At 46.9% G+C, this 244,974-nt stretch overlaps 19 protein-coding genes and 3 long non-coding RNA genes across 45 annotated transcripts; 15 read left to right on the plus strand and 7 right to left on the minus strand.

The window, feature by feature from the left end:
- Positions 1–21,240: 21,240 nt before the first annotated feature.
- On the plus strand, positions 21,241–27,980 carry parn (poly(A)-specific ribonuclease (deadenylation nuclease)). Its single transcript, XM_040187105.2, has 26 exons — positions 21,241–21,498; positions 21,746–21,823; positions 21,905–21,984; positions 22,101–22,168; positions 22,701–22,782; positions 22,919–22,979; positions 23,161–23,326; positions 23,621–23,683; positions 23,802–23,840; positions 23,920–23,962; positions 24,040–24,120; positions 24,247–24,303; positions 24,434–24,511; positions 24,606–24,649; positions 24,733–24,775; positions 25,009–25,084; positions 25,181–25,291; positions 25,377–25,446; positions 25,534–25,589; positions 25,807–25,893; positions 25,979–26,053; positions 26,138–26,315; positions 26,435–26,559; positions 26,696–26,756; positions 26,832–26,980; positions 27,179–27,980. The coding sequence occupies exons 1-26, from the start codon at positions 21,480–21,482 to the stop codon at positions 27,223–27,225; spliced, it is 2,037 nt and encodes a 678-aa protein (XP_040043039.2). The 5' UTR covers positions 21,241–21,479; the 3' UTR covers positions 27,226–27,980.
- Positions 27,981–28,877: 897 nt separating this feature from the next.
- rexo5 (RNA exonuclease 5) lies at positions 28,878–34,464 on the minus strand. Of its 2 annotated transcripts, none has more exons than XM_040187102.2 (19): positions 34,364–34,464; positions 33,509–33,752; positions 33,275–33,401; positions 33,091–33,199; positions 32,882–32,989; positions 32,673–32,761; positions 32,365–32,480; positions 32,120–32,258; positions 31,814–31,908; positions 31,641–31,743; positions 31,446–31,534; positions 31,147–31,255; positions 30,845–30,940; positions 30,614–30,745; positions 30,424–30,516; positions 30,014–30,326; positions 29,743–29,915; positions 29,335–29,444; positions 28,878–29,247 (listed from the first exon to the last, which is right to left on the minus strand). In XM_040187102.2, exons 1-19 carry the CDS (start codon positions 34,395–34,397, stop codon positions 29,196–29,198), a joined length of 2,331 nt encoding a protein of 776 aa, XP_040043036.2. In that variant the 5' UTR covers positions 34,398–34,464; the 3' UTR covers positions 28,878–29,195. The 2 variants fall into 2 exon arrangements, with proteins under 2 accessions (XP_040043036.2, XP_040043038.2); XM_040187104.2 differs by having other exon boundaries at positions 33,509–33,749; positions 34,364–34,461.
- Positions 34,465–34,724: 260 nt separating this feature from the next.
- eri2 (ERI1 exoribonuclease family member 2) lies at positions 34,725–38,909 on the plus strand. Of its 2 annotated transcripts, none has more exons than XM_040187663.2 (9): positions 34,725–34,908; positions 35,145–35,206; positions 35,290–35,370; positions 35,459–35,586; positions 35,703–35,865; positions 36,035–36,135; positions 36,258–36,339; positions 36,433–36,521; positions 36,858–38,909. In XM_040187663.2, exons 1-9 carry the CDS (start codon positions 34,886–34,888, stop codon positions 38,181–38,183), a joined length of 2,055 nt encoding a protein of 684 aa, XP_040043597.2. In that variant the 5' UTR covers positions 34,725–34,885; the 3' UTR covers positions 38,184–38,909. The 2 variants fall into 2 exon arrangements, with proteins under 2 accessions (XP_040043597.2, XP_077935693.1); XM_078079567.1 differs by having other exon boundaries at positions 34,770–34,908; positions 35,145–35,210.
- Positions 38,910–41,161: 2,252 nt separating this feature from the next.
- On the plus strand, positions 41,162–42,550 carry LOC144383058 (uncharacterized). The gene is made up of 2 exons (XR_013450504.1): positions 41,162–41,327; positions 41,849–42,550. It is a non-coding gene; the product is annotated as an uncharacterized LOC144383058 (long non-coding RNA).
- LOC144383057 (uncharacterized) lies at positions 41,559–43,744 on the minus strand. The gene is made up of 4 exons (XR_013450503.1): positions 43,589–43,744; positions 43,064–43,241; positions 42,857–42,960; positions 41,559–41,902 (listed from the first exon to the last, which is right to left on the minus strand). It is a non-coding gene; the product is annotated as an uncharacterized LOC144383057 (long non-coding RNA).
- A 3,138-nt stretch (positions 43,745–46,882) lies between these two features.
- On the plus strand, positions 46,883–49,622 carry thumpd1 (THUMP domain containing 1). Its single transcript, XM_040187511.2, has 5 exons — positions 46,883–47,678; positions 47,996–48,170; positions 48,270–48,355; positions 48,550–48,712; positions 48,793–49,622. The coding sequence occupies exons 1-5, from the start codon at positions 47,466–47,468 to the stop codon at positions 49,104–49,106; spliced, it is 951 nt and encodes a 316-aa protein (XP_040043445.2). The 5' UTR covers positions 46,883–47,465; the 3' UTR covers positions 49,107–49,622.
- A 6,125-nt stretch (positions 49,623–55,747) lies between these two features.
- Positions 55,748–72,638, plus strand: LOC120825280 (axin-1). 6 transcript variants are annotated; one of them, XM_040186822.2, is made up of 15 exons: positions 55,748–55,986; positions 59,589–59,723; positions 60,144–60,286; positions 62,583–63,273; positions 64,639–64,832; positions 65,003–65,152; positions 65,755–65,889; positions 66,003–66,099; positions 66,500–66,637; positions 67,355–67,736; positions 67,858–68,035; positions 68,134–68,310; positions 68,936–69,235; positions 69,310–69,459; positions 69,581–72,638. In XM_040186822.2, the coding sequence occupies exons 4-15, from the start codon at positions 62,653–62,655 to the stop codon at positions 69,705–69,707; spliced, it is 2,649 nt and encodes an 882-aa protein (XP_040042756.2). In that variant the 5' UTR covers positions 55,748–55,986; positions 59,589–59,723; positions 60,144–60,286; positions 62,583–62,652; the 3' UTR covers positions 69,708–72,638. The 6 variants fall into 6 exon arrangements, with proteins under 6 accessions (XP_040042756.2, XP_077935695.1, XP_040042755.2 ...); XM_078079569.1 differs by having other exon boundaries at positions 68,137–68,310; XM_040186821.2 differs by lacking the exons at positions 55,748–55,986; positions 59,589–59,723; positions 60,144–60,286 and adding an exon at positions 61,397–61,611.
- A 1,433-nt stretch (positions 72,639–74,071) lies between these two features.
- gtf3c1 (general transcription factor IIIC subunit 1) lies at positions 74,072–87,927 on the plus strand. 2 transcript variants are annotated; one of them, XM_040185978.2, is made up of 39 exons: positions 74,072–74,586; positions 74,783–74,992; positions 75,070–75,246; positions 75,338–75,481; positions 75,651–75,750; positions 75,833–75,956; positions 76,370–76,534; positions 77,065–77,180; positions 77,482–77,534; positions 77,625–78,022; positions 78,150–78,218; positions 78,382–78,503; positions 78,583–78,701; positions 78,966–79,119; positions 79,417–79,520; positions 79,637–79,758; positions 79,871–80,188; positions 80,354–80,499; positions 80,818–80,915; positions 81,020–81,116; positions 81,258–81,441; positions 81,545–81,638; positions 81,881–82,013; positions 82,118–82,205; positions 82,310–82,371; positions 82,686–82,791; positions 82,904–83,046; positions 83,255–83,397; positions 83,476–83,560; positions 83,646–83,758; positions 83,841–83,900; positions 83,978–84,071; positions 84,372–84,544; positions 85,165–85,770; positions 85,894–86,033; positions 86,171–86,275; positions 86,367–87,198; positions 87,308–87,494; positions 87,567–87,927. In XM_040185978.2, the coding sequence occupies exons 1-39, from the start codon at positions 74,366–74,368 to the stop codon at positions 87,786–87,788; spliced, it is 6,627 nt and encodes a 2,208-aa protein (XP_040041912.2). In that variant the 5' UTR covers positions 74,072–74,365; the 3' UTR covers positions 87,789–87,927. The 2 variants fall into 2 exon arrangements, with proteins under 2 accessions (XP_040041912.2, XP_040041913.2); XM_040185979.2 differs by having other exon boundaries at positions 87,311–87,494.
- A 919-nt stretch (positions 87,928–88,846) lies between these two features.
- On the plus strand, positions 88,847–99,393 carry LOC120824871 (vascular cell adhesion protein 1). Its single transcript, XM_078079572.1, has 8 exons — positions 88,847–89,218; positions 89,897–90,166; positions 90,248–90,580; positions 90,682–90,939; positions 96,890–97,159; positions 97,242–97,574; positions 98,350–98,607; positions 98,722–99,393. The coding sequence occupies exons 1-8, from the start codon at positions 89,143–89,145 to the stop codon at positions 98,883–98,885; spliced, it is 1,962 nt and encodes a 653-aa protein (XP_077935698.1). The 5' UTR covers positions 88,847–89,142; the 3' UTR covers positions 98,886–99,393.
- Positions 98,721–102,774, minus strand: LOC144383059 (uncharacterized). The gene is made up of 2 exons (XR_013450505.1): positions 102,646–102,774; positions 98,721–98,786 (listed from the first exon to the last, which is right to left on the minus strand). It is a non-coding gene; the product is annotated as an uncharacterized LOC144383059 (long non-coding RNA).
- Positions 100,238–103,093, plus strand: LOC120824869 (vascular cell adhesion protein 1). The gene is made up of 6 exons (XM_078079571.1): positions 100,238–100,453; positions 100,555–100,667; positions 101,430–101,699; positions 101,782–102,114; positions 102,216–102,473; positions 102,584–103,093. Exons 2-6 carry the CDS (start codon positions 100,595–100,597, stop codon positions 102,724–102,726), a joined length of 1,077 nt encoding a protein of 358 aa, XP_077935697.1. The 5' UTR covers positions 100,238–100,453; positions 100,555–100,594; the 3' UTR covers positions 102,727–103,093.
- Positions 103,094–105,049: 1,956 nt separating this feature from the next.
- Positions 105,050–107,731, plus strand: LOC120824870 (vascular cell adhesion protein 1). The gene is made up of 5 exons (XM_040185983.2): positions 105,050–105,589; positions 106,090–106,359; positions 106,442–106,774; positions 106,877–107,134; positions 107,249–107,731. The coding sequence occupies exons 1-5, from the start codon at positions 105,514–105,516 to the stop codon at positions 107,419–107,421; spliced, it is 1,110 nt and encodes a 369-aa protein (XP_040041917.2). The 5' UTR covers positions 105,050–105,513; the 3' UTR covers positions 107,422–107,731.
- A 3,547-nt stretch (positions 107,732–111,278) lies between these two features.
- On the plus strand, positions 111,279–122,034 carry LOC120825420 (3',5'-cyclic-AMP phosphodiesterase 4C). Its single transcript, XM_078079573.1, has 17 exons — positions 111,279–111,535; positions 112,456–113,154; positions 114,074–114,208; positions 115,297–115,424; positions 115,516–115,698; positions 115,825–115,864; positions 115,957–116,027; positions 116,520–116,682; positions 116,796–116,889; positions 117,026–117,183; positions 117,655–117,753; positions 117,842–118,006; positions 118,077–118,176; positions 118,258–118,412; positions 118,603–118,725; positions 118,814–118,996; positions 119,891–122,034. Exons 2-17 carry the CDS (start codon positions 113,113–113,115, stop codon positions 121,169–121,171), a joined length of 3,120 nt encoding a protein of 1,039 aa, XP_077935699.1. The 5' UTR covers positions 111,279–111,535; positions 112,456–113,112; the 3' UTR covers positions 121,172–122,034.
- An 873-nt stretch (positions 122,035–122,907) lies between these two features.
- On the minus strand, positions 122,908–128,763 carry LOC120825424 (ADP-ribosylation factor-binding protein GGA2). Of its 2 annotated transcripts, none has more exons than XM_040187031.2 (16): positions 128,631–128,763; positions 127,821–127,905; positions 127,311–127,386; positions 126,794–126,892; positions 126,215–126,338; positions 125,997–126,097; positions 125,817–125,897; positions 125,584–125,721; positions 125,173–125,374; positions 124,955–125,059; positions 124,801–124,868; positions 124,620–124,711; positions 124,353–124,483; positions 124,083–124,252; positions 123,800–123,910; positions 122,908–123,465 (listed from the first exon to the last, which is right to left on the minus strand). In XM_040187031.2, the coding sequence occupies exons 1-16, from the start codon at positions 128,665–128,667 to the stop codon at positions 123,337–123,339; spliced, it is 1,749 nt and encodes a 582-aa protein (XP_040042965.2). In that variant the 5' UTR covers positions 128,668–128,763; the 3' UTR covers positions 122,908–123,336. The 2 variants fall into 2 exon arrangements, with proteins under 2 accessions (XP_040042965.2, XP_077935700.1); XM_078079574.1 differs by having other exon boundaries at positions 125,185–125,374; positions 128,631–128,759.
- Positions 128,764–129,516: 753 nt separating this feature from the next.
- On the minus strand, positions 129,517–134,649 carry ears2 (glutamyl-tRNA synthetase 2, mitochondrial). Of its 3 annotated transcripts, none has more exons than XR_013450506.1 (11): positions 134,501–134,649; positions 133,567–133,985; positions 132,819–132,974; positions 132,517–132,706; positions 132,222–132,372; positions 131,642–131,963; positions 131,454–131,562; positions 131,077–131,225; positions 130,623–130,753; positions 130,403–130,538; positions 129,517–129,776 (listed from the first exon to the last, which is right to left on the minus strand). XR_013450506.1 is itself a non-coding variant. In XM_078079577.1 (11 exons), the coding sequence occupies exons 2-11, from the start codon at positions 133,697–133,699 to the stop codon at positions 129,681–129,683; spliced, it is 1,578 nt and encodes a 525-aa protein (XP_077935703.1). In that variant the 5' UTR covers positions 133,700–133,985; positions 134,501–134,649; the 3' UTR covers positions 129,517–129,680. The 3 variants fall into 3 exon arrangements, 2 of the variants coding, with proteins under 2 accessions (XP_077935703.1, XP_077935702.1); XM_078079577.1 differs by having other exon boundaries at positions 131,072–131,225; XM_078079576.1 differs by having other exon boundaries at positions 130,403–130,753; positions 131,072–131,225.
- A 1,301-nt stretch (positions 134,650–135,950) lies between these two features.
- On the plus strand, positions 135,951–161,306 carry LOC120825630 (uncharacterized). 3 transcript variants are annotated; one of them, XM_040187345.2, is made up of 65 exons: positions 135,951–136,090; positions 138,943–139,040; positions 139,608–139,626; positions 139,784–139,820; positions 140,504–140,626; positions 140,859–141,058; positions 141,148–141,251; positions 141,339–141,451; positions 141,568–141,834; positions 142,109–142,183; positions 142,323–142,564; positions 143,408–143,498; positions 143,620–143,763; positions 143,913–144,115; positions 144,201–144,292; positions 144,650–144,768; positions 144,862–145,038; positions 145,131–145,162; positions 145,852–145,949; positions 146,091–146,113; positions 146,218–146,239; positions 146,342–146,369; positions 146,471–146,549; positions 146,875–147,021; positions 147,156–147,370; positions 147,629–147,729; positions 147,827–147,945; positions 148,047–148,214; positions 148,300–148,331; positions 148,418–148,515; positions 149,007–149,029; positions 149,134–149,155; positions 149,263–149,290; positions 149,394–149,457; positions 150,136–150,276; positions 150,378–150,589; positions 150,695–150,798; positions 150,968–151,086; positions 151,197–151,352; positions 151,679–151,893; positions 152,056–152,141; positions 152,821–152,957; positions 153,044–153,169; positions 153,619–153,809; positions 153,886–153,974; positions 154,114–154,241; positions 154,351–154,478; positions 154,687–154,804; positions 155,035–155,253; positions 155,355–155,525; positions 155,675–155,824; positions 155,913–155,977; positions 156,074–156,203; positions 156,311–156,396; positions 156,492–156,621; positions 157,328–157,518; positions 157,664–157,754; positions 157,856–157,985; positions 158,069–158,259; positions 158,566–158,718; positions 158,807–158,943; positions 159,296–159,435; positions 159,538–159,632; positions 159,905–160,424; positions 160,830–161,306. In XM_040187345.2, the coding sequence occupies exons 2-65, from the start codon at positions 138,989–138,991 to the stop codon at positions 160,910–160,912; spliced, it is 7,989 nt and encodes a 2,662-aa protein (XP_040043279.2). In that variant the 5' UTR covers positions 135,951–136,090; positions 138,943–138,988; the 3' UTR covers positions 160,913–161,306. The 3 variants fall into 3 exon arrangements, with proteins under 3 accessions (XP_040043279.2, XP_077935704.1, XP_040043281.2); XM_078079578.1 differs by having other exon boundaries at positions 159,905–160,412; positions 160,827–161,306; XM_040187347.2 differs by having other exon boundaries at positions 135,994–136,090; positions 138,884–139,040.
- Positions 161,307–162,259: 953 nt separating this feature from the next.
- txndc11 (thioredoxin domain containing 11) lies at positions 162,260–170,487 on the minus strand. The gene is made up of 13 exons (XM_040187349.2): positions 170,148–170,487; positions 169,082–169,178; positions 168,861–168,980; positions 168,654–168,751; positions 168,272–168,401; positions 168,083–168,176; positions 167,825–167,937; positions 167,530–167,733; positions 166,286–166,871; positions 165,074–165,234; positions 164,867–164,979; positions 164,683–164,763; positions 162,260–164,489 (listed from the first exon to the last, which is right to left on the minus strand). The coding sequence occupies exons 1-13, from the start codon at positions 170,270–170,272 to the stop codon at positions 163,979–163,981; spliced, it is 2,433 nt and encodes an 810-aa protein (XP_040043283.2). The 5' UTR covers positions 170,273–170,487; the 3' UTR covers positions 162,260–163,978.
- Positions 170,488–171,237: 750 nt separating this feature from the next.
- On the minus strand, positions 171,238–177,432 carry LOC120825633 (bifunctional apoptosis regulator). 4 transcript variants are annotated; one of them, XM_040187352.2, is made up of 9 exons: positions 177,145–177,432; positions 175,484–175,784; positions 175,035–175,133; positions 174,624–174,717; positions 173,482–173,654; positions 173,255–173,399; positions 172,760–172,939; positions 172,444–172,640; positions 171,238–172,300 (listed from the first exon to the last, which is right to left on the minus strand). In XM_040187352.2, exons 2-9 carry the CDS (start codon positions 175,774–175,776, stop codon positions 172,108–172,110), a joined length of 1,374 nt encoding a protein of 457 aa, XP_040043286.2. In that variant the 5' UTR covers positions 175,777–175,784; positions 177,145–177,432; the 3' UTR covers positions 171,238–172,107. The 4 variants fall into 4 exon arrangements, with proteins under 4 accessions (XP_040043286.2, XP_040043285.2, XP_040043287.2 ...); XM_040187351.2 differs by having other exon boundaries at positions 176,890–177,270; XM_040187353.2 differs by having other exon boundaries at positions 176,681–177,246.
- Positions 177,433–177,763: 331 nt separating this feature from the next.
- Positions 177,764–185,331, plus strand: LOC120825421 (uncharacterized). The gene is made up of 12 exons (XM_078079580.1): positions 177,764–178,021; positions 179,609–179,765; positions 179,870–180,255; positions 180,687–180,879; positions 181,096–181,148; positions 182,221–182,377; positions 182,469–182,534; positions 182,713–182,787; positions 182,867–182,953; positions 183,094–183,162; positions 183,631–183,873; positions 184,207–185,331. Exons 1-12 carry the CDS (start codon positions 178,013–178,015, stop codon positions 184,998–185,000), a joined length of 2,289 nt encoding a protein of 762 aa, XP_077935706.1. The 5' UTR covers positions 177,764–178,012; the 3' UTR covers positions 185,001–185,331.
- On the plus strand, positions 184,865–192,228 carry LOC144383060 (uncharacterized). 5 transcript variants are annotated; one of them, XM_078079582.1, is made up of 6 exons: positions 184,865–184,996; positions 187,401–187,534; positions 188,523–189,475; positions 189,564–189,747; positions 189,844–189,975; positions 190,704–192,228. In XM_078079582.1, the coding sequence occupies exons 2-6, from the start codon at positions 187,417–187,419 to the stop codon at positions 191,423–191,425; spliced, it is 2,109 nt and encodes a 702-aa protein (XP_077935708.1). In that variant the 5' UTR covers positions 184,865–184,996; positions 187,401–187,416; the 3' UTR covers positions 191,426–192,228. The 5 variants fall into 5 exon arrangements, with proteins under 5 accessions (XP_077935708.1, XP_077935711.1, XP_077935707.1 ...); XM_078079585.1 differs by lacking the exon at positions 184,865–184,996 and adding an exon at positions 186,122–186,143; XM_078079581.1 differs by lacking the exon at positions 184,865–184,996 and adding an exon at positions 186,187–186,327.
- Positions 192,229–192,617: 389 nt separating this feature from the next.
- Positions 192,618–202,130, plus strand: gaa2 (alpha glucosidase 2). Its single transcript, XM_040187348.2, has 21 exons — positions 192,618–192,843; positions 193,770–193,885; positions 194,208–194,789; positions 195,340–195,485; positions 195,577–195,742; positions 196,132–196,228; positions 196,539–196,658; positions 197,184–197,302; positions 197,375–197,506; positions 197,598–197,708; positions 197,790–197,903; positions 197,991–198,075; positions 198,164–198,281; positions 198,386–198,519; positions 198,870–199,021; positions 199,144–199,292; positions 199,370–199,511; positions 200,374–200,472; positions 200,617–200,784; positions 200,877–201,023; positions 201,136–202,130. Exons 2-21 carry the CDS (start codon positions 193,793–193,795, stop codon positions 201,196–201,198), a joined length of 2,937 nt encoding a protein of 978 aa, XP_040043282.2. The 5' UTR covers positions 192,618–192,843; positions 193,770–193,792; the 3' UTR covers positions 201,199–202,130.
- A 2,425-nt stretch (positions 202,131–204,555) lies between these two features.
- On the plus strand, positions 204,556–214,809 carry micall2b (mical-like 2b). 4 transcript variants are annotated; one of them, XM_078079588.1, is made up of 18 exons: positions 204,556–204,917; positions 204,956–205,175; positions 206,052–206,100; positions 207,003–207,141; positions 207,221–207,423; positions 207,502–207,629; positions 208,406–209,068; positions 209,152–209,306; positions 209,383–209,440; positions 209,810–209,952; positions 210,109–210,152; positions 210,727–210,850; positions 210,989–211,091; positions 211,592–211,665; positions 211,775–211,889; positions 212,060–212,106; positions 213,155–213,219; positions 213,532–214,809. In XM_078079588.1, the coding sequence occupies exons 2-18, from the start codon at positions 205,033–205,035 to the stop codon at positions 213,547–213,549; spliced, it is 2,271 nt and encodes a 756-aa protein (XP_077935714.1). In that variant the 5' UTR covers positions 204,556–204,917; positions 204,956–205,032; the 3' UTR covers positions 213,550–214,809. The 4 variants fall into 4 exon arrangements, with proteins under 4 accessions (XP_077935714.1, XP_077935716.1, XP_077935715.1 ...); XM_078079590.1 differs by having other exon boundaries at positions 204,584–205,175; positions 207,221–207,408; XM_078079589.1 differs by having other exon boundaries at positions 204,589–205,175; positions 213,155–214,809.
- The last annotated feature ends 30,165 nt before the right edge of the window (positions 214,810–244,974 follow it).

Raw genomic sequence — 244,974 nt, forward strand, 5'->3', positions numbered from 1 at the left:
AGCGAAAGGCCGGCGGTGCAGGCGAAGACATGAAAGCCGCCGTAATTATGCTTAACCCTCGGCCCTTAAGGAGAGGTGTGGTGATGCAACGTCTCCCTGCCTTCCCGAGGCCGACATAACACCAGCAACTCCTTCTGCCTCCCCAACGGCTGGGAAAAAACAACACACACACACACACACACGTGTGCACGTATACACACAGATTAAGGGGTTGCAAGATGCAGGGAGAAGAAACAACAACAAAAAAACACTTGAACTCTGTAAATCAATCTTACTCTGTAATTATACCAAACATCTTTTGGATGCGTTTTGGACATGCGGCTTCGCCCCCACCTCCATCGTGCTGCTCACACACACACACACACACACACACACGGTAATGGCACTAATGATATCCCATGGGTACCTCAAAGTATGAAGAGGGGGGGCTTAAGAAGGAGTGGGAGAGTCAGATTCTTTGTGAACAGCGCGCTCTCATCTGTGTTGGCAGGAACGCCATTTGTGAGTCTGTATGATGTTTAAATAGAGACAGCGACTGGCGCGTGTGTGCGCGCGCACACACACACACACACACACACACACATGTGCGCTCACTCTAGCGACTGGAAGACGGAGAACTGTGGGAATGGAGAAGAAAAGAGGATTTAAGCGACGCTGGCAGGCTCTCACACTGTTTTTAGGTCAATGACGAGAAGCCTTTTCAACAGACAGACACGTATGGACGCACCGGGGGGGGGGGGGGGGGGGCGCAAACACTGGCAGCGCACGCGGACGCAAGAGCCGCGCACGTGTGCAAAATATACTTAGCCGTATTTACTGTCAACCTTCCACAAAGAATCCGTGTGACAGAACTAGAAAGGCTGACAGATATCACACTCTCCTCCTGTTCCACGTGGTGTTCCTCCTTCTCCATGGCTCCCGGCCTCTGCCTGTTCACTCTCTCCTCCTCTCCCTCTCCATCTCTTTCATCCTTTCTCCCTCTCCTCCCTCCCTCCTCTCACCCCTCTCACCCCTCTCCCCCCTCTCGCCCCTCTCACCCCTCTCCCGCTCCCTCCAACATGTCATCAGGAGGATTTCTACAACGAGCGGCTTCATTTCCCGTCCTGTTTTGGACACTGTGTGCTCCGGTCCCACCACGTTGGCTGGAGTTCAAAGGGCCGGAGTGTTTGTTTGTGTGTATGTGTGTGCGTGTGTGTGTGTGTGTGTGTGTGCGCACATGTGCGTGTGCACACATGTGCAGGGGCTCACAGATCAAAGGGGGTTGAAAACAGTCTGTCGTCCCACTAGGAAGCGTCGACTCTCATGCATATTCACCAGTGTGCGTTCATGTGTGTGTGTGTGTGTGTGTGTGCGTTTGTATGAAGCTCATTTTCCACTTCAATGGTCACTTGTTTAACCTCCTCTTCCGTGACACGGATCCGACCGCGTTAACCAATGAAGTCTGATTAACGTGTGTGATTGTGCGCGCGACAAAGAGGTGGAGAGGCGACACCTGGACGCGTGGAGCCTCCAGACAGACAGACTCGTGAACGCAGGTATTCACTGTTAAACAAATGATGAAAGCACAGGTTGGTACGAGGTTGATACGCATGCGGCAACGGTGACAACCGTCAGGTTTGTGCGCAACTGTTCTGAAGCCTCGACGTCAACGTTTAGCATCGTGGCCGACTCCATCTTTTGTTCATGGGAGGGTGGAGCTCAGTAGAAACAGACTCTCAGTTAAATAAAATGTTAAAATGAACCTTCATTTACCGCAAACACTCCGCCACCCTAGAGCATAGTTTGCTTTATGGACTATTAAAGTCTAACAGGGACCATCATTTACTAAATGAACATCCCGCTGCATTAAAGAAGACTCGAGATCACAAACTCCAATGTTTGCAATGAGGCTACAAACAAAGTGAGAAGAGGTGGTTTATTTCAGAGAGAATGTTTGAAGTTTGATGTTAGTTTCACCTACACAGAGCGCCGGTAAAGTGTTGGAGTTCATTAGATTATCCAGATTACAAGCGACTGTGAGACTAAAAACTACTGGAGTGAAAAGCTGAGCTGAACCGAATGATTTAAATGTTCTTGTGTGATTCCTGAATATGCACACGTGTGGAATGAGCCTGGAATAATGGTGAAAAGCCATTAAGATCTAAATATTTCTTTGGTTATTGGACATGTTGAGGGAGAAAATTAAAGCCTTTAAGAATATTTTGTAAACTACGCTATATTTCCTTAAAAAGGACAAAAATACATAAGCCTCGACACTAGAAGTTGATGTACATTCCCTCATTCAATCTCAATAGACAAGTGGATGTATAAATGATGGATGCACGGATGCAAACACACTTGTTTTGAGAATAAAGTCACATTTGGACTGATAATCTGAAAGAATATTCCCAAAAATAATGTTAGAAGACGAATAAAAACCGGAGAGTCAGGTTTGTGAATGTAAGCTGTGTCAGGAAGCCAATAAAGCTGGAGACTCACTCCAAAGGTTCCTTCGGGCAAATCAAGATATCCGGTCAAACGAGAACAGAAGTCGGAGATCAAATTTGGGCAGAAAAGGAAAAGGTGGAGATTAAAAAGAGACTCAATCATAGCAGCTGAGGGGAACGAGCAGTCCGGCGGAGTAGGAAACCCAGCGGGTTCTGAAACGCTGAGAGAAAAGCTGCGGTGTTCAAAATCTCCCCCCATTCAAGCCCTTTTTTCGGACGTCTAGTGTTGTTCGACGTGTGTTAGCCCCGCCCACGCTCACAGGTGTCACTCATCTGCAATCTGCTTCTTTTTTTGTTCCTTTCTCTTCCGTTACCCTCTTCCCGTCTTGAGTGATTGGTCGCGCGTCACGCTGAGGATTCCGTGATCACAGACGTCCGGGATCCTCCGGCGTGATTTGGCCTCAGATAGCAGCCGCGGGGCACCTCGCTTTACTCCGGCGATCTGCTGATCTGAGGGCAGATTGGCCGCCGGCAGCTCCCCTTTGAGTCAGATCAGTCGGCGGATGTTTAGCGGCGGGGGGGCTCGAGGGGGGTCACATATCAAAAGGACTTCTACCTTTCTCAGAAAGAGCCACTTTCTGGGTTTAAACGAGGCCCCCGTCAGGTAAAACATCCGACAGCTTCCAACTGGAATTGGCTGAGGAGCCATTAAGTCTGAAATCCTTCCAACAAGCAACACCGGATGAAGCCGTGTCTTAAAACTCCACAAGCTGGTGCACCACGTAAGAAAGAGAGAGAACCTCGGCGAGAGGAACAAAGGCCTCTGATTACAGTAGATGTCATGCGTGCAGAACGAGCCAGATTACGGAATTACAACAAATTGAATGCATTTAATAGAATGACTCATGTAAAGCAGAATAGCGATGGAAAAGTTACTGCTGCCAATAATAACAGTGGATATGAGGTATGATAATGATGATTATGGTGGCAGTAATGGCAATACAAACGCTGCTATTAATGATAATATTAGCAGCAGCGGGTGCCAGGCTGAGCCGCGGCAGGGGACACGACCACGGTCCAAGAATAACCGCCAGCCGTAGAGAGGAAAGACGAGAGCGCTCCCGAACTCCGGAAGAGGAAAAGGTAATAATGTGCATTAACGATAAGACTTGCTTTTAAGAATTATGGTGCAACAACGTGAAGACCTTAACGTGATCGTGTTTGTTGTTGCTTATTTCATGTTCCCTGTATAATACCCATGACCACGGAGTCATTATTCAATGTTAGTGGTCCTTACTGGGCTTTTTTATTCAAAGGGAAAGGTTTGAAAAGACGAATGAACAACTTGAACAAGTGAACCAATATGCAGAAAACATGTGAAATCCTAATGGCTGCCATAACTCACCGGCCCCTTAAGACCTCGAATCTGTTTGTGTTGGTGTGTCTGTGTGTGTCTGTGAGAGAGAGAGACATTGATTTATCCACCCTCGCATCATTTATGCAGCGACTGTTTTTAAAACGAGTCCATTTTAATGGTCGGCTACGTTAACAAGTCCTGCAGGATTCTTTAGCTTGAAAAAGAGAAATGAAGCAAATAGAAACATCGCAAATGATTAGCGAAGAAAAAAAAATGTAACACTATTCAGCTGATCGTGTTTGAAATGAAAAACACACAGGTACGGTTTGTTTCCTTTTGAGGTTGGGATGTTGAGTGTCGGCCTCGTGGGCTCCTCCAGCGCCCGAACTGTGGAGAAGCTTCTCTCTCTCTCTGCGAAAAAGAAATATGCCCTCCGGCAACAATAGGCAGGAGTAGTCAGAGTGTGTGCGTGAGGGTATTTGTGTGCGGTGTACGTGTCCGGAACAGCTGTTCCTTCTGTTCCCCCTCGCAGGGCCTCGAGCGCTCCCCTCTTCGGGGGACGGAGACGGACCGCCGTCGTCTTCCTCCCCTGAAGAATCCTTCCTGGAAGCATCCGAGTCGACGCTAAACCTCCCTTCATTTCTGCTCCTTTCGTTTGGGTCCTTGTTCTGCTGGTGCGTTTGTGTTAAATATGTTATTGTGCCCCTCGTGCATCATTCAGACGTCCCGCGCTGTGAATACTGTACAGTACATGAAAGACATCGAGTAGGTCAAGAGTTTCTCTGCTTTCTTTGTTAAATACAAACCTGGAACGAATAAAAGAGAAGAGCCACAGGAGCAGACGCAGCCCGAAAAACTGTGTTCAGGGCGGATTCAATTCATTAACATGTGTTCATTAAAGCCCAACTGTCAAGCAGTCTGTTTCCATCTTAAGCAACATGGATTCCTCCATATGTTGAATCAGCATGAAGTCATGACGTTGTGCTCCTTCAACCTGAGATGAGATCATAACGAATGAGGTAATGAAGTCAGCAGGACTGAGGCGTATTTACAGGCTCTGAGGCGCTCCGTGATGTACGGGGCAGGTTCCCGTCGGGGGGGGGGGCGAGGGTTACCACGGTAACCGCGGGGTCGAAGGTGAGGTGATGTCCCAAATGAAAACATTAAACACTTTAAAGTGACCAGCAACAATGTGGCCTTCACACTGGATGTGTAAAGTTTAGTCAGCTGCTCTGGAATTATTATTATATTATTATTTATTATTTATTTATATATGTTTATTACAGTTCCTTCACGTGTCTAGTTTTCTGTTACTGCATACTTTCTCCCCCCTAAACTCCCAGCCAAGCATTTTACCAGCGTTTAGGGATATTTTTCTTTCAGCTTACAGTGTGTTTTCCCCCCACAGGTTTACCTGCGGACGACCTCACACACACACACACACACACACACACACACACACACACACACACACACACACAGAAATACACCGATTCTCATTAAGCAATATTAGGAACGACTTGGCTCTCGTGGAGGCTTGGCCCGGTCTCTCCAGAGGCGATTATACCTAAAAGTTAGTTTTTGAAGATCTTTTGATGATTATTAATGCATCTGGCTCCACTGTCCTTCAACTCTCCTGAGAATTCTTTTCTCCACACTTTTTAATTTTGTTTATTGTTCAGTTGAATCCACGTCAGGTGTTTAATCCCCCAAAATCCTGCGTCGTCCTCTGAGGCGGACGAATGAGCCGAAGTTGATTACAGAGCTGGATGCAAAACATCTACATGAAATGTGGACGCATGTGAACTGGTCAATAAAAATGAAATACTGGTTAAAAGCTTCAAAGTCGCAGCCTGTGTGCTCAAGCTGCATCATTTCGTTTTAAAAAAAAGAAAAATGACATTAGCAGAAAATTCACAAAGCAATTCCGGATTCACAGCTCAGAACAGCTGTCGCTTTGAAAAGTCAAATTCCTCTTCTTCAGTGGCAGATACTTTGTATTTGTACGACGGAAACGCACACAAAAGGAAAATGTTACTCATTCTTGGTTCAAACCTCACAGAATCCAGAAGGACCTCAGAGGGCCAATTATTTTCACTGAGATTTGAACTACCTCAATGTTTGCATTTGGCCTCATATAAAAACACCACCCAATACATTTTGAAATTCATTCCCCTCTATTAATGGCGATTAATGAATGTTGTTGTTGTTACAATGTTGTTTTTAATGATGTTTGTGTTAGTTTTTCATCTAAAGACTGAATCATAAAAAGTCACGAGTAATCACTTTAGAAAACGTGTATTTTAGACACTGTTGTTTAATTAATTAATGTTATTCCAACGCAAATAGTTCTCTCCATCTTGAGCTTCCGTCCTCCTTTCTCCGAAGTTAACTACCTTAAAATATGTTGTTGCATTAATCTCGGCCACATTATTCGCATAGATTAACGCATTTACGTTGACGGCCCTGCAAAATACTTTTTGCTACATGAGATTGCATTAAAGGGGAAATGTGGAAAAAACGAATCGCCTACGCGGCGAGAAACGACGGGAACCTGCTGCTCCGGTGGGACGGAGCTCCGTCCTCGTGATGCTCCGGATGAGGAAAAACACATCGAGTGCAGCGCAACAAAAAAGAGGAGAAAACAGAAGAAAGGAAAAGTCCTCACGCCTCTGACGGGCGCAGAGAGCCGCACCGACCTCCCCCCCTCTCCCCCCTTTGCACGTCTTCTGCGAGTCGCTCCGTGTTAGCGTGTAAACAGACAGGATCCATGTTGCGGCCCGAAGCTTCGTTGTGTTCTGTTGTGTCCGCTTTGTGTTCACCGGCGTTCCCGTGTTTGTTCACTTCATTAGGTGCATTTATCAAACGGCACACGGCTCTCTCGCGGTGTGGGGGGGGGGGGGCATCGGAGAAATGTGCCTCGTCATCATATTCTATTCCAGACTGCTGTTTGTTTGTTAATTATACTAATGCACTCACAGGGCTGCAGAGCCACCTATATGTGTGTGTGTGTGTGTGTGTGTGTGTGTGTGTGTGTGTGTGTGTGTGTGGGGGGGGGTAAATATTGTCTGTATCTCTCAAGTACAAAGCAAATCTACAGACAATAACCAATTATTCTGTACATTAGTATCTTTGGAGCATTGTTTTGCAATGTAAGCAAATTCATTTTCACAAGACGCTTGGATTAGTTGTTGTTTGTTGTGTACTTTACACCGGCGTGCTGCACCGCATCTGCAAAAGGACCCGCACGCACAAAAAAAAAATGGAAGGAATGGATTTTTTTATTTTTTTCTGTAACAGGAGACGTGAGAAAATAAAACCTTTAGCCGCACGGAATTCGGCTCGGAGCCCACAGAATAACCACATTTCCTCCGTCTGATTGTAATAAACCTTTGTGCACAAACACTGGATATGAAGACAGATTGAGTTTAGGGTGCAATGACCCGGCAGCCGTTATGAAAAGACTCGGCTACAGGTGGGTGTATTAACATTTGAGCCGAGAAGAAACATCCGAATATACAGGATTGTGTCCCTCTGAGATGTTTTTAGATGGAGGGGCTGTAGGTTAAACGTTATCCGCCCGGGCAGCCGCAAAATAACATTAACCGCACGATGTGCTTGGATGAAGGTCAGACTTTATGAATGTGTGAAATTGGATTTGTTTTCTCTTTTATCAACATTGTTTCGGGCTTCAGAATATTAGCACATAGATATAAACTCGTTGCTTAATATTCGGTCCCCGTACGTCCTCGGGGGGGAGAGAGAGAGCAGCAGATGTCCTGTGATTGTAATATCCAAGAATCTTTCAGAGGCATCAGTGATCTTTGCTTCCACACCGACGGAATCCCGGCAGCTCGCAATTTTACAAAATGACCCGTCCGACGCTTTCAGCACCTTCCAGAGCAGAAGGAAGATGGAAGGCACTTTGCAAAAGATGTCTCCACTGTTTCACCGCCAGCCTTTAGCGTCTAAATCTCCGAGATGTCTGCCTTCATCCCCAGACAACGGCGATGAATGCGTTTGCTCTCAAAACACAATATCTTAAACCTGACTGTTTTTCTTGCACCCAGAGGAAGTGCCATTTTTTTTGAAGAGTGCAAGCAAACATCCACTCGGCGCCCTCGCGTTGGCGGCAGCAGAAGATATCGAATAAAGTAGAAACCGTGCGTGCAACAACGCACAGCTGTTCCACCAAACAGGACCCGGGTTACATTCCAGCATCAAAACATCTGCTCAACTGCAGGAGGGTCGTGGCTGAGGAAACGGCACGGCTCGTGTTTGCAGTGGTGCATGTCGACGTTGTTCTAATGACTTTGTTTGATGCCAAAGGTGCCCACTTGTAGCGATTACGATCCCTCCCTGCAGTTGCCCTCCGCTCTGCATGCGGCGCTTTAGCATAAGTTAATCGTTTCGGTCCCTCGGCTCTCAGTCAGTGTGCAGCTGGCAGCCGGCTGACAAGTCGGGCTGTTTCTCTCAGTTGGAGGAGACCAAAACCAGAGGCCAAAACGATGACTCCAGATGTCTGTTCGTTCCGAGTGTACATTTGGCGCTTTTCAAAATCAGCATTGCGCGGTAGTGTGCATGGCTTCCATTTGAACTGCGCCGCGACGGTTTTGACATCAGCAGCCGCTTCACAAGACGCGGGGCCACGTGTCGTTACTCGACGTCCTCATTAGACAAGCGGTATTCCTGCTCCAGCGTTTCCCTGGCTCCGCTCCACATGGGCAGTTACCAGCCGCAGCGCTTTAAACACTCATTCCTATTCTATTTTTCTTTACTGACTGGGACTTGGACACTCAAAAGCGCCACATTTGCATATCCGCTCACATCTTCGCTCTGTGCGCGACAATTTACATAAATTCCAGGGTTGTTGTTTTTTTTGCGATTCGTACCCCCGCAATGTTTGACAAAAACTGAGCCGACTCCAGAAAGTTCAATGTACACTATTCCCTGTATTTTGAAAGATGTTGTACTCTGTTTTCAAAGAGGACGGTCATATCTGGGGCTGAAGACGGATGGCTGCCAGAGCTGCAACGGCAGACACTTGATGATAATAATAATAATAATAATAACGTCATCTGGAGAAGTGATGAATGGATCTGCAAGGGATAATGGACAATAAGAAAAGCGGCACAGAGAAGATCCCATCTTAAGGCTTTGACCTGAGGTCACTCACGGCGCTCTTTCCTTCATCTGAAGTGATCCTGTGCAGCGTGCGGAGGGACCAGCCGGAGGAGCATCTACGCATGACGGCTCGCGCTGTACATGTCCACGGGAGGACGCATGGACTGGTTCTCTGAGGGCGATGGGAGGAGGGGCTGCCGGCGGTGTAATAGCGGAGTGGTGTAATAACTGACGGAGGCCCGGGCCTTCCAGCCGCGCGCAGCGGACCGGAACAAGCGCTGCGTTATTTGGCTGCGAGACATTTAATCATTTCACCTTTTAATGATGAATTCATTCATAAAGATGTTTGCAAAATTAGGATTTAAGAAACACCAGTGTGTAGCTTTCCCCCCGTCCTCGTGCTCTTTGATGTGAGCCTTCAGCGTCCACTTGAACCGTCTCTTTCCAGCCGTCGTGATCTTTTGCTTCTGCTGTTGTGTCTCTTCCTCGTCATTCCCCTGAGCGTTGGTGTTCTTTCACTTATTACATACGCAGCAGACCGATCCCATCTTCCATTGACATAATTCTACTGCAGTTATTGACATCTCGACTTTTCAATAAACCGCCTCCAGCTCGTTCGCAACTCCGCTGCAGACTTCCAACAAACCGTTTGCTGCAGTGACTCCGGTTTCAGGAATCTGTTTCTGCAGCTTTCATCTGAATCTCGCGTCCTCAGCGGGTCGACGTACTTTGATGGAAGTGTGAGATGCAGCTGTTATTTTCAACGTTGGGAAGAGGCTCATCGGATGTTCCCATGTGTACCTTTATTATTTTACCCCGTTGAGTTATTTTATGAGTGAAACACAGTATTAACATTAATCATGGCGATGACAGCTTATTGAGATGTACAATATTTGCGCTATGGAAACCGGTTTGATGAATAGCCTGGCAGGTTTTCATTCATCAATCTGTAACAGAACATTTATAAACATACATTATTTAGTCCCAAAGAACCATTATGTTTAAAAGTATCAACTAGTTTGAGGCACATTGTGCTGTTCATGGTTTATATTTAAACTGCACTGAAGCCCAATATTGAAAATTGACCGTCAAACTGAGGAGAAGCCATAATCTTAAAATGTTTTTTGCAAAAGCTCCAATAAGAAGGTCTTGATTGGTCCCTAATTAGCTATCTTTATGTTTTATTTTCCTCCTGAAATTGTTGCTGTGAAAATGTTCCTTTTCTAAAGCTTGGTTGAAAATGTTGTTCTGCGCAGCAGGGGGACAAAATGTATTAAACTCGCTGGGAAATAGCTTTTAAGCAAATAGCGAGGCGCAATTTTAACGCAGAAAAATGTCCTGCAATTACTAAAATTGAAATACATTGTGGAAGGATGCAGACGAATAAGACACGCTCCTTTTATGGAAGCAACACACACACGCACACATTTATCAGCGCGAGATCATTTCCCCCGTTTGCATTGTGTGCAAGATGAGGAGATTTTGCACCATTTATATTGCATTACATTTCTGATTGTGGTTTTAATGAGAAATCAATTTCAGCTCTCTTAAAAACGATGCTTTTTCCGTCCCTATATGTGCTTGCTTGACAGTTAGTGCTTAGTGTGCGTGTGTCTATGTGTGTCTATGTGTGTGTGTGCGTGCGTGCGTGCAGCAGCCGTGTGACATACCAGTAAAACACTTTCTAATTTCCTGCTCGTCTCCAAGCTGCATGTCACGACCACGATGTATTGAGGTCAGTTCACACAATCAATCCCTCCTTATTTGGCCGGCGTGTAAACTATTCACGGGAATGAGCACACATTTGCACACCGATCATGTACGTGACTAAACAGAAATATATTCAAATCAGAACGTGAGGACAGACGCAAACGAGTCTCATCGGTTCTTCTGCCTTCTTTTCCTCCGCTTCTTTCCTTTCATCTCTCCCTCGGAGGCTGATCTTCACTTCCTCTGTTTGACCTGCTGGAGCTGCATGCAGCAGAATGGAGACGTCCATGGGGAGGATTTCAACAGTGTTGCTTTATTAACTCCTATCTTTCTGATATGTGAGCTATGATTTGAACTCTTTAAATAAACGCCCATCTTTGTTTTATTAACGTCACGTTTCTTGGTATAATAGCAGCATATGATAGTTTGTGAAAGCCGCTGATTATATTACTCAATCTTTGCTGATGAGTTCATTTAGTTACTCTCTTCCTTGGGAAATGAATACTCCAACGATCATTCTGCAGGTGGAGTGTTTGTTTAACCCCTGATAGATAAAGATTAATGGCCCCACTCACAGGTTGATTATGGAGGAAATGTCTGTATTTTTGTGAAACCGTTAATAAAGCTAGGCGGCCTCCAGAGGCCGTCTGTTCATTAAAGGCGCCGATAACTCCAGAAGAGCTCAGAAAATCGCTTACATCAGCGAAAACACAGATCTGGATGGATTACCAGCAGAATTCAACTCTTCATCCGGACCCGGTTCCGTCTGTTGAGCTCAATCTTTCCATAAGCACTAATATCCATATCATCTATCTTTAGCTAAAGAAGTTAAAGCCTCCAATCAACTTGCACCTCAGCAGGACTTTAACTGTCTTAACTGCCAGGAGGAGCTTGACGTGCCGCTTTGTACGTCTTTTAAAATAGAGTCCCGTCCGTCTGATTTGACCTGTGAAGGATTTGGGGTAAAAGTGTGGTAACCCCTCGCTCACGGTGTCTGTCATTGCATGGTGACACATCCTCTCGCGAGATGACAATAAATGGCGTCTGCCAGCGGCTGAAAGAGCTCGTCCCCCCGACAACCAGCGGCGAGGGAGCGGCTCCCTTCTTACGGGCGACCACGCACAGCGGGAGCTTTCGACAGCGCCATTACATAATGCCAAAACACAAAGTAGTACCCGCTGGTCGACGCTATTTAAATATGTCCGCTTCACTTCCAGTTAGGTCTTTGTGCATTTATTGCTTGCCTGTGTACACATAGAGAATATTAAATGTACTTTACGTAACATATTGCATGTAAATCCTTTGTTTTTTTCCATCCATTTGATGTATACTCTTTGCTATTTGTGTGGGCGTCATTATGGACGATGGAGGACAGTAGCTTAATTAATTATGAGATTCCTTTGAGTCTTAATGATGTTGATTTATGTGTGTAACGTTAATGGGATTCCTCGGCAGCGGGGGGACGGCGTCGGGAGGAATCGGTTGGCCTTTCGCTCTAGTTTGGTGTTTTATTCTTTTTCCCTGCCGTCAGTAGTCAGAGGTGGAGAAGTTGCGTCTTTTATCCTAATTCTCTGTGCACGTGCCTTTTGTCTCAACCAAATACACGTGCAATTGGAAAAAGGAAACGAGGGTGTTCCTTTCCAATGAGACCGTTTCTACAGGAAGCCGTCTGCCTCTCCTCCATGTTAATGCTTCCGCTGTTACTGACTGCGTGTCCATTAGGAGGACCACCGTGCCTCGTGACGAAGACACTTATTAGTCAGGCTTTAACTGAGGAAGCCGGTTGGCGATAGCCGGCGTCTTAAGTGACGCTTGAGGACACCGACTGAGAAAGACGGATACGCAGTTTAAAAGAGGAGAGCGAAAGGGAGGGTCGTGATGTATGAGGGCTGAAAGGGAAAGCGACGACGCAGAGTGAGGACAGAGGAAGTAAGGAGGGAGGGGAAGAGGAGGTCGGTACTGCAAGCGATGTATTGGGACGTCAGCGGGTCCCACGCGGTGCCTGAAGTCCACGAGGACTTTGATTCATGCACGTAGGGATTTTACTCTTGTTTCAGAGCCTCATTTTTTATGCAAGTGACTTTGCATGATGTTGGCCTCCCAACATTTATGCAATGGAAGCCGTTATTTTACTGAACACAACAAATGTGCTGCATCAGGCCAACAGGGCACAGCGCTAACGTTTGCCTAAATTAGCACTAAACTAATTGAAGATGATGAATGTATGAAGTATTGGACGCTTTATTTGCATAAGGACATTTAGTATGATTGTTGACGCATTTCACACCAAAACATCAACGCGAACCTCATGGTGGCGCCACTAGGTAACGTGCTTTACTCGTACAAACAATTCCCGAGAACGCTCGTTGTCACCAAAACAATAAAAGAGAAATAATACCAGAAATATTTAGGAAACAAGCAGAACATAAATCTGCAGAAATGCATTTTTTGCGCGCATGAAAGCTCATCTCAGCAAAGATTTGGGAATTATTCTTGTATTCGCTTGAGAAATTCTACTTGTGTTCATGCAAGAATCATATATCAATGTGATGAGAAACAGCCAATAAGCGACAGATACCCGTCCCCACTGAAGACTTTTGTACCGATCCACCTAATAGACTTTGAGAAGGACAGAAGGTTTATCCTCTGGGGGATTTGCTGAAAATACCATTGATATCCATCTAATAGCTGTTGATGTCTTTCACTGCGCCGGCACCAAAAACCGAGCCATCAGCCAACCGACAAACTGACGGTGAGGTGATTGACACCCGAGTGACTCTCCAGCCCGCCGAGCAACGGGCCGACTGACATCGCACGTGCTGCCGCGTCTTCCTGCTTCTTTATGAATAAGCTACACTGTTGTCACCAGCTGCGGATAATTGAGCCGCGCCGCAAACACGAGCCGACGCACAACTTGTGTCTGCGTGCAGGCGATCTGTCTCCGTCTTCGACACAAACGTACACAAACCCACCCACCTCGATGAGTTAATTACCGTCCTCCTCCTCCTCCTCCCGGTATGAGTGATGATACCGGAAACCATATTCTGAGATTAATCCAAAGAGAAGAAGATACTCTCGTGTAAACAGTGGATTTAAAGTCCAATAGGGTCAAGATTTAATTCATTCTCATTATTGAAGGGCACTTTTGACATGTGCACCGTTATTAAACCGCGACTGTGGGTGCTCACGGCGTTTTGCGTTGATGACGCGCGAGGTGCTACTGAACAGACTCAAAGGGAAATCTGCAGCAACGGGCCAGAAAGGACTGCTGCAGCAAGAACAGCAGATGGGAGTTTCATCCTGCTGGAGATCAGCCCGAGGTTACATGTTGTGTAATGGGACGAGGGGAAGTATCGGGCCCACTAATGCAGGAAGAGCCAGTTACCTTTTAATTAAAAAAAAGGACCAACACACACACACACACACACACACACATAGCGCACTGCTGCAGTGGGGGTTAGGGTTAGGGTTAGGGTTAGGGTTAGGGTTTAGGGTTAGGGTTAGGGTTAGGGTTAGGGTTAGGGTTAGGGTTAGGGTTAGGGGTTAGGGTTAGGGTTAGGGTTAGGGTTAGGGGTTAGGGTTAGGGTTAGGGTTAGGGGGGGTTAGGGGTTAGGGTTAGATGCTGAGGTTGTGAAGCTTCCACGTCTCTCGCATCAGATGGACCTTGATGGGGGGTGACCTTTGGAGGAGGAGAGTAAAAAGAGAGCAAAAAAGGTATAATGAATTCATTAAAGTGAGTTGTTTTATTATAATTATTATAGCCATTAATTATCTTAATATTACAACTGGACTGCGTTCTCATTAAGTTGGGACTTTACCTTTTTCTCAAGAAGAACAATGAATGTGTCTTTGAGTTGGAGCGTTAACTTTACGCTTTAAAGAGTCCATTCGGCCTGCAGTGTGTTGACTCAGCTCACAAGTGTTTGACACTCGCAGAGGGAAACCTGCTGAATATGAATCACCCACTAACGTGGAAATTAAACCAACATCTTCAGGATCAAACGTGTCAAACTGTCAGCAGCCATCTGAAGTCAGCCAGGGAGCTCGAGTCATCATGAGAATGTTGGTCTGTGGTGAACGATCGCTCACCAACGCTACAGCGATTTGTCAACGCGCACCGAAAGTGTGTGTGTAGTGTGTGTGTGGGGTGTGTGTGTGTAAATCAGTGCTTATCAAATCTGTCAGAAAGTTGGAGTAAATTCTATTACAATGACAGATATTTTTTTACTGGTGGATTGAAATATATTCATTTAAATTCAACTAGTATTCATTTTGAAAGAAAGAAAGTGGGACTTTTAGGTCTAAAGAGCATGTAGAGTAAAATAAATGGTGGTGTTTTTAAAATAATAAGTGGTTCATAAAAACAACGGGACTGTAAGAGTCGCTGAGCTTTGTCCATTTGCTTCTTTTTCCAATGATTGGGTGCAAAACGTATTAAAAATCAGGTCCATCCAGGCAGAACCGGCCGAGCCATTTCTCACTTAAGACACTTTGTTTTTTCTTCATCTCTGGAGAAATAAAAATAAAAACACTTAATTGAAACGCTGAATCATTGCAGCACAGTCAGAACCCCGGCGTGTCATTTATTTCATAAACAAACAATTATAGACCACACATTAGTCAAAAACTGTTGAACCAATTGATTGAAAACGGCACCGTGTCTCCCGACTGCTGCAATATTTCATGTGAGGTGCTCTCCATGTGGGGGTCACACCTGCTGTGATTGACAGTCGACACATTTAAAGCGGCGCCGGTTGGTGTATCATCAAAGAACCGGACAGTTGTGTGGGTTTTGTGTGAGAATGAGTGAGCGGTTACTGACGCGCTGGTTATGATGAGATAATGTGTCCCTGCTTTGTTTACAACGTGATCCAAGGAGCCCATAAACATCAACTGCTGCGATCAGTGTTTACGTTGCCTCGCTGGTCGGCGGCGTTTAGTCTTGTTCGTTACCAACATAATGAAATATGGTCGGTGGACCAGATGCTTCACCGTGTTGTCGGGCGTCGCGACGCTGCAAACCAAACGCATGCAAAGATCAAGCGTCAGTGAGTAGACCGGTGTGTGAAAAAATAAAACAGCAGTGAATTCTTCACTCAGCTGAGTGATGCAAGACAATGTAACAACGATACAGACATGTTGGAAAGGTGTACAAGCTCACTATCTATCTATCTATCTATCTATCTATCTATCTATCTATCTATCTATCTATCTATCTATCTGTCTGTCTGTCTGTCTGTCTGTCTGTCTGTCTGTCTGTCTGTCTGTCTGTCTGTCTGTCTGTCTGTCTGTCTGTCTGTCTGTCTGTCTGTCTGTCTGTCTGTCTGTCTATCCTATCTATCTATCTATCTATCTATCTATCTATCTATCTATCTATCTATCTATCTATCTATCTATCTATCTATCTATCTATCTGTCTGTCTGTCTGTCTGTCTGTCTGTCTGTCTGTCTGTCTGTCTGTCTGTCTGTCTGTCTGTCTGTCTGTCTGTCTATCTACATATCCATATATATCTGTGTATCTCCATCCATCCATCATTCATCATCTATCATCCACCCACCCACACCCACCCATCCATCCATCCATCTACCTATCATCCATCTATCCTCCATCCATCTATCTATCATCCATCTATCATTCATCCATCCACCCATCTACCTATCATCCATCTATCCTCCATCCATCCATCTACCTATCATCCATCTATCCTCCATCCATCATCCATCTATCTATCCTCCATCCATCCTCCATCCATCTATCTATCCTCCATCCACCATCCATCTATCTATCATCCATCTGTCCTCCATCCATCCATCTACCTATCATCCATCTATCCTCCATCCATCTATCTATCATCCATCTGTCCTCCATCCATCCATCTATCTATCATCCATCTATCCTCCATCCATCTATCATCCATCTATCCTTCATCCATCCACCCATCTACCTATCATCCATCTATCCTCCATCCATCCATCTACCTATCATCCATCTATCCTCCATCCATCATCCATCTATCTATCCTCCATCCATCCTCCATCCATCTACCTATTATCCATCTATCCTCCATCCATCATCCATCTATCTATCATCCATCTGTCCTCCATCCATCCATCTACCTATCATCCATCTATCCTCCATCCATCCATCCATCTATCTATCATCCATCTATCCTCCATCCATCCATCTATCAATCATCCATCTATCCTCCATCCATCCATCCATCTACCTATCATCCATCTTTCCTTCATCCATCCATATACCTATCATCCATCTATCCTCCATCCATCCATCTATCTATCATCCATCTATCCTCCATCCATCCATCCATCTACCTATCATCCATCTATCCTTCATCCATCCATATACCTATCATCCATCTATCCTCCATCCATCTATCTATCTATCATCCATCTATCCTCCATCCATCCATCTACCTATGATCCATCTATCCTCCATCCATCCATCCATCTACCTATCATCCATCTATCCTCCATCCATCATCCATCTATCTATCATCCATCCATCCATTCATCTATCTATCATCCATCTATCCTCCATCCATCCATCCATCTACCTATCATCCATCTATCCTTCATCCATCCATATACCTATCATCCATCTATCCTCCACCCATCTATCTATCTATCATCCATCTATCCTCCATCCATCCATCTACCTATGATCCATCTATCCTCCATCCATCCATCCATCTACCTATCATCCATCTATCCTCCATCCATCATCCATCCATCTATCCTCCATCCATCCATCCATCCATCTATCTATTAACAGTATTGTACAGCTGGAGAGGGTATTGGACATTAGAATGAGGCCTGGTAAATTCAAAATGTCTGCGGCAACGAGTGCCATCACAGGCAGAGATCATCATCATCATCATCATCATCATCATCATCATCATCATGCTCAGCTCTGTGGGAGTGTTGAGGTCGGCTGCCCGCTGAATGTTGAGTCTGTGTTAATCCTCGTGTGCCTGCGAGATGTTTGCATTTGTCTGCGCCAAACTCAACAAGTCAAATTTGTTTGTTTTGAGACCTCAGTCCCACGGACGGCAAACAAGGCGGAACCCAAAAATAGCGGAAGACGAAGTCTCATCACCACAGAATCAACAGCACATCATCACATGTGATACATTCAGCACTAGTGAGGGAAAATGGTCGTCACAAATTCCACAGGCCTCACCTCCAAGACGGAGGCTTCCTCCTCCTCGCCTCCACAGCTGGGATTCACTCCTCCCTTTCATCGCAGCAAAACTGCTCATCCTCCCACACGTTCCTTTCAGACGAAGAACCCGACCAGAGAGAAGCAGCCGGCAAAGCTCCTTTCCCGTAATTGCCGTCATTTTGCTCTTTGTTCTTACTCGTCTGTTACACTTCTACAACTCGGAGAAACTTTTCTTTTTTTCCCTCCCACCCTCCACCCGCACGGCTACGCAGCGACGCAGCGCACTCATTCCTTCCTCTCTTCGGCCTGAAAGCCAGGCGGCTTCCTGTTCACTCGGGGGCCCGGTCAAAACAGAGTGTGTGTCCTGTGTGTGTGCGTGTGTGTGTGTGTGTGTGTGAGTGATGAAATGGAAAAGGACGTATCAACAGCGGCTTTTTGCTTGTGTGCTGCCACCTAATCTCACGCATGATTAGGAGAGCAATAACACGACTGTCTGAGCAGGTTACCAAAAGTGTGAGCTCCCCTCTGCGCCGCGCGTGTGTGTGTGTGTGTGTGTGTGTGCGCGTGTGTGTGTGTGTGTGTGTGTGTGTGTGTGTGTGTGTGTGCACGCGCGCTTTTATGTGTTCAGCGGGAAATAAAATGTTTATTGAACCACCTCGTGACACATGAGACGTCTTAAATCGTCCTTTTCCTTTTGCATCCGCCGCACCGGGAGCCTGCGGCCTCTCGACCTCTTTGACCTTCGTCAAACCTCCCTTATGTATTGTATTTTGACGCACCCGTCCCCCAGGGGGACTCTCTGGAACTTATTTGACCGCTGGGACAAAAAAAGCTTGATTGACCACTGGTTGAATCAGTAAACAAACAACACACACACGCACGCTCACGCACACGCTCACTCGATGGATGCTAATGGATCCCCTCAGCCTGCTTTTACCTCAAATTGCGAGTGGCCCTCCGACCTTCCTCCCCCGCCGCCCGCTCCATCCCCCCCCGCTCATCCCTCTCTCCGACTCGACGCCGTCCCTTCATGCTCGGCCTGCCGCGGCCCGGCGTTGGACTTCCCCGTCGCGCTCCTTTTGACTGGAAAAGCTGTGCTGTGCTTTGATGAATCGGGGGAGCAGAGAGCTTTTATGGCCAGCGAGTGTTCTCATGCAGGTGTGTGCGTGCGTGTGTGTGTGTGTGTGTGTGTGTGTGTGTGTGTGTGTGCGTGTGTGTGTGTGTGTGAGCGTGTGAAAGAAGGGGGTAGGCACGGTTTAAAAGCGAGACAAATCTGACATTAGGGGCGCAGCGCCCTCTTGTGGAGGAAGGGGAATATTTGGGAAATGATCTAAGATATGAAGGTGTGAAATAGTTGCATGTCCAAGTTCAACAATTGCAGAGAACCATTACTTCATTTAAAAAGGAGTAAATTGTATCATTGCACTTGTGACGGGTAATGAGCGCACATTGTTAAAACACACATGTTATTATTACGATAACATATGTACACATATACGGTTGCTTATACAACAATTTCCTGTCATCTCAGTGCTGTCGCTGTCCATTTGAAGACAATTCCACAACACCGACAGGCCACATTTGCATTAACATCATGTTTGGTTGTGATATGGCGGCTATAAAGAGATTATTTCCCAAAGCGGATTCAATTTAAGTGATGTGGGACCAAACCTGCAGCAGTAAATATCACAAATGGTGAATTGTTCTAAAAAAATGATGTGGTTCTGGGGGATAGTTGCCACATTTCATCACAGCTGAAACATCACAGCCGCTGAATTTCCAATGACGTCGCTGCACGAAACAAGGCCTCTGGTTTCCGATGTCCCTCTTCTTTTACGTTGAATCTGATTTGCGGTCAGCGAGTGACGGAAGAAGTCAAAAGTATCACCAACACAGGGCAGAAAAACAGTGCAACAAGCAAAAGTCAAAATCTTGCTCAAGAAAAATGATTAACTTCCCTCTGGTGATGACGCGAGAACGACCAGCAGCAACAAACTCCTGCAGCTGTGAACTCGGCCGATCCGACGGGACGTTTCCGTCCTCGTGAACAAACAGCCGTTGAAAGCAGGAGCTGGAGAAAGTTGACAGGATACGTTTGCAGTTTTCCTCAACAGCACATTACGGATTCGGACTGCGTGTGCGGGTCGAGGAAAAACCACCAAAGTAGTAAATCAGAAATGACACCACAAAGGTCGTCGAAAAATAAAAGGCATCCAATGGATCAATGTGATTCAAGAGCCCTCCGTTAAAGTTCAACACACACTCACACACACACACACACACACTCTCCCTCCCACACTCACTTCCTCTCATCAACCATATTTAATTACATCGGTTTAATTATGGCTGTCATATACCGCTTATGTAACCACCGTGTTTTGCTCTGCTGTAATCTATTTTACGCCACTCATGTCTTTGTCATGAGGGCGTTTGTTGGTCTTTCTTTTCTCTTTTGTTTGTTTCAAAGTGAGATGCTTTTATTGGATTATTTTGATGTCCGTTAGCAGATATGTATATATAGATAAGTATATTCTCCTCGGCTTGTTGTCATATCAAAAACAATAGGATGATGAGAATAATCTGTGCGCAGTGGACATCCGAGACAACTAAAAATACTCATTTATAAGATATAATAATAGTGATACAGTTTGTTGCAGGCATAAACAACTATAATCGGATAATATAGATTTGTGTTTTATGTTTGAACGCCTTAAATCAGAGGTTTTGCTCATTTCCAAAGGCATGAAATACATCATTCTCCTAAATTATACCAGTGGTGAAAACGTTATTCATAAAAGGTGATGTATTTTCCTTTAAAAAAAGGAGAAAATTCTCTCTCTACTCCCGAAATGTCATCTTTTGATTCCAGCGGAGGGAATATTTCACCGGGAAGACGTGTTTTTATGAGAAAGACTTATTTTATGATCATCTTGGCACATGAACTGCTGATGATAATCACAGAAACCGCTCTGCGTCTTTTCTCGCTGGCAGCTGTAACACCTGCCCGACTTCAGAGACAGGAAAGTAAACTGATGAGAGACACAGACACGATCCACAGCTTATGTTGAATCTGAATGCATGAGGTCCCTGCATTTAATTAATTAGTTGATGTTAGAAAGCATGTAATTATGCAGGAAGGTGTTAGATTAGATTGGTAGTTGTACATACTCGAGAACCGTACTGAACTACAACATGTAAAAAGTTGTACTTCTTCTTACTTCTGCTCCACTTCTTAGAGGGAAATATACTACGTTTTACTCCAGTACATTCATTTGACACATACAGTTAAATGTTACTTTTTAATTTTTAAAACGTGTAAATAAAATACAATATTATGTCAAAAACATTTTGAAAAAAAAAGTGAAAATATGTTAGAATGAAAAATGTCAGGCAAAGAAAAGTAAAGAAATATGAGGTCAAAGTCTAAATATTATATATTTGTGTCATGGGGGGAAAAAAAGTCGAAACATGTTTTGAAAAAAAGTCTAAATATAACGCGAGATATAAACACATTTAACACGAGCGATGGCATCTCAAATATAAAATCTAACGTAAATAAAACACCGACCGCGAGTCGTCCTGGGGCCGCGGCCCCGGAAGTGTTACCCTAACGGTTAAAAGCCAGGTGACGTCGGCTAGCTAGCGTTAGCTGTCAGCCCGGTTCAGTCATTGTGCAGGGATGGAGGTGACGCGCCAAAGTGAGTAACCGACCGCGTTTCACCCGCTCACGTTTCCCCCAAGTCGCTTTACGCTTCGTTTTAACGCGCAGCAGAGCAGTGACCTGATAAATATTAAAACACGGACGAGACCGCTGCACAGCGTTTTGTTCTGCTAGCTAGCTAGCTTAGCTTAGCTAGCTAGCTCGCAGAGCCGCGGTGTTTCCATGCGCGTTGCTCCGCTAGCGTCGCTGCTGGTTGTTGATGCGCGTTCTCTCGTTTGCTGTAGATTTTAAGGACACTTTGAAAACGGTGTGCAGCGCCATAGAGGAGGCGGACTTCCTCGCCATCGATGGAGAATTTTCAGGTAACGATAGCCGAGTGCACCCAAATAATCAACGCTGCGTGGCTTGATTCTGACATGTGTTTGTTTATTATTTTGCGTCAGGAATAAGCGACGGTCCTAATGTCAGCGCGCTCACCAACGGGCTGGACACTCCGGAGCAGCGATACGCGAAGCTGAAGAAGGTCCGCGGAGTTTCCGTCCCTTCGTAACTTTTAGCTTTGAATGCATTCTGATTTCCCTCCATATTCCATTTAACCGCATATCTCATCTGTAGTATCTCTCTGTCTCTGTCCATCAGCACTCTATGGACTTCCTGCTCTTCCAATTTGGATTGTGTACATTCAAGTACGACCAGGAAAAGTCAAAGTGAGTCATCAGCTTTTCAAATAAACAACTTTTAGAGCTATAGGTTTATGATCTTGGATCTGCAGCATGATCTCTGTATCCCAAAGGACTCCAGTAAGAGATGATGCAAGATGTTTTGCATGTCCTTTCTGGTTCCTCCGTATTGATTGTCCCCGTGTGAGCGAGGCTGTGAGGCCGGAGGTTCCCACGAGCTTGCCAACTAGTTTTGGCTCATTTAGTTAAAATGATCTTTGATAGTCTGCACCACTGAACCAGAAGCTCCACTAAGACTATAAAAACCTTTCGCTGGTTCCTGTTTTATTTTGCGATCTTCTTTGAGGAGGGCCTCAGTGTCGCAATCCAGCCGTTCGCTATTGTTAATTTATGTAAATTGAGTTACTGCGTACGTATTTTTTCCCCGGTGGCCGATGCTGGGGGGTATTCCAAAACATCAGACGAATCGATGATCATGGTATGAACGTAATCCGTCTTGTGACATAAGCAATGCAGCAGTTTCACTAACCTCCATCGTCCTGTATTCCCGTCTCTGCAGGTACATCATAAAGCCTTTTAATTTTTACGTGTTCCCGAAACCGTTCAACAGGACGTCCCCTGACTTGAAGTTCATCTGTCAAGTAAGTCTGTGTTGCTTCAGTATGAAAAGGCTTCGTGTGTAAACAGTGATTGTTTCTGTTGTGAAACTGACACTTCTGTCTTCTTCTTAAACTATGATGGAAATGGAATCCCCTTTTTTTTTTCTTGTTGCTTCAGAGTTCCAGTATTGATTTCCTGGCCAGTCAGGGATTTGACTTCAACAAAGTGTTCTGTAATGGTGAGTACAGTGATGTGTGAATTATCCCCTATTTTTTGTCCCATGACACCCGGGTGACTTCGCCAGTCGGTGTTTACGTCCGGCGCCATCGCGTCCGAGCAGCGCGGCGACTTTAGAGCCACTGCAGCGCCTTCATTCACTGGACCGGATGTCAAACTGTGACTCGTCGTCTCCCCCGAAGGAATCCCGTACTTGAACCAAGATGAGGAAGTCCAGCTGAGGGAGCAGAGCGAGGAGAGGAGGAACCAACAAGCGAACGGCGTCGGGACGCCGTCCTTCATCTCCCCGTCCTCCAAAGGCCCCGCACACGTACCCGAGGAACACAAAGACTTCATCAACCGGGTGATGTAAGGGCCTTTTATTTTTTTCTCTCCAATGTTTTTAAACCATGAACTCAAAAGTTCGTGATGTTTCTCTCGTTTTACACTGTGATGGTACAAAGCGAGGTAGGAGGTACCGGCCGACGTTGTGAATGTTCTTTCACACTTGGAATGAGCCACTTGCGGTCACCAGATCTTTGAGGAGTTGGCCGTGGCTGACTGGGAGGAGACCTCCATCACTGACCTCTGACTCGCATGGGATTCACCGCCTCCTTGTTGGCTTTGGGATAATTTCTTTCTGCTGTCCCCCCCCCCCCACAGAGGGAAGGTTGAGGCCCTGCTGACTAACTCAGAGAAGACTTTGGACTTGGAGCCGTGCACTGGGTAACGTTCCATCGTTTTGTATTAATCATGCATATTGAACATTGACCTACAGGCGAGACATTTACAATACTGGTATCTAACATGTTTAATTTGAACTCTGCTCATATTTCCCTCCCAGGTTTCAGAGAAAGCTGATTTACCAGACTCTGAACTGGAAGTGAGTGTCCCTAAACACATTTCTGCTATTTCTTTTCTGTTGGATTGAAGATTTAAAGTCTTTCTTTTTTTTTCCACAGGTTTTCCAAGGGGCTTCATGTGGAAACTGTGGAAACAGAAAAGGTAAGTTATTTTTCAACCAATGTTAACGCTCCTGGTTTTGATTGACGTGTGAACTGTTGTGCGTTCTGTGTGCGCAGAAGGAGCGTTACATTCAGGTCATCAAAGTGGATGACGAGGAGAGGAAGAGGAGGGAGCAGCAGAAACGGGAGCGAGAGCAGGTCGGTCCGCGAGGTTTTTCCAAGATGAACCGGTCACGTCTGTTTTCTGTATGCAAAATTTTTTTGTTTATTTTGACCTCGGGGGTAATTTTCTGTCTGTGTCCGACACGACTTCACCCCCAACAGGAGGAGCTAAACGATGCTGTCGGCTTCTCCAGGGTCATCCACGCCATCTCTAAATCTGTGAGGCCAACCGAAAACCAGAGACCAGTTTAAAATATTGAATTACACTTAATTTTAAAAGAATTGATGGAATATGAAGCGCATTTTGAATCTGCAGCATTCAAATATATTTTTATATATGTCCATGCAGGGGAAACTTGTGGTTGGCCACAACATGTTGTTGGACGTGATGCACACCATCCACCAGTTCTACTGCCCTCTGCCAGAGGTGAACCCTCCCACATGGAGACGCCAAGATGGTGTGTTTGTTTTCCTGCAAAGTAATTGATAAAAATAACTGCCACTGCTCTTTTTTTCTGCAGGATCTTCAAGACTTTAAAGAGGTCACAATGTGTGTCTTCCCAAGGTAACATTCACTCCACTTTCCTAAATGTTTTTACGCACCGATGATTCGTTGTGCTTTCTGTCATTATTGCCTTTCACCTGCAGACTTCTGGACACAAAGCTGATGGCTTCCACTCAGCCTTTTAAGGTAAATTTACCTTCCATGCTGTAAACTATCAGGGTCACTCTTTGTTCTTGTTAGGTTTTTGAAAGTGATTTCTTTAACTTTCTACGTTTTACTAATTGGAAATGTTGAAATGCAAAATTGCCCTTTCAAAGTTGAAACTAGTGGGAGCTTTTGGAAAAGCCGATGCCTAAAGCGCGTGTAGGCGTGTTGCATCGCTGGTCAATTATATTAAAGAATTAGCGGCTTTTACTCAGGAGATGATCACCAACACGTCTCTGGCGGAGTTGGAGAAACAGGTGAAGGAGGCCCCCTTCAAGTCTCCTCAAGTCGGTACGTAAACTCGTAACGTTGGTCTGAGCTGCTCTTAAACATACAACATTTTACAAGGTTTGTTTTTAAACCTGCTCTGTCCTGATCACCTGCCAGAAACGGCAGAGGGGTTCCACAGTTACGACACGGCGCAGGAGCAGCTCCACGAGGCCGGCTACGATGCCTACATCACGGGCCTCTGTTTCATCTCCATGGCCAACTATCTGGGTAACGGGCGCAATCGCTCCGCTCTTTGAATCCAACCAAGGGGTCTGAACAAGTGTCTTTAACTGGTCGTCTCCATCATCTACAGGCTCCTTTCTGACTCCGCCCAAAGCGTACATCTCCGCTCACTCCAAGGTGGTTGAGCCTTTCTTCAACAAGTAAGAGACGCCCCTCAATTTCCAGCAGCCTTTCATAAACTACAAAATGCAACCAACACCTATGTTCTTTCATTTATTTTTCTTAAGGCTTTTCCTGATGAGGATAATAGATATTCCCTACCTCAACCTCACAGGACCCGATTGTGAGTATAATGCAGGACGGTTCCCCCGAGGAGAACAACGTTTTTATGATTGGCTCCCAGTTTGTTTCTGATTTGCACGTTGCTGCTGGCAAAGAGTCGCGTTATGAGGAAAAACTGTTATAACAAGAAACCACTGGGGCTCCAACTTTTGATTTCTTTTTTTTAAATTTCAATAAACTACAATCACCTGTTGCTGTGTTCCCCTCTGTCCCCACAGTGCAACCTAAGAGAGACCATGTCCTGTTTGTCACCTTCCCCAAAGAGTGGAAGACGAGTGACCTCTACCAGCTCTTCAGTGCCTTTGGTAAAATGCCATTTCTCATTTCCGGGTCAATGAGAAGGTTAATTGTTTGTCGCTCACTCACTTTAGGCTTGTGTTACTCGCTCAGGGAACATCCAGGTCTCCTGGCTAGACGACACGTCAGCATTTGTGTCCCTGAGTCAGACGGACCAGGTGCAGATCGGTGAGTTTCGAAAGCCGTATAGATACATGAGGTTTAAACGGACCCCAAGTGGCACTGAAACGCTTTTACTCTGTCGCCACGCAGCCGTGAACACCAGCCGCTATGCAGAGAGCTACAGGATCCAGACGTACGCCGAGTACATCAAGGGCAAGCAGCAGGACAAGGAGAAGCTCGGCCAGACCCCCAAATCCTGGGGGGAGGACGGCTGGCTGAAACCTCACTACACCTCCGCTAGCACGGCGGCTACCTTCGGATATCACAAGTACACCTGCGCTGCATTTTAAACTCGCCAAATCTGTGTGTTCAGCTCCGTCCTCGGGAGGTTCTGCATGTACGTGGAGGTTTTCATCTGTCTGCCTTATTTCCCTTGCTGCCCTGAAGAGGTTTGAGGAAACGCAGCATCAGTCCCGCCGAGGGCGAGCAGGGCGGAGACGCACCGATCACAGACGGGTGGAGTCAATACTCGTTCCCAGACGCCACGGGCAGCAAGAAGATGAAGCTTGATGGTGTGTGTGTGTGTGTGAATAGAGGCAGAAAGCACTTATGCATTTCGTTTCAATTCAGGAAAAACTCACTATGTGAACACACACGTGGTTTATAGGAGTCTAATTCAAGCGGCGATGCACTGGTTGTGTTTCTTAGACAAGAGCGGACACGCCGAGGCCATCGAGAGCAAGACCTCGGAGGGCTGGCTGAAGACCGGGTAAGTGCCGCGTGGCCGCCGTCGGTGGTCCCTTTGCCGTGACTCCAGGCTCATGGCGGCTGCTGTGCCCTGCAGAGACGCACCAGATCCGGCGGGGTCCAGTCCGCCTCCCGAGGACGAGGGGAGTCCCGAAGGCAACGACGCCGAGGGAACGGTCCCCTGGCAACAGGCCCCGGCGGTCCACGGGAGGAAAGGTCAAAAGAAGAAGCAGCAGAAGCCCAAAGGTGTGTTTTGACCTGTTGGCCGCTCCCTGTGACTAAAGGTTCAGCAGTGGGTGGATGTCTATGGTACCTGCTAGGAGCTTCTGCAACTCAAGGGAATTGTAGTCAAACTCCAAAATGACCTCAACAAAATTGGTTTTGCCACAATGTGAATACTGCAGGTGTGTTTTGGGGGCTGACTCGTTCTCTCCTCTCGAGCAGGACCCGAACCAACGACGTCGCTGTTTGAGGTGCCGGAAGTGTGGTAGCGAGAGAGGCCGCTCCCTCACGTGACCCCCGCCGCCGCCGTGGGGGGAGGGTCGCTTCTGAAGCACTCAGGGAGGAGGGAGCGCTCTCCTGCGAGGTCGCACGTCACCGGGAGTCGGGGCGCACACCACAAACTAACGTGTTCACTCTGCAGCCGTGGACTCTGTGTCCGACACGCCTACCGGAAGCCATAACAGCTGCCATATTCTGAGCGCGCGTGGGAGGAGCCGGCCCCTCTTCTGGCCACACCCACACTCTGCTAGAATCTTAGTCTGATCTCCAGAAATGTTCTTTTTTATTTCTGACGCGTTCAGACTGGAATCCGCAACCACACTATGAAACATTTTAAATGGCACTGTCTTAGTTTGTGCGAGTGAGACGTTTTCTCGTCTTTGAAGTCGCGGGAGATGAAATTCTGCCCGACAGGTCCTGTAGTTCAATGTCTGGGTTATTTAGTATTTTAACGCAGCCAAACATGTTTCTTTTCTTTTTAAAATAAGTTTCTGTCAACTTTAACCAGTTTTATTCAACATGTATAAGCTTATCGATGATGTGATGTTTATTGGTGGCGTTCCGATCCTTCGAGAGGTTTGTTTTCTTTGTACAGATTTGTTCTTTACCTTTTTGTGTGTTAACCGTTTTGTAAACTGTCAGCCTGCAACATTGTCAAAGTATGTCTTAATGCAAAAGGTGTAAAGTTTAAAAATACTTAATGTTTCCTCAAAGGGGAAAACAAATTAAAGAATGTTTCTTAGTATCTGGTTTCTGTTTCTAATCACATCAAACCATGTGACCAAACGTCAACGTTTGCATTCTCCTGCACTTATTAAGTGTTGCTCATGTTTCTAGTTAATTTATTGCATCTCCAGATAGTACAACACAGTAAAAATATCTATATATATTAAAGAAAAATGCAAGCAAGGTCACAAGGAGAGTACATAGACCTATAAAGCTCTTAGGAACAACTGTACCACTGTCTCCACAGCTGCAACTGGTAGCGTGAAGTGCTGAACTTTATATTTGACAAACCCAAGATGATTACATTTCCAGAGATGTTAACCCGGCAGATAAGTCAGTCGGTCTCTTTAGTAATCTTCGCATGGCATCATCATAAGCTAATTGGAGTCTCTGGAGACTTGCTTTTTTATAATTGGATCACAAGTGTGCAGCAGAGTGCAGTACAATAAGCTGTAAACCGACATCTTCACTCCATCTGTACACATAGCGAATGTGTGTGAGAATGTTCGCTTGTGCATTCGTCTGACGACATTGACTATAGATCTCATCATTCATCTGTTCTGTGATGAACATTCTTATCACAGGCAATGAGGTAGTTGTCAATTTAAAATGAGTGAATTTTATTTTAGAATTCATGTTCCACACCATAGACCGTACATGTAGTGAGGCGCTGCTGGAGACCAGCACTACTTGGGCTAAAGATCACAAGATGATCTGCATACATATGATTTATGAATTGTATTAAATATGAATTAGTTAATTCAGAACAGGTTATCTTCAACTGCTTATACAGCACATTTCAAATAAAGGTGAGCAGGGCTCCTGGATGAGGTCAATATCTGCTGAGAAAAGGTACATTTGTTTGAAACACTGGATTTCTTTTTTTGTTTCTGAAAGCCAAAAAGTCAAACACCTGTTGATGGTTAATCAAATTTAATTTAATAAAAAGGGATGAATTATGTTTAAGTAAACACTGTCCATTCTCTGCACATGTGATACTGTCTTTGGCTTCAGTCACTTCCAGAATCTTCCACCAGAACAAATGTCACCTAAAACGCCTTCAGACCAATTAACTAAAAGTCCGACCACGATTGCACTCAAACTGATTCTGTAAAGTTCCCATTAAAAGCATTTTATTATTTCCAGGGCGCCAATATTATTTACAGGTACTGAATTTGCTTCTACACGTCTGTTCTTCTTCCACTGGAACGTAAGGCAGCTGCTGAGTGCAGGTTCATCCCCGTTTCACCTCCATCAGGCACAAACCAGGGCGGAGGCCCCGAGCGCTGGAGGGGGGAGGGGGGAAGAGACAAGCGGCTTTAGAAACATCATTTGGTAGCCGGTTTTTCCTCGGACATCCTGTCGGTCCTCACCTGGCGTCTCCGGGCAGCACGACCACGGACAAGGTGCCTTCTGGGAGAGATCTGAGGAGCTTCCTCAGGCGGCGGTCCAACTTCCCCAACTTGAGATCCATTTCCTGGTCCTACGTGGATTAGATAATTATTTAGCCGTCTAACAAGATGATCAACACGTTATTGCCCCTTTAAATAATTTATTCTGGAGTGCTTGTTTTCATCTGAACCCTGCGCATCAACCTACGATGACCACTTGAGATTAGCAGACATCTGTGATCTCCAGATAACGGCCTTCACAGAAAAGATAAAATCCGCAGCGGCAGTAAAATCCTCGGATGAAGCATTTCCCCAAACAGCCGAATGGGAATAATTAACAGACCGAAGCTGAGAGGGCACCACATCATCATCATCATCAGTTCTCTTCACCTGCGATCCGCGGGGCCCCTCCTCCCCGCCGGTATCCGCTGCGCTGCTCGTTGTCGTAGCGACCCAGGAGGGTAAGTGCGGCGGCGTCAGGGACGGACAGACCAGGTAGTTTTCCTTCCGGAGGTCCTCGGAGGAGCCGAGTGCCGCCTCCTTCTCCGCCGGACCCTCGAACTCTGCCGCCCGGAGAGACACTCGGGAGTTACAGGCGCTTCGCTTGAAAGCGCTGCTATCGGCGCGCTGCTATCGGCGCGCTGCTATCGGCGCTACTCACTTATGTACGCGTGCCTCGCGCGTTTTCCACATCCGGCGCCCAGGACGACTCTGTCCACCGAGCCGAAGCGACCGAAGGTCTCGCTGATCGCCTCCTCGGACAGTCGCTTCAGCTGCGACGTGCCGTTCACCTTCGCCGCTGTGACCGAAGGGACCCCGGGAAGTTCTGCGTGGGACGCAAGGCCATTGCCCCCCGCGGAAGAGTGGCGGCGGGACCGAACGGCGTAGAGGCGGCTGGTGTTGGTGGCGTCGTGCACCAAAGCGTCCAGGGTCAGGTCCAGGTCCAGCATCGACTCGTTGACGGGCCTCTGCACCTAGAAGAAGGACCCAGAAACAAAAAAGGGACTTGAACTGAAAAGTCAAAAGGGGATCGGCGAAAGAAAGCAAAAGACAGGAGGGGAAGAGAGTGACCTTGATGGGCTGTCCATGTACGTGAAGTCCATTCAACACGTTTAGAGCCAGCGCGGCTCCTTCCAGCAGCTCAAACTCCACCTCCGCATGCACCTGGAGACGGAGCACGCCGTCAATGCAGACGACCAAACAACCGCTTTTAGGAGGAACGTCACGGGTCCTTCGGGGTGACCAAAACGTGGAGACGTACCCTGGCGGCCGCGCTCAACAGTCTGACGCTCCGGACCGCTCCGCAGCAGCCAAACAGCCGCCTCACGTCCCTCTCCGAGGCGCCCGCGGGCAGCGGCCCGGCGAACAGGACGCACATGTCCCGAAGGCCGTCCTGCGAGACGGACGCGCGCGTTAAGCAGCGCAACGAGACTTTGAAGAAAGAAAAAAAACGAAACAAACTTGGGCGCCGTGACGCGGGGAGGCGACTCACCCTGTGGGGCGCCGGACGAGGGCGGTCCGAGAGGGAGGAAAACTTGAGCACCGAGAGAGACGGGCAGCGGCTCCGCCTCCTGAAGGAGGCCAACAGCTGCGGGAGGCGGGATTTAGCCACGCAGGTGAAGAGTAAGAGGAGTTGGTTAGAAGGACACAGGACGCACGGGGGGAGGAGAGGGGGACGGATGAAGACGACTTCAGCCATCTTTCCTCTTTGTCACCGTGTGGTTGGTTTTTAAATTTGGTAAATTAGGAACAAAGGTGGAAGGGCTCCCCGGGTCGGAGCGTCTCGCGTCTCACCACTTTGTCCGAGTTGTGCCACTGCTGATTGGACAGATCCAGGGGGACGTCCGAGCGCTTCCCTAAGTAGAACACGGACCGGCCCAGAGTCTGCAACACGTCCACGAACCTTACAAAACAACGGAGACGGGTGACTTACATTTACAGAGTGACAAACTATTGTTGATGAGATTCCGTGGGCTCTCTGAAGACCTTTTCCTTGTGGGACATTTAAATCCCAGGCGGAAAAAGACTAGAGGGAAGACGCGAGTTCAGTGCGGACGCGGCGTCCCGTCTACAGAAGGGACACGGGTCTGTACCTGAGACTCGGTTTGGCTTCAGGCTCACAGTCGGCGACCTCGTCCACTATCGCGTATCCCCACAGCTCCTCTCGATGGCGCTCCACGACCTGAGAGCGAGCACGCGGAACAACATGTCAACACGTGTGTGTGTGTGTGTGTGTGTGTGAGAGAGGGCGGGGGGGTGTGTGGGGGGGGGGGGGGGGGGGGGTGTACCTGACTCGGCCCCATTTTGATAAAATACTGCGCCAGCTCCAGAGCTGCCACCGCATCCTCAATGGGATTATGCCCCGTCTGGTCTCCTGTTTGGATCTGTCTCCTGGGGACACAAGAGGAACATTTAATCACACAGACAGACAGAGGGACAGGCAGAGGGACGGACAACTTACTGCAGTACGACCTCTGCCAGGACCTTCAGCTTAAACTTTTGTCCAAAGTCTCTCCTGTACAGCAGCGAGGTGTCCATCACATGCCGGTGGATGAGCTGCAGGAAGGACACACACACACACACACACACAGGTTTGGAGACCACTTGTTCAACGACGAGGCGAATGAACCTCAGGTTACACTTCAGTCCTGGCCGACAGCGATACAGACGTTTGCAAAGGCTGCCCTCACACTCGCGACAACATTTACACACAAAAAAACGCAGGTGATTCTATTGCCGCGGGTAGAAAATGTCAGTATTAACTTACTTTCAACGCCGTGAGGTCGTTTTCCAGTGCGTGTCCCACCAGCACCGCGTTGCTCGGCAACAACTTCCTGAGCTTCACCTGAACTTCACGCAGGCTCGTTGTGACTGGTCGCAACATCGCACTGGTTATACCAGAGAACCTATCAGAACGCACACAGCAACAAAGGTGAGCTACGGCCTTTTGTCCGAAGTAAAAGAGTGTGTGTGTGTGTGTGTGTGTGTGTGTGTGTGTGTGTGTGTGTGTACCTGGTGAGGTAGTTGAGTATCCGGTAATGAGGTTTCACCAGTTCGTCCAGCAGACAGTTCCCATCGCTGTCCACCAGAGAGACGCGAGCCAACTCGTACCCCCTTACTGTGTGAACCTGAAGCACAACGCGAGGGAGGGAAACGCCTCAATGACGAACAACGCCTGAGCCTCGGCGGCGCTGCGCTGCGCCCGAGGGGCGAGGACGGAAACGTGACACAATAAATACGAAAGCAAGGTTTTCGAAAAAAGTGGCTCCAGGTTGATTTAGCCAATTCTATAAAAAGAAAAAAAGAAAGCCCCCTCTCACCATCTCACAGTCGACCCCGTACAGAGGGCTGCCGTCCGTCACGCCGTCAGCGCAGTCTGTGCACACAAACTCCTCGAACCCCGGCAATCCTGGCGGAGGCGCCGACGGGAAACACAAGGTGAAGAAGGCAGCGATGTGGGCGGAGCTTAAAACAAAGGTCTGCCGAGATAAATGTCAAACCAGAGAGAGAGAGAGAGAGAGAGACTCACCTTTGACAGGGTAGCGTCTCCTGATCATCTCCTCCTCGGTGAGAACGTACGCCGTCAGTCCTCTCCTCTGTGTCCCGAACTTGGTGATCACTGGGTGGGTCATCAGTGCTGCAGTAACACACACACACACACACACAATAAAGAACAACAGGACTCTTATGTCACAGCGGTGACCAGAGGACACAGAACGAACCCACAGACACTCTCACCTTTGTGCAAAGTGCAGCTCCCGCTGACAGACGGAGCGGCCGTTTCCGGAACCTCCCCGCTGAAGATGCCTGACGCCAGGTCGCCGGGCGGCGGCGTGAAGGTCACCCTCTAAAGGCGGCCGGATAGCGACGTTAAACCCGGAGCACGCCCACACTCGGAACTGGTGATGGGGGGGGCACTTACGGTGGAGTAGCTGGTCCGGAGGTGCCGCAGGGCGAGGTAGTGTTTGTAAAAGTCGGCCTGCGTCAGCCCCTCCACGATCACCACGTTCACCGCTTTGACCCTCCTCTGGCGGTGGAGACGACACCAGCTGGAAGACACAGACGGAGAGAGAGAGAGAGAGAGAGAGAGACAAGCCTTTAGGTCGCCGCGGGCGACGCTTCACACGGCTGTTCATCTCACTGCCGCGGACGTCACCTGGGCTGCTTAACGCCGCCGGCTCTCCCCAGAGCGGCGTAGTGCAGCAGCTCCGTCAGCTCGCCGGCCGTGACGGCTCGTTGGAGGCGGTCGGGCAGCACGGAGACGCCCGGCGAGCGTCCGCGCGCCGGTGGGTCATCGCCCTCCGGCGCGGCCTTTAGTCTCTTGGACCCACCGGGCGCCTCGGCGGGGGCGACGCGCTTCCTTTTCCTTCCGTTGCATGGCAGCTCGCCAGATGTTTCTACTGGGAGGGGGAAGAGAAGAAGGGATATTTTAAATGGCAGCGTCTCCCCGCTGTATAACGTGGGTGGGAGTCTAAGAGTCACACAAGCGCCTCTTTAAATATTATTTAATAATATAATAATATTCTTTACGATAACTAATATATTATTGAGATGGATATTGGAAAGAAAAAGCCATTACGTTGACTTTCAACGCCATTCAGTTCACAGGCATCACTAAATATTTGCAGAATTCTGATTCATTAGAACAACATGGCGGTAGTTTTGGTTCATTTAAAACGACTTTAGCTGTAAAGCCTGAGGGCACTTTATTATGCAGGATGCATGTAACGTTAAATCATAACCGACGACTTTGACGTGTGTTTAAATTTGCCCTTTTCTGTCGATGCAGATGAATTGATTCCTGTGGAATCGGACTTTTTACTGCTGTTGACGGCCTGAGAATTAAAGAGTAAAAACTAATGTTATCTCCAGAAAACACTACAGACCAAGCTAGCTAACACTTAACGTTCCGTTACTCACTTACTTGAAAAGTAGCTTGTACATTATGTATTTTATGGAGCATGTATACGTTGGGTACACGTGTGCGTACATAGTAATAGTGTTTACAAACCAGATGTTATGGATCCTACGTGTTCCAAATTCATGTTTTTCCACAACTGGTAGAGGCTAAAAACACATGGGTATGACGCATACACGCAGCACGTTACAATTTGCGATAAGTTTAAACACACACCAGCACTACTTCCGGTTTGAAATTTTACAAATAAACTAATGAAGGCAAGATAATGAACTATATTCATGTTAAGTCATTTTAGCTAAATTTCAAATCTTAAAAATGTTTTTGTAAAAATAGGATTCAACCTATATTGCTTTGTGTACTTCAGTCGTGGTGTTAAACACGTGCTGCAGTAGTTCATGCCTTTGTTTTGGTGAGTAAATGGTATAACCGGAAATACAGTTCGTTCCGTTTAGTTCTACGAACGCTAGGAGTTTTCTGCGATCGACTATTTTTTCCTGGCCAGGCCTGGTTAATCAAGCTCAGGAAGTGATGGATGAATATTTAAAAAAGCCCCGCGATTTTTGCAGCCTTATCAAATTCATTGATTTGTAAAGTTGGTAGTCCGCCATCGTCATGTCTACAAAGCAACTGGCCAGGTAAGCGATCGATTAACCATCCTAAATCAACGTAGGGCAGGTAAACATGACGCTGTGTCTCAATGTGGAAACGGGACGTGTTTCAACCACGCTTGCGGGTGGTACTTGAAAATTGTTTTTAAACGCAATCTAGCGTTATTTCTGTTTCAAATAGTCAGTGCATAAGCCCTTTACTCGTCAAAGCTAAGTAGATAGTTAATGAATCTAGTAGTCATGCATCCTTCCTTTCTCTGCAGAGAACTCGGATTATTGAGGCAGCGGAGTAAATCCTCTAACGGATCCAAATCCCTGTTGTCAAGTAAGTAAGTAACAGGATCACCTGTTTTGATAAGGTGCAAACGGGTACTTGATCCACTTGTCATTGCGCCCGTTTCCTTTCAGATCAAATATTTCCATTTCTTATTGTCATCGATTTTGAGTCAACTTGCTGGAGAGAGAAAAAAAACTCCACTCAGGAAATCAGTAAGAATCCCGTTCACACGTCACACGTGGACCAATCCGGTTTACCCCTCGCTGCTGATAACATCTGCTCCTCCTTCCTTTCCTCCAGTTGAGTTTCCTGCGGTTCTGCTGAACACGTCCACAGGGGAGATCCAGTCCGAGTTTCACACTTATGTCCAACCGCAAGAGCATCCCGTTCTGTCCGAGTTCTGCAGCGAGCTGACCGGGATCACGCAGGTGGCTGCTGCGCTCATGCCCGCAGACGCGCCGATGGACCTGCTGTTAAAAAGTTTGCCGTTTCATCTGACCTCTTGGTTGGGTTTTGTTTGTTGTTGTTTTTTCCGGCCCCACAGAGCCAAGTGGAGGCCGGCATCCCGCTTCACATCTGTCTGTCTCGGTTCAGCCGCTGGCTGCAGAAGCTGCAGCTCGAGATGGGTGTGGTTTTTCCCAACGGGCCGCGGAGATCTTCTGCACCTTCGCCTTCCCAGAAACCGTGTGCTTTCGTCACGTGGTCAGGTACGAGTCAGCTGCTTCAGGCGCCGTTCGCCCATCGCCATCGATCGCAGTTGACGAGGAGCTCTCCTGCTTTGGAAGCAGCCGCTGAATGAACATTGACGTTGTCTTCTAACGTCACGTATTCGAAATTGCCCCCCTTCAATGTGTCTCCGTCTGCGTTGCGTTGCAGACTGGGATCTGGGAGTCTGTTTGCAGTACGAGTGTAAACGGAAGCAGCTCCATAAACCTGATGTGCTCAACAGCTGGATCGACCTGAGAAGCACCTACAGGGTGAGAGGAGAAGCTCACTCGCTCCGCCTTTACGCCTCTGTTGCCACCTCTATGTTGTATCACTCATGCTATTGTGTTTATTATTATTATTATTATTAAGCAATTCATCTTGTGCTTTTCAGCTGTTTTACGACAGAAAACCCAAAGGCCTGAACGGGGCACTGCAGGATCTGGGAATACAGTTCTCGGGGAGAGAACATTCCGGTGTGGAATAAAAAAAAGGAAAAAGAAAAAATAATTCCACGCAGCAGAAACCCGACTCGATCTGAGCGCCTGTCGTCCGTCCTCCTTCCTCAGGTCTGGATGACTCCCGAAACACGGCCCAGTTGGCAGCGAGGATGATGAGGGACGGGTGCGTGATGAAGATCACGCGGAGCCTGGAGAAGGTGAGTGGCCGTCGTCCAGCCGGCCCCCCCCTCGGTCTCCCCCAGCGGAACCTGATATGACCTCACGGAAGCCTTTGTGGATGACAAATTCTACGTGTAAAATGTTTTATTTTGTTTTGAAGCCTCAATAAACAAATGTATCTGATATTCATGACATTTTGTAGCTTTTAGACATTTGTTTCTTCACTTTGAAGTGTAAATTTACACCGAAGAAACAAATAAGGACGAGATAAGTGAACGTACAGTTAAAGGGAGAATTTCTTTGACTGATTTTTCGATGTGGACAAGGAATAGAATATATCTTATGAGTCAATGATGTTTTTAATGTCCTCATAGATGCCATTAAAGGTCAAACCACCAAACACCACTGCAGACAACAGAAAGCCTGACCGAGTGAAAGGAGAAAACGCACCCAGTGCAAACAAACCGCCACCGCCTCCGATAAAGTCCTGCTCGGAGGACGCTTGCAGGGATTTGGACCCACGGAGGAACTCTTCTCCCGCACCCATGTGCCGGAGCCTGATCTCACCGAAGACGCTGCTGAACGGCACGACCACGCCGCTGTGGGGCCGCAGCGGGACGTCCGTCAGAGCCGCGGCTGTGGCCAATGTTTCCGCCCCGGTTATGGTAAGCTGTCCGTCACCGCGCGGTGACGTCAACCGCAGCCTCCTTCTGTGCTCGACTACTTTGGGCTGCGTTTCAAATCCGCCTCGGCCGAACCAGCAACGCGACACGGAAGCAACGAGGGAAGAGGAACTTTGCGTGGAGCCCGAGGAGAGGTGGGGTTCATACGATGACGTGGTGTTGCAGGCGGATGATGAGGACGTCGTTGGGGAAACAGGGAGGGAATTTGTTGAAGTTGATTATGGGGCAGATTTTGACAGCGGATGCCGTGTGGGGGAAAAGGCCAATGAAGCGCCTTCATTTGGCGATGAGGTCACAAGAGACAATGTGAGCGGTGAAGACGACTTTAAGACCGGTTGTCCCTCAGCGTCTATTGCCCTCAATAAAATCAGGCAGCATTCAACGATCCCAGAGCCCAGTACATATTTTGTTGAGCCTAAAGCGGTTTCTTGGGACTCCGACCAGCGCAAAACAGGACTTGTGATCTCTCGACAAATACAAGAAAATCGAGACGGGCCTCACAGAGTCGCTCTGCTCCGCCACTTCATCCCAGCAAAGACCTCCACCCCTCACACCTCGTTTGCCCGGCCCAAAGCATTCGCCACCAATCACAGAGAGACTCCAAAATCCTCCTTCGCCATCTTCGCCGACCCAGCGAAGCCGTCCTCGGCCGGCTCTCTGTGCTCCTCCAAGAAGGTCCTCTCCTCCCTGTCGACCAACGCGCTCCCCTCTGTGTGCGCCACGGCGACGGGAGGTCAGAGGATCACGTCGCCGCTGTGCGCTTGTGGCCGCCGCGCCAAGCGCCAGCTCGTGTCCAACGGGGGCCCGAACCAGGGCCGAGGGTTCTACTGCTGCCCGGTCCGGAGGTCGGGCGGCGGCGGCGGTCAGATCCAGAAGGGCTGCGAGTTCTTCAAGTGGGAGTCGGCTCTGATGAAGAGCGGTTCGGCGCCCGCCTGGGGGTCTTCTGTCTCACTGTGCGTGATGACACCGGCCTCCGGCCGTCCACCTCAGAGGTCAGCGGTGAGGAAGAGCTGCTGACGTAGCGGAGAGGCCGAGGTGGTCTATGCCTCAGTCACATGGACTCTGTAATATTATGTTGTGATACGAGATGTAATGTGATATTATGTGATATGATATAAATGTAATTTGTCTTAAATATTGTTTAACTTGTTCATATATTTAGTAGTAGTAATAGATATACTAAAGCTGTCATTTTATTGACACATTTAATAAATAGGTAAATGTATTGATTCTCCATCTATTGGACCAATATTTGGCCTCCATTCAGAATCTATTTCATTTTATTTCATATCATGTGGTACGCTTGATATTGCATCACAATCAACTAATGCAGTTACTTAATGTGTGTTTGGTCGTAGTAACAAACCGTGACACCTGCTGATTATACCAGAGAACGATTGACAGCACGAGAAACTAAGACACTCAGTCGACTTCAGGTTTTACTCGCTGCAAGGGGAGCCAATCAAGTATCTGAGAGTACTACACTCTTCACTCGATCACAGCCAACTGCGACCACACTTCCCCTTGCAGCCTCCTTTTATTGAGGGAGTGAGCTGTGCAAGCGTGATAAGTCAGCACTCGTTCGTTAAAAAGGACAGCAGTGATAGCAAACGGCGTTGCACACCGGTGTGCCGATTCGAGATGAAAGCAGTTTTCACACAATGATAACAGCGTAAGAAGATAATAAACTCCAAGTGATGCAGTGTTTATTGAAATATATCACCTGGTGATAATCAATTAAATGTATGGATTCAAATGTTTTTACTGTTCAATTTCAGATGCATATATTGTATTACTTGGTCAGATTTTGTGATGTATGAATGTGTAGGAAATCAATTCATTATGTGATGTCTGAGTAGTGTTTGTGACTAGCAGGTGCACTGAATGAACTGATTAGGTGAGTGACAGGTGGAGGAGACAGGGTAGAAAGTGACGGAGCTGTGGGGAGGCTTATTTCTTTTATTTTCATCCTAAAACTATCTGTACTGGTAGTAATTTACCACTAAACGACGTCGGGGGATTTCACAAACACCGTCATCACCTGTGTGTCAGCACTGCACGAGCACTAGGCGGAGGAGGAGGAGGAGGAGGAAGGAGCAGCTTGTGGGCGCCGCGGAGCAGTTCGGTGAAATTCTCACAATAACTCAAATAAATGCCCCGTTGAATGTCAAAACACATTTGCGGGGATTTGATGACAGTGCGAGTAATAGTTATTCTAAAATTTTGATGAATGAAGAAACAATTGTGCTCCAGCAGAAGGGGCACTTTTCTCATCTAGGGCTTAAACAGCCTCCAATAAACGCAGTGCCAAAGACTACACCACGCCCAGCTGTTTTGGTAACGAATGAGAGTTAAATAGATATTGTTTGTTGAATTTGAGCTATTCCAAACCTTTACTTAGCAATAGTTGATTTGACCACTCTCATGTAGGATTATGTACCGAGCACCGGTGCCATATTGGTGAAATTAAATGACAAAAATGACACAAATGACTATATGAACATCTATTTATTGAACTTTAACAAAACTGAAAAGTGCAAATGTAAAACAAATCTTTTTTGTGGGATTTAGTCCAGCGCTTCTTTAATGTGTCTTGTCCATATATTGAAGCAATAATGATAACAAATAATAAATAGTAAATGCTTTCTTTAGCCACATATTAAAATAAGAAAAGCTTCCGAAGCATTAGGGCCGAGGCGAAAACATGGTTTTTTTTTTCTTTTAGTTCGTCCGTAAACTTACCTTTAGTTTCGCCATGGCTGCAGATGTCATGTGCTGTAAACAACGCGACTAGTGGAGGCGGCAAAGTGCTCAGTGTTGCCAGATTGTAAATGGTGAAGTATCGTACCAAAGGCTCAAAATGGTCGTATTTGGAGGATAATTATCGTGTATCTGGCAACATTGAGATCGGTCGACCAATGACTGTTCTCTCTACAGTCAGAGCTCGCGAAAGAAGGTGGAACGTAAGGGAGACACCATTTACAAAACTTGTTAGGGCGTAATAACTAGTTTGTGAAAGACCCAGAGAAACACAAATGTACGACGAAGCAAAATCCCGGACGTTTTTGGAATCTCTGCCGGACGCATTTTTTAGGTCTCAAAAAGAGGACATGTCCGGGGAAAAGAGGACGTTTGGTCCCCCTAATGAAACAGCCTGATTACTCTGTCCTCGCAGCAGCTAACGATAGCTCACCGCTTGTGTAGCTACAGCAGCTAGCTAGCCATCTACCTTCTATTCGTATTTATTTTTCTACACAATAGAAAAGCGATGTGCTCTCGTGCCTCATGCAGCTCTTCTGTGTGGCACGTCAATACTTTGAGACAAACAAGGGGCGTCAATCTAACGTAAATGCTTTTCAATAAATGTCTTTAGTTCCTGCACAATGAACATGAATCTCAAATTAAATGATTAATATTCCCCAAATTCCAATTAACTACACTTCCGCTGTTACAGAGGGGAAACACTGTAATCATACTGTAAACTTTCAAAAGTTCATATATTGTGCATAGTTTGAAGTGACTTTTTTTTTTTCTTTAATTGTGTTTGGGTTCAGGCTCTGTTTAGGATCGGTATCGGAAAAACCCAAACGATACTCATCCCTACTCTCATGTCTGCGCGCTCAACGTGAAGCTAAAGCCAGCCGCTGGTTAGCTTAGCATGAAGACTGGAGACAAGAGGGCTCGAAAGGGATGTTTAAAAATCCAGATTCAACAGTTTACAAATTTCCGACTTGATGAAACAATGGACAAAAATCGTTCTTTATTTGTTCTTAAAGTGTTTGCTTTCAAGATCAAGATGGGGTCATAGAAAAAAACAAGTAGAGCAAAGTGTTTTATGCACCATGTCAAGTGGATGAGCTCCATCAATACAAATACACACACACGTTTACCCTAAAGGCTAATTTGCATATTGTAGATACCTTCACTGTAACCATAGAGACGTTACATCATGATGGAACATTTCTCCATGTTCCATGTTCTATGCTCCGTTCACCACAGCATAAGAACACAGTCTGTTGCACATCCAGTCAGTCAGTTTCAAACCTCGCATCTACACACTGAAGTTTTCCGGACCTACACTTGCAGAAAGCAACCATGTAATGCCTCAGGAGTCTGTAGAGGGGACGAAGACGCGTTCTGCTGCACTTAACAGAGCTCAAGGTAAGTGAGTAATCCAGACAGACTGCAGCCTTACTGTTGTAAATGATGTATTGGTCTGTCGGGTGGAGAAGGCTGTGATTTAGAGCTAATACCTTGAGATAAACCTCTGATTCCTGCTGTTGTCATGTAGATGTAGACAGAGACGCATTAACATATAAAAGTACTTACACAGAGACGCACTAACATATAAAAGTTATTTGAGGAAATTGCACTTCTGAGTTTGTACCCTATGGTTGAATGCACTTTATTGTAAGTCGCTTTGGATAAAAGCGTCAGCTAAATGAAATGTAATGTAATGTAAAAAGTACTTACACAGAGACTCACTAACATATTGGTATGCACAGAGACTAGCTAAACATAAAAAGCAAATACAGTTTAACAACCACAAATATATAATGTAGATTTACACATCCATACAAACATGAAATAATTAAAATGTGCATCAAATTAAAATAATTGGATCTATGAATCTTGTCTCACATCCTGATGATCCTCCTCACGTCTCTTCTCCTTGTCTGCAGACCAACGGGACGCCATCGGGACGCCTGGTCAACCCCTCAGGAGAAAATCCAGATCTACGCATGACACACACCCCCCCCCCCCCCACACACACACACACACACACACACACACAGACACACTAACATTTGGTTCTAAACAAAGACACACACTAACATTTAGACACATTAATATTTAGATGTACACACAGACACACTAACAATTAGATGTACACACAGACACACTAACATTTGGTTCTAAACAAAGACACACACTAACATTTAGATGTACACAAAGACACATTAATATTTAGATGTACACACAGACACACTAACAATTAGATGTACACACAGACACACTAACATTTGGTTCTAAACAAAGACACACACTAATATTTAGATGTACACACAGACACAATAACAATTAGATGTACACACAGACACACTAACAATTAGATCTACACACAGACACACTAACAATTAGATGTACACACGGACACACTAACAATTAGATCTACACACAGACACACTAACAATTAGATGTACACACGGACACACTAACAATTAGATCTACACACAGACACACTAACAATTAGATGTACACACGGACACACTAACAATTAGATGTACACACAGACACACTAACATTTGGTTCTAAACAAAGACACACACTAACATTTAGATGTACACAAAGACACATTAATATTTAGATGTACACACAGACACACTAACAATTAGATGTACACACAGACACACTAACATTTGGTTCTAAACAAAGACACACACTAACATTTAGATGTACACAAAGACACATTCATATTTAGATGTACACACAGACACACTAACAATTAGATGTACACACAGACACACTAACATTTGGTTCTAAACAAAGACACACACTAACATTTAAATGTACAGAGACACACTAACAATTAGATGTACACACAGACACACTAACATTTGGTTCTAAACAAAGACACACACTAATATTTAGATGTACACAAAGACACAATAACAATTAGATGTACACACAGACACATCCTGATGATCCTCCTCACGTCTCTTCTCCTTGTCTGCAGACCAACAGGACGCCATCAGGACGCCACGTCATCGGGACGCTACGTCATCGGGACACACTAACAATTAGATGTACACACAGACACACTAACAATTAGATCTACACACAGACACACTAACAATTAGATGTACACACAGACACATCCTGATGATCCTCCTCACATCTCTTCTCCTTGTCTGCAGACCAACAGGACCCCATCAGGACGCCACGTCATCGGGACGCCATCAGGACGCCACGTCATCGGGACGCCATCAGGACGCCACGTCATCGGGACGCCATCAGGATTCCATCAGGACGCCATCAGAACGCCGCGTCAACCCCTCAGGAGCAAATCCAGATCTAATCATGACACACACACACACACACACAGATGTACTCAGAGACACACTAACATTTAGACACGCTGGCAAATTTAGATGTACAATTAGATGTACACACAGACACACTAACATTTGGTTCTAAACAAAGACACACACTAACATTTAGATGTACACAAAGACACGTTAATATTTAGATGTACACACAGACACACTAACAATTAGATCTACACACAGACGCACTAACAATTAGATGTACACACGGACACACTAACAATTAGATGTACACACAGACACTAATAATTAGATGTACACACAGACACTAACAATTAGATGTACACACAGACACATCCTGATGATCCTCCTCACGTCTCTTCTCCTTGTCTGCAGACCAACAGGACGCCATCAGGACGCCACGTCATCGGGACGCCACGTCATCGGGACGCCACGTCATCGGGACGCCATCAGGATTCCATCAGGACGCCATCAGGACTCCGCGTCAACCCCTCAGGAGCAAATCCAGATCTAATCATGACACACACACACACACACACACACACACACACAGATGTACTCAGAGACACACTAACATTTAGACACGCTGGCAAATTTAGATGTACAATTAGATGTACACACAGACACACTATTATTTGGTTCTAAACAATGACACACACTAATATTTAGATGTACACAAAGACACAATAACAATTAGATATACACACAGACACACTAACATTTAGATGTACACACAGACACACTAACATTTGGTTCTAAACAATGACACACACTAATATTTAGATGTACACAAAGACACAATAACAATTAGATATACACACAAACACACTATCATTTGGTTCTAAACAAAGACACACACTAATATTTAGATGTACACAAAGACACACACTAATATTTAGATGTACACAAAGACATATTAATATTTGGATGTACACACAGACACACTAACATTTGATGCTAAACAAAGACACATTAATATTTAGATGTACACACACACTAACAATTAGATGTACACACAGACACACTATCATTTAGTTCCAAACAATGACACACACTAATATTTAGATGTACACAAAGACACAATAACAATTAGATATACAAACAGAAACACTAACAATTAGATCTACACACAGACGCACTAACAATTAGATGTACACACGGACACACTAACAATTAGATCTACACACAGACGCACTAACAATTAGATGTACACACGGACACACTAACAATTAGATGTACACACAGACACTAACAATTAGATGTACACACAGACACATCCTGATGATCCTCCTCACGTCTCTTCTCCTTGTCTGCAGACCAACAGGACGCCATCAGGACGCCACGTCATCGGGACGCCAGGTCATTGGGACGCCATCAGGACGCCATCAGGACTCCGCGTCAACCCCTCAGGAGCAAATCCAGATCTAATCATGACACACACACACACACACACAGATGTACTCAGAGACACACTAACATTTAGACACGCTGGCAAATTTAGATGTACAATTAGATGTACACACAGACACACTATTATTTGGTTCTAAACAATGACACACTAATATTTAGATGTACACAAAGACACAATAACAATTAGATATACACACAGACACACTAACATTTAGATGTACACACAGACACACTAACATTTGGTTCTAAACAAAGACACACTAATATTTAGATGTGCACAAAGACATATTAATATTTAGATGTACACACAGACACACTAACATTTAGATGTACACACAGACACACTAACAATTAGATGTAAACACAGACACACTAACAATTAGATATACACACAGACACATCCTGATGATCCTCCTCACGTCTCTTCTCCTTGTCTGCAGACAAACAGGACGCCATCAGGATGCCATCAGGACGCCACGTCATCGGGACGCTACGTCATCGGGACACACTAACAATTAGATGTACACACAGACACACTAACAATTAGATGTACACACAGACACACTAACATTTGGTTCTAAACAAAGACACACACTAACATTTGGATGTACACAGACACACACTAATATTTAGATGTACACAAAGACATTAATATTTAGATGTAAACACAGACACACTAACATTTGGTACTAAACAAAGACACACAGTAATATTTAGATGTACACATACATATTAATATTTAGATGTACACACAGACACACTAACATTTAGATGTACACACAGACACACTAACAATTAGATGTACACACAGACACACTAACAACATTAACATGTTAATAACTTTTCTTCTTTTCTCTCTTCTCAGGAACTGCTTCAGATGTTTTCCCAATGATTGTGTTATTATTATTGTTAAATATGTCGTCTGTTTATTATTTTAACAATGAAAATACATTTTAATAAAAATAAAACCAAATGAATCCATCTTGTTTTCTTCAGACCAAAGAGAATCACATGTTCTTTATTATTCGTTGACTTGAATGAAGTGAAACAACAATGATCTTGAGTTAATGAACGTTTGTGTATTTAATGACACACAAAGGTTTCAGTCGACATTTTAAGCCTGATTTCAATTGTTGACTCACTTCCTCCTGTAATCAGACATCCCCTTCAACATTCCTACAGTTTAGATAGATGAATAAATAAATATGATAAAAAACGGATCAGACAAATGTGTGTTAACTGCTCCCAAAATGACAAATTCTAAATATTCTAATAGGATAATTTACTCACTCCAATGTTAATGGTAACTTGATCTCAACCATCTTTAGTGACTAAAATCAGCCAACGAATCAGAAGGTTTGTACTTGGGGTTGATGTTCAAGACATTTATTAACACATCTAGTTGTCCTTTTTTATTTGTTATGTTCTATTACTAAATACTAAATTCATGTATTAATTAATATGTTTTACCGTTGAGGGGGCATGAAGTTAAATGGTTAATCGCCATACAAGTAAAAATGATTATATAGTGATAAACTATATAATGTAACCAGGGCTGTAGTGGAGGGTAAACGCACGTAAACGCTGTTTACGCACCTCTATAATTTTTGAAATAGCGTTTACGCACCTATAAATAGCGTTTACGCACCTCAAAGTTCCCTGTGCCTTGTATTCTTCCTTTGGAATAATCCGAAATAAACTTGGTGTAATTTTAAAACAGCTAAGACTACGTTTCCTATTGTTGAACATATAAACGCTGTAGTCTGAATCATTTTCATCTGCGCTGTATTACGGTCTGTGAGCATCCAATCAGTGCCTTGCGGCTGCAGCAGCGACTCCAATCAGGATCCAGGAGGTGTGTAAACACATGTTGTGAATCAACCCAGTGGTCCCCAACCTTTCTTACCTCACGGACCGGTTTCATGTCAGTGCTGTATGGGCTATTTATGATGACATAGGTAGTACATGAGTGTTCCTTTAACTTATGTTGTTCATACACATGTATTCATTGTCATTGATTGTATATGACTTTTACTGATAACATAATGCAATATAGCCAGGACAGCCTTACAAGAGTCGCGACGCTTTGTGTTGCCTTGCTTCGCATCACGTCGAGGTCTGTATGATCACAAAATTCAGAGTTTACCCACCTCTAATTTTACCACTACAGCACTGATTATGACAGCTGGCAACTATTGGCATCATTTATTCGTGTATTTTTTTTACACGAAAAAAGAGTTTGAAATAAAAATGGCAATTTAGGAGTGGCGTTAAAATAAATATTTACGTAGCTCGAAGTATCGTTGCTAAGCACACTATTCGAGTAATTAGAATTATTTATATATAGTATAAAGCATGAAGTCAACGATCCAAAGGCGAAAGATGATTCGCGTTTGAACTATTGTCCCTCCTCGAGCGCCGTACCGGAGAGCTCAAAACGTGCTATGTTGTGACTGAATGGGACGTCGGTTGGGACTTAAATGGGACATCGGTGGGACTTAAATGGGACATCGGTTCCGTGAAACAGCGGCATTACTTTGAGCACACAATTGGGCGGGAAGGCTGTGACGTTTTCTAAAAATCACACAACGTTCACACGTCTCAGCGACTTTTTAAAAATCTCGGAAATCGTAGCCTCGACCGTCAAGCTAACGGCTAACAGTAGCCGAAGGCTAGAGAGCGAGAGAGAGAGAGGGAGAGAGGGGGGGGGGGGTGAGGAGAGGTGGGAGCCAAACAACGTTACCCAAAACAACTGCGTAGCCCGCTGCCATTACGCTCAGAGACGCGCGATTTCTGTTGTTTTTAACGATCTCCCGCCAACATGTCGGCCGCGTCCAGCGACCCGAGGAAACGCAGCAAGAAGCGGTACGCGGCCGGGAGCCGCCACAGCGGCAAGCGGTGGAGGGGCTGCCGCGAGCTGGAGGTGGGCATGCAGGGCATCCTCATCACGTGCAACATGAACGAGAGGAAGTGCACGGCGGAGGCCTTCAACCTGCTCAACGAGTACGCGGACGAGCTGCTCGGCCCCGAGAAGGTGGGTTTCCGCGAGGCGCTCCGGGTCCGTCGTCACGTGTTTGGTGCCGTTGCTAGGTTACCGGCGCAGGTCCGGGCTGAGCGGAGCCGTCCGGGTATTCAAAGCCATCGAAATCTGACCTCCACATAAACACACTGATGACTGACACCATTCACTTGCAACCATTGTTTGATTCACATCATTTGTCCAGTTTTTACTTTTTGAACGGTTGATGATTTGGATAAAAAAAATTAAGAAGAAGTTTTTCAGAACTTTATTGACTAATTGAAGTTGCACGTGTGTTGTGGTGTTATTAACGGCCTTTATCTTGAACACAGCTGCAAGACAACAATGCAAGCGGCAGTGAAGAGGAGGAGGAGGAGGAAGATGTTGATGTGGCGCTGAAGAAGGAAGTCGCCCAGCTGAAAACATCTGGAGCCAAACAGGAGCGGCGCTTCCAGTCTTTGGACAGCGGGGCCAACAATGTCATCTTCATCAAAACTCAAAATCTGGGTACGTCCTTTTTAATAATTTGATCATTGGTGTGTATTTTGGATTATTTTCACTATTTCCGTGGCCACAATTTGTTTTGGTGTTTTCTTCCTCGCGTAGAATCCGACAAGCTGGTTCATCACATCCTGTCTGATCTCCAGGCAACCAAGAAGAAAAAATCCCGCGTGATCCTTCGGATGCTACCGGTGAGAAGCTGAAATGCACCAACGTGTTTTATGATAAATGCGATTTAACAACTGCGATATACAAAGACGTATTGCCGTTATTGAAATGTGGTGCAGCCAGATGTTTCAATCCCCTTCATGACACTCAAAATGACTGATACCGTGTGTGTGTGTGTGTGTGGGGGTAATTTATCCTTGTTTTTCTTCTCACCCAGGTAACTGGAACATGCAAGGCCTTCGAGGAAGACATTTTGAAGTACCTGACTACTTTCCTGGAGCCGTGGTTCAAAACGCCAAACTGCGCTACCTACCAGATCGCCTTCAAGGCTCGCAACAGCAGCCACAACAAGAGAGAAGAAATCATCAAATCCGTCGCAGGTAGCGCCGGCCTCCCCGACGAGTTTGAATTGACCTTTTCTAAAGATCCGTGGGCCAAACTGCTTGTCTTCTTCCTGCAGCTCTCGTGGGGAAGCTGAACCCAAAGAACAAGGTTGACTTGACCAACCCGGAGCTGACGATCATCGTGGAGGTCATCAAGGCGGTGTGTTGCGTCAGCGTGGTGAAAGACTACGCTCTGTTTAGAAAGTACAATGTCCAGGAAGTGGTCAAAGAAGACACGGCGAAGCCCGATGGGGCCGCGGGGCCCACGGATACGATCACAGCCGAGCAGGAGGAGGAGGAGGAGGATGCGCTCGGCGCCGACGGGACGACCAGAGAAGAGACAAAGGGAGGAGAAGGAGACGGTGACGGCAATGTGCCGGAGGACAAGTAGGAAGCCACGGAGGACAAGGGGGACGGGGACGGGGAGTAAAGGCTCGTTGTCGGTTTCTCTGTCAGATTTTTTTTATTTCTAGCACGAGGAGAGAAGACGTCTTCTTCAGGTTCATTGTGACGTTGTGCTTATGTTTTAAAAAATGTTAAAAGCAACAAAAATACGTTTTCTTTTTTTCTTCAGAACTGCATCCACGACTCGACGAAGGTTTGCGCGAGTCGATGAGAATCTGAATTTAATTTGAATATTTTCTTTAGATTCATAAAAATGTTTATGATACGTTTGTAAACCTCGGTGAGATGTTCATTTTTAAATAAAAGGGGATTAATGAATTTTCTGTGCACATCACCATTTTGCAGCATAACTGCCATCAGCTTTTAATGCCAAATTTCCATTGCTTCATCATGTTTGTCTTTAAAAAAAAAAAAAAAAAGTTCCGGTTAACAAGTGTTGCTTTTAGTTGTTTTTAAATCTCTGAAGTGTTCCCTAAATTAAAGTTACCCGCTTGTTTGAACATTTTTCAACATGACGTTATTTTAACGTTCCAATTTCAATGATTAACAGGTGGGCGGGTTGTTACTGCGTGCCTGTCAATCAAGGCTGTGGCGTAATGCCCGTTAGCCGCCTGTGTCACTGAACTGGCAGTTCTTCTCTGCACCACACGATGGAGGTGATCCCTCGTCTCGTAGCGGCACTCCTCAGTGTGACCGGTGCTCTGTGCTTACGGCTCTTGAATCGTTCATCAAAATGTATCAACAACCTTGTTTATATGCCTTTAAATCATCTTCTGAATGTCTTTTAGCGGTTTGCGATAACAGCCAATAAGGGCTTTTATAGTAATGTAAAATAATGCATTATGTGCCGGGGCAGACGTGGCAATTTGGCTGAAAGAATTCAGCTTCACGATCGTGTCTGAGGTTTATGCAGGAAGAGTTCATTGTTCATGCAAAATGCAAACTTATTTATTTAGCTAAACAAAAAAAGACCGCTCATATTGTCCACCCCAGTGCATGCTGGTCCTATACCTGCCTACTCATTACCAATGAATTAACCAAACAAAGAATACCAAACTAACTGAAGGGCAAAGTTAGGATGCAACTTTCTTATAGTCTTTTTTTGTTCTGTTGTTCTGTCTTTTCAGTTTAGAGGTTAAAGCAAGTGTGTGTGTGTGTGTGTGTGTGTGTGTGTGGTCGTATTTTGAAATAATTACCCCGGGTTTCTCGTCTCTGTCCATCAAGACTTTCAGCAAAGGTCAAAAGCCGCTGATGGTTTATCTTTTCAAGCCGTTCGGCACCGTTTCTCGATCTCCAGAAAAACAAACCCAGGATAAAAATGGCCGCGTTGCACCGCGGCGGCCGCGCTGCGAGGTTCCCCCGCCACGCACACCCGACTCACGCGCGTGCATTAACACAACCGGGATTTTTGCTTTTCTGAACCGCTGCTGTGACCCGGCAGTCGTTATCTCCCGCCGCGTTCTGCTCGAACGCACAAATTGCATTCCGGCCCAGCTCGCCGGCGCCCTAATCAGCGTGACCTGCCGAGGAGCTCGCCGCCGCGAGCGGGAAGCACCGGATGCTTCCATGCGGCCCGCGTGTCATCAGCCCGACGCCAATTAGACGGCGTGGCTAACGTGCAGTGATGCCTCGTAATGATGTATCCACCGTCAGCTGAAATGGGAGAGAAAATAATTATAAGAGTTGCAAAATGCATCTTATTGTTATTGTTATTGTTGTGTAAATGTTGACTGAATTTATAAGATTAGCCTCACGTAGCATCTGACCTGTTCAAAATGTCCACCGGCCCCCAATCAGAATAAAACGCATATTTACAGCACTCGCCGCTCGGCGTCGTCTCTGATGTTTTAATTGCCCCCGAGGCCGCTTCTAATTAAACCTGCGTTGCCGCTGAAGCCCGCTGCTCTCCAGCCAGCGAGGCGCGCCGACCCGCCACCCACCCGGGACTCCGCGGCTCGCTCGCTGTCTAAATGTCAGAGGCCCGTGAAACAACGGCATCCAGAGGCGCGTGTGCACGCGGCCCCCCCCCCGGGGTCAGGATTAGCATCCGATGGTGTGGCCCCATATCTGACCTTTACGAGGGGCTAAGTAGTGCCCTCCTGGGTCTCATTTGTCTCACTCTGCACCAGAACAACAGCCTCGGCCCGCTCATGGCTGCAGCACCAACGAGACGAGGCTCATATTGTTCAGCTTTGAGGGATTGTCAGAGACTCCGGGTCTTCTGGTGGTTAAAATAACCGCACTGGAGTTTAACCTGTCATATGGAATAATTAATAATATCAATTAATGAGGAAGTGATATTAAAAGCATTTGTTCTTTGATTTTTTTTACTGCTTAAATTATTTATTATTTAAAATCTGACTGACAAGTAAACAACCTCCCCAACAATCGTCCCGTTTCGATTCAAATGTTTCTCCACTGTGATGGGTGAACGCAGGCAGGTGAGCTCGTCTTTTCTAACTACAGAAGTCCACGTGAATGAACTCAAACTCTTCCAACTTTGGCAGAATGGAGTTCATGAAAGACGTCACTGCTCCTTAGAGCCACTTATTAAAAATGGTCGTATTACTGGCGATGGAAGACATTCAGACTCGGTCTCAACTCGATGCCTTTCAGCCGCCTGGCAGCACCAGCAGCTCGTGGAGGCTGATGTCGGCAAGCGGCCGATGACTCGCACAGTCACTCCGCTGAATGTATCGCGTGGACGCGCGGGCTTTGTTCGTTATTCTGCACCAGAAATGAATTTACATAATTCATTCACGTGGACTTCTAGAGGAGATTGTGTTATTCGGCAACCTGATGGGAGAAAAGGCCGTGTTTTTACTTTGGAAAAAGCACTCAGAGTCGAGTTGTTTGCTCCGTCTGTTTGCCAATAGTCAGATTGTTTAATATCAGTGACTGTTGAAATATTCATAAGGAATATTGTTCAGTGTTTGCATACTGTTATATATCACTGGCTGTAGGGGATTATCCTCTGTATTTATTTTTCATACTTTGGTTTTGAAATATTCAAAAAGATCTTAAACTGCTTTAGCGCACTGAACAGAATGATCCAAGTAAAGAGAAGCCAGTAAATAAAAAATCTAATTAGAAGAAGCATTACATGTTTCTTGCATTAATAATGCATGTGGCAGACTTACTGTACCATGTGACACGTACTCATATGGTGGGTTCATACTTTTAATTAGTTACAGGCACATTGCTTTACAGGAGTGCAGGTCACATCAGCAGCAACCTTCTCAAGGTGCTTTTCCATTTCATAGCGGTGAATGAATCACGGCAGATTTCAGGGCATTGCACATATTTGGGTTGTTGCTTTTGTTAATGTTATCAGTAAAACTAAAACTCTTTTTTTTCCGAGGGTGTAAGTATTAGTTTAGAGGTCTGGGACCAGGGTGTAAATAGAATCAAAACCTCTATTACTAAGTATGTTTGTGTGTGCCAATACCGTGAGTCATGTCAGAAACACTTTCCATCTGCAGCAGACCTCTTATATCTGTGTCTGCATCGTCACAAGCACAGTAAATCTATGCCATAGGGTCTGAAAAAGCAGGACGCAGCACTACAAACAGAGCTGCATTTGCTTAATGCAATCTGCAAAGTTGTCATAAGCAGAGCAACTGAGACTGAATTTGTTGTCTTAATAACAAATTATTCCCACAGACTCCGGGCTTTGTCGTACTCTCGTATGACTTCTGTCAGAGCCGTTGTGCAGGGAGACTTTTCTGCTCATTTGTCGACTCCTCGGTGTCAGTTTGCAGCTCTCCAGATGCTTTCTCTTCTGTCACACACACACACACACACACACACACACACACACACATGCATGCATAGTCAATAGATGCGCACAACAATGATGTATTTATTTATTTATATCTATTGTTGCTATTTGGAATATGGTTCGGAGGTAATCTATTTCTCTGGGATTTGTTGTGCGTGTGTGTGTGTGTGTGTGTGTGTGGCAGCCAGCTGTGTGAATGGGGTTCAATAATGAGAAATGCTTATCAAGCCTCTACAGCCTGTCGGCTCGCTGCTATTAGCCGTTACCCCCAACAATCCTACAGGTAGGCCCAGAGTGCTCGTATTGACTCCAAACATTCCCATTTGTCCCCGTGGAGAGGCAGCAACCCGCAGACGGGTTCTGTTGCTGAGGATTATGGGAAGTCATTTGTGGAGGAAATAAGGGGCCGTTTTTAAGGGGCTCTATTAATGTTGTGAAATTAGTTTGCTTAATGCCTGAGCTGAAGATGCTGTTTGAATGCAAATCCTTGTTTATGCAATTGGAACGTGGACGAGAGGAGGAGGAGGGTTGGTTTTTAGGAGAGAACAACGTGTCTGGCTGAAGAGGAGGAGGCGCACAGGGGAGAAAAGACAAATTCAAGAGCAGTTATTCCTACACAGGCACACACACACACACACACACATCTACTCACTCGTTCTCATCAGCGGTATAATCCTCGCTGAGGGTGCTTTCCATATCACTGGCTGGCTTTCGCTGCAAAGGACGCGTTTTAGCATAATGCTAACAAGAACCTTGACAATTAGGTGGACAGCAGAGGGGACGTGGGGGCAGAGGGGCGGCAGAGGGGCGCAGAGTGAAGACGCGGATGAAAAGATGGGGAAAGTAGAAGAACTGCGACTGTGAGAGGAGGTGGAACCGGGACATCAGCTGTGTGACTGTGTGAAAAAGCTCTAATTACTTTTCTTTCATTTCACTTTCCGCTGATCACGGCGAAGAGGAACTGGATCAAAGCCCCATTTCACACATAAGACTAAATGTGCCTTTGTTTTTATTAAAGACGTCTCAGCATATGAATCGCACCAAGACTCTTAATTGAAGCTGTGTTAAATTTGGCTTTTCTACAGGCAACAAACACACTAAGGTCATGCACATGCATTAGCCACGCGGGCTGCCTTGAATTCCACCTTTGCTAAATGTAGAATTCAAAGATTCGAAGATTTTTATTGTCATTTACACACGCCCTGTGTATTGAAATTCTTGTGCTTGCCTTTCCGGAAAGCCGACCAATTTTAAAATTAAAATACAATATTTACATGAATGTACAGGAAATAAAAAATAAAAATGAGGTAAAGATAAGGCAGAAATGAGGCAAGGAGGAAAAGTGCAAAAACTGAGCAGGTTGTAAAGGAAAAAAACTTAAAATAAAGGAAATGAGTGCAATATAAATTAACAGTAGTAACAGTAAGTGAAATCCTAACAAGCTAAAGTACGATGTGAATGTGCAATATTTGGGGAAGTTGACAGATTGACGGACACCTCAGCATGTGGACACTTCAACGTTCCTTTTGAGCAAAACCCAGAACCCGAATATAAACAGCTGACATACCATATTACCATATTACCAGATTCCCTTTGTTTGAGCTGCAGTATTATTGTCCGGTTAGCTTCACATTGCTCAAGTGAGCTTATTAGCTATTAGCAAAAGCTATTAGTGCGATAACATAAGTTGACCGAGCAATAACAATGATTTTAAGACAGAAAAACAACAGAGGGAGTTTGCTAATTACAGATCTAAAACAATGCAGTACTATCGAGTAAAAAGCTGATTTATTTTACTAAATAAGGCTAATCAATAGCTGAACGATAAGACTGAGGTCATATTCATGTGCTTTATTGGGGTAAAATATTCATTCTCGCAATTTGTTGCCTAAAATGCATGAAAATAAAACCTTATTGTAACTTTGTGTCGGCCAACCTGAAAACTCTAATCTCATTTTCTCAACAAAAACGCTGCTTTTAGAATATATAACTCTCTTGGTGGAAGACTTTTTGCTATTTAAATTAAACGTATGTCAGAGATATGCTGATACTCATAAAACGTTTGTTGTGGCTTTATTGAATGTTTGGTCAAACGCCGCCTTTCCTTTTGCTAATTGTCTGCATTTTTCGGGGGGGGGGAAGATCTCATTGGATCGGACGACAGCTGCCGCGGACGATGGAGAGTGCGACAGTGAAACATGTATCCGACAGACAGACAGAGGGGCTCCTCAAGAGGACATACAGCTCTAACAGGATTGGAAATGGTACCGACCAGCTGTAGGAGGTAAGAGAGAAAGAGAGAGGGGATGAGAGTCACAGAGGGAGGAAGGAGGGGCGGCCGCTCAAGGAGGAGCGCGGCCAGATCCGCCTGAGAGGGAATTAACTCATTTAGCCGCAAAGTTTACTAAAGGACACATTTGGGTTGTTTGCAACAGCTTGAAGAGATGGACGAGGAGGAGGTGGGTGGGTGGGGGGGAGGGAGGGAGGGAGGGGGAATGAATGAAGCCGTTGAGGACATCATCAAACGCCACAGGCACAGCGGGGGGCCTCGGGATACAAGCGCCTGAGAGATGGTCGGTGTGGGTGTGTGTTTGGTTTTGTGTTGGCCAAATAAACCGTGCATCTGCAAGGGAGAGGAGAGCGGTGGGCAACGGGGAGCGTGTGTGAGAGGGGGGCGGGCGGCGGCGGGGGCGGTTATAGGACTCTTTACTCTCCATATTTACCCCCCCTCTCAAACGCACAGACCGACACATGCACAGTCCAGAGGTTCTTTGATGCTCGTCGATACCGCTGCGTGATGATGTCATACGCCAGAGAGCAAGGGAGGGAAGCATGATCAAAGGATAGAGAGGGAGGGATGAAGACGCAGGAGAGGATATCCAAGACAACAGCGGGACAAAGATGGCGACTGCTCCTGCAACGGGACGTCCGCTGGCGTCCAGACCTCGGGATCGCCGGGAGGGACCCCCGGCGACCCAGCAGGTGCGTGGGGGGGGGGTCCCTTGTTGCAACAGGACGACCACCGGCGCGACGGGCCGGAAACCACCAAGCCGACCTCAGCCTCCACCACCGCCGGGCTAGCACGGTAAGCTCCCCGTCTACCTTAGCCTTTCCTCCGCGGCCGTTAAACCATCGCAACCCGCGAACGCCCCCGATGTCTGGTTGCCGTCACTCCATCGGCCAAGTGTTTATCACGAGTCGCCGTTCTTCCCGATGACGAGTTTTTTACCCATTTTCTTTCTTTTTCTCAGCTCCTTTCATCATGGTCTTTTTGGCCATTTAATATAGGCCTCTCTTTGCCATCAAAGGCAGCACATCAATTGCCTTGACTCCCGAGTGTATGTGTGAGGGTGAAAGAGAGAAAGGGGAAAAAAAAAAAAAAAAAAAAAGAAGAACACCATGTATCAAAGATCAAGGCGCGCTTTCATGCCTGATTCTGGCCCTGGTTGTGGTTTGCTTTCCATCATCTTCGCATCCTCCTTTTCCGGACTCAATGCGCCCTCCGAATCCTTCGAGGGTCGCTCCCAACACCGTCTGCGCTCCGAATTCCGCTTTCGCTGAGAAAAATGAAATCGGGCGCTTTTGTGGGGCGTTAGAAGCAAAAGACATTTTTTTTTTTCTTCCCCCGTTTCTTTCTTTGAGAATATTGGGTAGCTTGAAGGCTACTGGGCTGCAGCTCTGTCCCAATGATGACAATACGTGAAACAATATTTGAATAAGCAGCAGGAGGGCAGGCGGCTAATCCACTGTGGCTAATCCAGTATTGGTGCAGGCCATATTGGTTGCTGGAGTATTCAGCCCCATCACAATACACATCAGCAGGACGCCATTGCAGATATAGTGACACTCTTACTACAGGCATGGCTGGGAAAGGCCAGCAGATGGATGGATGGGTAGGTAGATGGGGTGATGGATGGATGATATAGAGACATATGAATTGAAATGTTTAAAAATCCCTGATATTAATACATTGATTTCTTTTTTTCAAATATTGCTTGTGCTGGTGTATCTCAATTAGTGTCTTAAGAAAAAGAACTGAGGCAGGATTGCGATTTTAGAAAGAGGTTACCAGCTTCAGCTCTCCTTGTCCCTCAAAGCTGTGACAGTGCCTACTCTTTAAACACAAAGAGACTCGTAACATTGATATCTCCAAACTCCCTCTGTGTCTAACATTTAAAAAAAGGACCCTACGTAGTAGATACGCCGTATCCTTTCCATTGGAGCCACGCAAAAAATGCTTGTCTCCAATTAATTATCTTAAAGAGAGGGAGGTCTGTTCCTCTTTCAAGAGGTTTATAATGAAGATTTCACTCTCCGTGAGCATCTAAATGGGTCTTTGTGCCGGGAGGCCCCCAAGAGATAAGCCTGTTTCTGACAGGCCTCCGTACAGACGCCCAAAGCTGCTGTGGCAGCTTGAACAAAAGGACCCCTGAGCCGGACCAGCACACTGACAAATACCTCCGTCTCAGTACTCTAAAGGGGCTGCCTCAATTTAAGAATTAATAATCCAGTTTTATCTTCACTGGAAATGTTTGTTTTAATGACATCCTTGAGCAGCTGCAATAGATAGATAGATAATGTAATGTTATGTGGTGATATCAATATTTCTGCTGTGATATTACCCAATTCTGCTGAAATATCCTCAATAAATGAAGGTAATTTATTGCATGCGTTGATGTAAAGATGATTTAAAAGTCTGACGTTGCCATGAAGCCGTCCTAGTTGTGGCTGCGCAGCATTTTCACAAAGACGTTTCCCGGGAAGGAAAAGCACAGGTTGATATAATAAGAGCTCGCTGGCTCAGCGTCACACATTCATGGTTTACGGGGACATCGCAGCGATGAGCCATCGCCAGTGTGACTTTGGACACCTGTGCTTTGTCATATTACGACAGGTTGAAGAGTCACATTGCTTTGAGAAAGTAAAATTACCCCGGTATCCCGGAAAGAATCTCTGCACGTAGGGTTTTTTGGTTTAATGGTGAATACTTCAAATTTCTCAAAGGAAAAATAAACAAACATCACAACAACTGTCAGTAAAACTGCATTTTGAATTCAAATTCGTAAAAGCTTGAACTCAATTGGAGGCTAGTCTTTAAGCGTATATTAATTACAATAGGTTTAGTGTGTCTTAAATTATGTTGTGGTGTTATTTTTAGAGTTTGTACTCATTAAATTGATTATAACATTTCAATTTAATGATTAAATGCGCTGATAGTTGGATTGTGTTACTGGGCAGTCTTTGCTGTTTGCCCGTTTCCACCCTTTGTGCTAAGCTAAGCCAAGCTATCGACGGTATGAGCGGCATCGACTTTCTCTTTAAAAGCGATGGTTCAGGTTATTCAAAGCGAGGTTTTATGAGGTATCTGTCAGTGACCTACAGAATATGGGGGTTGGAAGATTAGAGAAGCAGACATGTGGACCGCGGCAGCTGCAAAACCTATTTCAGACGCCTAAAAGAAAGCCCTGCATAGCAATAAATCAATAACGTCGGATTAAGTGAACGCTACATTTAGAATATTATCCTACGGACGACTGAGCTGAAAGAGAATTCTCTCTGCTCTGTCCGGCCTTTCTTAAGCGAGCGTAGGTAAACGTTTTACGTTCAGTTCCCCGTCAGAAGGGGAACACACTTTGAACACAGCGTAAGCTCAAAGGGATAATTAAGTGCTTTTTTTTGGGGGGGGGGGGGGGTGAGCCTTTGTTTAAGACGCTGCTGAGACACTGAACGTGGAAAATAAACCTCACACAAGAAATCCGTTCTATTCCATCAAGTGCTGGCAAGAAAGCAGGTGAAGCAGTTTCCATCAGGGTCGTTGGTACAGAAAGAGAAAGAACGTATGCGCGCCCCCACAACCCCCCTGTGTGATGACCTTTCTTCAGCTACGGGCTCAGACCTCTACTAGTTCTCCCACACACACACACACACACACACACACACATAGTCGAGGTTCATTATAGATTCATAAGTACCAACGTGCCCCCCAACCCCTTCCTCACCAAGACATCATAAAGGTCAAGTTCATCTTCCTCAGTATCCTCTCTTCCCTCTCTCCTCATTGTCTCTGGGGGCACCGCAGCAACCGTCACACACCAGCCTGTTGCAGCAGGAGGCTGTGCATGTGCGTGTGTACATGTGCGTGTGTGTGTGCGTGTGTGTGTGTGTGTTTGTTGACTGTTATACAAGCCAAAGTGATATGAATACGGATCCACAACGAGGCGCGTTTAGCTCAGCATGTACAATCAAACGCACCGTGAAAACAATTCATGGTTATTTTCTCAAAGCGCTGACGGCTCCTCTGAGTGACCTCGCTCTGGTCGACTGTTCAATCGGTTGAGGCTCCTAAAATTATTTTAAAAACCCAAACAAAGTGCCCAATATCCCCATGCTGAATCATCACAATACTCGGGGAGGACTCATTCAGAGGATGTTCATACGTAATGTTACTAGCAGAAGAATAGAGGCCACACAACACATATTTTAAGCTAAATCAGGTTATTAAAAAGACCAAAACGCCAGAAAATATATATTCTTATTTGATCTTATAAATTATGTATTTACCTTATTATATTATTATAGCATTGTTCCTGAAGTCTTCTCTGATTTCTACTGTGATGGAAATATGAAAAAAAAGATGCCGGGTGCTCAGTTTGATTTTTTCTCTGTGTTGCTCTGTGTGCTCCCCAGGTTCAGATCACCATGGATGAACTGTCCACCCGGGAGTGGAGAGAGAGGAGGACAGGTGACCGGACCTCACCTGAGCCACCTGAGCCTTCCTTCTCCTCGTGGGACGGCTGGCCTCAGCAGTTTATAGGAGGCACGGTACTTTACTTCTCTAACGTCTGCACGTCACGGTTTGATTTACAGGTCTTTGTAATTGATATTTGAAAGAAAATACTACCTCTAAAACAAATTATTTCACATATAAATGTACACACACATATATATATATCATTATTATACAGCTCAGTTTGAATTTGTAAAATTAAAGATTGAATTGTTGTCTATGTAGATTAGTCGTATGAGTCATAAAGGTATGCTGGTAAAATGTACAACAAACTGTAGTCTAACCTCTCTCTCTCTCTCTCTCTCTCTCTCTCTCTCTCTCTGTATGTCTCTCTCTCCTTCCCTCACTCCCTCTCTCTCTGTATGTCTCTGTATGTCGCTCTCTCCTTCCCTCTCTCTCTCTACACCACCTCCCCCCCCTCCCCCCCCCACACACACACACACACTCACCCACAGCCCGGTGCTCCTGACAGACTGACAGCCCGGCGCAGGCGACTCACGAGCGGGATGCTGCGGTGGCGGCCGCGGCGCGCGCTCTCCGTCCGGTCAGTCACTCGTCCAGTGGAGGTGGGCTCCGTGGTCTGAACACCTGTCTACAGGTAAGGGGGTGGGGGTGGGGGGGGGGGGGGGGCCTTTTGTTAGTGTTTTCTCGCAGATTTGTGGTTTTTGGGGAGATTTTGTCTCGCATTTAAAGTCGGCTGGTCGCCTTGAGCAAAGTGAGCTGTGTCACCTGCTCGGGGTTTTTTTCGGGCAATTTATCTCAGTGTCAATGCATTCTGACGATTGATTTGTCTTCATAGCAACGTGTGGCACAGAAAAAACTTTGCATACACCCACTAATATACTAATTAGAGTCTATTAGTAATTTTGTGTTTGTATTGTAATCCCCTTTGAGTTGTGGGATTATGTAATGACGTATTCGTGTCGGCAGGGGCGCTGTTGTGCGTGATTTGACTGCACCGCCATAGAACTGTGACAGATAGAACCGTTATTATCCACAGACTGACGGTTAAATGAATACAATCTCAGTGATGGAAAGGTACTTGTGACGTGATTATGAGGTATAATTATGAGGTACTTCTACTTCTTGTAGCTGTCTTACTCTTACGCAATGCTATAATTCTACTCCCCGGCCCTTTTTTTTTTATTATAAATTATACTAACTACATATAGGCTGCATATACGTACTGTATATACACATATATGTATATACACATGTCAATACAATGTTACTTAAACCTACTGCAGTGATGCAAAATAATTGCACACATTTACTTAACTACTGTATCTACAGTTTTGAAGTTCTGCACTTGAGGATTTTCTTTAAAAATTATACATTTACTGCATTCCAGAGGAATTATACTGTACTTTTTACTACACTACAGTTATGTACAAACCATAGTTACTTTTGCAGATTACGATTACTAATAATCTGTAATGAGCGTCTAAAATAAAATACTTTCATTAGCTACACGTTAACAGCTTTAACATGCCACCTGTATGTGAATCCCTTAGTAATAAAACAACACATAATAACATTAGAGCAACAAAGGAACTTTAGCACGAGCACTTTTCCCTAAGTTAAAAACAGCATTGCTGGTGATTATGGAGTCATTGTGCACTGAGGCTTCATGAGTAATTTTACTGAGGTAAATAATGGAAATACTTGGACCACTAAACTTAACATTGTCTCTTCTACACAAACGAACTACACGCCGCGCGGCGTCGGCGCGCACGCACGTATTTGCTCGCGCTGTATTATTGCTCAGAAACCAGCCACCATGGGGAGTTAAGGGGGCAGTCGACGGGTCATTTTCGTTAATATTTAATACCAGAAAGCTTCCCATATGCGGCGTTTCGGGCCCCACAGTTCGCGCCACTATCCCCAATGCAGCGGAATACGGGGACCGGGCTCACAGACACGGTAGGGCGAACACTTTGGCGGAAAACACGGGACGTTAACGCGACTCGGCTAAGCTAGCGAGCTAACCAAAACCAGCTAGCTGGACGAGCTAGCTAGCCCAGCTAGCTTGGCGCTGCGGGCGGCGGAGTCTGAAAAACGTGCCCTCGCCTTCTTGTTTTGTTTGATCTCAGATCGGCCGAGCCGATGGCGTTAATCTGTTTGAAAGTTGACGTGGCTTCTCCGCAAGTTCCCCCCGGCGCGGATCCACGCACAAAGTACGCTCTCGTCGTGGGTGTTTTATTATTTTATTTTTTTTGCACGCAGGCCCGTCTTGTGTGTGGTTGTAGAGTTTGTTTCTCTAACGTTACCCATCCCCCACCGTCTTTGCAGGCCAAGATGAATGAGATTCCCCACTTCAAAGCAACGGCAATCGGCGGTGGCTTTTGCTGCGCGGCTAGCTCAGTGCTAGCTCGTTAACATCAGTTAGTTATTGGGGAACTCGGCGTCCGCTACGCCGACCGCGGGCTTTGTTTTGACAACTGTTCACGCTAGCGTGGGAGCTAACGGTTCTACCGACGACAGGAACTTAATGGTGAACTTCGGCTGGGAGATTTACGCACGGGACATGAAGTTTTCTCCTCCGGGCTGGAAGTTGTAAGTTGCTAGCCTCACCTAGCCGACGCTATCAACAACAACGTAGCATCGGCTAACGTGCGCTCGTTCGCAAGTTTTTACGGTTACGTTTCGTAATTCGCTTTCTACCAATAATTTCGGTCTTCCTGCTCGTTCCAAACCGCACTCGTGTGTGACCTGCTCCCTTCTGTTTTTACGTATCCGTTCCGCTTATCTGTCTCATTTAGCCGCTTGATAACTGCGGTCGTGTACGTGTGGGTCGTCTGACACAACGGAGGGGCTGAGCGATGAATCAGTCGCCTCTTCATCAACGTGTCGTAATGTGTATTTGTAACTGCTCCTCTTGCTTCCATTTGCAGGGTGAATTGTTTGCCAGCAAAATAATCGCCGGAGGGGAACGTCTGACTTCTCCCTTGTGCAGTCAGAGACATGAGCGTTGTCAGAGAATTACATGGGATCGGGTACAGGGGCGGTGGTGGGGGGGTTGTGGCCCCTCTCAGCGTCACTACCCACTTTACCGAGGATGCTCCGCGACCCCCGGTTCCCGGCAAGGAGGGATCTGATTTGGATCCCCCGGTCCAGTCGGCCAACACCCGTCCGAACGCCCTTTCCCAAAGCCTCGGCTATCCGTCATCCTCGTCTTCTAAAATGGGGGATCTATCGAGCTACACGCCCTCGTCGTCGTCGGCGACCCCTCGGCGCCCGGACCTGGACTTGGGGTACGAACCCGAGGGCTCGGCGTCGCCGACTCCGCCGTACCTGAAGTGGGCCGAGTCGCTTCACTCGCTCCTGGACGACCAGGAAGGCATCCAGCTGTTCCGAAACTTCCTCTGCCAGGAAGGCTGCGCGGACCTTCTCGACTTCTGGTTCGCTTGCTCGGGGTTCAGGAAGACGAGCCAGGAGAAGAGGGCAAAGCTGGCCAAGGCCATCTACAGGAAGTACATCGTGGACGGAAGTGGGATTGTCTCAAGGCAGATCAAAGCAGCCACCAAGAGCTTCATCCGAGACTGTGTGGGACGGCCAAATCCAGACCCCGCCATGTTCGAACAGGTAATGGAAACCCCGGTTTGGTGTTTCTAAATGTTCCTATTAACAGCAACGCATGTTGGATTACACGAGCAAGTGGAAATTGTTTTAGATTTTTACGCGCCGTCTCGTTTCCTTGAATTTGTGAGGTGAAGGCGAGCGGTTTCAAGTGGTTGTGTATGACTAACTCGGTGGCATGATACAGCGAGATTATAGGTGACCCAAAAAGAACCACAATGAACTCTGGTGGCAGCGCCGTCTGCATATCGGTGTGGAGAACAGTACCCTTTTTCCCCTCAACACGTTCTCATATCTCCCCCGTACACCGCTCGGGGGCCGTGGGCTTCCGGCCCTGGTCCATGAAGCCATTGGTTCCTTCATGCATTCAAAATGCAGTAATTGTACCAGGGAGCTTTGACGTTTTCCTTGGCTCCCGGAGATGTTTTGTGGTTGTAGAAAAAATGTAAATAGTATTTTAAAATATGTGACAAAGAAGGGTTTACTGTGCAAAGTTCCACAGTTGTCTCTGCCAAATCAGACTTTCGTTTTGGTGAGTATACCACAAACGAAGATCAAGGTAGGCTGAGGTTTAGTTTCGGGTTAGTTCTTTCGCCCACCTGTGCCCTCCTTTGTCCTTAGATCTCTTCAATGCTTTCTGCCCCCAGACCCGAGTCCCCCACTGTGGTTCCTTACACATCATTGCTAATTAACTAAGTTACACAGAATGAGATTAGGTAATTACCATAAGGAACTTAATGGGTAGGCTGTTTTCACTGCAGCAAACCCTTTCTTCTCTCTTGCTTTTTTTTTAAAATGTAGCTTTTTTTCTTTTAGTTTTTTTTTAAGAAGATTTTTTGTCTGTTAAACCTCAACAAATACAATTCCCATGCCTAATCAACACTTATATATACACCGTGCAACATGCATTCAAGCCTGATAAGGAGCACTGTCGAAGAGATTGACCGTCGTGAGGGCCACACACACCTCGTAGAGAGAGTGTGTGTGTGGCCTAAATGCAACTAACTAGATGTCTCGAGTGCTCATCAGTTTGCTATGTTCACATTTGTTTTCTAAAGCGATGCCGTGTTGGCTCCGTGTTCAGCCTAAATCAAGGGCATCATCTTTTGGTGGCCCTAAAGTAGTGAAACAAAAGTAAGTTAGGTTGGGGACCACAGTGTGGCCTTTACGTTTCCTCGACAACACCGTCCACGGAGGGTGGCGTTTCCAGCAGTGACCGCTGTGTGACCTTTTGTGCAGCAGCGGCCAGATATGACGGGCATCACGTGAAGTGCTCTGTTCGTATCGGTGTCTCTTCAAGGGTACCAGCGCCCTCCTTGTTTTGAGTGCTACCCCGCCCTACTGACCGCCTCGTTTGTTGGTTGGTGCCAGGCCAAGACGGAGATCCAAGGCATGATGGAGGAGAACACCTACCCGTTGTTCCTCAAGTCGGATCTGTACCTGGAGTACACGCGTACGGGAGGAGAGAGCCCCAAGCCCAACCCCAGCGATCAGAGCCCGTCGTCGGGGACTGCCAAGCCGGTGCCTGGGTACTTACCCACACTGGCTGAGGATGAGGAGTGGAGGTGAGACCATGCAGAATTGCACATCCATTGCACAGGATTCATGCCTGTCATCCGGAATGATTCGACAATAAATGTCCCCGACTCTTCCGCGGTGCTCAGTGCAGCACTAACGAAACGTCAGAACATTCTCATCGCTCGTGAAGTAAAGACCGTTCCTGGTCTGATTTTAGGTGTGCAGAAGGTGTGAGGGAGGCGGAGGAAGAGAAGGATGAGGAGTGTGGAGACACACCAGCTGACAGGCTGACGCAAAGCCTGCTGATGCACACGGCGCCACACAGATCAGCGACCACCAGGAGGAGGCCCGACGCCAGAGAGTACAGGTGTGTGTGTGTGTGTGTGTGTGTGTGTGTGTGTGTGTGTGTGTGTGTGTGTGTGTCAAGCTTCAGAAGGAAGACAGTGATGTCTTGCTATTATTTCCACTCCTGAAGTGTGATATTTACATATCTATAAACAGTTTTGTGTTAATACCACCATACCTTTTTTTTGTCTTTAATTTATTTATTATTGAGTGGAACAAATACATGAAAGTACATTTCATCACAGAAAGTCACATTATTCCGTTACATAATTCCTGTGGAATTTCTAGCTTCAATTGACGTCACGTACTGAATATTTGCATACAAAGGGGAAAAGGTCTTTGTAACCTTTTTGGCAATTACAGAAAAGTGTTTTTCTGTAGAATTGAGTTGTTTTTATTGTGCTAAATTGAGTCATTATCGAATCATTACAAAATAATAATGAACCAAACGTGGCTGAGTTGGAACCAATCAAATCAAGAACGCGTGTTTAATGAAATGGAAGAAAAGTCTCCCAGCATTCTTGGTCTACTCCTGTGTGTGTGTGTGTGTGTGTGTGTGTGTGTGTGTGAGTGTGTGTGAATATTTGAACTCGATCTCACCACCTTCCCCGCGCTCATCCTCAGGCCGTGGAAGGAGCCGGTGAACCCGTACTACGCTAACATGGGCTACGCTCGCGCTCCAGCCACCAGTGCCAACGACAGTGAGCAGCAGAGCATGTCGAGCGACGCCGACACGATGTCGCTGACCGACAGCAGCGTGTGAGTACACACCGGTGGACCCACACTAGCGCCCACTTATCTGACCGTTCAACTCGACGAATTGGATTTTCATATCTGAGGTCTAATCGCTGCTCATCTGTGTGCGTGTGCAGAGATGGAATTCCTCCGTACAGATATCGGAAGCAGCATCGGAAAGAGATGCATGAAAGTGCCAAAGCCAACGGACGTGTGCCCCTACCTCATATACCTGTGAGTTACACATGCACGCACACACAGTCGGCCTCGCGCCAGCAGTCATATCAGTGTTTATGCAGCATACCGGTAACACGAACCCCGGTGACCTGATTCAAGTATCAGCGAATGGGTTTACTGGCCGATGCATTGTTATTCATTACGATAGCAGATAGCAGACAGCGCATAGCTGAAGGTTAGTTACAGGGCCACACAATGGCAGACAAATTAATAATTATGAACTACGTTTTTGTATCAATTGTAATTAGTACATTGCAAGTTTGTTGTTATTACGGATTTTCCTCCATAACTCGTTTTTATAATTCATGAGTCAATTAGCGAAAATGGCTTCTGAACCTCGTCTACGAAGGTCTTATGCGTTCAGCTGTGTATGAATAGTGTTTGTTTCTGTACACAGCGCACGTACCGCATGCCAAAGGACATCCACGTGGAGCCCGAGCGGTTCGCAGCGGAGCTCATCTGCAGGCTGGAGACGGTTCTCCGGGAGCGAGAGGCTCAGGAACGACTCGAGGAGAGGCTGAAGAGAGTTCGACTGGTGAGTGTTTGGGCGGAGCTGCAACTCATCATGGTTATTTACACGATGGTCCCACTTTGGGCCCACCTTTGTGCGTTGTACACAAACCAGCTAGCTATCATTTTCTAAGCCTTTAGTAAACAGTGACAATGAAGGTAAACCGCAAACAACACGACGGGGACAGGAGGGGAAATTCACGGCATTGGGACGCTGTACCTTAATTTGAGGAAGCACAGCTGCATATAAAGTGAAACATTAGTTCTCGTTGTCATGTAAAAAGTCGTTGTTGTGCTTCTATTTCTTTGTCTAAACAAACTCGGATTACTGTTTCTTTGTCACGAGCTCACCGTTGCCGCTTTACAATAAGCTCTATACACTGAGGACGAAAGCTTAACGGGTTCTTTGATCCAAAGTCATCAGCTTTAAGTATTACAGTTGCTGTACACAATGTAAGCCGTATATTTAATTCTGGCCAAGTTATATATTTTGTTGCGTGTATTTTTTCTGCCAAAGATTAAATAATAATAATAATTTCCGTTGAAATTACAAAAGTAATTGGACTGTTCATGCAGATTTCATCATAGGCTGTTTCTGAAAGAAAAGTTTCAAATAATTTAAGAATTATTTGTCTAAAACCTACCTGCATACGATAGTTTGATGAAAGCTGTTATTGATACATCTTCGTCCTGGTTTGTGCTTCCATCTTGGGTTAAAATCTTTTCCTCTTTCTGTCAACAGGAAGAAGAAGGTGACGATGCTGACATCTCCGTGGCGCCCTCCGTGTCCTCTCACAGCATACCACTCCCCCTCCCCTCCACGTTCACACCTCTCTACGGCGCCCGCTACTCGGAGACCACCGCTAACACGGCGGTCGCCACCTACGGCGGCCTGGTTGCCATGGAGGATTCCCAAGACGACGACCCGGAATCCATCTTGGACGAGCACGTGCAGCGCGTGATGAAAACGCCCGGCTGCCAGTCGCCGGGGGCGACCAACAGCGCCTTAGGAGGAGGCGGTCGACACAGTCCTCCCAAATCATCCCGCTCACCCGAAGGGGGGACCGGCCCGCCTCACTGCCCCACAGGGAGGGGTCACGGCGTGCCTCCTGCCGGGGTCAAAGGTGAGTTGTTCTGTGTGAACTCACCCGCTTACGCCAACCCCGACGCCGGATTAAGCCGCGGCGTGTTTTGTTGTGCGCTCTGCTGACGAGAGGCTTGCGTTGCGTTGTTAACCGCCCTCAGGTATCCACCACCACAAGCAGTTGTATCACCACAGAGGAAGAGACGGGCAGGAGGAGGCGGGCTCTAGGTCTCAGACCAACCTCATGTGGAACGGAGACCCGGCCGGCCAGTACGCAGGGAGAAGTCGCAACTACGCCGACGGGGCCGGAGCCAGCACGCTGGAGGGCGTGGGCTACAGGTAGGCGGGCCGCGGTGGAATGTGGCGCTGCCAGGTGTCACGTGCCGTGTTTACTTACCGATGACCTGAACCGTACGTGTCCCTTGTTGGTTCTGCAGCAGTAAAGGCAGCACGCTGTCACGGCGAGGTTGTAAGAAGGCGTCGGAGACGTTGGGCAAAGGCGAGGAGAGCGGCCGTGGCCTGGAGGGCCAGGTGCCGATGGAGGATCTGGAGAGAAACCACAAGATCCTGCAGTGGATGATGGAAGGAGACCGACAGAGGAAGACCTCCCATGGGTGAGTAATATTAGGTTCGCTCATGATTCATATGAAAAACGTTAACCTCCTTTTCCTTTTTTAATTATGTTTTCATTTCAAGTTCTTAAATCATGGTTGTTTAATTTCTGTTCAATATTTAATTGAGATTATGATAATTTACGAGTGCCAGAGCAAGTAGTAGCTAGAGCTCAATTAGTAGCACACGGTTTAGTATTAACCAGCAGACAGAGTCTTGTTTGTGTCCTTTTTAGCATTTAGTTTTTGGCCTCCATATCTGGTTCTTGAGCTGATGAAATGTCACTATATTCACCGACAGGACACTAAATTGGTCTCCCTGCCGTCTTGTGCTGGACAAGTAGTCGACTGTGTTTTTAATTTTTTTTGCGCTCTGTAAAACCGTCGTTCTGAAGGGATCAGCTGATCACGTTCGCTCCAGTCGCCCCCCGGTAGATGTACACAGCGACATTTGATCCACGTAAAACGGCACTTAAAACAAACCCATTTCTCATGTGCCTGCCCAAAAAGATAGTTATTCATAATGAACACAAACTGCCGCCGCCGCCGATCGAAGGGAGGTCGCGTGAAATGGTTTGGTGGTTTTAGTTGTTGATCCCCCTCGCCTCCTCTCGTTCTTCTCTCTCAGCGGCAGCACCAGTAGCTCGAGGAGGACGGGGCCCAGCAGCGAGTCGCCGCGCCCGACGTCGGTGGAGCGCCCCGGCGCCGTGCACCCGTGGGTGTCTGCTCAGCTGCGCAACAACCCCTCCTCTGTGTCCCCCGCCGTCCCCGGCTCGGCGTCCACCCAGGTCCAGCCCTCGCACCCGTTCATCCAGGACCCGGCCATGCCCCCCAACCCGGCCCCCAACCCGCTCACCCAGCTGGAGGAGGCCAGGAGGAGGCTGGAGGAGGAGAGGAGGAGGAGCGCAGTACAGCAGGCCAAGCAGAGGTAGGCGGCCGTCTCTCACCTTTTCGCCTGGATTCTCACGCCAGTGTTCTGACGCGGCTCCTCCTCCCTTTCAGGCACAAGTCTGGTAAGCGGCAAGTGTGCGAGAACATGACGGTGGCCTACTACTTTTGTGGAGAGCCGATCCCGTACCGAACATCGGTCAAAGGCCGTGTGGTGACTTTGGGCCAGTTCAAGGAGCTGCTTACCAAAAAGGGCCATTACAGGTGAGAGAGTCCACATAGTTTGTGCCAGTGAGGGTGGGACGACCACCTTTTTGAAGCGGTTTGGAAAAACATTCTTGGCTTCTTAATAATCCACCGTGTCTGTTCTTGGGTGCGTGTGCAGGTTCTACTTTAAGAAAGTGAGCGACGAGTTTGACTGCGGCGTGGTGTTCGAGGAGGTTCGTGACGATGACGCTATCCTGCCCATCTTTGAGGAGAAGATCATCGGGAAGGTGGAGAAGGTTGACTGAAATTTGCGACACAGAATTGGGGGGCGAAGGACGGTGTCATTTAAGATGAGGGGGGGAAAAAAAGGAGATGGAAAGAGAACATTGGGGTTTGGATGGAGGTTCAGCTGTGAGGGGAAAAAAAGAACAAAAGAAAGTGGAAAGATGGAAGGAGCCATGTGTGACGGAGGGAGGGCGGTGGGGGCGCGCTTTATTAAGGAGGTGGAGATTTCTACGGACTCTCTGGATGTCGACGCCCCGGATGGAACCCACGGGAAGCTCGGCCATAACAGACGAGGAAAAGGACATGATGATTTCTCCCTGTCTCGGCCCCGCCGTGGATACTCGAGGAGCGCTGTTGGAAATCAGATGTCCGACCAGTCTTCCACTGCGATGGATGGGAAAGGGTGGGGGGGGGGAGGGGACTGCTGGTGGGGGGGGAGGATAAACTAGTCTTCCACCTCGGCCCTCCGCAGACCATCACGATGCTGCTACATTACCACGGAAACGTTTCAAATCGGTGCTCGGGACAGTGAAGGAAGCGGCTCGGTTCCACTCGGGGAGTCTCGCTGCCTTTCTGCTGTCTCATCAGCTGGTGACGGGGGGGGGAGGAGACGGGGGCGATTTTGGGAAGCGGAACCATTAGTCCGCTTCTCCTCTCGTCGGACTTCGTAGCCTCAAAACAGAAACCTTCTCACCCTCGATTCCTAGATGTCATGTAGTGATCTCGCATCAACATGTTCAGACAACAGTTCTCCACATACCTTGTTTACCAAAGCTACATATTTTTGATAAGTCAAGTATCCTAGCTACTTGTTTCATTTTATTTGTGTATGTACAAGGCAGGTACTATTACTTATTAATGCAGCCGTATTTTGTTATATCTCCACTTAATGTTGTATTACTGTGTATGTTTTGAAGCTAGTTCATTAGTGATTTCAGGGCAGCCTTTTTGTTTCTCCATCTCTAAAATACATCCTTGCACCTCACTTCTGTACTGTTGACCTGCGAGTGTGTAGTTCTGTTTGCGATGCATTTCTTTTTTTTTTTTTAAATGTTATTTTTCCCACCCACAAGAATCCTCATGAAAGAGAGCAGCGCACACACTTATGGTGCGCCTCCTTCGACCACAGTCACACTGTCACCTCATCTGTCATGTTTTGATGCCACACTGCGTATGTGGCTGTACTCAGTCTAGGTGCCTGCCTGCCTGGCCAGTGCCATCACTATCTAGAATGCTTATGTGAAGCGTGTTGGTGAGCGGCGTGTCCGCCTGAACTCAGCCAAAGAGCACACCGTGCGTGCCGTATGCCTTCATGCGTGTTTCTGTCTGTGCACGTCCACGGCCATTAAGTCTTTTCTTTAATCGTGAGCAGATGGGGGGGGGGGGGGGGGAAATCTTCTCCCTCCTGCGGATTCCCAGAGGTCAACATCTGCTGCTCGTCTTAAACGAACAGTTTCGACGGTCGAGAAGTGGTTTTCTTTTCTTGCCGTGAGAAAATTGACTGTGTCAGTTTGGCAAATTCAAAGCTACAGGCTGCAGTTGTTTAGCTTAGCTTAGCCTAGCTTAGCGTAAAGACTGGAAACGGGCAAAAGGCTGGCCTGGCTTTTGTACACATAATCAAACACTTACCGGTTAAACTGCAACTTATTTTGCCTTTTTAATCTATTGTTTTAGAAAATGTCTTCCCTTCACTTCTTTCTTTTTAATTGCTAGTTCTTTCCCACCAAAAGTTCCATCACATCGGATGAAATAGAGCGAATCTGCATTACCTAAATAGCTGCTATTTATTTTTAATCCATTTATTTAAACAGTTCGCAGCTGTAAAGCCGACTAAACCTGTTTAAATATTTGAGCCTTAAAGGTGCTCGTAGGGGGCGGAGCCAGGCTAGCCCCTTGCCAGTCGTTATGCTAAGCTAAGCTAACCGGCTGCTGACTGTCCATGTTTAACACGCAGACATGAGCACGGTATCATTTTCAGCAAAAAATGAATTTAAAAAAAGCATATTTTCCCCAAATGTCAAACCTCTCGCATCAGTACTACGTCATGAAGCAGAGAGTGCACTTATCACACACCAGCTATGTGAGATTAATGTAATTTTGACTTTTTATTCTTAAAAGCGTTTCCCAGCTATCTCCTCAAAGGAAACGCCTCCTTCGGTCCCGTAATCATGTCGTGTCGTCAGCATTGATCTCAAACTGTCGGCCTGAGTGTTTTGTGTTATCTATGCTGGTAGTTAATTGAATGTGTTCATCAAACAAAGAGCTCCTACTGTACGTCTTGCAGGAATGTCAAATACATTTTTTTGTCCTGGGTTTCGGCCCAGAAAGGGAAACATCGGGGAAACATTAGTCCTCACTTCAACCCATTATGCCTTCGATACGACATTTTAAATTTAGATATGTATTTGTTTATAAAAAAAAAAAAGTGTAATTTTAATTATCACCAAGCATGTTCTTTACAAGGAATGTTTTCCTGATGAGTTGAATTATCTATTTTTGTTTTAATGCTCATGTGCGACCTGCTACGGCTCTCTGATATATTTTATCTGATTTGTTAGAACGCCCAGGGACAGTTGAATGACGACATTTGTTGTTTCTTGTGATTATGATTCGATGGACAGAACAAACAACTGCGTCTGTTGTCAGTTTGTGTGAAACACAGTGCCTTTCGAAAAATATCTTTATTGAACCAATCCATGCTTTTATTGTTAAAAGTTTTTATTTCCAGTCGGACCCGTTGTATTGTTAGCTGCAGTCATGCTTGCTCACTTCTGTTCTAATAGATCCTCTGCTGTAAATATGTACATTATCATTTCATATGTCTTCAGACCCGCACCACATGTCCACGGTGTTTCTGTTTTTCGAAGGTAAACGCCAAGATGTCACTGTGCTGGTTCCACTTGTACATTTCTTTTAAAAAAAGGTACTTCATAATAAAGATGTTAAATAAATCAGTCCTCTCCTTTTCTTTGATCTCTGGTACCTTTATTTTCCTTACTGAAGTAGTACCTCGCATGCCTTTTTAACTGTTCTTTTTGGTCCTAAGTGAAGACATTTTAAACACCACGGGTCGTTTGCATGGAGGATATTTTGACTTTTCATTGTAGGAGAAGCACAGGTGGTACTAATAACTTTTAATGATGACTTTGGTCTATTTCAGTTTGCCGGTGAGCCAATAAGCACAGTACCAGGAAACTGAAGCAGCTAAATCGAATTTATTTTATTGTTTGCATCTGTTTTTTTGCCTGTTGCAGGTCATAAATGTCGTCAATTGAAAGGGGCCCATTTCTTTCCTGCGCAGTTGAAGAATTATTTCCAACCAATCTATAAATACTCAACTATCCCTAAAGGCAGTTCTTGAGGTTATATACAGAAATATTAACTATTCAAAGATTAAAGTTGATTGTTTTTTTTCTTTTCTATTACATTGCGTCCAAAATACCATATAATTCTATGAAGATAATTAAAACCTATATTAAAATCAATTGTAGGACAATTCTTTGGGATATAAGGTTAAGAATTTACATTTATTTTGAAGTTTTAGTGGTGGAGGGAATTTTTAAATGACAAGCCCATTATTTCCATTACAAGTAAAGTCTTTCATTCAAAAGTCTAAATCAGTACAATTAGATTTCAGGAATCAGGAACATTTATTACCAAAATATGTCAGACATACAAAGAATTTGACTTTGCGGTTGGTGCTTAACATCCGACAGTAAGACGATGGACAACAAGACAGAAGGCATGGCATGTTCAATTTACACATTTACAATTTAACTACAGTATAAAATATAAGGCTATGGGCTAGTGGGATATAGAATAAACAAGGGGACCTCAGCCTCCTGCCAGATAGAAGGGTCACAAACAGTCTTTGTCCGGGGTGAGACGGGTCGGCTACAATCTTTTTAGCTCGCTTCAGGGTTCTGGAGAGACGGCAGATTGCAGCCGGTCACCCTCTCTGCAGAGCGTCTGGTGCGCTGCAGCCTGCCCTTGTCCTTGGCTGTGGCTGCAGCGCACCAGACGGTGATGGAGGAGCAGAGGACGGACTCCATCATGGCTGCGTAGACGTGCACCATCATCATTAACCTTAGCGTCTGATCTTCTTAAACTGCTTCACATAATGTTGGGTTATTTAAACTATAAAACATCATTGTATATTTTTTATGTGAAGTTTTCTACCATTTCTACCACTTTGCTCAGGATATCAATAAGACAGAAGCTATCAAAGTTGTTGCCAGTTATTTGGTAATATACAAGTCATGATAGCATTTTAAATAAAATGTGTGAGAACATATTCATCTTCTGTACCCGTTCAAAACACTAAAATAACCCGTACAATGATTTTAACTGTACTTGGACTCCACCTCGTGGCTTTCAGACGTAACTTCGACGTGAGTTCAACGTTGAAACCTGACGTCATCACGTACGCTGAAACGCACGACGTAACGTTATTCGGAGGAAGCGTTGTTTTGTAAACACATTTGGTTAAATCTTTTAAAGTAAATTCACCCAACGAGATTCAGCACGGAGATAATCCCTTTTACTCGATATTCCACCCGGCGAATCGTATGAACGCGCAACAAGCTGCTAACGTCAGTTAGCTAACGCTACTATCGAGCTAGCATGTTCGCTTGCGGGCGGCTTTAGCCCAGTGCGGCGGTGTGCGTGGTGGCGCGCTATGGAGCCGCTAAGTATAGTTGTGGATGAGGTGGCTTTGGAGGGACTGGACGGGATAACTATTCCCTCTCTTTGGATACGACTGGAGGGCAGAAAGCCAGCTTTCCCCCTCAAGCTCGACGACTGCACCAAAGACTTCCTCTGGAGGTCTCTCCTCAACAACGGCGACCTGAAGTTCTACCAACTGCCGCAGGAGAGAGGGGACGTGCAGCTGTTTGACAGGTGAGTTTATCCTTTTCTGTTTGACTCACTACTCATGTCGTTCTAGTTAAACCGACCCCAAAACATGAACTATAGTTCCGGATTTACCAACACAACGGACACCACTATTAGAAAGCACCACTATCTGTGTCCCTGTATTCTATATAAGCTGTTGCAGGGTTTGTGATTCCATGCACGTGGACGGTGTGCGTTTCAGGTTCAAAAACATCGACCCAGACACGGGCATTGAAAGGAGAATGTCGTTTTCTGACGCGCCAAAAGACGTCTACCCCATCAGTATTACTCCAGAAAACCAGCATGGGATACAGGGCTCGTGCGCGGTCCTCAAAGAGAGGACAGACGTCACCCAGCACGTCCGATCCAAGTCCCTCGCCCCGCTGCTCGACCTCCCGGAGGCTTTGGAAAGGTTTGTAGAGACGTGTTCCAAAGACACTCTCCACCTGACCCCATCTGACCCCCCTCCTCCCCCCCTTTATTCCACAGATACGGCCGTAAGCTTGTCGTCGTGGCGTCCCAGATGCTGCGATTCAGAGCCCTGATCGGAATTGACAGCGACCCCGATCTGAAACTGACCGACTTCTCCTTCTGCGTCTTGGAGCGCGTGGGTCGGGCCCGCTGGCAGGGCGAGCTCCAGAGCGACCTGCACGGGAGCACCTTCAAGTACCGGACGCACCCGCACGCCAACGCCGTCTCCGCTGCACCTCCGTTCTACCGCCCGATCTCACAACAGCCCGCCGTTGTGTCTCTACAGGATCGACGCCGGGAAGCTGCACTACATGCGGAAGGCGCTGGTCAAACACGGGCTCATCACCATGCAGTCCCACATCACGCGGGCGCATTCAGGGCAGCAGCAACACTCCATTCTTCTGCTGCTCAAACGCTTCCATGTGAACAGGTCTGTTTGTGTCCCGACGCCGCTGTGCACCAATAGAGAGGTGGTTGGGGGAGGAGCCTGTACCTCCCTCTTTCTATTCCTCTAATTTGAGTCGAGTGACGTCTCGGGTTCTGTATCAAACTTCTGTTTTTCATCAGTCCTCCTTAACCCCGTCTCCGCTCTCTCTCAGGAGGACGAAGTACGACATGCTGATGGAGTACGTGTCCAACTTCCTCCTGCAGTCGCCTGGTCACTTTGTCAGCGTGCTGGTTCTCAAAGAACAACTCTCCGTGAGTGTCCGTCGGCCGGTCCGTGCGTGCGTGCGGTCGCCTCTCTGTTAGCGAATACTTACCGTGTGTGTTTTCTTTACAGAGCATCAACGAACGTAGCTTTAGGCTTTTAATTCGATACATGCGATCTGCCAAGTTGATTGAGCACTGCCAGTACCCTCTGGAGGACCTGGACCCCGAAGCCGGGCCCTGCACCAACAAATCAGGTAAACGTGCCGCTGAGTCACCGGAACGTACGAGCACCTCATGAAACCAAGGCTGAACAATGATCGGATGATGAACCAATTACCAAAATACTGCAGATCACTTTACTGCTCTTTGAATTGTTGATTGAAAGGTTACTATTTTACACTCCGGTGACCCAAACATACCAAAATGATATATTTATATATTCCAGTAAAAAGTAAAGAAGTTTCTTTTTTTCGTAACTTGACATACAAATATAGTTATTTCCATATATATTTCATAGGTCACTTTCCCCACAAGCTCATTAACCAGCTGGTCAGTGGTTCCCGTGTTAAGCGTAACTGCTTGTGTGCATGAACATCCGTTGAACTCGCAGCATTTCTCCCCCCCTGCGCCTCACCGATGCACTGCGTCCTCTCACTTTGCCCTGCAGGGAAGAAGGTGCTCGTGCGTTGTTTGAAGCAGGTGAAGCCGTACGCAGGGAAGGGCGTCGCTGACGACGAGGACGAGGACGACGACGAAGATTACGCCAATAGAGCTCTCCCTCTGGAGGGGCGCATCATGGAGACCGACGTCCTTACGCAGGCTTATCACATCGGTAGGTTCCATTGCTCTGCTTTCAGCTTCACTTGGCGGCCTCACGTCAGTCGTTTTTTTTTTTTATTTCTTTTCGTTGGGTCACAGAGTGATTCACACATGCGAGCAAAGAGGAAATAACAACCAACTTCGTCATTTTATGCGTTATTTTTCTTAATAAAACCGACCGACAAATGATCAAATACACAAGGAAACAAAACGGATTCACCTGTTTTATAAAAACAAAAAATCCAGTTTCAGTGAAACCTTTGGGACAACATTGTTCTTTCTTTATATCATTACTTCCTTCAGCACTTTGCTCAAATGCTGTGGCGACGGCAGTGAAGCCTTTTCTGTCCCTGAGAAGTCTGAGTGAGACCAGGAACCTGTGAATGACACAAAAAGACCAAGGTTTAGTAGCTTATTGCCTAGAAGGGCCACGCGTCGTAGAGTTGGACAACGATGAGGCTTCTGTCAGCACTTCACCCTCGAGTCCATTTAAAAACAAATGGCCTGCTCTGCTAACGCCTCCGCTCTTCGGTTGTAATGCAGTGTTATCCGCCGGCTCAAAGGGAATAAAACAGACTGATCTCGGGCTGAGAATGAATGTCGGCCGGCTGGAATCTCGTATGATTTGTCGAAGGCTGGAGAGGGAGGCACTGATTAAGGTGAGACCTGCACCCTTAGCCGTGTTTATCATGCAGACATGTTTCAATACATTTCCTCAAATAGTTTTTGACTATCAAACTGCTTTCCTGACACTCGGTGTTAATGTTATATGCACTGCAAGCATTCTGTCCAAATGGCCGTGGTGTGTAACGCAGCGATTTTCATAATGTTTCTCAAAATTGAGAGTAAAAAGGAGTCAAGTGGTTTATACAAAAACTGAACGTTTTATGTGTTAATTCACATTGTGAATGCGTTTTTTCTGGAAAATAACTTTGATGTGTGACTTTGATCCTCCTGCAGGGATTCATGGTGGATGAGGGTCGACAACGGACCACAAGATACATCAGCCACAGGTGTGTGTCTATGAACAAGCAAAGTTCTAATATTAAACCCCCCCTTAGTGTAAAATAATCGCACGTGGTTCCGCTCGCTTCCCTCGACAGGTGCGTGGGAGTGAGTAACCAACTCCAAATGGTCGCTAAGGAGCAGGAGCGGAAGAAGCTTCTTTACTCGTCGCCGCAGACATCGGAGCGTGAACCTCCCGGCCCGGAAACGCCGCCAGCCTCCACGTCGAGAGGGGCCGTAAACGCCAAACCCCGAGCGGCAAAGAAGCTTCAGACAGCCGGCGGAGGAGGAGGAGACGAGGACAAGGACGCAAAGGAGGCCGGGCGGACGTGCGGCGGCGGAGAAGAAGCAGCGGATGTAAGCGGTGAAGGCTTGGACGGAGAGGGAGGTGCAGCGGGAAGAAAGGCGGGAGTTGGAAGAAAGAAGGCGGGAAGGAAAAGCGCCGTGAAAACTAGTCAACCTGAGACGGCGGCCGCGCGGACCTCACCGGCCGAATGTGAGCACTCGTCCAACCTTCCACCGCGAGGGCGTTCATTACAAACTAACAAGGACACAGATGGATCCATCAAGAGCACCTGGTTTCCATACTTCATCACACTTCTTCATTTTCTGCCTTCGCTCAGGTGAAACTCCAGCCAGCGGCGAGAGCACCAGCAGCGCGACGCCCGACTCGGAGTCCACTCCGCGAGCAGGTGAGCAAACGTTTGGTTTTCTGGGAGAATGTTTGTCTTTTTAAAATTATAACAGATGTTAAAGTGGAAATGTGCCTCCATGTCGCTGGACTGGACACCTTTTTTTATTATTTTTTTTATACAGCAGTGTTTTTACATTCGATTCTTCTCTTTTTCCAACCAGCTCTCTTTAAGGAGGATGAATCCAACTCGTGTCCATCCAGTTCGTTACTCGAGGGGCTGAACGCCGCCGATAATCCAGACGACACCAACATTGAGCTTGTTACAGATGTCTGCAAGCCGCAGGTCGGTGTGATTTCTTCCACTGTTTTTTTTTGTTTTGTTTTTTCGATCCGTGGATGAGTGTTCCATCGTCTTCCCGCAGACTCGCGAAAAATCCAGTCGGTATCTGGCGAGATCTCACGAGACGTACCGCCTGCTGCGGAGGAGGAACCTCATCATCGAGGCGGTCCGCACCTTCAAAATCGTCGAGGGATTTTTCCTGTGGGTTTACCTTGAATGCATCATCATTTGAACCCACAGGGGGATCTCCTGCATGAGGAACTTATTTATATGGTGCCTTGGTTTTAATATTCAATGCCCCCGGGAGGCTTTGAGGAGAAAGTGGACGAAAAAAGCTTCTTCAGTTCTCAGAAAACCAATACTTTATTCAACCCCCAAGACATCTGAACTCTCCCAATTTAATTCCAAATGATTTTATTGCCCACTAACCAAAAATGTAAAGGCAACCTGATGTCTTCCTTTTAGGCTTCAAAAGATAATCAATGAAGAGGAGAAGAAGAATGGGCTCAACACAAAGTGCTGCAGGAAGACTGTTGTGCGTCTCGTGGACGGTCTGTCCAGGGAAGGTTTACTGAAGGTGTACAAGACCACCGTCGTTCAGGACGGGATCAACAAGAAGGTACGTCGCCTTCATTGAACAGAATGCTGTTAATGCAGAATATTACTGTTGAGAACAAAGCGAAGAATAATAAATGAATGACATCTTTAACAGTAAGACGAATAGTAAAACTGAAATGATGTTAGTTGTGCATAATGATGTCTTGTAAAGACAGAGTATGAGGCAGTGAACAACTCACTGTTAAAGTCCACTCACTGTACAGTACTGAATAAAAGTAAATGCAAAAACTAGGAGAAGGCCACCCAACTCTTGTTCCTACGTCCACCTTCTCGCCGTGTGATGATCTTCCTCTTGCAGCTGGAGATGATCGTTCATCCGTCCATCCAGCCCAGCGATGACGTAGTGAGGGGCGTCATCGAACAGGTCCGCTTCAAAATCTCCAGCTCTTACTCGGCTGTACGGTGAGCACAAACCCTGAAACACGGCGGGGAGGGGGGGGGCGTCTCACGGTCGCTGCTCTCCCGGCGTTTGTCTCCTTTTTTGACTTTTGTCTTTTTGACTGGCGCTCGTCCCGCAGACGGAAAAACGAGGAAGAGGACGCCAGTAAACAAAGCCCGGGGCCCGAGGACGCCAAGGGCGCCGCGTGTGAAAACCTACCCAGAGACAAGAGAAAAGAAGACGATTTCAGGCCCAAAACAGGTCGGGGGGGTCACGGGCGCAGTAGAAGAATCTGCTGCAAGGCTCGTAATCTGGAAGAAGCAAAGCAACAATGAATTCTAAATCACCGTCGTTCTTCTCTCTGCCTTTGCAGTTCGGGGGTTGGGCAAGACGCTGGGTTTCCAGCCTAAGATGCATCGCCTGCAAGTTGTTCACAGTTTCCTCTGCCACGTGATCTACGGGCACCCGGCAATAAACGACCCCACCGACGTCCGGCCCGCCGCTCGGACGCCGGCGGACGCCAGCGGCTCCGATGCCAAGGCGCCGGCGGACGCAAACGGACGGGCGCGGCCGCCGGAGGGGCAGCCCGCCGATTCCACCGCGGCCGACTTGGACGTGGCGTTATCGTCGGACGATGAAGAGGAGGTGAAGGACAAAGCGACGTCTGCGCGGCCTCAGTCCGACTTGAAAGGTGAGCGGGCGCCGCGCGTAGTAAAAGGGTCTGAGCTGAGGTTCTTTGAGCCCCGCATTCTGTTTAGAAATCACGGCAGGTACACACGCGTAAGAATTTCTCTCTGTGTTCTTTCCCCGTCCAAACCCTTCCATTGTTCCACCATGTTCTCCCCGGCTGTGATAGTGTACGCCGATGAAGATACCTGGAAGAAATTCGTTCCTCCTGTGCGAGTTCACAAGGGGTTCATCAGCGGCTGGGCGATGGTGGGCGACCTGCTCCTCTGCATGCCGCTCTCCATCTTCATTCAAGTCATACAGGTCAACTACAAGGTGAGGGAAACCTTTTCAAGGATCTTCTCTCGGGTCTACAGGTTATGGATTTTTGAATTAAAGCATTATTAAAATACTATTCTGGGATTTAATTGATTCGTGAATAGTTTTATTTATTTACTTTGACAGCCTTTGTTGTGCGCACCATTAAATAACTCAACGCTGCTCAAACAAACCAATAATGTTGACGCACGTTCCTAAAGTCTAAGCTTTCCTATATTAAAAATGTTTCAATAACAAACGGAATGTGCATCTTGCAGCACGTAGAGGATGAAACATGCAGGAGATAGAGACACATTCGCTGACTTGTGCCCACAGGTGGATGGACTGGAGGAATATCTCAGCGACCCCGTGAAGCAGCACCATCTGATCAGAGCGCTGCCCGCCCGAATGAAGAGACAGCTGCTTTACAAACGGTGACGCCCCCTCGCCCCCCCCCAACCCACCTCCGCCCCCCCGCCCTCCTGCCTGTTGATTGTTGTTGATTCTAAATGGAGCATTTGTGTGTTTTCTACTTCAGGAGATACATCTTTTCGTTCCATGTGAACCTGCAGAAGTTGGTCTACATGGGCCTGCTGCTGTTTGGTCCTGTGGAGAAGTTCACGGACAAAGACCAGGTACGCTGCATCAACACCGCACGGAGAATACGGACAGAACACATTTATTTATTCCAAGCGTCAAGAAAGAAAAGCTTCTTTTCTTGAGCCAGATTAAGTGAATTCTCTTTCCACGCGTCTCAAACATCTGCCCTAATCCAGGTGTTTGTGTACCTGAGGCGGCACGCCACCATCGTCGACACCACCAGCGCCGACCCTCACTACTGGCTCGTCACCGAGTCGCCTGAGAAACCCTTCGAGAGGCGCCGGTACACGTTTAACACCTCGGAAGACGTAGAGAACTACTGGTTTGACCTGATGTGTGTCTGCCTCAACACGCCGCTGGGTACGAGCGCACACACACACACACACACACACGTGAAAGCAAAATCACTCCCAGCACCGGTGACCACAAAACAAATGACGTCTCACTCTGTTTGCTCTTTCAGGGATAGTCCGCAGTAAGAGAAGCGCAGATAATGAAACGGCACCTTCCTTTTTGCATGAACGCCACGTGTTTGCGGGACTGGCGTACCTGCTAAAGTAAGTCTGATGTCTCTTTACTCTGTAAAAGCAGTTTTTAAATGTTTATAACAACAAAGAAATTCAAAGTGCTTTATAGAAGAAGGGGAAAAATATGAGAAACCGAAAATCCAATAATTGGAGTAATGTGAATCCAGCCCTGTGTGTAGCATTGATGATATGTGTATTGATGTGTATCTCACACACACACACACACACACACACACACACACACACACACACACACACACACACACACACAGGGGCTCCCGTGAGGTGTCTGACGACTGGTCGACACCGGGAGACGGGAAAGGAGCCGCGGGTCTGGACTCTGAATTCTTCGCTCATCTGAAACGCAACTGGCTGTGGACCAATCACCTTCTGATGTCCAAATCGGTTCGTGAGCGTCTGTATGTGGAAGACTCGGCGATATCGATCGTGGCTCAATTGTTGTGACCATCTATCTTTTGCTATTTGTGTGGGGTTGTTTTGTTTTGCAGACCCCGTCCGGTAGCGTGTCGAAGGAGAACAAAATCCGCCTGAAGAGTCTCTTGACCAGAAACGCTTTCAGGATTGTGCTTAAAGCCGGTGAGTTGCCGCTTAAGAGATTAGAGATTTGTTTTAAAAAATCTGATTTCCTCCAAAAGAAAACGTCACTCACGAAGCAGTGATTGTGCGTCTGTGTGTGACAGGGGGAACGACTGCACCTCGCTACGTGACCAACAAGAGGCCGCTGATTACAGAGATTGTGACGGTATGCCTTCAAATGGCTCTTTTATTTGTTTTATTTTCAATATATATGAGCTACACCCAGATAAAACCGACGTAGTCTAACACAAACGTCCCTTCTCGGACCCTTCATGACGGTTCTAGTCCGTTTTGTTGATTGAGCTGTGTGTGTTTTCTGAACAAACCTCATTGGTAGTAATGTGATGCACAGAATAATAGGACATTATTACTCTGATCTCATCCGAACAGTTCAGCCTCTATTAACATCCAGCTGAGGGCAAAGAGCTCACAGGAACCTGTGTGTGTGTGTGTGTGTGTGTGTGTGTGTGTTTTAACCAGTTGGGTGTCGAGCCGGCGACCAGAAACAAGCGGGTGGTCGGAGGGAAGAAACAGAAGAGGAAGAGAATCAAACAGCAGGCGGTCAAAGCTCCACGCAAGAATAAGGGTAAAAGACGAGAGACCGGAGAGGGACGATTGAAGATCGCGCGCCCGTCCGACTGCGTGTGTGTGTGTGTGTGTGTGTGTTCATTTTTCTGTTTGTTTTTTTGGGCTAAAAGAACCAAAGAAGCGCACCCCTGCTCACGACGAGGCGGACCACCGAGCCATAAAGATGATGACCCGGCAGCGGGTCTACTGGTCCGTGCAGGAGGACTCGCTGATGATGCTCTGCCGGGTGGCCGCACACCTGCTCAACAGCAAAGTACGCACACGCCGCCGCACAAAGCGCTGGTAGAGGCCTCTTCAATCCGCTTTATGGGCAGTGACAAATCCCCCCTGGTTTTATATTGGAGTTCAGAGATGGCAGAAGCAGACTGAAATGCTTTTAAGGGGCTGATGTCAATTCAGATGTGGCGAACATTCTACCAAAGCACCTAAAAGTCCTGACCAGTTGTGTGTCCTCGTTCCAGTTAAAAAGGCCGTACGTGCCGTACTGTGTGGTGAGAGACCTCCTCCAGGCCGAGTACGAGACATCGATGGATAAAACGTCCGTCGCCGTCGGCCGCCGCACCCGATACATCCTGAAAAACCCGCAGACTCTTCTGAACTACAGGTAGTTCCTAATGATACAAAACAACCCCCCCCCCCCTCACATAAGCAGTGCAGTTTGATTGACAGCTGTGTCCTTTAGGATCTGTCTGGCTGAGGCGTACCAGGACAAACCTCTGATGAAACTGTTGGAGTCCAAGAAACCTGCTGATCCGGAGAACTCAGATGTGCGTTGTGTCTTTGAAGCTCTCCGATGTGTGTGTGTGTGTGTGTGTGTGTGTGTGTGTCATATTTCTGCCTCTGTTGTTTCAGGATTGTGCTAAGTCGTTCTCTGAGTATGCCAGACTGCTCAGGGAGAAGTTCAGATCTGTTCTGAGCACCACAGATTTGGTCATACCGGACACAAAACCACAGCTCTTCTCACGGTAAGTAGAAGAGGAAGAGGAGGAGGAGGAGGAGGAAGAGGAGGCTGAGTGCAGGATGTAACGTTTGTGTGTGTGTGTGCAGGTTCAAGGTGTCGGCGATAGAGAGCGTGAGGAAGGTGGCGAGGAAAGACACCCTCAACTGGTGAGGATCCGATTTTCTTCAAATCGACACATTTGAGTCGTTGTTGTTGATTGTTTGTCTGTTTGTGTCCACTGCAGCACGGATGACATTCATACCCTCGTGTTAGAAAACCTGATCCAGAGCACTCTGGCCATGACCAACGCTCAGATGAAGTCGTCTCGGTCCTTTCAGGTGCGGCCATCTTGCTTTAGCTCCTCACGTTCATTCGAGGTGCAGTTGGCGATAAGCTCTTTAAACGGGGAACAATAATATTTTAATGGTCTGATCTTTGAATTTTGCACCAAAATAAACGTTTCATGCTCACGGCGCAACAAAGTGCTTCACGTATAAATATAGACTTGAGTGTTAAACCACCATTGAATAGAAATAAACAGGAAATGACACAGGAGCTGCTTCCTGTGACCCGTCGTCCTTTCATCCGACGCGGTGCGGTACGAAACACCTCCGACTAACCTGCCGCGCTCTCCTCAGACCTTCCACATGTACAGTCAGTACAAGCAGGAGCTGCTGTGCCAGATCTTCATCCGTTTCAGGAAGAGGGGTCTGGTCAACCGCCGCCGCATCCATCATTTGTTCGGGCCGAAGAAGAACCGCGCGCTGCCCTTCCTGCCAATGTCCTACCAGCTGTCCCACTCGTACCACCGGTAAGACTCACTCACAATGTATCGTCACAGCATGCGGGAGACGGCTGTACCCTCATTTATTCTTTAGGTTTGGACTTATTTAGAACTACAGGATTAAAAAAAGTCCTGTTCCAAGCGGTGAGATAAGTAAATATTACTTGTAGAAGAGCAGTTACATGTTGGATTTTCTTGTCACCTGCAGTATCACAGCTGTGAACAAATAAATCTTTGCTCAACAACGACAACACTTCCTGGTTCTCCACAATAAGAGCTTCCACTTCTCCTTCCAAATGTAGTGCAAACTAAGAGTCTTCTAAGCATACGCTACCTTAATGCTGCTGGAACCCGGGACCTTTTCTTTGTGTTATTCCTCAACATTTCGGCTGCTGGGCCCTAAATACAGTTTCTAAGCTTCACAGTAGTTGCTCCCTTTTTTAAAAGTCCCTGCTTCCTACTAAAGACTGCAACATGTTTAATATAATATTCATTTAAACTGAATGTGTTGATTGAGGATGGTGGTCTGTGTACTTACCTCATCAACATCAACTAGTTCCACAAAAACAGATTATTTTCCCTTTTTTTTCTCTTTTAATTTACCTCCTTATGTTTGTAGTAATTCCTCCTTCTCTCCTTCCCGACAGGTGTTTCTCGTGGCGCTTTCCTCACTCGCTGGTCAGCAACTCCCTCCGCTTCCTGAGGGGTCTCCTCCGCAACGGGACGGGAGACGACCGACCCGCTGTCGAGTTCTTCCACGAGACCGTGAACCGGTCACCGAGCGGCGAGGAAGCGACGGAGAAGCGAGCGGCCTCGGGGAAGAAACAAAGGAAGAAAGACGAGGGAGGACCGGTGGGGGAAGCGCAGGCGGCAATCGTCGACGCCGCGACGGAAGGAGACGACGACGGCGACCGAACCGGCGCGCCGGGAGCGGAGGAGGCGATGGAGGAGGCGACTAGCGAGAAAACCCAGGCGCCGGGCGAAGCGGACGACCAGCAAACCCCGGCGGAGGGTCTCCCAGCTGGTCCTGCCGAAGAGCGACCCGGCGGGGAGCAGGCGGACGATGCCCCGCCCACAGGGGAGGAGTCTCCGGATGTGTCGGACATGATGTTCTTCTCCATGGACTCTGCGGACGGAGGCTGCGCCGTGTCTCTCAGCCTGATGTCTCTGGGACTGCTGAGCGTCCTCGTCTCCGTACCCAGACAGATGGTGGTGGTGGACAGTAACCTGTTGGACACCAGCCTCGTCAAGAGGTGAGTTTTTATTATGTCTTTTTTTGTACGGCGTGCGTATTAAATGTCTCCCGGAGGAGTTTGGTGGACTACCTCTTAACACCGTTGGCAAGATCATGTTGAGGGAAACGTTTTGTTTTCCAGCGTCGGCGCTTTGGAAGAAGAGGAGGACGACGACGAAGATGATGCTGAAGAGTGTGACGGGAAGAAGAAGCTAGAAGTGAAGTCACAGGCGTCTCACACCAAGTACCTGATGATGCGCGGGCACCGCTCCCCTGGCATAGGTGGAGGCATTTTCTTTATAACAGTGGAGCGAATGTTTTCCTCGCCTGGTGCAACAGTTTATTGATTCAGCAAATTCAATAAATGTTTATTTAGTTGGTCGGTAAGGAAAGTGATGGAGGTTCTGCTTCGTTTCCAGTCAAACTACGTAACCTCAACACCACCGACAGCATCGTGGTGGAGTCGTGTTTTGTGCGGTTGAAGCTGCGCGACACACCTGCTCACCACCTGTTCCCTCAAGAGAGTGAGTCAACGCACGAAACACACACACACACACACACAGACGGCGATTTAATCTGCAGGGAGCAATTGTTGTTGTTTTCCTTCCTCGTTAGGAATCTCACCGCTGGACTTGAGAAAAAGCGGCGTGCGCCAGCTGCCCTCCGTCCTCACCGCCTTCACCCGCTGCTCCTCCTCGCCGTCTCCCGGCGAGCTGCAGGAGTGTCACGCGCGTTTGACCCAGCAGAGGGGCTACACTGCTCAGGACATCGAAGCGTGTGTGCAGCTCCGGAGCAGCTTGGCTGCAGCTGGTGAGAATGGCCTGGACGTGGGCGACCTCCACCGGGGGCACCAACACCTGGAGGAGCCGCGGGCCGGACGCACCCGCAGCCTGCAGAAGTACATGCAGGACTTGGAAGAAGAAGGCCAGGTGTCAAAAGTCGGGGGTCTGGGCGCCCGTTGGGTGCTCCTGCAGCACGCCGACCCGTGGCTGCTGACCGTGAACTCAAAGCATTGGTCCAACTCCAGCACCGCCTGCGACAGACTCCCCTTTTTGCAGAAAGGGCACAAGATCCCCTTCCTGCGCAAGAGATCCAGGCGAGAAGCGCCAAAGGAGGCCGGGGAGCCGCCTGCGAAAAAATCTCCTCCGGTCGAACCGGCAGGCGAGGACGGACCCGGGGGAACGTCGGGTGACGCGACGAAAGAGGCTCTGAGGGAGGAAGAGCAGCCGGGGGGGCAGAGGGAGCGGGCGGACCAGGGGGGTGCAGACGAATCCCCCAACCCGGAAGCGGAGGGAGGGAACCCGTCGCCGCCCGGAGAGGACGCAGAGCGCAAGGCGGCGGAGACGGAAGGAAGGCGGCCTGAAAGGAAACTTCGTAGAGTCCGATTGAAGAGTATCGACGGCGCGGGGGAGGAAGCGGCGGGCTCTGCGGCCGGAGCCGATGACCCGTAAGTGGCCGGTTATCTAATCACAGGTAACGACGTCCTTGTCCCCCGTCCCCTTGTGTGTTCATCTACCTTCGCCGTCTCGTCCCACCCCCCCGCCCCCCACACACAGCAGCAACCGGAGCTTCATCAGCCGGCCGTGGCGCATGGTCGACGGCAACCTGAACCGGCAGGTGTGCAAGTTCATGCTGGAGGCCGTCATGTACCACGTCATGTCCCGGCCCGGACTCACGCAGCAGACGCTGGTGGAGCACTACAAGGACAAGCTGCAGCCGATGGCGGTGCTGGACCTGCTGCAGGTAGGAGTCGACACCCGGGAAATGAGCAGGTGGAAGGTTGAAATGCCGACGCTTTAACCGTCTCCTCTGCAGGCGCTCATCGAGCTGGGCTGTGTGACGAGGAACACTCTGTCCAGACCTCCCAAGGCCTCGCTGTTCTCCCGCGCCGTGCACACCACCAGCGCGGAGACCCCGGTGGAGGACCCGGGTCTGGTGTTTTACGAGCCCACCATCAGCTGCCTGCTGCGGCTCGGCAAGGCGATACCCGAGGAACGCCACACCCATTACACGCAGTGGACGTCCTCCCCGACCTGAATAATGCTTCATGTTCCGTGTCAACGGGTCCTTCGAGAAAGATTTTACTTTTACGAGGATTCTTCTTTTTTTTTACATTCTTTGTATGTTTATCTGTTGTTCCCATCGGAATCCAAATAAAGTCATTCTAAGACAAAAAGCTCTACCTTCCTTTTTTGTATACAACATATTTTTTTCAAAATGATTAAAAGTGCATTGTGTTACATTGTTACGTTCTACACGTCTCACGATCTTTCATCGTTCACGCGTTGCTGCACTGCTCAGTGGATACATTCTCTGGGTCTTTGTTACAAGTTATGTTCAAAGTACGGAGCAATTTTTCTTTTTTTTAAAAACTAATTTTGTATTTACATTCACTATTTGGCACCAGAAATGTGTGTATCCCTTAAGTTTAAGAACACACTTCAGTGTCCCAGGATCCTCGCATCGCGACAGGAAACAACCCCCCCCCCCCCAAAAAAATCCTTTAATGTTCCTACAAATTCCTTTTTCAAATACACAGTAAAAGAAGAAGGTTCAAATCGGCCACAACCATCATGATCGTATTATGAATCCACTGTTAAAATGAACTCTCTCTATTCAGATTGTGTCGTCCTGCTGCTGTTTTCTGAGAGAAAAAACAAACAAGTTATAACTAATAAGGCAGTTTGTATGGAGCCAAATCCAGGTCAGAAGTTTTGTTCATTTAATGCATTGTTGTATTTTTCAATGTTCAACAACAAAACAACTTTCAGGTTCACATTTGTTTCTTCAAATGATCAAAACTTTTGACCTGGATTTGGCTCCATGGGTTTGAGGTACGAGCTCTGATGCAGAAGAAGTGTTTTACGCTTCAAAGCGCTCGCAGGAACCTGAGCGATAAAAATCACCGGGAAGCTGAGGAATGTTTGCTCACAGCTCATAAGGAGTAGAAACAAAACTTCCTCTACATTGTCTCCCTGAAATACCCAACGTGTGTGTGTGTGTGTGTGTGTGTGTGGGTGTGGGTGTGGTACAAGTCTGGAGATCTTTGAGTACACAAACTGAAATAGTAAAAAAAAGCAGAATTCAGAACAAACTACGCAGTAGTTAAAATATCGGCCTCCACTTTGGGTGCATCCGAATAGTCCTCTTTGCTTAGGACGGTTCATAACTGAGTGAAATGAGCCGAAAGTCCTGTAAGTGGCTGCCTTAATAAGAGCCGTTAGGAACCATTGGGAGTATTGGGACGCAGCCAGAAATGAAGACCGGCTGCCTGCCAACATTGTTTGACTGCGATATAAAACCAGGAAAAGCAGAGCGCACTCAGTGTTTCTCCAGGAGCCTCTGGGTTTTATGTTGGTTCTTATTTTTTATCTAAATAAAAGGACTTGGGATGATGTTTGCCCGTTTAGTTATTCTGGTCGTTTCCTCGATGAGTTTCCTGCACAGATTCCATGTGTCCGCTTGTGGTAAGTGGGGAGTTTTCTATTCGAACAGCCTTAAAAAACAAGATTTTTATATTTTATATATATATATATATATATATATATATATATATATATATTGTACATTTTGGTTGTGCAACCTTAAAAGCAGCTTCACTTTCAAGACGTACTTAAATAATATGAAAGGTTTTATAATTTTCTGTCCGGTGCCTTTATCCTTGAATTCTATTTAACTTAAATGATATCTTTGGACAGTCGTCATTTTGAATTTCATTTAAGTTCTTAGTATTTTGTTATTTCTAGACTAAAGAAATGATTTTACATGTTTTTTAATGAATCATAATTCTAGTGGCTCTATTCTGTGGAAGCGTTTTCTAGCGGGTGAACATTGTAAAGAGACGTGTTTAGTCTGAAGTTTCCCGTTGGTTCTTGAGGGCGGACGCGCGCTCGCTGCTCGCTGGTGTCTGTGTGCGCGCACGTGTAATGAGTTGTAAATGAAAAAGAAAATCCAGACTTTGTTGGGAGGGCGCGGTGCCCCCACAGAGGAAACACCAATTGGACCAAAGGTGCATTTAAGTCTTAATCAGTCTTGTGTTTATTTTATTTATAGATCAATATATTCTTGGGACGGATTATACATTATAAGTATCTGACTAATTACTCATCAAGCGGTTTAAAACCACCTCCTTGTCTCCGTTACAGATACAAACTGTGCAGATAAACCAGTTTTCACTCCATCCAGTCTGGTGGTGAAGTTCGGTGACCCCACCTCTGCCAACTGCTCTGTGTGTGAGCTCGCTTGTGTCAACAACCAATATGGTGTGGAAAGCCCCGCGGGAAACAAGACGAAGGACGGAACCACGATATCATGGACAGTCGATTCACTGACTGAGTGGTCGGTGTCGTCATTGTGTTTCTATAGTGATGATGCTGGTCACCAGTGTTGTACCTTCCTGCCTGTTACTGTCTACCGTGAGTTAGAAACATCTAAATGAGCAATAAACCGTCTCTGGGATTTGATATTTGTTTCTAAGTGTGTGTCTGTCTCCACAGAACCTCCACAAAAAGTGTCCATCAGCTTTGTTAACCCCACTGGGCCGATGTTGGAGGGGCGTCAGTACACTCTGCAGTGTACAGTAGAGCACGTGGCTCCTGTTAAGGACCTCCGTGTGACCTTCTACAGAGGACAGACAGCACTGGGTCAACCACAGTCCATCAACAGCACGGTGACGAAACCAGTGACTCAGAACTTCAGTATGGACATCAGCCCGGGTAGAGGAGAAGATGGAGCTCAGTACTGGTGTGAAGCCAAGCTGGAACTGGGACCTGAAGGACCAAAGCTCCCTCCAGTGGAGACGTCACAAAACATCACTGCTACTGTGCACTGTGAGTCTGAGCAGAGAACATCAACCTGCAGAGGAACATTACCAAAATGTTCCCACGTTACAGTTATTACATGTTGTAACAACTCAATCAAAAATCAACAGATCAGCCTCATCTGGAGGGATCATCACATCCAGATACAACCAGAGTCCGGGAAGGAGAACTTCTACGACTGAACTGCTCGGCTGTAGCAAACCCCCCCCCCACGTACACCTGGACGTACCCGTCAGGGAGAAGGGAAGCCTCCCATGCCGACGTTCTGACTATCAACTCCACCACTGTGTCGGATGAGGGGAAGTTCACCTGTTCAGTGGTCAACCTGCTGGGAAATGTCACCAAGGAGTTTGACGTGGAGCTTCAGGGTGAGTTCTGGTTCCATCTCTCTTCTTCTCCACATGGTAGTTGTCAGCCAGAAGGTCTGCAAATGTGGATGTGTACTTTGATGATAATCACACACAAAAGGCCAAATGTCATAGTCTGTATAGTGTTTATTTTGGTTTGCACATATGCTGCTGCATATAGACAATAGACAATGACGCGACAAGTGACAAGGGACACACACAGCTTGAATACACTAGGGAGGTGCAGGTGATTGGACACAGGTGGAAACAATCAGACAATCACAGGGGATGACAGGACAAGGCAGGAAGTGAAGTTACCCAGGGAGACCAGAAGCAGAAACTACAAAATAAGACAGGAAAATAAACCCACACCGTGACACACGATATTCATCTAGTGAAAAAAAAGATTTGAGGTAAAGGAATTAAATAAAATAATAAAGTATACATTTTATTAATTGTTTTTTGAGTCCTCTTTAATTACTAGATTTCCACACACAATTCTTCCTTCAAAGATGTTCATCATGTGTCCGTAGGTGTGAAGGTCATCACCACCCCATATACCACCACCACCATCGCCACCACCACCATCGCCATCACCACCACGCCCACCACGCCCACCACGCCCACCACGCCCCCGTCCACCACCACCACCACCGTGAGGCCAACAAGCGCACCGAGCTGCAGCAGCGGCGGCCCGGTGCTTCGCAGGTTCTTCATGTGTTTCATGCTTTTATTCACCGCTCTGGTTTGAAGACGTGTGCGTCGAATATAAATTGCCCAGGAACATTTTTGCCACTTAAGAGTATAAAACAAAACTGAAAACAAATGTTTTATTCTACGGACGTTAGTTGTAAGTGAGACTTGTCTGAATGCTTCTTTAAAATCCTTTTCTGCAAAAGCATTCATGGAGCATACTTTTATATTTTTCGGCGAGTTTAACTAACAGTTCTGCTCGTGCGTGTAAGATGTGAACATTTTAGCGTCTCTCAAAGCGAAGGGATTTGCTATGGAAAAAGGTGGAAAAACTCATCAGACTGTGATCAGCTTTCTCCACCTGTTTCCAGTCTCTATGCCAGTGGTTCTCAAACTCTTGGAGGAAGAAAAATGTACCAAAATGGTCCATGCTGAATTTTTATTAAAATAACGACATTTAGTAATGTAAAACATTAACCCTCCTGTTGTCCTCGGGTCAAAATGACCCGCCACTGTGTTAAAAAACCCCAAAAATACCCCTAAACAATATTTTTTTTACTTGAAATTTTATGACTTTTCCTAGATTGGCCCCAACAGTAGAAAAAGTGAAAGGTTGCTTTTATTCACATTTCCATGTAAGCTGTACAAAAAAAGGTACAAAGATGGTCTTCGGGTCAAAATGACCCATGAGGCAAATAGAGTTGAAATCAAGGTCACACAGTTATTTACACACCACAGAATGTTACAATGTTTCAGTTGTGTCTCAGATCAATCAGTAGCAGAAGTAACCAAGACAAATCAGGTGGTCCTCTCACAGACTGCTGTCCAAAGGTCGTTGTCCTCTCCGGCAGTATATGCCCAGCAAGCCAGCAAAATATGGGATCAAGTCATGGGTGGCTTGCGATGCCAAATCAAGCTATGCTTGGAAAATGCAAGTCTATACCGGGAAGCCGACCAGTGGACGCCCAGAGAAGAACCAGTGGATGCGAGTTGTGCTTGATGTGACAGAGGGACTGAGGGGTCACAATGTGACATGTGACAGAGGGACTGAGGGGGCACAATGTGACATGTGACAGTTTCTTCATCTCGTGTAAACTTGGACAGCAGCTCCTGAAGAGGAAGATCACCATGGTTGGTGCAGTTCGAAAGAACAAGCCTGAGCTCCCACCTGCACTGCTTGCGTCAAAGAGAAGAGAGGTCTTATCATCAAAGTTCGCCTTCACTCCCACCACCGCTCTAGTTTCTTACCTCCCAAAGAAAAACAAGAATGTAGTTCTTCTGAGCACACTGCACACAGACGGTGACATTAGCGATCGTGACGACAGGAAGCCAGTCATCATCTTGAACTACAACCGCAACAAAGGGTGTCCAGGACAACCTGGATAAGGTGATTGGAACATACAGCTGCAGAAAGATGACTGCCTGGTGGCCCCTGGCCATCGTCCACAACATCATTGATGTTTCCTCCCACAATGCCTTTGTGATTTGGAGAGAGATCAACCCGACCTGGATGTCTCGTAAGCAGAGCAAGAGAAGGGTGTTCCTGGAGCAGGTAGGAAAGGCTCTTGTAACTCCACTCATTGAAAGAAGGAAGCATGTCCCCTGCACAGAAGTCTCAGCAGAAGTTGTGAAAGCTATTCAGAGTGCAGGAGCTCCTGATCAACCTGAGGATCCAGCTACTACAGCCACTTCCCCAGCTAGGGCAAGTAAGAGGAAGAGATGTCAGTTCTGCCCTCAAAAGAAGGACTGTAAAACACATACTGTGTGCTGCAGGTGCAAAAAATATATATCTGCAAAGGCGGTACACTTGCATACTGCCCTACATGTGCTAATAGGTTGAATTGGTTATGTTATTTTTCATATTTTTGTAGTGTACATTGTCCTAAATTGTTCAAGAGAAAAACAAGAAAGAAACTGAGTCATTGGGATGAAAAGATTTTTCTTTTCTTAAGCTATACAAATAAAGTGAAGAGGGAAAACTGAGGTAGTCACACATTTTGTGGTGAATGACAAGTTGTTTCTTCAAGCAAGATGAAATTTGGTGTTTAAAATTTAATTAAGCTGCTTATATGGGGGGTTTAGTGAAGACGGGTCATTTTGACCCGGAGGACACGGGGTGTATACAGGAAATGAGGACAACAGGAGGGTTAACAGCGCTTTTCTAGACTTCCGACCACTCAAAGCGCTTTAACACTACGACATCATTCACCCATTCACACACCGATGACAGGAGAACCACACACAGTGACACCTGCCCATCAGCAACTAACATTCACACACTGTCGTGGCGGCTACAGGAGCATCGTTGGGTGAAGTGTCTTGCCCAAGGACACATCGACCTGGCTGGCCACTGCTCTATGCTAAGCTACGCTAGCTGTCCCTGGGCTGCAGCACTTTATTCCAACTACTGTCAAGAAAGTGGTCACCAGTGACCTGGCTGGCTGGTTTAATGTGAATGTCCGAGCTGAGCTGCAGCTTCGGTCATCAATGAGGAAAAAGCAAATCTCTCAAACAGAAACTCAATATTTGCCTCTTTTTGAATCTGTTCCCTTTACTGCCGGGAATGTTCATTCACACATCGACATGCTCCGTATCACCATCAGCATCAGCACCGTCCTCTTTGTCATCTTCAAATTCACATGGAAAAATTCACTTTGAAATTACTGCTTTTTTTTAAGGAAATACATTTGATTACTCTGATGTTCAAGGGGATGTTTCTACCGCTCTGATTGTTTTGTAAAAAGTTCCATAAATAACCGACTGGCCTCGACTGTGAGGAAGCAGCCTTCACATGCAGTTCTGATGTTTCACCACCAGGTGGTGGAAGACTACGCTAACCTATGACGTCATCGTGTCTGTTTTTGAATGATCCTCCTGAATTCATTCATTATTATTTGGAAAATAAAAGCCATGTGAAGATGTACATTGCCTTGTGAAATACTGTCCGGGGTGGAACTTTTCAGTTGGAATGCCGAAAAAACAAACAAGAGGCTGATAATGAAACTGTGAGACCATAAAATAAATTACATTTATACATATGTAGATTCCCTTTTAATTACATTTTTTAATACTTATTATACTGTTTTTAACAGTATAAAATTTAACCCGTGACTAAAGTGCATGACTGGACCATTCTATTCGCCGTCAGTACTATTCTATGAATACCAGTTTTGGTGGTGGTTGTTTTCAGTTGTTTTCAGTTTAAAGCGGGACTTTAAATTGAACCAGTCAACTTCCTCTAATAGTACGTCAGCTCGTCCGCATTAGTTTGCAGCAATGTGTCACTTCTGCTTACTTTGCAGAACTGGAAACTCTAAACTTGAAAGGTGATTTCACAATTTAGGGGAAAAGCAAGTGGCTGAGAGGAAATCATAATTTGTGGACTAAGACAAACAAACACTATTTTCCCTTTAGGCCCAAGTTAAAAGTCAATTAAATCAAACAGTGTTGCTTTTCTGCTAATTTAGTATGTAAAGATACAACATATTCACACTACGTAAACCTAGCAGTGATTTCAAACAGTCAAACGAGGAGCAGGTCCTGGTTCAGCCCGTCTCCGCTTATCTTAAGTGTCAAACTGCTCAAAGCGAATCATCGCTGTTAACAGCTGTCAGAGATGGACGGTATTTCTGTTGGATTCGAACCAAAGGTCATTTGTTTTTCATTGTAATGGTTATAATTAATAGAACCAGAGCACATCTGGGTAGAATGGGACCAGAGCGAAATGATCATATATCCCATCCTATCAGGATGCACAACAACAGGCTCGTACAATCACTAAAACATGGTTGGATCATCATCATTTGGGCCGTGTTTTAAAAAAGGTCCCTTGATGTAATTCGGCGGGACGTTTTTTTTTCTGCTCATTAGGAAAATATTTGGAGCGCAAAATCTGCCAAGTTTGCTTTTGTTGCGATTTGATTGGTGTCGGTGAAGCGCCTCGTCCCTTTGCAGTGGTCCCGGTGTGGCGTCGCTTCACTGCGGGTCATCAGAGCCCCCCCGATAGATTCCCCCTCCCTTTCCCTGCCTCTGCTGCTCTTTTGCTGGCACCAAGTGCCTTTGAAATGTCTCGCTGACGTGGAACGTGGCTGTGTGTGGGTGTGTGGGTGTGTGAGTATGTGGGGTGTGGGGCGGGGGGGGCACAAGAGAGGTGATAGATAAAGTTTTGAAATATGTGGAGGTCAAAATAAGTAGACCGTGAGTGTGCGTACGTGTGCATACGTGTGCAATACGTGTACCCAGAAGAGAGGCTGCAGGTCACCGGTTCTATCTGTGGATGTGAAAGCAGATTCTTGAGCATGAATTTCACAAAGTAGAGCGAGGAACTGGTTTCCCAAAGAGATAAGAGGAGATTGCTTCCTCTTCTACCAAAGACCAAAAGCAAAAGCCTGAATGATCAGCTCGGTTGTTCTGTTGCAGTGGGGGCAGCTGCTGTCAGAGTGACTCGTGTCTTGGTGACCCAAGATCATGAAAACAAGTCATTCTGCATCCACAATACCGGAATTTCCCACAACTCTCGGACCTCTGAAGAACCTCCTGAACTTTGACTGGTTTCAATTCCACAAAGACGTGTCTCCCGCTCTGTGTCTCGTTCCTCTGCATTCCTTTTGTGACGGCTTCCACGCTTTACACTTCAGTCTCTCTGGATCAGCAGCTGGTTATTTTTTTAGGACCAGACCTTTTGTTTCGGAATGATGCTTCTCTGGTGCTTATTTTTGATGGTTCCTATGATGAGCTTTCTGCGGGACGTCCGTGTGTCCAGTTGTGGTAAGTGTGGCATCCGCTGCCTCGTGAGTAGTGAGAGCGTTTTGTTTGAAGCTCGTTCAGGAATCAGGAAACATTTACCACCATAAAACGTCGGACACACAGCACATCTGTTGCGTCGTCAGTAGTACAAGTATTTTGTTTGAAGCAGCACTTGTTGCTTTTTTAAAACCACATTGTGAAGTTGTTGTTCAACTATTATTATTCTAAACTTCACACACAATGTGTAGACATTATAAATACGGCTTGTTTGGAAATGGAGTAGTTTCATCACACATTGCTAGAGGACTAATGTCAGATCTCTAAGTCAAAATGTGACACTCAGTGAATTCGTTTGAATGACCTCAAACGATGGTATGAAACTTTGACCTATGACCTTAATGATTCATTCAGCCTTTGACTAGAAATGTAGAAATGCAACTATATCTTGATTAAAAACGACATCATGTAGAATTGTGTTTTATAAAATGTTTACATCGAGCGGTTTAAAACCACCTCCTTGTCTCCGTTACAGATACAAACTGTGCAGATAAACCAGTTTTCACTCCATCCAGTCTGGTGGTGAAGTTCGGTGACCCCACCTCTGCCAACTGCTCTGTGTGTGAGCACGCTTGTGTCAACAACATATATGGTGTGGAAAGCCCCGCGGGAGTCACGAGGAAGGACGGAACCACGATATCATGGACAGTCGATTCACTGACTGAGTGGTCGGTGTCTTCATTGTGTTTCTATAGTGATGCTACTGGTCACCAGTGTTGTACCTTCCTGCCTGTTACTGTCTACCGTGAGTTAGAAACATCTAAATGAGCAATAAACCGTCTCTGGGATTTTGATATTTGTTTCTAAGCGTGTGTCTGTCTCCACAGAACCTCCACAAAAAGTGTCCATCAGCTTTGTTAACCTCACTGGGCCGATGTTGGAGGGGCGTCAGTACACTCTGCAGTGTACAGTAGAGCATGTGGCTCCTGTTAAGGACCTCCGTGTGACCTTCTACAGAGGACAGACAGCACTGGGTCAACCACAGTCCATCAACAGCACAGGGACGAAACCAGTGACTCAGATCTTCAGTGTGGACATCAGTCCGGGTAGAGGAGAAGATGGAGCTCAGTACTGGTGTGAAGCCAAGCTGGAACTGGGACCTGAAGGACCAAAGCTCCCTCCAGTGGAGACGTCACAAAACATCACTGCTACTGTGCACTGTGAGTCTGAGCAGACAACATCAACACTCCTCAACGTGGTTATTATGCTGGTCTGCATTACGCAACATCTTTATACCATCAATAGATCACATGACTATTTGTGTGTGTGGAAAAACCACAGGTGATTATCATCAGACTCCACCGTCCTCCTCATCTCTGCAGACCTTCATGGTGTCTGTTTTGGTTCAGCCTGAAAGCTCTAATCAAGTCATTATTCAGCCACAATGGTTCTTAAAAGAAAGGAACGTTTTGTCACGGATGTTGCGTGGGGAAAAAAGGCAGGACTCAAACGCAGAGTTTGCAGGAAACAAAAAGGGACTTTAGTCAAAAACCTCCAAAACTCAAAACTCCAAAAAGGGCCGAACGGGGTGAGGGAACAGGAGACAGGAACGAGGACACGGAGCATGGACATGGGCTTCTGACATCCATCAACATGGAACAATGACGCGACCAGTGACAACAGACACACGTGGCTTAAATACACTAGGGAGGTGCAGGTGAGTGGAAACAATCATGACATGCCAGACAATCACAGGGGAAGACAGGACAAGGCAGGAAGTGACGTGACCCTGGGAGAACAGAGGCAAGAAACTACAAAATAAAACCAGACATTAACCCAAACCGTGACACGTTCATTGTCATTAATACCGTTGCTTTGTTGAGGAATGATGTTGCTGTTGAGAGAATGATGGTTGGTATTATCCAACCGCTTTTACCCAATAATCTGCATAATCTGTTATTACATTTTGTAACAACTCAATTTAAAAATCAACAGATCAGCCTCATCTGGAGGGATCATCACATCCAGATACAATCAGAGTCCGGGAAGGAGAACTTCTACAACTGAACTGCTCGGCTGTAGCAAACCCCCCCCCCACGTACACCTGGACGTACCCGTCAGGGAGAAGGGAAGCCTCCCATGCCGACGTTCTGACTATCAACTCCACCACTGTGTCGGATGGGGGGAAGTTCACCTGTTCAGTGGTCAACCTGCTGGGAAATGTCACCAAGGAGTTTGACGTGGAGCTTCAGGGTGAGTTTTATCGTCCAGGCTCCAGGTTGATTGTGACTGTTTTGGTATTCGCTGTTGTTCCGACGTTGAACGTTCCCCCGTTTTCTTTTTTCTTCTTCACCCAACTTTCTGCAGCAAACCCCACGGGAATCATCATTGGCGTCGTAGTTGCGGTTGTCCTTGTGATCGTGGCCTCGGGCCTGGTTGCATACTATTGCTACAGACGGAATCGGATGGATCAGTACAACGTGAAGGAGGTTTTTTCCCGCTCTCACTCTGCTGTTCCCACAGCGGATTGAGCCCGTGGGCACGACAACGTGAATGGACCTTTGCTTTGACCTTTCCTGTCATTACTCCACTGATGGCGTCAATGTCAGAGAGAAGCAAGCAAAGAAATACATAGAAAACCATTTTTAACAATCAAAGTACATTGTAACTTTTCCGTACATTACTTGGTGCTTGTTTGGCCACTTGTGGCTGAAACAAGTTGTGCAGCCGGTGAACATGCGGCTTTGCTGCTTCTCTTTGTTGTATTTCAGTTGTGTTGCTCCCTACTTAGAGATGTGTTTTAAATAGAACAGCGACTGAGCGCTTGTGAGTAACCACCCACTGACCAACAGTTTCCGTGTGAATGTATTTGGTGTGAATGCGTTTGTGTGCTTTACTGATGCGCTACGTTGGTGACACTGAAAAAGAGGCTTTCACGCAGGCGAAAGCTTTATGACGATGAACTGCACACTTGACCTTCTATTATGACGCATACGCTTTTATCTATATTTATTTATGCAAATAAACAATAACTTTGTACAACGGTGTGTGAATGCTTGTGTGTCTCTGTGTTAGCCCTGCGATTGGCTGGCGGGCCGATCCAAGGTGGACCCCGTCTCTCGTCTGAACTTGCCTGGGATGGACTCCAGCCCCCCGCGGCCCCTGTGCAGGATAAGTGCTGTGAAGATGGATGGATGCATGAGATGCACCGCATTCTCTTCTATTGTTACTTTATTGCATGTTAAAGTTGTTGCTAATGGAGGCCGCATACTAAAACACCACAAAATAGATGAACCTTACAATAATGATATTTAAGTTATTGCAGTGATCCAGTGGAAGCATCTGAACTTCCCTCAGTGTGAGAGGTACTGATGGAAGTGTGAGATGCGAGTGTAGATTTCCTGTTCATGGGATTCTTCACCGCTAGCCGAGCTTCCCCAGAACTTTGGGTGCTCTCTGATCTCGGGGGGTTTTCAAGGGAAACTCTGTGCAGAGATGATGTTTAGAGGGAAGCGAGTAGATGGACGCCGGAAATGTTTCACTCCGGATCTTAATAACTACTGCTGCCCTCCTACGAGGAAGAAAAAAAACACTCCTTGACTGGATATAGAAAGGAAAACTAGGGAAATATATTACTATGCATTTATAGTTCAAGTGTAATTTTGTTCTAGCGTAAGCGTGCATGTTTATATTTAAATACTCAACACCTCCTACGAGGAAGAAAAAAGCACTCGACTGGATATAGAAACTGGAAATATATTGTCTTCTTCGCCATCAGAAAACCTCTTGTGTTTTTGGAGTATACGTCTCCTTAATTTGAATCTCTAATTGTCCAATTGTTGCTGTCAGAGTGACTCGTGTCGTGATCCCGCCCCAAGATCATGACTATAAATCATTCTGCAGCCACGACACCGGAATTCACGACAGCTCACTTGCCTTCCTGAACTTTGCCCGGTGTCCAATTCAGACGAAGTTGTCGGTCTGTCTCGTGTTTTGGTTCTAAAGGAAAAACGAGAAAACGACTGTCCACTTCCGTCTTACCGGTTATGATGAAAAACGAAAAAAGAGAAAAGAGTGTTTTCGTTTTCTAGTTCTTACGGTAAAACCCGCTCGGCGTCTCCTTCCTTTACACTTTACACTTTACACTTTAGACTTTACACTTCAGTCTCTCTGGATCACCGGCTGGTTATTTTTTTTTAGGACCAGACATTTTGTTCGTCTAAAAGACCTACTGGGAATAATGCTTCTCTGGTGCTTATTTTTGATGGCTGCTATGATGAGCTCTCTGCGGGACGTCCGTGTGTCCAGTTGTGGTGAGTGTTCCACCCGCTGCCTCGTGAGCAGTGAGCGCGTTTAGGTTGAAGCTCGTTCAGGAATCAGGAAACATTTACCACCATAACACGTCGGACACACAGCAGACAGTACGACAGTGGACCACTAAACAAATACGATATAATGAAATATAAGGCTAAAGGTTAGTTTAAAAATAAAGGAATACAAGTTAAAAAAAAAACATTTAAAAAGAAGAAGTTAAAATTAAGAGCTAAAAATAAAGTGCACCAGCGAACAGAAAGTGAAAGTGACCGGTTTAATGTCTTTTCTTAAACCACATTGTGAGGTTGTTGTTCACCCATTGAAAAAAGAATATAAATGTATATGAAGGACCAACGTGGTATTTTAGTTGCAACGAGGTCACGTGACTATCAACTTTCCCTCCGCTCAAAAAAAGAAAAGAAGCCTGTCGGTCAATTATCTGTGAAAAACACAATATTTTAAGAAAGCATCAGCATTTCTATGCATTTCGATCGCATTTCTAGCGAGAAGTATGCTCGTTATATTTTCATAATCTTCTATCAGAGAATGTAGAAGACCTTCCGTTTATTAGTCTCTAGTGACGTAGTTGCAATTATGTGAATAAATAGGCCAAAATAAAACGTTTGACTAGAAATGTAGAAATGCAGCTATATCTTGTTTAAAAACATCATGTAGAATTGTGTTTTATAAATGTTTTCTTGTTGAGTTACGTTTATTTTTACATCGAGCGGTTTAAAACCACCTCCTTGTCTCCGTTACAGATACAAACTGTGCAGATAAACCAGTTTTCACTCCATCCAGTCTGGTGGTGAAGTTCGGTGACCCCACCTCTGCCAACTGCTCTGTGTGTGAGCTCGCTTGTGTCAACAACCAATATGGTTGGGAAAGCCCCGCGGGAGTCACGAGGAAGGACGGAACCACGATATCATGGACAGTCGATTCACTGACTGAGTGGTCGGTGTCGTCATTGTGTTTCTATAGTGATGATGCTGGTCACCAGTGTTGTACCTTCCTGCCTGTTACTGTCTACCGTGAGTTAGAAACATCTAAATGAGCAATAAACCGTCTCTGGGATTTTGATATTTGTTTCTAAGTGTGTGTCTGTCTCCACAGAACCTCCACAAAAAGTGTCCATCAGGGTTGTTAACCTCACTGGGCCGATGTTGGAGGGGCGTCAGTACACTCTGCAGTGTACAGTAGAGCACGTGGCTCCTGTTAAGGACCTCCGTGTGACCTTCTACAGAGGACAGACAGCACTGGGTCAACCACAGTCCATCAACAGCACGGTGACGAAACCAGTGACTCAGAACTTCAGTGTGGACATCAGCCCGGGTAGAGAAGAAGATGGAGCTCAGTACTGGTGTGAAGCCAAGCTGGAACTGGGACCTGAAGGACCAAAGCTCCCTCCAGTGGAGACGTCACAAAACATCACTGTTACTGTGCACTGTGAGTCTGAGCAGACAACATCAACCTGCAGAGGAACATTACCAAAATGTTCCCACGTTACAGTTCTTACATTTTGTAACAACTCAATCAAACATCAACAGATCAGCCTCATCTGGAGGGATCATCACATCCAGAAACAATCAGAGTCCGGGAAGGAGAACTTCTACGACTGAACTGCTCGGCTGTAGCAAACCCCCCCCCCACGTACACCTGGACGTACCCGTCAGGGAGAAGGGAAGCCTCCCATGCCAACGTTCTGACTATCAACTCCACCACTGTGTCGGATGGGGGGAAGTTCACCTGTTCAGTGGTCAACCTGCTGGGAAATGTCACCAAGGAGTTTGACGTGGAGCTTCAGGGTGAGTTTTATCGTCCAGGCTCCAGATTGATTGTGACTGTTTTGGTATTCGCTGTTGTTCCGACGTTGAACGTTCCCCGTTTTCTTTTTTCTTCACCCAACTTTCTGCAGCAAACCCCACGGGAATCATCATTGGCGTCGTAGTTGCGGTTGTTGTGATCGTGGCCTTGGGCCTGGTTGCATACTATTGCTACAGACAGAAGTGGATGGGAGGATGCAACACGAGTCACTCTGCTGTTCCCACTGAGGATTGAGCCTGTTGGCACGACAACGTGAATGGACCTTTGCTTTGACCTTTCCGGACATTACTCCACTGATGGTGTCTAATGAACTAAAATGTCAATTTCACAGAGAAGCAGGCAAAGAAATACATAGAAAACTATTTTTAACAATCAAACGACATTGTGACTTTTCCGTACAGCAGCAGAACGACTCGACGCTTGTGAGTATCCGCCCACTGACTAACGGTTTCCGTACGAATGTATTGGGCGTGAATGTGTTTGTGACACTGAAAAAGAGGATTTCATGCAGCAGAGCTGCACACTTGAACTTCTATTATGATGAATTAGCTTTGATCTGTATTTATTTATGCAAATAAAAAACATACTTGCAACTGTGCAATGAGATGCGCCGCAGTCTCTTCTATTGTTACTTTATTGGGGAAGCGAGTAGATGGACGCCGGAAATGTTTCACTCCGGACCTTAATAACTACTGCTGCCCTCTGTCGTGCGAGCAGAACAAGGACTAGACTGGAGACTTAAATCAAAGCAATATGACAAAGTTTATTTGCAACAAGAGTATTCTGTCCTGCAGTTTAACGTGCACGGACCTATTTCAGGCAGTTTAACAACAACATGAAAAAAGGCGCTTAATACAAAGTGCGCTCGTATTATATCGTCTCTAAGAGCCTTTTTGATTGGTTATTAAGATGGAGGCGGCTGCTGCTTAGAACCCTGGGAGAACCCCATTGGAGCACAGGGACGTCCATCCCTCCAGGCTCTCGGATCATCACGCATCCCGTTGTTCATGAGTTCTTCACATCGGGATGTTTGCAAGATGTGTGCAAGATGATTTGCATATGTGCAGCCGGCGTAGTTCTAGGTGTGGACGTGTTATTCCTAGAAAGGGGAACCGGTGGTTCCTGTTGAACTGCATTTTACAGATAGTGTGTGCGTCTTTTTGCATGTTCGTGTGCTGGTTTTGTGACTTTAAATAGACGTTGTTTGTGCAATCCGGCCTTTAGGCGGCCTTCACCCATTATTACTATGCATTTATAGTTCAAGTGTAATTTCGTTCTAGCGTAAGCGTGCATGTTTATATTTTAATACCCAACACCTCCTACGAGGAAGAAAAAAGCACTCGACTGGATGTAGAAACTGGAAATATATTGTCTTCTTCACCATCAGAAAACCTTGTGTTTTTTGGAGTATACTTCTCCTTAATTTGAATCTCTAATTGTCTAAATTGTTTTAGATTTGGCAGATTTTGACCAAACCCTGATTTTTGATTCATGATACATTTTGTCCTAATCCAGTAAATGTGGATTTAGTACTTCCTCCACTACTATCATATCATATCTTCCGCTTCTGTGTTTATTAGCGGTTAGCAAACCATCTTTCTGCCACCATCTGGACTGGAGTGTGGAACAGAAGTTTATGCAGAACCAAAATAGATAAATTAAATAAATTAATAAATAAGTAAAACTCTAAATGTGTTTAACTAAATCCGTTTCTCTCAACAACGTAATAATTGTATATTTTATCTGCTCGATTCCCCAATAGACCTGACAGTGACCAGTACAGATGCCTTTTATATCCACCAACATCCACCTGTCCATTCCCCTCCACACCAACATGAGCTGGAACCCAGATGAATTGTGTAGCTCAGCCTCCAATTTCCATCCTGTACATTATGAGGAATATTCCATTAGTTCTGAGAGATGATCTACCAGATCCTGCTTGTCAGTGCTGAGAAACTGTCAGATGCAATAACAGTATTGTTTAGTTAAAGGTTCTGTTCAAAGTAAATGGTGGAATTTTCTTTGAAAACTAAACTTAAATTTACATTCACTATTTTGCACCAGAAGGCACGTATGCCTTAATATTAAAAACACACTTTCGCTGCATTTCCCCGGATCCTCGCATCGGAACAGGAGAGAAATCCCACCAAAAATGTGTTTTTTTTTCATAAAAGATTTTAATGAAAAATCCCCTTTCAAACTTACGGTGAAAGGAGAAAGGTCAAATTTGCCAATATGTGATTGTATTATAAATCCGCTTTCATACCGCAACCCCCTCACGTGTAAAACGTCCACAGGATGTTTGTTTCTAATGTCTGCAGAGTTTGTGTTTGTAGTCGGGAAGCCTGATTAAACGGTTCGGATGGTTTTAAGCGACTGAAGGAATGAAGTCTCTCTCTCTCTTCTCGGATTGTGTCGTCCTGCTGCTGGTTTCCATGAAAAGAAACGCAAACAAGCAGGCAGCTTGTGAGGTACCAGCACTGATACAGAAGAGGTCACACTTGTGTTACAGTAGGGAGCGTTCAGCGCTCGCGGGAGGACTCTCAGGAAACTGGGCGATAAAGATCACCGGGAAGCTGAGGAATGTTTGCTCACTGCTCTGCGCTTCAAAATGTTTCCATGTGAATTATAAGCACAAAACTTCTACATTGTCCCCCCGAAATACGCAACCTCCAGTTGTGTGTGCGTGTAGGATTTGAATTGTCCAGAAAAAAAACGGAGAACGTCAGTAGAATTCACGAGGAATTCAGAACAAACTACTGCATCCGAATAGTCCTCTTTGCTTAGGAAGGTTCATAACTGAGTGAAATGAGCCGAAAGTCCTGTAAGTGGCTGCCTTAATAAGAGCCGTTAGGAACCATTGGGAGTATTGGGACGCAGCCAGAGATGAAGACCGGCTGCCTGCCAACATTGTTTGACTGCGATATAAAACCAGGAAAAGCAGAGCGCACTCAGTGTTTCTCCAGGAGCCTCTGGGTTTTATGTTGGTTCTTATTTTTTATCTAAATAAAAGGACTTGGGATGATGTTTGCCCGTTTAGTTATTCTGGTCGTTTCCTCGATGAGTTTCCTGCACAGATTCCATGTGTCCGGTTGTGGTAAGTGGGGAGTTTTCTATTCGAACAGCCTTAAAAAATAGTACATTTTGGTTGTGCAACCTTAAAGGCAGCTTCACTTTCAAGACGTACTTAAATAATATGAAAGGTTTTATAGCGTTTTATAATTTTCTGTCCGGTGCCTTTATCCTTAAATTCTATTTAACTTAAATGATATCTTTGGACAGTCGTCATTTTGTATTTCATTTAAGTTCTTAGTATTTTTGTTATTTCTAGACTAAAGTGTTTAGTCTGAAGTCAGTTTCCAGGTTTCCGCACGTGTAATGGGTTGTAAATGAAAAAGAAAATCCAGACTTTGTTGGGAGGGCGCGGTGCCCCCACAGAGGAAACACCAATTGGACCAAAGGTGCATTTAAGTCTTAATCAGTCTTGTGTTTATTTTATCTATAGATCAATATATTCTTGGGACGGATTATACATTATAAGTATCTGACTAATTACTCATCAAGCGGTTTAAAACCACCTCCTTGTCTCCGTTACAGATACAAACTGTGCAGATAAACCAGTTTTCACTCCATCCAGTCTGGTGGTGAAGTTCGGTGACCCCACCTCTGCCAACTGCTCTGTGTGTGAGCTCGCTTGTGTCAACAACAAATATGGTGTGGAAAGCCCCACGGGAGTCACGAGGAAGGACGGAACCACAATTTCATGGACAGTCGATTCACTGACTGAGTGGTCGGTGTCGTCATTGTGTTTCTATAGTGATGATGCTGGTCACCAGTGTTGTACCTTCCTGCCTGTTACTGTCTACCGTGAGTTAGAAACATCTAAATGAGCAATAAACCGTCTCTGGGATTTTGATATTTGTTTCTAAGCGTGTGTCTGTCTCCACAGAACCTCCACAAAAAGTGTCCATCAGCTTTGTTAACCTCACTGGGCCGATGTTGGAGGGGCGTCAGTACACTCTGCAGTGTACAGTAGAGCACGTGGCTCCTGTTAAGGACCTCCGTGTGACCTTCTACAGAGGACAGACAGCACTGGGTCAACCACAGTCCATCAACAGCACAGGGACGAAACCAGTGACTCAGATCTTCAGTGTGGACATCAGCCCGGGTAGAGGAGAAGATGGAGCTCAGTACTGGTGTGAAGCCAAGCTGGAACTGGGACCTGAAGGACCAAAGCTCCCTCCAGTGGAGACGTCACAAAACATCACTGCTACTGTGCACTGTGAGTCTGAGCAGACAACATCAACCTGCAGAGGAACATTACCAAAATGTTCCCACGTCACAGTTCTTACATTTTGTAACAACTCAATTTAAAAATCAACAGATCAGCCTCATCTGGAGGGATCATCACATCCAGATACAATCAGAGTCCGGGAAGGAGAACTTCTACGACTGAACTGCTCGGCTGTAGCAAACCCCCCCCCCACGTACACCTGGACGTACCCGTCAGGGAGAAGGGAAGCCTCCCATGCCGACGTTCTGACTATCAACTCCACCACTGTGTCGGATGAGGGGAAGTTCACCTGTTCAGTGGTCAACCTGCTGGGAAATGTCACCAAGGAGTTTGACGTGGAGCTTCAGGGTGAGTTTTATCGTCCAGGCTCCAGGTTGATTGTGACTGTTTTGGTATTCGCTGTTGTTCCGACGTTGAACGTTCCCCCGTTTTCTTTTTTCTTCTTCACCCAACTTTCTGCAGCAAACCCCACGGGAATCATCATTGCCGTCGTAGTTGCGGTTGTCCTTGTGATCGTGGCCTCGGGCCTGGTTGCATACTATTGCTACAGACAGAATCGGTGGGGACAGTACAACCTGAAGGAGGTTTTTTCCCGCTCTCACATGCGTCACTCTGCTGTTCCCACTGCGAATTGAGGCTGTTGGCACTTCCTGTCATTACTCCACTGATGGTGTCTAATGAACTAAAATGTCAATGTCAGAGAATTTGTTTGTTCTAAAGTACTTAAAGAAAGAAGCAAGCCAAGAAATACATATAAAACAATTTTCAACACGGTTTCCGTTTGCATGTATTTGCTGTGAATGTGTTTGTGTGCTGTATTGAAAAGAGGAATTCATATACAGAGAAAAAGCTTTATGATGATGAACTCACACTTGAACTTCTATTATGATGAATAAGCTCTGATCTATATTCATTCATGCAAATAAACAATAACAATGAGATGCACCACAGTCTCTTCTATTGTTATTTTATTGCATTTTAAAGTTGTTGCTAATGGAGACACCATACTAAAACACCACAAATAGATAAACCTTATGTTAAATATCAAAGATAATGATTTTTTTGTTAAGAGCCTTATATTGCAGTAATCCAGGGGAAGAATCTGAACTTCAGAGTAAAAGGTACTGATGGAAGTTGAGGATGTGATTACAGATTTCCTGTTTATGGGATTCTTCACCGCTAGCTGAGCTCAGAACTTTGGATGCTTTTTGATCTCTGGGGTTTCACAGGAAACTGCAGAGATCAGGCAGTAGATCACAGAAATGTTTCACTCCTAACATTTTCCTTTCCTCAATAACTACAGCTCCTCTCATGAGGAAGAAAAGAGAGAACTGGATATAGAAAGTAAATTTAGCAGTGAAATCATAAGCTCACAAGGTTATTAAATAACGGAATATACTTATTCTTATTCACCATCAAGTAACCGCTTGTGTCTTTTGGAGTATACTTTTACTTAATTTGGATCTCTTAAAGACATCGCTCTAATTGTTTTAGATTCGGCAGATTTTGACCAAACCCTGATTTTTTTCTGATACATTTTGTCTTAAAGTAAACCTTTGCTGCATATCTGAAATAATATTAAAAGTTAACGGCTGACTAACACTACCCTATAATCCCCGTATTAGGCCCATGGACTGTATAAAAGAAGTAGTCTTGTACTCCCTCCACTACTATCAGGTTAGTAATCCGTCACAATAAAAACAAACAAACCGCGCTTCCTGATGACGTCATTGATTGATTTACAGGCGCGCGGAGCTGCGCGTCATCGGCGAGTCGGCTCGTGGCTAAAAAACCCACCCGCACTCCCGGCTGGTCGGTGCGGCGTCGCAGCCGAACGTCTCGGCCCTTTTTCTCCCCCTTCTTCTCCCCCTTCTTCTCCCCCTTCTTCTCCCCCCCCCCCCACCCCATTAAAAGCTGGTTTACATGAGTAAATATATGCGGTTTAATTAAAGCAGCAGAGGGACGACATGCGCGCCGATGTACCTACTTTCTACTTTTTCTTCATTTGTCTTTACATCCTGTTCATCATGAGAACATGTTAATGGATTCTGACATGAGCGGCGTCTGTCTGCCTGAGTCCTTTAGTTGTTTGTAGCCTTTCAAGTCATTGTTTGCTCGTTCCGTTGATCTAAATTGATCCTGTGTGTGTGTGTGTGTGTGTGTGTGTGTGTGTGTGTGTGTGTGTGTGTGTGTGTGTGTGTGCGTGTGCGCAGTAAATCATCATTGTACATCATTTTCTTCCCCCGAGATTAAACCTTTCTCTTTAAGATAAAGAATTTAAGTCCTAAAACCTCAAGATTTTTCTAATAAACATTTCAGTGCTGCATCGACCGCGTTCGTTTCTGTTCTGTATTGCAGGAAATGCAGAAGAGCTTTGATGAGAAGAACATTGCGATGCTGCAGGAAGCCATCGGGAAGATGCACATGGAGGTGAGCGTGTCCGCTGAATAAGAGGAGGATGCATGCTGATCGGATCCGATTACGTTCACTTGATTCTTTGTGTTGAACTCGTGTCGCTCTGTTTGTCCTTTACAGGAGGGAAAATACTACCTGCAGAGGTGCATCGACTCCGGACTGTGGGTCCCTGAGTCAGTGGGGGGGGGTGACGAAGTAGAAGCAGATGAAGGAGACGATTAATAAAAGAGTGAACATGTTAGTCGACAAAGTAACGCTTTAAACGTATTTAATAAGCATATGATCTAAACCAGCGTGTGGTATAAAACGCGTTAAATGGGAGAAAAGCTTATGAAGTTTTCAAACAAAAGCACCTCAACTTTTTTTTATTTTTCAATTGAAGCTACTTTGGTGCCACCAAGGAAACAAAATGATGAAAACCCACTTAGTCACTCTGAATATCACGTCGTTAGAAACCTGATTTGATATGAATCATTAATTAATTCAAACAAGCTCTCACTTTAGAGCCGTCGCAAAAGCAGCCACTTCTTCAGATTTTTATTTTAGTTCTTTGGCATTTGACAATCTTGACATCCCAGTTGGCCGCTTGGTCTTCATTCAATTTATTTATTTATATAAATCCGTCTTCCTTCTCTTCACACCTTTTTCACAATGAAGTCTGCAGCTTACGGGATTAAAACACCTTGGACACAAAAAACAAAAGATGCACCCAAAAACAAATCATCCAAACGATCTGCTTTCTGTGGCAGTTCCTTCTGTGGTCAACGGCGCCACCTTGAGGCCGTAGACCGCATCAGAGGCCTGGACCATGAACCTTTGACCACCGTCTATTATGCTGTGCAAACTACAAAAACTTATTACTTATCAACTTTTGTAAAAAAAAAATAAAAAAAAAATAGAAGTCCAATGTTTTTGATCTTTTGTGTAGAAAAATAAAGTTGTGTTGTAACGATCACGTCTTTGTAACTTAAACACATGAATGCTGACGTCCTCCTCAGGAAATAATTATAGATTTAATTATAAGCTCCACACGGCTACACTATGAATGTATTTCTTGTTTTAGTAAGCGTGAGCTGAATAACGTTGACATGAGTCAGTCCAAGTAAAATACTTTGTCTAATTGTTTCTTTGTCCTTTTATTGGTTTTATTTTGTATTTAAAGAACACATTTGTGTTTGTGCAATAAACCTTTTGTGTTGTCTACAAACTGCTCTCATTTCTTGACTCATATTCTTCCCTCTCATAATTAATTGCTCCGTCGTGTTTAATCGGTGGTTTTGACTTTAATGTCCTGAAGTGACTTTTGTGAATAGAAAACAGTCAGCGTGATAAATCGAATGTGGATGATGCCTTTAAAGGCGGAGGAGGAGGAGGAGAACAAAAGCGCCTCCGTTCATCTGTGTGAGGAGCAACGTGAGGTCGACCTTCATGTGTGACTCCGGATCAACGGAACCTCTTTTCTGCCTGAAGGGGAACCGAGATCATCTGATGTCTTACCGGCATTTTGCTTATGACATCATCATTCAAAGTAATCTGCCTCTTATTCATTTAGCAAATGTAAAATATTCTGCAGCCGCTCCAAGGAGAGGACTTCCTTCTACTCCATATTCATTTAAACTACATTGAAGCAACGTTTACAATTGTCCAATGTTCTAGAGCTCTTTATCTTCTCAATGAAGTGATTCCATGTTTGGTCTAAAATAATTATTATTGCATCATAAAAACATTTATGGGGTGTTTTTGCTTGTTGCTCTGCAGCTCCAGCTCACACATGTTCCACAATGTATTAAAAAACAAGCATGAATCCATGAAATCCAATGAAAGCACAATTGAGACGGGGGGGGGGGGGGGGGGGGGGGGGGGGGGGTTGGGGCATGAGCCCTTTATTGTCATTGTTTGTCCTGTTATTTTGGCAGGCTTTAATGGGGGGAAATGACGCCCCATCGAAGCAGATAAAAGCAGTGAATAAAAGGGTCGGGCTGCCGATGGGGAGGAGCTGTTGTGCGGGATTAATGGACACACTGTGCAGGAGGAGGGAGGAGACATGGGCTTCTCCACGGGGGGGCTGAGGGGGGGGATGCTGAAGACGCGGATATTCATGAGGACCTGAGCGGCTTCTCTCTCTCTCTCTCTCTCTCTCTCTCTCTCTCTCTCTCTCTCTCTCTCTCTCTCTCCTTTCCGTTGGTGACACAGTCTGCAGAGAGGCTGAGAGAGGGGGGGGAGGGATGGGGGGGATGGAGGGATGGAGGGAGGGGGGGGCGGGGTGGGGGGAGGACGGACGAGTATGAGAAGCAAGACGGGGCCCATCTCGCCATTGATCTTGAGGCGATCAAGGTGAGCGTGTTTTTTATTCTTAAATGCAGCGGCTCGACTGTGCGTGTGCGCGCGCGCGCGTTGACTGTGCGTGTGCGTGCGCGTGCAGAGGCGTGACAGTGGCGCTGTCCTGGTGTGCGCATGGTCTCATTGTGTCATTACATATATATATATATTGTTGTATCTGGGTTTTGTGTTAGAACAGCCGCTGCTGGTTGAGCTGCATATTGATGCTTCGCTGCTTGGTTTTATAAGCAGCTTTTATCTGTAGCGGAGCTGATGGCAGCCGTGGTGTGTGTGCGTGTGTGTGTGTGTGCGTGTGCGTGTGTGTGTGTGTCATTGTCCATGCAGATATATGTCACTGTGTCACCGAAGTCGTTTTTGGGGCATTTCTTCACCTGTGAATGTGTGCAGACTGTTGATGTTGATGTGGGAGGGCTTCCGCTGGGTGGGTGTGTTCTTCTTCATGACCCCTGGCAAATAAATAAAATAGAGTCCCGTCCACCGCTCTCGGTCCGTGGACCAGCTCGATCGGAGGCACACCAATATGCCGAAAAACGGTCCCAACCGATGGAATCAGGTCATCCCGGACCGCTGTGACAGTGTTGCAGTATCTGCTCAGAATTAGTCACAGCGTCGGTTCCTCAGGGCAGCCCTCCATTGGTCCACCCGTCTTGTTTGGGTATTAGTCAGCAACTTTTTTTTTTTCTGCTCGCCCATTGGCCTCATATTGGTGAAAAAAAAAACAATGGGCATTCAAACCCAAAATATACCTCCGAGCTCAGTGAATGAGCGTGTCGTGTTTGGGGAAAGGCTTCTTTCACATCTGATGATGCATCAAGTGAAAGCAGGACATCAAGTTCTGACGGAGGGAAGATGCCTCAAAAAAACGTGAGAGCATGAGCGCGCTTGTTAAACTCTTCACATCTGCTTCCTTACAGGGGAATCAACGGGAGGAGATGCTGATGGACGCCCCCATGTCACCCGGAGTTTACACATCTGGAATCCTCCGATGAGCCAACCCCACCTGCCACCTCTGCCTGTGCGGAATGCGGATCGGAGCGATCTGATCTGAGACAGGAGGGAATCCTGGGATCCTCCCGCCAGCTGGATCCACTCTGCTGATTCTTGCATTCATGTGGGATCAGGTTTACAACTGGGAAATGTCATGGGAACAGTTATCCAAGTCGGATAAACATTTAAGGAAACTCGGGAGAAGGCTTTCCTCGGCGGCGACGTCCCGTTGGCTCGACCGGCCGAAGCAAGACGGCATGAGGGGGGCGGACGTGCTTTTTCCCAGAAACTCGTAGTTTACACTAAAATGGAGTGAGGACATTCGTCCGGATTTTTCTTCCCGTCCACGTTTTTTTTTTGTTGGCGTTTTTGGAAAAATACGAGAACGAGCTCAGAACAGAGGTCGTCCACCTGCGACTGGACCCGCGGCGTGAGTCGGCTCCGATGGGGGCCGGTGGCGACCCGGTCTGACCCCGGTTTGACCTTGCTGTGACCTCTGACCTCCTCCGGTCCTGGCTCTCCATCTGCTCTGCTGCCTGGGTTCAGGAACGCTCCGCCCTGGGGCCCAGAACGAGCCAATCAGGATGAAGAAGAGCCGCAGCGTGCTGTCTGTGACTGCAGAAGAGGTGAGAACACAAACAAACAACCCGAGGATCCGCTCACTTCGTCTCTCGTTCCACTGAGAGCGCCGAGAAAAAGGGCCGAGCGGTCCGGTCACACTTTACTGTGTGTGTTTGTGTGTTTGTGTTTGCTTTTCTTGAACGCTTACCATGACACACACACACACACACACACACACACCTCGTGACTTTCACACATCCATCCGAGGCTCCCTTTGTTCTTGTTTTCAAGGTCTGTGTACGCACTCAGAAGACAGAGTGGACAGTTTGTCCTCTGCCGCCGTCATTTACATAGTGTGAAGCACTCAGTCAGTCCTCGTCCGGTATGCAAATGAGCGCCAGCTTCACGAGGGCTCCGTGTTTAATCAGCCATCTTTATTCCACCCAAGGATATAAAACTGTCTGCAAAATATTCAAGTTCTCTTCAGCGAGTGGCTTTACGTTTGTTTATGTCGGCGTGTGTGGTTCGGGGGTTTCGAGCGTCTTACCACATCTGGACGACATCAAACGCAGCATGCAAGCAACACGGCACTGTTGCCTAGCAACTGCTACCGTTCCCCCCCAGTGTTTAGTTGCTACGGTACTGCAGTGCAGATCAGCCTCCAAGAGCTCAGTCTGTAGAGGCCTCATCCCAGACACACACACACACACGCACACACGCACACACGCACACGCATGTGGCCAAACACAGAGGCACGCATGTAAACACAAACACACACGTAGCTGATTAATAGTCTGTGTTTTTGGTGCAGTTTCCTCTCCTCATCGGTATTTGAATATTTAACCGCGGGTTGGCGAACGCGGTTAAACGACCACTGCACGGACCAACGTGATCCTCTGACGACGCTTCGCCTCTCACTTCCTGTCCCCCTGCTCCCGTCACCTGCCCCCCCCCCCTCCCCCACACCCTCCCCCCGTCTCACAGGGTAAAGACACAGACATGACAGGTGCTGGCGAGAAAGCGGAGTCATCTCGCATCAGCCGATCTTACACGTCCGGAGCAACACTCGGGGCTGAGCTGCGCAGAGGGAGGAGCAGGAGACTCTCGTCTAGTCTCCAGGTACCCGACAGGGGGGGTCATTGACCTGCATGGGGCCAGTATCAAGCCATCTCCCTCATGTCAACATTGTATTTAGTGACCATCGTGTTGATTTGGCATGTTTATGTACGTACAAACAACAGCAACACGCTAGAAAGGACAGTAGCTCTTCGTCCTCGTCGATCTGCAGTGGCGATTCTTGGCTTCCTTTGATTTGGGCACAACAGGAAGAAGAGAAAACCCGTCTGCGCTCAAAATGCATCACTATGCAACAACATGATGACAGCACGTGATGCAGGCGGATTAACAACAGATCAAATGTCTGTGTGTGATGGGAACGCTGTGCGCCTGGCTTACTACTCACAATTACTTGAATCATTTCTGTCATAGGAATTGCATGTATTATACATTGTTCATTCTGTACACATGGCATCCATTGTAGTCTGTCCATCCCGGGAGTGGGATCCCTCCTCTGACGTTCTCCCTAAGGTTTCTTCCCTTTTTTTCCCTCTTGTAAGGGTTTTTTCATTTTTTGGGGAGTTTTTCCTGTGCCGATGGTGGGTTTCGGGGCAGAGGATGTCGTATGTGTACAGACTGTAAAGCCCTCTGAGGCAAATTTGTAATTTGCGATTCTGGGCTATACAAAATAAAATGACTTGACTTGACTTGACTCTCTCAGCGGCTCACTGCTCTGCAACTCGACCGTTCTGTTGTGGCAGCAACGGCGTTCTTAGAGGAACACGGATCCATTTAAAGTGTGAACGGACAGCAACAGTTGTCGTAGTTAGTTGTTGAATATAGGCGAGCGTTTAGCAAATAAATGTCCCTTCCTGTCTGCTGGATGTGGACACGTTCACAGATCAAATTAAAAAAGGGACCTTGTGCCTTTGAGGTGTGAACAGCTCTAAAATCTGAATTATTACACTCATTTTATTTCTGTTGCACTTATGTTTGAAATATCATGGCTGCACCGCAGGACAATAACGCACACACACACACAAATGATTTGGTCAACAAGTACTGGACGAAAAAATATCTTTTTAGCTTTTAACATGAGAGCGTCGAGCCGAACGGAGCCGCACAACTTCCCTTCCCTTCCAACTTCACAGGTGCCCTGCTGGCTCCGCCCACGAGACCGCACGCGCTCACCCGAGGTCCTGAGCAACGTGACGCGGCCGACGACCCTCCCCCTCCGCATCCCGCCGCGCATCTCCATCACACAGGCAGACGCCGACGGGTACACACACACGCACACACACACACACACTTTGCTCCCTGCACAAAGCTCCTGCTGGATGCTCCCTGGTCCGGGTCCCGTCTCCATGCAGGTACGAGGCGGAGAATGGCGTGTCGCCGGGTCACACCCCTCTGGGTTCGCACAGTCCGGGCCTCGCCCTGCACACCCCCTTCGCCCCGGGTCAGAGGAGGGAGTCCTTCCTCTACCGCTCCGACTCGGACTACGACATGTCGCCCAAGACGGTCTCACGGAACTCGTCCCTCGCCAGCGAAGGGTGAGAGAGACTCGAGACAAAGATAATGAGCTGGGGGGCCGGGGGGGGCGGGGGGGGGGGGGTCGTGTCTACCTGCAGTGTGTCCAATGGTTGGAGTTGAAAAAGCATCTTCTTTTCACCTCTCAGGCACGTGGGAGAGGACTTCATCGTCACACCTTTTGCTCAAGTGAGAAACTCATCGTGTCAAATATTTCATAATAAAACTAACCATCAGGATGTTTATTTCTCTGATTGTTCGTTGTTATTATTATTATTTAGGTGTTGGCCAGTCTGCGATCAGTGAGGAGCAATTTCACCATTCTTGCCAACGTCTCCACACCACCGATCAAGTCAGTACCAAGTCCTCGTGTCAACGCTGTGGTCATGTGACCACCTCAGCTAATCTTTACTCCAGAATATGATATGAATTAAAATAAAGCGATTTGTCTTTACAAGCATGCATCTCATGTCCCATCATCTCTTTTTGCGACTACGGCAACATCTTTTAACAATTTGAGCTTCGGTTTTCATCTCGTGACCCCCAAACTCAAACCCTGCATTAGGCCGCGCACACGTATCACGTATTTATTTTTAATACGAAGAGAGAAAGAGGGAAGAACGTTCATGCTGTGTCATCTCCGTCCCAAAGGTCCAATTCAATACAGCTTTATTTCGCTGTTGTATTAAAGCAGTCGTTCAAAGGAGTGCAAGAAAAATGAGAGTGAAAGCAATTTATAAGTCTAACAAACGGTAATCGTGCATGAATTCAGTCGCCTCTCTTGACCTGTGACCCGCTGAGTGTCTGTGAGCTCCACCTAAAGCGCGCCGCCGCGTGTCCCCAGGAGGTCTCCCCTGGCCGGGGTGTGTGTCAGTCCCCGGGCGGCGCTGTCGGACCAGCAGTACCAGCAGCTCGCCCTGGACACGCTGGAGGAGCTGGACTGGTGCTTGGACCAGCTGGAGACCATCCAGACGCACCGCTCCGTCAGCGAGATGGCCTCCACCAAGGTTTTTTGCGGAAAAAAAACAAACCTCACAGCCCGAGAAACACCGTCAACGTTTATATATTTGTTGAAAATAGAGTTTTGTGTCGGCACTGACTGGTGTCTGCTGTGCCACAGTTCAAGAGGATGCTGAACAGAGAGCTGTCCCACCTGTCCGAGATGAGTCGCTCCGGTAACCAGGTGTCCGAGTACATCTCCAGCACCTTCATGGGTGAGTGGGGCCGCCGCGTCGCTTCTCCCCCGGGTGCCTCGTCCGATCCGCGACCTCCGCGCACAGATAAACAAACAAACAATAAACCCCTTGACCCGCGCGTGTGTGTGTGTGTGTTCGTCCATCCAACCTGCAGACAAGCAGAACGACGTGGAGATCCCGTCTCCCACCCTGAAGGAGAAGTCCATGAGTCACATCAGCGGGGTGAGGAAGCTGTCTCACAGCTCCAGCCTGTCCAGCTCCTCCATGCCTCGCTTCGGCGTCAACACGGAGCACGAGGACGAGCTCGCCAAGGTCTCGTTGTCCTTTCGTCTTCTCTCTGCCTGGATCACTTTGTGTCTCGTCAATACCAGATAGAATCTGTGGATTTTGCTGCTTCGCCTTTGGGTCGTTTTATCCCGAGCTGGGCTCAGGTGACCCTTCCAGGAGTTGGAGGAAGTTTCGTCTCCTGCACTTTTCTACTTTTAATGATTTACGGCTGAGGCGCTAGTTGCATTGAGGCCGAAGTGGGAGATTTCCTGTGGGACGTGCATGTTTTTTAGTGCTTTTTTCCTCTAAAGAGCCGATGTGCTCATAGTACCCAAACCTCTCTGCATCTCATGAAGTTGGAATTTTCTTATTCCTTTGGTCAGGCCAGAATCCCGCTCACCAAATGGGTTATTCATCCGTCTAGTAACACAAGGATGTGCTGAAAATTGTGGGTTGTATATTCAAGAGCGAAAGGAACCTTATAACATCATGTCTCTCTGTGTGGTGTTTGAGCAGGAGTTGGAGGATCTGGACAAATGGAGCTTCAACATATTCAGAGTAGCGGAATTCTCCAACAACAGGCCTCTGAGCTGCATCATGTACACCATCTTCCAGGTAGACAGAGTGTGTGTGTGTGTGTGTGAGTGTGTGTGTGTTTGTACGCGTGTGCGTGACGCCGTGGCTCCGTGTCCTCCCTCATCAGGAGCGAGAGCTGCTGAAGACGTTTCGTATCCCGGTCGAGACCTTCGTCACCTACGTGATGACCCTGGAGGACCATTATCATGAAAACATTCCGTACCACAACAGCCTCCACGCCGCTGATGTCGCCCAGTCCACACACGTCCTCCTGTCCACACCGGCTCTTGATGTAGGTTGACTGACAGACACACACACACATCTGGTTTTATTACTCAAACTGCTTTTCTTGTCCTTCTCAGGCGGTCTTCACCGACCTGGAGATCCTCGCCGCTCTGTTCGCCGCGGCGATCCACGACGTGGATCACCCCGGCGTGTCCAATCAGTTCCTCATCAACACTAGTGAGTAGGCGCGCGCACACACACACACACACACACACACACACACACGGTGTAACCCCTGTCTCTCCGCACTGTGCCCAGACTCCGAGTTGGCCCTCATGTATAACGACGAGTCCGTCCTGGAGAACCACCACCTCGCGGTGGGCTTCAAGCTCGTGCACCAGGAAAACTGCGACATCTTCCAGAACCTCACCAAGCGGCAACGCCAGAGCCTCCGCAAGCTCGTCATCGATATGGTCGGGACCTTTTCTACCGGTCACGTTGTTGTAGCGGATCTTCTGTGCCGTTTAACCTGCGGTTTCTGTCTAACTCGACCAGATTACAGTCGATCACACACACACTGACGTTCATCACGACCAACGATCTTTCGTCCCAGATCCTCGGCGGTGGTTTCATTTGATCACTTTGGATCGTTTCTACTCGCAGGTGTTGGCCACAGACATGTCCAAACACATGACCCTCCTGGCTGATCTGAAGACCATGGTGGAGACCAAGAAGGTGACCAGCTCCGGCGTGCTGCTCCTGGACCACTACACGGAACGGATACAGGTAACTCGTCCTCCGCCCGACCGCCTGAACGCGGCGCTCACGCGCGCTCACTGCCCCGACGCGCGTGTGTGTATGTGTGCGTCTTCAGGTGCTGAGGAACATGGTGCACTGCGCGGACCTGAGCAACCCCACCAAGACGCTGGCGATATACAGACAGTGGACGGAGAGGATCATGGAGGAGTTCTTCCGACAGGGCGACAAGGAGCGAGAGCGAGGGATGGAGATCAGCGCCATGTGCGACAAACACACGGCGTCCGTGGAGAAGAGTCAGGTGACGCCCGATCTGTGCAGACTAAATGGAAACTGTGTCAGGGGGTTTTCTTTAAAAGTTTATTATATCATGAAAACTATATTATTACAAGTCAAAGTAATTAAATGCACGTGCAGCTGCGGCAGAACATAAATCAGAGGATCAACAAAATAATTACGATCGACTCTCAGGTTCTGGATGTTGCTTCAAGAGAAAGAGGCGAACGTGGGTTCTTATACAGGAAACGTATTCTTTTCATAAATCTGGCACAGGAACAATGTCTGGAATCATTTAAGATACATCATTTTTTGGGGGGATGCGTGTATTAAAATCTCATTAACGTGTCAACGTCCATCTGCCTCGTTTGGTGTCCATGACGTTTAACAGCAACATTTTGCTCCGTTGAGCTTCTTCTTACAGGTTCTGTACTTTGTTAAAATAATCTTTTGAGATATTCTGCCAGTTGGATGTCTGTATACTTCAAAAGAAAAGCTTAATTTTATTTCTTGCCAAGAGTTAGATGAGAAGATTCGTACCATTCCAGTATTTGTACGATAAATCTTTGGGAATAAACGTTAACAGCAGTTCTGGCTGTGCCCGGTTAATTTGAACTTTTTCAATTTAATTAAATTTTTTCATTTTTAGCCTGTCATCATAAATCAAAGTTTAAACCCGCAGAGAGAACAAGAGAGCAACGTCCCTCATGTGTACAGAACAAACCACCTAATAAAATGAAAACAACAACATCTGAGATACAAAAATGCAATTCTTCACCGGGATGGACTGAACAAAGATATCATTTATCATTCAGTACTTATGCTAAGCTAACTGGCTACACATGAGGGTGACAGATTCCCCTACACGTGCGAGCGTTTCTCTTCACACCGCTCACATCTCAGGTGTGATTCTTTCCAGGTGGGTTTCATCGACTACATCGTCCACCCGCTGTGGGAGACGTGGGCCGACCTGGTGCACCCGGACGCCCAGGAGCTGCTGGACACGCTGGAGGAGAACAGGGAGTGGTACCTGAGCACCATGCCCCAGTCGCCCTCCCCTCCCCCCGACAGACACCTGCAGCACGACCGCTTCCAGTTCGAACTCACCCTGGAGGACCTGGAGCACAACAACCACAACCACCTGCACCTGAGGAGCAACGGCGGGAGGAGCAGCAGCAGCCGCCATGACGGGGGGGAGGAACGCACGCAGGGCGGGGTGGAAACCGAGGAGGAGGACGAGGAGAATCATAACGGCCGACATAACGGAGTCCGAGAGGATGAGGATGAGGAGGAGACCGGTGACAGAGAGGAAAAGCAAGAAGAACATAAGGAGAACGCAGAGGAGGCGGAAAATGCAGAAGAGGAGGAGGAGACTGGTGGAGGAGAGGAGGAGGAAGAGACTGGTGGAGGAGAAGAAAAAGAGGAGGAGGAAAATGCAGAAGAGGAGGAGACTGGTGGAGGAGAGGAGGAGGAAGAGACTGGTGGAGGAGAGGAAAAAGAGGAGGAAGAGGAGGAGAACGCAGAGGAGGAGGAGAATGGTGAAAGAGAAGAAGAGGAAGAGACTGGTGGAGGAGAAGAAAAAGAAGCAGAGGAAAATGCAGAGGAGGAGAAGACTGGTGGAGAAGAGGAGGAGGAAGAGACTGGTGGAGGAGAAGAGGAAGAGGAGGAAGAGGAGGAGAACGCAGAGGAGGAAGAGACTGTTGAAAAAGAGGAAGAAGGGGAAGAGAAACATGGAGAGGATCAAGTAGAAGAAGAAGAAGAAAAGACCGATGAAGTGATCGATGCAGCGGAGGAAGAGGAGACTAACGAAGAGGAGGAAGAGAGTGAGGAAGGAGATCAACAGCCAGAAGGAGAAGTGGAAGACAAGGATGCTGCAGAGAATGAGGAGGCAAAGACTGTGGAAGATGAAGGTGAGGAAGCTTTGGAAAAGGTAGATGGGGAATTAGAAGGCGAAGAGGGAATCGAAAATGGGGAGGCAGACGTGGAAGAAAAAGAAGAGGAAGAGGAAAAAGAAGAGGAAGAAGAAGAAGAGGCGGCAGCAAATCCTGAGGAGAACCTACAACCAGAAGAGGGTGAGACGGACGAGATGGAGGAGGAAGCTGAGGAAGAGGTCGGAGAACCAGAACCAGAACAAGAAGAGGAGGCTCCTGTTGAGGAAGAAGCTGGAGACGAGGAGGAAGAAGATGAAGAGGCATGTTAGTTTGGCGTAAATGACCTACCTGACTCCCGTGAACAAAAAGCGAGAGGTTTTTGAAACGGGGCCCGAGAGCGCGACGCGCGCATCGTGGCGCTCGTCCTCGCCTCTCGGCCCGAAGGCTCGACTGCAGACGCCTGAGACAAAGTCGACGGAGGGACAGCTAGGAGACGTCTTCCTGACCGGCCGGCGGCGATAGAAAGACTTTTTGCGTCTTCGTCACCGAGTGTCTGTGCATCCATCACTGCCGCGGCGGAGGAAACGGAGGATAATAATAAAAGCGCCATCTCGCTTTCACTGTCTTGTTTGTTAAGAACACAACGACCAACAGCTGTTATAAAAAATAATGAAAATGTCAACTTCCTGTTTGTCAGAAAAGAGAAAAAAAAAAGTCTGGAAAATGTCTGTCGTCTTATATTTACTACAAAAACGTTGAGAAGGACTTTTGGGCGCTGGTCTGGGAACAGTTTAACCTCCTCGTAATAACGTTAACCGCCGGACCGCTGCGACGCGGCGGAAACATTTGCAGCCGAACTCTAGAGGCCGAACCTGTCGTGTGTCTCGATGTGTGTTCCCGGGATTCATCCCAAACCCCCGAACAGTTTCACCGCTACCAGACTGAGACTCCAAACTGACCCTGAACCAGCACTGAGCGACTCAGCCTTCCTCTAAACGGTGACCTTTGGGGTCACGGGTACATGATGCGTGTGACGGTCTTCCACAAATCCTCCCCCCCCCCCTTTTTTTCTTTTCTTTTGTTTTTGTAAAAATGTAATTTGGCACTTTATCTAAAACCCCTGTTTCATATGTGTACATAATAAACATGTATTTTAATCTCCCGATGTCATATAATAAATATGATCGATGAAGCTGATGGATGTGTTTTTTTGGGGCTAAATTCTGAAAAGTATGTTAAAAAACATGATTTTAAAAAGAAAATGTTGAAAAATGTAATTTACGATTCTTTTTTTTTTTTAATATTTCAAATATTTTTTTTTAATTGTACGTTGAAAGAAAAGTCGTAGGAGTTAAAAGTAAAACTCAGGGATGAATTTTTTTTGAAAAGAGCATAGTTTGTTGAAATAAAATTTAAAATAAGTCATAGTATAACAGTATAGTACAGTATGTCCTAAAAGTGATTAAGTAGTTTGTCATAAATATGTGACGCAGTAAAGTACTCCTAGAACAAAGTTGTATAAAGTCTTGATATACCACATATTAGTGTGCAGGAAAATATTTCATAACCTGCAGTTGCTTAGTTATTTGAATTTGGAGGATTTGTCGTGACTGAAAATGAGCCTTGATGTGCACTGTGTTAAATAGTGAGTCTCCATCGATGACCTGTGGCAGAGCAACACACCGTTGGACAAACAGACACTAAACTACAAGTTTAGAGAAACATTCACGTTGGCTTCCCAACAAGTTTGACCATGTGACAGTTAAGAGATGACGAACAAAATAACAAAGATTCACGTGTAAACTCTCACAGCCTATTTAACCAACTAAGTCGTTCTAAAACTTAATTACATCACTCAATGTAATTCGTCCTGCAATAATTAGCTGCTGTTTTCGGCACATTTATTCACGCCACACGTCTTGAGGTTTAGAGACGTAATTTGTTTGCGCTCGATGTTTTTGATAATATTTGGTTTTCCAATCGCTCACAGAGTTTTAATGGTAGAGATCAGCTGAATCAACACAAATATTGACATATTTTTATATTAATAGCAAACTTTTAAAAATTGAAAATTAAAAACATTTCATTTATTTATTGAAAATGACCTCTCGCGGCCCACACTTTGGGAATCGCTGCATCACGGAGGCAAATGTAGCAAATACAACGTTCATTCCTTAAGAAAACCTCATTCTTAACATAAATACAAACTAAAAACATCACATCTTAAGCCACTGGAATTGTTCACGTCACAAGAGCAAATAAATACATTTTTTCATGTAAATACTGGCGTCAGACATGAGAAGAGGTTCAGCGCTCAGCGGTTGATGTTAAACACCAGATATAGAGTTTACTCACCTTCTAGAGTAATAAAAGCCTCCTGAGGTCAGAAAAACACATCATCTTACATCTAAGAGAACACGGCTTTGGTATTGGTTTGTTGTGAACCCCTGATCCTCTGCTCTCGGCGTTTAGCGTTTCAGGTAAAAGGTCCTTTTCAGTCCGAGGAGTTTTCCGGGGGCCCGATCAAAGAGGTCCAGTCGGGAAAGTTGTCGACGTCTCCGTTCTCCGTCAGCTGACGGCCTCCATGCGTCAGTGTCAGCTTGTAGCGGAGACGCAGCCTCCGCTGACAGGAAGGAACACGAGAGATAAGCTGATACATTTATTGTATTATGACGTACCACACGAAGACTTTTTATAACCCACTACATTGGGACTTTTTATGACATAGTACGCTGTGACTTTCTGAATTTAAATTTATTGGTAGCACATTTTTACACTCAGCGGGGCACTTCTGCAGAACAAGTACTTACCTTTGGTTGTATTTTAGTGTATATTTTCACCTGCGTTCGTACAAATGTAGTACTGCTAATTCTAAATAAACGACCCGAACCACCACTGAACGAACTTACCACACAGGCACAACTAGGTCGCTATGCGCCGTGCAGCTACAAACTCACATTGTGAGGATTGGACAACAGGAGGACCTGGGAGACGGCCGGCGGGGGCAGCAGAGGGTTGTACGCAGGGAGGCTCGTCGCTGAGGCGGGCTGAAGTTTCAGCAACACGGTCTGCAGGACATTTAAGGGAAACCACGTTGGCACAGGACATCTTCGAACGGTGAGTGTGAATAATAAGAGAGCAGGGGAATCGGTCTGGCGGGTCTGCGCGTCCACTGGGAGGCGCCGGCGTCTCGGTGAGACTGAAAGCGTGAACGCCGCAGAGCGAGCGACGTGAACGTGCCTTTGGAACAGCGGCTTGGAACAGGAAGCCTTTGACGTGGAGGGCGGACGTGTTGACGGCGGAGAGGACGACCACGGCGACGCCCGGGCGCCCCGGCGGGGAGTCCCGGGCGAAATGGAGCGAGACGTGGACGCCGGCGTGATCGTACACGGTGATCGGCTCGAGGTTTCCTGCCGCCAAACGAGGGGGAAAAATAAGAAAAGAAACACGTGGCGAGGATATATCCAGCGGCGGGGGAAGCGTGAAGTCCAGCCGGCTAAATGAACCTACCAGATTTGATGGTTTCTATGGGAACGACGATGTTCTTCAGGAGTTCTGGCGCCTGCGAGCTCTCCTCTGATGGCCCAGGATATCCAGACGTTTCACTGAATCGCTTCTGCGACTTGGACGGTGATTGTTGACTGTGAGGGAGCGACCCGATGGAAGAAAAGGTCATTTTAGAAGGACAGTAAATAACGGCAAATAAACATGACAAAGATATATCTGAAGTCTCTAAGATTACAGCTTTAGTTATTTTAAACTTTGCTCCATATTTACCAAACGCTCCCCTCACATCCACGGGCCCTCAGCACAACGCCGCCGCCGCCGCCGTTCTGCTCCGCGCTCTTCATCTGAATCGCTCCATTGAACTGACAAAAGAAGATAAAACCGCGTTAAAACACTTCAGGATAAAGTCTCTAAGAGCAAATAGCTGGCGTGTAAACTTCCGAGCTCAAACCTGTAGAAGTTCTTCATAATACGAACTCGCCGTCTCTGGAGTCCGTTTGCAGAGCGGATTGTCTGACTCTGGAATCACAGGACAGAACTTCATCGCATTACGAGTCGTCCCTGTCAGAGGGAACCTAGAGATGTCGGTTCGAGCGCCGGCCCACCTGATTCATTTAAGCCTGAAACGGCTTTTCTGCGCGTCTGCGGAGAGTCCAGAGCCGACAGGTCGATGAGGCGGTAGCTTTTGATCTCTGAGGGACTCTTCGGAGCTGGAGGAGCGATTAGAAAAAGAAACGGAAACCAAGTATGAGGCGCGCGGTGCGGAGACAAACGCGCAAAGCGCAGGGGGGGGGGGGGGGGCGGACGAAACCCCCGGGCCTACCGTGACTTTTACCCTCCGTGCCCTCTGCACTTCCCCTCCGGTCGCACTCCCGCTTTCCCACTCGCTCCTTATAGCTGTTCACGACCAGCGTTAGCTCGTCGCTAGCCGACAGGATCTGCGCCAGAGCTTCGTCGTCGTCCGTGGTGTCGCTGGCCAGGCGGAACAAGCTGGGCCTCAGTCCATCGCAGCGCTCGTACACGGCCTGCAGGAGGGGGGGGTTAGACGTCATCACGAAACTGTTGACTTAAAACACATTTTCAGCTGTGGTTTTCGTATTTAATGAAACCAGACTTTCCATTTAGCAATGAGGAGCTCTCAAAGGGAGAGACCGGCGTCTTAATTCAACGTTATTCTCCACTGACGTGGTTTTACATGTGACTGTTTAATCGGCATCGACTACGTCAGACGCACCTTCACCTCGTCGCTCGGCTGCAACGAGGTCCCAGCGGCCGCGTGCCGGCCCAGAAGCTCTCTGAGCTGTTTGGTGCTGCTCTCCACCTCCTGCAGAGTCGACTCACGCTTTGACGCTTTCTCTGCCTTCTCCTGCTCCTGAAACACACACACACACACACACACATCAATGCTAAGCTCATCCGTATGTTACAGCTACATGCAAACACGGGCCCCCGTCAGCAAGCGCTCACCTCTCTGATGGTGCTTTTAATGAGCCGGTTGGCCGTTTCCAGGTCCTCGGGACGGCCGCTTTTCAGCAATCTGGCCAACAGCTGATGAGAGAAAACAACTCATTTCATCAGGAGGAAACTTTACGCGACGTCAGCGGACGTCGAGCACACACACACACACACACACACACACACACTCACAGTGGCCTTGTCCTCCTGGTCGAAAACAGAGTCCGCGGTTCTTTGCGTTGGGGGCGGCATTATGACGACGTCTGGCAGTTTGGGATCTTTCTTGACGATACCTGAAAGAACAAACAGAAGCGGAATGTGGCGTTGTTAACGGGGGAATGTGGCCGGGGAGGTTGGGTTCAGGTGTGTGTGTGTGTGTGTGTGTGTGTGTGTGTGTGTTGCATCCAGACCTTGTTTCTTCAGCATGTTGTAGGCCTCCTGGATCTTGGGTTCGTCCTTTAGCCACAGAGTCCAGCCGTACAGGACCTCGGTCACTCTGTCCTTCACTCTCTGCGGAGTCCACGCGCCAAAGTACTGCTCACAAAAGATCGACCAGGTGTTATATATATTAATGTATGTGTTTATTTTATAACGTAGTACATGATAAAACGCTCATTGACTAATTTGTTTACTTGTATGAATCGACATGATTAATAAATGGAATAGAATCAATTGATATCGTGTCTTTTTAAATTTATATCTGTCTTTTTATATTGTTAAAAGTAAATTAATCCATTTAGCTATTTCTTGATGTTACTTTTCCGTCTTATGTGAAGAATTGCAAAATACTCTAAATTTTTTATTATTTTATTAGTATATTTTTCATAAGAATAAATACATAGAAAAACCAAAACTAAACACAAAACCCTGTCAGTAAAGTCTGAATTGTTACATTAAGTTTGCCATCGTTGCCTTTAGCCCGAAGAACCAAACCGACTAAAGAGGATCGGTACGGAAGGAAATGAGCAGTCCGGCCCGCCGTCGCTAACCTTCGGCGTTAAGAGTTTAATAAGCTCGTTGAGAAAGCGAAACTTGGCGGCCTCGCCGTGGAACCTCTTCCCGCAGTTGTTCATACACGCCTCGAGAACCTGGAAAGCACCAAGTCACAACAACAAAACCACAATCAACGGAAGGCCACATCGGCGTGCACAGATGAGAGAAACGAGCTCTCCTTGTCTTCACACAATGCAGAAGGCAGGACAGATGTGTAACTGCAGGTTTCGCGGTGAACCGCCTTCAGATGTCACGTGACATGAAGCGTTATGTGGTTAAACGCAGTCGCTCCCTTTCGAATGCGGCGACAAACGGCACGCAGGATTCCAAAACTGGTGTGCGTTTGGGCCATGTGAGGAAATTTAGTCACAGATGTTCCTCACAAAGACGCTGCTCTGCCGATCTCGCTAAATGATTTGTGTACATTTAAAAACAAATGGGCAAAGGAAGTCGCTTGTTTCTTCTAACAATACCCAACGTGTGCTGTCCGTGTTCGAGAGTCGGGTAACTTACAGTCAGAGCCTGCAGAGCCTCTCGCTCCTGAGGGGACTGGATTTTATGGGCAAGAAGACGAATGGCTGCCTGTGGCCTGAAAGTAGAAATAACGAATCTACATTCAAATAAAGAACACTAAGGAACCTTGTAATACAGACATTTAAATAAGTACTTTATGTAAAGCTTCAACTAGTAAGCAATGCTTGATCAAAGCTGAAAGAAACGGAGTGAAAACGAAAAACCCTTTGACCTTTGACATTGAATTAAGACGTTATAACACGTTAATACTGAAGAGAGTCAAAGAGGAAAAAGGTGCAGCGGAGATCCTGCTCCTCCTTCTTTGCACAATGGTGTAACTTAGAAACCGTTTCTGCAACGAGGATGTGAAGTAACGCTTTCCTCAAATGATAAGTGACTCCTGAACGCAACGCAGCCCCCGCCCCCCCCCCCACTGAAAACTTCTGCTGGGCTTCAGAAGCCAGGCGACGATGTGAGAAAATAACCGCGTGGCGATTGTGATCCGTTTACCCGCCGGCCTCCTGGTCCACGAGCTGGTAGAAGCCCTGGATGCAGTCCCATCGGTCCTCCTGGTTGTTGGGGTCGGTGGCCTGGTCTGCAACACAAATTTCCACTAATAGCCTTAAAATGAGTCAAATACTTATGACAAAAGAGCTAATGAGGAAATGAAAATGAAAGAAGAGATGTACACAGAAAAAAAAGGAATCAATACTTGATCACATGAAAGGTGCACGTAGTTGTATAAATCTAAATATGGGATTTCTCATGCCTTCATTTATCTATCGACTGGAGTTTGTTTACTTTGATGACGTTGCACTGTTTGGGATAAATAGTGTTGTTTTGGGTAAAAACGTCTTTTATCTCTAATCGTGAGCCACATTGTCAACAAGAATTTAGAAAATCCCCAAAAAGGTAAATCAAACTTTAGGTAACCTGGAGGGGATTGAAGACCACATTATCAGTGGTTTTCATTTGCAGCAACATTTTATTTAACATCTGAAGCGCGTTCACGAACGCTCCGCTACTATGCGCGTGCACGCAGCGCAGACACAACAGGCGGACTTCCTGTTTCAACCGCCTACCTGCGCAAATAACACACTTATTTGGATAAAAGTTTGAACACAATTTTTTGTTTTAAAAACACTTTCATAAGTTAATCACTAATGCGGCCCGTTACCGTCGCAATGACGTCAAACCGACGGCGCGAGCTGTAGACGTTGGCTCAGAATGTCACGCGATGAGAGCGTGTTTACTGGAATAAAACTACAACAAACAAACAAACAAACAAACAAATGGCGACCACCCCCCCGGTCCACTTACTGAGCCATGACTGTAACGTTGCCTCAGCGGTCGCCATGCCGTCTGCTGCGGGTTCAGAGGAGTTTGGCGGCCGAGCAGAGAGCGTCTCTTTACGGGGGGGGTGGGGGGCGGGGCCGGGAGAGGGGGGGCGGGGCCGGGGGGTGACATGTGCGCTGTGACATGTGACACACACGCCCGGTCACACGCAGACCATATTATCTCTACATTTGTACGATCAAACTACTTCTACTTGAGAATATTGTACGTTTTACTCCACTTGAGCTTTTGGATTTGAGTGAAACTTGTATGTGAATATTTTACGTGATGGGGGGGCGAGTAGAAGTACAACTTACTTACTGACAAGTATACATGTTGTACATCGGTGGTTAAGCTTCCTTTACCTTAGTACTAGTATTACACATTACAAAGTACCCGTAAAATGAAATGTACCATACGCAGCGTTTCAGCAGTGAATTCGTAAATATTTTTGTATTTATCAGAACTTCACATTTCACAGCTACGAGTTGATGTGGAGGTAGTTTGAAGTACTTTGTAGGCTTTTGAGTAGTTTTGGATGTAAAATCCTAAAATAAATCTTCTCCCTTCTCACAACTGAAATTATTTTGACCAAAAAAACCCCACAATAAAGCCTTGATTGTTAATAAAATATATTATAACTAGTTTGATTTTAATTGAATGTTGATTAAAAAGAGCTATGACTTAATATTTTAGTGTGACTTCTTGGACTTATTTGAAATATAAATCTGTCCGTTAAAAGATTTTTCTAACAATTTGCAGGAGAAATTCACAAGAACAGTTGCCTAAAAACACAGGTACTTCCCGTCCTCAGCCGCCTGTGTCTCCTGGTCCAGAACCGCACAGAAACAAGCAGACGACGCGTCAACAATCACTTTCATTCCTTTTATAAAACATTTATAACAATTCAAGCATTGTTCAAATTAACGTGTGTCTCTGGAGTGCAGTCCTTAATAGACGTTTCCCGCTTTTCTTCGGCTGGATCAGGTAACTCAACCCTTCCCTCCACGCGTCTTTAACAGCGGCGCTTCTTCATCAACCGGCCTCCGAAAGCTGCGAGAGCTTCTGGAGTCGATGGCGGATCTCGGCGGGCCCCAGTGACACCATCATCTCGGCTACGCTGGGCCCCTGCTGCAGGTCCAGAGGAGAGAGAGTGAGATCAGAGGTCATCCGAGTAACGCAATCTGACCCGACATCAGGGATAAAAGATGGAAACCCTCCAGAAGAAAGAATCGGAATGAGCTTCCTCTTTCCACGCTCTGAGGCTTTAGTCATCACTGTCATTTTCAAACATGCTATTTTAGAGTCGAGCTTAGTCACGGCGTGCACAGAAATAAAAAAAGGCGATTCTAACAGTCCGTCTAAAGTGAGTCATTTTTGAAAAGCTAAAACTGGGTGGATGGTGGAATTTGAAAAAAAAAAAAAAAAAAAAAAAAAAAATCTGTTCCTCTCAGTCGAAAAAAACAACTGAAGAACCATGATGTTCAGACACCCTTCTCAACCGCCAGAGCATACATTACCCACAATGCAACATAACCACTGAAAACCCTTTTACTTTAATGGGATTTCTGCCATTGTAATTTGGATTATTGCCCAAATAAAGCTGTGCGAAAAACAAACATTTATGATATTTATATGTTGTGTTCAATGCGATAATCTTCGCAAATGAAAACCCCTTTTAAGGCCGTTTTCTGATGCGTAAATGGAGGAAAACTAATGCCAGGGTCGTCACCACCACCACCACCACCAAGCCGTACCTGCAGGCCACTGAGAGCCAGACGTAACAGCTTCATCACGTCTCCGTATTTGGTGTCTCTGGCCTGCTTAGCCAGCGTCTTCAGATCTTTACCGAGGCCGTCCACTGCCAGCTCCCCGTCTCGCTCAGCCATCAGTCTGCAACGCGCAAACACACGGGAATCTCCACAACCCTGCAAGCTGAAAGCATGCCGCAGGACACGTGTAATGAATACGACATACTTGAGGACCAACGAAGCGATGTGCTGGGCCTCTGTGGTGAGCGCCGCCACCTGCTGGCTGGAGACGGAAGGACGGACCCACAGGTAAGAGTACGCGGGACTCAGCAGCTCCTTCAGAGAGGATATGTGACCCTGTGGAGGGGAAGAGAGCGGTTTCACTATTACTGTGAGAGACACACGAGCAGTGTTGAGACATAAGAGTACAAGCCACGTCGTGTCACATGTAGTAAGAGACACGAAGTAGGAAGTCTGAGGAAAACTAAAAGCTATTAGTTACACAATTAGATTATCTTGGCAAACAATCTAAACCCCTTCAACTCCTCCCATGTTTGCTTTTTTTGTCACATAAACACATCGACAAACGTGACGCATTTATCATGTCAAAAAAAAACCGTGAACACGCGGTAACATGGTTTGAATGCATCTTAGCGAGCACGCGGTTGCGGTCACCTTACGGAGATGCAGCACCCGCCTGATGTAATCCGCATGTAGCACTCGCTCATCCCGGATCTCTGCCGTGCAGGACCGCTGGATCCGTCCCTGCAGGTCCGCTACCAACAGCTGACACTGCTCCTCGTCTTCAATGCGGTGCCGCAGGTGAATTCTGCCACAATCACAGAGTTCACTAATAAATCAACAATTACCATTTAAGAGAGAAAACGCTGATGATGGTGCAAACATCCCAGTGAGAGACACGATCCACAGCTGTCTGGTAATATAAAAACTGTGATACACGCGCATCTCGTTTTCCACAGAGCGGCACTGCTGCCTCGTTGTCGTCATGCTAAACGGGACTATGCAGTACGAGAGCAAACAAAGAGTTCCAACTAACCTGTTGAACTCTGGCAGTTTCTCCAGGTCTAACAGAGCAGAATGAGTTGTGATCTTTGACGGATTGAACTCAGCGATCAGGTTGTCCATCTGCCGTCCGATTCGATTGGCTGTGAAGCAACACAAGCCATTTAGATGCATGGAATCGCTAAACCATGTGTGAAAATGAAAAACTCATCCATCACTCACTGTTGAATCCAGAGCCACAGTGGGTTGTGATGTCCAGCAGGGCCTCGGGCAGGACTCCGTCTCTCTGGAAGCTTTGAATGAAAATGTCCCCCTGCCTCTTGGACAGTTTGGTGCCATCTTTGTTCATCAGCAGCGGCAGATGTGCGAAGGTGGGCGGCTGCCACCCGAGAGCACGGTACATGAGGAGGTGTTTGGAGGTGGAGATGAGCCACTCAGACCCCCGAAGCACGTGGCTGATTCTCATGTAGTGATCGTCGACGATGTTAGCGAGGTGATAGGTGGGGAAACCGTCTGCTTTTATCACTACAGGGTCACCCTCCACCTATAACATAGGATAACTAAAAGGTAATAATTACAGTAACTTTACGAGCAAAACGTCATCACTCCATTTGATTAGAAAACATGTATGTGTAGCCCTCTACACATACATGTTTTCTAGTATGTGTAGTAGAGGAAGTGAGTGAATTAAAACGTGCATAAAATCAGCAAAGGGAGAATCGTTGGTCCTCAGACCCTAAAATGATGAGTGACCGTCCGCCATATTTTAGGAGGAACCACAGTGAAATTCCACAAATCTGACCTGGGCCACCTCATGATGACTGCGCCCAAAGATCAGATCCTGAAAAGGCTCGACCCCGGCATCCAGACGAAACCGGATCACATGTGGCACGGCTCGAGACAGTTTCTCTCGGATCTGCCCGGCCTGAAGGTGACGACACCGGTTATCGTACCTGGGAGGGAGAGGGAGGGGCAGAGAGAAAGAGACGCTGCTTTGAAGCCGACAAAGACGTCCTGTAGTACGGCTGCGTGTTACCGTCTCGAAAAGTCATGAGGCGAAACCCATTAATTTGCACGTGCAATCGTGCTGCAGCCACCTCGGTGTCTGTCCAGTCCTTAAGGCCTCTTTTTTCAGCAGGTCGAGTCTCTGAGAGCTGCAGAAACAGTAGTAGGCGTGATGGCTCTCGACGAGCTGCCGGGCCGTCTGACCGTAGAGGTCCAGTCTCTGAGACTGCATGTATGGACCGACCGGCCCACCTCGGCGAGGACTCTCGTCTGGAGGTACACCTGGAGGTGAAAGTGAGCGTCTGTAAAGTCCCAGCGGGCTGATCAGACAGATCTGATGAACCAATCACCCCGATGGACAACGTGACTTCATGTCGTGTTGTCCCTTTCCTACCGGCCCACTCCAGCATGTCCTCGATGGACTCTGCGGCGCCAGGAACCAGGCGGCTCTGGTCAGTGTCCTCCAGGCGCAGGATGAACGAGCCGCCATACTTCTTGGCGAAGATGTAATTGTAGAGAGCAGTTCTGAGGCCCCCGAGGTGTAAGAAACCTGCGGGACAGAAGAATGTACCAGATCAATCAAAAATATCCAAAGAGACGCAGAACTAAATCAATGAAGCAAAAGACTTAACCAGGGATGCAGTAGGTCCAAATCTCATTTGAAAAGTTGCAATCATAATTCTAAAATGAATGTTTGAATGCCAGGCAGCTTTTGTTTGCATACATTACCTTTAAAACCTGATATTTCAGCACAGTTCAAGACAAAGATCCGGCTACGATAATATCATTAGAATTAGATTCCACTGATGGCTGTGGAGGATTGTTCCCAACAAATCTTAAAAATGTCAGGGAATTTCAATTAAATCCGGCAGAAAATCGACATTGACATTTAAATGGCGGTTATATAATCTGATCGATGGTGTTGATGCATCCATATGAGGTATTATATGAAAGCTATAATAATAACTCTAATCCAGCAATTTAGCCTTAATCATTCTGAAATGAGCGATTCCGCACAACGCTTTGCGTTTATTGTGAACAATGATGGAGAAATCAGTTGATCTTTGGCGGGAGGATTGTGGATGCTAACGTTAGCTAACTGGATCACCTGGGCAGTGACGCATTCGGGTGCGGGCGCTTACCTGTCGGACTGGGCGCGAACCTGACCCTCACCTCCCCCTGAACCGACGAGCAGCGCCTCGTGACGTTCAGCCGGAGTTCAACCGGCCGCTTCCTGCCCGCCGACCGCCTCCACAAACATCTCCAGAGCGGCATGCTAACGTTAGCTCGGCGGTTAGCATTCCAGCTCGCTAGACACGTTGACGGGAGTCACGGTGAAAGCGCACTTTAATGATGACGGCATGACAAAAACACACGAGACCTCGTTATTCCCCAAAAGTGTCCCTCGCGTGCGCGCGGTGTTTGGTTCGTAGGTCAGGAGGCGTCAGTTTGGGTCAAACAGGATTGCGGTGCGTTTTCTTCTTCGTGGGAAAAGGGACCGGAAGACGGACAGCGCCTCCCTGCGGAGGAATCCGCCACTTCTTCTTCTGTCACATTCAACCTGTCAAGTTGATTCATTTTTAAAACAAGTACAGGGAAGCAGTCGTTAGCAATGACAATATCGGGTTTCAGGCACGTCCCCAATAAAACGCATACATTCCTGTATATGTATGCACTCAGTGTGGTATTTATAGGTATTGTTTTTCTCTTCTATTGTGTCATTGTAATGTTGTGGAATTTTTTTAGTATGTGTTTGTGTGCTTGTTTTTTAAAAGGAAACCGTTTCTGTTTCCAAACTTCTAAAAGTTGTTTAGTTCTTGATTAACCTTCTTGTAGTAGAAAATAATCTCTTAAATAATGAAGAAGGAATAAGTTGTACTGTAATTTGAGCTTCATATCAATATTTGCAGGGTTCTGATTCAGGAAATGAAAAAAACGTCTGCTTTGTGATAAAACTTCTATTACTTAATGTCAGTAGCAGTTAAATACGCGGTGATGCTGACTGTGGAATTAACCACTTGTGTGATCAAATAACAGGCATCCAGTACAGTGAGAATACTTGTGAATAATACTTACTAACCAAATCCTCTCCTGTGTAATTTGGGGAGTTGGGATAACGTTCAGTTTTCTGAACCATCCGTTATTACCCAGATATTCTTGGTTGGGAGAAAGGATTCGTTCTTCTGGCCTTAAACAAACTGGGTGGCGCAGAGAGCCACTGAGGAAAAAAACTTACTAAGTCATGACGTCACATGTTCAGAGCGGTTTTATATAAAAACAAGTTCTGGTTCAAGATTGAGTGTTAAAACAAGGAAAGTTACATTCCCCCTTGAATCTACGATCACGTTTTAAACGTGAATAAAAGTTGAATAATCTCACAGAATTTTAAAATGTTATTTTCTTATTCAACTATAACCCCAAATTACTGCTTAAAGTTAATGCGTGCTGTGGTTTTAACTTCATTTTATGAGTAATCAGCTTACTTTTACTTCAGCATTTTTTAAATTAGGTCCTGTTTCCTGTTAAAGCAGCTGTTCATTCTACTGTGGGACGAAATGACAAATTAGTTCCCATCATGCTAATCGGGGCTTTGTTAGATGCCTCGTAATAAAAACTAGTTTGACTCGATCTTCTTACCTGGAAGTGTGTGCGTGCACACACACACACACACACACACACACGCGCGCGCGCACAATGAGTCACCCCGGCAGAATGTGTCCCTCTATTCAGCACAGCTAACTTTGCTGGGTGATTACATGTTTGATTGTTTATTTTGTCAACACAATAGTGAAGTTTGAAAGACGCGGACAGGAAACTTTGCGCAATATTCGAGCTGGCGATGAGGGCCGCGGTGACACCCTGTCGGTCCGTGTACGTTTTGATGGTCCCTGTTACCGTAAAAACCAGAAAACGAAAACACTCCTTTCTCGTTTTTTGTTTTAAATCGAAAAAACGAGACAAACTCACAACTTTTTACTCCGTGGACCCACGTCTTATGCTGGTGTGATCCCATGATCATTGTCAGGCTTTGACATTTATATATATATATATATATTCAGACTCGTTCAGATAATGTATATATATATATATATATATATATATATATATATATATATATATATATATATATATATATATATATATATATATATAATAATATAAATAACATTTTGAGTGCATTATCTGAACGAGTCTGAATATATATATATATATATATATATATATATATATATATATATATATATATATATATATATATACGAGTCTGAATATATATATATATATATATATATATATATATATATATATATATATATATATATATATATATATATATATATATATATATATTCAGACTCGTTCAGATAATGCACTCAAAATGTTATTTATATTATTATATATATATATATGTACTTCCTACTTTGTGACTTTGTTTCTCTTTTCAAGTTATTTTTCTCTCTGGCACTTCCGCACAGAAGAGCGCACGTGCACGCGCAGTTACACAAACGGACCAATAGCAGCGAGGCGCGTCCAGCCCACATGTGCAGCGACACCGGCGATGTCATCGTCACCAGCAAAACACACCTTGCAGCAGCAGCGCAGTCGTGTCTCAGGTGTCAAGAAGTGAGAGAACGAGTTCTGCCTGCAGCTGCAACCGAGAATTAGGTAAGAAGTCTGGCTCTGATTTTGTTTTGTAACTTAAAAGGATCCTAAGTCTTTAAATCGTATCGTCATGGGGGTTAAGGATGTTAATTCTATGTAGCGCTGGATGAATCCAGGTTTGCGGTTAAGCGGGTGAACACTTCAGGTGCCATCACCTGGTCCTTTTTGTGCGTCTGGCAACAACAGGCTGTTTGGGGATGTGAGCTGTGGGAATAATAAATACTTCCTCAGCAAAAAGGAGTGTGGGAGAGCTCGAACCTATAAGTCTAAAAGGTGACTTTAACATGTAGAGTAATACATGCTGACGGAATTATTTAAGATTGTATTATTTCATTCATGAGAAAAATTAAGAAAGTTAAGAAAAAATAATTTTATTAAGTAAAAGTAGTCAATCACAACTGTAAAAAATGTTCCTTTACCAGCAAAAGTCCTGAAAGTACAATAGTAAATGTAACTAAAATATGTAAGTAAAAGTATCTTTTATATGAAATGCTTTCAGGGTAATATATTATTACACTTGTGATTAAATACATTAGTATCACTGCTGCTTTTTATTTTGTCAACTCTACAGGATCATAATCAGTAAAATCCGTTGCAAAGTAACTATAATTATCAAATGAATCGTTATGTAGTTGGTTAAAAAGGTGAAGTAGTATGAAACGGAAATATTCAAAGTACCTCAATCTCTGCTTCCCGATTGATGTGACCTGACATTCCAAGTGATGTCACCTCTACCTTTACATCGGGGGGGAGGGAATGGAAATAAGTCTGATGCAGTTTTGTACTTTGAGTGAAAGTGAGCAACATCCTGTAAAGTTGACGGTTATTGACGAAAATAATTATCTATTTTGTTTTACATCGTTCAAATACAAAAAAACTAAAAGGAAAATGGGAGAAAGTGTGTTTGTGTGTGCGTGTGTGTGTGTGTATATACTTGTTCGTTAGTGCACTTTATGCTTAATATTTTTCTTTTTAACTTTTTTAATATTTAAAGTTTTTAACTTTATTCCCTTGTTTTATACTAACCCATAGCCTTATTCTACTAACCCATTGCATTAGCGTTTCATTTTACTTTATTTTATTACTTGTGCACTGCTGTCTTGTCTGTCTACTGTCGCGCACTAACCGCCAAGACAAATTCCTTGTATGTTTGACATATTTTGGTTTCCTGATTCCTGATTCCTGATTAACCAGCCTTATTGCACTTTCACACCACTTTTTCTAAGCTGTGGGTTTGGAAACTGTGGCTATACAACAATATTTGTCTTTCACCTGCCAAAGAAACAGATGTGTGATCAAGGGGAATGATCTTGAACAAACACCTCAACGATTCATGGGTGTGTGTTGCAATGAATGACTTTGAGGAAGGAATCAGTGGGTGAAGGTTTTATGAGGAAGGGACTCACGGGTGCGTCACGCTTCTCATTGAGTTCCTTTTTCCACACACACGACTTGGTCGAAGGTTTGGATTCGGCTGGTTGACGTCAAGGTGAAGCCTCCAGGACATTAATCCAAAATCGTCCTGAAAATGTGACTGTGTGTGTGTGTGTGTGTGTGTGTGTGTGTGCGCGCACTTATATTAATATGTTGCTGTTACAGTCACAAGACTCCTCTCATTTAGGATCAAGAAACCAGATTACATTTTTTATATTAACATTAAACCAAACAACTGTGAGTAATTCCCCCCCTCACACACACACACACACACACACACACACACACCTCTATGGAGCCTTTTATTTGAATAACTTTTTGGGTTTATAGGCCTTAAAAATGCTCTCCTCAAACCTACTCTCGAGCAGCAGTCGGCGGCTCTTATCATAGCTGTGATTAGTCTGCTGTACGTTACCTGCATGAGACCAAACAGTAAAAGACAAAGGCGAGGACCCGCCGGGGAGGACAACAGAGAGACAAAGCGAGCCGACAAGGAGGGCAAACATTGATTCGTATTACACAAGCAGCACGTAAGCACTCGCCACGGTGCATTACTCTCTGTCCGTGCAGGCTCCTAAAAAAAACACTTCCATCCGCCCGTTGGACCGCTTAGTGGCGTTTAAACACGCTAACGTGTTGGAGTGGGGTCTAAATAGACGAATGCTGGCAAAGCAGTTCACCATAACACGCTCATGTTGTGTGTCCGGCCCGGTCCGCTGCCCGCTGAGTGTGTAGCAGCGGGTTTGTTACTGTTGAGACTCGGTTTTGACTACCTGGCAGGGATTGAAAGTCAATGCAAAGTCAATGCAAAGTCATCCTGACTGGCAAATAAAACACGTTTTTATGTTTGTTGCCGTGTTACCGTGAGGCTGCTGGGGGTTTTGGAGGGTTTATGGAATTAAGGGTTGGAGGCATTAGTAACGAATACGTCGTGCTTTGTACAGGTGACGTTTTACAGATGTTCTTTTGATGTCGTTCATTGATTGGACGTGAAAGGTGTAGAGTTTCTGCGTTCTTTCCACTGTTTCTTTTGTGTCTCCCTCTAACACGGAGATAAAGCAATGGTCTCGCTGCCGCTCCCTGATTCCTGTCTGCCACCAAACACGCAGGCTTCACTTCCACACGATGAATCCAACATGCAAAGCATCTGGACAACAATTGTCAATGGATGAAAACGTCTCAGTGGATCTGTGTGTTTTTTGAACATACAATAATCCTTGGGATTCAAAAAAAGAAAAAAAAAAAGTGGCCAGACTCTTTAACAAAAAACGACGTGACGTGAATCTCGTAATGCCGCACTCGCCGTCGTCAAACCGCGGCGGTGGACCGCTGCTCATTTTGTTTTTCTGGTCCGCCCTGCAGCGTCAGAGTGCTCGTTGGTGGCTCACTGTGTCGACCGCTTTCTCTCATTACCTCCCCAGTGGATCCCAACACGGAGGCCTCTCCTCCCATGAGACTCGCCACATTATGACATCCAGCTATCTGTATCTACTGCTTTACTTACTGGGAAGCTGCTTAGGTAAGAGAAGATTTTGTGCCTTCTTTTAACGTATGAGTGTCGAGATCTATTGTCAAGAAAGGTCCTTCAGGGTGTAAAGTATTCCCTTATTGAGCTGTAGGTTCCGTTCTTTTTTACTGGACTTGTGGATATTACCAAACCTACACGTCAAAGGGAGCCTCGTTGTTTAAAGGATAAAGTTGATCTCATTCGGTATTTATTCATACAAAGGCCATCGAGCAATGTAAATCCACGTGGTGTTGGTCGGCCTCTCAGAACCTCCTGAGCCCGTTCTTTATATGAGCTTAAACTATCAGAATCAGCAGCCATTCATTGCCGCATATGTTACACAGAGGGATTTAACTGGATGATCTGGTGCAATATAAGAATAAAATAAGGTCAAATAGGATAAACATATATAAGCGTAACAATGTAATCAGATAAGTAGATTAGGTTCGAAAATGAACGACAGATGTAAAGCATTAGGAACTATATCAGAATAAAACGAAACGCCTCATGATAGAATAACCTGTTTAAGCACCTTTAAAGTGTGTGGGCTCTAACAATGAACTTTTTGTTCTTCTGCAGGGCCATCAGTCGCACAAAGGTGAGGTCAGAAAAGGAAAAATGCGAACACAAACACTGTTATTATTACAAAACCAGTGGCAGATTAAATATTTCCCCTTGTAAGGACCTCACCCTGTTGTAATTGTTCATTTATCTTTTGTCACTTAACCGCGCCTCCGCCTTTTGGAAATCTACAGGAATGAAACCTGTTCTGCAAAAGAAACATGTGGTCAGGTGAGTGATGATAACAATTTATACAGCGCAAACAAATAATAAGACAACAAGGAGAGTCACACCGGAAACAAGATCTGCATTCCTCTTATTATATTGGTTGATCTTCAAAAATCCTCGAAGTTTAAGATGTAAACGTCATGTTCTGATTTTAATCTGTCCAACTTTGGACGCGTTCTAATGTTTGCGGATGAGATTCAGTGAGGGTGTGGCGGGAAAATTCTCAGAAATAGAAGGAAGCAGCTGTAAAGGACCTCAGTCGAGGGCGGTTCCATGTGAGAATACAAAAAAAAAGGACTATTTTAAAATCGTGACCTCGTGCTCTCCTCGTAGGGCCCACTGAGGGAATACGAGGCCGCGGCATTCTACATTAACCTGCCGTAGCGCCTATACAGACAATGTGTAATTAATACCACTGAGAAAGAGTGTGAGGTTTTGAGGGCTTTAGAAAGTGTGTGCGGGGGCGTTGAATGGATCACAGGTGTATCATTAATTCCATCTCGGGGTGTGGAATCCAGGCAGGAATCTGTGGTGGTGAAACATTTAGGAAATTCTTTTGTCAAATCACAGCCAATGGTCAGCCATGAAACCACGATGTCACGACGTCGAGGCTCCTGGTTTCCTCCTCGGCAGCTTTTCAAGTCTGTTTTTTTTTCTTTTTTTTTTTTCCCCTACCTCGTTCAAAGGGCCAGGAGCCGACCTCTCGCTTCCTGCAGTGCGTGGGACTGCCGTCGAGCGACGCGGGCGCGGACCACGCGAGGCGGCTGAAAGGAATGCTGGCGGGGGCGATGGACGTGTACAGCTTCATGGTATGGCTTAAGACTAGCAGCGTGAAAACGGATTGTTCCTCACTGACACACAACGGAAGGAATGCAGTTAAAAAGTCACCGCAGTTCCGGGTTTCCGTGGTCGTGCTGTTTATGTTTTCACTCCAGGTCCGGTGTCTGGGGGTCGCCTGCAGCGTCTGTCAAGTGTTTCTTACTTTTCTGAACTCACCTCCCACTAAAACGAGATTCTCCTCTCCTCCATCGCCACAACCAGAGGTCCAGCACGAGGGGAGTGCCCCTCCTCAGCCTGCAGGGAGAGCTGGCTTTAAACCCCGCAGCAGACCCCCTCCAGAACGAAGCCCTGGTCCAGATGTGGCTCCAGGTCAAGATCAAACCGCTGCTGAAATCCGTCTCCAGGCACTTCCTGTCCTGCCTCAGCACCAAGAACTTCAGCTGCGCCACCTACCAGACCGTGTAGGTTTTTAGTCTGTCGGCACGCGCGCTTCCCGTGACCTTCGTGACGGCGACTCACCCCAGCTCCCCCCCCCCCCCTCTCCCTGCAGGGTGAAGGAGCTCAGCCTCCATTACTCCGAGATGGATCCGGTCAGACAAAAGTGGATCTACTCATTCTTCATGTACCCCTTCCTGTCCGGGGACGGAGTAGCTGGTAGAGTTTAACTTAACACGTTCAGATCTTCCGATTTGTCAACATGCAGAATTGCTTTACATCTCGCGTGTGCCGTGTGCCGTGAAGGTTGTGTGAGCCCACAGCAGAGCGGCGAGGAGTGGCTGATGAAGAATTTCGGCGCCTTCAGAGCCGAGGCCCGGATGAAGGACTTCACAACGCTCAACCTGGTCTTCAGCGGGGTGAGTTCAGTTGATGTTGTTGTCCTTGCAGGATGAGGACACCAGTCGACCTCACGCTGCCGCTTCTGCTTCCTCATCTTAAACCCCTGCTCTCCTCACCTAACTCCTGCCTGTAGCTGGAGGTTCTCAGCCTGCTGTCGCCGGCGCAGAAGGCGGAGCTGCTGCTCAGGCCGGAGGTCAGCGGTTTAGACAACGGCTCCCTGAGCCTGGTCTTCCACAGCCTGCTAGCAGGGGGCCCTCCTCCCACCGCCGGCCCCGGCCAGAACTGGACGAATCCCAGCGAGGGGCACAACTTGACCGGCCCTGGAAACCACACGACTAACCTTCCAAAACCCACATATAACCCCCCGCCACCACCGTCCCCACTGAACAAACTCAGACAGGTATTATATTCTGGATACTCGGTGCTACGTCACCCTTCAGGGGAGTGAATCGAAAACGATTATTGGTTTTATTCAAATCTTTCAAGGGTTCAGTCATGTTGGGACAGTCACACAGGATATCAGTTTTTAAAATTATTATTATTTAATGCTACTTGAACTAATATTCTCATAACAGCAATGGATTAAATGCCCATTTGACTGTATTTAGGTAAATGTTTAACGGGAAATCTCTGTTTTGGTAAAGAATATGTAATAATTCTCTTTCCTCACTCAGATTCTAAGCGGCGTCATGGCGGCTTCCAGACCCATTGGGAGCTTCGTTCGTGACTTTGTGTCCTTCACTCGAGAGGTACACACACACACACACACACACACACACACACACACACACACACACAGAGGCTACAGAATTCAAGCAGAATTCATGCAGATGGACGCGCACACACCCGGCGAATGAAATAACTCCCAACCTGCTGTGTTTCCTCCAGAGGAAAGCGTCAGACATTAAAGGCACCACTCTGACCCAGTTCCTGTTCAACTGGACTCTGGCCGAGCTGGCCAACGCGTACCGGCCGCCAAGCGCATCCGCGGTTCCGGAGATGCCGCAGATGGACTTCGCCAATGTGGAGGACTGGTACCAGCACGTCGTGGTGCCGGTGTTACGGAGGTTCCTGCAGAGCGACGCCGCCCTGATGCATGAAAACATCACGCTGGCCTTCCACGAGTTGTTGTGAGTCGAGCTGTTGTTCTTTCACGAATTGTGATTGTTTGGTGTTTCGTAATGAATTGTTAGCAACATATGTGACATTGAAAAATACAAATTATGAGGGCTGTCAATAGATTTTGAGCTTCATTAATCTCGATTAAAGGCGATCAATGAATATTGTTGTTACAATGTTGTTTTTAATGAATGTTTGTTTTTAAAGACGTGTATTTTAGACACTGTTGTTTAATCGCTTATGTTATTTTAAACACAAAACTACACACATTTGATCATCTTGGAGGCAGAATATGTTGAATTAGCACTTTGCTCCCAACTAGTACAACATTCAGTATTTGAAGTGCGCACAATTTCCCCACCTCGTTTTTTTAGACACACAGCGGTGGTCCTCTGCAGACTGTGTGCCGCGCAGGGGAACGTTAGATGTTGCGATGGAAGTAGCATAGCAGCTAGCTTAGCATACCGGCGCTTTAAGTGGTCCGTTTGCCACTCACCCTGCTTCTGGTGGAGGAATTCCTCTGCACAGTTCTCAGCTGTGTGTCGCGTTTCTGTCTGTTTTATCTCCGATGCAAAACACCGCATCGCTCTACCGTCTTGCTTTCTGCGATGTAACTAGCGGCCGTTTTGTTTTCGCGGTCGACTTCAAGTTTACTTCCAGTCTAATACCGGAAATAATTAATTGTTGGATTAATCTCGGTCACATTAATCGCATAGATTAACGCGTTCATGTTGACAGCCCTACAAATTATATATATATACACACATGCAGCAGCACCCGGTCGACGTGTCGCGTTGTCAGATGGTGCGTCGTAGTCTTTTAAATGTATGTTTGTGTCCCGGTTGTGTGTGCAGCTACCTGGACCACGACACCACGGCCATGGAGAATGACACCTCTGAAATCCAGGACGTCTGCAGCATCACTCTCAATAAGAGCCAATGCGGGGTGAGGGACCTCTGACTGCGATGAATCACTGTCAGGATGTTTAGATTGCGTTTGTCGTTTCCTCGTGAAGACTGATCTCGAGGAGCGCCTTGTTCTTTCCCGGCTTTTTTTGTCTCACCAGCTGACCGACGCCGTGGCAAACGTGGCCAACGTGTTGCACTGCGCCGCCGACAGCAACCTGACGATGTCCGAGGAGACGGTCGTGAGATTGATCGAGGAGCTGACGCAGCGTCTGAATTCACTGATGCAGGAGTTGCTCACATCGGTGAGGCTGAAGTGCTTTTTTAGTAAAAATAGTCAAATAAAATAAAAATATTGAATAATCTTAGTTTCTCAGGGGATCATAATGGAAGCACATAATGGGTTTCCCATTTTAAACTGCTTCTCAAAACCATCGACCTCATCCTCCCGTAGGACCTGAGCGCGGTGGTGTCCGACGTCAAGCAGCTCTTCAGCCAGGCGGAAGCCCCGTCTCTGAACCGGGAACACCTGGACGACCCGAGCTTCATCGCGCTCTGGTTCAAGGTCAAAGTGGTGCCTCTGGGTCCTATCGTACCTATGGAAGTCCTGTCCTGCCTCAGCGCCAAGAACTTCTCCTGCCCAGCTTTCCAAACCCTGTGAGTGTGAACAGATGAGACACACACACTCACACACACACACAGTACAATGTCATTTATTAATTTTTTTTCTCAATCTGTGCAGTGTGGCAGCATTCAGCGAGAACGACAACTATGCGTACACTGACATCTATCTGTATTTCATCTATCCGTTCCTGTTGAATAGCAACACAACTGGTAAGTAAAACTTTAGCGGATGAAATCACCTTACAAAAAGTTGCAAAAATAACAGAGAGGCTAATGAACAACTTACTACGTAAAGTAAGCAACATTCTGCTACACGTAAAAGTCCGGCATGTTACTTTAGGGAAGTATTTAATCTACAACTATGACACTGTTTTTAAACTTTTACTACACTATGTTTGTTACATTGTTACTTTGAAAGTAAAGATTTGACACACAATGAATGAGGTATCATGAAATGGAAATATATTTATTTAGGTCCCCATCAAAGAAGTGCAGTTCTTAAGTAAATGTTGTTAGTTGTAAATTGGTAATAAATGTATAATAATCTAATAATCCACTATGCATCAGATCCTCGGTGTGTCATGTCGGCTAATAACAGCGCCGAATGGCTGACGAAGAACTTCGGTGCCTATTTGAAAATGGCCTCCGTCGCTGACTTCTACAAGCTCAACCCAAACTTCTCTGGAGTAAGTCCGTAAAAAAACACCCATCTTCTTCTCAAAAAAACCCCACCGAAGCCTCCGTCGTTAATCCCTTCCGCCCTGCTGCCTTCTGTCCAGCTGGACGTTCTCCCCCTCTTGACTCCGAGGCAGCTGGCAGAGATGCTGGTGTTGCCCCTTCCTACTCCACCCGAGAGAGACGTGGTTATCAACGGAGTATTTGACTTCTTGCTGGAGTCCCCTGAGAGGGAGAAGCTTGTGGAGGTCGGGTACTACCTGCAATATTTCCTCCCGCAGGTAACGGCTTTGCAAGGATACGTGACCTTAAAGCTTTTGGAAAGATCTTTAAACCGTAGCAGATGATTAATTGTACGATTTTCGTTTGTCAGGAAAAACCACCGTGCAACGTGTACGAACACATGTGAGTACTTTCTGATGTTTTTTTAACTCAACACTGTGTTGGAGGTGGATTCCAGCTAGATTGTATTTCAGCGTTGTCTTCAGATTATCCCAGTAATAGTAAATAGGTACTCAAGTAGTGTGCTTTGGCACTTATATGAGTTTCTTGGATTTCCAATTATTATATTTTTATATTATATAAGAGTCTTCTCCACCACATCTGAGAGCTCAATATGTACTTACTCCACTATGTCTAATCATGATTGCACAAGTGCAAATACAACCAAATGAAATCAATAAATCCATTCTAAGCAAGCGTCACAATTGGTTACCAATGTTCGTTAAGTTTGCGAAACACACTATTAAAAAAAAAGAATTTATTATTATAATCATATTAGGATCATCTTTTATGTGTGTTCGCCTGTCTCCTGTCAGGCTGGTTGGAATACTTTACACTGGGCGGTGTGTAAATGTTTGTACGCTGGAAACAATGGAGTTGAATGAATAAAACAGTAAATCATCATTCTAAATAAGTGAATGTTTGAAAAGGAGTAGGCAGAAGTAAACACTCATACAGTACGGCAATTGACGTATACACATAAGCAATCATCTTAGTGTATGTAAACACAATATGCAAATATTTAGCCGTCAATTGGTGGCGTCTCTCTAAATTCTTTCTCCTGTAACGTTTTTCTTTCTTTTGTGCGTCAGCTTCGAGCGACTGTACGGAGCCATTCCACTCGTGCCACGAGACATCGAACCCGACATCTGGACTTTCATAGGAAAGCTGATGAGCGTGGCGCCAGATGGTCAGTCTCTTTCTCACGTACACATGGAAGAACCTATTCAGGATGAAACATAACGGCACCATTCATATGAGTTCTTTTCAAGTGTTGTCATGTGCCCACTGTAGTTGACTGCATATTATTCTATTGTTTTGATTCGGACAGAGTGTGTTCCAGCAAACTTAATGGTGAGAATTTTTTCAAATATTTTAAGTGAATCTCATTCATTTGTATGTTTTGGTTTCATGTTTAAATTGTCATACATGAAACGTATTAACTTTGTCCTTCACAGTGCCCAGACATCCCCTACAACGGTAAGAGCTCTTTGAGATGTAAAGTCTCATTTTATTACGCGTCACGTTACTCTAAATCCCTCCAGTGCAAAAAATCTGACTTTTTTCTCTCTCCGCTGACAGGCACTATCGTCTGCGAAGGAGTCAACAGGTATCCCGTTTGTTAGGACATCTGTCCAAAATGACAAACAACGGTCTCATTAGCTGTGTATTTGACCTTCTTTTCCCCCTATTTTTTATATGCATTCACAGCTCTGAGCTGCTCTCTTATATGAACCCATCTATGGAAGTTAACTGCAGTTACACCTTGGAAACATATGCATGTTCACAGGTGACTATGGTTTAAAGAGCTTCAGTCAGATCGTATATAATGTGTGTTATAGTCATGTGTGTCATGTGTGTATCCTGTATAAATGTTATATACAATAACAGTCAGCATAGAAAAAAAATGATGTTCTGTTATAAGCAGCAGTAAAGTACAGAATAATACCTACTTGAATAGTGTACACCAGAAGAATTAGATGCATAATGTAGCACAATGCAATATGAACTATAAAGTAAAATATAAATTAAAATGTTTTGATAACCTACATAACAATGGTCAGTGTATAAATACGAAAGCATTGAAATGACCATTCGCCATGTCTCACATACAGCTGGGAAACTTCACAGCCAATCAGATGGTGTCTCTTCTGAAGTGTAATCTGCCGGGAAACAGCCAGAACTCCAGAGTTCTGTGGAAGTCGCTGCTGACCAAGCTGTCCTTCGTTTTGGACCCGGCGCTGGACATCTTGGCCGACCAGGTCAGTATCTTTTTGTGTGAACATCCCTGAGAATCGATGAAAACGTCAACGGGCCCAACAAGTGTATCAGTTTTGAAACAGATTGAGGGAGGGCGGCTACAGTTGTGCATTAATTCAAATTATCCGTCGCCCAGTCCACGACGGCAGTGGTCGGTTCATCGGCGTCCGCGGTTCTGGACGTGATTGGAGATATCAGAGTGGCGTTTCTGACGGACGAACAGCTGATGAACAGCAGCGTCGTCGACAAGTGGTTCTCCAAACGTCTGAGCGCGTTCCTGCCTTTTGCATCCGGAAGATTTCTCCACTGTCTGACCAGGAGGAACCTGAGCTGTCATTCATACCAGCAAATGTAAGCGATTTCTCCTCAAACTCACAGAGCCACTGCCGGTTAGTTTATTTTATTCTAAAGAGGGCCGTAGCTTAGGATGTAAAGGGCCAATGTACAGCCCGACTTATTCAGTTAGAACGAGGTCTCTCGTCTGGTTTCTCTTTTACGTTTGCCCCATTGATGATGAGGAACAGAGTTGTATTTCCCTTTTTTATCTCTTGCTTAAGCAATGAAAATCTACATAAATACGTTTCATTCTGTCTTTGATCTTATTGTCAGACTGCAAGAATTTATCCACCGATTTGACAACCTGGCTTATTGGCAACAAAGAGTGGTCCTCGAGGATTTCATCCTCCGCTTCCTGTCGCAGCCGCACTCAGGTACTCGCCGCACGATCCAAACGAACGCAGCGCTGTGGCTCTAATGAAATATCTTCAGATGCCGGATGTCTTTTTTAATCCCAACGACGTGCTCCAGGTCCGGGCTGTGTGTCTGCATCCAACAACAGCGCGGAGTGGGTGGTGAAGAACCTGGGTCCGTTTTTAAGTCTCTTGGACTTCAGAACGCTGCTTGAACTCAGCCCAGAATTGAACTTTGTAAGATTCAATTTCTGCTGATATGGAGAATTCAGAAAAACTTTACCTGATTGTTTTCAAAAGAAGTCAACTTTTTGTTTCGTCCCCTCCCCCACCTGCAGCTGGAGGTCGTACAATTCCTGACTCCCGTGCAGGCTGCACATCTGGTGTCCCTTCTTCCTGATTCTCCAGAGAAAGACATCATCATAAACAAGATCTTTGATCGCCTGACTGGGTCTCCCAATAAAATTTCTATTTTCCTGTTGGACCTTTATACATCCCTGTACCAGGTATAAAAAAGATCTCTATTTATTCACTATTTACACTCTGCACTGCTTGTTGAAGGTAATAATCGTTGTTTTTGGTATTTTGAAGGCAAACCTCTCCTGTTCATCGTACAAAACATTGTAAGTTCACTCATATTGATCAATTATTATTAAATAATTATATTGACATAAAGCTGTGAAGTGAATCCCACATGTTGCTGTTTCAGGCTGGACAGACTGGACATGCTCACGCCAATCGTTCCTCTGAGTACAGTGTCATTAATCATCCAAACTAAGATAGTGTTGTCTTACCAAATGCCAACAGGTAAGCAGCTTAGTCTGTACAATATTATTAACATTTCAAACAATCCACAAACAAGACCTTAATTTCAAGGAGCTTTAAAGTTTGAAAAACCATCAACATGTGTTCAAACTCAAGATTGATCCATTTTGCTCACTATTTAATACGCATGGAATACTTTGCACATGTCTTGGATTATTTTACACATATTTATCCAACATTTAACTTAACTAACAGATATTTACCTCAGGAGTTGGTTGTGACCAAATATAGAGCACAAAGGGAGGGACTGTTAACTTTCATCATTCAACAAACCAACTTAAAAATACATAACATGTCAGTGTTGCGTTCACTTGTTAAAATAAATAAAAAAGAATCAAGCTGTAGTTTGTTGAATATTTAAAATGAAGTGGGTTGTTTTGCTGTAATACAAATTTACCTTTTGACATTAGCATTTCCATATTTAATTCACAATCTTTACCATCAACAAATTTTCATTTACACCTTTCTCACAGGTTGCATCATAAACAGCGGAAAGGTAATTCATTATGAATTTATTTGAATTATCTATTGTTAGTGTTTTGTAATTTGTTTTGTGGTAAAACCATGACTCATAACCATGTTAATCCTTTTTTCCTCAAGTGCAACGTGACCATGACAAACGGTAAGTTCTCACTGCTTCAACCTTTATTACATTATCCAGCACTGAGTGGGTGAATGTCAATAATCACTGTGAATGATTTAAATGATTTTTTCTTTTTTTTTCAACAGAAAGGGACATTTGTGTTGGAGTGAACAGGTGGGATTTAAAACCTCTTTATTTGTCATGCTTGAGCTTTCTGTGTTCATATCGTCAATATATTATTTTGGATTCTTTTTTTATTTTATTTTTTAAACCACAGCACAACGCTGCAGATGAACGGACGTTTCTGTGACTTCTCTGTTGAGGAACTCGCCTGTGCGTCGGTAGGACAACAAAACAAACTAACCACATTTACTCATTTTCTTTATTTAAGTAGAATTTTGAGGTACTTGTACTTCACTTGAGTATTTCCATTTTGTGATGATTTAACACCTCTTCTCCACTATGTCTCGGAAATATAAATGTGTTCTTTTTTACTCCACTACATTTATTTGATGCTTGTACTGATACTGGTTACTTCTACACATAAATCACATGATGCAGTGTTTTACTGCTCATCCACCAAGTAAAATACAAGGTATCTATAATTCCTCCATGGTGACAAACTGCAAGGGTTGGAAAAAATACTTCTTCCAAGTACCACGGTGTAGAAAAACCCTTTTAACAAGTCCTGTAGCCTGAAGTAAAGTACCAAATTAAAATATAAAAACCTAGAATTAAAGTATTCATTATACATACTTTATACTAATTTGCTGTTGCATCTATAATAGTACATCATCATCAATATCATCATGGTTTGATGGCTGATTGTTGTTTTTTATTTTGAATTTGTAAAAAATTACTTTTAATTAGCATAACTATCTTAAAATAAATAAAAGTACCTGAAAATGACATTCATGTGCAGCACTTGAGTGATTAGTTACTGAAAACTGTGCTATAATCAATGGCGCTGAACCTCCTTCAGCATTCAGCTGTGTTCGTTCTGCTCATCCGTCACACAGCTGGCAGCGTTGACCCCACAAGACCTGGCGGCCATCTTGGTTTGCAATCGCTCCTCCGGCGGCTCCGGACCCGCCTGGAAGCTCCTCCTCTCCAAGGCCTCACGCGTGCTGGACGCGGCTCTGGACCTTCTGACCAACGCGGTACGAATCAACACTCGTCCTCAATTCACCCGTTTCCTGATCACAACTACACAGTCAATGTTTATTATTTCTTCCCTGTACTATTGTTGTTGTTGTTGTAGACTCTGGACCCCAGGAATCCTGCGCTTTCAATGGTTCTGGACGTCATACGAGAAATTCGATTGGACGTGTCTGCGCCGGGCAGCCTCAACGACGCCGCCTTCATCCAGCTGTGGTTCCAAATCCGCCTTCGAGAGTTCCTCCCCGCCGCTTCCGCCGACTTCTTCTCGTGTCTCACCACCGAGGGGCTGAACTGCACCGGCTACCAGCACCTGTGAGCAGCACCTTCGACCGGTCCCGATCCGACCTCGGCGCGGGTCCGAATCCCTCTGCGTCTTCCCGCTCCGCACTGACAACACGACCCCTCGTTTCGTTTCAGGGTGCGGGTATTGAGCGACTTGCGGCCACACATGACACTCACCGAGCAGATTTCTGTGTACACGCACTTCATGAAGGCTTTCCTGAGCAGGAACGACACCTCGGGTGAGTTCACGCCTTGTTTTATAAAAAGGTTTAAATCCGCCCCGCATGTCGTGATCAATCGATGAATCAAACGCTTTGACAAAGTGGAATTAATTCTGTGGCTGTTTAAACACACTGTATGAAATTCTTTCCGCTGGTCTCCATTTGTCTGCGATGTCCGTGGTTTCAGACTCCAGCTGCAGCGCACACATTAACAGCAGCGGAGAATGGCTGCAGAGGAACTTGGGCGGCTTCTCCTTCCTCGCGTCCTTCCACGACCTGCGGATGCTCTATCCCAACTTTTCACCGGTACTTCCTGTTTCATCCCTCGGTATCATGCTCTCTTATTTGTTTTGCGTTTGCTTTTTTTTCCGTTGTAACCGTTTAACCTTTTCACTGGTGTCTTTGTCGGCGTGCAGCTGACGGCTTTACCGCTGCTGACGGCCAGGCAGCTGGCAGAGGTGTCCGCCACGCCTGGCCTGCTCACTTCCGCCGAAGACGTTGCCGTGGTGACGAAGCACATCCCCGACGGATCCCTGCCGGCCTTCTTCGATGACTTCTCCTCTGCTATCGCGGTGAGCGCGGGGAATACTTCTGTCTGCTTAGCAGGATTGCCACGTGCCCGGATGGAAGTAAAACACTGAGCGAGTAAATCCAGCAAACGGGTCAAAGTTTAAGATGCAATGAAGAAGTAGTACTTGTCAGGACATCTGCGCTATAAGTAAAGTGTTGTAAGAGGAACTTCGGCTACATTTCTCTGAATAGAGACTAAAAATGATGTGATAACTTGCAACAAATAAAACCTTTTTATTTTGCCCAAAAATGAAAAAAAGAACATTTAATATTGAACACTTCAGCCTTCAGCAAAGTACGACAAAACACCTTTTTTCTTTCCCTGCAGGGTCATGAGAGCGATTTGCCGTTGGCCGTCAGGTCGGCCTTCTTGCAGGTCGTGTTCGATCGTGCCAACCTCTCTGACCCGTCCACCGGGGACGCCGATGTGTCGCTGTGGCTCCACAGCCGACTGCGCCCCCTGCTGGTCGGCCTGCCGCCGCAGCACGTCGCCCCATTCTTCAGAATACTAGCGGGGAGAAACTGCATCATCGAGCAGCAGGGGTAAGTTCACAAGATCATCACTTCTCAACACCTGAGCGTTGAACACAGATGATGTTTGGTCTTAAAAAAGTGTAAAGTTTTACCTGCTAGATTCCAATCAAATGTCAATGTGGTCATACAGTACAAGGAAAAATCCTTGACCTATTTTATCACTTTTTTCAGAGTTGAGGTTTTGAATTCAACAATCCCATCTCTCAGCGAAGACACGCAGAAAGAAATCTACAACAACATCGTTCAGACTCTCAAAGGTAAAAGAACTGAAAGGAAAGTAACATGTTTGCAGTGCGTGACTTCTTGTTTTGTTTGCATGCGCACGAGCTTGCTATTGAATCCTGCCAGTGGTTTCACACTGAATGTTGAAAGGTGTCTTTGCAAGAGTTTCAACGAAACATACTCTCGGTTTTGGGAAGAAACGGTAAATGTAAAGAGAAGTTTACCTAGAAAAACACTTCACACGGCACCAGCATGTATGTGGCAATTTCCCCTCTCAAATACTTCCTCTCGTCCAAGTAGTGGAGGCTTCATCAGTGCTACATTGTATCATTAACTTAGTATATATGCGTGTGTATATATATATATATATATATATATATATTTAATATAAATATATATATATATATATTTAATATAAATATATATATATATATATATATATATATAATATAAATATATATATATATAAATATATATATATATATTTAATATAAATATATATATAAATATACATATATATTTATATTTATATATATATATATAAATATACATATATATTTATATTTATACATGTGTATATATATATATTTATATAAATATATATATATTATACTCAGTGGAGACTGTTCATGTAAAGATGTTTGCAATGTTAACTGCTTAATCTTAGCTCATCTTTGATCTCATCTCCTGTGTGTTTGAACTCTCTCCTCGTAGGACCGACGCCCCTCAACTGCTACGGCAACAACTACAACCTCAGCTTCTACAGCTTCCTGGAGCGGTCCTTCATGGGCTTCCAGTTCCCCAACCTGACCACCTTCCTGTCCCTCATGCCTCGGGACAGGATGCATCAGGTCGGTGTCACAGACGCAGCGTGGTGCGGTGGCAGCGGGGCTGAGACGATCACTTATTGATTAGTATTTTATTGATCATCCTCTAGCTGCTGAACTCCATCCCTCCGTCGGGTCTCGGAGATTTCCTGCGCCGCCCCGACGTCGTCGACAATGACGCGGAGCTCTGCGTGATCTACGGCAACTACATCCAGACCCCGATGTTCCTGGATAGCGTGTGTACCGCACACACACACACACACACACACACACACACACACACACACACACACACACACACACACACACACACACACACACACACACACACACACACACACACACACACACACACACACACACACACACACATTGTCAATGACGTGGTAACAAAGATTCAAAGAATTTTTATTGTCATTTACACACTGTTTACACCCTATGTATTGAAATTCTTTTACTTGCCTTTCCGGAAAGCCGACCAATTTTAAAATAAAAATAAGAATACAATATTTACATAAATGTACATGAAATAAAAAATAAAAAATGAGGTATGGATAAGGCAGCAATGAGGTGACGAGGAAAAGTGCAAAACTGAGCAGGTTGTAAAAGAAAAAATGAAATGAAATGTGTGCAATATAAATTAATTTAATTGAAGTTTTAATGTCACTGTGTACATTCACTACAGGAGTCTCTCCCGGAGTCGGTGCGGCGGCCCACGCTGCCTTGCGTCTGGCCCGTGGCGCTGGCCAGCTCCGAGAGGTCGGAGGTCAACGCCTGGTTTGACCGACGTCTCCACAACTACCTGGTCTTCCTCACCAAGGGTCTGATCAGCCCCAACAGCACGCACAACGCCTCCTGCCTGGCCTTCCAAAAGCTGTACGAGTGGCTCGCACAAAACTTTTGACTTTTTTTAATGTTTTGCTGTTTTTAAATGGTGATTTGTGTTTTTCAGGGTTTCGGTTCTGGGTGAATACAACTACACTGGCGCAGACTTTGAGAGGAGACAGGTGTTCGACAGCATCAGGGCCTACCTCGCCTCAGGTCATTCCCCATAAAACCAGAGATTAAATCGTTCAACGCATAAGGCCTTGTGCTACCCTTGTTTTTTATGTATTCTTTGTCTCTCCGGCTTCCCTCCAGTGAAATCCTCCGTGTAAATATTTGTAACGTGTCGTTGTAGCTTCGGCGCCGAGATGTTACAACCCGAGCAACCCGGACCTGAACTCCACGGCCTGGTTCGCCGAGTACATCGGCCCCTTCATGGCTTTCCTCACGCTGGAGGACCTGCAGACGTTCGGGTCGGCCGAGGTCAGCTTTTGTTCACCGGGACTGGAATTAAGTTTAGATGGAACGGTGATGCTTTTACCCTCCGTAACCCTCGCCCTGCGTTTATAAAGCATCTGCGTCCTTTCTGCAGGTTATGCAGGTGTTCACAGTGAACCCTCTGAACATCGCCTTGCTCAACCACAGTTCTTTACCTCTCAACCTCACCAACTACTACGTGGAGCTCGTTTATCAACAGGACAGCAACTTCAACCCGCTGCTGTGAGTGTAAACGGCACAAAAAAAAGAGAAACATGGCGGCTGTAAATGACCCAAACTTTCTAAAAAGAAAAGAATGGTTGCAAGTAGACTGTTTGCTTGGGGGGGGGGGTCTCTTGGGTCTCCCCCCAAGGGGCCCATTGTTGCTTAATCCGCCCGTGCTGAAGGGTGCAATCGGTGTGTGAACCAATTCCTCCCGATCTCTCGGCAGACTTCCCCTGGTGTGTCGCTGCGTCGCTCCCGGCCCGGCGTTCAGCCAGCTGAGCGCAGGGGACAGCATGATGGTCCTGCGCAACCTGACCGCCGTCTGTGCGTCCGTGGACCCGCAGGTGATGAACACGCACGCATGTTGGCTGTGAAGCGTACAGACAGGCGGCGATATTCAAAGAAGATAGCCGGAGAGAAACCACGTGAATGTTTTGAGGGATAGTGTCCTTTTCGCTATAATAATTTGGTTTATTTGGGTTTATTATTGCAGCTATCGTTCAGAAATGTACTTTAGAGGACGTCCTGCGTTATAGATTTGTATGAAACAGGCCTTTACACTTTTCCGTTGTAGGTTTCTGCGGCTTTGGCGGGCAACTTCGGCAACAACGTCGACGCCAGCACCATTTCCTCCCTCGGCACGCAATGCACCGGCCTGTCCACCGGGCAGATCAAGACGATAGATCCTCAGCAGCTGTTGATCGCCATCAGCACTCTGAGCGGCGTGCCGGGCTGGAACCAGGGGCAGGCCAGGGCCATCCTCCAGTCTCTGATGTCCTCAGGGGCCTTCCAGGTAGCTTGCTGCTCGTCTTATTCGGTTCAGATTCAGTTTTGTCAGGGAGCACAGCTGTCAGAGCGAAGCCGCTTCATCCTCCTCCCCCTCCATCCCGACAGATCAACGGCACGGCGTCGCTGCTCGCGCTGGGCTCTCTCATCGTGGGCGTACCGGCCGGAGCGATCCGCAACGTCAAAGGCTCAGCGCTGCTCGGCGCGTCCAAAAACCCCTCGTTCCTGCAGCACATGGCGTCCGCTCCTCAGATCCTCCAGCAGGTCTTTGTCTATCAGGTATGACGGCTCTTTTGTTTGTTTCGAGAGTCCCGCGTTTTCCCCCTCGCGGAAGAAGGAAGAAAAGGGGAGAAACGTCACAGATCCGTCCAGCGGAGACACGTTCAGACCTCGTGACCTCTTAACTCGCCTCCCTCTTCCCGATCCAGATCGTATCGGAGGACAGAAACGCCGATGTGATCATCCAGAACGTTCCAGACGAAATGGCCACAGAGATCCCTCGTGCTCTGCTGCTGGGCCTCTCAAACAGCGGCGGCGTGATCGAGAAGCTCAACCAGAAGAAGTGGAAACGCCAGCAGGTGGGGGGGGGGGGTTAAATTGCTGAAACGCACACACTGGAAACACCTGCTGCAGATCCGCGATAAGCCCGATATTATTCCGTCTCAGGTGGAGTTGTTCTTTGATGTGATCGCTGTGGAATCCGCGACCACAGTGCTGGGGAGCCCAAACAAGTGAGTTCTGGAGCGCCAAGTACTGAATAAAGAACGGCCCCCACAGGTGGATCTTAAGATGTAGATAACAAACACTGTGTGTGTGTGTGTGTGTAGTTTGTCGTCCTCTCTGCTGCAAGGGTTCACGTGCACCGGAGTGAGGAGTGTTCAGGTGGTGCAGATCAAGAAGCTCATCAAAGCCTGTCGCAGGAGAGGCAAGAACAAGGTCGCTCTGGTGGAGACTCAGGTGAGACCACGCGTGTGTCCCGATGAAGGCTTCAAATCCTTGTTGGGTCTAAATATTCAACGCGTGCCACAGATGCATAGTGAATTTAGAACCCTTCTCACCAACAGCTGACCTGCATGTACAACTACATCAAAGACGACTCGGATGCCACGCTCTTCGACCTCTATCCGCCCGACGTGCTGCTCTACTATAAGTGAGTTTGGTAAAAAACAAAGAAAGGATTCGTTTTAAGAACGTCAGCGCGGGAGCGTTTTTCGTTATTTGGAATCTCTCCGTGTGGCTCCACAGCTACTCGCTGGTGCCGGAGGCCAGCTGCAGGTCCTACTTTGAACAGCTGGCCGACGCGGACTTCTCCGTCTTCTCCTCCACCCTCGGCTTCATGGCGACCACCTTGTTCGAGAACGCGCGGAGCTGCCTGGTGAGTCCGCCCACAAGCACAACCGCGGAACAGCTGGTTAATCACATTTTACAGTGTTTTTTTTTTTTTCCATCCAGCAATCACATTAACTGAACTGATTTTTTAAATGTGTAAGTGTCTCATGGAAAAGAAACCAATGGGTCAAACAGCTGGATGCGGCCTTCGGTACCACGAGCATGAAACTCAAAACAAAACGGGGAAAAAACACAGGAAGTTGTGGCGTTTGAAACTTTTCACTATTTCTAAAACGATGACAGAGGCCTTTGTTCACTTCATGTTGAAGCAACGTGTCAAATTCTGAGGAATAGAGTTTATTTGAAAAAACGGTCATTGTTTCCAGAACCGAGGTAGCACTTGGATAAGCAGAACCCAAACCCGGGTTTAAACCCGTCTGGATACCAATGGCCTGTAGAGGCGACATTAGACCTTCGATCCAACTTAAAAACGGGTTAACTGATGATTAAACCAGGCAATCAACGACTAAACTAAACTCACCAAGCGGTCGGACGCTTTCATGACCAGTGGGTTAAAACAAGGCTTTTCATTGTAGGTGTAAAAGAGGCCTTGAGCTGCCAGAACCTTCTCAACGTTGTGCATTCAGCTGCAGACACAGAGAGACTTTATGAGACATTATCCTGTTAAATTGATTTGAATTCAGACGCCAAATATTTCTGTTAATATATATCTGTAATTTGCATTTTCTAAGGGCATAACAAACACGAGTTTGACTGAGGACAACGTATCGGTGTTGGGAAACATGTGCTGCACTGTCAACGGGTCCTACATCGAGAACTCTCACCCGTCCATCTTGGATAAGCTCGCCAGTTGTCCGGACCTCTCCGCGGGTCAGGTGGCCGCGGCTGAAGCTCTGCTCCAGAGCGGGAAAACGCAGTACGGGTACGTTTAGCGAGACGTTCTTTTAAAACGAGAAAACCTTCTTAGTAACCTTAAATGATCCCATGTTTCTTTTCCGAAATACAAAAAAAAAGAAGAAAATAGTGACCATTTAAGGTAAAAACACGGGTGTTTGTTTACGCTTCAGGGCTCCGTCCAAGTGGAGCGAACAGACTCTGAAGGACCTCGGGATGTTACCGCTCTACCTGACTTCCACCTTCTACGATAACTTTGACAAAGTGAGTGAACGCGCCCGCGGAGGCGAGGCGTCGAGCCGCTCGCTCGCCGGTGGGAGGGGGACGCTGACGTTTCTGTTTTGGGGTTTCGTCCCCGCGAGCAGAAAACGAAGCGGAGGTTCCTGAGGTACTTCCTGGAGGTGCTCGGGAGCAACGGAGTGGGCCGACAGAAGAGGAGGAGTCTGAAGAAAGAACTGAGGCAGTCGATCAAAAACAAATCGAAGCGCTCGATCGGTGAGTGCCTCTCTCTCTCCGTCCGTCTGCTGGTTTTCCTCCTCACGGACGTCCTGTTCTAACCGCTGTGTGACCTGCTCCAGTGAACGGGTGCACCGTAGGAACCATCACCCAGGTGACCATCAGCGATGAGACGTTCCCCTTCGACTACGACGACATAACTCAGTTCAACTGCTGCCTCAGCGCATCCGTCGTCAGGGACAACCTGGATGCCATCGTCGCAAAGGTGGACCAGGAGGAGTACCTCAGCGTCGTTCTCGGCAAGCTGCGAGAGGTACAGGACGTGTTTGTAACCGAGCGATAAAACCCGTGAACATAGAGCGGAGTAATACATCTATTTCTCATAGATTTCTATACAACCAGAAGGCCATTTAAACTTTTTTTAAAGCTGGATCGAGTCTGGCCAGCAAGATCCCGATGCATAAATGGATTTTAACACCTGTGAACACATAAAATGTAGAACAAGGCCCTCAGTTGGTCAGGGCTCTTTTTTTGATCTTAAAGTTCTACTTAAAAAAACACAAAAAACACAAAAAAATGAAATCCAATAAACTGATCCCTCTGCTTGTCACTTTGTCAGATTTACCCCATCGTCCCCGAAGACCAGGTCCTGCTCTTAGGCCCCGCCTCCCGCCTGGCAACTGTTGCCGACGTCCTCACGTGGAACATCACCCAGATCGACACCCTCTCCGCTTTGATGAACCCGTCCGACGGGCAGTGGGACCCGATCCTGGTGAGCGAACGCGTGAAGCGGGAAGACCTGCCGCTCGCGTGCGCCTGTGGGCCGTGATGGTTAATCGATGTGTCCTCCGGTCGTGCAGGCCAAGGCCGTCATCTCCAGGTACCTGAGTCGGCCGGGGAACGCGCTGGGCACCGACGAGCTGAACGCCATCGGAGGAGCCAACCTGTGCTCCCTGGACGCCGACGTTTTGAAGAACATTTCCCAACAGAGCATCAGGTGAGGAGCCCAAACGGCGGCCGATGGCCGTTCATGTAACGGAGCCACGTGGTTTGTTTTTATGGTGGAGGTTCGGTCAGGGTTCCAGTATGTACTATAATAAAAAGGTCCTCGGATCAATAACTATCAAATAACAAATTTAAACTTTACTCCAAACCAAAAATAAATGGTCTAACAAGATTTGGAAATTTAAGTCCAATTTTCAAGTTTCCAAGTTTTCCAAGTTTTTGCCACAATCGGAGCTTTCGTCAGCGACGTCTCCGCTCTCGTGACCTCCTGCGACCACCGAGGTTTCCAGCGACCAGGCCGCACCTCGTCTCTCACCCTGTGTGTGCGTCCGTCTCTCCCGCAGAGACGCCGGCGCCCTGACGTTGTCCAACTGCACCTCGGAGAAAAAGCGAGTACTGTTCGCCATCGCCGAGCAAGCGTTTGCGGCAAACACCCGCTCGGTTGTCTCCCCTCCCACTTTCCAGCTCACACAACCATTCATCGGTACGCAAACACACACACACACACACACACACACACACACATCCGTGCTGCATTCAGATAATCTTCATTTGATAACAGCTGATTTGTTTTCTGGACCTGCAGGAGGCGCCGACTTAGCATACGTCCAACGTTTGGCAACATCCGGCACAAACATGGACATGAGCGCCTTGACCAGTCTGGATAGCAACGTTGTGCTGGTCAGTGCCGTGCGCGTGTGTGTGTGTGTGTGTGTGTGTGTGTTTATGTCATTTTTTTCGACAAGATTGAACACACTCCCGTTCGTAAAGATCTATAATTATTACTGCCGCTTTAATGTGAGTGAAGGTTCTTACTCACGTCTGCTTTTGGTAAAAAATGGTGCTTCTTCTGGTCCTTCACAGCTGGTTTACCTTTTTACACAAAAACATAAAACCGAAACAGTTGTGTGTTCATTTGCCAACGAATATAAAATGTCTCTTCCTTCCCCTAGAACCTGACGGTTAGCGAGGTCAGAGGTCTGCTCGGCACCAACTTGCCCACTTTGAAGCTGTATGAAGACCAGCCGCTGGTGAAGAGCTGGATCGTCAGGCAGCTCCAGTCAGAGCTCAACACGTTGGGAATCGGGCTTGTGGGAGGCAGGGCTGACACCACCAACACCGCCATCACCGCCATCACCGCCAACAGCACCATCACCGCCAACAGCACCAACAGCCCCATCACCACCAACAGCACCAACAGCACCATCACCGCCAACAGCACCAACAGCCCCATCACCACCAACAGCACCAACAGCACCAACAGCACCAACAGCACCATCACCACCAACAGCACCAACAGCACCATCACCACCAACAGCACCAACAGCACCAACAGCACCAACAGCACCATCACCACCAACAGCACCAACAGCACCATCACCACCAACAGCACCAACACCGTCGCCCCCACAAACAAACCCGTGACCGCCACCACCACTACCACCACCACCACCACCACCACCACCACCACAGGTGAGCTCTGAAGAGGTTTACCTACGGTTGTACCTCCATGTCGGCCACGTGGATCTTCAACTGGTCCGAATGCCGACTCGTCACTGGGACCCGTCGGCTTCGGCTTCAGCCGTTCAGCGTCGTATTGTGTTCAGCCGGCGAGTCCACGTTGATCCGCGCAGCACCAGGGGACCCATGAACAGCCTTGTGTTTGTAGGTGTGAAGCTGACAAATTTTGGGGAAATTTGCAATGCTGTAAGTTGTTGAGGAACCCCTGCTCCCCCTCGTGAGTGGTCATCAGCTCCTCAATGTAAAACAGACAGTACAAGACTTTTTGAGAAAGTGTTGAGTTTCGAGCCAGAGATCTTTGATCCATCGCTACATTTTTACTGATGTGTAAAGCGAGTTTGTGTGTTTGTGTTTCAGGGAACAACGGGGTCAACGTCCGAGCAGACGCTGGCTTCTCCTTCCTCCTTCTCCTCTCGCTGCTCGTCGCCTCCTTTGTGTGAAGGAACACGTGGTGGATTCTTGTTCCTGATCAATATGTATCCAGGAAGTGAAGAAGACATTTTAATTTTTTGTATTTCACATCTAGCCACGATGATGCAATAACATGTAAATACTGAAATTATCCACTAGTTGATTCCGCTGGAGCGGCATAATATATTTACTTCATTTAGTTGTTTTTCCTTGGTTGTTTTAATTATTAATGGTAATGGTGAAATGGACTATCGATTTTGAAAATTGCGCCGCCTTTGTGAAGTCCTATGTTGCCTAAAGCTGTGTGATCTTAATAATAATAAATGCATATTGTAAATTGCTGCACAATCAAAACGCACTTACTAAGTCGCAGTATAATAACATTCAAATACAATTCTAATCATAAATGAATACAAAACATAAGTCTGGTGTAAGCACTTTTTCATGTCTAACTTTGTAAAACTCTGACGGTGTTGAATAACACGACATATAACAACTTTAGTGACAGCTGTCACGTTCAGAATAATTGAATTTTGATGGCTGTGTTATAAGTGTGATGCTTCGCAAGGCAACATGTCTGTTAGAGCAGCACCAAATAAATCATTTCCATAACGCCGACGGGGTCGGAGCGAGGACCGATTGTTCTTCTAATGACTGTTAGTATTATACTTAGGTCGTGAAATTGGGTTTGCAATGGTTTTTTAGCTAGCGCACCCTGTTGATGAGCCCCAATATTGGGTTGACATCTAGCATGTATGTGGGGCGTAAAACAAATTGTTTTGGAGGAAAACACTAAACAGGAATTTGGCCATTTTGTGTTTTTTGAACAGCTTAAGTTGATGTAATTTAACAAACTCTTCCGATAAATTCAATTGCTGTAGTTTACTAAACTACTCCTCGGGAATTAATTGGATCAACATGAAACTTGTTTAATATCAATCAAGATAAAAAATTCCCTAAAGCTGGCGGTATCGTTGAACTGAACATTGGCCCAATTCCCGATAAACAATTTCAACGTTAATTAATTTAGTACTTTAGTTAATTACATAATTGGACTTTAAAAAAAAAAAAAAAAACATTCTGTTGACCGAACATATTTGAATTTTTTTTTTTTTAAGTTTGATACATACTTTGATACTATTTTACTTCCTTTTTCGTGACTTTTTTGAGATTATCAGTTTTCACTTTCCCAAAAACTTTGATTTCTTTTTACAATATTTTTCAACTTAACACATTTGGACTTTTTTCTATACATTTTCCAACAAAAAATGACTTTTTTTTTCAAGGGTCAGGTCATATTTATCTCAATTGCACTGACTTTTCATTTTTTATTTACCTAAAATAAATAGTGTCACCAATTTACAATAAAACACACATCGAGTTGAAAGCTTTTTAATCAGTAAAAACAGGTGCAATATTTCACATGTAAACAATTGCAGCATCTCATTTTCAATACCTGAAGAGTTACAAAGAAAGTATTTTAGAAACTCAAGGATTCCTGTAAAAATAGATCAGTTTAACAAAAGAATAAAATCCCTTAAAAAAAAAGTTTTAAATTAATTGACAATTATTCTGCACCTGCTCACCTTCAGGTCAGTGAGCAGGTGCCACATCTTCAGTTTTAAATAAGTCTCCTCTTCATCAGTAGCCCTTTCTCCCTACATCACTGACCTGTAGTCTTTCCACCGCAAATCTATTAATTAAGACCTCCATCGCCTCTCAGCTTGTATCAGCATCGTAGTGCTTTTATACAGTTTGATCCTTTATTTCCAATACTCCCGCCACGCTTACATGTCATGCTAATGAACTTTTCCACGGTGCTTATTCCACAAGCAGAGCCAGAATCAGACCGTCCACGTTTTACCCCCTGAACAATATTTAAGGGAAAATACGGCCCCAAAAAAACTAAATGTCATACACGTTACTCAGATGGTCCAAAAAATAATGCCCTTTCGAATCAACATTAGTACGTATATTATTAGACGCACTTCCTGAGAGCCCCTTTGTCAGTCAGGGATGCTGAACCGTGGTAACCCGTGGCAACCTCATGTGACCATTTGTGAGAAGTCATTTGCAAAATGATACTAGGACAATTAATTGTTAATTGTTGTAAGTTAAAATGAATACTTCATTGACGGTACAAAGCTACCCGCCATGGTGTCATAAATGTCACTCCTTTATTGCATTGTGGGATTTTTTTTATTTTGGCAATTAAAAAATTCTTTTTTAGCATAGTAGAATACTGGAATAGAATTAAGCTCTTTTGGGTATAAAAAGAAGAAACCTGCATCGCGTTGTGTGGGTCGGACTCATCTTTCCACTTATTGTTCTGGAGAAAGAAGCTGATCCTCAAAAATGTTGATTGAACTTTAATTAGCCATTGAAGTATCATATTTGAATTCTTAATTTAAATTTACTAAGCTACTATGTATCAAACTTCTCTCCCTCTGCAATCATTCCATCCATAAGAAGCCTTTCAATGTGAAAACATCCCGAAAAGTAGATGTTTTAGTGACGATGATCAGTAAGGCTACAAGTTAAATCAATTATGGTTACAAACTCCAACAGCCGTGAGGAAAACGTCATTTGTATTGAAACAAGTAAAAGAGAAACTAGATGAGTGACGAGTACGACTCGATAGAGTTAGTGATTGTACAGACTTTACCATGCAGGCCGATGTAATGAGCTACAGGGTTGTGTGAAAAGCACCTTTCTTATGCAAAACTAACAGGGGATGCAGAGAATTGGGCTGCAGAGTCTGTGAGGTTAAATTCTTCTCTGCAACCTTCAACCGAAAGAACATTTTGGAAAGCACAGTTGGCACGGAATTTCTAGTGTTTTTCTTCGAGTGGATGAGACCACGTTCCTGACAGCGCAGGGGAGCATTCTGTCTCTCACCAACAGTCCGGCTTCCCCTCGCTGCGCATCCACTTCTTCTTCTTCTTCTTCTGCCCTGACGGCAGCGGCCTTAGACCTCCTCCGTACTGATCGCGGCCGTCATTTCCTCCTCGTTTGCTCTGATCCGTGAGAGAAACCTCAGGTCTCTTTGCTTTCCCGCCTCTCCCTCTCGGGTGTCCCCACAGACTTTTGAAAGGTCAGGAGGCCACGTGGCTTCTTTTCCGTTCCGCCCCCTTCCTGTCCTCCTCCGCCTGCCCTTTGACCTCCGTCCGCTCCTTCAGCGCCACCAGCAGCACCCTGAGCAGCGCGTTCTCGTTCAGCAGGCTTTCCGAGGTGTCCGCCAGCTCCTGCAGCCGCCCCACCGCCTCCCCGAGCTGCCGGCTTTTCTCCCGGTGCTGCTCCTCCAAGCTCCGCCTCTCCCTGCGCAGCTCCGCGTTCTGCGCCTCCAGGCTGAGGGCGTCGAAGGTCAGCCGGCGATTGTCGCGCCACAGCTGCGCCAGCTGTCGGGAGAGGCGCTGGCGGGCGTGACTCAGCGCCTGCACCTCTCGCCGGAGCGCCGCGAACTCGGCGCGGAGGACGGCGCCGGCTGCCCGGCCCGCCGCCGGTTCGTCGGCGTGCGGCACGGAGCCGGAGTGCTGCAGGATGAAGTGAAGCAGGTTGGGTAGTGTGATGGGCAGGTCGTCGGGAAACTTCACGCTTTCGGGTTTTCTTGAAAAGGAGCCGAAACAGAAGAAGAAGAAGAACGTTTTTTGTGTGACAAAACCTTTCAAATTCAGTTTCAATATTTTAGTTTGGTCTGACCAGTGATGGTTGTGGTTGATTCAATCGACTCATCGTTTCAGTTCTAAAGAGCAATGTCCGGGTGTTACTGAAGGAATACCAATGTTTGCGTGCTTCTTACCTGTATTTTGGAAACAGAAGAATAGAAGGAACGTGATCCACCATGAACTCCCACGGGAGATCGTTACGTGCAACGTTCACCCTACACAGAACGCACAACGTGGGTCATTTAGTCCGACGGTTGGGCCAGAAAATGAACGAACCAGAAAGAATATATCAGCAGTGCCACAACGTAAAAACGTTACCTGGCCACAGTGATGGTGCTGTTTCCCTGCAACAATCTGGCCAGCTGGATGAGGACGTGGTTGAGGACGGAGCAGAATCCACACCACTGAGTGTAGTAGAACAGCAGCACATCCTGCAGGAGAGGATGCGCACACAAACGCACACATTCACCTCCGCAAACTCCCCGAAGTCCACGTTGGGAGTAAACTCAAACCGCCTTCTCTCACCTTTTGGAGGTCCATGACGGCCGGCAGGAAGGAGGAGGTGGTGAGTTCAGTGAGGAGGCGGCGCCTGGTCTCCCCGTCTCCTGCGTTCCCGTCTTCCTCTTCTCCCACCAGGTGTCTCTGTAGCAGGCTGTACGGAGCGCTGAAGTTCCTGATGAAGGCCTCTTCGATGACACAAGGAAACGCGCACGGCGCGTGAAAACGGATCGATGGACGCATTTGAGAAATTTTGAAAAGTGTGTTTTGGTTCATTAGAAACATGAAAGTAAAAGCATGACATCGGTGTGCCGAGGATCACATGGAAACAACACGCTGTCGAGGTGACTATTCCCCTGCGAGTATGCAAACGTCTGCGGTCGTGCAGGAAATGCAAAGCTGCCGTTTGCCTCATGTGATCAGAATCACCGTGTGTCGTTTGGTTGTCACACAACTGACACACATTTGTGCGCAGGCTCTAATCCCGAAAACCATTTGGTAAATAAAAATACGAGTCTCCATTAGGATGTTTAGAAAAATTGATTTTAGATGGATCACGTCTGTAAACTATTGGATTGTTTTTGGTTGTTAATGTAACATCGTCAGTGTAGCGGTCACAGCCGTGGGGACACGACTTGGTGAGAGTGAAGCCTGGTTTATGCTTCTGCGTGTCCCTTGCGTCGCTTTTCATCCTTGCGTCCTTGCGCGTGTCGACCCATTTTTCATTTTCCGCAGCGCACCAGGCTGCGATTGGTCCGCCAACTACGTCCTTTACGGAGTCTCACATTTCCGCTTTCACAGCCCGATCGCCGCACATTATTAAAACGAAGGATGTTTACGAGAGAACGGATCAGATTTAAGAGCTTTTGTCGGAAGAAATGCGCAAATATGAGCGCTTCTACAAGCCGTCATTGGCGGGTTGTAGAAGCGGGTTGGATTCACGGAGGGAGATCGCCGCAGACGCCGGTTTGCCGGTCGAGAGGCGCGCAAAGTCGTGGAGGAAAATACGGGACGAATGTGTCCGCGATGAAAAGCAGCAGTGGCGATGCACGGGGCAATAAAGTCTATGATAAATAAACAAACAAATAAACAAATAGACGTGACTCTCTAGGTCGTCCTCAACAAAAACACGTCACTCCGCCTGTTGTTCTGGCGGTGAACTGCTCTGCAGACGCAGACGCATGCCTTAAATTCCTTAAATTCCCTGAGTGCTTTCAAAGTGCTTCCTTCTCGTCTTACCCAGCGACTCGGTGAGCGTGGCTGCCGGGCGGCGCCGGAGAACGTAGTGGACCTCGTCCTTCAGGTCCACGATAGTGGCAAAGGGCCCGCCGAGCGGCGGGCTCCTGTCGGCGGCCGCCCCGAGCCGCACCGCCAGGGGCCGGTTCAGAGCAACGTCCAGCACGTAAAACCTCAGCGTCCGGTTGGTCCGACAACGCAGCCCCGTGAACCCGCCCCCGCCTGAGGGAGCGGCGGGCGAGTGCGGCTCCTCTCCGGGTCGTGACCCATCGAGCGCAGGTGCCACCGCCCTGCAGCAGGCGCTGTGTCGCCCAAACGGGCCGTAGCTGCTCAGGAAGCCGCTGCAGCCCGCCGAGGGGGAGGTCGCCCCGGACGCGGCGGGGGGTCCGCGCGGGCAGCAGCGCCCGAGGTGAGGCGCGGGGGAGAAGGTGCAGCGGGCGGAGGGGCCGGCCGCGCTCCACGGGGACACACTGAGGCACACCTCGCACACACTGGTGCTGGACTCCGGCAGGAGAAGTGACCTGCAGCAGTGACCTTTGACCCGGCTGCTGATGTCGCAGGAATGGTAACGCACAGCGACGTCTGCCACCTGGAAGCAATCACATGGAAGTTAACTGGGAGCATCAACATGAATGAAGATACATTTGGTGAAATATGATTGTAAGTCTGCACATCCGCAGCTCAGTATGTAGGTCTTATGTGGAGAAAGTAGGATTGTACAACCTCAATTTAATAATTACAGATTTCTTAACATTTGTTATATATTTATAACCGTTTTGTCTGGAGCCGATGAGCTCATTTGTAAATCACTTCACAACAACGCAATTCAACAGGCCTTAAATAAGACAACATGTAGATGCGCAGAGAAGAGAAAGGCGAAGACACACATATTGGATTTGCCAATCAAATGAAAAGAAATCAGCAGGAAATGCTGGAGTAGATCAGTGGGAAGTTGTTCCTGATGTGCAGTGCATCATAAAACTAAACATTATCTAAGATAAAATCAATATATTTGAGTTTTCCCAGGGAAAACAAAGGACCTAAACTGGCTCTACGGTTGAGAGTGTAACCGGAGGAGAGCAGTGCGCTAAGAGGACTCAACTAGTGTTGTTCCCTTCACCTGCCCATCAGGGACCTTCCATTCACTCCCCATGGTCACAGGTATCCACACATTTGGTCTTTTGAATCAAATCCAGCTCTAAAATGAATGTTTTAGTTGGTGTTGTTTTTTTCCCCCCTTTGCTCACCTGCTGCAGCACCGGATCGGGTTCGGACCCGAGCGGATTGTGCGGCAGGAACAGCAGCAGCGCGGGACCTTTAGTGAGCTCGCGCTCCAGCAGGCGGGACTTTGTCCCCGGAGGCTGCAGCCACTGGAGGACGGTCTCGCGGTGTTCAAACACCCAGCTGCAGATGGCGTCCGACGTGAAGTTGAACTCCCTTCGGGGGAAAATCTGACAAAAAAGGGGGAAAGCAGGAGGTCGGTACATCCAGGCACGTATCCAGCACCGAACACCATGTGTGACGATGGATCACGCCGCTCACCAGAGAGGAGTTAAATCTTCTGTACAGATAAACCGTTTCATCTTCCCTCACCGAGATGGCCTCGGCCACCTTCCTGTTGGTCACGACTCCAAAGCGCACGACGCCGCGGAAATCTGCGCCGGGACAACAGAGACGCAAACACGCGTTGGACCCTTTTTTAATCGTCACTGTCAAATAGCCCCGGTTTCCCAGACCCGGTTCTTTCTGATCTAATCACAGTGCTGGAAGTGCAAAACCGGCCGCGTGACCCCTACGTACCCCTCCTTAGGGCCTGCAGTGCAGAGGACAGATACGTGACGTATCCCGGCGGCTGAGGAGACGAGTCGAACTGGAAGAAGCCCACCACTCGCGGCTGGAGACACACAGGACACAACATTACACCGGGCGCAAATAAACGCCGCGATGGAAGAACGCGCCCAGGTCGGCTCAATCTGGAGCCGGCGCTACCTCGTGGCAGGAGAGGAACTCCTCCAGCGAGGCTCTGGACGGGAGGTACGTGAGCGGCGTGATGACTCGGAGAACGAAGCTTTCCACGTACGGAGCCACGAGCGGACCTTTGTACTCTATAGGGCCAAACCTGCGGCAAAGAGACAAAGACGGATCAAGAAGGGAAACTGCTGAACTGTAGGCAGTGGGGTTAATTAATTGTAGGATAAAAGATTAACATTCAGGGGAAGCGAGCGATAACAACCGTCAATCAATGACTTGGGAGCTTCCCAAACGACAGCCATCCGGCAGTCAACGGAGGCCAGAATGTAAAAGTCACCGCTGTTCGGTTACATTTGACCACTTTGGAACCGGAATAACTGAAAGGACGAGCGTCCCTCACCTCCTATAAAACAGATGGATGACCGGGTACTGATAGAAGCGGTTCTGCTTCCTGCATTTCCCGTGACTCCACCAGCAGTTAACGGCCAAAAACTGCACCTGAGAGAGAGAGAGGGAGAGAAGCAGTTTTACCCCTTTGTGATTCAGACGGCTGATTGCCGTTCGGGGCCATTGAAGCGTCCTGCGGAGGGCTTGTATTGTTCTGTACCTGTTTGGCCAGTTTCCTCGCCACCTGCTGCACCTCCTGCCGGGCAGCCATGGAGTGAGCGCACCACGGCGCATAGAAGAAGATGAGCGAGACCTCCGCCAGGCTCCTGAGACGCTCCATCTGCAGGCAAAGGGCGCGTCAAGACAACGGCACAAACGTGCGGGCGAGGGAGACGGGGGACACGCGTGGAATCAAACCGACCGACTGGGAACAAGGCTCACCTGGTCGAGTTGACCCAGGTAGAGGTCGACCACCGGGGCCTCGGCAGAGAAGAACCGCACCGGAGGCCGGGCCGCTGCCACCACATCTTTGGCGCGGCTACGGGAACAATTGATTTGATGTTGAGGCAGAAATCACAACGGCGCCGAGAGGCGACCGAACCCGGGGCACCGTCACAGGCGGAGGAGCAAAGGGGGCACCGTCACAGGCGGAGGAGCATGTGGGGAATATTTACAATTTGCTTGAACTTTGCAATCACAAAGCCTATAGGATCAGATAGAACATATGTCACTTAGTGCTGCGGTTTCAATTGGTTAAATAGAAAGAAAACGCATTTTACTAAAGTTGTATTAGTTTATCTGGCAAACATGGCTGGAATTCTCCGGTTTGCTGCCTTTTTATTGTTGTGAACTGAATCTATTGACGTTTTGAATTGTTTATCACACAGATCGTTTGAAGATGTCCCTTTGGTGCCCTTGTAATAGGTAGATTTTCACAATAAAAAGGACTTTAATATTTGAAATGGGTGATTCTACTTATTTTGATCAGGAAATAGTTTTCTTATTCCACTTCAATAACATAATGAATGATGTGCGTCTACTTGTAATCGAGTACAACTACAATACAATTACAGTTGGCTGCTTACAGTCAAAACAAATGCAAACTACATTTCTTCCACCACAACCGGATAAAAAGCAGGATGTATCAGATCATTTGCAAGAAAGTTTCCCCTGTTTTAAACCTCCACAGATGTCTTCCTTTTGGACGTAAATGCGTTTTATACTACAGAGTTATGGTGGTTATACACTGACGTCTTTGACCTTATTTAAAAATGTAAAGACCAAAAACTTTTTTTTAAAAGACTTAAAAAAGAACTTGATAGACTCTTGGCCAGTTGACGGTCTGTTTAAACGGGCTTAACGCATTAGATAATTAATCCTCTTTTCTTTTAAGTGCACGTCCTTCTCAGAGGAGCCAAACACGATCAAGTCCTCGGTCGGCTTCAAGTAGGTTACCTTATAAACGCAGAGCCGCTCGCTCACCTGAGGACGCGTCATCTTATCTCACCTGCACGTGAACCTGGCGGCCAGCAAGAGCAGCACGCCGACCCCCAGAGCCCCGCAGAGCAGAGCCGGTCTCCGGGCCATCAGAAGCAGCACCTGCCGGAGAGACTGCCGCACCCGGCGCAGCATTACGGGCTGTCGGCTGCGCGTCCCATTTATACGCCCCGGCCGGCGCCCAACGCGTCCATTTGCCCCCGCGGGTGGGGGCGGGTGGTGGGGTGTTAGCGGAGGCGCGGTACGGGGTTAAGCTGGATTGGACATGGGCGCCGTTGGTGTCCAAACGACTCAAACGCGGTCGAACCAACCTTTCTTCCCCACGTAGACTTTTCACTTCCGCAACAATGACGTAGAGGGAGGGACCGTAAAAAGCTGGAGGTCATGAAAAAGAACGGCTACGTTTTACGGTGGTAAGCTAAGCAAAATAAGTAGGTGACTTACGTTGGTGGGGAATCACATTGGTCAAATTGATTATGCGTATCATGCATGTATAAAAGTTCAAAGGGGTTTTTAGTTAATTTTTCCTATTGTGTCTTTCGGGCTCTTTGTAGACGGTCCCTACGCAGTGCGGGGGACGGACCACTAGAGGGCGGTCGTTCTTCAGGTTTCAATCGATGGAACTTTATTCATAAAGCACCCGATAGCACCGCTCTCTCTCTCACTAGTGTTATATTTACTTTATCCAATGTTTTTCCTCCATTTGGTCAGTTTTAGTCATTTAGTCAAAAGCCTGACTAATAATGTGAGTCTTTCCATTTTTAGTTTGTGGAGCAAGTTCAAGATTTGTTATCCAACCGTGTAGGAACCACACATCTCTTATCCAAAGTGACTTTAAACACAATATATAAATAAACAAGTTATAAGAAGTAAGAATTTCCTCGATAGTTTATATATCTACGACCGTCAGAAAAGCGATGAGTTAATTTAAGAAACCGTGTCCGGGCACAGTGTTGCATTTCTCATTTGCATCAATTGAAAGATATTAAAGGAGGTTATGTTTTGTGAGGTTTAAGATGTGGATCCATTTTGTGTAGATCACTTCCAGTTATGGTTATTTTTGCTGTGGTTTTTGTGCCATTCAGATCATCCTCAAACTATTTTACCTGTCCTTGTAAACATATTTAACTTTATTAAATTACAATTATTATCCCGAAATGAATACGTCATGAGAAAAACAAATCCACAACAGCATTAAATGATATGAAAATCTTGATTTGCCCTTTTACAGTCAAGAACAAATTCACAGTGTCGAACGTTTAAGTGCAAATAATTAAAAAAAATGAATTAAGTCTTTCCACCCATCAAATAAAACACATACTGCAAACAAAATGTTTCTGAATAATACAGAAAAATGTGCAACAATGTTTTTTGGCAGTACGTGCCAATGAAATACGCCATGAACAGGATTTATACACACTTACATTGCTGCTTCTTGCAAACTGATACTTTTAGAGCAGAAGTTGTTCACTTAACTGGTTTTGGATTAAATGCCATCAAGACGAATGATAAAAGTAAAAAAATAAAATATAGCGATACTTTGTTCCACCTTCGGTCTCTGTGCATAAAAAAAAAGCTCTCCGGACTGCAGCCATCGCAGCGCTTCAAAGCTATCAGAAAGCGGCGAGGCCGTCGCCGGCCGCCACCGGGGTTCGAACGCGACTCCTCGTTTGCATAAACCGCCCTCTCGACCGTTTAGGCAACGTGGTTTATGAATGCACTGCAGTCCTTCCAATCAATGACGCCACCGGTACTCATCTCCTTGGCGTCGGGTCTCCTTCACTCGCTCAAAGCAGCCATCCGGCAGAGAGACGAGGGCGCCAAGCGAGGAGATGTCCTTTTCCACCCGCAAATAAGCCAGCTTCATGTCGTGTGAGGACACCGCTCGAAATAAACACGTCATCTTTTCAGCCAACGGATTTATGGCTTCCCCCATCCGCTGCGAACTGCGCAGCGTCTACGGGGCCCGGTCACAGCGCCTGCGTCTCCGGGTGCATGAGCTGCTGCACCACCAGGTCGATGTTGATGATGGGACTGAAGTAGAGCGCCCAGTAGAAGAGGCAGTTGCACACAAACTGAGGGACGAAAGGCCACATGAGGGCGAAGGCGAAGCCCTGAGATAACATCTTCCACAAGTGGTTCCACATCTTGCGCGGCAGAGACCTGAAGACGGCGGAAAATGGAAGTTAGTGGCACGCGGCCTCCTCGGGAACCCAATTGGAGCTTAAAGCAGCTCAATTCTGAATGTTACCCTCTCACTTTCTCATCATCATGTAGTGGGTTTTTTGCATAAAAGGGCCATGTACCTGATAGTGACTCTGGTCAAGAGTCTCCACAGGAGGCAGCCCTCCAGCACCGACAGCAGCATGGCGTTGACGATGATGAAGCGAGACGTCCAGTAGTGGACGGCCAGCCAGTCCCACGCGAACTCCGCTATCAGCTGGTACGGAAGCAGCAGGTACTTCACCAGGAACTCCGCCCACTGCTGCCAACTGGGCTCCAACTAGCAGAGGGGGAGCACAGAGAGCGAGCGATGACGGTTGGGGGGGGGGGAGTGACGGACAGGCGAGGCGCGGTTTTGTCGGGTCCTGACGAGCTGAACGGAGAGGAGGGGGGGGTCACCTGTGCGTCGAGGAAGCTGGTCTCCATCGACTGGCCGATGTGCGAGATGGCCGGACAGCAGGTGTGCAGGAAGGGCAGGAAGGTTTCAGAGTAGTCGAATAAATACAGGTAGAAGAGCGTGAGACGGGGGGAGCGCTTCAGAGCGTACAGCAGGAACAGGGACTTCCCCGCGTTGATGGCCTGGCAGAGCGGGACAGAAGGATACAGAGGCCGAGTTGACCGTCTTTAGGATTCATTCTTAAGATTTCAATCGGAACGCACTTCAGGGGAGAATCCGAAAGCAAAAAGGTCAGATTAATTATGTGTTACTAGAACATGTTTCTGTAGTGGAGGTGGACGCAAAACAAGTTTTACGCTGACTTGTTTAGGGATACGATGACTTACGATACACCGACTTCTTATTCAAGGATGAAAAAAAAGTATATATATATGATAAACTAAAAACGTTAATGAGTGAATGAGTTTCTTCCTCCTGGAGCAGAGAAGACTCTTCACCTTGTACTCCCAGAGGTTCTGCGGTGGTTTCACCCCGAGGGTTTTCACTCGGTTCAGTTCGGCCAGAACGGCCCGCCGGTGAGCCGGATTCTCGATGCTGAACGGAGGCTTTAACAACTCCTCCTCCCCGAGCATCAGCAGCAGCCTGCAGCGGAGGACACGGGGATCGTCAAACGCGTCCACGTCAGATGCCACGCAGACACGCCGCCGGGCTGCGGAATTCTTACCTCCCGTTGACGCTCTCCTGCTGGAAGGGTTCTCGGTAGAGCTGTGCCCAGGGCCCCAGGTTTTCCAGCCAGGACACCACCTCCTCCGGCGCCCAGTGGGACACCGGCTTGCTGATCAGCAGGTCGTGCTGCTCCACCGCGCCGCTGCCCCAGTGAAACACCAGCACCATCAGCTAGGAACACGCAAAAAAAAAAAGGGAGGAACGGGGAACACTTTAGATGCAAAGAAATGGTTTGCTTCACGGCGCCGCTGCAGCAGAGGAGGAGGAGGAAGAGGAGGAGGAGGAGGATTGACAGGTTTGCATGGCGGCTGGAATTCCTCTCAGGCCGGACTGGTGCCAACTGGCCAAATAGATTAACTTGTTGTATACGACTGCATGAATAAAGCTCACACGTTCACAGCAAGACAGTAAGTAAATACGTCACTGATGTTCACTCCCCCACGGGAAAAAAACCCACAACTAAAAACCAACAAAGTGGATAAACATTAGTCTAAAGAAGGTGCACACGGAATATTAAGATTTTAGTGGACATAAAGTCAGACACCTACACCTTCAAGATTTACTAAACACGCATCCACTACCTAAATGATGCAACTGTACAAACCGCAGCTCATCGTGTGTTATTTTCCAGTACACTTGAGTGCCAAGAAAGTCATAAAGCAACAACATCCAAACCCACTAACGCCGAGTACACAGTCCCAGGTCCTGTTTGCTGAAAGAACCTGATTCCATAGTGAAACTGGGTTAAAATAAAGGACCAGGCGCTTTTCTGTTTACGTGCTGCACACACACACACACGCACGCGCGCACACGCACGCACATACGCGCACACACACACGAGGCTCCCGACTGCCACATGGACAAAATAAACATGATCTGTCTACATGATGTGAACACTGACCTCATCATCTGCCAAACTGATGACTTTTAAATATTACAGCGCACTTTTGTTAAAATAAGTTTAAACCGCAGCCGCTGAATGTAGACAAATTATTCCAAAGGGAATAAACGGTGACATTACCTGAATAACCCAAAGAGTCAGGTTCACTATTACTTTCCCCAGAGGAGCGTTTGTCAGTATCATCATGAATCCTTATAAACGGGGAGCCGATCAATCAGCTATTTTTTTGATGTACTTACAGCCACAAAACAGAGCGCAGTCAGGACTCCAGAGAAGAAGACGCCTGCTCCTTTGTGCTTGTTTGTCGTGGATCTCCCCAAGTTGTCGCCGTACCTGAAAACATGCAGCAGAACAGACACAAGGCGAGTTAATGGGCGAGACGATCAGCACGGTGAGAAAGCTCCATGTTGGACTTGCATTGGCTGTAACGTCTGCACCAGGTTTTTATGGAGGAAGGAGGACACATAGAAAGAAAAAAAGGCGCCATCCATCATTTATTTCCTACCTTCTTGTGATAAATTGCCCGCCGTGAGTTTGATAATGTCGTAGGAGCGCAGCGCTACACGAATGGAGGACTCCGCTCTGTGAACGCCAAGCGTCCTAAAGCGTCACACCAAAACAGCATTCCATCATAGATCATAACGTCCTACCTCTGGAAGGCCAGCAAGGTCCGGGAGGTGTTGGCGTTGGCATCAATCTCTTCTCTCCTCCGCTGAACGACGTCACTGAACAGCTTTTCGGTTGCATCCCTGGAGAGGAGAGCGTTGCGTTAATGGGTGCGATTAGCCGACGAAAGCGTCCGCCAGCCAAGTTCATGCTGAGGAAAAAGGCAGCTGACCGGATGCCGAAAGGGAAAGTCAGACACGGGCACGGTGGAGAATACGTGGCACTCATCGCACTCATTCTTAAGGGGGGGATGTGTCACTAGAGCGGTAACCCCAGCGGATCATCCGATCGGCAGTAGAATCCCAGAATGCACAAAAGGGTACCCAGTCTGTAGCTCTCAGCTCTATTCTGCATGTGGGTTGAAGTGTGTAAACACTGCGGTCAGAACGCCACACATTCCTTCCCCGACCCGAGCTGCGTGTGAAAGTCATACCTCAGCAGAATGTTGATTTTGGGAAAGCCGGCCCACTTCTCCCGGCACTCCGGGCACTCGTTTTTGCGAGAGGACTCCCACCAGCCGGCCAGACAGTGGCGGCAGAAGTTATGGCCGCAGGTCAGGGTGGTGGGGTTCACCAAGATGTCGTAGCAACAGTGGCACGAGAACTCATGTTCCGAGATGTCGCTGGGGGAGGGCTTCGACCCGGGAGAGTCGGATAAGTGGAGGCGGTCGTCCGCGGAGACGTCCACATCGTCTTCAAATGAATGCCACTCCATCTGGTGCAGCATGTCCAAGTCTGGGTAAGAGGAGAAACAAGGTCTCAAAATAACTAAACGCTTCTCAGAGACAAGAGAGTCGCTAATCGTTTTAGCCCTCAAGGTTCTTCAGTGCTTTACTGCACAAAGACAGCGTAACTTGATATGAACGCAGACTTGTATCCTGTGATGGATTTGTGAAGCGTTCACTGCCAGTCAGAATGTGATTTGAAGGTGGTCCGCATTCAGGTTTTTCCATTGGGTTCATGAAATTTGCCAATTACAGCCAGTAATGGTTTAATTTGTTGCATAATAATCCTTAGCGGCTACAAAGATGTAATTTTGCTATTTTAAATCATAGTAGCATTAAAAAAACAAAACAATGAAGGACTAAATGGGCTAAAGCCACCTGAAACCGGACAGATTATTATTCAAATGGATTTCAACATACCAAAAGTGTGCAAGAGTGAAAACAATTTCCAATACAAAATGCAACAGATTGCTGCAATATTGATTTCATGGAGTCCAAATGGAAAAAACCCTAAATGACGCAAACAGCCATAAGACCATAGTGATGGTGTAAATATGCACAACCGTTAAGTCACCACAGTGCACATATACCTAACAACAGGTACACAGTGGAATACAGCCCTTTCGCTTTGAATGCAAATTGATAAAATGCAACAAAAACCCTGATTCTAAATAAAACATGTATTTGGAATAGAGGTACAGGATTTTCCCACAATCTGCATAAAACAGATTCCTTGATTTCAATTCGAGTAACGTAAACGTACCGTTACCTTATCAGAATACTTAACTTGGTCAGAGGCCATAGCTTCATACAGCAAACACGGAGTATGTTAGACACTAATAGCGACTTTACACTAAAGTGAAAGCGATCACATCCTGCTCCGGACGTTAGCTGTAACTAGCTTACAGTTAGCATGTCGTTAGCCGCTTAGCAGTCAGGTCAGCGACTATCCGTAACGTCACCGCTCCGTGTGGCCCAAACGTTAACCGGTGAGCCGTTAGCTTGAAGACCGGTGTGCTGGTTAACAACGCGCCGTCGAGTTACAGCGAACGTCAGCGTAACACGTCGGTGACAGCTGGTGAATTGCATCCAACAAGCCGACAGCTTCCGCTCACCTCAGGAGCGGCCCTTCCCGGAAGAGGACATCGCGGGCGGGTTAAAACATCGCGGCTGCGCTTCTCGCAACCGTCAAACCTTCGAAAGGGGAGATTGACGAGGAATAATATTCAGCTCGAGCCGCTGTCGCCGGAGCGTCGACCGCGCGCTGCCGGTGGAAAGCCCCTTGACGCACCCATTCACGCGCACGTCCGCGCACCCGCACGCGAGTACCTGACAAAGGCCGCGCGCGTGTCATCGGCACGCCGGCTCACCTGTCCGCGCAGCTGGAGCCCGTCGGGCCGGAGGCAGACGGCGTGCGGGGCGTGCGGGGCCTTCCCTCCTTCTCTCCTTCTCTCCTTCCCTCGGGGATGACGCAAAGACAGCTGATTGCGGCCATGTGGCTTTTTGAAAGAGGCGTCGGTTCAAAGTTCAGATCACGTTCGGTCACCGAATCTGAGGATCGGGACTAAAGTGTGAGGCGACCGCGATAATGACCAAACAGTTACCCATTAACTTACACGTCGTCTCTGCGGGTGCAGGATGAACATGCGCTGTATGTCAAAGGTGGGAAGGAAATTGGTGCATTTACTCAACTTTCATTTCACATTTTATTTTACGACTTTAGTTACGACTTACTTTACATACTAAATAATGTATTGGAATATAACTGGATTGGAAGAGTAGAGCTCCATAAAATGTAAATACTCTGCAAATGTGTCACCTACATTGGTGCATTATTACATTAGGAGATGCATGAGATCAGTAACTACCTTGGTACATAGACACAATCCGTGTTTTATTATTATTTTTATTTGTGTGCCCATATTAATATCAAATTAAAACTGATTACGACATGACGCCTGTCTGTTTTCCATGACGTCATCTGTCCAGCAGGTGGCGCTGTGGTGCCGCGCATCACAGCTGGTAACCGCTGCCTAAAAAAAACAGAAAAAGTAAAAGAAGCCCGCAGAAGAAGCGGTGGCGCAGCTAGCATGCTAGCTAGCTAGCTAGCGGTAGCTCAGCCCGTAACCGCCGCTCCATGACGGACTGCTGCCACCCACAACAACGCGACACCTCGGCATCCGTCTGCTCTTCGCCCCGGTTGTCTCATGACATCCGGACCCGCCACCACGTCGCACCATGTTCGAGGTACCGCGGGCGGCCGTCCGGGACGTTGTTGTGCGGCTGAACCGGCCGTTTGCCGGGATGTTTTTTGGGGGGTCGCTAGCTGCGCGGACGCGTCTCGTTGAGCGGCTTCACCCGATGAATAAGTGATAACTGTTACCGGTTAAGTGAGAGGAGACGGCGGGGACACAGGTGTAAAAGTCCATGTCGATCCGACCTTTAACGGCTTCTAACTATTCCGCTAATGGCCTGATCGCGACGCTGCGTTAGTTAACGACAGCCAGTGGCGTTTGTTAATAAACTATCGTTGCTTTTTAATTACAAAAAAAAAATTAATTACATTTTTCATACGTCGTTTTATGCATGTCTGTGTGCTGTGTGTCAAAGTGTTGGTAAAGAGAAAAAAAGACCCCTCAGGGAACCAAAAACAATTCAAACCAGCGTAACAAAACAAAGTTTATTGCAGCTCCTGTCACATTATTACAGTCATGCATGTAGGATTGGAATAAACATCAGTCCCAGTAATGCATGTCTATTCGTGCAAGTTGGTAATATTATGTTCTGTAAACATTACCTTTGTTATACAGGTAACGGATGTGTTAATACATGATAATAAGCTATCAATTATAGTATAGATCATTATTATAATAAACTGGGTGAAAGCTCAGTGTACCTCAGGTGAAACTGTATAACCTTCATACACATGTGATATATTGCAACAATATAGTTAGTTATAACTTGCTGTATTTAATAAACTGCCTACTTAAAATTACGATTAATCAGGCACTGCAATCCCACCATTGTTGGCAGTTGAATGTTAAAAACAACCACGACCTTGGACAGGATGCCAACTGATAAAGCAGCAAACAATTACACAATATTGCGTCTGATGACATTGTGGAAATAACCTTTGACTTTCTCAGGTCTTTTAAGTTTATCCGATCTGAGCCTGTTGGTGACGCAAAAAAAGCTCTTCCAGGAGACACAAACCGTCTGGGAGAAACGTCCCGATTCATGTTGTCACATGGTTATTAAAACCTGGCTCATTAGGAGAAAATACAGAGATTACCCCTTTTAACATTATCAAATCTAACAGAAAGTATAACGGTGGGCGGGAGACAATTCATATTCATACAAACGAGTTTGACGAGTGAAATTCATTTTCACTCCTTGGACCTTTTTGGTGTTGACTTAAATAAAAGTATGAACATGTTGCTTTATAATTTGAATTTAACATTGTTTATATGATGATTTTATGAAACACGATGCTGTCGGCCTGCAGGACTCTTTTTTTGCATTACATCAAACGCATACCCGGTTTGTGATGAATTAGAAAGTGATTAGATTACATATTTGATGTGGGATTGCGGCTCTGGCAAATGCGGGTCACATTCTTGGAATGATGAATAAACACGAGTCTTAATCTGCTCTCATCTCTTATCAGTGCATTATTTCCACGAGGGGCCCACTAGGTATTATTCTTTACCTATAGAATCATGAAAGCGTGTTTTTCGAATGATTTATGCTTTTATGAATCTTATATTAGTCAGTGTTTGCCTTCCCGTTTCATTACTGAGCATTAGTGTCTCTGTCTCATGTACTTTGTGATAGGATCCTGAACTCCAAGATCCGCTGTCGCTTAATAAAAACTATGACGACCGGAACCCGCGTCATCGTGATTCAAAAACAGATGTCTGCACATGTGAGACACCAGAGATTCGAGTGGTCATCAAAGAGGAAGAGGAAGGTTGGACTGTGAGTGAAAACCGTGAGTGGAAAATCCTAAAAATCAGCTTAACCTTGTTAGAAGATGTAATCATAACGTTCCTCACTCGTCACGTTGTTTGTTTCGCTTCGTCACGTCAAACACAGATGAGAACGCCGTCCCAGAGGCAGAAGAGGAGGATTCTTCCGGAAAATGTCCACGCATTTCGTACGGAGCGGAGCGACGGCAGAGGCTGCTTTCGGGGGAGGAACGTCCGGACGAGTTTGGAGGCCGGAGCCTTCCGGCCAGCGAGGGCCGGCGGACGCACACGGACGCGGAGGACAAACCAGATGTGACGTTGCGTCAGTGCAGTGGCACGGGAGAGAAACCCTTCACCTGCGCTGCCCGTCAGACGGCCCTCAGCACCCAGAGGAACGTGAGACACAATGAGCGTCCCCCCGAGGACCGGAGCCCTGATGGAAAACAAAGCACGTCGGCGACAACGGACGCAGAAGGGACCAAAAGATCAGAACCGCGCCAAACTGTCTCTCATGTTAGTCACCAGCTTCTTGTGAAGCATTCCTTCTTCATGTTGACTGAATGTTGTTACTCTGAACCACAAAGTGGTCCTCTGCTGGAACCGAGAGGAACAGGTTTTCTATTACGTCAATTTAGGGAAGGCGGCTTGTGCTCATGATCCCATCTCAGGGACGTTTGTCCCGCTAATAGAGCTCGTGGAATCCGACTCTTACGATCCATACGCCCAATAACAGTGGAAAAGTAAAAGAAGTTTAGGATAAGAATACTAAAAATGTTGTTATGTGAGGCCCTTTTTTTTTTAAAAGACGACCAAGAAATCCTCACATTTGATTTTAGGTTTCAAACGCCGCTTAAAGACAATGCGAGTAATTGTGACGTAATATCTGATCTACATTTCTGCAGGAGATGAACAGGTGTTTTTTTCTCGCTCTGTTTTGTTTTCAGGATTCCTCTGAACGTACGAATCTGGTGTCGCACGGACTCAAGAGCGCGTCTGCACACCTAGGGGATCAAACGCTCCATTTGACCGTCAGACTGCAGGCTGGGGAAGAAGAAGAAGAGGAGGAGGAGGAGGAAGAGGAGGAAGAAATTGGTGGTTTAATCAACTCTGATGGAGAGGTGGTGGAATGGGACGCCAGTAAGTGATTCCTGACGGAGCTGCATGTTGTCAATTCTGGGTATTTGCATCCAAATATTTATTTATTCAGTATTTTCAGAAAGAATAACTGCTTTGGATTCATGAAAAAGTTTTGACTTCACTTTTCACGGTCCCGTAAATACTGAGAGCGTTGAACATCAGTCGGCATGTCAGGTTTCTCTTCATCCTGAGGTAACACCTGGACTCTTTTTCCAGGAGGAAGTCCTGACCGAGGCTCTGATTGCAGAGAAAGTCCTCGACCCCACAAGGTGATTTCTCTTGAGACGCAGTGCATCATTCGTTTGAATCAACTCCTCTGCGAGCCTCTTGGAACCTTCTGATATCATTACATAGTATTTCAAATGTTTCAACAGCTCCACACTTAGAAGCTCCGGAACGGCAAATACGTTTAGTAAATATGTGACAAACCCTCAGAAAAAAAATTTGCAATGCAACTTTTGATGAAGTAAGTGACTAAGAAATGACTACGTGAAAACATACTTGTACAAGAGGGACCAAAACGTAATTATCAAAGGAGAATGTTGCGTATCACTGCAGGGAAGGCAAATAATTAACAGCTACAACTATTAATAATGGTAATAATTAACAGCTGCAAGGCATCGACGGCTATCAAATGCATTCGATCTCTGCTCTGTTTGAAGACTTAAAGGGTGACGTTGGTATTTTTTTAACTTTCGATCCTATTTCCCCATATTTTTAGTGACAAATCAGAACAACAATTTAAACTGGTTCAGTCTGCAGCGGCGAAATGGGCTCAGGTGTAACCGCTGTGGGCTCCTCCTCACTGTTACCGTCAAGCTTGCTTTTGGCACTCAGAGGCTCCGATTGTTATCGTAAGTATCTGACTACATCACGAGGAGGATACACCCGCGGAAGGTTTTAATGCAGTCCCGTAAATCCTTTAAACGCTGAACTCCAGCGCCGCGTCGACACCGTGACTCCTCTCTCCCACTTTCACTCACGCTTCCTCTTTTGTCTTCCTGCAACAATTCTCATGACCCAAACAGACCGGGATCAAGTGAGGGTATAGAAATATGTTTTTTTTTTTCCTTTTGTACTGTAGTTTCCTTCCCGTAATGTTTTTAAGACACTTGTGATAAACATCTGAACCCCTCGTTGGCAAAAGCAACAATAACGGTGAGGAATTCGTAGGATTACGCTGCAGCCGCTGGTGATCGTTGCTGAACCGATCCCATGACTGACGTAGAGGCACAAAAACATGAGAAAATAGGTCAAAAAAATACAGAAGTTACCCTCTAGGCGCTGTTCCCCCCCCCCGGGGAGGCCGTTTCTCATGGTTTCTGATGATTATGATCACAGGGTGTCCTCCTGGCCGAGGCTCCGCTGCGAGGCCAAAACCAGAGAGACGGCAGTAGTCCAACGCTCGTCATGGAGGTTGTGTCCGCGGGGGAGGACGCAGAAGGGGAGGAGAGGGAGAGAGTAGTAGAGATGGCCGCGGCCTCGCCCTTATGTCGCGGTAAACGCAAGTCCGACGCAAAAAAACAATCAAGAGCGCGCCGGTGGTAAGTGATGATGGTGACTGTCTTTTTTGCCCACATTGTTGTCAGGGGGGAGACGCAGAGAAGCGAAGAAGGTTCGAATTGGCACCGACGCGGAGGGAGAAGCTCCTCCCGGTGAGTGAGGAGCTGGAAGGACGACGTGATTTGCATTGTGATAAACTTTGTCATCATTGGCTTTGTTCGTCTGCACGGAGGATTCACAGATGTTGGATGGATAATAATTCAGCGTCATCAACGCGACTTCTTACTTTCCGCACGGTGACATTTTCCGCTGCTTCTCTTTGTCACAAAGTGAAAAGAAGGGGCAGGAGAAGGATTTCAAAAGCTCCAGTGGTGTCTGCTGAAGACCACGAGGCAGACCAAGGAAGTGAGTGTTACACGGAGTGAAATGATTCATTTTTAATGTCATTTTGTTGCGATAAGTCTTCTTGTTTCTTACCTTCCAGTATCAAGGCGCACCCGAAGAAAGATACATTTCCCCACAATCTTTGAATCAGAAGATTTCCCATCCAAAAGTGTCTGCTGGGTCGCTGGTAAGAAATGAAACCGTAACCTATGAGTGGTTTACAATACAAGACGTAGATATGTGCAGGCATAATGATATATTAGTATTATAACATCTGCTGTTTGTTTTAGATTAAAGAAATACTATTTTCTAACATCGTTTTAACAGCAAAGCAACCTTATAGAAGAAGGAAAGATACCAAAGCAGCTCCTGGAGGAGGAGGAAACAACGCTGGCGGTAAGAGCAAATCAAACGGTTCCGTAAAAGTTTATAACCGGCGAGGTCGTGCAGGTGAGGTCGAGTTCATCCGTGGAAATCCATCAACAATCATCTTTCCTACGCGAAAGCAAAGAAAGGGCGTCTCTGTCTGGAATATCTTACCACACGGTTAACCGGTAATGTAGAGCATACTTAAGTGTTTCTACGCTTTTTCAGACGACGTGAACCGGGAAAAAAGGGCAGCGGCTTTTATTTTTTTTTTAGAACTGCAGCAAAAAACATGTCCCCCTGCAGGACTAAATGTGCAGCTGCTATTATTTCCCTTTCCTGTACGTGACAACGTTTGCGAGTGACTGTTTCGCACCTACATATAATAATACTTAAATAAAAGAGCAAGTTGACAAGAACAAACAAGCTTTTAAGCTAATTTTCCGTCCCATTTAAATCAACACGCTAATCATTTCACCTCTCTCTCCACCCACACAGGAAAGAAGCGCCCTGGCAGAAAGATGGTTCATGTTCCCGTAGAAATCCCTCCGGAGCTCCTGAAGCAGCCCAAAGAGAAGATGGAGTACCACTGCTCCGTGTGTGGGAAAGAGTTCCCTCACGCCTACAAGCTGGAGAGGCACGGGCTGATCCACACGGGGGAGAAACCTTACCGCTGCTCCATCTGCGGCCGGGGTTTCAACCAGAAGGGAAATCTTAAAACGCACTACAAAGTCCACTTAGGTGAGAGCTGCTACAGTACAACTGAATCAGACAAATGGTTTCAAATGGTATCTTCTAGAATATCTGCTTCCACTGGTCAAGGACCCATAAGAAAAACATATTCAATTTTCAAATAGTGGAAATTATACGCCTAGCCAATACAATGTATTTTTTTAATAACTGGTATCAGTCTGGCTCTGACCGGATGTGCTCTCCCGTACTCGTGCTTGGTTTTAATAGGAAGTCATTTCTTGAAAATAAATGTGACGCCATAACTCCTGTGTAAATAATGCAAAGATCGTTACACTCGCAGGGTAAAACATGATATGTCCCTCCATTTTTGCGTCTGTTAAGGTCGAAAGGACGCTGTGGATTTTGACGAGGAAGTGAGTCCCATAGCGTCAGAACTCTCCGAATACTTGAAGTCTCTGCCGGGGGAGTCCAGGATCAGATCCTCCCTCCGATGCCCGGAATGTGGACAGGAATGTGAGAACCATTCAGCTTTGCAAGCGCACCACAATTCCACGCACTCAGAAGCAGCCGGGGACGCCGTCGAACGCGGCGCGTCGCAGCTTCTCTTCTGCCGCCGCTGTGGCATTCAGTTCGGCGAAAAGGCAAAGCTGGAAGAGCACATGAAAACGCACGTCAAGGCGAAGCCCTACTCGTGTCCCGACTGCGGCAAGAAGTTCATCAACGAGAGCTACATACAAATCCACCAGCGTATACATACCGGGGAGAAACCGTTCCTCTGCTCGCAGTGCGGCCGTGGTTTCCACACGGCTTCCTCGCTCAAGCTGCACGAGATGCAGCACTCCGGGGAGAGGCCGTACGCATGCTCGATCTGCGGGAAGACGTTTCGGATAAACTCGTACCTGACGGCACATTACCAGACGCACATCAAAGACCGACCTTTCACCTGCAGCGTCTGCGGGAAGGGCTACTCCAGAGCCGAGGAGCTGAAGGTGCACCATAGGCTACACACCGGAGAGAGACCCTACGAGTGTGGGGAGTGCGGGAAGAGCTTCATTTACCGGCAGGGTCTGCGGCAGCATCAGCGAACGCACGCCGGTAAGCGCATCGGACCAACCAGACAGCTCGGTAGACCCAAGCAGCACGCCACGCTGGACATCGAACAGTTGATCCAGTGAGGATTTTTTGTTGTTGTTGTTGTTGTTAACTGTTTGAAAATGCACTTTTTTTCCCCCGCTTATCTTCCTTCCATTCCTTCCTCCTACAGCTGAGGCTTATTGTCTCTGACATTAGTGCGCTACACAGTCGGCGTGGGTTGCCAAGAATAATTGGGAAGCTTTCTTGTATCCACTTTGGAGTTTTCTCTCCTCTCATGGCCCATTTGTACAATTTGAGTGCCTTCGTATCATGCATGCCAAATATCAATACTTAATGTTACAAAAGAATTATGCACAGTATCCGTGTTATTTTAAAAATCCATGTTGATGGAATACAGACATTTTTCAGAAACATGTTTGGGTTTCTTTGTACATCTGAAATAATGTCTCCTTACATTACATATCTGATGAGCCACGTGATGCCGGTTATTAAAGCACACGCCGCAGAGACGGCCGCCACCATGAATGTGCAGGAGGAAGAAGATTCAGTTGGTGGTTTGATCAACTCAGATTTAGGAGAGTTGGCTGCTCTAATGTCTCAAAATATTTTTGCCCTCGACAAGAGTGGAGTTGTTTGCATCCTCGTCTGTCCAGATTGACAACACTTTGTCAATTTAATTCACGTAGTATGTCGATTCTTGAATCCTTGCCAAAATTGTTTTGTCTTTTAAGCCGACAAAACAGTTGGATATCTAGTTTTGATCAAGATGACAAGGATTTTTTGTTTTGTTTTCGTAGCCTTACAGTAAAGTCTTCAATTAAATTGCAAAGGACTCATCAGAAAATTCACATGTGGGCATAATTTATGACTTAGATCTTAAAAGTTTTAAGAAAGATAATACAGTACTCTAGATGGACAAATCATAATAATAAATAGAAAATAATGTGGAATAAACTGATATTGATATTGCAATAAAAGTAGAAGCCGATTTGCAGATCGGCTCAAACCTGCACCTCGTCATCCACTCTGGGAAAAGGCTGTTTAAGTGCTTCATATACATATATGTGTTTTGTGTGTAGAAACAACACGTGATACTTAAATAACGTTAGGTCTTTAATAGACTACGTAAAATGAATTACAATAACGGGACCTTTATTTTGCTTTTAAAGGCAAACCGGAAGTGCCGGCACTACCGCAAACGGCTAGCAGCTAAAGCCAGAAAGGTTATCATCAGATCCAAAGCCTTATTTAACTAAACTCACTACTTGGGTGGCAATAATTTGAGACATTGTTTTGAACATATCGTTCGCGAAACGCGAGAGAGAAGTAGAAAAATGGCCAAGTCGTTTCAATAAACTTCGGCCGAGCGACTACTTTTTTCACCTGAGGGGAAAAACCAATGCTGAGGTTGGTCAAAACGTCTATTGTCCGTCGCCAAACGTTAGCTAGCTCCGTTAGCGAGTCTCACGCCAGCCGCGGACTCAACGTGTTGTTTATCACGTCGGAAAACACGGAGAATCCGTCGGGACTATTCGTTGTTGTTGACTAGCCGCCGTAGCTCGAGGGGGGGGGGGAGGGTTAACCGTTAGCTAATTGCTAGCATCAGCGATGCTAGTGAACGCCGCGTCGGAGGCTAGCTGGCTAATAACAGGTCCCTCCCCGGGCTGAGGTGCCCGCTGACCGAAGCGCTGGTCACCGCCGCCGCTCCGCGACCGAGACGCTTCACTCGGAGGTCAAACACCGGCGGCCGCAGCGCGGGGACGCCCTCCGCAGGAACGGGTGCAACGGTGACGCGAAACCACGCCAACAGGTTTCGGTCAATTAGGCAGCTCTACTGCAATTAATGTGCGGGGTTAAAGGGACGCAGCGAAGAAGAGTCTCCGGAAGCTAATGCTAACGAGCTAACGTCAGCCGGGCTCCTGCCTGCACGCGAGGAGGTTTCCTCCGGTGTTTCCCCTCCGCGTTCAACCACACGGGAGCACCGTGCCGTGGATTATCTGCGATGGTACACGCACTGTAACAGCTCAGCAACATCGACAGGACGGTTCGCTCTCAATGCAGACATCAGGCCCAGCCGGGTCCTCTGTCACTGCACAGCATCCGCCCTGCTGAAGTGTCCGTGAGCAAGGCAGTGCATTTTCTTTATGGCGATCTGGTGCTGCAGGCTGAACATCTACACATTAAATCTCCCAGAATGGAATAGAAATTGAAAAAAATGTCTGGATTTATCCTCATCAAAAGAACCTTCAATGAGAATTATGTTAATTAAGTTAAGGAAAGTCAATTTTGTATATTTTAGTCATGCTTGTAATGGTTGAAATAATTTCACCCTTGATCACACTGATTGACAATTTGAGCATTATGTGCCAGACTTTGATATTAAAGTGGGCTTCAATATATAAGTTGTAGAGTATGAGTATAAATTGTCATTTGAATGTTCGCTGACTTTTTTTTTCTTTTTTTTCTCCCGCCTCTGCAAGGTCGAATGTTTGAGAGATGGGTTCTGAGAACCCAGAGGACCTCAGACCAGCTGGGATCCTCGCAGAGGAGGAGCCGCAAGAAATCGGAGGCCTGATCAACTCTGACGGAGAAGAAGTGGATTTCTCAGATTTCAGTGAGCTAATTACTTGGAACAGTGACGTGTACACTGAGTGACTTTGTATAGTAAAATCCAATCCGACTGGTGTGTAGTAAATACTAACTTTTAAAACATATTTTGAGTTCAAAGAGAACTTTTGTAGCTTGAGGTGTCGCTTTATATATTTTAACGATGATGCCAATACAGAAATACCTTCCAGTATAATATAGTGCTGGCTCAAACGTGTTCAGTGCATCGACATCTGAATTAGTAGTTTGAAATCTAATTGCTTTGAAAAATATCATACAGGTGTTTCCCTTTTTCTTTCGAACTTTAGTAACATCTCGATTCACTGATCCGTAAAAAGGAGTCGCTGAGGAATTCCCATTTCAGAGACTTATGCCTACACCAGTAATGATCTTAATACTGTGGTCTGTAACTTTGGCATCAGCAGCACAGACGTATAAGTAAAAGTTAGAAACATGTATTTACAGCAGCTAGATATGAGATGCTGCTTTTACCTCAGAAGGAGCTCTACAGCTCTCCACGGTCTAATGTTAGCGAGGTGCTTGCACAGCTGCCAAAAGTTTGACAGGCATGTTTACATTTCCTCACTAGTTATTTTAAATGGCTTTTATTTTGAAATAGCGAAATCCGGAAATGCAGTCAGTTTCAGCAGTAACTTGACACAACTCAGTCGGCAGGTCTCAGCTGTGCTCCAGGTTTTCCTTTTACCTGGGGAGAGAAACTCCTTGGGGGGGGCAGCTGTGAGCAAAAACTACTCTTGATACCATAATCAGACCAAATCTGCCTCTATCAAATCGCTCTTGTTCAATGTCTTGTATAAGTTGTATTGTATACGTTTTTGAAATAACTTCAGAATGTTCCATTGCTCACAACGACCATCTCCGAACACCAACAGTGTCCATGTTCATTGCGCTCAAGGATCAACTGTTTTGGAGATGTTTCCACAACAATTAATTGAACTAAACAGCAACGTTTTCTCCTCTTCTTATTCACACAGGAGACGGCGCCATCCCAAGCATTGATCCTGCAGAGACTCCCGCCAAGACCTCCGATCAGAGCGAGAATGAAAAGCCACCGTTCCTTCACAGCTGCTCGGTGTGTGGGAAAGACTTCCCCTACGCCTCCAAACTCCAGCGCCACTTACGCACTCACTCGGGAGAGAGGCCCTTCCCCTGCTCCATGTGCGAGAAGAGGTTCCCGGAGAAGGGGCTGCTCATGATCCACGAAAGGGTCCACACGGGGGAGAAGCCGTTCCCGTGCACTTTCTGCGAGAAGCGATTCGCCAGCCAGGGCGAGCTCCGGCTGCACCGGCGTACGCACACCGGGGAGCGGCCGTACCACTGCTCCATCTGCCTGAAGAGCTTCTCCCGACACTGGCACCTGAAGACGCACCTGGAGGCGATGCACTCCGAGGTGGTCGCCGGCTTCACGAGGAAGAAGTTCCCGTGTTCGGACTGCGAGAAGAGCTGCAACTCGGCGGCCGAGCTGAGGGATCATCAGCGGACTCACACGGGAGAGAGGCCCTACCAGTGCTCCTTCTGCGACAAAAGGTTCGCCCTGTCCGGCACGCTCGTGAGACACGAGCGCCTGCACACCGGCATCACGCCGTACCACTGCTCCGACTGCGGCAAGACGTTCGCTCAGCAGTGGACGCTGACGACGCACATGCGGACTCACACGGGAGAAAAACCCTACAGCTGCACGCAGTGCGACAAGTCGTTCGTGGCTCCGGGCGAGCTGCGGAGGCACACCAGGATCCACACGGGGGAGAAGCCGTACACCTGCAGCGACTGCGGGAGGCACTTCTCGCTGGCGGGAACGCTCAGGAACCACAGGCGGTCGTGTACGCAGACCAAGAACGGATCGGTTCCGGACGCCGTCTCGGACCCGGTTCAGGCTGCGGCCGGTGAACCGTCGCAGCCGGACCCGGCCAGCGGCGTCGGCGCTGAGGTAGAGACAACACACAGTCGCATTCATGTAGTCGTTTAGAACCTCTGAACAACATCGTTTCCATTCGTCCTCATCTTCATCTTCATAGGTGAATGCCAGTAAGAGTTTGCGTGGGGCAGTTGAGCCCAATTCCTCAGAGGGTCTCGACTGTGACAGAGCAGCTCGGTGTGAAAACAACGCGCAGGAACCGGAAGGCCGACCGCAGGACGTCGTTTCGGGTCCACATACGAATGTAACAGTGAAAGAGGAGGAAGAAGAGGAAGCGCTGTGCGGTATGTTGACATGAGATGTCGGATCTCCTGTCTTATAAAATGTAAAGGGCGTGAATTCCTCTGATAAATATTTATTGTTTCCTTTGTGCTGCGTAGAAGAAGCAGCTCCCGACCAGGTGTCCGGCGGTGAGGAGTGCACCGTGCTGGAGGAATCTGAAGGGGAGCGTCAGGAAAGCAACACAGAAATAAGGATTTCAGTAAAGCAGGAAGAAGATGAACTTATTAACAGTAAGGAAATTAGTTGACAAGAGTAGAAATGTCGCTCACATGAGCAGATAATGTGACCGCCTTGACTTCAGTCAGATTAAACACCCATTTGTCGCGTGACCTTTTTGCACGCAGAGGGTTTGTCCACACTGGACTGTGTGAGAGGCGTAGTCACACCTAAGCTTGAACAGGAACATTTCCACCACCGACAGGAGGTCGCCTTCTTCAGCGTCCGGCCCTTTCTCAAAAGACATGAACAGCCATTTTTGAGCCTTAGGAAGTTATAGTTAAATGTGGGAGGGGGAGAAAAATACCCATTTTCACATTAACTAGTTTGATAAAGACGCATAGTGTCTCCCTCGGTGCGCTGTAGCGCCCAGCTGCGGTTCCCCTTCAGGTAAACACTGTTCAGCACTTTCACTGTAGTTTTGCACTGTTTGCTGCAAGCCGTCTGCATTTTGTATTTAGCACCCTTAACAACAACAAGTGTGTCAATATGGTTTTGGTGTTGACTTGGCTTCTATTTATTTCAATTTATCAAGACCCCTCTCTGTTGTTTCGAGAAAAGCGATGTTTTCTTCAAGAATTCAAGGTAACTCGATGTGAGTTCCTGATAGGCAGCTGGTCATTTTGTGGGTGGAGTATTACTTTAACAAGTGAAAAGGTTTATTTGAGTTTGTTTTGTTATTTCTTAGTCCGCAGGGTGACTAAATGGCACCTTTTTCAAGCTGCCACCTTTGTTCCCACAGTGTCTGCGGAGGATCCGGATCATGTCTCTGGGAGTGATAAAGACAGTCCACCAGACTCGCCTGCTCAGGAACAGTGTGCCGACCATCTGACCAAGAGCTCCTACTGCTGCGGGCTCTGTGGAAGAGACTGTCACAAGATGTCCGCCCTTCAGATACACATGCGGATTCACTCGGGAGAGAAACCCTACCAGTGCTCTCTGTGCGGCAAGCAGTTCACCCAGAAGGGACAACTCAAAGGCCACCAGAAGGTCCACACGGGAGAGAAACCCTTCGCCTGCCCCGACTGCGGGAAGAGCTTCGCCCACTCGGGGGCCATGAACAGACACCGGCTCACGCACACCGGAGAGAGGCCCTACCACTGCTCGGTGTGCGAGAGGAGCTTCAACCAGTCGGGCCGCCTGAGGGAGCACGAGAAGATCCACTTCGGGGAGAAGTTCGACTGTCCCGAGTGCGAGAAGAGTTTCACGCGGGCCTCCAGCCTCAAGAACCATTTCCGGCTTCACACGGGCGAGAGGCCGTACGGCTGCGAGGTCTGCGGGCGAGGCTTCAGCCGCTCACAGAGCCTCAGGCTCCACAAACGTAAACATGAGCAGACTCACCCCGAGGAGGAGGAGGGGGGGGAGGAGGGGGAGGAGTCGGCTTTCGACGCGCGGAGCGACGACTTGTCGCAAAGCGGCGATAACTCTCCAATTAATATGTGTATAGGAGACAAAAGCGACTGATGTATATGTGTGAAGCGTAGCGAGCAGTGGTCGTATATCTTTACCAGAGTTTTAGGGAGTAGAACGTGAAGTGAAGGGAATAAGGGAATAAGGGAGGTATTGCAGCTAGAATATTTAACTTCCTGAAATGACTAAACAAAATGTGTCAAATGATGTTCAGCTACTCGGCACAGAATCACAGAAAGTGACAAATATAAAAACTTCCAAAATCTTACAAACTAAGATCTTTAAACTCTCCAGCTAATACATGTATTAACTCCCTTTTATCACAGAAAAACGGTTAAATAGTTGAATAAAAAATCCCGCTCACATTTCAAGTATTTATTGTGGTACTATGGTCTGTAATTTCACACAATTTTCACTTGTAGTATTTTCCTTCAAGCTACTTGTGTATGTGGTAATTGGATTAAAGAGTAAATATATTATTGTTTCAAACGTTCTGATGGCCAGTGAGCAGTTGATGAATCAGGTGCACCTGGAACTCATTTGTTGTGTATAAGCTACTGAAATGTCAGAAATAATGAAGCAGCAGGAATATGATATTTATTCAAGTTCTTTTTTTCTTCTCTTTTTTTTTTTTAAGACCGTTTTGCCTTAGTGGTAATAAATCTTTATCTGTGTGTGTGTGTGTTATTCATAACCAAGTCATGAATGAGGTTGGCCTTTGTTCGCCTTTAAACTGTTAAAGGCCAACAACTATTGTGAAAAAAAATAATTATTCTAACGGGCTGTGATAGTAACGTGCTGCCTTTGTCTAATTGTATTGGACATATTATACTGTAAAATAAAAGTGAGAAACTTAAGACTGTTATTAGGTGCAAATAAATCTACACAATATATCCATGGCTACTGCAGGCGTTCAGTGAACAGAGCCTGAACGCATCAGAACGTCACAGAACGTAACCTTTAGGTGCTGCAGAACGAGAGGAGACAAGGAGACATTATCACATTCAAAAGAGTGCAAACAGAAAGGAGAGAGGAAACTATGTCATCATGGGGTCCTGCATACATATTAGAAAGAGTACTTTGCATGGGTGAGAGCTGATGCAGCGGTGAACACAGAGTGTAGAACATGACGGATGGAATATGGGTTATTGTGCTATTTATTGTTTTTGTGTCGTGGGGAATATTTTAAATCCATCGTGGGATCCACACGGTGGCGGCAATGCACCAGCAACGAGGATACCAACCGACGCAAAGTTAGAAGAAGAAGACGAAACGGCCTGCAGAAAGGAAGTCTTCGAAATTACGAGGTGCAGTGAATGCGACATGGAGATAAACAGACGCACGCTATGCAGACGTTTGCGTTTATCGACCTCACGGAGGATTTAACACTCGACACGTTTATTTAAGGGCCAGATCTTCTCTGCATCGCCTATGTGATGTCTCTGTGAGACTGCGCTGGTATCTGGTTGTCGGTAAGTGGCGTTTGTGTTTGTTGGCTCACGGCAGCTCGCGTTAGCTAAAGTTAAACTGTTTTTAAAAGCGAGCTAACGCTAATAAACGTCAACAGTTAGCGGTAACCAACGTTGCCTCGTAACCGGTTCATATTTCCCCCACAACTCGAGCGTATTGTCTAAAAAGCGGCCTTTTATTAAGGAGGTCAAATGTTTCGCGCGTGAACTTTGACACGTCCCGTCCCGCGTAACGTTACGTTCGGGCTAGCCGAGGTTAGCTCGCTAAGGTTAGCCCGCTGGAGCGAGTCGCCGTTACCGAATGACGACGACGATGTTTGGACGAACAACGGGACGGGAACAAAAACGTTAAACACCGCGACGGTCAGTTACGTAACGTGAGCAATCACGAGTGAGACAACGACGTTTGGCCCAAAACAAACACGACGTGCAGTCACGTGTTCATCCCTCTTATAACGTCCAGTTATGATTTAAACACTTTGCACATCGACGATGGCTTTATTTTCATCTTAATGTGTCCTTAAATGTCAAGTGTTTGAACAATGGCACTAAAGTAATGCTCTTCTTTTCTTAATCAGAGGTTCAATATGTGGTAGAATAAGTATTCATACACTTTAGCTTAATAAAAGGTACATTAAGTAATACCTGCCTGTAAAATATGCTGTTACAAATCCTGCAAACCACCTTTTATAAAAAATAAGTTGTGTGTGTGTGTATATATATATATATCAAACTACTCTGCCCATTTCCGAGTAGTACACATTATATTGGTGGATTAAAACTACTACTTTTAATATTACGACTGGTTGAAGTCCATCAAGGGATCAATAACATTAAATCAAATGTCACCGATTCTCATGCTCGCTCCGAGCGGCGCCTAACCGAGCTGTCCTCTCTCTCCGTGTCCCTCGTGTCTTCGGGCTGCTCAGTTTGACGGGCGCCCTCTCTCAGGATGGTGTCCTACAAGCGGCTGAACCCTGAAGATGTCCACTTCGCCGGCGCCGCTCCGTCCCAGCAGCCTTGTCCCGCGCATGAAGACGCTCCAGTGAGTCCTCATGTCACACACCCCGCTCCCTCCGACCTCCTGCACTCACTCCTTTTTGTCTTGGTCTCTTCCTGTGAGTTTGAATCATTTCTGCAGAAACTTTGTGCCCTTTGAATTAGAATGTTTCTCTTTAATCATTTACTTCTCACTTGTGACGCAGCGCTCAATGTTTAATGCTTTTGGACACATTTATAAGGGAAAACAAGACATTTGAAGACTTCATAATGGAAACTTTCATTATTTTTGATACAATTTCAACACCAAACAATCCTGTTGATTAATCGATCGGCTCATGAATCCGTTGCTCTCGTTGTGTTCCGAGGCTTTGGATCCAGAGGAAGCCTCCCTGCTCCCCCGCAGGCCCCTGTGCTCCGTCACCACCGCCCTCCTGCTGATCGGCGCCCTGCTGCTGCTCCTCTTTGGAGGCTGGCTGGTGGGCGCCATGTTCTGGCTGCACCGTCCGTCCACCGACCGGCCGGGCGGACACCCGGCCCCCGGCCCGGCGCCGCCCCAGGACTCGGAAGGGTCGGCGGGAGCGAACGTCACCGCGGCCGCTTCCCGCCGCCAGGCCTGCAGCGCCGTCCCCGCGGCGTGGAGGTTCGACTGCTACCCCGAGAGAGCCGCGGTGGTGACCCGAGAGCTGTGCGAGGCCAGGAGCTGTTGCTTTGTCCCCGCCGCCGCCGCCTCCTCCGCCTCCGCCGCCGCCCGCCCCCCCGGGTGGAACGGCATCCCGTGGTGTTTCTACCCGAGGGATTTCCCTTCCTACTCGCTTGTGTCGGTGAGCGACACGCCGCTGGGCCAGAAGGGGACGCTGGTCCGGGAGGTGAAGACCTACTACCCGGCGGATGTCCTCACTCTGGAGGTGGAGACGCGCCACGAGACGGACACGCGGCTGCGTGTCAGGGTGAGTCACGCCCAGCAATTACAGAGCAGTTCTCGTCAACGGCGTGTTGGGACATTTATTCATTTAGGACGTTTTTCACGCACAGAAGCCTGAATGTGAGACCTTCCCACATTGCAGCTGCTTCACTTTGCTGACGCTGTCAAAAAACAAAAAACTGCTCCCAGGGCTGAAAAGTTTAAACTATAATCAATGTTTTTGTGCCGATTTATTTCATTGTCAGCACAAAAATATCAAAATGCCAAAAGGTCGCTTTCAAACCCTCAAAACAAGCATCACCTGACTCGGCACTTCCCCTTTGCTCTGTGACACCAGTGACTCACTCGCAAAGGAACGCAGTCGTGTTTTTCCTGACTATTGGACTTAAATTCCTCAGGCGTCCACATGAATGGAACTGTGTCTAAACACCATGAAAACACACAAGCACATTTCTAACCCAATACAAGGAATGTCAAACCTCAGATTGTCACAAACTGTTGTTTCATATAGTTTGGGGAATTCTCTGGCCTGTAAATTGCTAACGAGCCTTTTGCCTCATGCTTCCACCTCCTAGATCACCGACCCCTCCGCCTCGAGGTTCGAGGTTCCGATCTCTGTTCCCGCTGCTGCCACCAAGGCGGAACGCCCCGATTACACGGTGGAGCTCTCCGAGAGTCCGTTCGGCCTCATCGTGAGGAGGAGCTCCAGCGGCGCCGTGCTGTGAGTGAAGCTGCTGCGCTATTGCTCTGCCACGTTCGGGTGTGTGAATAACAAATGAATCCCGAGCCTCCTTTCCACTGTTTGCTGACAGTCTCAACACGACGGTGGCGCCGCTCTTCTACGCGGACCAGTTCCTGCAGCTCTCCACCTCCCTGCAGAGTCAGTTCCTGTACGGCCTGGGGGAGCACCGCTCCACCTTCCTGCATGACCTGCACTGGAACACGCTGACCATGTGGGCCAGGGACGTGCCCCCCACGGCATGTGCCCCCTTCTCTCCTTGTCTTTACGTTTTTTTTAGGTGTAGCCGTTCCAGCACTATAGATTCAATGTGCCAACACGTGATTTGTCTTTTTAACCGTAAAATATTCTCAGGTTCATCTGTTGAAATACTTTAAATATGCTTTTATTTATTTAGTTTGTAAAAGGAAGATTTCCTGTGTTTATTCATTTTTTAATTTACCACAATATACAGCTACATAGTGCGTATGAAATGTGCTCTACTACTAGTAGTACTACTAGTAGTATTTTGCAGTATACAAGCCGGCTTGTTGCCGTGTGTTGTGGCTCGGTTCGATGTGCAGTTGACCTTTTGGCCCGAAGGGGGGGGGTCAAACGATAACCCCCGTGTCCCCGCTCTGCCACGCAGGAGCAGACCAACCTGTACGGAGCTCATCCGTTCTACCTGGCGATGGAGGAGGGAGGCGACGCCCACGGCGTCTTCCTGCTGAACAGCAACGCGATGGGTGAGTCCGCTCTGCCTCTCCCGCCGCTTAAAGGAAAGCTGACGTCTGCGGATGGACTGTTTGTGGCGTCAGCAGTGTTTGTTTAATAGCAGCTTCCCGTGATGCAGGAAGAGCTCACCTCAGGGGCGATCTTCAATATAGTTCTAAAACTGCACATCGGATTCCTGGTTACTCCGTATACTCCGTTATTTGGGTCTGTTTGCGCTTCGTATCTCGTTACTTTTAAACGTTGTGCAAACTCTCCGATCGGGAACAGCTGCGACTTTACTGATGTTCGGCCGTATGACTAACAGTTGTTCCGTTTGCCCAGATGTGGTCCTCCAGCCCGCCCCGGCCCTCACCTGGCGCACTATTGGTGGAATCCTCGACTTCTACGTTTTCCTTGGTCCCGATCCCGCTTCTGTGATCGGACAGTACGTGGAGGTCGTAGGTCAGTGGGAGTCTGCCGGGACACAGGGGTGGTTTGCAGATGCTGCATGACTTTATCATGTTGAATGTCCTTGAATGGACTTTGCTGTTGATTTTAAACCAGATATTTGTCTTTTGGAATTATTTCCCTTTTGCCGATTTTTACGGTTTCCTGAATCACGTCTCATAGAATATAAATTCATTGTAGAGTTGCATTTTGCAAATGTTACTCGCCTAAAGAGAGTTCTGGATTTCAGTAACTATGATGCAATCTGATGGGCTTTGCATATTGGATGAATAAATCTACCACGGCTACAGATGTGAACGGCTTCAGGCTGCTTACCTTGTAAACTGCTACTTTGACTTTGGTTCCCAAACACACAAATACTTTTAGGAAAGAATGCAAGACAACGTGATCGTGAAATATTGTGAGTGTTTTAAGTACAAACCAACTGCACCGGCTCATTATTCGCACCAGAGTTTGAAGTTGAGTTTGAATCCTCCTAGTGTTCAGCAGGGATGAGACGTGTGAACCTTCTTGTCGCAGGCTACCCAGCGATGCCCGTCTTCTGGGCGCTAGGCTACCACCTCTGTCGCTGGGGTTACCAAACCAGCAATTCCACCTGGGAGGTTGTCAAGAGCTTGAGGAATTATGGTATACCGCAGGTACGGTTTGTCTGTGTGTACGTCGGTTTCACACTTAAAAACAAGTGCCAGCGCTTGGATTTGTCTTCGCAGGACGTCCAGTGGAACGACATCGACTACATGGACCGATTCATGGACTTCACCTTTGACCCGGACAAGTTCGGCACGCTGCCGGATCTGGTCAAGGACCTGCACGCTCACGACCAGCGCTACGTCATGATCCTGGTAGGCGGGGCTTTGGAGGGAGGGGGGGGGGGGGGCTTTGTTGTGTGCGTCTGAATCGTTTGTGTGACGGCCGTGTCTCTCCGACCCGCAGGACCCGGGTATCAGCAGCTCGCAGCCGGAGGGCTCCTACTGGCCCTACGACGAAGGGCTGAGGAGGAACGTCTTCATCAAGGACGCCGAAGGGAAGCCGCTCATCGGGAAGGTGGGACCCCGTAGCGATGACTTTCCCGGCAAAGGTCACGGGGGGGGCTTTAGAAATAACCCGGTCCGCGTCTCCCTCCAGGTGTGGCCCGGTCTGACCGCATATCCCGATTTCTCTGATGAAGCGACGCATGAATGGTGGTACGAGAACCTCCGGCGGTTCCACGAGAAGGTTCCGTTTGATGGATTATGGATCGTAAGTGTGGGAAGAACAGTCTCTCTGCACGGGTTCGTCTCCCCCCCCTCCCCCTCCCCCCCTGACCTCCGTCCCGTCTGTTTTTAGGACATGAACGAGCCGTCCAATTTCCTGGACGGGTCCACCGACGGTTGTCCGTCCAACAGTCTCGAGAATCCCCCTTACACACCCGGTGGGAGCGCGAACCTCACAGCTTCTGCACGATGACACGGAACGTGTTGACAGGCGAGATGTCAACCGGCTCCTCTCTCCCCTCCCAGGTGTCCTCGGAGGTTTGCTGAGAGCTAAAACCGTGTGTGCCAGCGCCCAGCAGAACCTGTCGGTCCACTACAACCTGCACAGCCTCTATGGGCTCATGGAGGCGAAGGCGTCTGCAAGGTCGGGACCTGCAGCGCACGCAGACCCACAACGGAGAGCGAAGGGTCAGAAATACTCTCCCTAAATCTTCTTCTGTCCGTGTGTGTGTGTGTGTGTGTGCGCAGCGCTCTGCGGCGGATCGTGGCGAAGAGGCCTTTTGTCATCTCTCGCTCCACCTTCCCGAGTCAGGGGATGTACTCCGGCCACTGGCTGGGCGACAACAGGAGCCTGTGGAAAGATCTGTACACTTCCATAGCAGGTGAGACGCACACGCTGCACCATCGTGCAGCTGCACAAAGCAACTTTTAATGGATATGGATCTGATTTCTGCGAGGAATCGTTTGAGGCTCGGAAGCTGTTTGAGTCATTTGATTGCCTGCTCTCTGGTCCGTTCCGCCTCTATAGCGCTTTTTATTTATCCTGACGTCAGCTGAGAAGACGGGTGTTTTTTCCTGGAGGTTCGAGGAAATCAAAAGTTGTCAGATTGGACAAAAAAAACGGCCCCCAAATAAACACTCTTATTCTTCTATGCGTGTAAACATCAGTAAATGAATGAGCGCGGCTTTACGTGGCCGCCACGTCATCGGCACGCTGTTCGCTCTCCTGCAGGTATCTTGACCTTTAACCTCCTCGGCATCCCGCTGGTGGGAGCCGACATCTGCGGCTTCAGCGAGGAGCCGCAGGAGGAGCTGTGCGTGCGCTGGACGCAGCTGGGCGCTTTCTACCCCTTCACGCGCAACCACAACGCCCTCGACACGCAGGTGAGACCCGGACGCCACGGCGCCCGGCTGAAGACCTGCCCGCCCGCTCGGTCCCGTTTTATTTTATTTCTTTTTTTTTTTTTTTAAAGGAACACTCCTTTTTTTGTTTAAATTTCCTACAGCCTCAAGACCCGACGGCGTTCAGCCCTCTGGCGCGTACGGCCATGAAGCAGGCGCTGCTGCTGCGCTACTCCCTGTTCCCCGTCCTGTACACGCTGTTCCACCACGCGCACGCACACGGACGCACCGTGGCGCGGCCCTTGATGTTTGAGTGAGTACTGTCGGGACTGGAGGGGGGGAGGAGGAGTTCGTTGTCTGACTGTAAGCGTCCCGTGTGCCCACCCGAAGGTTCCCAAAAGATGTCCGAACGTACGGGATCGACAAACAATTCCTGTGGGGGAAGAGTTTGTTGGTGACACCGGTTCTGGATCCGGGCGTCGACTACGTGGACGGTTACTTCCCGCGCGGCCTGTGGTATGACTTCTTCACGGTAAGGCCTCCCTTTCGCTTCGCTTCACCGAAGTACGAAAAGCGCGTGACTATCGGAGCGTGAAATGCAGCATTGCATCCCGACTGACGGGGCCCCCCGTGGTCAGCGTACCGCAGGGGTGCAAACTTGTCACCTTTCGGCAAAATTTGCTGCAAGCTGTCATGAATATTTTTTTTTTTTTCAAGCTTGTTCGTTTGGCCAACTCGTGTCATCATGTCATGTTCGGGTCTTTAGCTGCGTGGCGTTGGTACGCTGCACTAACGTAGGCTAACGTGCTAATGTCAGACGGTTTGCTGACAGACGCCTTCGCAAATCACGTCAACCATTTTTGCTGGTTACAATAACGGTGTTATCGGATAGTACAGTGTCTATTTCTCGGGAACTTTTGAAAAATCTGAGCGAGAAAACGACGAAAAATGTACCTACCTTACCTTCACATTAAAAAAAATCCTAAAATCAATAATGGGAAATCAACGGAGAAATCAAAGGCTCTGATATCAATGTAATGTTAGCGAATGAGGGCTGAGAGGCCTCCTCCCTCCTTCTTGCTAATATTTATTCTGTTCGTCCAAAGCGAAATCTATTCTTGAGGTTCCAAACATTTCCAAAGCAATTTGTCTTTGAATGTGAGTAGTCGATCGAGTCATCTTACGTCCCGTCGTTTGAAGCAAACCTTTTAGCTCTGGTCTCCCATTATTTATTTGGGTTGACAACCATCCGACCTAAATAGCCGCAGCTTATTTGTGTTTTACTGGAATAACATGGAAGCATATGCAAAAAAAATGTGTATATATATTATATTTGAGTGATGAGTTTGCACCCCTGGTAGCGAGTTTGAGTGTGTTCACGTGACGCTCCGCAGGGCGACTCTCTGCGCAGTGAGGGGGAAGAGCTCCGCCTCCGTGCACCTCTGGATAAGATCAATCTACATCTACGGGAAGGCTCCATCACACCAACACAGGTAACCACGCTGTGATGCTTCTCCTCGCCGTGAAGTTGAATCGACACCCACGTGGTGGCTGTATGACTCATTCATCAGTCCACCCGACCCGCCTCGTGACCAGCCGCCTGGTTCTGACTCGCTCCGCTCGGTTTGTGTGCGCAGGCTCCCAACCGGACGCTGTGGGTGAGCAGCGGTCAGCCGCTCCACCTGATCTCGGCGCTGTCCGACGGCGACGGCTCGGCCGCCGGAGACCTCTTCTGGGACGACGGCGAGAGCGTGGACACCTACGAGAGCGGCCTGTACTCCTACATCGTCTTCAGCGTGGCCCAGGTGCTGGAGAACGCCGCCGCGCATTGGGGTCTGTACTAGAGTGACGCCGCGGGCAGTCGAGGTGTGACCGTCCTTCTGCTCGTTTTGGTTAGGACGCGATGACATCACAGGTGCTCCACAGCAACGTGGAGGCCACGTACATCACCGTGGAGACGGCCTCCTTCTACGGGGTGAAGCAGAAGCCCAGCAGAGTGCTGGTGAACTCCCAAGATGCAGCGTTCACCTACAGAGCCAACCAGGTGAGGGGGGCGCGGTTAGTGAACCGCAGGCCGCCGTGGTCGCCGTGTTTTTATTGGTTCTCATCAGAATGGAGGAACGCTTCGTGCCGAACTGATGGTTTTCTCTCCGCAGGTGTTGACTGTTGGAGATCTGGGTCTCAACCTCAGTCAGAACTTCACCATCAGCTGGATGTGACAAACGGGACGTTTTTAATGGCGGTCGAGGCTGTTTTATTCTGCGTAGTCCAGAACGCTGAGGCCACCTGTTCCTGACCGACGGGACTGCGTGAAGGAGAGCAACGGATCCCCAAATGTCCATCAAATTAAGGCTGAGAGTCGTCACTTTAATCGTCTTAAGACGAATCGTAAGAGTCGTTTTGGATCTAATGCGCCTGAGTACATAAGAATGTTCTCAAGCAAAACGTTTCACTTCAGAAACTTTTATCTCTGTGACCTAAAGTTTTGTTTTCATCAAGTTCATCTCTCAAATCTGAACCTTTTTCTTTTTTTATGTCCTCAGCAGATAGATTTTTGCGCACTAAGTGAAATGCCTCCTAATGTGAGTGTTCTCGCAGCTCCTGTTGTAACGCGTCGCAGCTTCTCTCTGCACTGATCAGCGTCGTGGAGGAGGATGCAGGTGCATTACGATCCTGTTTGTGTGTCTGTGAGCGTCTCTTTCCATCTGTTACAGCGGGAGCCTGATTTTTTTTTTTTTTAACGCCTGCGCGCGACGATTACTTTTAACACACAACCACCGCACACGAGAAACAGCCGCGTTTCACTGTCGGCCGAATGTAAATAAAACCTGAAGCAGCAGCAGCAGCAGCGTCGCGTCCCGAAGGGCAGCGGAGTTCATTTGTTCTGCTTGAATTTGACCTCGAAGCTGTGAATTTGCCGCGGAAGTTGCGTGAAAGCGGCGTGCGCGCTGTGAGCCGACACGGAGCGCGTCCTACTGCGTTACGCTCACTGAAATTGTATTTTCTCATTCATGGTGTTTAATTTTGTGATATGCTTTTAATTTAATTATAAGAACCGCATGAAAAAAAGGTTTCGCTGTATTTTGTTCTATTTGTTGACAAATATCTTTTGGGGGGGAAACAAAGAAAATAAAAGGTGGTTTTAAGTTGATTACATTTGGTTTATTTCCTGCATTTGGATTGTTGCGCCACTAGAGGACTCACTTTCTCACCGCTGTGATTGTTTTTAGAGTCTTTCCTCACAAAACATCTGTCGTTTCCCCAAAAGCTGCAAATCATTAATGTCAGTTTTCACTTTTAAAAGTATCTTTTAAAGAAAACCATCTCTCCTCCGTCTCTACAAAGCCAGATCCTCCTTGAACGAGGTGTTTTGGGTCCCAAGTCCTTAGTGAGCCAGAGAGGTCAAAGTACCACAGGCCGCTTTACCGTAATAATAAAACGTGTCCGGCTCCAGACGAGAGCGGAGGCGTGAGGTGAATGTTTCAGGATGCCGAGTCCTCCTGAGGACGGAGCCAAACCAGCTATTCTCTTAGAAAGAAAAGCGGGGTAAACGCTCTGAATGTGAACTCTTGTTCCCATGGCAGCGAACAAGTATTTTATTGTCCCAAACAAAACGCTCCGATCAGCCACAGAGAGCGAAAGCGGCCTCCGATAGCGGCGTTGACTCGTCCTGCGCTGCTGATAGACGTGTTTTTATTGGCTCTGTGCGAACGGTCACAGGCTAAATGTTTCCAGATGCTCTGTGGGGGGCACATATATCATTCTGAGGGGGGGGGGGGGGACTGTCAGAAGCATTCTGCTCTACTGACGAGGGCATTTCCTCTCTGGATTTGGGAGGATTAAGGCTTTTGTGTGTTTGTGGGGTCGGCATGTGGAGAGAGGGACAGAGTGCGGCGGAGCTCCTCGTGCACGTGGGAGGACTGCGAACACGACGTGGCCGTTTACACCCCTTTAGGAGGAGAAGGTCTCCTTTGTGAGGGTTTTGTTGTAGTCGTGTATCACGTTTCATTCTGGAATGTGTTGCACATTAAATGAAGACCGTTTCATACGAGCATTTCTGCAGGATTGGTTGTTGTGCAACAGCCTCGGGGGGAGGGGGGTTGTAAAAAAAATAATAATAATCTAAAAGCAGCTTCCTTTGGTGTGTTATTTTTTTACACACGCAAAAATAAACTCAGCCCTGTGTTTTTGGACAGTCCGGAGCAGCTTAAGGACCATTTAGGTTTCGGTCTGTGGGTGCAGCTTTGAATATCCGAAGAGTGAAGAAATGTCGCCCGTGGTCAGAGACGCTCGCCTGAGTTCGGCCTCCGGCTTCCTCACAGGTGTGGCGAGACACGGGAGAAATATTGACCCTGATATCTTCTGTTTGCTCTCTCCTCGTTGGTTTGACCGAAGCAGTGTGTCTGTGTGTCCCTTAATCGATGTGTACTAAATACAGAACCCACACCCCGATGGTCTGAAGCTTTCATTCATCATCGTTGGTTTGAGCATCTGACTGAACATGACTCCATTGTCACTCGGTGAGTTTATATATAGAAAATAAATGCTTGTCCGCTGACATGGACGGAGATGATGATTCATAACCGGTTTAGTTGCATGTGCAAAGAGGAAGTTCACGCAATCAATCAACTATGACTAATAATAAGAAAGAAGCAAAGAACCTCATCATTCCTCCAAGAAGAATTATTTCAAACCATCCATGAGACACACAAACCCGCGTCCGGTGCAGTTCGGATGATGACATCTGGAATACCTGAACCTCTTGTGTTGGGAAGTGAGGCCGCGCCCGGCAGTGACGTCACGGTGTCCCCGCCCCGCCCCGCCGCTCACCGCGTCATCACAGCGGGCTGCTGCGTATGTCAGCAAAACGGATTCAGAAAAGCAACGTTGACAACCAAATAAGTTCTGACCATGAAGTTATAAAGAGGCTACAAAATGATTCGTAGTCGGATTATCAAAAAAGAACCACGAGAAAAAGAACGTTTTATGGATCTGTGCTTAGTTTGAGGAATGCACGTATTGTGGTGTATTAAGAGATGGGAATAAGTGACGTTGTTCTCGTGACGTGAGTTTTTGTGTTGTTTTGTAGATGGACTGTGTGTGTGTGTGTGTGTGTGTAATACAACTGCAGCCATTGTGTCCCTCGTTACTTTATTTATGAGAAAACGCACGAACAGCGCACGGAAAGTCTGAGTCAGCAAAACAGCGCCGCTGCGTTCAGAAACAGAGCACGTGTGCAGGTGTCAGGTGACCTGGTGATCGGACACGCCCCCAGCCGGCAGGACGGGACAGGCCGCCTCACGAAGGCCGCGACCGCACCTGGTTACCCGCAGGCACAGTTTACTACGTGTTCCCAGTGTTTGTTCATCCTGCTTTAACGTCTTATTGATGTGCCAACAATAACAGTGGAAAATAAAACTAGACTTTACAACAGGGCTTCAGTTGCACAACCTAAAATAATAATTTGGTGACTAGAAATCCCCTGTGAATAACTCTTATCTTATCTCTGGCTCTGAAATTAATGTACACACACACACACACACACACACACACACACACACACACACACACACACACACACACACACACACACACACACACACACACACACACACACACACACACACACACACACACACACACACACACACACACACACACACACACACACACACACACACACACACGGACAAAGGGCTGAAAGGAGGAACACAAAGGAGGACTGAACTCCACCCACGACGCGTCACCGGCGACCTTTTCACAGGTGTCACTTCCAGTTTCTTCACATTCTCTCAGTCATTGAAAGTAAATCCCACGGAAACGCGCGCGCGCGCACTGACGCCGCGTCCTCCTGATGGTTCCGGGTTCCTGCGTCCAGCGCGTCGGAGCCGCCGTGGAAACTTTCAGCAGAAGTTGTGTTGTGGCGTAGCGGGAGGAGGCGGTCGGAGGCGGTCGGAGGCAGGGCGGGGGGTGGAGGTTTGGCTCCGGGGTTTCGGGGAGTCCGGTGCGGCGCTCACACGCGGATCGGCCCGGCAGTGCGCGCTCCTGCGGGGATGTCGGCCGTAAAGGCGCTGCAGCAGTGGTGCCGCGTGCGGTGCGACGGCTACCGGGACGTGTCCATCACCAACATGACCACGTCCTTCAGGGACGGGCTGGCCTTCTGCGCGCTGCTCCACCACCACAGACCCGACCTCATGTGAGTAGACCCGTGGGGGGGTGGTGGAGGTTTGGAGGTTGTTACTCGTGTGGTTCCTTAATGAAAGGGAACAAGGAAACTTGGATCTGCAGGGAAACGAGCCCGGAGCGCGTCGTCTGCAGACTCTGCACGTATTTACTTTAATGTCTGGTGATAAGTGATCTTCTCTGTTGGTCTCCTTCTGTTACTGAGGGAAGATCTGGGAGCTTGGAGGCTGAGACTTTAGAGCTGACGCCCTTTGGGTCTAAAGTCGAAACTGTAGAACCAACGGACTAAAGAACAGCGCATGGAAACACGCAATGAAATGTTTGACTTTAAAAGCTGTCTATCTGAATTAATGTGGGCGGTTTTTAAGAAATGTTTTTATTTTAATTTAAAAATGTGTTTTCATCATGCTGCACATTCTTAAACTTTTTGTTCACATTAATAATACAAATAATTTGGCTTAACTAAAACCAAGAAGAAATTAAATAAAACTAAGGGAGAAGTGTAATTCACAAAAGACACAAACACACAATTGTATACAATACAACAGCATCCAGTGTCTCACTCGATTGTCCAAATGACATTTGAAGGATCAACAATCACAGACTTGTTTGTGCTCCAAAAAGGCCTCTTTTCTAAATGTTTGTTCTTCTGTTAACATCACGTTCCACCGATCTCTGGACTGTGAAGACAGGACAGTAAAGAGGGAATCTCTCCTTTGGGTTTTCCCAGGACGTTTGGACACATACCAGGGAACTCTTTCCCCCCCCCACACTTCCCGACCTGAGGTCACGAGGGGTCACGGCAGCGTGATGTGACGTGAACAAACGAGGAAGGGAAGTTGGATCGCGTGTTGCTGTCACTCACGTTCTGTTCCTCCTCTCGTTGCAGCGACTTTGACTCACTGAAGAAGGACGATGTTTACGAAAACAACAAACTGGTGATTGCATGTTTACATTCCCATATCTGAATGTTTCCAACAGATGTTTATTCGGGCAAACCCACGGACCCCCGTGTGCACGCTTGTATACACGTTACGATTGTTTAGACAATGACTCTACTTGCGTCTCGGTTCATTTCCTCAGTGAACGTGAGTTTATGACCTCAAGTCTTCTTCTCTGCAGCTCGGTGTTCATTTGGTAAATTCTATTTTTTTTATCAACTTGAAAATCATTCAAGGTCATTCAACAGGAGTCGGAACAGTTTTCTAATATTTAACTGCATTTAACGATTAGTCAATCATTTAAATAGGTGATTTATGACTGGCTGAATTGTTACTTTCGGTTTTAAAAGGCTTCTTATGTGTGCTGACTTTAAAAAGCGCTGAGACAAAATCTCTTTGCTGAAAAACAACAAGCTGAAAAACAGAAACAAGTTAAAATAAACAAAACGAGTGAAGCCGCCTGTCTGTCCGCCCGCCCGCCTCGGCTCGCTTTTTTTTCTCCTTTTTTTTTTTTTTTTTACTGCTTCCATGGAATCCTGAACGTGAATCCAGTTTGGAAATTCCTGACTTGCTTTCAGTTGAACAGTGAAGATGAAATCTGGGGTCAGAATTCAGGCGATTCGAGTCAGTAAACACCAAAACAAAGCATGTTTCACATCAATGCTTTGATGGAAAAACACTGGCGTGAAAAAAGGAAAAGGCCCGTCCACATCGGCAGGGAAGTGGGCATCTAAAAAAGAACCCGTGATTTCATACAATCCTCCAAGGAAACCGTGTTTACGCAAACTCTAAAACACCAATCGGAGGTCTCTCTCCATTTGATTTCATATGACGTTATTCCCCTCGCTGTCCTCCCTGAGTGTCCCCCGTCCTGGTGGGTAAAGCCGGTGTACTTGCAGGCCTTCAGGGTTGCGGAGGATCTGGGGATTCCGGCGCTGTTGGACGCAGAAGACATGGTGGCCCTCAAGGTGCCGGACCGCCTCAGCATCCTGACGTACGTGTCCCAGTACTACAACTACTTCCACGGACGCTCCCCGAGTGAGTACCGCCGCCTCTCTGGGCTGCGTCTCCGCCTCTGTCCCCCTCCCTTCCCGTCTCACCGGTCTCCCGTTCGCAGTCGGCGGCATGGGGGGCATAAAGAGGCCGGCCGGAGACCCCGCCGGGGGGCCCTCCGGCAAGAAGAACCAGCCGGTGGCGGCGAAGGTGTTTCCCTCGTCCAAACCGGCCAGAGAGAACAGCCCCCCGCCGTCCTCCAACATCACGAGGGCGCCCCCGTCCCCGACGCCCAGGGGACACGCCACAAAGGTCAACGGAGAAGCTGTGAGAAGTCGTGTTGTTTAGTGGCTTCGGATCAGTTCCAGCGAGGCCTCGCTCACCCGCTCTGCCGCTCTCTTCCAGGACGCGGCGGCCGATCGACCTCTTCAGACGGGCACCCTGAGCAACAAATGTGCGTCCTGCGACAAGCACGTCCACCTGGTGCAGCGCCACCTGGTGGAGGGGAAGCTCTACCACAGGAGCTGTGCAAAGTAAGGAGTTCATTCATTGGGGCTCAACGGATCCTTTTTTTAAATTCTGGTCTGGTTTCTGCCATCGGAGCCGTTACACAGTCCTTTAATGAAAGAAAAGGAGATAAAAAAAGTAAACTTCTAATTAAAATTATAAATAGAACGCCTATCACATTGTCGGACAAATAAAAGGATCAAATATGAGGCTTATTATGTAGACTATACTGTTTCCGTTTCACAATGGTTCTAATTTAAAAAATCTTGCTTGAGTAATTTGGTTTTTGACTTTTTGTAGTTAGATTTCTTTCCCTTTTTTAAGAGAAAATCTATTAATTCTGTTGTGTAGACCAGTGGTCCCCAACCACCGGTCCGCGGGCCGCTACCGGTCCGCGGGCCGTTTGGTACCGGGCCGCACCACAGAAAGAATATATATATTTTTTTTCTTTCTGAAAAATGTTTTATTTTGAAAATTGACCGGCTTTTCTCCTAATTATGTGCGCTCGTCCCTCTGACACATTCCCCACGCGTCACCAGGCGTCTTTCTTCACGTTTACAATTGTCCTCTTACCGTGCACGGCAGTTTCGCCCACCAGCGAACACAGAGCGAGCGACTACTACGACCCCCCCCCCCCCCCCAGTCGGCTGCAACGACTACCCCCCGCTATTCCGTCGGAATAGTGGTATAGACGACCGGCGAAAGAAAGTGAAGACACGTTTCTGGCATCGCCCGGACCGTAGTTTGGTCCAAACAGCTCTTATTTGTCTCAATCACGTGTCTTTTGCTTTCTGTCTTCCAGGACGCTGGCGGCCACAAGCCCCACCGCCGCCGCCCCCAGAAGTTCCCCCTCGAACGTTCCCGTTTCCACATCGGCTCCTCTAGCCGACTCCGGTAAAACCACCGCGCCCACTCCGGCCCACACGCCCTCCAGACTGGGCCCGTCGTGGCTGACGGTGAAAGCCGGCACCTCTTCGCCTCCCTCGCAGCCTCCTTCCGGCGTCTCGCCCAAAGGGACTCGGGCGCACGCCGCCTCCAAACCCGCGGTGACCACGTCCATCAACGCCGGCCCCGTCGCCGCCCCCCGTACCTCCGCCGCGGCGTCCAAAAACCTGCAGTCCAAGCTCAAGTTCTTCCAATCGGAGCGGGATGAGGAAAAAAAGCCGCCTCCCGCCTTCGGCGCCGTCCTCGTGAGCAAAAGGCCGGACGCGACCGCCAAGGTCCAGGAGGCCGCGGTGGGGCAGCCGCTCACTGTGGTGGTGAACGTCGGTGGTTTGGGCAGAAAGGAAGCGGGCGTCGGGCCGAGCCCGGGTGGGGACGGAGCGAAGGCAGCGGGCGGAGGTGGACTTCAAAAGTCCAAATCGTCTGCCGCGGCGTTCATCTCCAAAAAACTGTCCGAGGAGAACAACAACAACAACGCGGCCAAGCCGCCGTGGGCGACCGTGGCGCTGAAAAAACCCGACGCGTGAGTAACGCGAGCGCACCGATCGGCCCGGTTCTCCGCCGGCGAGCGGCCTGCGCTCAGTAAACTCCTCCCCCTCTGATCAGACCTCCTCAGGCGGAGACCCCGAGGAGGGAGCCGCCGGGCGCCCGAGGGCGGAAGGTGCTGCGGGCCGACCGCTCCATCCTCGACGACGTGACGGCCGCGCGGACGCCGAGCCCGGTCCGCCCGGACCGGGGGGGCCCGAGGCCCAACGCCGCGGGTCAGTTCGCCCGTCGGGTAACTTGAGACCAAACAAACGCGTAAGAGACATCTAATCGTCATTGTCTCCCCCCCAGCATCAGAAAACCAAGCTGCCCCTGAGGACTGGAGGTCCAAGCTCAAACCCATCGCCAAGTGAGTCCTATTCGATCAGCTCCCGGCCTGTTGCGCCTGCGTATTCCATGTTTTGTGGTTAATGCCCCCCCCCCCTCCCCGCCCTCCCCCTGAAGTCACACCTCCAGCAGGGCGCGTCTGTACGTGGGCGGCATCACATCCGTCCATCCAGCCCGTCCCCGCTGGTCCTCCAAATGGCTCGCCGCTCATTTTTGCGGGGCGGCGGAGCTTTCGAATGGTGTCGAGACCGAGCGGCGTCCTCGGCGGCGCGACATATGCTCAGCGCTCCCGGGGGGGTTCCCTTTTGCCCCGGGACGACCTTTCCTCCCGCCTCGCGTGAATCAAAACTCAAAGGGGCCATTAATTGAAGTCTGTTTTCTCCGTCCTCAGGCCTGCTGGTCCTTCGCAGTCCTCCCCGAAGCCGTGGGCTCGTGGAGGGGGGACGCCTCAGACCTCGGAGGTGTCCGTCAGGCCTTCTCGATCACCTAAGCTTCACCACCCGACCGTGTCTGTCACTCCGCCGGCGGCAAAGGGTAACATGGGCTCCTGGGTTGTTCCTTCCAATAGGATTTAGGACCCAAAGTTGCATTTGTTTTAGTCCAAATGGTCCATATGTGAATCAGTGGTCTCAGGGTCTCCTCCCTTATTCATCATTATATGTATCTGCATCATCTTTCTTTTATTTTCAGGATTCCTGAATGCGGCAAATGGAACCAAGTCAGAGTTGAAGAAGGTATCGAACTAAGAAAATTATTTTTCTATTAACCTGAATCGCCTTGTTTTAAATATTCTCCATTTTTTGTTCATATTAAAATACGCATATGGACGATGAGCCAGTTAATCATCCATAAACTGTACAGATAAAGTGTTTTAGTCACCAAGCTAATGCTAAGAAAGTTAACGGAGCTAAAGTGATTAAACGTGTGCCAACACTGAGCTCACAATTCAAACGAGAAAACAAATACTTTCACCGTTATGATTTAACCTAAATAATTTTTATTATAGCTTGCATCATTTTGAGGTCTCTAAAACAGTTAGCTGACGAATGTGTGCCAAAACTAAAAAATAAGGACTGACGAGCTGCTTAAATGAGATGGAGGAGTAAAATACAGGAAAAGAAAAAATATTTTTAAATGATTTATTAATAATAGAATTTATTGTTTCACTTATTCAATAATAAATATGAATATTTTACAACTTTCTTCTCCAAACTGAAATGTCTGGATGCAATTTAAAAATGCCTCCTGATGGCTTTTGATTCATATATTGAATAATTGTGTGTGTGTGTGTGTGCGTCACACGTGTAGATGAAGCCAGACTACATTTCCAAAGAGGACATCATACGCGAGCTGCAGGAGATCGAAGACAACCTGAACGAGTGGGAGAAGAGGGGAGTGGAGCTGGAGGTGAAGCTCCGCGGCAGCGAAGAAGGTGAGAGAAACGCCTACGAACCTCCTCGGGAATCAGTGAGTGGAAAGAAAGAAACACACTTCACGCGTGTGTGCGTGTGTGTGTGTGTGTGTGTGTGTGTGTGTGTGTGTGTGTGTGTGTGTGTGTTGTGTGTGTCAGAGGGCGAAGAGGACTCCCTCATGGACGAGGTCATGGTCGAGTGGTTCAACCTGATCAGGAACAAGCAGGTGGCCATGCGCCGGGAGTCTGAGCTGGTCTACATGTGAGTGCACGCACACACACACACACACACACACACACACAGAAAAGGGGCCTGCCTCTCTCTGGCGATTAGGCAAACAGACTTGCGGCCAGAAGGTTGACAGTTTGAATTCCCAGTGCCCCCCCGTCCCCCCACTGGCTGCAGCGTGAAGCAGGATGCTGCCTGACTGCCCACATGCACTAAAATGATTCCTTTCATTGGTTCATGAAGAAAATTACATTACACAAAAATATGAGTTATGGGCATCGAAAGCTAACCAGATAAATATTATCTTTGTTGAGCTGAATTTAATAAGCATCTGTAGTGTAATGGGGGGTCGCTTGTATTGAGTGATAACCTGCTTTAAAAAAAAATGTTTTTAGCAACTTTTGTTTTTTAGCCCTTCATCCGCGTGATGTCACTGTGTTTTTATTTTGTTGCTGCAGGAAAAAGCTTCGTCTAGGCCTCAGTAACAAACCCGATAATCAACTATTTGCCCCGGTTTTGTTTTTGTGTCCCAGCGGGAAAAACCAGGACCTGGAGGAGGAGCAGCCGACGGTGGAGCAGGAGCTCCGCAGGCTGATGGACAAACCAGGTGGGAGTCCAGAGGGGGGGGGGGGGGGGGGGGCGGGGGGAGGCGCTTTGGACGGGACGCGGCGCCGCATCGGACGTCCGAGGCTAAAAGTCTTCTGTGTTTCGAGCAGATCATCTGAAGACCCCCCAGGACCGGAAGAGGGAAAATCAGCTGATGGACAAACTGGTGGAGATCGTCAACGACAGAAACGCCATCGTAGAGGGTCTGGATGAGGACCGACTCAGGTGTGTGTCTGTGTGTGTGTGCAGCTACATCTTTTCAACTTAACAATCAATCAGTGATGCTATAAGAAGAATTGATCAGGTACAAATGTACAGCCTGGTCTTCCCAATGCGACTCAGGACGAGCTCACGCAGGCAGGAACTGCTGTTGATCTGTGTTTGCGTTTCCTCAGGGAGGACGAGGAGGACCAGGAGCTCAACAAGATGATGATGAGTTTCAGTGAGTGTCTCCCACACAACCGTCAGTCTGACCCCCCCCCACCACCTTCAACACCCCCCCCCCCCCCCCCCCCCCCCCCCCCGCTCTGTTCATTAGTTATCAGAGCCTCAGTGTCCCCGCAACTTTAGTTTGCTTATAAATGATCCATGAATTGTGTATTTCCATCATGGACCCCTCTAATTGAAGGAGATGGAGTGTGTGTGTGTGTGTGTGTGTGTGTGTGTGTGTGTGTGTGTGTGTGTGTGTGTGTGTGTGTGTGTGTGTGTGTGTGTGTGTGTGTGTGTGTGTGTGTGTGTGTGTGTGTGTGTGTGTGTGTGTGTGTGTGTGTGTGTGTGTGTGTGTGTGTGTGTGTGGCTTGTTTCGGGGGGCCACCGGGCGATGTTTTCATCTCATTTGATCTGATGACAGCTAATGGAAAAAGCATCAAACAAAATGCTCCCCCCTCCCGTTTGTCGGCGGCGTTCTCTATTAGACAAATGGATAATGTAGCCGGTTAATTTGACCCTCCGATAGAATCGAGCCACCGCCGGCTTCATTTGCAATTCATGACTCGGAAAGCGGGGCTGAAAATTGAGGAGATTTATTGAACTTCAGTGAAAGGTCGTTATGTTTCAGCGAGCGAACGCCGAACCGTGGGCCAAAGACTAGCGTTTTGTTTTAATGTATTCGTGAAGTTAATGCCAAAGTTTGCCCGTTCCTTCCCACCGCACAGTGTGGTCACATGACACACACACACACACACACGCACACGTGGGATTTCATGAGACAAATGCTACTTTATACCACGTATCATCTGTAAGCACAATAATAATACTAATCTGGGGAAACACAGCTCAATTAAATGATTGCGTGATTATTATGCAAAAGGTGCGAATAACTAATATTGTATGAGGGAGCCGTGTAATGTACTCGCCATCAATGTCTAGTGCTTCAGCAGTGAGGTCGCCACCATTTGAAAGGTGCATTGCTTTGTTTTTTTTCTATTCGCTTTGTTGCAGAATTTCTCAAAAATCCATCAATTGACCTTTTTCACTTTCCCCTCCCTCAGACATCAAAAAGGACAAACCAAAGAAGAAGTCGCCGATGTCCAAACTGTTCAACTGGGGGAGCAAAAAGGAGGGATGACGCCGCTTCCGCCTCCTGATCTGCTCCCGACGGACCGTATCGGCAAAACCATCTCAGGCCTCCTTTGTGTTTCTCTTTGTGTCTCTGACAAGGAGGGAGGGTAATGGTGTGTGTGTGTGTGTGTGTGTGTGTGTGTGTGTGTGTGTGTGTGTGTGTGTGTGTGTGTGTGTGTGTGTGTGTGTGTGTGTGTGAGAGACACACAGAAGTAACGTCAGATCTTGACTGATGCTGGCGACGGAGGGAGGGGAATTTTTCTAAAAGCGCTTAAACGATCTCACACACACACACACACACACGTTGAGGGTTAATGACTCATGAGACGCGACGTGATTGGGTTCAGTGCTCCAGTTGATAGTTTTTATACCCTTCTAGTCTTAATCTGTCTGCTTAATAATCTCAAACACGCACACACGTGTTCTCGCTCTATCTGCCTACATGTGTAACTTGAAATGTTGCCTGTGTACAGAAACCCTGAAGACGCTAATAGGATCCAGAGGAGACGCGTCGCTGTCTGAGCCTTCAGTCGTGGGGTTTTGCGCGTTTTTAAGGTCGCGCTTCAACCTCGGGCGAGAACAAGTCTACTCTGCTCTGATCTCGGTTTACGAGCAGGGGGTCGGGAGGTCGCGGGAAAACAGAACGCAGAGGAAGCACGTCTGTCGAGTCGGGGAAGATGTCGCCTCGCTCTCTGACGTTCGACGAAGGAAAAGTCTCTCAGACGAGCGGCGAAAGGCTCCGTGGAGACGCTTTTCCATTCAGAGAAGAGCCTTTATAAACTCCACGGGCTTTTATTCTGAAAGGTTTTATAAATTGTGCAGATCCTTTATTTGTGATTTGGTCGATGCCTTTTGTAGAAGTTGAAATCGGGGTTTTGAGGGTTGACGGTTGGCAGCTTTATTTCTAAGTGTACATGCAGGGAATAAAGACAAAACTAGCTTTCCATTTTCTCCTCAGTACCCGTACCTGTATGTCGATGCACCAGTAGAGCATTTTGGAAGCCGTTTACGTTTTGTATCGATTGAAAAGGCAAACTGTGATGAGGTGCTGCAGGCAGGAACATCTTTGTTTTAATAACCAAACACACTCACAGCTTTTCCCTCTTGACGTTTGACAGCAGGAGATCTTGACGGCTCCTTTTGATTAAAAACAATTTACTGCATATTGAGGTTTTCATTAGAAGAATGAAGTGGGAACATTCAGGTTCCGATGTCCTGATGTTCTCTTGTGCTTAAGCAGCTTGTGTATTATATGAAGTATGTAAGGAACACGATCTGGATGCTTTTGATTGGGAGAAATACAACAAGTGGTCCATATTGGATCTGGGTGTGTACATGTTTATTAATGTGAATTTGTGCGCGTGTGTCATAATCACTAAAACCAACTTTTCATTTCTGTGTCGCGACCAAATTGATCAATTTCAACACAAATATTTGTATTTTGCAGACTGTAACATTGTGTATAGGTTTGTTTTTGTTTCTCTTCATCTAAGCTGGAGGAGTTGGATACACATGAAAGTGGAACATGATTATTAAATGACAAAAATTGATCATCTAATTTGAATAAAACGATGATATTATTTGTTGGTCACTGTTCTGTGATTTTCACTCATATTGAAATATAATGGTACAGAACTTTAATGGTCCTCCATATGCTTTTGTTTAGGCACTGTAACATTCATTATTAGTGTTTTAAAGCGTTTCAGCTGAAGAATGCGTTTTCAGCTTGAGAACAGCAGGAGGCAGCATGAGACTTTCTAAGCCACCCGAGCTGAAGGAAACTGATGAAACGCGCAAATACAACATCCAGACACCACCGCAAATTATTGCTTCAAAGTCAAGTCTTCAGCTTTGGGTTTTATTTTCAGTCGTTCTTTCATTTTGGTTTATTTATTATATTTATTTTTAAGAGTCGCGTCCAAGGCGGCAGCAGCAAGGTCAACAAAGTTTAGAAAATAACAGTTCAGTTTGATTCACTATACAAATGTCACATATATTAATTTTTCTCTCATTAAACATGCTGATTCTCTGAGAATCTTTAACTCACATTTTACTATTTCTTTCTGCACAACAATAAAATTCAACTGCAGAAACTGAGGAAATATTTGACAAATTTAAGTTCTAAATAATAGATTTGCTGGAAAGGACTTTACAATGTGAGCAGAATGCAACGCCTCTGTGCTGCTGGAGCCTAACGTACACCCTTCCCAAAGTATCCCACTTGTGACAGAAACGGTAACATATTACATTAATGTAGAGGTGATGATGATGTAGTACAAAGAAAAACTGTTAACAAACAAGATAAGTCTGTTTATAGAATTCATGAGAACAAAATGCATTATTTCTCATTCATGAGAAGACAAAAAAGCTTTGTCCTCTTAATCCTGTCCTTTCAATATTTCCTCTCATATCAGCGCTTTGGGAATAAAAACTGAATTTGACGAAGAGTTGGTTAAAAACAGCTGGTAATCTGGTCAACGTGCAAACGGTTTCCCTCGGCTGTGTCGAAGCATCCGTTCAAGGAGAAAAGAGCGGAACGACACAACGAGAGAAGAAAAGCGCAGGGAAATTGACTTTTGCCTCGTAGTTTGTTTGTTTTATATTTCTCGGCGTGAAAAGGGTGTAATCTTCTCCACTTTAAAGGCAACATCTGCTCACGTTGTTATGTGTGAAACTGTTTGTTGATTCCTTTTCTGCGACCGTGATGAAACGCTCTTCGCGTCTAAATCAATCGCGCCCGCGCTTAACTTTGGAGCGCGTTTATCTTTTGGGGGCGAAAACGTGCCTTTAAGTCGCCTGCGCAAGGAACATTTTACCACGTTGACTGTGAACTCACCTTTTTGAGGTGGTTCATTCCCATAACACACTGGGCCCTCACACTTTCAGACTTCAGTTTACTTTGGAGTGAGGCGCTGACACAATGTGAACCGCTCACGTCTCGTATCGGTTCGATCCGCGTTCAAAGGGGATAAAATCGGCATTACATCAACTCAACTTGTCGGTGGTGTTGGTGTCGCGCGCCTTTGTGTTCGCTTCCTTTAAGGTTTAAACGGTAGCAGTGTTGAGGATTTGATACGCTGCGCAGTGTTTACGTTCATGCTTTTTACCGGCTGCTTTTCACCCACCTCGCAGATCTCAAGTGAAATTCCTCCTCTTGTTCATTGCTCTTAGTCGCCTCCCGTCTCCTCCTTCCCGCTATGACATTGCATCCGAATACCAACGAGCATTAATATCCACTGCGCCTGTCGACCTGGTAGGTGTGAGTCATACGGTCACTCCTCTTTGAGCTCCGCTTTTGGTCTCCACCACCTCCTGAGGGAAGCATCTGGACCTCTTTGAGCTCCGCTTTTGGTCTCCACCACTTCCTGAGGGAAGCATCTGGCTGTGACAGTGAACGGTTTGGTCACTTTGGGTTAGTTTTGATTGGTTGGTCTGGGGAAAACGGCGCTGGACCGGTAGATAAAACTACGGCTCCTTTTGTCAACATTGTAGGTAGAAAATGTGTGATTTGTGTATTTGGCTAACTGCACTCTTTAGCTCTCGTTTTGCCAACGGTGTCTTCGTTGATCTAAACTGTCCGTTCTCGGTTGTGCGGTCGGCCGAACTGAAGGTTCGAGTGGAATTACGAGAGAATGCTTCTTCATTAACCAGCAAATGGATTCCAGTGATTCAGTGCTGATGCCGAAACAAAGCGACTGAACAAAAACTCCTGGTTTTTACTGTACGAACACGTTTATTTGTGCAGTTCTTTTGGGGGGAGTTTTCCCAGATGCAGGTTCCAAAAAGTGCTGCTGTGAAGCTGTTCTAGCTGCCAAAAAGTGCCCGTGGTTCTGGAACGATATGCGAAACAAGCACGTGCAATCTGTTATTATAATGCAGAAAAATCGTGATATGATCGTGAATTTAAATCATATTTAAGGGTTAACATCAGTTATTTGTAAAGTTGGTCCCGGGCCAACAAGTCACCCGCGAGAGATTTATTTATGGTTTCTAAAGAGCAACAATAGCCTTTTATTTCTGCAGTTTGAGGGGAGCCTGAATATTCGTGGCGCTCTGACAAGTGTGTCCGATTTACAACATTGATAATATACTGTGTAAATGTTTTTATTGAACAACCCTTCAAAATGTCTCGTCCAACAATTCAAGATAATATAAAGAAATGTTGAAATGGAAATAAAGATGATGAGGAACGTTCTTTTACTCAGATTCACTCCTCACGAGTTATAGATATGGAACTGTAAATATAGACAGAAATAATATATATATATATATATATATATATATATATATATATATATATATATATATTAGGGAGGAATGTGACTTACTCGCCCTCGGTGTGATTGATCATAAGGTGCTTATAAGCCTCTGCTTGCAGAACGTCCTTCCAACATGTTTCACAGTGAGAATTAACGTGTCGAGGGAAGACATATTTAAGGAGGACGAAGCGGAAGACGAGGTCTGAGCCTCCGTCACTGTGCTTTCACCAATACGTTTTCCATTTTATTGTCATTTCTTATTATCATTTGTCTCAAATTGCTCAGTATCTCTTGTCCTCTGTGACGTTTCCTTCGGTGCGTCCTCGGCGCGTCGGCCATCTGCGAGGCCCTTTGACCCGCAGCCGCCAGCGTGAAAGGTGCTGCGCGGATAAAGATTGATGGGTTGAAGCAGGGCTGCTGGAGTATAAGAGCGTCTTTGTGACGACAGCGCTGGAAAAGCGATCACCCCCCCCCACAAGAACCTCCGTATGTCGCCCGTGGAAACCCTCACACGTGGTCTCTACACAAACACACACACCTCAGCGTTGGCGACTCCTTCTTCTTTGTGTTTCCTTAAGTGTCTGTGACAAGGAGGTAATGATCAGTGTGTGTGTGTGTGTGTGTGTGTGTGTTAAGCTCCTCTGCGGACGCTTCTTCTGTTTGTCTGAATTAGTCACGTAAGAGACGGAGAGAGGACACACGTGCTCAACGGATCACAGACGCCGTCAGGGTGAAGCTTTGCTTCAGGAACGGTTCAGTGTGTTTACATGAAACGCGTTCGCGTTCCCTCATTGTTGTGTTGATCGGCGTTTGTTTGACCTTAGACTTCTGGTTGTGTGCGTCCAGTGTGATGTGTGATTTCACAGCTCCGTGGATCACGGGAACCAGAACACACACAGGCTCTCTTTGTTGTTGTGTGTCTTTATGTCGTTGTTTTGTCAATTGTTAGTTATCTTTTTGTGTTTCTTTGTGGATGTAAGTCTTGTCTTTGTCATTCTAGTCATTTGATGTTCCTCTGTCGTCCTCATGTGTGTCTTTTTAGTCTTCGTAGTTGTTTCTAGTCCTTTCATCTCTGTTTGTAGTCTTGTGCATCTCTTTAATTGTTGTTCTGCATCCCTTCGTGGTCTTTTTCAGTCTCTCTGTGGTCATTTTGAACGTCATCCTGGTTGATTCGTGTCTCTGTCAGTGACATCGTTGGAGGCCGAGGGGCGGCCCCTGACCCCCCCGGGGCCCCTGGACCTGTGCCTCGCGCGGCCATCAATCCGTGACACTTAGACAACATGACAAAGACGTCTGTCCGTGCACCGTGCTTTGTCCGTTGTGGCGCCCTAACGTGACCTCGGTGCAGCGACGCACTATTTGTGCGCACGTGAGCTCATATTTATAGTTAATTGCGCTGAATTGAGTTCAGCAGCAGCAGAAAGCTTAAGGCAGAAAAGGAGGGAAGCACTCAAGTGGCTATCAGTATCATAAAGGAACAAAAGTGAAGGAGGGGAGGAGGGATGAAAGGAGATGATTTTCAGCGTTAATCCAAATTGAATTACATTGATAGCATCGTTCTTTCTGGCTTTATTTTATATGTGTTTTTCTCCGTTTCATTTCAATTATTCACTCTTCACGTTGGAGCCACAGTTTGTTACAAAGGAGGCCGGTCGCTCCTCTCTGCAAAAACACAAACTAACTTCTGAACAAACAGCGATCAGAGCTATTCATTAGACTCCTTTCCCGTCTCTTTCTCCCTCTTTTAATAGCGCGAATTAGCATATAAATGAGAGATAGCGTGCAATAGAATCCACTCCGCTTCAATCTGTCCATTGGGACTTATGATTATCTCTTTCTCCTCCTTCTTGCTTTACTCCTTTTTACTCCGGCCCCCCCCCTCCTCTTCCCACTCATCCACACCGACAGCGATTCCCTCGCTCTATATTTCTGTTTGCTTTCCTTTTTTTTGTTAGCTGATACAGTTAAAGTGAGTCATTTGCTGCGTTTGTGATTATTTGTTTACCTGCATGTGTGTTTAGGCTGCCGCTGTGTGCGGTTAGTTTAAGCGCACTTAATTGCTCCTGACTAATTAGCAGATGAGTTTGAGGCATTTGGGAGATAGAGAGAACACACACACACACCTGGAGACACGAATACACACATTCATAGCACCTCTCCGTCCTGAGTGTGCAGCCTCCTCTCTCGGCTTCGTGTCCCCAGACGGCGGCGGCCCGGCGGTACGCAGCAGGAGGTGTTAATGATGTGACGGCTGTGTGTTCTCTGCTGGGAGTGATCTGTTGTGTGTTAGCTGCTGTCTGTCACCATGCGAGTAGAAAAACATCTTCATAGTTCATGCACACTGTGTATGTGTGTGTGTGTGTGTGTGAAGACTGCGTCTGGTTTTCCACTTTGCAGTTGCTCTGCATATTAAAAATCATGAATCTCCCGCCCGCCCTCCCTGCCAAACAACACCCAGACAACTTTATTAGTGTGTGTGTGTGTGTGTGTGTGTGTGTACCCGTCCATGTCTCGACACGAGGCCGTCCCTCTGTCTCCATCAGTCTTCCTATTTCATCATTTGGATTTGTTGGTTTGTGTGTGTGAGGTACAAGTGAGTAAAAAGTTAAACTGAGTGTCGTTCCGGTGGATTATTGGATTATCATCTGCTCGCCCCAGTTACAGAACAGCCACTATCTTATTTAACCAAAACAATGAGTTCCGAGACGCTTCGAAGCTCCTCGGAGCTGATTTAAGACGAACCGATGAGACGGAACGTTTGGTCTCAACGTGTCCGTCGTCACAGCGATCGCTCTCTGCTAACGTCTGGCGCCGCGCCGCGCTGACTCCATGTTCCTCCTCCTCCACCTTTTTCCCTGCGTCTGGAATAATTAAACAAGGCCAAACAAAACACTTACTTTGGCACCGTGGCCTCCAAAAAAAAACCAAGAAAAAGATTCATCGTCCTCTGGAGCACCAACGCTACTGTTTCTCCAAACACAATTATTTACATTCACTTCTTTTCTTTGGCCTCCGTCTTTTAAAATGTATTCTCGGTTCTGCTGCTTCTTAAGTATTTGTTTTGGTTTCGGCAGCCTGGTGATGGTTAGTCAACTAAAAGGACGTTCACACACACACACACACACACACACACAGGCGGATGGATGGGTCGGACTGAGTGAGTCACAGTGAATCACAGTGTGTCTCGCCTGCACAGGAAGAACGTTTTCAAGAAACACGCACGCGGCGAACCCTTAAGATCTGACACCCTTTCAGATATCCGCATTAGGCGGCGTAATCGAATCGCCGCCTATCGTCTTACAAATCGAATCATGACACACCGCTCATATTCAATATCACCAAACCTCCAGCCTTTTAGTTTGGCCTCTCAAACCACCGTGTAAAAGCTTCATCACGGGCCACGCTGATGAAATTACCCTCTATTATCCCCCCTGTCTCTTCCTCCTTCCCCCTGCAACTCTCACTCCCCACATTCTGTCTTACTTGAAGGAGTGTGCAGATTTAATTTACTGCAGGACTCATGAGCCACTTAGCACAATCTCCCTCAGTGTGCGAGGATTGATTGATTAGGCCTTATCTTGTTATCTGGGTCTGTGGTCGCTTGGATCGGCCCTGTTTGTTCTCTCACTAGTCTCTCAGTCTTTCTATCTGTATCCTTTTCCTTTATGCGATTTCACGCTCCTGTGTGTGTGTGTGTGTGTGTGTGTGTGTGTGTGTGTGAGAGTGTGTGTGTGTGTTTGCTGGCCTGCAGCTTCTATCTACTTTTCCTCCAATGTGGGAATCAGAGACTGATAATGACGGATTCTTTTGCAAGATCAGAATTAGGAAATTACATGCTTTACCCGTTGAGACCCCCCCCCCCCTCTCTCTCTCTCTGCCGGAGGACTGCGAGCCGATATTGTTTCTCAGAATTTGCTCAGATTGCTGGGCTCTAATGGCTGTAAATACTCCACCGGTGATTCAGCCAGGAGGCGTCTGCAAGACGCTTCTTTCCTTGTTTGTAGTTCTTCTGTTTCTGAAATAGTTTGTTTGTATCAACCCTTTTTTCCGGTGATGTTTTCTACTCTGAAGGAAGTGAGTTGATGAAGTATTTGGTCGCAGGTGAACAGTCATGAGTCAACCTGCGGAAAATAATCTCTTTTATCGGCCCGTTTTGATGGTTGTTTCCGCGTTTCTGTACTCGACTCGCTGAGGGAACTCTTCTCTACTGGGATCGATAATCCTCCCGTGATGCTGAAAGCGTCCACGCCGTCCACGAGGAGACGCGGCGGCAGAGCGACGGTTGTGTAGACGCACGGTGCAGAGACCCACGCGGGACGCAGCACCCTGGTAGTCGAACGTGGATTTGACTTCAGGTAGAAGCTCAATCGATGCCAGCATCGGGATTATTGTAAGCAGAGATGGCTGCTTGCAGGTGGACGCTGAGGTCGGGCCGGGTTTGAGCAAAAAGGGAACGTGAGGGGATGTGGTTGCGGTCAGTGTGGAGAGGAGGAACTAAACATGTCGGCCAAGCCAGTGGTTTCCTCCGTGTTTGTACATTTACTTCTACGTTTACAGGGTTCTCATTTTTAATGCCCTGACTTTGAATATGTGCGTCGTACTACACTTCAAATACCCCAAATCTCTCCTTATAGGTTGTTTGCGCTGATCGCTCAGGCGTTAAATAGATGCTTATGAAGCAGCTAAATCATCCGAACCACTGCTGCAGTTTCAACCTGAACACAAAGTACGAATGTGTGGCTCCTTGTGGGACAAAACACAATAAATGTAAGATTTAGATGTAAAAGTGCTCCTGCTCGCTTTATTCGTATATACAACTATTATTGGCTCTTTAATTCTTTAACACGCGTTTGTGACTTTGGCAAACTTTTCCTGACCCCATGAACCTCTCCAGCACCTCGCTCTCTCGCCTCAAACCTTCTGTCTTCCTTCGCCACCTCTGTTTGGCCTGAAATCCCCCCCCCCCTCTCCCCTCCCATCGTCTCACCCCTAAACTAGACCCTTCCTCCCCCCGCCCTCCGCCCTCGCCACCTGCACGCCTCCTCCTCCCGATCGCGTCCTGAGCTCGAACCCACCTCAAGTCTCCAGCACCGTTTTTCCCACCGTCTGCCTGAACCTGACTCGTAAACACACACACGCACACACACATACACACACACACACACACATGCACGCGCGCAGTTGGAGCGGCAAGTTCTCTCTAATGACGTCCTCCGAGTATAATTAGTGTGGCCAATTAACAGCAGTAACGATGCTTGCATTCATTATGTCAAATTACACAGCGCTGACAAAGTGTCAACTCAGCTTCGCTCACCTGCCGAGTGCGTCTGCGTGTGTGTGAGTTTATGGCTGTTTATTAAATCCTACTTCATCACTCCAAAGATGAAGAATGTGCTGCCTGTTTAGTCATCGTATGTGTGGGCGCGCACACACACACACACACACACACGCACACTTGTGCGCATATACTGTACACATTCAATTAGCACTAGCAGTAGATCTGTTATTCTGGAGCCCGTTGTCGTGGCGATGCGCTCTCGTGGCCAGAAGTAAGGCCCGTGAAACCAGTTGGATCATTACATTGCATTATTAAATCATGGATATTGATTCTCTGTGCCTGTGTGTGTGTGTGTGTGTGTGTGTGTGTGTGTGTGTGTGTGCAGTGTTATTAAATGCAATATATTACTACTAGTCAGATGGGACGGTGGTAGTTTTGATCTGTGTGGCTCGAGATGGGATTTTGTGGTGCACACACACACACACACATTAGCATAACACTGATAAATGTGAGGGACGGAGGCGGGGCTAAAGGAGGTGGAGGTGGATCCATCTTAATTAGCATCTCCATCCTCTAGAGGTAAATTACTGTGTTCACACTGACACACACACACACACACGCACAGGATGTGGAACATGTTATTCAGTAATAAAAGCAAAACCGTACATCAAAATACTAGAAGTATTATTAATACAATTGATATAAAACTGGGACCACTTGTATATTGTGATGAATTTCACTGGATTTCCTCTGGTGCTTTGGGGTAGAGTTGATCTGATCTGATCTACGTCATCGTGTCCTGTAACATAAGATATTCAGAGATGTTGCGTAATGTGTTCTGTGTGTCAATAACAACAGCTGTCCAACTTTGGTAAAAGTGTTATTTTCCGGTTATATTGTTGTGGATGTATAAAAACCAAATGCACTATACGGGGTGAAACATGTCGACGGCAGCTTTCCGAGAGAAAGTCACTCGGTGATGCCAAACGGATGCTACTTGTGTCACGTGTACCCTTCTTTCTCCACATTGTGATCAATCCTCGCCTTCGAGGGCCGATGTGTTGCTGACATCCTGCAGGCGCTGAGATGTTTCCTCACGTCGTTGCACGAGTCCAGTTTCAGGCATCCAGAGTTACTTACTTGTTCCTCACGAGGGACGTGATGAACGTCACTGCCAGCAGAGGTTTCTTTTCTTCTTTAAGCGCTTGAACAAAGTCTCTGGATGGAAACATTTAAGTGATTAAGTCGTTATTTTTATAAGTTGTAGTAACTGCAGTGTTTTTCTGCACTCAATATCCATTCATGTTTCTGCACATACGCTTATACAACAAGCGCCTAAACACGGACCTGAGCTGTCCTCTGATAGGCAATTAGCTCCTGAAAACACGCAGGGACGCACAAAAAGCCTCTGACAATCGCAAAAATACAAGCACACACACACACACACACACGCACACACACACACACACACACACACACACACACACACAAGAGGCAGAGCTGGCTCGCTCTCTTGATAGGCAATTAACTTACTTCAGACACCTCATCAGCAAGTGAACCAAACCCGCCTTTGGTCGGACGCACGCACACGTCCTCGCAGCGTTGCATATGCAGTGTTCACTGGAGCATTGATATGCAGCGCGAGCGGGAGAATCTGTTCCCTTTGCTGAATTTCAGACGCACAAGCACGCTCACAAACGCCCGTCTGAGGGATCGGGGGTGACCGGGGGGGGGGGTGGAGGTTGGGGGGGGCTGATGATTCGTCAGGAGTCCTGCTGAGTTAAGTAATCACACTCGGGTGTTTAATCACTAACGAGAACCTGATGATGCTCTTTAATTAACACCGCGCTAATTGAAGAGGGCTGGCGAATCGCGGCTCTCGGCCCTGTCTGTTATTTGAATAATTAGAGCAAAGGATTGTGGGAGCCCGCAGCCGTAGGCGGGTCGGAGGCAACGTGCGTGTAGCCTGGAAACACACGAGAGGCGTTAGAGCTTAGTGGCGTGTCGATGAATCTCTGCCGCTGTCCGTGGTGCTGAAGCACCAGACCGATTTCCTGATAAGACTTCTGTATTGGATCTATCATTTTCTTTTGTGACATTGCAAATATATGTATATACTGTATATAATATGGAAGCTCTATTGCCTGGAGCAAGTTGTTGTTCTGGTTGTAGAGATCATCATTTGAAATGGGTTATTACAAACAGACCAAACTATTGATATATTCCTTTTAAAATAGTTGGCCAAAAGGGACTTTTCTAAATGCGATTCTAAGCCACTGTCAACGTATCACGATTAATATTTGTACCTAGGTTGTAAATGTTTGTGCTTCACTTGCTGAAGTTACAAATATATGATCAAACTTAAATGAAATACCTTCTAAAAATGGCTGCAGTAAAACCCGAACAAAGGCGGGACCGGTCCAATTACCGTACCGTACATTCACACTCGGCTCGTTTCTCGCCCGCTGTCGCAATCCTTTGTTCAACACCGATACTCACGTCTCACCCGCTGAGTGGTGGAACACAATAGCTGCGGTTCATAATTCACCGTGAACGCGCGAACACTTGCAGAAGCCGATTCTGACATCATTGAGCCTGTTGTAAACAACCGAGCAAATGTTCCCAAACTTTGTCGAATCGCCTTTTGTGTCCCGCTCGCTGGGTTCTGATTGGACCGGCTGCTGAAGCGGGGCGAGAAGTTCGGCAAAGTTTTCATACGTCAGAGAGGAGGGGTGTGGGGATGGCAACGGGGAAGGTGTGTGTGTGTGTGTTGGGGGGGGGATTAGTGTTTTCTTAATGAGGATTACCCAACAAACCGGTGAGAAGCAACTAAGCCAAGAACCGCCGTCATCAAACCGATTTCAGCTCCTGGCGGCTATTTAGAAGGATTACCACACAATAGTGTTGTAATTACAATTGTTCTACCAATGAGACCGTTGGAGATATTCCTGTTGTTGGTTTACGTCGCGTGGCTAATATGCTGTTTGCTCCGCCGGTCGCAGCGTCGGGTTCTACATGTCCGCTAGGCCTCGCTGAGTTAAACTAGCAATGCTAACACCGTTAGCATGTTGCAGGTAATAAAAGTGCCATTGCCAAAACAACCAGCGCTATCGCTACAAAGATGCTAAGCTCCTAGCTTAGCTTGTTTGGTTCTTTTATTTCCCCCCGGAAAGCTGCCGCTGTCTGTTTATAGGTTCCTCGTGGGGAAAGGACAAAGGTTCAAACATAGGAGGGATTTCAGGAGATAATTAAGGAGGAACGAAAAGGCAAACTATTGAAGGAGGCGCGGGGAGAGGATTGGGAGCAGTGGGGATAACAGAGGAGAGGAAGCTACCTTTGTTGTGTCTCAAACAAGTGGATCAACTCAACTGCTTCTCCAACGCCATGAATATGTATTATGTCAGGTTATTCATCCGCCGCCATTGTTCCACTTCAAATTATGTCCCAACAGAGGAACACTGAGGGAAACACAAAAGAAAATTGGGCAAATAAAAATGTAACAAAAACGGAAAAAAAAAGAAACCGAGAGAGCCGTTCTTTTTATGTCCACGCAGGTTCTTTGGAGGAATCTTCAGAGACGCTTTTGTTCAGCCAAATAATGGCATCTTTCAGGAAACGGGTCTAATTAACATTGATTTGAATAATCTGATTATTCTGCATTCTTAAAATGTGCTTGTGAGAAAAGCAGGAATATATATTGCAGGAACATGTCTTTTGTCATTGTGCAATAATGCTCCAAAGTAATACGAGAAACTATTACGTATGTTGGATCTGTCTTTTTTTTACAGGATGAGGTAAACTAATTACGTGGTTTACTGCTGGATGAGTTTCATACTTACACATTTCATACGAGGACGCACAGATCTTGTATTCATGTTCGTTGTATTGAGACATTGAGTCATATCTCTTCATTCTTTGACTTATTCAACAAATTTTTAAAAAGTCCACATTAGAGCAACAATTTCTGTCTGATAAATGTTGGTCTCTCGGTTGGTCTCTCGTTCATGACTGTGTGGATCAGTCATTCTCCACCAGCACCTTCCTCATAACATCCAGTCCTGGTTTCATATTTTCATCATTGTTAATTGTTCTATGTCCCATTGGGATCAATTGACCATTCGCTAAGCCCCGCCTCCTGCTGCTACTCCATCCAGCAGTCAGAGCTTTGTTACCATGGAGCCCACGCTGTCACTACCCGCACGCACCGATTAAATATCAATCAGGAAATATCAACCCGAGGAAGAGGCATGCAGAAGGATCCACTCTGTGCGTCTGATTCCGTGGTGAGAACAGGTTCAAAAGATGAAGGTATGAAGATGAGCAGACTGTAAAACGGCCGGAAACACTTCCACTTCTGTCCACAGGGGCCGCCAAAGTCAACGCGGAGCAAAAGTAGCTGGTTGCTGCTTTAGGGTCGTCTGCATCACTTTTTGTGAATTTGACTTTGTCGATTAATTAATGAGTCTGATGACCAAAATCCTGCACTCAATCTCAGCTGTACACTTTAGCAATCTCGTTTAGGCAATTTAATCAAATTACGTCAGTAACATTGTGGGTCATAACATGTGAAGTCACGCTATTGGCAGGGTTTCTCTTCTCAGTAAAAGCCTGTTGATAATCATTCATACAAGGTTTGTCAATTGAAATCTCACTTGCAGTTATTGCTTTGTTTCGTTTTCGTTTGTTTGTTTCTGCCGCTTTGTTTTTTTGTAAACAGCCGAATTATAAAAATATCAAATCTACAGCGCGTTTGATTGAATTCAGCTTTTTGTCGTGTTATATCAATCATGAACGTAATATCAAGTAAATATAACAAAACAAAAACAACTCGACATAATTCCACATTTCTCCGCCTTCTTTCCTTGAAAATAAACTGGATTAATTGAGCAGAAAGTTGGTTTTAACTATATGATAGATGATGAAGATAAGCTTAATGGACAGAGTGGCTTTGAAACTAATATGACAAAATGCTTCTATGTCGGTATATACTCATGTTTATATTGAAAACTTGCATGTTAGAACAAGATGAATTGTTCACACACATTGACACTCTGCTGCTGCACAAACACAATAATATAAGTAGCACTCACCTGCAGGGAGCAGAGGAACAAGGGGCTAATTAGTGATGATGAGAAGTTAATTTAGTCAGACACCTCAGGTAATAGTCTCCCTCCCGTCTCCGTCTCCCTCCTCCTCACCTTCGCTCTCCCTCAAACGTCCCCGCTCTGCATATTGAGCTTCACTCTCCTGTCCAACAATTTCCATGTTCAGACAAGGTGTCAAATGTTCTGTTTTGTGCTTCTTCTTTTTTTCATCCCTCCAGCGTGTCTCCATGCCGCCGTCTGTCACACACACACACACACACACACACACACACACACACACACACACACACACACACACACACACACACATCCATGCGTATTCTTCAGAGATCACAGAGGCTGCAAAGCAGGCGAGGTTGTCAAGTCGTCTAAGTGGGAAATTACATTATCTTTTGCTTTGACATTACTGACTCTTAATGCTGTGTGTGTGTGTGTGTGTGTGTGTGTGTGTGTGTGTGTGTGTGTGTGTGAGAGAGCGAGCAGGCGCGTTTGTTCCTGAGCTAAATGTTTGCTAGCAGGTGAGCCTGTTGTTGACAGATGGTGTTTGTGAGAGAAGCTCGCTCCCTGCAGAGTCTCACCCCAGGAAAATGCTCATGCTAACGCAGAAAGACCCACTGCACACACACACGCATGCATATACGCACACACTAACTGTCACACGGATTCACAGTGCAACCAGGTGAGATGGACCGCGAAGGAAACAGAACAAATACTGAAGATATAGACTAAGCGGTTAGCAGTTAGCCGGGAGAAGCATTTGCCGTGTTGATGTATTTTTTATATGAGAATGAGACTCATAGATTTATACCTCTGAATTAATGGCTTTTAACTCTTTGATTAATACATGACGGTTCGCACGCACATGAGAGGTTGGGACCAGAAGGTCAGATAGCAAACCGGAACGATTAATAATCGGCTCATCTCATTTCTCTTGCAGGCAATGCATTTTGCTTCAGACGGCATAAGCGAGGAAACACCGGTGTCAAATGACGCGTCCTCTTTCCCCCCACGTCCTCTGCGTGCAGCGAGATGAGGCGAGGACACGAAACGAGGGATGGTCGTCCAGGAAAAAGGGTCCTAAAAGGCCCAACATGCCGCCGCTTCACCCTGAAGGCCCAACATCCACATTTCTTTCACGTAGTAACCTCAACATAAGTGCTGCCGTGTGGAAGGTATTCCTGATTCATTACCTCCTGCATTTACACACTTGCCTGTGGGAAAGTAAAGAGAGTCTTACAATTAAACCTGTTAGTCTACTTTAATTAAATAAGAATGATTAGGTAGTTATTAGTTTGTTTTAAAGGCCTAAAAAAAGCCATGCATTATTAAAAATTGGGCGGCGAAAAAAGCAGAAAAAGAATCTCGGAGAGTGACCTGAAATCACCAAACGGCACCACTTCCCTCCGCGGCCGGCCGACGCCTAGACGGCAGCCATTTTGTGCCCCCGAGAAGAGACCGGCGGTCTGGTGGCGGCGTTTCCCGCCAGCCCGGGCCGCCGGAGCGCGGCGACTGCGGAGGAGTCCACGATCCGAGACTAAAACGGCCGCTGAGCCGGGCCTGTCGTGCGCGGCGAGCCTTTGGGGCGTGTCGCGTGCGGCCTTTGAGCGCGGCGACGAGAGAAGAAGAAGCCAGAGCGCGCGGGAAAAGCAGCCGAACCGAGAGGAAACGCCGCCCGCTTGTCGTTTGAGCGGCAGGAAGTCGATGCAGAGGGAGGGAGAAGAGAGAGACAGCGAGGGGAGGAGCATCCAGGGAGCGCTCCTGTAATTAGTCAGTTAATTACATCTGGATGATGATCTGCTCGGGGGGATGGATGTTGTTTGAGCTGTGTGTGTGTGTGTGTGTGTGTCTGTGTGAGAGTGTGTGTGTGTGTGTGTTTGTGTCTACCCTTGGCGGCTGTGTACACTCCAGAAAGCGTTTACTGAAATGGGAGCTAATTCTCGCTGTCTGAGGCCATTACGGTATTAATTTAATTTGGGTTAGCTGTCGCTAGCTCATTAACACATCTAATTAATTCATTGACATCAGAATTAAGTTGTTTCACTGAAACTGACACCTCTCTCTCTCGTACGAGAGCGAGTGGGAGGAGAGGCAGCGACAGATTGAACGAGAAACGGAGATCGGAGAGGAGACGGATGGCGGATGGATTCTTATCTACAAGAAAGATGCTATTAATACAATTAGTCAGCGGCGGTGAGGAGTCAATCTGTAACGTAGGAAACGGGGAAGAGGTGCAGGAAGAGTCTTTTGAGCGGTGAGGCCTTCCGTAACCGGATGCACGTAAACTTCAAAAAGAGCAGTTTTTGTCATTTTTTTCAGTCCTAAAACATCCAACACACAAAAAAATGATGAAATACGTCGTTTATCGTTGGTTGTGAAAAGTGAATGGTGGAGTCAATGTGGATGTGGGTCTATTCTCTCTACTGACCAGCAGGGGGCGACGCCCCTGGTTGTAAAAATGACTCAAATTTCTATTTGGAGGTACCTCCAAAATCCAACAAACTCAGAACTCGAAAACAGCGGCACAAGACAACCGTCTCTACCTCTGATGTACGATGCGTGATGAGGGACCAGTCGGTAGCGTTAGCATCTGTTAGCAAAAGAAAATAACATTCACAAGTACGTTATTTTGCTTAGAATGAGCCTTTCGTATCATCTTCAGCTGAATATCTTCGTACTTCCATCCTCGCTTCCCGTTCTCAGGAACTCTTTAAGCGCCGACGTCCACTTGGACTCAAGAAGGATGCATGTAAGAAGGTCAAAGGTCGCTGTAACCTGGCAAAGCACATTTTGCGAGGTCACTTTATTAGGACAAACGTTAAACAAAGGGATTATACAAGAACATGTGAACTGCATCTTGATCAACCACAAGGCAGTAATTATGTCTTCTACCACATTATAAGGGATTTTAAAGTAAATATTATCATATAATATCAAATATTATCATATAATATCAATTAAAGGCTAATAAAGAAAAACACTTATATATGAAAAAAGGGTTTAGTACAAAATCTTGTAGTTTAGAAGAAAACAGCCACGATACACCAGCTGTAAATGTCTTTTATTGCTGCAGCGCGTCGATTTTTCCCCATAATGCACTTTGTGTGAAACGCAGATAAACCGCAACGTTTTGATAAGCAATCAAGCGATTAGAATCTGTTCCCTCGCAGTACTCGTCTCGCTGGAGACCCTGGGAACGTTGGCCAGGTAATTAGAGTTTGGAGGATTATGGCGGCGCAGCGCGGCGTGGGCGTGTCCTCAGTGGCGGGGCGCGGTTTGGAAGTGGCACGCGGCGAGGGCCTGGCTAGAGGTAGGGATTATTTGGATGTAACACGCAGTGGGTTTCTTGTTAGAGGGGGGCGTCGTCACAGTCTGTCTCCGCGGTAGATTTGATTAAGGCCGGCGGGGGCGGGGGCGGGGGCGGGGGGGGGCGGAGGCGGTCCCGCCGTGAACAGGTGCCCCTCACAGCTGAGTTCCGGGTTCAAGCCTCGGTCTCCGTCTCCTCCTCGCCGACCTCCTACTTCCTGCTCTTTGTTCTCTCCGTGTGATCGCTCTCCATTTCCACCGCTGTCTCTCCTGGCCGCCGCCGGCCGGCCGCTCCATCCGTCTCCGTTTGTCTGGTAATCAGCCGCGGGAGGGGGACGGGGGGGTGGGCTTGGGGGTTGGAGGCCTCATGGCACACGGGGGCCTCCACCTTGAGACGCCTCTCCGTCCCCGGCTTCGCGTTTCTCTGCGGCGTGACTTTCGCTGACCTTCACAAACCTCATAAGCCCCCCCCCCCCCCCCTCCGCCCCCCGCCCCCCTCACCGTACTGCCCACCTGTCTGGATCAACCGGCCAGATCTGAGGTCCCCGTTCCGCGTGCGATGGATGGATGCATTAGCCTTGATGTGTTGTAACATGTGATATCTGCCGCCTTTAATTCTCGTCATCCATCACTTTGAAGGTTGCCGTTGGGTCACATGATCACAGACGTCACGTCACATGATCTCAAACGGTTTGTCGGGATGTCTGTTTGCAGTCTTTTATGCTTTTGATTATTTTGAACGTGGTGCAGATAACAAGAAGACACAAGCAAAAGAAAGCAGAATAAATAGACACACAAACCCATAAACCAGCTAATTATTTGTAGCATAAGTCGATAACAAGCTCCTCGTTGCACCTTCAAACTGTGTGCAAAACTACAGGAAGTACGGTGGCTTTAAGCTCCGCTGGGTCTGTGATGGCGATGCGTGTTGATGCTGCGATTACAGGACCATTCAAGTGTTTTTCCCTTTTGTTTTGGCAACTCTTCATCATAAACCAGAATAAATCCTGCGCTGAAATGAGGCAGAAGGGAAACCCTGAGAGGGTCCGAGCCTCCCGAACGTCGTATCGGACAGCTATTCTCCGAGGGGAGGCAGAAAGAGAGAGTGATCGACACACAGGGGGAGAGAGAGACCTCACCTCTTCATTACCGAGGAGCTCCATCGCCAGCTGCAGCAATTAACCCCTCGTTCCTCAGGGGGACCATTAGAAGGTGGAATAGCCTTTAAAATTGCATATGGCTGCAATTAGGGCGGAGAAGGTGACGAAATGATTTGGCAGAGATTTTTCTGGATGGATTTTTTTACGAAATGGCTCTTTTTTTTTATTGCACCATAAATCGGAATTAAAAGAGTGAAGTGCTTCTTCTCTTCTCCTCGTTCACTCTTCTCTCATTTCCTTTCTGGTTCCTTTTCTTTCCTTCTGCTGTACCCCATCTTCTCCTCTTATCTCCTCACCTCTTCTCCTGTGTCTGTTCTCTTCTTCCTCTTCATTCATTTCCTCTTTTGCACCCCCTTCTACCCCCCCACCCTTTCATTCCTCATCTCCTCCGCCCCTCTTTTGTCTCATTCACTCTCCCGTTCATCTTCTCTTCCACTTCCTCTTTATTTCATCTTCTCTCGTCTCCTCCCCTCAAATTTTGTCTCCTCTCCATCTTTCCTCCTCTCTTCTCATCCACTCTCCACCTTTCCTTGTGGTCTTTCCTCTCCTGGCCTTTCTTCTCTTCACTCCTTAACTCCTCTCCTCCTCTCCTCTCTCCTCCTCTCCTCCCTGCAACAACGGAGAAGGAGACGGCTTAAGCGTCCTCTTCATCAGAGCAGATTAATGTTCTAATGATGTTCGCGGATGTCATTTCGAAACTCCCCTTTTGTGTGTGCATGCTCTCCCTCTTCGGCTCCTCGTCGTCGCCTTCACCCTCCTTTTCTTCCCCTTTCCTCTCGGATGGATCACAGGACGGATCACAGACTTCAAAGCGGCCACTTAAGAGCTCCCGTCTCCTTCGAGTGTGACACACTCGCCTCTCCGGCAGCAGTGTTTTTCACTCATTCTTAATCGGGATAATTACACTTGAGAGGAGCTAAATGAGCGCAGGGTTGAGTTAAAAAAAAAAAAAGAAGAAAAGAAGAAAAGAGGAAGAGGAAACGCTTCCTGACACTTTCATTCACTTGCTTGTTATTTTGCTGCCGTAGCTGTTTGTTTACTCATTAAGGATAATCCAATTAAGGCACTTAGGAGCGGCTTAGGAGGAACACACACACACACACACACACACACACACACACACACACGTCTCAGAGTGGGTCCGGTCTTGGAGAGAGGACAGGTTGCGATGTCCCGCCCCCCCTCCTGCCACTACAAACAGGGCTTCAGACAGAGCGTGCCAGGGGCTCGGGGCGCTGAAACCATAACATGCCTCCATGGCGGCGGCGTGTTGGCGCCGGAGCTGGTCAGTCGGCCCCCTCCCCTCCCCCTCCTCCCTCCCCCTCCCCCGCTGAGCTTCCCTGTCATGTGTTGGCTGACTGGGCCCCTTGTGCACATATGTCCACTTACACTGTGTTCCTCTCCAATTAGCCCGCTCTTGTCCGTACCGGCACACGGGCCCGCGTGGAAACATGGCCGCGCCTCGGAGAAGCGGATCCTCCTGCCGTCGTCACGGCGATGAGGCGCGCTCATCTTTAGGGGCATTGTGTTTTGCACATTGGATTATTAAAGAGGATGCCGCTTCTTTCTTTTTTTGCACACCAAACAAGCAATAATAATCTGGGCCGCGGGGAACTGGTTTCCACGGTAACCTCGGTAACCTCGGGGGGGGGGGATGCCTCATCTCTTTTTCTTTCTTTTTTTGGTGAGTCAAATCGGGGATTTTTACTCCAATCAGATTTCATTTACTCTTTAACCAAATCAGGCGTTAGCTCTCTCTGCTAATTCCTCTTCCTGCGCGAGAGGAAGGGAGGACGAGGGCGACTTTAGAGTTTGATCATTAGTTATTAGTCTGGTTCCTCTGAGGAGAGACGCTGGTGACAGCTAATTAAGGATGAAGTGATGTATATGCACGCCCCCCCTCCCCCCTCTCTCTCTCTCTCTCTCCCTCCCCCTCCCTCTCGTTCTCTCTGCCCACCTGCCAAATCATGTGCTGGAGCTAAAGACACTAAATGTCCTGAATTAATGCCGAGGACGTCATCAGCACACGTTGTGTTTACAACGTGCTGCAAAAGAGCGGCTCTGCCTGAATGTGTTGAATAGGATTTTAGTTCTTCAATTCAAACTTTATGGAAAACTGCTAATAAAGTACAAGGCTGGCAAGGTTCCACTTTACCTGTCAATAAAAAGGACCCAATTAAATCCAGTTCTGAATACATTGGTGGCATGATGTACAGTGCAACGTATTAGGACAACAATGGAGCTCTGGCGTGACGAGCCGGGGGGGTCGAGAGCGGTTTGCGATAGCGGTCGATGCATCGACCCGCCACATTGAAGCCTCAGCTCCGTGCTCGTCGATGGCAGACAGACTCCACGCGTCAGCGCGCACAAGGATCCAACTGTCCCAGAGCGCAACGCAACCATTAACGGAGAGATTTCCTCAGGGCCGCAAATATTGAGAAAAAGCAAAGTGGGACATTTTGGTGCCTGGAAGACATTAAAAAACAGAATATTAAATCTTTGGAAAAGTCTTTAATCAACAATTTTCGCTCGTCTGTTGTGTCGATTCAACTGGTCCTGGTGCCCTCAAACGGTGATGATGATGGTGATGATGGTGATGATGGTGATGATAATGTCTTCATGACACGCCCCCTGGGCAAGAGGAGGACTGGGCAGCAGGAGAGGAAGCGAGGAGGGAGACAGAGAGAGATGTGGAACGTGGTGGTATTTATCTTTAAAGCTTTGTGGAGGCAAAACGCAGCGAGAAACAAGAATCAGCTGATTAATAAAAACACATTCAAATGAACCTGGAAAGATTTGAGATATTCATGCAGAAGAACAGTCATTTTCTCCTAGGCCAACCTGCCCCCCCAATCCCCCCCCCGTCTGCCCCCACTCCACCTTCTTCTGCCGCCATTCTCACCCCGCTGGAACCTTGGACTTGAATTTGTGGCGACTCCGGCGGTGGTGACACCGGTGGAGGGAATCATTCGTGCCTCCAGGCGAGTCATTACAGGAGCCCAGTGTGAGATTGCGGTGACGAAAGTCTGTCTCCGGCCTTCGCGAGCAGCCACACTCATTACCCCCCCCCCCCCCCCCACCACCTTCCCTCCTCTCGCCTCCTCGTCTCCTTTTCAGCTCCTCGTGTCTTCTGCTCTCAAACCTCATTTTTATCGCGACCCCTTTTATTTCATTTCATGTCATTACCTTCATTTCATCACCCACTGAAATTCCAAATATTTCAAGTGTTTTGTGCTCGCGAAATGAGAACGGAACCTTTTATTCTCTCTTTAAGAATCATTCAGAACACACAGATATTTAAACATCATTTATACTAGATTGTGCCTTTTGGAGGAAGTCTATAAAGTTGTGAGACTTTTATTTTGTGGACTATTTGACGGACTTTGCAGGCTGTTTTGGCCCCCGTCGGCCAGAAGGTGTCAGCTCCGTGTTGGGTTGTGGTCCGCAGCTACGCACACGCACAAACACACACACACACACACACACACACACGTGGAAAGCCGGGCGCTACGGCCCACTGATGTCCAGCTGCTCCTGTCAACACTTCACTACGGCGTGTAATTCACCCTCACACACAACGGCAGCTGAGACCTGAGGAGAGCCCCGCCCCCTCCCCAAAACACACACACACACATACAGAAGTCTGAAGAAATAAAAAGTGGAAGAAAACGAAAGTGGAAGGAGAGGAAGTCATCGACGAGGGATAGTTGTGTGTGACAGACGCACACAGAGCCAGACAGACAAAGGGAGGGGGATGTTAGGGGGGGGGGATTGTGTTTAAGTGGCCTAATCAAGGGACCACCCCTTCAAAGGGAGAGCTGCTGTGTGTGTGTGTGTGTGTGTGTTTGGACAAGGGGGAGGCAGGGTGCGTTGCACATGAACAGACTGAGTCCAAGTTCCCCTGCAATTATCAACTTACCCCCCCTCCCGGCCCCCCCTGGTCCCCCCGGCCCCTCTTCATCCCCCGAGAGAGCCGGGCTGCTGTACCCATCAACAACTCATTCAGGCTTTAACAAAGCAGCACCACGCCTACACACACGCACTGCTACACACACAGAATTGGGCGGCGTGTCGGCTCAGTCGAAGCTGACTTTGCAGATATGTGAGTCATTTAAAAACAACGAGCGAGAAGACGTGATCTCCACTTTACTCCAAAACTATCCCAACACGCATTTATGAACACTCTTTTTTTTATCATCCAACATCCCATCTAATATTTTAGAGAACAACAAATCCTGGAATACAAATAACATTTTGGGAAACGTAACATGTTATTTTTGTTTTTTCGTGGCTGACTTTGGTTTAAAGGTCCAGATTCCTTCTGAGGAAACAACTCTTTTTAATAGACTCTTTCCTCTTGTAATATCCAGATGTGCTACTTTTACAGGGAACCTCTGCTACTGCGCTGTGTGCATGTGTGTGTGTGCATGTGTGTGTGTGTGATGAAGCCTACATGGCCGACGCGTGCCGCTCCGCACGCTAAACCTGCCCCGAGGCCGCACCAACTCGCCCCCGGCACCCTCACTGTGTGTGTGAACAATATATGCATCTATGCCTGTGTGTGTGTGTGTGTGTTTGTTCACTAAGCCTTCAGTAATAAGGTTGGCCATGGTGACTCAGAGATAAGGCATTAGGCTGTTGACCTCTGACCTCTAGCTCTGTTGAATACGGATAGCCGGTCACTAACACCCAGGAGAGGCCATGTTTAAGAGGCGCAAACGGCTTAATGAAATCAGTGTGCGTGTGTGTGTTTTTTGGTAATTGAGCCAGCTGTATTTAAAGTTTGGTCTCGCATTCAAAATGAGCTTTAATGAACGAGGTGATTGAAGATGATTAAATCGGGTTTAATTAAAAACGGGAGGGGGGGGGGGGGGGAGTCAGCTTCCCCCCCCCCGTTACGTTTCACTTGACAGAAGTCGCGCCACTCGACGCAGGAAAACATTCCGTCTAAAACCGTCTTTTCGCGTTCCACGCTAATGCCCCAAACACTACGGGACCAACGCCGACTCGTTCCACCCCGTCGGCAACGCGAAGGCCTCGGTTTGAAGTTTCCGTCTCACTTTGATCTTCGCTGTGTAACACGTGAGACTCCCTGAGGACGGTCCACAGGTTCCACCCCGGCCGTGTCCGTCTGCTGGCTGACCGGCTTTGTCCGGGACGCTGAAGACATCCTGCAGTCCTCTCCTCCACTCCATTAGGCCGTAAGTGGAGGCGGAAGTGCATCAGATGCGCGCGCGGCGCGTGTGTGCGTGTGCACGTTGTGTCGAAACGTGTGTGTGTGTTTCTGTTGCGTCGGGGTGTCACTTCGGCTGTATTGGGGTCAGGGTGGGAAATATAGAAGCTTCCAGGCACTCAGCACGTAATTGAAAATCTATTTCGCTCAAAGTGAGGAGAGGGAACGAAAGAGTGGAGAACAAATGAAAGAGGGAAAGACAGGCGGAGGAGGAGGAAGGGTGGGGGGGTTGAAGGGGGGTATTACTTCCAAAAGGGGAGTGTGAAGAGGTGGAGGTGAGGGAAGGACAACACTGACTGGTGGAGACGCTTCACTGCCGTCCTAAGTGGATAAAAAAGCAGAGGGGACGGCGGAGACGAGCTGTTTTTTATGTCCTCGAGCTGTGTTTTCTTCCAGCCGCTGTCACGCAGCCCCCCACTGATCTGCCACCACGGCTATCTGAAGTAAATTAATGTTTCATACAGCGTCGTATTCTGGTCAAATATAGATAAATAAATGTGTGTTCGGTGTTTGAAGCCGCGAGTTTTAGCGTGACTACTTTCTGGGAGACGGAGTTATAGAGAGCCAATTAGTTAGGAGTTAGCTAGCATAGCGAATATCACATTAACAACACAACACTAGCACAGGCTAGCGTTGTTAGCATCGGAAATTCAAGTAAACTGGCTAGCCCCGCCCCTTTAGCATTAACAGGGCCTGTCAGTCAAGGACCTGCATAGAAATACTTACTACTTATCCCTTAAGTCACGGCCATATCCGTGCGTTCATTCCATCCTCGGTTTTGTTGTTGCTGAACGCTGCTCCAATTTATTTAATTCATCGTGAACATTTTCTTTGTTCAATGCGCCGGTTCTCTTCTCCAAGAATCTAGGAACCGTCTTTGAGTAATTGTTACACAAACGGTGCGTTTACGTGGGAGCTATTCTTTTAAAATCACAAAGGGTTCTACTTTTATTAATGGCCTGCGGCGAAGGGCCTATTTGTCCAAAGAAAATGGAAATTAAACCCCGGGAGCATTTATTTATTCAGAGGAAAAAAAAGAAGAAGAAAGATTGCAAGTAGTTCCAGAGGCACTGGAGCCATGACTCTCTTTGACATCCTTCATATCTCAACTATCCTCAACTCTGCTGTCGTCATGCGAACCGGCTGATTACAGAGTGAAAGAGTGTGTGTGTGTGTGTGTGTGTGCGTTGTAGAGATCCCTTCTCTTTGCTGCTCGCCTCCTTTTCCTCCAGATTTAAGCGTACAAGCATTTCTTGTTAACGAGCCGATCCTTTACAACTCAACTGTTAAAACGGTGCGATTGCAAGACGTTGTAAACACACAGGCGTGCACTTAACGTGCATATTACGCCTCACTGTATTGACTTTGCACTCACGTTTACAGTGTTTGCTGCCGTGTTTTATGGCTTTAATGACGCGCCGTTGGGCATCTCTGGGGCGCGTTTGTTTTCGTCATGTAAGAGCTTTGTTCTGTTGTTAACATAACAACGCTTTTTTGGTGCAAATGACTTAAAGGGAAAAGCTTGTGTTTTTTTAATGTTTATGACCAGCAGCAGCTGTGAAATTGACACTAGTCCCGCCCTCACCAGACCTGAGTGGCAGCTGCCTTTATTGTAAATGGCTGATGTTTACAATAAATCTGATCTTTGTCGTCAGTAACATTGTTTTTTTGGGGTTTAGAAACGCAGGTTTTTAACCTTCAAGGGCAAAAACTGAACACAAATAACACAAATATAGATCTCGACTGTTTGTCTCTATATTTGGTTTCTATATTTTTATATTTCCATAGTTTATTTCTACAGTCACGTCTCATCGCGACCGTTAAACATACAGTATAACTCTCTTTATTCTCTCCAAAGATGTCCTCTCATCTAGTTCTAAAACTGAAGCTGGTCATCGAGAAGATTCAAGCCCTCTGTGAATTATTTATTTTAGGAGTTGCCTTTCAATTAACTGAAATTGCACTTTTTAATTAGCGGAGCAGCAACAACAAACAACACGCCAACCACAGAAACACTGACAGCCCGCTGCAAAGCTTCAGCTCATTAAACGCACAAATATTGAATGTGTAAAGGTGAAAGGAGCAGCGGCTGGGGAGACGGAGCAATAAGAGTTATTCCACATCTACAGAACTTGTGTCTTTTTGTGTACAGACGAGAACAGCCTGGAGATTTGGGCCTGAGGATAGCTTACATTTCTGGTGTATAAAAAAAAAAATACATATATATATATATATATGTTGCGTTCATTACAGGCCAGCATCTGCCAAAAAAGGTTTAAATTTGTTGGCTCCACATCCGGCTTTTTTATTGATTTCAAACGTTGGTCCTAATAGAAATCAGAACCAGTGGATAATGTTTAAATCTTCAATGCTAATCCATGTGAGAGCTGCGTAGCCCAAACTCTCCGACTCCCTGCGTAAATATAACCTAGATTTTGGGGGGAAAAAATGAAAAACGCGAAACAGAAGGATCTACAGTGTGCTTTCAAAATATATATCCAGTGTATTAAACAGGTTAAAGTGAAACACAACATCGCCAGATGATCAAAACAGTGAATGAAGTGAAGGAACAACACAGTTACAATCAGTTCATTTTAAAAACGCTCTGCAGAGAATAATAAACAGCAGCACATTAAACACAGAAATAGTTCTTCTGACCACAGACCCGTATGTGTGTGTGTGTGAGATAGATGGATGGTGTGTGTGTGTGTGTGTGTGTGTGTGTGCGCGCCCGAGGCCTCTTCATCTCATCAGTAGAAATCTATTCTGCTCAGACTCCTCCAATAAGGTGGATAATGATACTCCACTCTAATATTGGGACCATCCAAATTGAACACATTTAAACTTTAATGCAAGTCAAGTCCCGGGGAGAATGTAATCTGCCCTACTTGGAGTGTTTGCGTGTGTGTGTGTGTGTGTGTGTTTCTGTGTAATGTACAGCACTTTTTACTCCGATGCTCCACTGATGAATTTAAACGTGTTGAATCGGATTCAGGAGGAAGGTGAGACGAGAGAAGTGCTGCTCAGAGAAAAACACGTTGCGCCGCTTTGAACCCCGAATCAAAGTTCACACTCGCCTCCTTGTTTCCTGCCAAGTTTCCTTTTTCATTTGTAAACCCAACAGTTTCCACTAAATGCAATTTTCGGTTTAGTACCAATTACTTCATATTAGCAAAACCATGTTTTATTATAAATTTATGTAAATATATAGTAATACATATTACAAGTATATGGATACTGTTTTTTACGCTTTGCGTTCAGTGTTAACTAGCACGTTAAATTAGCTGATGGTTTTGGCAAATATCCCCAAAAAATTGAATATAATATAATATGAATGATATAAAGTAAACTATGTTTTAACAACAGTTAATAAACTATTATAAAATAGTTATTAATTAATTATTACATCATTTAATAATTTATTCCCAAAATACATTTTTCATATTTTATAACAATTTATAATTTAATAAATAATTCAAAACTAATTTATGTCATTTTAGATAAAATGCGGTCGGGCACTTTGGTAGGAAAGCGTAAAACAATGTTGAGTAGCCTATTTATAATAACAGGACTATCTTTTACAGGATGTTTAATTTAGGTCTTGAGTCTATAATTAAATCCGAGGTCACAACTCTTGTGTTTGCGTGCGGAGCAAAAGCGTCATGATGGATTATTCCGACGGGTCGAGAGTCGCCTCGACTCCGCGTGCGTCTGCAGCTCCGACCTCCGTCCACAAACACAAACTGCGCTGGTGTTTTACCAATAATCCATGAAGAATCCTCTTCCTCCTCCGTTTCCTCCTTCCTCCCAGGATGTCAGGGTCACATCAAAGGAGCTGCGGTGCCCTTTGACCCCCGCGACCCCAGTTTAGCAGCTTTACGAGCGAGCGGGGCCAGAATCCATTAGCTACAGCAACACCGGCCTCGACAACAACAACAACAACAACAACGGCAACGCAGGGGAAGATTTAAAGGGTTGGCCGTGAAAGCAACAATTTCTCACATTAAAGGATGTAAAAATATTCATTACATTAAATTAAGATAATTGTTATTTTAATAGAAGTAACTGAATGATTAAACCAACTGTGCCGACAACACTGAGTGATTTGCTCTGATTACGTCCAGCAGCACTTCATTTTAAACATTTCAACGACACAATTATTTGGTACCTGAAAACCGTGATGGGTTCCTTGTTTTAATGAAAAGCGTCGGGCTGAACCCAGCGCAGCTCAGCGCTCGCTGAGTGCATTTCTGCTTGTAAATGGGGCTAACCTTCCTTTTAAAAGCAGCCCTCGGCGTTGCTCCCTGTTTTTGTCTTTCTCACAATGAGTAACTTATCTAAACCATCCAGCTCTCCAACGCTCAACTTCAACCGCCTATTTGTCCATTTTGGCTCGCGCGCGGCCCGTCGTTTAGTATTCCGGTACACACCTCGGCGAGGCCATTATCATAAAAACACACACATTCACATGCAGATGGATGGCTCTTAGCCTCTTTGCTCTGCAGCTAATGGCGCTAGCCACTTAATTAAGGTCACTTATGGACAAACTCTGTTAGCATGGCCACTAATAAGTACTGGCCAGACAATGGGATTGTGTGTGCGTGTGTGTGAGTGTGTGTATGGTAATGATATTGCTGTGAAGCCTGACCTGCAGTCTCCATTACCTCCATCTTATTGAGTGGTTTGTTTTGCAGAGTGGCTCTTAGAGGTGGGTATCATTGAAATTTTCCTAGATGGACAACTGGACACTTTGGGAAATGCATCACAATACATTTTGGGCTAAAGCGCGTGTGTGCGTGTGTGTGTGTGTGTGTGTGTGTGTGGTCAAGTTAAGAGGCACCCAGAGAAGAAAAGAGATAAAGTGAGTGGAGTTTTCTCACCAGAACCCATGTGGAAACTGAATATCCGGCACGTCGCTGATTTATTGCCCCCTGCTCTTCCTCCCGTTCTCCCTGCGTCCTTTTGCTCCTGTCCTCCCTTCCGGAGCCTCTTCTCAAGTTGCCTCATCTAAAAACAATTAGTTCCCCCAAGAAGACCGACCAACCGGTCAGGTTGGGGAGAGTCCGTGTGTGTGTGTGTGTGTGTGTGTGTGTGTGTGTGTGTCCCGCTGGGGAAGCGTAACGTTGCCCTCTAACGTCGCCAAACAGGATGCTTCGGAAAGGCCTGGTGACCTTTGACCTTCAGCTGTGAGGATGAGAGAGGGACATGGCAGCTTAGGGGAGGATATGAGAAACCCCTTCAGGGTCCAGTTAGTACAGTACGCCTTGATCCCGTTGTGTATTTTCTGTAGGTCACGATGAGTAACGCAACAGGCTAACGGCTGTAAGCTAACGTATCTTGCTGCACCGCGTCAGATTCATTCTGACTGTAACACAACATAACGTGCATCATATTTGGGGAGGAAACCACGTTTCACTGATTCCTTCACTCATGTGAAGCAGCCAGTTGCTTGGAGACGTTGATTTATTGCTTTCCAAGTGAAAACAATTGATTATGTCCTCACAGGGACACTAAAGACCAGCTGTTTCTTTCTTTCTCCACAACAAATCTGTCTTTCACCCACACGGCCGCGGCCCTTCTCTCCTTTCTTTTCCTAACACATACAAACAGTAGATGAACACCTCCCATCATCTTCTACCACCACGTGCCCCTTTCCTTCACTTCCATGGAAGCGCGGCTCAATAATACCGATTCAGGACAGCGTGGTGGCAGAGATTTAGTAGGAAATCACAATAACAGTGAAATCCATGATTCTTGATACTCAAAATGATACCACCGGATCTAAAATCATTTTTTTTAGTAGAACTTGAAGGCATCGTGTTGAAAATCAACGCAACCGTGGGTAACGTTAGCTGCTAGCATTAGCTGCTAGCATTCGCTGCTAGCAGCTACTGTAAATGATCCGTCTTCCTGCCGGTTTTAATACAGTTGTGGTTTTATAATTTTCAGAATTCCAAATGCTGCCGTCTTTAAGACAAAGTTTATGAACTGAAGTGCAAACGGGGAAGTGGGCAAAACTCCAAACGCACCATCTGAAATAAAGGTGAGGTGGTGACTGAGGTTCGATTACCGCTGCCAGTGTAATAATCGAACCCCCAGGTCAAGTTGAACGCAGGGAGGACCACCCTCTCTGCTCTTTGGCTCATTCGTGTGCGGGCCTTTGCCTTCGGGAGCGACGTACGTGGTCTCACCATCAGGAAGCCAGAGGTCCGAGGTCAGATAAATAGTTGTCAGGAGGCCTCGTCCCGAGAGAGAGAGAGAGAAACTTTCCCCCCTTTTCTCCTCTTTGCCTTCCGTCGAAGCAGCCTGAAGTACTTTTGCATGTGAGCCGATAAAGGTTCCTGTGTTCTACCGTAATTAAAGCTTCAGCTAAATCTAGTTGATTGAGGACGGCCGAAAAAAATAGATGAAAAATTCTCCCTCGTGATATTTACTTTCCTGTCTGCGCGTTGGAATCTCTTTGGAGCGTGTAAGTGCGTTACCATCCAGACTGGGAGTCGGACTTTTGCAGAGCGTCTGCAAAACCCCGTTTTACTTCACCAATGAGTTTCCCCCTCGCCGTGACTCATTCGCCTGGACGTCCTGCTGAGGGGTTTCCCTTCGCATTAACGAGGTTCTGCCGTAGGCGAAATAGGAGGCCTCCCCTCACACGGCGACGAACTGAGGCGACAATCCCGTCTCTCTCCGAAAGCCATGCGAAATAGAAACGTCAACACAAAACGAAGAGGGAGACAGGGAGGGAGGACGGGGTGGAGGACGGGCGAGGGGGGGAGGGTTGAAGGAAAAGGGGGAGATGTGCAGAAGGATAAAGGGGGGGGATTAAGGACGTGTTTCAGATTGAGCGGTTTGTATGTGCAGCGTGCGTGCATGTGTGCGCGTGTTCGGTGTAACAGTAAGCTGAGGGACGTGAGACTTTATTTGTGTTTTTTTCCCCCCGTGTCTCAGAGGGAAGAAAGCCTTCTTACCCAACATACTTATCTCTCACTGTGTGTGTGTGTGTGTGTGTGCAAACCCCTTTACATGTGATAATGACAGCTGTAATGCCCGTCTGATACTCAGCTCTGGGACTTCAGTTGCATGTTTGTGTCTGTGAGTGAGTGAAAGTGTGCGTGTGTGTTTGTGTACAAGGACCCTGGATCGACATGCTTTAAACGGGATAATCTATAATGTGTGTGTGTGTGTGTGTGTGCAGGGGGGACGCTGTGTGATACGACAGGTGTTGTGGATGAGATCTCCAATTATCACACTTTAATACCTTTTATTTCCTCTTCACACACACACACACACACACACACACACACACACACACACACACACACACACCTCGGAGCGGAGTCGAGGGCCGATTCAGGCGGAAATGTGGTGAGAGTCCTGGAAAAAGTACTTTTTCTTTTCCTTTTGATGGGAACCGG

The sequence above is a fragment of the Gasterosteus aculeatus genome, chromosome 9, assembly GCF_964276395.1.
Source record: "Gasterosteus aculeatus chromosome 9, fGasAcu3.hap1.1, whole genome shotgun sequence".
Classification (NCBI taxonomy): Eukaryota; Metazoa; Chordata; class Actinopteri; order Perciformes; family Gasterosteidae; genus Gasterosteus; species Gasterosteus aculeatus.

Excerpts from the sequence above, each read along its gene's own strand:
- parn (XM_040187105.2), top strand. Across the intron at positions 24,650-24,732 it reads ACAATGTGTGTCTTCCCAAG|ACTTCTGGACACAAAGCTGA; the intron begins GTAACATTCACT and ends TTTCACCTGCAG. Across the intron at positions 26,316-26,434 it reads GCTACCTTCGGATATCACAA|AGGTTTGAGGAAACGCAGCA; the intron begins GTACACCTGCGC and ends GCTGCCCTGAAG.
- rexo5 (XM_040187102.2), bottom strand. The coding sequence starts at position 34,397 with ATGAATTTGGAACACGTAGGATCCATAACATCTG. Across the intron at positions 29,445-29,742 it reads AGGGGCCCCGCGGATCGCAG|GACCAGGAAATGGATCTCAA; the intron begins GTGAAGAGAACT and ends TAATCCACGTAG. Across the intron at positions 29,248-29,334 it reads GTGCTGCCCGGAGACGCCAG|CGCTCGGGGCCTCCGCCCTG; the intron begins GTGAGGACCGAC and ends TCCCCCCTCCAG.
- eri2 (XM_040187663.2), top strand. The coding sequence starts at position 34,886 with ATGTCTACAAAGCAACTGGCCAG. Across the intron at positions 36,136-36,257 it reads ACCTGAGAAGCACCTACAGG|CTGTTTTACGACAGAAAACC; the intron begins GTGAGAGGAGAA and ends TGTGCTTTTCAG. Across the intron at positions 36,340-36,432 it reads CTCGGGGAGAGAACATTCCG|GTCTGGATGACTCCCGAAAC; the intron begins GTGTGGAATAAA and ends CTCCTTCCTCAG.
- thumpd1 (XM_040187511.2), top strand. The coding sequence starts at position 47,466 with ATGTCGGCCGCGTCCAGCGACCCGAGGAAACGCAGCAAGAAGCGGTAC. Across the intron at positions 47,679-47,995 it reads AGCTGCTCGGCCCCGAGAAG|CTGCAAGACAACAATGCAAG; the intron begins GTGGGTTTCCGC and ends TCTTGAACACAG. Across the intron at positions 48,713-48,792 it reads AATCATCAAATCCGTCGCAG|CTCTCGTGGGGAAGCTGAAC; the intron begins GTAGCGCCGGCC and ends TTCTTCCTGCAG.
- LOC120825280 (XM_040186822.2), top strand. The coding sequence starts at position 62,653 with ATGAGCGTTGTCAGAGAATTACATGGGATCGGGTACAGGGGCGGTGGT. Across the intron at positions 65,890-66,002 it reads TCGCTGACCGACAGCAGCGT|AGATGGAATTCCTCCGTACA; the intron begins GTGAGTACACAC and ends GTGCGTGTGCAG. Across the intron at positions 67,737-67,857 it reads GCCTCCTGCCGGGGTCAAAG|GTATCCACCACCACAAGCAG; the intron begins GTGAGTTGTTCT and ends AACCGCCCTCAG.
- gtf3c1 (XM_040185978.2), top strand. The coding sequence starts at position 74,366 with ATGGAGCCGCTAAGTATAGTTGTGGATGAGGTGGCTTTGGAGGGACTG. Across the intron at positions 75,247-75,337 it reads CTGCACGGGAGCACCTTCAA|GATCGACGCCGGGAAGCTGC; the intron begins GTACCGGACGCA and ends GTGTCTCTACAG. Across the intron at positions 82,206-82,309 it reads CAGGATTGTGCTTAAAGCCG|GGGGAACGACTGCACCTCGC; the intron begins GTGAGTTGCCGC and ends TGTGTGTGACAG.
- LOC120824871 (XM_078079572.1), top strand. The coding sequence starts at position 89,143 with ATGATGTTTGCCCGTTTAGTTATTCTGGTCGTTTCCTCGATGAGTTTC. Across the intron at positions 89,219-89,896 it reads ATTCCATGTGTCCGCTTGTG|ATACAAACTGTGCAGATAAA; the intron begins GTAAGTGGGGAG and ends TCTCCGTTACAG. Across the intron at positions 90,581-90,681 it reads CATCACTGCTACTGTGCACT|ATCAGCCTCATCTGGAGGGA; the intron begins GTGAGTCTGAGC and ends AAAAATCAACAG.
- LOC120824869 (XM_078079571.1), top strand. The coding sequence starts at position 100,595 with ATGCTTCTCTGGTGCTTATTTTTGATGGCTGCTATGATGAGCTCTCTG. Across the intron at positions 100,668-101,429 it reads CGTCCGTGTGTCCAGTTGTG|ATACAAACTGTGCAGATAAA; the intron begins GTGAGTGTTCCA and ends TCTCCGTTACAG. Across the intron at positions 102,115-102,215 it reads CATCACTGTTACTGTGCACT|ATCAGCCTCATCTGGAGGGA; the intron begins GTGAGTCTGAGC and ends AAACATCAACAG.
- LOC120824870 (XM_040185983.2), top strand. The coding sequence starts at position 105,514 with ATGATGTTTGCCCGTTTAGTTATTCTGGTCGTTTCCTCGATGAGTTTC. Across the intron at positions 106,360-106,441 it reads CCTGCCTGTTACTGTCTACC|AACCTCCACAAAAAGTGTCC; the intron begins GTGAGTTAGAAA and ends CTGTCTCCACAG. Across the intron at positions 106,775-106,876 it reads CATCACTGCTACTGTGCACT|ATCAGCCTCATCTGGAGGGA; the intron begins GTGAGTCTGAGC and ends AAAAATCAACAG.
- LOC120825420 (XM_078079573.1), top strand. The coding sequence starts at position 113,113 with ATGAAGAAGAGCCGCAGCGTGCTGTCTGTGACTGCAGAAGAG. Across the intron at positions 116,890-117,025 it reads CATCTCCAGCACCTTCATGG|ACAAGCAGAACGACGTGGAG; the intron begins GTGAGTGGGGCC and ends TCCAACCTGCAG. Across the intron at positions 118,177-118,257 it reads TCAGTTCCTCATCAACACTA|ACTCCGAGTTGGCCCTCATG; the intron begins GTGAGTAGGCGC and ends CACTGTGCCCAG.
- LOC120825424 (XM_040187031.2), bottom strand. The coding sequence starts at position 128,667 with ATGGCGACCGCTGAGGCAACGTTACAGTCATGGCTCA. Across the intron at positions 127,906-128,630 it reads AACGTTACAGTCATGGCTCA|ACCAGGCCACCGACCCCAAC; the intron begins GTAAGTGGACCG and ends TTTGTGTTGCAG. Across the intron at positions 125,060-125,172 it reads CACGGAGGGTAAAAGTCACG|CTCCGAAGAGTCCCTCAGAG; the intron begins GTAGGCCCGGGG and ends TCGCTCCTCCAG.
- ears2 (XM_078079576.1), bottom strand. The coding sequence starts at position 133,699 with ATGCCGCTCTGGAGATGTTTGTGGAGGCGGTCGGCGGGCAGGAAGCGG. Across the intron at positions 132,707-132,818 it reads GGACATGCTGGAGTGGGCCG|GTGTACCTCCAGACGAGAGT; the intron begins GTAGGAAAGGGA and ends TTTCACCTCCAG. Across the intron at positions 129,777-130,402 it reads TGGCTCTCAGTGGCCTGCAG|CAGGGGCCCAGCGTAGCCGA; the intron begins GTACGGCTTGGT and ends CTGGACCTGCAG.
- LOC120825630 (XM_040187345.2), top strand. The coding sequence starts at position 138,989 with ATGACATCCAGCTATCTGTATCTACTGCTTTACTTACTGGGAAGCTGC. Across the intron at positions 156,622-157,327 it reads AGAACGCGCGGAGCTGCCTG|GGCATAACAAACACGAGTTT; the intron begins GTGAGTCCGCCC and ends GCATTTTCTAAG. Across the intron at positions 158,260-158,565 it reads TTCTCGGCAAGCTGCGAGAG|ATTTACCCCATCGTCCCCGA; the intron begins GTACAGGACGTG and ends TCACTTTGTCAG.
- txndc11 (XM_040187349.2), bottom strand. The coding sequence starts at position 170,272 with ATGCTGCGCCGGGTGCGGCAGTCTCTCCGGCAGGTGCTGCTTCTGATG. Across the intron at positions 168,177-168,271 it reads AGTTCCTCTCCTGCCACGAG|CCGCGAGTGGTGGGCTTCTT; the intron begins GTAGCGCCGGCT and ends GTGTGTCTCCAG. Across the intron at positions 164,490-164,682 it reads CTTCTGTTTCCAAAATACAG|AAAACCCGAAAGCGTGAAGT; the intron begins GTAAGAAGCACG and ends CTCCTTTTCAAG.
- LOC120825633 (XM_040187352.2), bottom strand. The coding sequence starts at position 175,776 with ATGCTGCACCAGATGGAGTGGCATTCATTTGAAGACGATGTGGACGTC. Across the intron at positions 173,655-174,623 it reads CTGCGCTCTGTTTTGTGGCT|CTGATGGTGCTGGTGTTTCA; the intron begins GTAAGTACATCA and ends GCGTGTTCCTAG. Across the intron at positions 172,641-172,759 it reads CCAGCTTCCTCGACGCACAG|TTGGAGCCCAGTTGGCAGCA; the intron begins GTGACCCCCCCC and ends CCCCTCTGCTAG.
- LOC120825421 (XM_078079580.1), top strand. Across the intron at positions 182,378-182,468 it reads GGCCTCGCCCTTATGTCGCG|GGGGGAGACGCAGAGAAGCG; the intron begins GTAAACGCAAGT and ends CATTGTTGTCAG. Across the intron at positions 182,788-182,866 it reads CCACGAGGCAGACCAAGGAA|TATCAAGGCGCACCCGAAGA; the intron begins GTGAGTGTTACA and ends CTTACCTTCCAG.
- LOC144383060 (XM_078079582.1), top strand. The coding sequence starts at position 187,417 with ATGGGTTCTGAGAACCCAGAGGACCTCAGACCAGCTGGGATCCTCGCA. Across the intron at positions 189,476-189,563 it reads CCAGCGGCGTCGGCGCTGAG|GTGAATGCCAGTAAGAGTTT; the intron begins GTAGAGACAACA and ends TCATCTTCATAG. Across the intron at positions 189,748-189,843 it reads AGAAGAGGAAGCGCTGTGCG|AAGAAGCAGCTCCCGACCAG; the intron begins GTATGTTGACAT and ends TGTGCTGCGTAG.
- gaa2 (XM_040187348.2), top strand. The coding sequence starts at position 193,793 with ATGGTGTCCTACAAGCGGCTGAACCCTGAAGATGTCCACTTCGCCGGC. Across the intron at positions 193,886-194,207 it reads CCGCGCATGAAGACGCTCCA|GCTTTGGATCCAGAGGAAGC; the intron begins GTGAGTCCTCAT and ends TTGTGTTCCGAG. Across the intron at positions 199,022-199,143 it reads ACAACGCCCTCGACACGCAG|CCTCAAGACCCGACGGCGTT; the intron begins GTGAGACCCGGA and ends AATTTCCTACAG.
- micall2b (XM_078079588.1), top strand. The coding sequence starts at position 205,033 with ATGTCGGCCGTAAAGGCGCTGCAGCAGTGGTGCCGCGTGCGGTGCGAC. Across the intron at positions 209,307-209,382 it reads CCCGAGGCCCAACGCCGCGG|CATCAGAAAACCAAGCTGCC; the intron begins GTCAGTTCGCCC and ends TCTCCCCCCCAG. Across the intron at positions 211,666-211,774 it reads CAGGCTGATGGACAAACCAG|ATCATCTGAAGACCCCCCAG; the intron begins GTGGGAGTCCAG and ends TGTTTCGAGCAG.